At 41.1% G+C, this 286,225-nt stretch overlaps 3 protein-coding genes across 5 annotated transcripts; 2 read left to right on the forward strand and 1 right to left on the reverse strand.

Annotated features, from left to right (window-relative positions):
* The first annotated feature begins 109,541 nt into the window (after positions 1-109,541).
* Positions 109,542-229,753, forward strand: LOC107397033 (matrix metalloproteinase-17). The gene is made up of 11 exons (XM_015976904.3): positions 109,542-109,769; positions 109,856-110,093; positions 145,276-145,408; positions 145,564-145,693; positions 186,829-187,115; positions 206,155-206,331; positions 211,793-211,895; positions 214,405-214,487; positions 215,274-215,426; positions 217,525-217,782; positions 227,413-229,753. Exons 2-11 carry the CDS (start codon positions 109,962-109,964, stop codon positions 227,736-227,738), a joined length of 1,782 nt encoding a protein of 593 aa, XP_015832390.1. The 5' UTR covers positions 109,542-109,769; positions 109,856-109,961; the 3' UTR covers positions 227,739-229,753.
* Positions 229,754-245,048: 15,295 nt separating this feature from the next.
* LOC107397047 (T-box-containing protein TBX6L) lies at positions 245,049-251,601 on the forward strand. 3 transcript variants are annotated; one of them, XM_070552749.1, is made up of 11 exons: positions 245,049-245,196; positions 245,337-245,375; positions 245,792-245,958; positions 247,268-247,415; positions 247,535-247,637; positions 248,157-248,321; positions 248,394-248,540; positions 248,639-248,715; positions 250,759-250,826; positions 250,918-251,122; positions 251,209-251,601. In XM_070552749.1, exons 3-11 carry the CDS (start codon positions 245,946-245,948, stop codon positions 251,348-251,350), a joined length of 1,068 nt encoding a protein of 355 aa, XP_070408850.1. In that variant the 5' UTR covers positions 245,049-245,196; positions 245,337-245,375; positions 245,792-245,945; the 3' UTR covers positions 251,351-251,601. The 3 variants fall into 3 exon arrangements, with proteins under 3 accessions (XP_070408850.1, XP_054600860.2, XP_070408849.1); XM_054744885.2 differs by having other exon boundaries at positions 245,049-245,958; XM_070552748.1 differs by lacking the exons at positions 245,049-245,196; positions 245,337-245,375; positions 245,792-245,958 and adding an exon at positions 245,987-246,942.
* A 6,026-nt stretch (positions 251,602-257,627) lies between these two features.
* crkl (v-crk avian sarcoma virus CT10 oncogene homolog-like) lies at positions 257,628-266,073 on the reverse strand. The gene is made up of 3 exons (XM_015976925.3): positions 264,813-266,073; positions 263,914-264,385; positions 257,628-259,519 (listed from the first exon to the last, which is right to left on the reverse strand). Exons 1-3 carry the CDS (start codon positions 265,121-265,123, stop codon positions 259,385-259,387), a joined length of 918 nt encoding a protein of 305 aa, XP_015832411.1. The 5' UTR covers positions 265,124-266,073; the 3' UTR covers positions 257,628-259,384.
* Positions 266,074-286,225: the final 20,152 nt, after the last annotated feature.

A 286,225-nucleotide genomic window follows, 5' to 3' on the forward strand; every position in this document is an offset into this window, starting at 1 on the left:
ATCTCTGATATTGTTCCTCTGTTGTTTGTTGTCCAGCTTCTTCCTGTATGCATCCTTGCTGTCTCTGATCTTGATCTTCAATTGCTTCTGTATACTCCTCAATAATTCCCTGTCTCCCTCCTTGAAGGCTCATTTTTTCCTCATTTAGCAGATTCTTCAGCTCACTAGTGATCCAGGGTTTATTAGCGAAGCATCTCACTGTTCTGGTGGGTATGATGTGGTCCACACAGAAGTTTATATAGTCAGTGACACATCCAGTCGTGGCATTGATGTCCTCTTCATATCCTTGGCAGAGAGTCATTCAATCTGTGGTCTCAAAACAACCCTGAAGGGCTTCTTCAGCGTCCTGTGACCATTTTCTCACGGTTCTTCTTGTCACAGGTTGCCTCTGAACAAGTGGTTTGTATTCTGAGCAGAGAAAAACAAGATTGTGTTCTGATTGTCTCACAGGAGGTCTTGTTTTGGATATGTATGCATTCTTTACATTTGCATAACACAAATTTAATGTCTTGTTTTCTCTGGTGGAGCAGCTGACAAACTGTTGAAATGTTGGAAGTGTAGCAGAGAGCGAGGCATGATTAAAATCACCAGATATAGCCACAAATGCATTGGGGTGCTGGGTTTGTAGCTTAGCGACAACGAAACTGATGGCATCACATGCATTTTTAGCAATGGCTGAAGGTGAAATATAAACGGTTGCCAAGAAAACACTGGTGAACTCTCTTGGCAAATAATATGGGTGACAACTTACTGCCAAGAGTTCAACATCTGGGCTGCAGAGACAACATTTCACTGAAACATGGCATCGATGGCACCCAACTGTTGTTGACAAGCACTGCCACTCCACCTCCTTTTCTTTTTCCGCTCCTCTTCAGATCTCTGTCTGCTCGTACAGTCAGGAATCCTGGAAGAGAGACGCTGGAATCGGGGATGTGGTCCTGCAGCCACGTCTCAGTGAAATACATAACACTGCACTGCCGATACTCTGGCTGAGTCCTTGAAAGGGCTTGGAGTTCATTGATCTTGTTGGCCAGTGATCTCACATCACCAATGGAAGAGATGGTTTGAATTTCCTCTTTCTCTGTCTCCATTTTAATTCCTGCTTTGCATCCCCGCTTCTTGCGATTTAGCTCATTTGGGATTTGTGGCTTCAGTTGAGGTATTGTTTCAGCGTTTCCAATGTTAATCAGCTGCTCCCGATTGTAAACCAGTTTGTTGTCATGGTTATGCATCATAACAAATGCTCAAAAAGAAAAAAAAGTGAAAAAAGGGGTTCAGAGTGTACATATGAGGAAATGTACGGCAGAACATTCTGACGGGAGGAAGAGGGCCCCCTCAGCGTGCAAGTTGTCCAACGCTGCAGTCAAATCACAGCTTTTTGCTTATCTTGTTGTGGTTCTGATGTCAAACTTTGTTGCCCCTCTGAGGCCCCCTTGTGGCCTGGGGTCCCCAAGCAGTTTTCTGCCCTGAATGCAGCATGCTGCATCTCTGCAGGCAGGTTCTACTGAAGTCCTTTCTTAATTCCACAGGTCTGGTGGTATAATCAAGCCTGGGTGTGGCTGGTGAAACTGAACTAATGTGATTGATCTCAGTCAATTCATGTTTTAACAAGACAGCAGTTATTTTTTCACACAGGGTCTAGATGGTTTGAATAAAATTTTCTCTAAATGGATAAATTCTAACATTTAAAATCTGCACTAACTGGGTTATTTATGTCTTACTATGAGGATGATTTTTGCTGAACTGAAACATTTACATAACAACTTTGTGGCAGCATTGTGTTTCCATACTTTGAGATGAACTGTCCCTCCTTCCAGCTAAAATGCTGCTATCAGCTTATTGAGGATTTCTTGGTGCATAGGTAGATCTGTAATGGAAAAATGTCTGGGAAAGAATGACTGGTGGGTTTGTCGGTCCAATCATCCAAGCCAAAGGATGAATGATGACCTGTGTCTACAACTGTAATTATAAGAGTCTGCCTGTGTGAGGTTTGTGTTACTGCTGTACTCCTGAGATGAATGTGGATGTTTTTTTTCTGCACAGCTTTGGTGTGTCGCTTTGTTTCCTTGTTTTCTCTGTGATGCAGCTTTGCGGTTTAAACCGACTGGGCCCGCCACACTCTGTTACATGCAGCAGGGCTCAGTTCTTGTGGGAGAAATGTCATCCCTGCATAGGCAGCTTTACACCAATGCCTCGAGGTTTTGGCAGCCTGCTTTCACATTTTGACATAACTCAGCCAGCTAATGAACACTATTAGAGACCCATGGAGCAGCACAAACACACACATTTGCACCCAAGAAAACTAGTTTTCTCTTCCTTGCATCTCACACTTTAAGTAGCTAACCACTGTTACAACTTAGCTTAAAGTTATAAAGCAGGAAGGAATTAAGTCTTGATAATATTGCGTTTTCAATGTTCTTTATTCATTTTAGTCTCAAACCAGTCATTTCAGTTGGTCTCTCCCTCAGGACTTGACCAAGGTCACTTCAGCTATTAATCAACTATATATGTGGCTAGACAAGTTTTATTATTTGTTCAGGCAGGCGGAGACATAAATCTCTCTTCTTTGCTGACACCAATCAGGCTGTTAGGAGAACCATGCAGAAAAAGCCTCAAAAGACAAATGAGTAGGGGCATAATATGCACTCAGTTAATATTTGTTCAAAGTTGCAAAAATATTCAACCACAAATTCTTTTTTCCCCCATAATTTCCATCTTATTTTTTGTTGAACATAAGGTAACACTTAGATGGTTTATTTCTCATTTGTTTAAAAGAAGAAGTAACTTGAGCCGATTAATGAGCTTTTCATAGAAAACATTTACTTGTACCTTGAAACTGAAAGGCATATTTTTGAAGGCATGTCCTTTGAATCATTCTTTTTAAATAGAAAAAAAAAGTTGCTACAAAAACTATTAACATTGCTTTTACCCAAAAGGTCAAATTACATTAAATTGCAGAGTTTGATGCAATACCACACCACTGGTGAAACTGGTTAACTGCAGTGAGCTTTGTTTATTTTCAGGCATTCAAACTTTAAATTCAAATTCCTCATTTGCATGAATGTCAGACATACAAACTACTGGAGCTCTTTAGGAGGCAAATCAACTGAAACTGCCTCAGTTAATTTGTTTGATAGTAAAGCATGGTCATTCAGAGTTGTTCACTGTAATTACAACCCAATTTAATTGGAGGGTCAGTGGATAATTTTAAGATGCAAACCATTCATTCATTCCTCCCCATCCCCACACATTTTTCTCCTCCTGCTCCCTCACATCATCACACAATCATGCACATAGGACCTTGGGGGGTGGACAAGTCAGGGGGTGCGGGTATGGACCCCATTTCCGCATTCCTGTGGCAATCTGCCCCCCAATTTTACTTGCACCTTAAACACTTCCACCAATGACATTCCACGCAAACACACACTTAGGGCCTTGGGAGTGAGTACATTAAACAGCATTTGGCAGGGGGATTTTTCAGCCTCATCCCGAATGCCAGTGCCCACTTCCAGTTTTAAACTGCACTTAGACACTGAGGGCTGTGGGTGCAAGTGGGGTAGTGTGGTGGCATCAGCTGGCGTAGGCCAGACGATGCCCGCACTGCCCGCTCACCACAGCCATGGAATACACCTCATCAACAAACACTAACACTATATTGGAGCAGACAGAGGGAGACTAGGGGTCTTAGCACACCTCTGTTGTCACTTGGCTTCCCAGGGCTGGAGGCTAGGAGGGAGATCTGGCCATCTGGTTGGGGTCTGGGGTGGTGCTGAGCATTGGGCAGGGGAGCCTGCTCATCAGCACCCCAGCAGAAAGGGTCAAACTCTGGTAACCGGTAATGGTTGTACCCCATGTGCAGCAGTACCAGGACCAGAGTGAATAGGGTGTGTATGGGGAGCATGAGTGGGTGTCCGGCGTGCATTTTTGTAAGTCTTTGGTTGTACGTGTATGTGTGAGCATGAGGGAGGGAGTGTGTGACTGTGTTTGTGTATATGTTAGGTGGGGCCTTTGACTCCTCTCTTCTCCTGGGACTTCTTTTGATGCTATACATCTTCGCCTCCCCTCCCCCTGCCACACCTGGTGTGGAGTGTGGTGCCTTGCTCTGCCTGAGTGTTCGTGGCTCCCGGGTCAGGGAGTTTAAGATTTTTGGCGTCTGCCCTGATCAATCCCGGTGGCTGCCTGGTGGGATCTGGGTCCCTGGGTTCTGCTGGGTCCCCGGCGGGGGTGGTCGCCCCTAGGTCCCGGGTTGCTGGGTCCCAGGCTTGGCCGGCTGGGGGGTGGGAGGCTGTGGGCGGGCCTGTGGGCTTGCCACTGATATCTCTTGGGACTCTGCCGGCTGCTAGTTGTGGCCCCCCAAGGCAATCCTCTGCGCCTCTGGAGGGGGGCGGTGGCTTTTCTGGTCGCGGTCTCCCTTTGGTCCATGTGCTCTGGGGCAGCTCCTGGATCTCTGGGACTTGGAGCTCCCTCCATCTCCTATTCATCTTTGGGGGGCAGATCTGTGGCCCCTCACACTCTCTATTGGACACTCCTTTGTATAGGAGTATAGAGAAACATTACTCCAGTCATCACAGGATTGTCGGCTAGCAGTGCCTACACCACGCTCAGGACAATCCAGACTTTTCTCATGCATCGTTCCACAAATGTGGAATGACCTTCCTAACACTACCAGAACTGCGGCTTCCTTTTCTATTTTCAAGAAACTCCTGAAGACCCTGCTCTTCAGAGAGCATCTTCTTAACTAGCACCTTGTCTGCACCCGTCCCCCCTCTCTACTGTCCACTCCTTGTTCCCTCCTCTCCATGACTGATGTCAATTTGTTGTTGTTGTTGTTAGCCTCAAGGGCAAAATGCCGATTATCACTTGTAAGTCGCTTTGGACAAAAGCGTCTGCTAAATACATAAACATATACAAGCACGTGTACGCACACAGGTGCTCACATGGTGCTCTCATAAGTATGGACTTGGGCATGTTCAACACATGTCTTAAGGTTGTGGTTGGCACTAAATGCACTGTGATTTATTATCGTATGATTGTTCAGTAAAACAATGTTGATTTTACATTTCTTCATCAAGTTGACGCAGTGATAGCATGCCCCTGTTGTATTGCTGTATGTCCCTTTTCTGCAGGTCTAGAAGCAGACTCTTGTTCATTAGTGATTGTTTATTTTTGTGCCCCCCCCCCCCCCCCCCCCCCCACAACCCCCACCCCCGTCTCTTCCTTTATCTTTCACCTCTGTTTCTGTGTCCGGTCGAAATTACAAAGCATTTGAAAAACAATAACAATAATGTTTTAAGTATCAGGCGTGACATTAAAAGCAGATGCTTTGATGCTCCACCTGAAAGTAAAATATGTAAGGCTTGTCACCAGCATTCAGACATTAATTCTGTTTGCTTCACAGCCAGACAGGACAAGGGGGAAAAAAAGAAAGAAATTTTAAATTAAAAAAATATTTTTTTGAAGTCTACTTTTTATTTACACTGCAGACTTATTTATACAGTACTAACAAGGTTTGGTCCATGTAAAACCAATCAGAATAACTTGTGTACATGCCTAACCCCAATTTTCTACCAGATATGCAACTGTTGCATAACGTATGTGAAATGTTGTACGTAGCTAATAGTCGTTGTTACAGCCAACGGACGTGGAGTGGTGTATCTAGTGTTGCAGCTCTCTGCTACATTCACATTTACCTTTTAATTTGACCTGAGCACCTCTTAGGTCGTGGGGTAACACTCTTTTACATTACACACCATTTACGCATCCAGTGGAAAACCAGAATGGCAGTTAACCAAGCATGCTTGTGTTTTGTAATGCTGACACAACCGGGTATACGATGACAGACCTTACAGTCATCTTCCACTTCCTAAGACTGGGTCATGGAGGTAACACCTTGTCTTCGAAGATCCCAAGGTGTTCCCAGGTCAGAGTGTATTTGACCCCTCCAGAAATATCTGGGTCCTGAAGTCACCTTTCAGCGGGACAGGTTTAGAGAACTTCCAGAGAAAGGTGACCAGAAGGCATCCTAGTCAGGTTCCCAAAACACTTCTGTTGATGCTATTTGATAAGAAGGATTGGCAGCTGTATTTTGAGTACCCCTTATCACAGAAGGGCTCGTAGTCACTTGTATCCAATATCCCTTCTTTCATTATTGATCTATGGCTAGAATACAAATGGAACATGGAGTGACCACCAAGTGAGCTGCTATAGACAAAAGCAACACCCCCATTAATAAAGACAATGTATTTATGCGTTGTTTCTCCTTCCCTCCATCGCATCATCCCCAAGACACTCCCATCCCTCCCATCTTAGAAGCACAAGGACAACAAACTTTACTCGAAAAAACATCAAACAAAAGATCTAGTGCCGTAAGGGGACAGCCCTAACTGCTGGGAAAGCATGCGCGCCGTTTCATGGTTATTTTAGGTTTTTCATATCCTTACCTTGTAATTTTCTGAGAAAAGACAGAGGAAGATAAGTCTGTTTTTACAAAAATAAAAATAAAAGGTTTAGAGATATTTAAAACTGCATAATGATCCGGCTTTTTGGTTAGAAGAGACTGAGCTGCTAATGGTCTGTAAGTGGTTCACTCATGTTTTTTAATCCCCTAATTACAGGCTGACAAAGAATCTAATCTGTGACGCAATGTCTGTAGAGCTTTAAGATTAGAGACAGTCTAGTTTGAAGCAGAAGTCATACATATGTCAGACATAATCAAGTTTAAGGTTTTCTCACAGTAAAAAGTTGGGCTTGGTAGGAGGAACTGCAGACATAGTTTGTGCCTCTCTGTAGACGTTAGCTCAGAGACATTATAATGGAGCATATAATGTTCTTTTAGCTGATCATTCATCCTTGGGGATCTTTTGTCAGGATTAATTGTCTGAGTTTTACAGGGAGCTTTAATATCAAACTGTAAGTTGCAGACATGATTCAAATCACACAGTAGCCCGGCAGGACTGCTTACCTCCTAAAACATCACATAAGTTTGAGTTTTAAAAGAATGTTTTCGGTATGTAGGTGAAAAATGTATTTGTTTTTTTGTGATAGCCTCATTATTGTTGTGACAGAAAACCCTGTGAGAAATAATATTCTTGAATAAAATGAAAACCTGGGCTGCGAAGTGGCACAGTGGTTAGAGCTGTTGCCTTGCAGCAAGAAGGTCCTGGGTTCACTTCCCGGCCTGGGATCTTTCTGCATGGAGTTTGCGTGTTCTCCCTGTGCATGAGTGGGTCCTCTTCGGGTGCTCCGGCTTCCTCCCACAGTCCAAAAACATGACTGTTGGGCTAATTGGTATGTCTAAATTGTCCTTAGGTGTGACTGTGTGCATGTGATTGTTTGTCCTGTGTGTCTCTGTGTTGGCCTGCGATGGACTGGCTCTCTGTCCAGGATGTACCCCGCCTGATTGCCTATTGACCACTGGAGATAGGCACCAGACTCCCCCCCCCCCCCCCCCCCCCCCCAAGTAGGATGTTACTGTAACTGAGTGAAACTAAGATATCAATGGCTTTGGCGTTAACTTTGCACTATTTAGACTTGGGCCTTTCTTGGAGTCAAGGGAAGATAAAGTTAAAGGGTCATTCTACCCCTAAGTCAAACTTTGTCTATTTCTATATTCCCCAGAGTTAGATAAGGGAGAAGACTGCTGTGTTATATCCGTGCCCCATGAAGAGGTGGGTGCTTTGTTGTAATACAGTCCCAAGTCTAGATCAACACCTGCAAATCCTTCATGTCACGTTTTACTTTTAATTTGCTGTTGACATGATTATTGAGCTCACTAGGAATGATTGGTAATGTTATTGAATAATAAGATGTGTAACACCACTTACACATCTGGTGGAAAGCCCAGGTAGGACTGACAATCAACCAAGCATGCTTGTGTTTTAGAACTAAAACAACACATTCACCTGTACACCAAGAGGCAATCTGTTTACCAGTTACCCTGACAAGCACGTTTTTGGCGTGTGGAGTAAACTGGAGTTTACCTGGAGATAACCCCCCCACTCACACACACAAGCGGAGAACATTCCAACTCTAAGCAGAAAGTTTCCAGCCTGGGTTTGAAATAGTGTATGAGACACATTTTCTAAGGGAGTCAAGCCAAAAGAACCAAATCTTTGAAAAGAATGGGGCTTCCCATCATTATTGTGTTCTAATATCTAATAATTTCATCAATGGATAACCCTTTTGATGAAAATATTTTAGCTGATAATGATAAATGGTAAACTATGTATATGGCACTTCTAGAACCCTTCAAAGCACTTTACAACAAACATTCACCCAGTTACACACTGGCAGTGGCGAGCCACATTGTAGCCATAGCAACTCGGGGTCACATTTATGGAGGCAGGCACCACCGGTCCTTTTGACCACCACCAGCAGGAGAGGCCAGCTAAGTGTCTTCCCAAGGGCACAACCAGGCACATGCAGGGGGGGGGGGGGGGTGTTAATAAAGTTATATAGCTGGTGTGAGTCATGTGACCATACCGTCTCTTCCTCACGCCAGAGCGCACAGCCGGTCACAACAAGCTGCGAGCACCCACATTTTCTTCATGGCCGAGCGAGCGGTGCAGAGCTTTTTATGTATGATTGGGAGAAACGGACTAACACCGGTAAGTAGGATGCACACTACTATACACAGTTATTAGATTATTTTGTACATTATTAAGTTGTTTTGTGGCACTCGGTGTGTGTGATATATATTACTAGCTGTGTGTCTGTGACTGGGTACCGATTCTGAACCTCAGTAGCTTTAGGATTAACCAAAAACATTCTGTACATAAGTACTTGTACGAAAATATTTTTTCAATCTTAAATATTGGGAATTAACCAATAAAATGTCATTGTTGTTAACTAGGTACTGCAAAGTTGCATTCCTATCGCTGCTGCGTGTCACGTGACTGGGGTCTCACGCAGCCCTGCTTCTTGTTTACAGAATCACTTCCTGGTTCGCAGACTGATAAAACTTGAACAAATTTAAAATTTAGCTACCTTTTGTGAAAGGAAATAAGAAAAATACTAAAGATAACATCCGTCACAAGTTTTGTGTTACAAAATATTCAGTCCTTGTCTGTAAATTCTGTCCAGCGTTTTAGGGAACATAGTTTTGTTTTAGATTTTAAGGTTTCTCAGCCCTTCTGGTGGGTTTTATAGTTCACTAATACTATGCATATTCTCAAAATTTTGGAGTTTATATTTGCTCTCTTTTTGAATGCATTGTATTAAAAAACATTATGTTTTAAAGATGTACAAGTAAAAAAACTACTGTTTTCACAGCAAAATTATTTTATCTGTACAGTTCTCTGTTTTGCACAAAGTAGATAGTAAAACTGAATGAAAGCATAAACATATTGTTTTATTCTTTATTTTTATTATAATTACTAAAGCACTATGATTAAAATAGCATGGAAATATTCTGGATCAGCATCATGAAGCAAATTTGTGGCCAAATTATATAGTTAGTTATCTGGAAAAGGAATGAAATGTCCCAGCATGTGTATGCATGAGTTTTATATGCATGAAAAAATATTTGTAAATTAATTATGATATATCATTGTACAGACATGCCTCGTAAGGAGAGGAGGCGGAAGCAGCGACAGAAAGAGCTACGTGAGGCAGCTAAAGGCAGTGGGTCCCTCAGCAGCTGGATAAAAAAAGAGTACAGGTAAGTTGCATCACAGCAACAAGTGTAGAAACAATAATATACACAACTGCAATGTTTTGATGCCAGAAAATGTTTTTGTTAGCTACTTGATCATGGATTAGGTGCAAGACCTGTTAAATGTGAATAATTACATAATTCATTCATACAATAGCTAATGTTGCCTTGTTCTCAGATGGACAGCAAGTGGAGAGTGATAGATCACATGAGGAGATGGAAGACACACACACACACACACACACACACACACACACACACACACACACACACACACACACACACACACACACACACACACACACACACACACACACACACACACAACTCTTTCTGTTTATATTTCTGTCACATTCTTATCTCTGACATTAACTCCTCTATTATCCACTAATGTTTAGATTTCCATTTATTCACCACAGGTGTTGTCTCAGATATTTCTGTCTTACAGTTCTAAGAGTTTTCACCAATTTTTGCCATTTTTTTATGATCTTACATTAATTTTGTAATTGACTAACATTTCTCTGTTGGTTTTACTACCTACAGTCTGAGATCAACACAGCCTTGCCCTCCAGCATCATCAGCAGCAGCAAGAGGAGCAACCCTGCAACAGCTACATTGAACCCCATCATCAGGTAAAATAGGACAGCAATAGATCAGGAGGTGGAGCAGGTTGTCCAGTAATCGGAAGGTTGCAGGTTTGATCCTGACTTCAATCAGAGATTGATGCTGTTGTGTCCTTGGGCAAGACACTTAACCTGCTTTGCCTGCTGGTGGTGGTCGGAGGGACTGGTGGCGCCTGTGCTCAGCAGCTTCACCTCTGTCAGTGCGCTCCAGAGCAGCTATGGCCACATCATAGCTCATCACCATCAGTGTGTTAATGTGTGTGTGTGAATGACTGATTATGTTGTAATGTGCTTTGGGGGGGGGTTGTAGAACCCTAAGAAGGCAAACAAATGCAGACCATTTACCAAAACAAGTTACTTTAGCTTTACATTGTCCTTATGTGGTAAGGGTGTATATAATGATTTGCTTCCATTTTGAATTTCTAATAAATATGATTTGTTATTCAGCCGTGTATACTGTGGTTATGTCATGGTGTTTGAAAATATTCTGTGTGCCCCTTTTTAAATTTGAGCACCCGCCCCTTCAAAGGTCTCTGCACAGCCCTGGGCACAACGGCTCTGACAGACAGAGTGGGACAATCCTCCAGTTGTGAGGCAGCCACTTAGCACCTCTGCCATCGTCATTTTACTCCACAGAAGCCAGTTTTTTTTTTAAAAAAGCTATCTACTCATAATTGTCTTATTTTATTTCATGCCCTTTGGTACGGCCTGTAGAGAAAGTACATGTGTGTAATGTTCTTGGTTAAAGTTGCAGATGTTTTCATGACTTTGTCTTGTACAGGGAGCAGTACGAGTCAAGTTTAAACTGTGAATCTGCACAAATGAAAGCACCAACAGCTTCATTTTAATTCTGCCATCTGCGGGTTATATTTCACTCGCTGTACGCTCATTCTTCTCTCACACTCATTTCCTCTCAGAATTCCAAGCCAATTTGTCATTATCAGTTGGATGTAATTATACATACTTAATGGTGGCATTCAGATGATCCTTTGAGTAAATTCTGCAAACGGGATCAATTAACTGCTGGGTTTTATAACACTCCTACTATTTAAAAATGCCAGAAATTAGGCAGACTGAAGAAAGACTCGCTCTTCTTTTCGCTCACCCTTTTACCTCTGTTATTTTCCTGACATCCTGTGACTGACGTGAGTTTGAGTTTTATCTTACTGTCATTTTCTCGTTTTTCTCCTGCAGTTTTCACTCTTTGCCAATTATTAATTATCCTTCCTTACGTTTCCATCTTTCACCTTATGAGAAAATGTTAAAGAAGCTTCAGTTATTACTTTTTCTTTTATACATGCATATTCATCAACTTTGTACTTCTCACAATTTAGCTGCATCACAGTGCTTTTAGTTTCCAGACATTACACTTTTTAAAATCCCAAAATGAGTTAGATGTGGGAGGATCAGAAGCAGGTTTATTTTTATTTATTTTTTGTTTTGTTTTGCCTTTTGTTACTCATTTCCAACTTATTTAATTATTTTTTCCTTATCTGAGTGTTTAATCACAATGTTATACTGCTTGTGTCACATTAAACACTCCTTTGATTCTTTTTTTATTACTACCAGATGTTCTTCCGTATGTCACCGTCTTCCACCGTTGTCTAATTAGCTCTTTTTATGTCTCTCAGTGGATTCGTCAGCAGCTGAAAGTCTGAAAAAGTCTTATATCTTGTCTTCAAGTGAAATATATAATGTATTACCTGCTTCTGTTCCTTCATATTAGCTTCTACTTTATTGAAATTCCCCAATGGAATAAACATTACACACAAAAAAAATATCTGATACTAAATCAACAATGGAAATCTGATCATTTAGGAAAACTGGTGCCACAGGTTTGATGAGAGTGTGCAGCTCTTCTAGAGTCATCGCCATCCCATAAAGCAGAGCTAAATCAAATATCATTGATTTATTGTAAGCATTGTAAAACTATGTTTAGATAGAAGATGCAGCAATAAAACAAGATTAAAAGAGTGGTTTTATAGAAGAGGAAGGGGTAAATCTGGAGTTATGGTGGTCTAACACTTTCTAACTCACCATCTGTGGAGTTGGAGCATGGGCCACCTGTTGGAGGAGAAGAGCAGAGCACTGTGGGATTGGAAAATTAGCCATAAATGATCCACATGGCTTTCTGTGAAAATAAAATGTGTTATCTGTACAAAGAAGAAAGTGGTTAAGTTTTCCAGGTCACTCAAATCTCTATCATGTTAAAACTGAACGTCTACCTATTTGTTTAATTTGATTTAGGTGTAAACTTGTTTCTCCTATTCCATATAGAACAGAAAAATGGCTCAAATAATAGATAAGATTTATTCAGAGTAGCTCAGCTCTGCAGACTGGACAGAGGCCAACTGGCTGCACTTTTCCGTCTATGTGTGCTACTGTCATGATGGGCTCTGCAGGGATAATTGTTACAGGAAATAGAAATAAATCCTACAGTGGTGGAAAAATAGGTGGCACATAAAATTGTCCAGTCATCATATTGTGTTGATTTGCATTTGGGAGCAACAAAGATGGTGTTATTGGCCAAAACCAGTTTTTTTTTGTTTGTTTGTTTGTTTGTTTGTTTTACAATCTACAGTTTATCTCGATCCAACAGACAGTCAGTAGTGATGACTCAACTTGTCATCTAGGTCCAAACACATGTAGTCTACTAAAATATTATTTTTACTCAAAATTAGAATCTTTATTTGAGCAACAAACATCATTAACTTTTTATTCCATACTTGTGTCATATGTTTTGTATCCTTTAACTGGGATGTATTGTCTAAATCCTTCGAATCGTTTGCAGCAGATCTAGCTGCCTGAGCTGATTGGATCCAGATCAGAACCCAATGAAACAGAAACCCTGAACATCAGCAGTGCTTCTGTCGTCTCGTCACAGTTACTGCTGCCAAATATCTGATTACATCATAACAAAGCTCAGTGGGATGAAAATTTAAAGGGATACTTTGCAACTTTTTCATATTTTTAAATAATTTTCTTGAGCCTGCATGTGCTGCTAAAATGACCCTTTACTGGGTTATTGACGGGCCACCCAACCGTAATGGATCAACACATTTTTATCAGATTTTTAGAAATTATTTCCAAACAGGAGATATTTTGAAACTATTGTTTAAGCCTCAGAAGAGAGATTGAACATTTTACATGTATATTTGTGCAAAAATCTAGTTTGGATGTCCTACAGACGTGGTCGGGACCGGCGCACTCAATGTAGACATGATCTGCACATCCATGCAAAGTTGACGGTTTGCGGGGACACCAGCGCTATTTAGATCATTTTTATCAAGATGCAAATCTGTCCCACTATTTTTAAATCTATTACCAATAAACTTTGTTTCTTTTTTTTTTTTTTTTTTTGGAACAAATGGAAAATAATTTTGAGGTAAATGTGTCAAAGAAAACAAAATGAATTATTTTTGGGAGCTTAACAAACTAAGAATGCTCTCTTTTTTACAGCACGAACTTTTACTGTAATTTTTGTGTTTTGATTGATATAATTTGGACAGAAACATCATCATAAACCCCAGGTACCCAAACATTTCAATACAAGAGTCAGAATTGTCCAGTTAAAGCTGCAATGGCAAATCTGCAAAACAAGCTAGCTTTCCAGCAAGGTCACAAAATATAACCCGTCCCATCAGCTATCATCCCTAGGCCATACCCACCTGATACCAGAATGCACATTGGAAACCAGTGAGTGCTAAACACCAGTTGCTGGTTTTTTGCTTTGATTTTTGTTTTCTGCAACTTCAAATGACTTTTTGGGACACTGGTAGTTTGTCCTAAAGCTGAAGTGTTAGCAGCCGGTGGTTTCTCCCTATCTGACTCAGTGGTGTTCTGTTGCAGAATTCACAAGGGGGTAATGAGTGGACCCAGGTAAATACTTAAGTGCGGTGACATTAAACCGAGAGGTCCAATCGATGGTTTCAGACCGAGCCATGTTATTGGCTGAGATTTTCAGAGAAATATAAGAAAACCACTTCAGTTTTCTTTTTCATTATTTTTGTTCAACAAAGTATTTTTTTTAATTAAAGGTAAACATTGCTAAATAAAACAAAACAGCTGTGTTCACGATCTCAAACATGCAGGAATCGTCTCTCTGAGCTCTCGCGATTCAGAGAACTTGTTTGACTCCTATTGTGGTCGGACGTTCTTTTTACTTTTTAGCTTCATAAGATTGAGGTGTCTTTGTCACGTCTGAGGCTCCACCATGATGAACGTGTTACAATAAATGACAACCAGGTAGATCATCTGTTCTGAGGTGTAAACATGGATTGCCGTTAAGCGTAACTTTGTGAGACTTCAGGGCAGCGGTCCGGAGAGGATTAAGATATATTTCATTAGGGCAGCAGCAGCTCAGGAGGGAGATCAAGTTGTCCAGTAATCAGAAGGTTGCAGGTTTGAATCTGACTCCCACCAATGCTGCTGTTGTGTCCTTGGGCAAGAAACTTAATCTCCTTTGCCTGTTGGTGGTGGTTGGAAGGACTGATGGTGTCTGTGGTAGGAAGCCTTGCCTCTGTCAGTGTGCCCCAGAGCAGCTGTGGCTACAGTGTAGCTCATCCCCACCAGTGTGTGACTGGATGAATTATACACGGTAATGTAAACCGCTTTGGAGTCTTCTGACTCAGTAAGGTGCTATACAATTGCGGGTCATTTATCATTCATTTTAGCCCCTGCAGCCTCAAGAAAACACATAAAAAATTAGAACAAGATGCTTAGTATGCCTTTCATTTCTTTTCACAACATTTTAAACTGAGTAAACGACACAGAACAACCCCTCTCACCACCCACCCTGCTACACTGGATCAAACTCAAAAAAGAAAACAAATACAAAACAGGTTTCAACAAAACACAGAAAGTCACCTCTTAAAAGAAACAAAGGAAAAATTCACAAAATCTTCATATTGGGCAGTCATCGTCTGTGGCGGTCTTTAAATCTAGGCTCAGACCCGTTTTCATTCCCTGGCTTAATGTGCTGTCCTATTTTTATATATGTTTTATTGCTGTTTTAATAGTTGGTAATGGTTGTGGTACCTATACTTTTATTAGATTTGTATGCTCTGTTTTTATAAATGTCTGTAGAGCAATTTGGTGGCTTTGCCTGCAAAGGGCTGTAAATATAACAACTGAGTCGAGTCAAGAAAAGAAGATCAGGGAACAAGCTCAGCTACCTGGAAAATTAGCTCTCACCTGGGTTTCCCTCTTCTAGACCATCAGACAGAAATGGGTGGGGCCATCCTAACAGAAGGCCAGAGGAAGTCAATGAAAAACTAAATAAAAGGGAGCAACTTTGTAACTGAGTGACCAGAACTAATGCAAAGACTTCTATCAAAAAGCTATTTTGCAACACATTTTTTAAAGTGAGTTGCCCAAAGTGTCACAAATTATTTGATAAGACTCAATTTTTTTTCATTCATCACAAGCATGAAGGAGACCGTTCAAGTCCAGTAAATTCACCCTTCTGCATTTGCAGCATATTGATGAGTAGTTTTCATATTCGAAATGGTAAAAGTGAACCTGAATAAATGCCAGCTCGGCTCTGAATGTAGGGACCCTGCAGTTTAGGTGAGAGTCCAGAAAGCTTTAGTGCTCCAGCTGATGGAGGTCAGCTGAGTGTGGATGTGGAGCTCCAGCAGGCTCTCAGCACCAGCCCATATGTGAACACTGGATCAGCTTTCTCGTGTGTGTATGTGTGCATATGTGTGTGTGCACGTTCATACTCACATATTCACCTCTCTCGTTTAACTTGCTCCTACTCTCTAGCCTGTCACCCAGCTCTGATTAAATTGCCAGTGTTCATAAAAAAATAAGCTTTCCATTTCCTGTCACTCTCAAGGGCACTGACCCGCCCTTCATTCCTGTCACTCTGCTTTATACCCACTTTTTATTTATTTATTTATTTATTTATTTATTTATTTATTTATTTATTTTACCTTTTTACCACCTTTTTTCTCATGTTTGTAGGGTTTGTTCCTGTTTCTAAGTGCTTATTTGGAAAATTCACAACAAATTAAAATATTTTTTGGTAGCACTTCATAATAAGTGCACATTCTTAAGCATTAGTTACGCATCAGTAAATCATTAGTTTATGGTTAATTTGTCATTTCTAAAGCATCTACAAAATATTTTCCATAATTAGGCAACAGCTTACCAGCACCACTCTAAAGGCTTCATTGATGATTAAAAAGCTGCTGTATAACACTTTTTATTTATGATATTTCATGGCCTATAAGTAATTGATTAATCATTTATAAACTCTGATTGCCATCAGTTACAAACCAGACATTTCAGGATCTTCAATGGTAAACAAGCCCAATGGTAAAGGTAAGTAAATTGTTAACATACCCTATATAATACTATAAACTACACATTCACCACACATACTAGAGTCTTACTAGATGTCTTCTAAACACTGAATCGCATGACTAGATCGGTCAGTTAACCTATTTTTTTTTACCAATTTTTTTATCCATGTGTTGCTGCTCGTGGGCTAAAACCTTGTAAGTCATAATTTTCTTGTTTTTACATAAAAAATCTCCTCTGATCTTCATCCCGAAGATCACTGTGGGAGGCAGTGGATGCTGAAACATGTCAAAAAATGTAAAAACAAGCTTCGTTTGCTCTGTGTTTGATGAAGAACCACAAAAATGTCATCTCTACTGCTTGGTTTTCACCATCATAAGTGGTTTTAGGAACAGTAGGATGAAAAGTTTCAAAATGAGCTCATGTTGGGATCAAATAGATTTTATCTACCTTTCTTTATTAATTCCCCAAAAAGTGTAAAGCATTGAGATGCAAGATTTTTGCCCAACAGCATCAATATGAAAATAAAAAATAGAGCAACATTCTGTAATTCAAAATTTACCCAAAACTATGAAAAATTATGAAAATGTGACTAACCCCCTCCCAAAACACCACATTCTAAACGTTTGCATCCTCTCCCTCCTCCATCCTGAATATATTTCCACTAATATTCTGCTTCTTGTTGTTCCAGATGTGTTTCATCTGAAGCCTCTGCAGTTTCTTTACTGATACATTCTGTCTTGGGAAGCAATTTTAACAGTGAACTAATTAAGCTCAACTTTCAGCAAAGAAACTTTTGTTTCATTCCTAACTGATAAAACGCCTCATCTGCTGTGAGGCTGACATGCGTTGTTGTGCAGGGAATTTTAAGCAGGGTGAATCATTTATGCAGCACAGTGACTTTTTTCCTGTTTGAGGAGGAGAAATCTCACATTCACATGAAACAACTGCATATGCCATAATGCGTTAATGTAACGCCGCCATAGGGCAGTATTTTATCTTTCAATTAGGAACAGAGTGGTTTTTACTTTTTATAAATCTGCTACCTCTCTACTACCACAGCTGTTTTTATTTTACAGTCTTTGTTACTTGGCTACTTTTTTCTTTGCGTTTCTTATTAGGAAATAATTCTAAAGCATTTCCTTTTTGGCGAAGTTCACCCTGAAGAGAAAAGACAATCACTGCCTTTCCTGTGGATTGCCTAGTTTAATTATTTTTATCTAATTAAACTAGAGAGTGATTTATTATCCATTGGTCTTGTGGATATTGTGATGTTGAGTTGGGAATTTAAAGGAAATTTGAATCTGGGGTTTAGCAGGGTGAGTGATGGCAGATCCAATGTCAGGGAGCATGTCTCCTCACCTTGCTTTTTACTGCTGTAATAGGTTTTTTTATTCTTTAGTTATTTTAACTACTTGGGAAATTCTAGATAAGGAAGCAGCCAGTTTAAAGTGACTGTGTGTATTGTTCCTAGTGATAAAGGGCAGTACCTACCCAAATCATTGCAAGCAAGTGGTATTTTTGTGTTTAAGACCTTACCAACAGATGGCCATTAGGGTTAAAATCCTTGGAAGTGCAACTTTTGAACAAGTACTTCGACAGGTTGTCCAACCGCCAGCAAAATAACAAGCACATCAGACTCCCTTTTATCACTGGCAACAACTGAAGAGGCAAATGTTTTAACACTATAACTCCCAAGGCAGTCATTTTGACTGTTTTCATATTTTGATATGTAATAATAACTTTAGTTAAATGGATCTCATGTTGTCCTGGCTTTTCCTATTTTTATGTGTCTTTTATTTTTGCTTTATAATTTCCATAAAATAATGCATCAAAAAAGAAATATATCTGTTTTTGTCTTTGTTTTCCACAAGCCGTCAATTTGACGGCTCTATTGTTTACATGGTAATGTTTTACCGCGGATGACAGACAGCATCGCCGTTGCTAAGCAACCAACTTTCTAGCTCGCACGCGCCCTCTCCGTTCATACTGCGTGTGAAACAGTGGCTGAAACTGCTTTTAGAAGAACATTCTCAGTGAAACAAGCATGAGAAATGAGTCTGCTTTAGGCAGAGAGGGGAAAGCTGATGAAAACGGGTCAGTAGGAAGCGGCAGACTCTGACAGCAATGCGGAAGTTGATCTGGGACCCCCACCCCCACCCACGGAAAAGATCTATGTCGGTGACCCAGCAAACAATAGAGAGACTTTTTTTTTGAAGGTTTGGAGAAAAATTACATTTTCTTACCATTTTATTAGATTCACACATCCATAAAGAGTTAATTAATACCGCACTTGAACCATTTTGCTCCACAACGTCATCGTCAGCCTGCATTCAATGGCCAAAATGACAGCCGCCAAACTGACAGTTCCTGGGAGTTCTAGTGTTAAACAACAACATTGTTACAGTTTGTTACAAATCAGTAAATGTGTTTTGTCCTTATGGGTTCACATAGAAAGAAGCACTGCGTCTAATATGGTGTTGCCCAGAGACTCACCCGCTCCCATGTATTTCAAACACAATTTTTATGGTTACATGTTACGAACCTGTCAATATTTTTCAACAACTGGGCATCATTTAATTAATTTTCAACAACAACAACAAATATTTGCAGAGATTAATGATAAAAACTACACAATGTCTCTTTAAGTGTGAACTACTGAGGTTAAATATTAAACAACCACATTACAACCCTAAAACTTTACAAATGAACCAGTTCTGTATGTTTACATAAAAATATAACACAAATAAATGTGTTATTTTACTTTCCTTAATTGCATCTGCAAAAACCTAACTCTAAAAAAGGTTTAAAATGCAGGAATAAAATGAAAGCCTTAAAACTTGGCATATCATGAAGAGAATCTAGATGAAGGCCCTCGTTTGTGCAGATCGTGGTAATCCTAATGGGTTCTAATGAAAGCAACTGGACTTTTTCATGACCTTTGAAGCTCCTCATACAAAAGGCTTTCTTAGTTCAAGCAGAAAAGTTCAGAGATTCAAAGCTTTTAAATTGTAGTGAGTTCTGCATTAATGCCAGCCAGCATCTTTTTAGTTCTTGTTCAAAACTGAGCATCCACCTGAAAGTGTGAACTGCTGTGAAACTGCCTGGGGGTTGGGTTTAAAGCTGCATCGTAAGTACTGGAAAGACAAAGATGACCTATTTTACTCTCCTCTTCAATCCATCTTCTCTGGTCAAAAAGGGAAAGTCTTGTATAGAGGAAAGTGTCCCTAATCGTTCAGATGTAAGTGGACAGCTGAGTCAACCTGAAGAGTTTTCTCTTGTGTTGTCTATGCATTTGTAAAAAATGTTTACGTTCTCGCATGAACCTACTAGAAAGAGATGAAACCCTAAAAATTTAAATATTGTGCAAAAGTTCCCACTGCGTGGTGCCACTCAGAAGAATGGCCCTATTGACCATGCTCTAGAGGCGGGCTGATATTTTTTTTTCAAGTTCAAAAATTTTAAAGGTGCAATTTGTAAGATTTCTACAGCTAAATAATTACAAAACAGTTTCAATTATGTTGTAAGGAGGGTTATACTGAAACAGGTTTCATTCTCAGCTGGCTGGGGAGTTGTCAGTGCTTCTCCTTTCGAAAATAATAAAAACGAAGATGGAATGTAGTTACTGTTTACACTTTAAGTATGTGAGGTTGTCTAATCTGCAGCAAGCTAACACAGCAGCGCAGGCCATTGTATGACACCGGCCAGCATAAAGCTTCAGAGTTGTTCAACGAACTAAAGCCAGTAAACTGGAACAACACGGATGTTATTTCTTGTACCGCTAAGAAGCCACGGCATTTTAGGGGTACTAACATTAGATCAAGGAGGCTAGAGTCTAACGTTGAGCTAACCATGCTGACAGTGAATTAGAAGCGAATAGTCAGCTCAAAAAATATATCAAGCTACTGTTTCAATAACCAGAAACTCATTATTACGGTAAAATGTGTGTGTGAAGTGAATAATGACTAAATAGTGGTGTTTTACTTCTTTTAATGAGTCGTTCAAAACTATAACAACTGGCTAACAGCACGACAGTAACAATGCTGGAGTCAAACTGCTGTAATAAGTGTAATAAGTGCTCCTTACCCTAAAACACTCAAGAGTGCTAACACCAGATTTAACAATATATTCCTCTACTTATCAACTTGTTGTGTATGACTCATCTTTGCTTGTCATCTAAAACCATTTGATCTGTGACGGGCAACATCCATGAAGCTCACATAGAACGGTGGAGAGAAAGTAATATTTTTGCTTAAAAGTGGACTGTAGTAACAACATTAGACCACAGGATGTCATCCTCACAAATCGCACCTCTTTGATAATCACCAGAAGAAAAAAAAAATTTTTTTTTAAATGTTTTTTTTTTCATTTTATTAGTAAACCTAACAGAACTATTGCTCTTTAATCCCATTTTTGCATTTGATCACGACACTCTTCTGTGATGCATGCAGGGGCGTTTCATATCTACAGGTGAAACTCAGAAAACCTGGATATCATGCAAAAGTTAATTTATTTCAGTAATTCAAGGTGAAACTAATACATGAAATTGATTCATTACATGTAAAGCCAGATATTGCAAGCCTTTATTTGTTATAATTGGGATGATTATGGCTTACAGCTTGACCTATTTATGAAAAAGTTGCATTCAAAATATCAGACATTTAAAAATTGTGAAAAGGTTCAATATTCTTGACTCAAAGTGTCACACTCTAATCAGCTAATACATTCAGAACACATGCAATGGTTTCTGAGCCTTTAGATGGACTCTCAGTCTAAGTTGAATTACTCGAATAAATAAACTTTTGCATGAAATAAAAATATTTCTAGTTGTGTGTGAAGGAATCCGTGAAGATAAAAAATTGCCACAAATACAACAAAGGAAGTAGCAGACCGTTTACAAAAAGGTGTGCAGCAGATGAACAGTATCTGACTCTTTCCTCTTGTTTAATTTGGCACACAGGCAGACGTAATAATGAGTTCACTCTCGACTGACTGAAAATTAAACGAGCTGCTGCTGTATACGTGTGCACCCAGCAGCACACCAGTGACTGTGTTGCATCAGGTCTTAAAATGTTTAAGATAATTAGGAGCTGTTATCTCCATCTGCATCTCAGATGTAAAAGTTTTTTTTTAACGTTCCAACAGCGACCGTTAAAAGATCACGCCCGTATCCATCCCACACAGCTGTCCCATTGAAACGTGGTATCAGACTCTGTTCATCCTGAAGTTATTTCAGGCAAATGACTTGTGAGAGCATTTTCTTTTTACAGACTGCAGTAAAGCTTTCACAGCTTCGTTTCAGGAGCTTGAATGAGTAAATGGAAGCCTTTCATTATGCTGAAAAGGTCAAGACAGGATAATATTGCTGACATGAAAGGTCTCTCACTTGACTCCACTCAGAGGTGGACACAAATCACATTACACCTGCACATATACTAAAGGAAATGATGGTATTTCATTAAAGGCAGTATTGTTTTGTTATTGTTTCCAGCTGATTTTTACTCTTTATTATCTAGTTTAAACCCAACTTTATTCTGCACATAGAGAAGCACATTCAGTCACAATCTCAGCTCATAAAACTGTGTTAAAGTAAATCAAAGTGCCCTAGCAAATCTCTACCCAACACACACCCTCTCATATCGAAGATTATGCAGGATGACACATTGACAAATTTCCTGATTAAAGGATTTTCAGTCAGACTTCTAAAATGTCACAGCTGTAGTTGTGTTTCTGAACCAACTGTCCAACCAGAGATTAATGTCCTCTGCTATAAATGATGACAAATAAAACTACTCTTGAATATTTTATTCAGCCAGAAACGGGACTGCATTATTTGTACTTCACATTGTCTCAAAATTGTTGCTATTTGACCTCAGGGACAAATAATCATAAGAAATTAGCATTTTTTGAGGCAAAGATAAAGATTTTATCATTATTACTGAATACAGGATGAGATGATTTTATAATTATGCACCAGAAAAGCACTAGGTTTATTTCTGAGTCCTGTTATTAAATAAATACCTAAAGCATGACCATTGTATTACAAGCTTTTGAGCAGCAATTGCAATTGGACATTTTCCATTGAAACAAGGGATGCCTGATATTATGGATCTAAAATTAATATCGACCATTAAAATGTAATATGGGAAAATATTGCTATCTACTTTTACTCTTTTATGACCCAACCTTTGCACAAACTTTTTGACTTTATCTTCTCTCTTTGAAAATTTCAGAACACGATGGATCTGAGGTTTAGTTTTTCTGATGATAGTTTGATTTTGCAGAACTTGTGAAAAAGTAGAAATGTACTCTGTGTAGTGAGCATCTGCTGTCCTAATAGTATGTTTAAACAAATTTTTTAATCATTTTTATTTATTCTTTTACATTTTCTGTTATTGTGAAGCGCCTTGTGATCTTTATCTTGAGAGGTGCTATAAAATATCATTTCCTTTCTTTTCTTTCTTTATATTAGGTCTTTATAATAGTTGACATTATTTCATACATCCAATGAGGCTGGCATCCACAATGTCCTTTTTATGAGAAAAGTATCATCAGTTGTCTGTCAGAGTCTCACCAACAAAAACACCAGTATGAGACGATGTTCACTTATCTGCTAGGTAATAATTCCAAGTAGACATTAGCATTGGTAGTTCACAGGTCTCTCTTGAAGGTCTGTTATTACACAACTGCTCTTGTTTGCCGGTGTTATAGGTTAACTCGTTTTAACTGAGATTTTGCCTAAAGAAGCTTTTCTTCATCCAATATTAATATTTCTTGTTGAATAAATTTTACAAACAGAACAAAAGCTTGGAGGATTTTTCCAAGTCACTGACTGGTGACAGATGATGTCTATCTGAAAGGTTTAGTACAAATCCTGCAGTAATTCCAGAGTATATGAGATCTCAATGGGCCTTGATATTCTGGTTCTGCTTACTTCCATCTGTGAGTCTCACATTGAGACTGTGTGACACATAGGTCAGAAGAAAATCTGTCTTTTCTCTTGATAAATCTGTGTATGTGAACAAAGCAGTTTTATTTGGTTATTGTTGGCTTTTATCTGCTCCTACAGCTGTGCTGGATTTGATAAGGCAGCTTTTCCATGTGTATTTGTCCTCCGCCACTGAGGAAAAGATCTGTTTGAGTCAAATGGAGTGGAGTGAAGTGGCTTCCATACAAATATCTGATCTGAATATGGTGTGCAGTATGATATTCAGTATAATGCTGTTAAAAGTGCTATCTTGATTTGTGGAACCAAGCAGGATAAAAGGCTAAACTTTCCTGTGTTCAAACTGTCTAATAGTGATCTTAATGTGTGTGAGAAGGTGAAATACCCTGGCCACTTTGTAACTGATCAAATGTGTGATAATGCTGACATCCATAGACAGTGCTGCAAGCTGTATGCACAGGCCAATGCTATAGCATGTAAGTTTAGTTTTTGTTCACCTCCAGTTAAGGTGGCTTTATTTAAAGCATACTGTACTCCGCTTTATACAGCCCAACTGTGGTCATCCTACAATCAAAGCAGCATGAAAAAGCTGCATGTTGCATACAGTGATGCCTTAAGAATCATACTCAAAATACCCAGAGGGGGCAGTGCCAGTCAGATGTTTGTAACAGCAGGTATTTGTACTTTTAAAGCTCTTTTAAGTAAACTATTATTCACTTTTAGAGAATGACTGGATAGCTCTGCCAACAGTATACTTTTAGCAATCACAGATCCTGCTGTAGCAGTTGTCGCTATTTTTCCAGTATAAGGAAACACTGGTTGAAATGTTTGTGTGGTTATCCTTAATCGTGTGGAACATCTCTATAGTACGTTCTTAAAATATTTTTAGATTTTTATTTTATTTTCATGCTTTTATCATTTTTATTCGATCAATTTGTTTTTACCTATTTTGTTTCATTTATTGTTTTTAATGTTTTGTATTTTTCTTTATCTGGACCTAAGAGTCTGTCAATAAAGATTATCTATCTATCTATCTATCTATCTATCTATCTATCTATCTATCTATCTATCTATCTATCTATCTATCTATCTATCTATCTATCTATCATCTATCTATCTATCTATCTATCTATCTATCTATCTATCTATCTATCTATCTATCTATCTATCTATCTATCTATCTATCTATCTATCTATCTATCTATCTAATGAGCCCTATATTATTTTATCACTGACATTTTTTACTCCCTCTAAGGTTATGGAAAGATGGTGAAATGTTCAGATCTTTTCGTCACTATCCCAGATGTCCAAAGTAGAGCGGGGAAAACTTACCATTGCACAGGGTGACAACCTTTAAAATTGCCACAGGGAATAAAACTCAGAGAGGGGTTGTAAAGTCAAGATTTATTTAAACTTTGCTCCTCCGAAGTGCCTTCCAACACTAACTTCCTTGCCAGGCTTTCATCTGGTTTTAATAAGCTCTGATCGCATAGTTCGCTGAGTGTGTTGAAAACTCAGATTTGTTTTCTCTCATGCTTTTTTTTCTCCTTGATTCTTTATTTATTTTTTGTCACTGCTTCTCACTGATTTATTCTTCACATTACAGAGGTCCTGTTGGCTCTGTGGGGTAGAGAGATTGAAACGATGAAAACATAAGACTGTTGGAACCTGGCTGATCAGAATGTGAATGTAGCATGCAGCTACATTATACATTTGCCTAGCTGCTGTGTTTGCATGTTCTCCCCTTGCAGACCCAGGTTTCCTGTTTCCAGTTTCAGTTTCCTTCCACAGACCAAAAATATTCATTTTTGGCCTAACTGGGGACTCATAATGTATCACTAGATGTAAGTGACCCGGGTGATGAAATGGTGAACTGTCCTGCCTCTCCTTTTTGTTACCTGGTTACTTCTGAAGATACCAGCTCCCTGCGAAGTTAAGGACCAGAGCTCTTTAGTACATAAGTAAAAGTAAAAATAAAACAAAATGTAAACCTTGTTTACAATTGTACATCTTGCTTTCCTTTTTGGAAATGCATGATTTGTGCTCGGCAAGCCCTCCAGTAAATGCCAATATCTGACCAGCATCTGACCACGACCCAAAGGCAGATCTCAGTCGTGGGGCAAAACCTATGGTTGTATTTCAAACTGTCTCCGCATGCTATTGAACAACGAACAATGCTACGTACTCTACAGATGTCAGTCAACAGGTCTGCCATTCATTGTCGAAGAAGACACAAATACATCCTTTTTCTAAATAAAGGACTAAAGTACCTCTATCTGCTCCTGACTCAATGAAAATCCCAAGTCGAAATAGTCCAAAGCTGATGCAAAGGCTGCTTCACCATCTTTCAAGTAGAAAAGATTACTCTACGCCTTATTATAAAAATGATCACCAGAGAAATTAGAACAGTGGTGCTCTGGTGGTTTCATCTGCTAATTGATAAATGTGGCAAAAACACAGAAGAATAATAAGTATGACCAACATTCTTCTTGGGAAATGACTCTTCCAAGAACCTGGTCATCTTGTTGTTTTCTTCTATTGCATTTCTGTCTATTGCCAGAAGGTGAAGCTCTCAATTTACCTGTCAATCTACGTTCTTACCCTCACCTACGGTCACGAGATTTGGGTAGTGACTGAAAGAACAAGGCTGCGAATACAAGTGGCAAAGATGGGTTTTCTTTGCAGGGTGTCTGGGCTCTCCCTTAGAGATAGGGTGAGAAGCTCGGTCATCCGGGAGGGGCTCGGAGTAGGCCCGCTGCTCCTCCACATCTGGTTAGGATGCGTCCTAGACGCCTCCCTAGTGAGGTTTTTCAGGCATGTCCAACTGGGAGGAGACCTAAAGGGAGGCCCAGGACACGCTGGAGGGTGATAGGTAATTTTAGATTTATCCCATATTACCTTAAAGGACGACACACACAGAGAGAGAGAGAGAGAGATTATTTGTAGTCCATGAATCGTCATGCGAGAGCTGGGCGCAGAAACCCCTCCATGGTGCTAACCAGCCCACCTCTGTTCCTGGGGAAAGCCTTCAGGTCATCAGCTCTGCATGCCCCGGCATCTCCACCAAATGTTAGGTAATTAAATGTTAAGTGATATTTAATCTCCATAACCTTGAAACCTGAAATAAACACACATGACAACAAGGAAGACATTTTACCCTGAGTCCCCAAAATAAATGGAGAGGTAACGCAGGGAAAAACCTCCTACGAGGCTTTTCCCCCGTCACTCCCATGTGCTCCCAGTTCGTCAGGGGCTTTATTCACAAAGGATGGAGGAGAAGGCGTGCCTTCTCAGGTTACAGAGGTACAGAGGTTTCCTTGGAAATCTACAATCAACATCCTGGAAACCCACAATCAACATCCTTGACTGCAAACAAGCTTCTCTGCTCAACCTTTCATAAACAGCCACAGTTGGCAAACACAAGAGATTCATGAAGTGTTAATAACACAGAATGGGCATCTTTTAAGCCTCAAAAAGGTACAATTATAAAAATACCCAACAGAGGGACTATGTCTCTTGCCTTGGAATTCCTCCAGAAGAGCTGGCCCCAGTGACTGGGGAGAGGGAAGTCTGGACTTATGCTTATGTTTATTCATTTAGCAGACACTTTTATCCAAAGTGACACAGTTTATAACCTATAGGACATGTTGTGATCTGTGGGGGAAACCGGAGTACCCGGAGGAAACCCACGCATGCATGGGGAGAACACGCAACTCCACACAGAAAGGCCGCAGCCAAGGCGAGTTTCTAACCTGCAACCTTCGTGCTCCGAGGCAACAGTGCTAACCACTACGCTACCATGCAGCCCAACTTCTCGACTCAGGCTATTGCCCCCATGACCCGACTCTGGATAAGTGGAAGAGAATAGATGGATGGATGAATATTTCTCCTCTAGATGAAAAATAACTAAAAGAAAAGAGGGTAGGAAAAGTATCCAAATTTACTATCAATTTGAATAAACTTACCTTGAATATACTACAGATGCAAACACGCCCCTCAAGGACTCCTTTGACTGCTTGCACCAGAGACTCACACCAAGTATTAATAATTTTCATTTTCTAAATAGATTAATGTATGACTCACAGTAGTGCTGTAAGCAAATCCAATAAAATGATTAAAGGCCAATAGTTAATTTATGTTTACTAATAACATTTAGTTGAAATCTGTTTTTTCTGATGATTTTCTTAAGTTTTCTCCACTTAAAAACCAAAATATCAGCAGCCCCTCAGGGCACGGCTCAGTTGTTTCACTCTTCTGAGTGGAGCCACACAGTGGGAACACGCCGTCTCCGCTGCTTCTCAGAACCACTTAGCAGCTTGTGCACTCAGAACATCAAATGTATATTACTGAGCCATTAATTTCATTGCTCATGTAACGTTTTCACGGCTCATGCGTAAAACATTTGTCATGATCAAAGACTTATCTTGTCTTTTGTCCCTTTTTGTCCTCCATTCTGTGCTAAATTGTTCTCTTTTTCATCTCACTGTAATTGTTCCCCTTTAGAGGAAGAGTAACACTAGATATGAGTTGATAATTATTGTTGTTTGACATGATAAACAGGAGTAGTACACATTGTGAATTTGGCAGAGATAGAGGCTAGATAAAGGGCAATCATTTCAGTTAAGATGGGCATTGTACTGTAGGAGCGTTGCATGGCTGTTGAGTTTGTGTCGGAGAGCATTTCTCCCCCACTCGAGGTTCCAGCTGGATGCTCCATGGTGCTTGCAAATGTGCCAGTGAACCAACTGGACTGTGACAGAGAATAGTGGGAACCCACGAAGGGTAAAGCATCCATTGTTCCCTATAAGCATAAGCTCCTCCACATTCATTCTGTCAGTCTCCAACCTCCGGAGCTCTTTACACAATGGTGCCTGAAAAAGCCCTGCATTAAAAATGCAGTAAAGTCCCAATATAATTGGAAGGACCCGTAATTATTGTGGCTTCATGCTGACTGCAGGTCACTAGGGCTGAAACTGAAAGTTTGTGTTTTGTTAGTCAGAGAAAAGTCTGCATGAGGAACTGTGAGAATAAATACTACATATGGCAGTGAAGTTATCTTTCAGTGCTTAGCATTCATCCAAGGTAAGAAAAACAGTCAATCTAACAAATCTGACTCACCTTTGGAAGGATTGTGTTTCTACAACTTGTTGTCAAAGAGCAAAGGTAACCCCACCTCAGCAGTATAGTCCCTCCTGTTTCACTCACAGCCTCCATTCACTCAGATGGAGCTTGTTAAAGCTTCCTGTCTTTCTTTATGGATGAAGTCAGTTGGGGTGGCCATAGCTGAACAAGTAAATTGATTGTCCTATGAGGTCATAGGATAAATCCCTAATCCTGCCAGGCCACGTGGCAAGGCACCCTTAACCCTCTGGGGTCAAGGGTGTAATTTTCCATTTTTGACTAATTTAGAGTTTTCCTTTGTATTTCCAAAATAAAAACCATAAGCACTGCTTTATGCGGTATCAATCTTTTCAGCACAACCTGAACTTTATGAATTTATACAAATTTTTTATATTTGGACATAAAAGGGTTGCATATTACACCTGAAATCACTCAAAAACATAAAATCCGAATTGGAAAAAAGTTGTTTATTTTACTGTGAAACCAACAAACATTTATGACGAATGTTTTTTTATTATTTAGAATGGTAATCTAGACTGTACATTTATAAAAAATATGAATAAATATAGCAAATAACACATTAAAAAAATTATTAGCCCTCTGGGGTCCAGGGTGTAAATCACCGTTTTTGACTAATTTTGTTTTTTCTTTTGTATTTTCTAATAAAAACAATACATATTGCCTTATGGGGTATCATTTTTTCAGGAGAACCTGGACTATCTGAATTTATACTTATTTTATTAATTTGGCAATAATGTACATGCATTTTGGAGTGGGGAGTGGCTCGGTCAGCTGCGCGGCGCCGCCCACTCCTCTTGTTGGATCTCCGAGGAGCTGGATCTCTGCCTTCATCCTCTACCTCATCATGACCCAACTCTTCTATGAGGAAGGATGGATCTGCCACATCGTCATCAACATCCTCGCTATTTGCCTCAGACTCTGGCTGCGAGTCTCCGTCCACTTCCTCTGCTTCCAGTTCAAAAAACAGCCGTACTATCTGAACTGCCTGGTGGACATTTATCCTTCTCATCATCCTTTATATAAGCCTAATAAAAGCCTACTAAACTGCAGAGACAATATATCTGACCGGATCGCTCCAAAACATGAAGTTTATCGTCAATTTCTGTCTAACTGTTTGTTGTTACTTTGTTCGCGCCACACTTAAAAACTGAGGTGTAGTTTATATTTCCTTTTTAAAGCTGAATTGAAACTGAAACTCAGGGAGGTGGAGTCTTGCTGCTACAGCATCCCAAATCAGACCTGTTCAAATAACGCGGACACGCGTCCATGGACCCCAGAGGGTTAAGCTAGATGCTGAACCCCAGTTTGGTCCAAAATAGGACAAGAACCCCACCACTACCATCACACCAGCAGCATCAGCTTGAAGCATTAATACAAGGGAGGATGGACCCATGCTATAAATGTTGCCAATTGTAAATTCTGATTCAACAATCTTAATGTTTCAGCAAGACTCATCGAAACATTTCCCCCATCTGCTATGATGCAGTTCTAGTGATCCTGTGTGAAACGTTTCTTGTTTTCAGTTGACAGGACACACGACACCTGGTGTGCTCTTGTACTTGATGGTTCACCATGTTTTGGTTCAACATGGGATTTTGCAGACCTCAGTTGACCCAACTGCTGATTCTCCTCTGAACTCTCACATCAAGTCATTTTCATCAACACAAATGTTCTTTTCTTTGCTCTCTTCTCTTTAAACTCTAGGGATGTTCATAGTCAAAAATTCCAGGAGATCAGTGGTTTCAGTTATAACCACGCCAAGCGTGTGAATGTGTGTGAATGGGTGGAGCCTTGGGGGGTTGTAGAACTCTAAGAAGGAGCTATACAAATACAGGCCTTTTACCACTTACAGTACTATTTACCAACCTGTCTGGTACCAACAGCCACTGAAAGTTGCCGAATCCTCTTTCTTCCTCATGTTGATGTTCAGCTTGAAATTCAGAAAGTCATCCTCCCCATGTCTAGGAGCCTAAATGCAAAACACTTTACACAGTCAGCTGATTAGATATCTGCGTTTAACTGAATAGATGTACTTCATAAACTGAGTGAATGTGAGTGAAGGGTGGAAAGTAAAAATAAAAACCACCAGCTGTTGGTTCTGCTAGATTGGCTGTTTAATTTCCATATTTTTAAATTCCTAAAACTCAAGATAAATAACAACCATAACTTTAAACATCTCCGCTATATTTACTCTGTTTCATTAAAACTGAATACTTCTTCTTCCAGTTCAGCCTCCCATCTCTGTCAGCCATATCACACATCAGCCACCTCCTGCTTGCTCTCAAACTGCATACCAGCCACATAGCATCCAACAAAGAGCGAGGTTGCAACCTGTCTAAGCTTCTTTCTGAGTGGCAGCCATAATGGCCCTGCTGGGTTTCCCTTGGCAGAAGCTGACTGCATTTAATCTGGGGTTGATGAAGCAGGGCTGGCAAGGCTAACTTTTGACTGTAAATAGGAGTGTGTAAGGCAGAACAAAACCATGACACAGACCCCTCTGTGTTTGTGTAGAAAACAGTATGGCGATTCTATTTCCTACTGTTACATTCATCATTCTGATGTGTGCTTGTTTTATTTTTTACTTCTACATACTTGCTTTTGTGATCAAAAACATTTAGTCTCATTTCTGAGGCTGCTCTGTAAATAGTTTTCAAATAAACAATACACATAGCAACTTATGATCAGACTTAAAATGACATATTGGTTAAACTACACCCATTTCCAGGTTAGGCCACGCCCACTTCGAGTACAGATACGGATACAGATAATTTAGATGGTTGAATGGATACAGATACAGATAGTGGTGTACTCGCTCATCCCTAGTTTTCATCATAGAGCGCAACGTTCTGTGGCTCTTAAAAAACTGAATCAAAATTTTCTAATGCCTGAAGTCGGTAAAATATTTTATGATTCATTACTTGATCGTTTTCACATGTAAAGATCAGATAGGAACAAACCAACACTTGCTGAGTCAGCAGCATAAGTGTGTTACAGATTTGGGTCTTCTTTGGCAATAAAATATCTCAATTTTCATGTAATCTAAACCAAAGGAGGAGGAAAATCAAAGTGGCAGTGGGGCAGACAGGAAAATGTATTGTCCTCTGTCAATATTTTATAGCTTTAGGTTTCTCTCAGGCATCTTGTTGTGGCATTTATAATCAATTATTGCTACATCAGATATAATTTCTGTGCACAATGTTCTCTCTCTCTCTCTCTCTCTCTCTCTCTCTCTCTCTCTCTCTCTCTCTCTCTCTCTCTCTCTCTCTCTCTCTCTCTCTCTCTCTCACACACACACACACACACTGATGTTAAAATAAACATGAACACTCATAAATAAGCAGGGTTTATCTTCTTCTCTCAGTGACTCTTTATTTTGCTGTTCCACTTGACTCGAGAGGACAAGCACAAACCCCAAATTTATTCATCAACGAGCATCATCGAGACACTTAAAACTGCTCTGAGCTCCATTTTACACAAGTACGAAGTGTGCAAAAATTTTAGGCCCTTATGTTAAGTGGGGATTTGTTTTTACATAAACTTTTTTCTTATTTAATCAATTGGGCTTTGCAATTATTTTTAACTTGTTTTAAATGTGCTGATGGTTAAATTTAAGCACTAAAATTAATCCGTCAGTGTTTTAAAATAAATTTGTTGAGGATTTGGTAGTTTTTTCATGATTCATATGTAAGTTTCCTAATTCATCTAATAGTTACATTTTTACTTGCTGTTTTCCATCTAAAATATCAACATCAGGACCATTCTCATTGGGGATTTTGTTGGTAAATTTATTTTTAAATCAGCAATATTTTGTGTTTCTGCTTGAGGGTCGAGTTTTCTGAAACTACATTTAGTCAGAATGTTTTAGTCCAGAGAAACTTCTAATATTTAATTAGATAACCACAGAGTTAGGAACAACATACCAGCTAAACTTACATCATATATTAAAATTATCTCATGTTGTTACATGTTCAGTTTTAAAGCACAACTTTCAATATAGAGCTTCACAATATGTTGCTCTTTATTGAAAGTGGTACTTAAACAGTAGTGAAACAACTTTGTTCAGTCAGTCAGAACTGGTCAGATTCTAAGCCATATGGTTACATTAAGTTCAATCCAAATATTCCAATCAGACTGAAGTTAGTGATTATTTTCTATCAAAATAAACTAACAAGTTGTTTTAACCCTCTTGTGGCAGGTGTGCACACGTTGCAGATTTGCAACGTTAAAACCTACCTACCTGGTTAATCCATATAAACATTTCATGAGCATTTTTTAACTAAGAAGTACCCCTGAAGTACTTAGTTGTTCGTCCTTTTTATCAAAACTTATTTTGAGCCTGAGAAGGTTAAAGGGGCTATAGAATTTAAGGCCACATTTACCTTGTTTTTGTAGAAAATAGGCAGACATACAGAGAACTCGGAGTTACATGCAGGCAGCCATTTTGCCATTGGGGTAAACTGGCCGATCACCTGGGGCCTCATTTATAAAACTTGCTTACACACAAAACGGGGTCGAAAAACTGCGTAAGCAAGTTTGCACACAAACTTTAGGATTTATAAAAGAAAACGTAGTGGAAAAATGTGCGCAACTTTAAGTTGACTAAGGACCTTGCGTACTCACATTTTGGACATGGAGAGCACCTGCAGTGCTGCTGCTGAGAAGGATAAAATTATGAAATCCAGCAGCATTATCACTTGTACCGCTTCGTGCACACACAGAACAAGCTCTTAGACTTACCGTGTTTTAAAATAAAATAAAAAGTTTATTATTTAAAGGAAAGAGACACAGAGAAACAATGAAGGGTTAGATCAACTGCTATTTCTGTGGAAAAAAATAGAGAAGGGTACGCTAATGGGAACTACTTTGTCAACGTGTCCTTGAATTCTACAGAAACCTGTTGATCACACATTTTTATGGAAGCAGAGCAACATAAAGAAGAAGAAGAAGAAGAAGAAGAAGAAGATATGTTTTCTATAGCGCCTCTCAACATAAAAATCACGAAGCGCTTCACAAAAACAAAAAAATGTAAAAATATAAAAAAGAATTTAGAAAATGGTTAAAAATATATTTAAAATGAGCAAAAAAGACAATTGTGATTAAAAAATGTTAAGAAAGAGAGAGAGTGAATAGATACGAGGGAAATCAGTGGATCCTGAGGAAGGTGGAATAGGTGGGGAGAGCAGAATAAAGAGACAGTGGTGAAGAAGGTCATGCAAAAGCCAGCTTGAACAGGTGAGTCTTCAGCTGCTTTTTAAAGGAGACCACTGAGTCCACTGATCTCAGGCCCAGGGGGAGAGAGTTCCAGAGTCTGGGGGCCACAGCAGCAGATGATCTGTCACCTTTGGTCTTTAGCCTGGTGCGCTGCACAACCAGTAGGCTTTGATCACTGGACCTCAGGGACCTGCTGGGGATGTAGGGACTGAGAAGATCACCAATGTATGATGGTGTTTGTCAATGTAAGGCCCTATAGACCAGAACCAGGATCTTGAACCCTGAAGTTGACTGGCAGCCAATGAAGCTGGAGGAGAAGCGGGGTGATGTGGGTGTGTTTGGAGCACTTGGTCAGAAGCCGAGCACCTGCGGCATTCTGAACCACCTGTAGACGGTTCAGGGAGGTTCTGCTCAGAAACGTGAAAAGAGAGTTACAGTAGTCTAAGCGTGAAGATATGGTAATGAAGGTGTGGATAGCTATCTCAAGTTCAGAGTGGGACAGAATGGGACTAAGCTTTGCAATGTTCCTGATATGGAAGAAGGAAGAGTGAACAAGAGAACTGACATGAGAATCCAGGGTGAGAGCTGGGTCAAAGGTCACACCAAGATTCCTGACAGAAGGTTTGGTGTGAGAAGCAAGCTGACCAAGAGTGTCTCTGACTTTGGGAACCAGCTTGTCTGGGGCACAGATGAGGATATCAGTCTTATCTTCATTCAGCTGTAGAAAGCTCCCTGCTGCAGCTTAGACATCTCATGGGGCATAAATGGGATGAACAGAACCTTGTGGGACACAATGGGTAAGAGAGGTGGTGGAGGACCTAAACTTGGAGACTGCCACAGAAAAGGAGCACTCAAAAAGATAAGAGGAGAACCACTCCAGAGCAGATACTGATAGGCCTACCCAGCCTCTCAGCCTCTCCAGTAGCAGGTGATGGTCAACAGTGTCAAAAGCTGCAGTCAGGTCCAGCAGGACCAGAACAGAACAGTCCCCTGCATCACTGTGAGTCAGAAGGTCATTAGAGACCCTAAGAAGGGCTGTTTCAGTAGAATGAGCTCTACGAAAACCTGACTGGAAGCTATCATAGATGTTATGTTCATCAAGAGCAGCTATGAGTGGTTTAGCCACAACTTTTCCAAGATCTTGGAGATGAATAGAAGGTTAGAGATGGGTCTGAAGCTGCTATGGAGAGAGGTGTCAAGACTCAGTTTTTTTAAGAAGCAGGTTGACTACAGCATTCTTAAAGTAAGCAGGGACCTGACCAGAAACCAGAGAAGCATTAATTATAGAGAGCACACTGGGACTGATGGACTGAAAATCACTTTTAAACAACAATGAGGGTAAGATGTCGAGGGGGCATGCAGAGGTCTTCATAGAGTTAACTAGTTTGGTTAACTTAGGCAAAGAAACAGGAGCAAAGCTATCTAGGATGATGGGCCGGGTTGGATTCGGGAGAGGCAGCGATAAGGCTGAAGGAGAGATGCTAGATCTAACCTTATTGACTTTGTCCACAAAGAAAGACAGAAAATTCTCAGTCTGCAACAGAGTGGATGGAGGCAGTAGGAGAGGCAGGAAAGACGATGCTGCTGATGGTGTTAAACAGCACCTTGGGGTTCCCTTTGCTCTGGGACACCAGGTTGGAAAAATAGGAAACACTAGCGTCTATGACTGCAGAGTTAAAGGATGTCAGAAGATCCTTTAGGTGCAGCAGATGGACATGGAGATGGGTTTTCTTCCACAAGCGCTCAATTTTTCTGCATTGGCGCTTCAGGCTGCGAAGGCTGTCATTAAACCTGGGAGTAGGGTTCACTGCAGGAACAGATCTGGTTCTGACAGGACAGATGTTGTCCAGAATGGAGAGGCAGTGCTCGTTAAACTGAGAAGTTAAGGAATCTGGGTCGTTATCAGAAGAGCAGGGTGGATCAAAAGCAGCAGAAAAATAGCAAGCTGTGCTCTCACTAATAAAACGAGAACTAACCATACGGCAAGCAGGAGGTGGGGACGCAAAAACTGACAAGTTAAAGAAAATGCAATGGTGATCTGAAATATAAACGTCCTCAGGACAAACTCTGCCAGCATTTAGACTCAGGGTAAAAACAAGGTCTAGAGTGTGCCCCCTGGTGAGTGTGGGGCCAGAAACATGCTGGGTAAAGCTGAAGGAGTCCATAAGGCTGGAGAAATTCATGGCAAAGTGGTCCGATGGATCATCAGATAATAATGAAGCAGTATGTGCACCACTGACTGGTAATATAAAGAGCTATTTGACTCAATCAAATCTAATCATCTTTATACACTTTTGTTTTATTAGAGGGTCATGAGAGCTGGTGTCCACCTTTACTGGTCAAGGAGTGAGCAGCGGGGGGATCCTGGACAGGTCAACAGTCCATCCCACAGAGACAACTGTTCACACTCTACACTCACATGTAGAGCCCTTTAAGAATCATCAATCAACCAATCATGCATGCTTTTAGTCTGTGGAAACAAATAAGATCAGATGTAAAAAATCCACACGAGCTGGATTACATGCAAACTTGCAGACTAACTTTTTATATCTGCAAGGCAGAATGCTAATCACCTGTGCCATCATGCAGCTTTGATACGGGTCGACAAATGATGATCATTTATCAACTGGATGTTACTGAAAACATTTAAATGTACAACCTTTATTTTTGTAAAGCATTTACATCTCATTGAAAATTTTCAGGTCACATCTTCTTTCCTGTTTGACATAAATTTGTGCCAGCATGCTAACGACAACACGGGGTTATTTAAATCACTATTTAAAAGCATTTATGCAAAAATTCTAGTTAGCATATGGAACTCTGCCCCATTTAAAGGCCTCACATGCTTCCCATTGGTGCTCCAAGCAGCATTTGATGGACCGCACTGCTGCACTGCTAGTATGATTTCTTTGCAAATCCCATCATCAATTTTCTCTGTTTTTACATCCTCGTATACACTCCTTCTCCCATCTCATATTTTTTGTCACGTATCACATTTTTCACTGTATTTCTTCTTGTGCCATTCCCATCTTCCATCTTCATCCACTCTCCTAAATTAATCTTGTTAATGGATCAAGCCATTGTGCAGCTGAGCAGAAGGAGACTCAGTGAGAAACCTAAATGTGCAACAAAAGAGAAAAGGACACGATGAGGAGCAATATGTCTGCTTTATGCTCAAGAGCTATTTTAATAAAACACAATGTACTTATGACTACACAACTTGGGTTGCACTCAAGCAACCATGCAAATGTATGGAAGCTTTTTGTCATAAAAAAATTGTATTTACGTGTCCTGTGGTTGAACTAAAACCCTGTCATAGCACTCTCTTAATTAGCTGTTAGATCTGAGTGGCAAGGTGGGGAATTGTGTGATTGAGTAGTGAGGGGGAATGAAGCTTTTCCCTTCTGTTCATCTGGTTACACTTGCATCAGGGCAAGATGCAAAGTCAAACAGAGCATCTCCTGAATTCACAAAAACGTCTTCTACAATATTTCCCCACATTTCTAGTGTTCATTTTGGCACACTTTCCAGAGCTCAGCTGCATTAGTAATTATGATAAAATCAGAATTTTATTATCATATTTCCGTCACATTTATGAAAAATGCATAATGAGATTAAATATTAGTTTGTGCACATCATTGTAATCATTAGGACACTATCTCCTTTATTTTCTGCCAGGCTTATCCTGTGTTGGTCTCCACAGAAAGCAAGGAAGAGTTAAATCACATCAGCCGTCTTATCATCAATCTCACCACAATCTCAGTCTAATTAGACTGAAAACAGCTGCTCACACATGCTTTTCTGAATAATAGATGCAATGGTTCAGGGCTTCCTCCTCCCATCTTGCTGGTTTCTTCAGCACCCAGTTTCAATTAGCTGGAGAAAAGAAAAAAATCATTTAAAAGCTTCTTGGTGACTCCAATCTTCCTCAGACTCGGTGACCCTTGGCAAGGTACTGAAAGTTCATATGGGTATTTCCTCAGGAAGTTGAGTATTTAATCAAAACTGAGCAAAATACAATTGTCCTACAACAAACCAACCAGTTGTTTTCAACTCAAAAACTGACAGATTTAAACTTTTTATACAGTTTGGCCACATTCACCATTTTTACACATCCAGCATAGTTTTCTACTGGTGACTAAGGATGTAGCTTGTCATGCTGGTGTTCTAACCAACCAACTTTTTGTTGCAACAATTCTGTATTTAACAAAATCTTAGTGTTTTCCACCATGGAAAGCAAATTGTTTGGTTACCACAACAAATCAAATAATTTAAACAAGCAAGTATTGTTATATTTTTTTTCTTAAAGTAAACTGAACCTGTAAATCAGTAAAAAAAATAAATAAATAAAAAATAAATAAAAACATTTTAGCTGCTCTTTTAGACATGAAATATGCTAGCAGGCTCAGAAAAGAGACTTTGGCTTTTTACATCCTTTTGAGTTTACATGTGGGTCTCTACTGCCTCCATAAAAAACTCTAAATGTGAGTAAATCCACTTTCTTTCAGTGTTTAGTTTGGTTATTGTGACATCACAAAAAAGAAAAATTAGTATAGAACCTTCTCTCACCTGTTGATGCGTAGGGAGGATTTGTCTGGATGTGGAGGAGCCCTTCCCAGTATTCCAGTAGCATCTCAAATATTCTGAAGAAAGTTCTTCAAGCACAGGGAGACGGAACATTACTGCAGTGTGCTTGACCTTAAGACAGGGATTTCTGAGTGACGCAAAGGGAGAGTGACGGCCCTGGAGCACACTGTGCTGGGATTCTCCAGAACTCCTAGATGGCCAATTTGCCCCTGCCTGAAACAGCTCTGTTTGAAAGGCAATTAACAAAGCTAAACAAAGAACTCCATAAACGTGTTTTGTAAAGCCTCTAGACCAGGGGTGGGGTCCTTGGGGGCCACTATCTTGCATGTTGTAGTTTTTTCCTTGATTCAGTGGTTGATTCACCTGATCAGCAGCCCAACAATCTCTGGAGAAGCCTGTTTATCTCCTGCTGATGAAAGAGGTTTGTTGAAGCTGTGTTTTGACTAAAGCATAGAGAATAGAGGCCCTCCAGGACCAGGATTCTCCACCCCAGCCCTAGACTAATTATGACTTAAAACGATTCCTGATATGTCCCCTTTAACTCGATTACAACACTTTATCGGTGAAATTTGAAAAACAAGAATATGGTGCAACAGTCCTTTTATGTCAGGAACTCAACTTAGACGGAGAGACCATCTAAAGGCTCAGAAACCCTTTGCAGTTGCCCTGGATTAATTAGCTGATTTAGAATATTGAACCGTTTTGCAAAATTCTAATTGTCTTAGATTTTAATGTGGGGGTTTCATGAGCCATAATCATCACAATTATAACAAATAAAGGCGTGAAATATCTGCCTTTGTATCCAATTAGTCTAGCACAATTATTAGTTTCACCTTTTAAATTGAAGTAATGAAATAAATTAAAGTTTTCACTATTTTCTAATTGTTTGAATTTTACCTGTACTGTTCTCATTAATGTGAGAGTTTCCAAAACTTTAGTGAGATCTTTGCTTTTTCAGCTAGTTTACACAACAAAAATCCAATCGTCCTTCCTAGTAGAAGTTGGAGATTTCAATTTAAATAAAATCTACAATGCAGTTTTGAAAAATGTCTCCACACAGTTTCACAACACTCCATACCTTTGGATCCATGGACCAAACATCTCACACGTGGACCAAGACCGCAAAGACCCTAACAACTCACAGAAACGCAGATCTGAGAAATGATTAGTAAACCTGAACATGTCTTTACTGTTTGAGAGCTTGGTACTCCACACCTTTCTGAAACTCCTTGTATGAGAAGCAATATGTCTTCAAGAAAATAAAGAAATCTCGATGTCTCTTTAGCAAACCAATGAGGATTACTAAACCCTGGATGACTGAAAATGTTCACCAGCATGTTTTACTCTTGTGTGAAGAATCAGTGACTCTCTTCCACTTTTGTTAACAACTGATCATATTAGGCTGATATTCGTATGTATAGGAGCAGTTGTAGGAAACCCTGGTCCTGGACAGCCTTTATCCAGCATGTTTTAGAGGTTTCCCTGCTTCAACACACTTAAATCACCTCTTCAGCAGCTCATCAGGCTTTGCAGAAGCCAGCTAATCCAATGTGCTGAAGCAGGGAAACCCCCAAAACATGCTGGATAGTGGCTCTGCAGGACCAGGTTCCCTACCCCTGTATTAGAGTAAAGAAAGTCTTTGCTGTAGAAAAACATAATTTAACAATAAGATAAAGAATGTGACAAAGTGTGCATTCAGTCCATTAAAAGCTAACAGAGTTAGGGCTGGGGTTAGGGTTAGGGTTATCACTAAATAAGACAGAGAATGTTTCACATCAGAGCACTTCCTCTTTTGGGATCTTTATAGGATACTTTACATGAACTGCTTACTTTAGGTTTAAAGTTTTTTTTTCTGAAGATTTCCATTAAGAAATTATCATTTCATTTTGGCCGCCATTGAACAGAGAAGGGTCTTGTGTTGCTGCATGATTTATTGTTGTTCAAGATTTGTTTCAGGAACAGATGTGCTGACATTTTCATTAATAGTTCAACAGAATAATTTTAAAACTGATTGTTCCATCAGTGGTAGCAATTTGTTTACAGGCTCAATGAAGCAAAACGGTTGAAATTTGGATATTTGCACCTGCAGGTTACACAGACCCTGATTTAATTTCTTCCCCTGATATTTCTGTTTCTGTTGATTTTCTTTAATCATTAGTATTTTCCAAGTAGCCCTTTCGCCTGTTCTTCTATTCTTAACCAACCTAAGTTGCCTCACCTCTGTCAGTGTGCCCCAGGGGCACTCGCAGATACTTCCACAACAACATCGTGGTGCCGATTCCAGTGAGATATCAGATTAGTCGTACTGCCCATGTATTTCACAGATGTGCAGCACATTTTACAAATTCCATCCGTCTTGTCCACTTGTCCTTCTTTTTTGTAAAATCTGTAGTGTAGACACACTTTAGATTTAAAACACAGTGGGGGATACATTTTCTCGGCGTCCGACATGTTTGTTTTCCTCCTCACGCTTCCTGACAACTACCTTTCGGCGCATCACAAGCTTCATCCGCGCACAACACATTCTCACACCCAAGGCATCAAAATATGACGCGTGTGACCAAGCCTCAATATATGACAAATTGGAACGCCCCAGTCAGGAAACGACGATCAGGGACAAACTGCTGACGCAGCGTCCCAGAGCGTCGGTATCCGACACCGGGGGTGAGACGGACATTAGAACTACTTGTGAACTACTTAACCTTCCCCTCACCCCAATCCTAACCTTAAGGTCACAGTTTATGGACCTAAAGGTTAGGATTGGGGTGAGGGGAAGGTTAAATAGTCAAATAATGTCCGTGTGACCGTGCGCGTCAAACAGTGACGCCAGCGGAGCCACGTGACCCAGCTTGCCCCGATCGTCATCTCCTGACACGCTGGGGCGTTTTGAATCGTCAAATATTGAGGCTTGGTCACACACGTCATATTTTGACGCCTTGGGTGTGAGAATGTGTTGACGCAGCTGATACATTGAGTTGAAGTGTACACATCCGCAAGTCCGTTGATTAGGCCTACTTTGTAGATCGATTAGATTATGCACCAAAAACAGGTTGACAACACTTAAGGTTAATAAATAAAGAAATACATTTTACATTAAAAGCTTATCTCGCAAAAACCGATGCATCTCGATTTGCTTCCAAAATGTCATTCATCCTCTGCTGCTCTACCGATGCACTCGCATCATGCACACGCATGACGGCGTATCGATACATATCGGTTAATCTTCCCATCCCTAATTCACACACTGGTGGGGATGAGCTACGATGTAGCCACAGCTGCCCTGGGGCGCACTGACAGAGGCGAGGCTGCCGAGCACTGGTGCCACCGGTCCCTCCGACCACCACCAGCAGCAGCAGGCAACGGAAGAATGGATGGAACTTGTTTTTTTTTTTTTACTTAAAAACAATTTGTTGCACCAATTCTTCAAAACTTCTAAAAAGTATATCTAATGTCAGTAAAAGGATGCCCCAAATTATTTAGGGCAACAAGATTTCTATAGGTTGCTCTTTGACCTCTCCTGGTCTAGGGGAGTTTGCATGATCCTACTGCCAGTAAGTGACTGATCCTACTTCCTGTTTCTGTGGACACTGAGCTTTCTACCCACTTTATCTGCTCGGGTTCTCTGGTTTTCTACAAGCAACATAATTTAACCTTTTTACATTTGTTGCACACAGCAGAATGCATCATGTCCAAGACTTTTAGTGCACCCACATGTGATTAAACCAACCACCATTTACTTATATATCTATTTTAGAGTCAAGCAGCTTTTTTTATTTTTTATGTTACTCTTTTTATTTTGCTTTAGCGCTTTTCCCCAATCAGGAAATTAACTTTTTCAAATCTGGAATTCTTCATTTATTTGGATCAGAATGGATTTACTAAATGAAGCATTTTACTAAATTACCATGCATACTCCCACAATGCCTTGTGCCACATGCACGCTCTCATTAAATGAAGGCACTCTGGTTAATTGACAGCAGCCAGTGATTTGTGTTTGGTGTTGAGCAGCCTCCTTCAGGGACTGTTAGTGGGAGTCACACACATCCCCCTGGCTGGCTAACACAAATTGTGCCTCTCAGTCAGCAGTTCCACCACATCAGCAAACAGCAGCTAGCTCCCTCCTGGCCCATACTCAGTGTTGTCCCCAGCTGGGATTACTGCATCACAAGCTTCACCTATTCACTCAGCATCTTCATGCAATTTACTTGTGACTTTGTCTGAAACTAAGTCTTCTGAAAGATAGTCAATGCTAAATGAGTTTAAGCTCTGGTAAACATGGGTACACTTGCTCACTTTGTGTATTTATTGTAATCCGTTGGCCCTTTCAGTCCACTGAATTAAGCTGTTTTATAATGCAAAGTTATTTGACTCCAATTTCAACTGGTCCATAAAAATATCGACCATAAAAAAAGACACCCTGCAGAGTTTAAAGGGGCACTTCAGAAAATTAGTTGCAAGCATAAAGAAGGAGTGATGTGGTCCATCTCAAATATTTCCAATATGGCCAAAAATGCTTATTAATAGCATGCATTTTTGAGAACTTTAAGTAAAGGTTGTGGAACAGAAAATGAGTACAATACAACCTTTAACTGGCTACTTCATTTTGTTGAGAACTATAGAGGACTGGAGACCATCCTTGTCAACTTGGCAACAGAATTATCACATTTCCAATAAAAGTGGACATAATTCATTCACTCACTTTGTTCAAGTTGAGTTGCCAGGGTAACAGATCAGTGAGAAAAATTCAGACATCCCTCTTTTAGCTACATTCACTTGCTCCTCCTGAGAAACCCAAGGTTCTGGGATATCCTTCCATTAGAATGTCCCAGGCAAGACCTCTAGAGGAACTGGACCAGGATGCATTGTTGTTGATGCAAAAATCTCCTTACCACACTTTGTTGAGTGAAAAGGTGCAGCGGCTTTACTCCAAGCCTCCCTCAGATGACAATGTCCTTAACATATTTCTAAGGCTGAGCCTCACCAGAATTAAGCCTCGTTATTCCCTTTTTTTTTAATTATTTATTTATTTGTTCTGAGATGTCAGATCTGGTGATGATAGACAAAGACTTCAAAAACAGACTGATTCTGACATTGAGAGCTTTTCCTCTTAACTCGGTACTTCCTCACTGTGGCAGGCTGGATTAATACCCTCATTGCTGCGGACAAAGCCCAGATCCAAAGGTCCAACCATCATTCACAAACAATACACCAAGATATTTAAACCCCTCTGCTCAATCCCACCCCAGAGGGAGCGTTCCACTTCTAAAGCAACCTTTGGCCTGTGGGAGAAGCCAGAGAACTCACCTAGAAGTAAAAATGGATATAAAGAGTGCTCTGCCTCACTCAGCTGGAAGAGAAAGTAGCTTCAGACAACAGGATTTTGAGTTTTATTTCCTGATATTTGAACATCTCTTCTCGGATTGGCTAACAGCAAAACGACTCTCCCACTGCCTCTGTTTGCTTTGCAATATTGATGTTTTATCTCCACAAAACCATAAGCCTGGAGGAGTTTTGCCATGTTGTGGAGCTGCTAATGCTAACAGTTAACTTTTATTAGTCGAGATGTGCTCTGTTGTTTCCTGGATGCTAAACCAACACCAAACTTCTCTGTCATTTGTCAAAATGGGTGAGTTAATGAATGTTAAGTGACAGTGTGATGTAGAACTGTCAGGCTTTTCTGAACTGATAGTTTTACATCTATTTTTATCAGAAGCTAATGCAGGAAATAGGAGTAGAATACTTTAAAGACTTTAAAGCTTATTTTCTCAGTGAACCTGCTCTTTAAACTATGACACATTTTGAAGAGAAAGAAAAAAACAATTTGTTTTCTAATTTTTTATCCTTTAAAATACTTTATTCATGATGATAGTTAATCTAAAACATTTTATTTAGTTTATTTACTAAAGCAATACACTTGTTCATTGAACTACTCTTCACAAAAAATGCTATTAAATCATCACAAATCTGACAGAATCTAAAATAAGTTTTACTATATAAGGTGATGCATTTCAAGGTAAATTTAACCCTGAAAAAGCAGAAATAAAACATCTGAATGCAAGAACAAATGATTGCACAGATATTATATTTAACAACAATATGAGGGTAAAATAAACTGTAAGTTTGATATATTTGAGACTGATATCTGAATGCTAGTAGCATCAGTGAGAATGATCCGCAAAACATCCTCATGAGCTAAAAATACAAAACTCCGAGATACATTTCTGAAAGTTTTTTCCACTTCTCTTCTGCAGGACAGACTTCAGCCTTGAGTCTGATTGCAAAGGGCTGAAAAAGGCCCCCAGCTGACCCTTCAGTCAACAAGCTTGAGGAGGATTTTGTGCAGACCTGAAGCACTGGCACTGATGTCTGTCTATACTCACGTTGAAGGGCCCCTGCTTTATGTGCATCTCTAACATTGATATCTACTCAGGAACATTTTAATCAGTGTTGATATTTGCATGAAAAAATGTATTTAAAAAAGTTTTTAAATATGCATGAAAGCAATTTAAAACATGCAGGCTTTTAATACTTTTACACTAAAACACAATATTTGAAAAAACGTTAGTAAATTGTTCCACTAATTAAAAAAATAAGAAATTGTGCAGTGTTTTTTCCAGACTTACAGGTGTGGTATCACTTGTTCAATCAATTCATTTGCAGTGGTCTCTAGTAGGAATGAATGCCTTGTAAGTTGTATTCGGTGGAAAAAAGACTGTCTTGTTTCAGAATCTAGCAGATCAGAGTTGAGCTTCAGACAACAGGATTTGGAGTCCTGATGACTTCCTTATATTTGGACATCCAGTAGCGGTTTTAGGCACGGGCAGACAGGGCAATTGCCCGGGGCGGCATTTTTTCATGACACAAAAGGGGCGCACAGGCGCGGAGTAAAAAAAAAAAAGGAAATCTGCGCCGCACCGAGGTTTTCTATTATCTGTCATATGACAGTGTCTGGATTGGAAACAGCAAGTTGGCGCCACCTGCAGCTGCAGGCACTCCTGCTGACTGAGAACGTTCACGTGCACCGTGTGTCTGAAGAACAGGAAGGGGAGGGGTGCGGCGGGGGAATTCACCTCTGCGTCTTTCCCAAATGAAATGAGCGTGCAGGGGCTGAATCAACTGTATTAACATGGCTAAAGTCAATCACATCTTAACGTTCTTCCATATTTCATTCATAATATCATAAACACAGGCCTATCATTCTTTCAGGTTTCTCTGAATTGTGTGAAATGGCCGAATAAAAAAAGGAAAAACAAAAACGATTTTGTGGTCACCCCCCATCAAGGTCAAATTGTTTAGTCCTGACTAAAGGAAACGAGTCAGGAGCCAAACAGAAGAGATGAACATAAAAAGGCTAAAACCACCAGGTGCCCCATTCAGGGGGAAAAAAAGAAAAAAGAGGAGAAAGATAAAGGTATGTAGCTCTCATGATGCATGTTTTCAATTTTTTGAACCAGTTAACTGGGATTTTAACGGTTAAATGCGGTCAACTAATTGCTAACAGAGCTAATAGGGCTGAAATATTGTAACGAATATTCAAATGGTTCGAAAAAATTCCTTGAATCGTTTTTTACTGATTCAAACTAGGATTTGTTAAATGCTCACTGCAGCCTGTGGCCTGCCTGAACAACAACAAACACATGTTGATCATGTTCACATAATAATAAATAAAACAATTCTACAAGCAGAAGAAAACTCCCCAGTCACCACTAACTGTTTATTTATTGCAGATGGCTGTACTGATTATTTTTTACATGATTTGTTCTGTAAAAGTTGGCATTTTTGGTGGTCTACAGTTTTTTATGTCAGTTTAAATTACAATTTCAGAGGCAATTCTAAAATATTATGGATCATGAGATCTATTGGAGATCTACCCCAACTTTTGGACTGCCAGTCACTGTGGCTCAAGCTGAGAGGAGCTTTTCAAAACTTGATCAAGTCATACCTGAGGTCACCTATGTTTCAGGGGCGGCTCACTAACCTGGCTCTGATTAGTATCAATCACTCAGTAGGGGAGCAGATTTCATATGATGACATTATTGATGACGTTGCATCAAGGTTAGGTTTTAATTTTAGTTTGTGTTTTCTATTCTAAGTGCAATGCTGTAGTGATTATCTTTAGTTTGTTATGTGTGAAATATTTTTGCTATTTAGAATATTTATTATCTATTATGTTCATATATTCTTAATATTTAGTTATTGTTTGTTTTTGTATATTTGATTATATATATATATTTTGATACAGTATATAATGTATAGTGCTTTACATTCTGACAACTTCATAGTAATTAATGTAAATATGTGCCACTTAGAAAAATGAATGTTCAATAGTCGTTCTAATAAAACATGCCTGTTTGTAGAAAACATGCGTGTGTTTATGCAGGTTGGGTGGTGTGGTGGTGGTGGTGGTGGTGGCGGGGGGGGGGGGCGCTCAAAGGGGGCCTCGCCCGGGGAGTAATTCGATGTAGAACCGCCACTGTGGACATCTCACCTCTGATTGGCTAAAAGCAATGCAACTCTACCACTGTTGCTGCCCCTTGGCATCCAAAAGAAATAAGGAGGAGAGCTTTGACGGGTGCAACTTTTTATTTGCGTCAGGCTGTAGATGCATACATCTCATTCTCAGAATCGCACCGAGCACCTGGTGCCAATCACTGTGAAAACTGAAAATACATAATTTACAAATTAAGGACAATCGCTGACAAACATCAGGAGCAAACAAACAGAAACAAAGAACAAATACCTTGCTCCTCTTGCCATGGGGCGCAATCTGGGTCGAGCTGGGTCAAGCCGTAACTTTTGCTCCACAGATTACCCATCAGGAGCCGGGATGTCTGCTAAACACCATCTTTATCTGCTGTTGTTCCGTCCCAAGATGGACACTTCAAGATTTTTAAATAATTATTTTAAAATAATAATTTAATTAACTGTTTTACTGTTTATTACAATCATCATAAATAATCATCTTGGTTCAGTATAAATGTATTTAATAACTAAAATTACTTATTATTCTTTGGGTTAATAATAATTATTATTCATGATAATCAGTAATGTGTGATCATCAAACAGAAGGTCATTGGCACGTACACACCTCATGCAGGACTGTATCCAGGGTAAAGTTAACCACCTCACATGTCTTTACTCCATAACAACAAGCTTTCTGACGCTGAGAGGGCGTGTTCTGAGGTTTTGTTAAAACCAAATCTCTGCAGCTGAAGTTCAGTTCTTGAACCCACCAGAGGACGAGGGCCGGCCACCCCAGCCTCACTAAGCATTCTGTCACGCCGATAGAATTGCTCCGAATAGACGCACCTGTTTCCAGCTGACGCAAAAACTCCTTCAAAGTTATTGATTTTGAGACGCAAATAGTTTCATCAGTCGTGTGACCCACGGAGACATCTCAGGACCAATTTGAGATGCACCGAGGTCTCTCTACCAACCTCATGCCCGGAGGAAACGATCTCCACCTGACATCTCGGATCCACAGAGGGTCTCCTGATGGGTGAGGTAGACATTGTCTGACAGATGGCGTCTGTATGCTGTTCTCTAAGAAACATCAGTTAGCTGCAAAACAACGTTTTTCCACCCAGAACGCTTTCTCTCTCTGAAAGAAATCTTCTGAGATTCATTCAGGCATCCAAACCTCACATTTCATTTTAGCTTTTCATTCAGACACAAGTTTGCTTTTAATAACAAGTTTAATATCAAGCCGTTACAAATTGTCATTTTCAAATTGTTAGTAATAAATTCTTAACTTTCTAAAACCTGACTCTTCTTTGAAATGAAACACAGAATGGTGTATATTTTGGTTATTGAATAAGCAAAGATTGCTTTAAACTTCTGCTTCAATAAATAAACGTTTGCTAAAATATAATTATCTTAAAAATTAATCTTTGGATTAAATATAGACCAAGCTCGTTGGCGTGTGAACTTCTATCGAATATATCAATATCCTAGATACTTATATATGATAGAAGCTTCATTTGCTAACTCGTTTGATCCCTTCAGAATCTAACAAAGCTGATAGCAAACAGCGTTAATTCTAGTATGTAGTTTAACCACGCTAAAGAATGATACACTATAGTGTAAAGCGCTTTGGAGTCCTCCGACAAATGCTGGTCATTTATCATTTATCATGAATTGTTTCAAGGAACAATAAGACAACTTATCAAGTGTTAATTTTGGCAAGAAGTTTTTATTTAGTTTTAGTCTTAGTCTTTTGATAAAAATATTTTTTATTTTAGTCACAATTTAATCATCCAATTTGTTTTAGTTTTATTTTAGTCAACTAAAACATGTCTATTTGTTATGTTGGGGTGTAGTTTGGGGCAGGTAAGTACGAGGCAAGCAGGGAACACAGGAGACGACAAGTCAGAGATAGGCAGAGTACAGGCGAGATACTACCCAATACTGAGCAATCATCCGGCACTGGTGAGTTGTCACGCCGCTCCTTAAATCCCCTGACCTCTGATGAGAAGATCCACAGCAGCTGCTCTCCTGGACACGCCCACCTGCAAACAGAAAAACTCAGACCAGAGAGAGGTTAGCTCAGCACAGCCCATGACAGTTTTCCCACTCAAGTCGGTTACAACAATGGATTGCAGTCAGGTTCAGACTCCGATGAGGATGGCAAGCATGCAGATGACACGGTTTCTGACAGTTTGTGCAGGGATTGCACACTCCCTTTGTTGCAAGGGGGATCCCAACCCCTCCCACCTACCACTCTGTGTTAGTGCTTACATATTAAGATGTTTTTTTTATGTGTATCAGAGTTACCCTCTTTCATTAGTCACTGATAGAAACTAAACAGGGAAATGCTCAGATTAAAAACACCACTCAAATCTATGTCAAACTGACAAATAGCATTCATGGACTCACCCATGTTGACTCACATTGGGGAAAGCGGTTGTTGGTTCTGCATCCAGGACACAGCAAATGACCCGCACTTGTATAGCGCCCTTCAGAGTCAGATGACTCCAAAGCACTTTACACTACAGTGAATCATTCATCCATCCACACACAAACAGAGAACGTCTTGAGAGGCAGAAATAACCGTTAGCATTAGCAATTCTGCACTATGACACAACTCCTTCAAGCTTGGGTTATTTGTGGGGATCAACATCAATGCCCAGAACTTTTTTCCCAGAGAGAACCACTCACAAGGCATTGATTTAAACTAGAGATCACTGCAAATGTGTAGCAAAAGAAGTGAACTTGTTTTTATGTTTATTTATTTGGCAGACGCTTTTATCCAAAGCGACTTACAATTTATAACCTATAGGGCATGTTGTGATCTGTGGGGGAAACCGGAGTACCCAGAGGAAACCCACGCATGCATGGGGAGAACACACAACTCCACGCAGAAAGGCCGCAACCGAGTTTCGAACCAGCAACCTTCGTGCTGAGAGGCAACAGTGCTAACCACTGCGCCACCATGCAGTGCTTTTTAAATGTAAATGAAACAATGCTAATCCAATTTAGAACCATATGAATTCCATTTCATCAAATTACATTTTACTAGTCTTTTTAATTTTATGTGATAATATTGTAAAACAGTAAAAGACATTTAAACAAAAACTCAGCAACTGAATTTTTATTGGATTTTATGGAACTCTAGTAGCTTTATTTACTCAACCTGTACTTCTGCTGCTATTTGTTTTCCACAAAGCACTACTCAAGTCCAAGTTCCATTAAAATTACAACTATTTCACAAACCTCTTCTGTTTCTAATATATTGACCATGTTCTCCCCTGCAGGTTTTGTGGAAACAAAACTCTTTAGAAATTAGTAAAGCAACAAAAACAGTGAAAAATACTTTAAATATTGTTATCCTTTGCTCTAATATGAGAAAACAACAGCTTGAAAATACTGACAAAAGACTGTGACTCGCAAGTTTCACTTATCAAGGCCATTCATGATCTTAAATTATTGCTCTTTATGGACTGCCTTATAAAAGCTAAACTATTGTTAGGGAGTGAATTGACACTGAACTGTAAAACCAGGAGAGTGCACAGACACAGGTGATTCATTTGAGCCATTATGAATTTTGATAAGTGTGTTTCACCTGAAACTAACATTTACTACAAAGAAATGTTCAAAGTACATAAAACATGTGGCTAATTTTCCTAAACTCACAGGGAGCTGGGGATGGTACAGAATATACTAGAAGAAAAGAAGAAGAAGAAGAAAATATAATTTCTAGAGCATCTCTCAAGATAGAAATCACGAGGCGCTTCACAAAAACAAACATTGTAAAAATATAAAAAAGAATTTAGAAAATGGATAAAAATATATTTAAAATTAGCAATAAATAGACAATTGTGATTAAAAAAATGTTAAGAAAGAGAGAGAGTGAATAGAAAAGAGGGAAATCAGTGGATCCTGAGGAAGGTGGAATAGGTGGGGAGAGCAGAATGAAGAGAGAGTGGTGAAGAAGGACATACAAAAGCCAGCTTGAACAAGGGAGTCTTCAGCTGCTTTTTGAAGGAGACCACTGAGTCCACTGATCTCAGGCTCAGGGGGAGAGAGTTCCAGAGTCTGGGGGCCACAGCAGCAAATGATCTGTCACCTTTGGTCTTTAGCCTGGTGCGCTGCACAACCAGTAGGCGTTGATCACTGGACCTTAGGGATCTGCTGGGGGTGTAGGGACTAAGAAGATCACCAATGTAAGATGGTGCTTGTCCATGTAAGGCCCTATAGACCAGAACCAGGATCTTGAAATGAACCCTGAAGTTGACTGGCAGCCTATGAAGCTGGAGGAGAAGCGGGGTGATGTGGGTGTGTTTGGAGGACTTGGTCAGAAGCCGAGCACAGGCATTCTGAACCACCTGTAGACGGTTCAGGGAGGTTCTGCTCAGACACGTGAGAAGAGAGTTACAGTAGTCTAAGCATGAGGAGATGAAGGAGTGGATAACTGTCTCAAGTTCAGAGCGGGACAGAATGGGACTCAGCTTAGCAATGTTCCTGAGATGGAAGAAGGAAGGGCGAACAAGAGAACTGACATGAGAATCCAGGGTGAGAGCTGGGTCAAAGGTCACGTCAAGATTCCTGACGGGAGGTTTGGTGTGAGAAGCAAGCTGACCAAGAGAGTCTCCGACTTTGGGAACCAGCTTGTCTGGGGCACAGATGAGGATCTCAGTCTTATCTTCATTATGCTGTAGAAAGCTCCCAGCCATCCAGGTTTTGACAGAGTCTAAGCAGGTGTGTTACAGCTGCAGCTTAGACATCTCATGGGGCTTAAAGGAGATGTACAGTTGGATGTCATCTGCATAAAGATGGTAGGAGATTCCTTTGAAGGAGCTCAGGATGAGCTGAAGAGGAAGCAGATAGAGGAAGAAGAGCAGAGGCCCCCAGAAGCGGGTGGACTACAGCATTCTTAACGTAAGCAGGGACCTGACCAGAAACCAGAGAAGCATTAATAATGGAGAGCACGCTGGGACTGATAGACTGAAAAGCACTTTTAAACAAAGATGAGGGTAAGATGTCGAGGGGACATGCAGAGGTCTTCATAGAGTTAAATAGTATGGTTAACTCAGGCAAAGAAACAGGAGCAAAGCTATCTAGGATGATGGGCCTGGTTGGAGTCGGGAGAGACGGTGATAAGGCTGAAGGAGAGATGCTAGATCTAACCTTATTAACTTTGTCCACAAAGAAAGACAGAAAGTTCTCACAGTCTGCAACAGAGTGGATGGAGGCTGTAGGAAAGGCAGGAGAGACGTGTCTGACCAATGTTTACTAGATAAACCACGCTTTAAGAGAAGTCTTATTCTCACTTGGATTCCTGCTTGTTTACCTCTTTCCCTCCAACGTTTTCCTGGGACTGGATAAGCATTGCTGGAGGCGCCCTGGTTGGAATTGTTGTTGGGCTCCGTGCCAGTGTGCCACTCCGATAAACAAACAGGGAGGTACGTCCTCGGTGCATCTTGGACGATCGTGAACAAACGGAAGGACAAAAGAGTCTGGCGATCATAGGAGATGGTAGCAGGGGCACTACTGAAGAGGATCGCAGACAGAAGCAAGGTGGAAAAGAGGAGGTTAGTGGAGAAAAGTTTGAAAAAGTGCCCGGTGATTGCTGCTAAGCTAAGCACAGGCGCCATCTTGTTACCCTGCTTAATAAAAGTTTATTAGGGTTGTGTTACATTAAATAAATAAGGAAATAAATGAAAAGTCTGCAACCAATGCATGCAAGTGAGAAATCAGAAGAGAAAGGGACTAAAAATAAAACTATGCAGGCTGGGATAAAAAAAAGTTATCCTTTTCTCTAAGAACTACAGGTTGAAGAAGGACATTGCTGATCACATTGGGATACATTTCTCACTGCTGACTCTCTGACCAGCTGCTCTAACCCTAAAAAGATTAATTTCTTACATAGGTGCAAAAATAATCTCTTTCATTTATCACATTACTCAACTCTAAACCTCAAGGTCACTGGTGCTGAGGGTCACAGCTTTATGGTCACTGGGGGGAACACATTAAGCTACAACAATAAACACCACATGCAGAGAGGTCGGATATGGTTCAAAGTTGTTGTTACAGGGCTTCGAACTGTGAGTCTGATTGAAAATCCAACAAGGGTTCATCTAAATATTTAATTTAATCAACAAATGGCAACTCCACCACAGCTGTTAATGATCTGTCTCTTGGGTACCTGCTGGGAAGGTAAGAATGTAAAAGATGTTAGTTGAGGTTCTTATTTATCCAGGATGTGGCAATCATAAGTTTAAAAAGGCAAATGGACTGATTCTCTTGGTGCTTGATGAAATTCTTCACATCCGATCTTGGGTTGGGAGTCCATAATATTACCTTTGCCGATTTGTAAGTCTTGAAGTCCCAACCTATGGTCAGATCTTTAATGTAGGCTGCTACTTGTTTATGTGAAGCTCTCAAAACCGTCTTTAAGGCGTTATTCTTGCAGACGTTCCAAGGAAAATATTACAAAGGAAACTAAGTGAGTGAAGCTGGACCCCCGCCCACATCAGAAATCCATGCAAATAGGTGGAATGGTTAGTGATGTGTTTTTGCTGATTTGTGCTGTTAAAATGTTCATTTATACTGCTATGTTTCTCAAAATATTCAAGATTATTTTTTAGGTCATTCAGGGGTCACCAACCACATCGGTTGCTTCAAAATGAACTAGACTCTGTCTACTTTTTAGTGCTATATTTGTGCTGATTTGTGCTATTAAGATTTTTGTTCATGTTGCTATGGTTCTTAAGATATTATATGTTTTATTTTGGAGCAATGAGATAACCAGCCCCCTGGGTTGCTCCAAATTGAACTGGACCAGTCTACTTTTCCGTGCTTTTTTATTGCTACATTTGTGCTGATTTGTGCCGTTACATTTTTCGTTGACACCAATTTTATCTTTGTTTCTGAACATCCACATTTCAATCAAATCTATACTAAAATTTCTAAATCTTTGGGATCCATTGGAACTTAAAGGCATAATACAAATAATATAAAACGTCTTTAAAAGTTCTTAGAATGTCCCGAAGAGGGACTATATAGATATATAGAAATAACAGTAGAGGGCCCAAAACAGAACCACCGAAGGTAAGAGCAGAGCACAGACATGTACCGTAATTTCCGGACTATAGAGCACACCTCAATATAAGCCGCACCAACAAAAAAAAGGTTTTCTGCACACACACACGCCACACTCAAATACAAGCAGCGGCGCAGCAGCCACATGCAGGTCTCTGGTGTACAGCGCATGTATGGCCATAACATAAGATAATTAGACAGAAAGACATTACACTGAGGTTTTTTGTTGTTGTTTTAATTCAACAAAACGATTTTAAACACGGGTGAACGTGCCTGCAAGTTTAGAAAAGAAAACAGCACTGATAGCATTCATATTTCTGGATGGTTATAAAATAAAAACAGAACTAACACGTTATTACCGGTAATTTGCATGCATGTTTAGAAGAAAAGAACAGTGCTGACACAGCATTAATAAGCCCTGGATGATTAGAAAATAAAAACTGCACACAAAACATGCCTGGTTAGTAAATAAAACACACTTGCCTACCAGAAAAAGTAATTCGCTCTCATCTTCCTCTTGCGCACTAAAGCCATTAAAGTCCTCTTCTTCAGTGTCGGAGTTGAGCAGCCTCAGAAGAGCTTCGTCACATACCTTTTCTGTGGCGATGTCAGTGTCGCTGTCCGTGTTGCTGTCATCATCCCCAAGTGAAGCTGGCTTGAATGAGTTCTTCCCGCTGCCGTCTGCAGCGCCGAACCATGGATTCATTCATGCCAAGCTTACGTGCGGCTGCACTGTTTCCCTCCTTCACTGCCAGATCGATGGCCTTCAAATTAAATGTGGCAACGTATGAACTCATACGTGTAGTTACCATGATGAGGGGGTATGGATTTGAAAAATGAGCACTTTCTTCGATTTCCACTTTTGACTTCCACCTGTTTCATGTTCTGCTAAAGGGCCCCCTGGCAGGTGAAGGAAAATCTTCAGTAAAGCCGCAACTCATTATAAGCCGCATGGTGCGGGAAAAAAGTAGCGGCTTATAGTCCAGAAAATATGGTAGCTACTTCAACGTAGAGCCAATTTCAAGTAAAATGTTTTCTCTACTGAATCTAGTCATGTCTAATGTAATTTTGTGTCGTTTTGCATCAAAGACTTACTAGTGACTGTTTCTCTTTAGAATAAACTCAAAAGACACCTATTTGTAGAACTTTTAACCTTTTGGGGATGTTTATATTTACATTTGATCTGCCACAGAAAACTGATTTCTAAGACAAATGTAATTATTTCCCATTAATCAAACGACTGAGCTGCAGTGTGCTTTATCCATTTTTCTTTTACAAAACACACAAAAATGTTAAATAATTTGTTATTTAAAGCAAGCATTGCTTCTGCGTTACACTGATTTTCTGCTCAACCACACTCCAGATGGTCACTTAACATCTTTTTTTTCTTTTTGGAATGCGAAGGTCAGGTGAACTGAAACCCAGAGTTGCAATGGCTTATCACACAAATGAGCTGTTGTCTGGGTTATTTATTGATATTAATAAATCCTGTACAACAGCAGGGCTCACTTATGAAAACTCATTTAATTGATTGTGGACAAGACTAACACGTCTCAGCTATAAGCCACCATCAGCATGAATCAAGATGAGAGGGGTGACATAAAAGTGCCAGTTGGATCCAAACAGCAATCACCAAAAAGGACATGATTATCTAAAAGGAAGCCATCTGTGAGGAAAAGAGAGGTGTGGAGGTGAAAGACAAAACGACTCAAACTTAACCTCTGAGAAAGGACACAAATAGGCTAAAGGAACAAATGCAAAACACACCCCAGCACAATAAAATCATACTAAATATGATAGTTATGCTAAAGGGGTATTTGGGGTGGGTCTCTGTAAAATGTTTGAGCAATTATTACATTAAATAGTGCAGATAACTCATTAAAGAAGCTCACTGAATAAAGAGAGATCCGTTCTGATCAGATCGATAAGCTAATGACTAGTCTAAGGAGAGGCAGAGGAAAAGAACTCAAAATTTAAAAAAATCCATCCATCCATCCATTTTCATCTGCTTATCCGGAGTCGGGCCGCGGGGGCAGTAGCCTAAGGCAAGAGGCCCAGACTTCCCTCTCCCCAGCCACTTGGGCCAGCTCCTCCGGGGGAATCCCAAGGCGTTCCCTGGCCAGGTGAGAGACATAGTCCCTCCAACGTTTCCTGGGTCTATCTTTAGGTCTCCTCCTGGTTGGACGTGCTCGGAAAACCTCACCAGGGAGAAGTCCAAGAGGCATCCTGACCAGATGCCCGAGCCACCTCAACTGGCTCCTCTCGATGTGGAGGAGCAGCGGGTCTACTCCGAGCCCCTCCCGAATGGCCGAGCTTCTCTCCCTATCTCTAAGGGAGAGCCCAGCCACTCTTCGGAGAAAACTCATTTCGGTCGCTTGTATCCGCGATCTCGTTCTTTCGGTCACTACCCAAAGCTCATGAACATAGGTGAGGGTAGGAACGTAGATCGACCGGTAAATCGAGAGCTTCACCTTCTGACTCAGCTCTCTCTTCACCACGACAGACCAGTACAACGCCCGCATCACTGCAGATGCAGCACCAATCCGCCTATCGATCTCACGCTCCAGTTTTCCCTCACTCGTGAACAAGACCCAGAGATACTTAAACTCCTCCACTTGGGGCAGGACCTCATCCCTAACCTGGAGAAGGCATTATACCCTTTCCCGAATCAAGACCATGGTCTCAGATTTAGAGGAGCTGATTCTCATCCCAGCTGCTTCACACTCGGCTGCGTACCACTCCAGCGAAAGCTGAAGATCACGTTCTGATGAAGCCAACAGGACCACATCATCTGCAAAAACCAGAGACCTGATCCTCAGGCCACCAAAACGGATGCCCTCCACACCTTTGCTGCACCTAGAACAATGGGGTTGCATTAATCTATCTATCTATCTATCTATCTATCTATCTATCTATCTATCTATCTATCTATCTATCTATCTATCTATCTATCTATCTATCTATCTATCTATCTATCTATCTATCTATCTATCTATCTATCTCTCTATCTATCTATCTATCTATCTATCTATCTATCATCTATCTATCTATCTATCTATCTATCTATCTATCTATCTATCTATCTATCTATCTATCTATCTATCTATCTATCTATCTATCTATCTATCATCTATCTATCTTTTAATTTTTTAATGTTTGTATCTTTTTTATGTCTTTAATTTATTTTATCTATCTTATCTGTCTATCTTTCCATTTTTTAATTTTACTTATTTTTTTATTTCTTTTTTAGAATTGTTGTTTTTTATTTTTTTATGGCTTTTATCAGTCATTACAGAATCAGCTGTCTGCTTTTCTGAGCTAAAGTCCTAACAAATCCATCCATATCTAGGCCTGTTGTTATGGCCATCTCGTGAGCCAGAATGACTACATTTCTTTTTCTCTCATGTAGCGTAGTACGGCGGAACGGGGTAAGAACATCAGACAAAGTGGAGAAAGAGCTCTTGCACGATGCTGCTGATATTCCAATCACAAGGGAGGTCACATACATGCGATGGAGCTGAGGAAAGGCATTCTTATACCCGTGTAGACATTTGCAAACGGTGGAGAGGTCTACAAACTCTACACTGTTATCATCATCAGTCTTTTTGAATTCTTTCTCCAACATTATTTTTGCAACAAGGATCTCATTGGAAAGTTTGTCACTGTCACTTCCTGTCATTTTCTGGAGAGGACTTAACATGTCAGGATCCAGAAGAGAGGGAGACTGAGGTTGAAGACAGTTAACTGCTTTCATGAGATCGAGATTGCTTTTGGAGGATCTTGTCCCCATCTCTACAATGACTATGTCCAAAATGTTGAGAAGAGCTCTCTTCAGAGCCTGGCTAGGAGTTGTGGAGTGTGGCCCACAGTGGACGTTACAACACTACCTGTTAGCAGGAGCTTGTTTCTTTGTCTTTTAGCAGCTGGTGCAGGAGTGCTGGTAAATGTCTCACTCTAATCATCTCTCGTCTGCTTCAAAGCCTGCAGACATGCATTGACTACTTCTGAAGCACAGCACAGGTCAACAGAATGAGACTGCTGCATCCAATTTGCAGACTTCAAGGAACCCAGAACTTTTAGGAGGAATTTTCCTATTTCAAAGAAGTGATGCCTCCTTAACATCATCAACATCCCCGATGCCTCTGTACCAGGGATGAGCCGGATACTCGTTTCAGACGACCCTCGCGGACCCTCGCGATACGTTTGGGCCTGCCTGGTCTGACGTCACCGGAAGGAGAGCTTTCCAGCACCCCCCTCCAAGATCTCCAAAAAGGGTGGGTAGTCTGAACTGTAGTTTGGTGCATAAGCACAGACCACAGTCAGAACCCGTCCTCCCACACGTAGGCAGAGGGAGGCTACCCTCTCATTCACTGGGGTAAACCCCAATGTACAAGCACCAAGATGGGGGGCAACTAGGATGCCCACCCCTGCTCGGCACCTCTCAGTGGGAGCAAATCCAGAGTGGTAGAAAGTCCAACCCTTCTCAAGGAAACTGGTTCCAGAGCCATGCGTTGAGGTGAGTCCAACTATATCTAGTCGGAACCTCTCAACCTCATTCACCAACTCAGGCTCCTTCCCCACCAGAGAGGTGACATTCCATGTGCCAAGAGCCAGCTTCTGTAGCCGAGGATCAGACCACCAAGGTCCCCGTCCTCGACTACCACCCGTCAAATTTTTAAAAATGTCAAACCAATTCATACAGATATTATTTTGATAACTTTAACATCACTACAGACTTCAGGAGTATGGTGTACATTTTAGGACATCCTCGGGTGTCAGGTATCAGGTCTCAACTTTAGACCATGGGGAAAAAAGCGGCAGGTTTCAGGAAAAACTGCTTTAGGAAACATCCTCAGTTGTCAGGTGTCAGTCCTCAGGTCTCAGTTGTCAGTTCTCAGGTGTCAGGTCTCATTTGCCAGTTCTCAGTTTTCAGGTGTCAGGTCTTAGTTGTCAGTTCTCAGGTCTCTGTTGTCATTTCCCAGATGTCAGTTCTCAGTTCTCAGGTCTCATTTCTCTATTTTTTCTAAAAAATTGGAGTTACCCATTCAGTGCTTTGATGAGTTTGGCATATGCGTGAACCTCTGTGACACAGAAAACAAGTTAAATTCAAAGTGAGGTCACTGAGAAACTTTTAATATCTGTTTGTTTTTTTTTTTTTTAAACACAATCGGTCACTCAGAGTTTTACATGCAGGCTAAATGTAAAAATAGTCTTTTACCCAAGCCCCCACAATGCGGCTCAAAAATTGAGGCAAACCCGGAAATACCAAAAATTGCTTTTCCACCCTCATCCGCTGGGTGCTGGTGTCAGAAGCGAGCAAATCCTCATTGACTCCCATGTTAAAAATACCAATTTCACAGCAGAAATAAACATGTTTACAGCCTGGTACCAAAACATGTTTTTTGTTTAAATGATCTAGTTTACACTCATGACAACTCTGAGGGGGATGAATTTTTTTCTCACTCTTCTGTTTAAGTGTATTAAAAGCCTAAAATTATAATTAATGAGCATCAGACCCACGTGACCACAGAGCTAGGTCCGTGGAAAGGCCTCAGTAGAGCCTCGGTCTGAATTGGAAACTGTTCCGGGATTTTGAGTCTCTGTGTTTGTGTATTCTTTTTTGGATATTTTTTTGTGCAATTGTTGGACAAAATGACTTGCTGTGGCATTGATTGCACTAATAGAGCATCCAAGGAGTCTCCACTTCATTTTTTTCGGTAAGTAAAATTATATTTATGTATTTTAGGTCACTGCTGAGCTGAGCTTAGATTTTAACATGTACTGTTTAACCATGAAATTTAAATGTAATAGGGTAAAACCCAGTGCATTTAACATAATGCTGCACTTTAGAAAATGGGTTGAAATTTAACATGTTGGTGGAGCTGGGTTCCCACTATCGGCTTGTGGAGCTCTCGGGAGACCTCTGTTTTCCACACGGTTCTCCCCTCCCCGCAGCTCGGCACATCTCTGTCTGATAGCGGCTTCTGTCTGATGCGCGGGCTGCCGGCTGGTTCTCCCTGCAGTTCGGCGCATCTCTGTCTGATCGCGGCTTCTGTCTGCTGCGCAGGCTGACGGCTGGTTCTCCCCGCAGCTCAACGCATCTGTCTGATCGCGGCTTCTGTCTGCTGCGCGGGCTGCCGGCTGGTTCTCCCCACAGCTCGGCACATCTCTGTGTGATCGCGGCATCTGTCTGCTGCATGGGCTGCTGGCCGGTTTTGTGGTTCTCCCCTCCCTGCAGCTCGGCGCATCTCTGTCTGATTGCGGCTTCTGTCTCCTGTGCGGCTGCCGGCTTTCAGCAGCTTTCGGGAGACCTTTGTGTTCCACCCAGTTTTACCCAGCGGTCAGCCCGGCGTATCTCTTACTCAGAAGCTCTGGTGTTGTGCACATTTAACTCCGGTTGTAGCTAGGTTGCTACCTCCGTTAGCTTAGCTACCACCTCCGCGTTAGCTTTGGGTTAGCTTCATGTTAGCTTGTAGCTAGTTTGACCGGGTGTCGTCAGTTGATCCCAACTAGTGTTGTCAAAAAAATCGATACCAAGATATAAATCGATACTAAAAGTGGTATCTAAATTAGATATTCCATCCCTGTGGTATCGATATTATGGACTATTATACACAGCCTTCTTCAAGTACACCGACACGCACGACAGCCAGATGCCGTAAAGCAGCCTCCGCCTCCCAGACAAACAGAAGAAGAAGACGCCGCATGGCTACATTGCAATTTCCCACGTGAGTTGTCTCCGATCCAAGTTTTGTCTGCCAAATAAATAAACAAAAACATAAACAGCGAATTTGGGAGGCGCTTCACAGCCCAACTTAATTAGCATACCAAGTCTGACACATAGTTGTATATTCACGCTTATGTGCTTAAAGGAAAACTCCTGTTTATTGCAACCCGGACTTAATTTCTAGCATGCAGTACGTTTGTTTACTCGCGCTGACAACTTTGGAGCTACTTGGATTCCCTGGGGTATTTAGATCCATCGGCGAATCACCATCAGTGTATATCCATATAACGGGTGCGGACGGGCACCCATGGTGCAGCCTCGAAATAAGACATTATCTGAACCAAAACATCTCAATGTCGAAAGGTTTTGTTAGAAATCATTAACATGATTCCCCTTGTTCGTTTGGAGCGGGTCTGGAATTTCTAGACGTAAACAGACTAGCCACGGCTAATCTAACCGGCGCTTTTAATGACGTCACTGCCGTGCGCTAATCTCTTTTTATTAAGATTACCTTTGTCCTACTGTGGAGAAATTCGTTTTCTCCCTTTATTGACCAACAGAGTTGTTCAAAAGTACAGAACAAAACATATGGCATTGCAGCTTATGAAAAAAATGCACCTTAAACAGAGTTTAAGCAGCAAAACATCACTCTGCAAATAGTGTACATATAGTGAGACAATTCATGATTTAAAGAGTTAACTTTCGCCAGTTTTTGTATGCACATTTTAAAAAATTCTGATACTTGAAAGGTTTAAGCACTTAATACACTTAATTCTTAACATTTAATTTTTGCAATATAAATTGAGGAATGTTATTTTTTGAATAAACTTGTTCAATAAATCGGTGTTTTTAAATAGTATCGAAATCGAGTATCGAGTTTATTTTTCAAGTATCGAATCGAGTTTGAAATTTTAGTATCGTGACAACCCTAATCCCAACCTTACAGCCCCACCCTCAGCTCCACCTCTCTTCCCTTTTGTGGAATTGTCTGGGCTTGACGGAACCTGTGACACGGTCAAAATGGCGGTGGTGGCCACCTCCCATTTAGCCTCAAAAACGTGTTATTGGAGTCTATGGAAATGAATTGTCCAGTATATATGTTGATGCTTTTACCCCATTTTCTGCATTAGTTTCTGATAGAAAATAGACAGGGTAATCCTCAGATTAGAAAAACCCACAAAGATCTATGTCACATTGTAGTTTAGCATCCATGAACTCACCCATCTTAACTCACGACAGGGAAGATTGTCGTTGGTTTAACATCCCGGAAACAGCAGAGAGCGTTTCTGCTGGAAGAAGCTATCAGTTAGCATCAGCAACTCCACCACACAGCAGAACTCCTTCAGGCTTATGTCATTTGTGGAGATAAAACATCAACGTTACAAAGCAAACTGAGTCTGTTGTAAAGTTGCGTTGCTGTTAAAACCAGCTCTGTGGCCTGGTGGTATGAGCATCCTGAGGAGCCCTGAGACTGGGGGATCGTGGGTTCAAATCCACAGTCAGGTCATACCAAAGATGTTGGGACCCTATAACTCCTCACTTGACACTCAGCTTTAAGGCGTTCAATGAGGGGGCTAAGCCACCAAATAGCTCCAGAGTGTGGCTGTGTCCGCAGCTCACTGCTCAACCTGGGGATGGGCCAAATGCAGAGAACAATATCCACACAGCAGTGTGACAAATAATAGGACATTAACTTTCTCTGTTATCCAATCCGAGGTGAGATGTTCTAAAATCATTAATATTAATTAAAACTCCAAATCCTGCCATCCCCAGTGACAAACTTCTACTTCCTGAAATAGGACCGCCAGAGCTTTTTTTCCACAGAGAACCACTCAAGGCCTTCATTCATACTAGAGACCACTGAACTTTTGTTGAACTAATGAGTGGAAAGTTCTCTTTAAAGATATATGAAATGGTATGATTGTTGGTTATTTGGATAAGAAAGTGTTAAGCATGATTTTTCCATTAAAATAATAAGTAAGATAGTCTGTGAAATGGACGTTAGGCCTTTTTCTGGCTTTAATTCCAGATCACCATGTGTGTACATACGGGTCATTCCATTATAAGATGTTCAGCACCCTAACTCAAAGGCTGATATGTTGGAGTGTGCTGCACTTTTTGTTTAAAGCTGTTCATAGTAAAAAGGAAAACATAAAAACATGACCACGCCCTTCATACACACACATTAATACTTAATGCTTCTTCTTCGGAACTTTACATTCGAGTTTGTATGAACCGATTGCATTTTGTTACAAAAGAGAAATACCTGTGAAATTGTTCATAGGCTGAATAAAACCAGAAGCAGCAGATCAATCTGGTTCCAGATGAAAACTGGGTCAACCAAATAACAAATCTGCAAATAAAAGCCACATCTAGGAAGTGTGTAAAGCCTCCACCCTCACCCTACACTAATATACTCATCAACTTCAACATTTTACATTTGTTTCATGGAAAGTTACATTTTTAAACAATCTGTTGAAAACAACAAATACATTGTATAAGAAGCATCATCCTTTTGAAAAACTGCTTCATTCAGAAAAAAACAACAGTTTACCATGACTGAAATCTTACATTGATTCATTTTTGACTCAAAATTATGCAGACAAAGACTGAAGCGTCAAAACTGACAGAAAATTCCCAGAGGGATATATTTTTTTCCCATCAATGATTGCTTTTGTGAATTATCTTTGCAATAAAGGAAGTCATTAAGCAACAATCGGGACTCTGATAAATAAACACAGGACTCTTTCATCATCTGAAGCTGCTGGAAAAAATGCCCAGAAGTTTGTTTACTTGCACTCTGATCAGGCCATAGATGAAAATTTCTACAGATGAATTAAAGAGGGAAATTCGATGTTTGGGAAAGAAAAGGATATTTATTATAAAGGATGTGGCTCTGAATGAGCAGAGGCAAAACCAATTATTATCATAAAATAGTAATGAATCTGCTTTTGAAACAAAAAAATGCTGTTTGATCAAATCAGATTTATTGATACATTTCAGTTTTTAGAACATCAAGAATTTAAAAAGAGGATCATAAAGCATGCCGATATTACCGTAATATAAACATTAGTGTAAGCTTCGAACAGAATTTCTTTCTGTGTAGAATTAAGGCTTTTTTCAATCATTAATCATTCATCTCTCACTGTGCTACACCATTTTCATAGTCTTATATCTGTAATGTCCAGTAATGGTCAGTTTTTATGTACATATTGACCCTTCAATATCTGCTCAAAATGGAGATACAAGTCTGCATGTGTTTCCTTTAATCTGTCTGCCTTCATCCCATCAGCTGGAGTTCAGAGCCTCTCTGCAGCTCTGAACACATGATAACGTATTGTCAACAATGATGTTCCCTCCTCAAGGTCTCAATCTTTGCTTATCATTCTACAGGATTCATCATGCCTCTGAAAAAAGTGAACACTCACAGCTCGGATTAGTTGCTTAATCAAAGGATGAATTCTTAAATACTGTATTTTCCAGACTATAAATCGCTACTTTTTTCCCACGCTTTGAACCATGCGGCTTATAATGAGGTGCTGCTTTAGTCGACCAGAAAAGATGGATGATAGAAAGTCTAATGAAGGAATGGTTAAAGGAGTGCTACGGACGCACCCAGGAGGATTTTTTTCACAGTAAAACGGCGCTGCTTGTTTTCCCAGCTTCACCCCGGGATGATGACAGCAACACGGAGAGTGACACTGACATCGCCACAGAAAAGGTATGTGACGAAGCTCTTCTGAGGCTGTTCAACTCCGACACTGAAGAAGATGACTTCAGTGGTTTCAGTGCGCAGGAGGATGATGAATAAACTAATCAATAACTTTTCTATTTTGTTTGATACTGAGCAGTTCAGTTATGTTCAGTTAAACTACGTTTTCAATTAAGGAGATATCTGCGGCTTTTAGCCCGGTGCGGCTTATACTGAGGTGTGCTCTATAGTCCGGAAGTTACTGTAATGTGAACATTTAAAACTTATAAGTTAAATAATCATTAAATAAACATTTGTTTATTGTCACATATAATAATTATAATATAATTTCATTAATCTGTGCTTGAATGACTGAAGATTGAATTGAATTTTATGTTATGATTTTATTGATTTATAGATGGATCAGTAATGTTGATATGACAAGGCCATCACCATCTACACTCACACAAAGACAAAGTAAAGTTAAGTCAAACGCGTGACACATACCGAAGATATATCCCAGATCAGAGCATCCGGTATCTGATAGAAGGCGTGTTTTCTGAGGTTGTCTTGGTAATATTCCTCAACATGTCAGCCTCCGGTTGGCCACACAAATCATAAACATGAGAAAATTAAAACAGAATCACTCTGGTGATTAAGCAGTTTGAGTTCCAGCTTCCATCCTTCAGCATTTCAGTTCTAGAGAAAGAGCTCCGGAACAACCGTTCGGAGCGACACTATTCGACCTTGAGCAATTTTGGCAAGCTGCCAAAACCCTGCTAAAAGCTGCCTACCCTTGACAGAGCAAAAGGTTCCTGCAGAACAAAGCTGATTTTGTTCCGACTCCTTAAGAGTCTACACGCAAACGGTTCCATCCAACCTGTGTGCCTGGCGACATATCTGGACTGGAGAAGTCGGCGCTGTGGTCAATCTACTGGACTTGGGTGCTCAGAGGTCATCTGACCTCAATGAACTCCGGATCCGTGAAGAGGGTCTCCGAAGGGTGAGGTAGAACACAGTGTGATTGTGTCTGATGCTTTTTGAGAAGAATCAACTTCATAGCTTAACGCAAACCAAATTCTTTTACACCCAGAACTCAGCTTTCCTAGATACGGAAGTTATGATAACATCACATTCACACATAGGTACCATATACCACATTTACTCCATCTAGATTCATCCATCACAGTAAATATTAGCTAACTTGTCATGTTTAAATTGTTTGGGAAATAAATTCTTGCTTTTACGAACCTGACTCTTTCCTTGAATCAAAACAAAGTGTTTACAATCACTGAATAAAACAAAGAATCCAAGAATCTTCTGATTAAACACGCAAAGACCAAGCAGGTTGATATTCTATATTTATACAGAGTATCACAGCTTATTGGTCATAAGTAGAGGTAATATATTGAGCTCTTAAAGCACTCAATTTACCAAATCCTACACATCCGATTAAAGTCTCATCTCAAGTCAGTCTTTGGAATAATTTTACATTTTCTTCGGACTGCTATGATTTCCTGGAAGTTAATGGAAGGAAAAGCTACATCCAACATGTTTTTTGTTTTTAAGTCAGTGTTCCTATTCTTTATTAGAACTTCTCATCTTTAATCTATTTTAACTCTCATAACTCTGGAAAGTAGGATGATAATATTGATTAAATCAAACAAATATACTTTTGTTATCACTGAGTTGTATCTTCTGAATTAAACATTCCTAATTGTTTTGACACTTTTAAAGTGAGACAATAAAAGTACATGATTCTGGTTTTAGTTGGTGTTAATGTTGATATTCACATGTTTGGAGAAACACAACTCAAGTCAGAAAACACCAAAGGTGTCACACCCTGTCCTGTCTCCCCATTCTGTTCAGTCCTGTGTCCATGTTAATTATTCCCACCTGCCTCTCGTTTCCCAATCACCCAAGCTCCCAGCCCTCTTGTATTTAAACCCCTTCAGTCTCTTGTTGGATCCTTGTTTCTATGTTAGCGTGTTCCTGATTAAAATCCCTGTTTTAATGTTCCTGTCTGCCTGCCTGCCTCCTTCTTCACCCGCGTGTGGATCCTCACCTCCGTCTCACTCACCAGCACGCCTGACAGAATGATCCAACCCACTAAAGGATCCAGCGGGGAGATTCTCCCCTGGGAGTGCCTGCTCCAATTTCTCTCCTCGGGCCACCGGCCTGCTTCTCCACCTCTGGCGTCGCCTCGCCGCAGATGCCGCCACCGAACTTCAGCCTCGGCGATCCTCTCCACCCTCCCGGAGCCAGATGAGAGGTTGGACCGGGAGACGCTGCCAGATCGCTCCTGCTACGTGGGCACCAGACTGGCTGTGTGCTCCCCCGGGGTTGGCCCACGGCGTGGGGAAGGATGCCGGGTTCCACCGCAATCCCGTGTCCCAGGACGGAGCCGCGAGCTCGCCGCTGCCCCGACTCGGCGCACCAGCTTGGACCCACCCCCAGTCAGACCAGCAGTCCCATCTCTGGTCCAATCAGCACCTCCGTCATCTGCAGGCGGAGGAACCACGCCTACAGCCCATCTGACAGAGCTTGCCGGTCTTCAGGCGGAGCTTGGCCGGATCCGTCAGCTCGTGAGCCTCCAGGAGTTCCAGCTGGACACCCTATCCCCCCCCCGAATCACCAGGAGAAGGTTTCAGTCCAGTGTGCAGCTCCCTCGTCTCAGGGTCAGAGGAGCGAGCCCGCGGTCCACTCAGCAGAGCTCGCCGGTCTCCGAGCTGAGCTGGCCCAACTCCATCAGAGCCTCAGTCTCCAGGAGCTCCAGCAGGATGGTCTGTCCTCCCTGCTCTCCCAGTTTCTAGCGCCTCCAGTTCGGTCCGCTCCGGTCCCGGCGGTGACCCAAGAGGCTCTTCCCCCGGGCCAGCCAGCCCAGAAATCGGCAGCTTCTCCTGCAGCGGCTCCGCCTCCACTCCAGAAGTCGACAGTTCCGGTCCAGAAGTCGGCGGCCCAGAAGTCGGCGGTCCAGAAACCGACGCCCCGGACCAGAAGCCGACGCCCCCGGACCAGAAGCCGATGCCCCCGGACCAGAAGTCGATGCCCCCAGACCAGAAGTCGATACCCCCAGACCAGAAGTTGACGCCCCCCGGACCAGAAGTCGACGCCCCCGGACCAGAAGTTGACGCCCCCGGACCAGAAGTCAACACCCCCGGACCAGAAGTGGACGGTCCAGAAATTAATGGTCCAGAAGCCGACGGTCTAGAAGCCGACGCCCCCGGACCAGAGGTCGATGCCCCCGGACCAGAAGTCGACACCCTCGGATCAGAAGTCGACGCCCCTAGACCAGAAGTCAACGCCTCCGGACCAGAAGTCGACAGACCAGAAATGGGCGCCCCCGGACCAGAAGTCGACGCCTCCGGACCAGAAGTCGATGGAGGTAGACGCCCCCAGTCCTGAAGTCGGCGCCCCTTCCAGTCCTGTGGTCGATGCCCTTTCCAGTCCTGGGGTCGACGCTCTCTCCAGTCCAGAGGTCGACGCTCTTTCCAGTCCAGAGGTCGACGCTCTCTCCAGTCCAGAGGTCGACGCTCTCTCCAGTCCAGAGGTCGACGCTCTCTCCCGTCCAGAGGTCGACGCTCTTTCCAGTCCAGAGGTCGACGCTCTTTCCAGTCCAGAGGTCGACGCTCTTTCCAGTCCAGAGGTCGACGCTCCTTCGTATCCAGAGGTCGACGCTCCTTCGTATCCAGAGGTCGACGCTCCTTCGTATCCAGAGGTCGACGCTCCTTCGTATCCAGAGGTCGACGCTCCTTCGTATCCAGAGGTCGACGCTCCTTCGTATCCAGAGGTCGAAGCTCCTTCATGTCCGGAGGTCGACGCTCCCTCGTGTCTGGAGGTCGACGCTCCCTCGTGTCCGGAGGTCGACATCCCCTCCAGTCCGGAGGTCAATGTTCCCTCCAGTCTGGAGGTCGACGTTCCCTCCAGTCCAGAAGTTGGCGTCCCTTCCAGTCCAGAGGTTGACGTTCCCTCCAGTCCAGAGGTCGACGTCCCCTCCGGTCCAACGTCTCCGCCATCTTCAGTCCAGTGGTCGACGCCGTCTCCAGTCCAGTGGTCTACGCTGTCTCCAGTCCAGTGGTCGACTCCGTCTTCAGTCCCGTGGTCGCCACCGCCTCCAGTCCAGAAGTCAAGGACGTGTCCTCTGGCGTCTCTGCCTCGGTCACCGCCAATCCTGCCCTCACCAGGTGCGGGCCCCCAAGAGCCCGTCGCCGCCTCCTCCTCTGCCACAGACGCAGGCCCCCAAGAGCCCGTCATTGCCTCCTCCTCTGCCCCAGACGCAGGCCCCCAAGAGCCCGTCGTCGCCTCCTCCTCTGCCACAGACGCAGGCCCCCAAGAGCCCGTTGTCGCCTCCTCCTCTTCCACAGACGCAGGCCCCCAAGAGCCCGTAATTGCCTCCTCCTCTGCCACAGACGCAGGCCCCCAAGAGCCCGTCGTCGCCTCCTTTGCACCAGGCGCAGGCCCCCGGACTCTCCTGCCTGAACTGGTCCCTTCCTCCTCTCCATCGGTCCCTTGGTCCCTCTCGGCACTCCCTCCGAGTCCCCCTCCTCCCGCCCTGCTCTATGTTCCTGTGGGTGTCTGGAATCCGCCCTTTGAGGGGGAGGAACTGTCACACCCTGCCCTGTCTCCCCATTCTGTTCAGTCCTGTGTCCATGTTAACTGCTCCCACCTGCCTCTCGTTTCCCAATCACCCAAGCTCCCAGCCCTCTTGTATTTAAACCCCTTCAGTTCTGTGTCTCTTGTTGGATCATTGTTTCTATGTTAGTGTGTTCCTGATTAAAATCCCTGTTTTAATGTTCCTGTCTGCCTGCCTGCCTCCATCTTCACCCGCGTGTGGATCCTCACCTCCATCTCACTCACCAGCACGCCTGACAAAAGGAAGGTGGTATGGAATATTTTGGGGACAAAACAAGACAAAATGCACTGTAAAATTTAATTAGTTTTGTTTACTTGTATGCAAACCGATTGCACCTAAAAATTACAAGTACATATGACATATGTGTTGGAGCTTCTAATACAAAGTAAAATTTACATAATTGTAAGTCATTTTAAGACAAACTAGTACAAAGTACTGATAAATGTATTTACTATGTGAAATGTTAATACGTCAACAGTAATAAACTGTAAGCAAGTTTTAAGCAGGTTGTACTAGTTTGTTTTAGTCAAAACTTTTATTTAAGTGTATTTTAGTTTATAGACATTATTAGCTCTGTTGGGTCTTTTTTATAGGACATTGACTTAGCTCGGACTAGGGAATCCTGGTTCTGTCCCACAACATAAAAGATAAAGATTTTGTTTCTAAACTTTTGAGGCACCATAATCTGGTCAACACTCCTCCATTCAGCTTTATCCTCTTTAGGATCGGTCCATGACATCATTAGTAGTATTTCAGTTTACCGTTGTTTACAGCTTCTAGACAGCTTTTTGTTCCTGCAAGAAAGTAGTTCTGGTTACAAGACTGTCACTGATTTCGGTTTCATCATTGCTCCAAAGAGAGGAATCTTCCCCTTGAGTTTTCAGATCTGCTATTTACACACCAATTTCAAACAGTAATGACACATTAAACATGTGATCATTCATCTTTGTTTGTGCACGAGCATAGGCGGAGATCCCGGGGGGACGGGGGAAAGCATCCACCCCTCACACAAAGTTGTCCCCCCTCAAAAGTTATTGTAAACATATAAATGCTATCAGTGAACCTGCATTTTCTTCTAAAACCACAACGTAAAAGTTAGTCTGCAAATACAGAACAATGTGTTTTTAATTGTTGAGAAATTATAGCCCCCCCAATTCCTCAAGTTGGTATGGTCGGCCCACACGCGCTGTTTCCAACGGGCGGGGCTGCCGGCTCTGCCCCGCTCACAACTTCACAGCAGCCCCACAGGCTCACAGTAGGCGGGAATCAAGAAGCCAGCGGTTTCCAGCAGTAAATCATTTATCACACGCTTGTTCTACAAACTTAAATATGTATGTCAAATGTGGTCATAAATGTCAAACATAGACACCGATTATCTTTAGATTTTGATCACCGGTCAGAGATCCCTTTATGACAGACCACCACCACCACAGAAAAAAAAAAAAAAGTTCTCACTTCATGTTCTCTGGTCATTCCAGGATCATTCCGCTATTATTATTCCATTCACTAAGGTGACCAAAAGTTCCTTTTTCCGGACACGTACGCTTTCACGGTCTGCCCCTGGAATCTGTTGAGAGTTTATAGATTGATGAAAATGTCCGCATTTCATCCTATTTAGCGGATGAATATGGTAGAATCAAAACTAACTGGTCCGATGTATGGAACACCACAGCGTTTAACCGCTCTTATCCCGTCTTCCCCAGGCTCTGCAGTTGTTTACAATATGTCAAAGTGCAGGTGCGCCATGCAGCTGAGGGATGAGCTGGTTGCAGCAAATGTGTGGTGGAGGCACGTTGCTCAAAGCTGTCAGTGTAAAACATAGAGCCAAAGATCCCGTTGGCCACACAGACCCAAAAACACTATGAAAACTGAGAAAAGTGAGAGATTGATTAATCTGAAAGATAAACTATAGAGTATGTATATGTTTAGTGTAATTGTAAAGTGAATGTTTTTAATTTTTATTATTAAAATGAAACAAATATTTCAAGAATATATTTTTAGATTTTGTGTATCTTTTCATTCAGTAGGACTTAGATAAAGTTATTAAATATTACAGAGTTATTCTCTAATAGCCTACAAACATTTCTATGATTTATTAAAGAGATTTCAGACATTTTGATACTTGACTTGTGAAAGCTGATTTGAAGTTTGTTATTTTTTCTAGCCATATTTAGAAGGAAAATTTCAAATATATTAACATCAATATGGAACTATTTGGATTTTAGTAGCTTTCATGTTATGTGATTTAATAAAATTTTAATTTGACATTTATGTTCTCTCTCTTTGTTGTGAAAAAGTTAGATGTGTTTTAGTACTTAAAATTAATGCTTTGCATCCGTCCACACGTGTAGCTCTTGGTCAGCTAATAACCATGTCATTTCAGGACATGTTGCTTCAACTATTAACGATCTACTTTTAAATCTTTATTCTGCATTGCTTATTCCGTTTTAGGCCACAGTCTTGTTATTGAAATGAAAACAAAAAGAAAGGATGCTTATGGAGATGTACAAAATTGCCAAGATATTATTTTTATCAATATCCTCCAGCTCCGTTCTAATGACAATATCCCATCTGTGTGTGTGTTGCTGTCCAACTGTCAGCAGACCAGGTCAGTTGAAATGGCAGGGAAACGAAAAACGGCAGACATCAGGTCGTTTTTTAATGCTCCAGAACATCAAGGAAGTAGAAACTTGCATTTTGATAAAGACATCTATAAGAAAGAAATGAAACGTCTATGATATTGTTTCTAAATGGTTTCATTAGGCAAAGTCCGGCAGCCAGAGCCTGTCAGACACAGGCACAGAGTCTCAGGTCAGTCTCTTATAAGGACATACAGTGTTGTATGTAAAGAGCATTTTTTTAATGCCCCCCCCCCCCCCCCCCCCAAAAAAAATTACTCTCTGAAGTTTTACTGTTTATTGTCCCCCCAAAATTGAAGTGGGATTTCCGTCCTTGTGCACGAGTCAACACATATGAAGGAAAGATTCCAGAAATGGTTTTACCAGCATCTGAAATTGGGTTTTTAACAACTTCTGGGGCAGGGGTAACCTGACCTAAAGCAATGTCATTACTAAGAAGGAAGTCCACACCGACAATGGGTAAGGTGTCACTTACTGATCCTTGAAAATGTCCTTTGGCTAGACAACAGTCCAGCATGACATCATGCAACGGAAATGAGGCATTTTCAGAACATATTCCTTTTAACAACACAGAAACTCCTGTGTGACTTTTTCCATCGGTTTTTCTTAAGATCAGTGAATGTGATTCCCCAGTGTCTCGTAATATTTTAGCAGCATAAGGTATAGAGTTAGCTAGAGCTACTGTGCCGTTAAATATAAACGGTGTGAATCATTGGTCAACCTCCTGTTTGGAAGTCTGAGGTTTATGAGTTTCTGATAAAAACCCAACTCCTTTAGGAGGAGGAGACTCCCATTTGTCATTTTTGCATTTTAATATTAAGCAATCTCTAACAAGGTGTCCAGCTTGATGACAATAGAAACATTGTGGCAAACTGCTAGCTGCTTGTTTAGCTTGCACTTTGTTTTTAATGTTCACAGGATGTTGTGATTTAGTTTCCCCAGTCAAACGATGGGTCAAAGCAAATTCATCAGCTAACAAGGCGGCCTTTGATAGATTTGCCACTTTTTGCTCATTTAAATACAAAACCAGTTCACTGGAAGACACCTTTTGCATTCCTTAAAGAGGATAAGTTCCTTTAAGTCAGAAAAGAGATACCTTTGAAGCTAGTAACCATTTATCAAAAGTTGCGCCTTTGTCTCTATCAAACTTAACATACACGTTTCAGCATGTTTTCTCAAAGCCCTGAATTTCTGCCAGTAGGCTTCTGGAACTAGTTCATAGGCTTTTAATACAGCATATTTCACTTTCTCATAGTCAGTTACAGCTTGAGTAGATAAAGAAGAAATTACCTCCTGTGCTTTTCCACACAACTTACATTGTAAGAGTAAAGGCCAGACTTCCCGCGGCCAGGCGAGTGCACGCGTAAGACGTTCAAAGGAGGTGAAGGAGCTGTCCACCTCAGTCTCACAGAAAGGTGGCAGCACCGCAATGCACTTGGTAATGTCCAATCGGTCTGGTCTGCTACTCCTTGTGTCCTCTATGATCCCGGATAAGGAGTTCCCCCTTGGGTTTGGTGCTCCAACTCCAGACGCTGAAGTTTGATCTTTGTCTCAGCCTCAATTTCCAGTTTTCTGAGGTCCATCTCCATTTGTCGACGTTGTGCTCTCTCCTCAGCCTCATATTTCAACCGGGCTAGTCTGACCCATAGCTTGGCTATTCCAAAAGACCCTTGACAGTCATCAGGCGATAGTGGATCATATCGAGGCATTGTTACAAGTGGGTCTACCGGTCTTCTGTTGGTGGAAGGCGTCTCACTCTTCTTGACCACGTCTGCATCTCGCTTTTCCAATCCCTCAGCTGTAGTTCCACTGCTGTAGTCCCCCTGCTGGTGAGGCAAAGGATCAACAGTTAATAGTGCAGGAGGGAGCAGCTTCAGTCTTTCCAGTTCTCGTGTGATCCAATCCTGAAATTCCTGCTTTCGCATCTGGTGCGCCCCTGTGAGACCAAGGTACAAAGCAACCTACAAAAGTTCTTTCTTGTGGGAAGCAACCTACAAAAGTTCTTTCTTGTGGCATCCCTCATTCTGTCCATGGGAAGGGGCCTCTAGAAAGGTCTGCAGATCATACACAAGTATTCCATGCTGTTGTTCTTTTTTAAAACACATAAACGGTTTTGTTACCTGTTTTTTTGCTATGTTTCATCGGCGGCTGCCGGCTTCTTCAGGCTGACGCTGATGGTGGCGTCACTTCCTTCTCCGTTTATCTGCGGGCAGCAGAGGACGCTGTCGCCCTCTGCTGCCCGCTCTCCCCTCTCCGACGATGCGGTCCCATGCACGGTCCAACGTGTAAAATCCATCGTCCCTGTTCATGGTCCCACATCCATGTCTCCTTATCTCGATTGCTTCTTCAATCCATCTTTTGTATTTTTGTTGTTCGGTGTTTATGATCCTTGTGCTGTCCCCGTCCATTATATGGTTTTCTCTTATGCAGTGATCTGTTATGGCTGACTTCTTTATTGTACTTTCCGCTTCTTCTTTTGCTGCTCTTGTGTGTTTTTGACTTGCCTCTTTCTCGCGCTCCTTTCTATGTTCTATTGTTCGTGTGTTGAGTTGGCGTCCGGTTTCTCCTATGTATGTTTTATTGCAGAGTTTGCATGGGATTTCATAAATGACTCCACATTTAAGTCCAGCTGATATTTTGTCTTTTGGATGCACTAGTCTGTTTCTAACTGTTGTGTATGGTTTTGTTGGTGTGTTTATGTTGTGTTTTTTCATTGTTGCTCTTATTTTTTCTGTTATGCCTCTGATGTGGTTATCACTGGTTTTGGTTCTTGTCTTTCTGGGTTTCTGGTTCTTTGATTAGTTTGTTCTTTTCTTTCTGTTTTTGTTTGCCGTTTTCCTTTGTTTATTGCCCATGTCAGGTATCTGCAGGTCTTTAAAGCGTATTGTATGTGTTTGTCCTCTTGTTTACGGTCTCTTTCTTCTGTTACCATGTTTGCTCGGTGATATAGTGTTCTGATTACTGACATTTTGTGTATGGTGGGGTGTTCTGATGTCCATAATAGATATTGGTCTGTGTGTGTTGAGCCCTTTTCAGATAGACATTCTGGAACATTTGTGGACAATTCAATCCGGTTTTTAACCGGAACTGTGTTTTCAGACACACCACTTTTGTAGCGGAACTTGTCCTTTCGGCTGCGTTCACACAGCAGGGAAAAGTTCCAGATGTCTGACGGCGGCGGGGGGGGGGGATCAGACTTATGTTAAGAAGAAGAAGAAGAAAATATCATTTCTATAGCGCCTCTCAAGATAAAAATCACGAGGCGCTTAAGCATAATTCTGCGCACACGAAGACGCATAAGAGACCTGGATGATGAAGCTCAATGGTTAAAGGAATCACTGAAACGGTGTGAAGCGCTCCGTCGCGCGTCTAGACGGTACCATAGGAGGCGAGGTGCCATGGTTCGCCGCATGCTACAGTAGCGGGCTATATAGGTGCGCACAGCACCCCCCGGTCCCCTCCTCCTCCCCCTCCCTCTTGTCCGGAACTTTACCTCACCAGTCTGAAGCAGCCACCCTGTCCGTAACATGTCCGGACCTGTTACTAGGGGCTTCGTCTGGATAAATTCCGGAACACGTTATCCGGATGTTTGTATTCAGACAGAAAGGTCTTACGGACAGATTCCGGAACATTTCCGTTTTTCATGGCCTGTCTGAAGGGGGCTTTGGTTTCCTGCATGTGTTTATGTTTAGGGTCCAGTCGGTTTGCATGGTGATTTTCATATCCATAAATGCTATACTGCCATCTGTTTCTGACTCATAAGGGAACTTTATGTTGCCCGTGTCATCAATGTTATTTAAGTGTTGTGTTAGTGTTTCTGTTTGTCCTTTTGGTATGATTTCCAGTATGTCGTCTACGTAGCGTTTCCATAGTTTTATTTTGGCCACTGCCCCCCCCCCCCCCACACACACACACACACACACACACACACACACAATTTGGGGGGGCAGTGGCTATGGCTTTTTGCTCTAGGTCTTCCATGAAAAACTCGTACAGGGTGGCTGATAACGGGTTACCCATGGCGAAGCCTTCCAGTTGTTTGTATATAGTGTTGTCATATGAGGCAACAACGTCCTGTGCTGCCCAAAGATAAACAAAGAAGGAAGTGACGCGCCACCATCAGCCTGAGGAAGTCTGCAGCCGCAGATGAAACGTAGCGAAAAAACAGGTAACGGAACCGTTTCTGTGTTTTAAAAAAGAACAACAGCATGGAATTAGAAACAAGACACAGCAAGAACACACCTAAGATATACACAAGCATTGTTACATTATGTAACACACACAAAGTCTACTATCCCCCTTTGTTCATGCTCCTCTCCAATGTGATGAATGAGAATGAGAAATCCCGGATGAGCCCCCTCCTGTTAGGGTCCTTTTTACAGGACACTGACTTGGCTTGGACTAGGGAATCCTGGTTCTGACCCACAACATAAATTAAGTAGTAAAATAGGAGCAAGTTAGAGGAAACCAAAACATTTTTTTCTTTACAAACCAAAGAAAACACATCAGCCAGGGATTGGATTTACTAACATAAAATAACTACACACAGTCCCAAAATTAAGGAAAAGGGAGAAAGAAAAAGAACTGGAGTTTAGTCAAATCTCTGAAAGAGATGAACAGAAAAGTCAAAACCTATTTTAGCAAAACCCACTCAACAAGCCAGTTAGAGAGGAAACATGTGTCAGTATAAAATCTAAAAATAAAGTCTGTGTTTTGTGTGTGTGTGGGCAAACACACTCACAATCTTAATACCAATAACAAATGAACCTGGTGCCAAAACTACCGAAAGATTACTTCAACGTAGTTTTAACTAAAACACCACTTCAAAACTTGAGCAAAAAGAATCTAAGACTTCAACAGGGCTCAACACATCAAGAAGTACTTCACAAAACAGGCGTACAGCTTTCAAACAACCCTGGAGTCTACTTGACTACAAGTAGCTCCCTGAATGGAGGTTAGACTCCTTTTTTAAAGTGTTGAAGAGAAATCAGTCCAAATCAGTTCCACCTGGGAGAAGTAGGAGGGATACATCCGGTGACCGTCCTGCCAGATCCTCTTGTCGTTGACACGGTGATGGGGTAAACTGATGGAGGCGACCAGGCAGGAGGAGTGATCCAGTTTCTCAGGAATAAAACAGTGGATGAACAGGAAAAAACCCAGGTGAACATAACATTTCCAACTCATAATTACCTGTTTCAGTATTTATTATTTAAGTGTGCTACCCACAATGCATCACGGGCATCTCTATCATATTGTAAAAGATGCAGTGAAAACATTGTGTTCATCGGAGAAAATGGCAACAGTTACCAGAAATGTTTGATGAATTGGACACAAATAAAAGAACGTGGTAGTACAACAGAAACATTCATAGTTAGGTATATAAAAGGCATAGGTTTCCTGGCTAGAAAACCTAGAGGTGTCTTTTTTATTAACTTTAAAATCTGTTTCGTCTTTAAGGACAATCAGTCATCATGGCCATGACAATTGTATTTGTTTCCCTGTCTTTCCAAAGTGTCAGCTTAAACTAGGGGCAAACAACTCCTTTCCCTTAGGACTGCTTTCCACCAACATGTTTTAGTTGTTTCCCTGCTTCAACACATCTGATTATCATCAGCAGGTGATTACCGGGCTTCAGGTGAACCAAGTGTGTTGAAACAGGTAACGATCTAAAACAAGCTGGATAGCAACCCTCAGGGAAGGGTGTTGTCTGCTTTTGGCTGAAAGGATCAGACTTGCAACATTGCTGTGATTCACAAGTTGACTGCAAATGTTGTGTTAGCACCTCCAAAAACATGGCATTGATACGGTTGTTATGGTTACACAGCTCCACACATTGTACCCAAATATTTGTAATGACCTTCCAGTTCCAGTTTGGAGAAACAGATAATAGCTCTGATATTAATGAGCTAACAGATATCAGCAGCACAGCTTATCTGCAAAAGATCTGAATTGTTCTTACCGTTTTTTTAGAAACATTTACTCTGCCAACAATGACATCACATTTGATTACTCCAGCAGAAATAAACAAGTCTGACCAGAACCACTACAGACAGCTCTGTTGCTAATTTCTCCAACCAAAATCAACAACATTGAACTATATACCATGTGAACCAAAATGTTTTGGTTTAATAGGAGTAGTCTTGCTCTGATTAGCCACTAACCTATTAAAATATATATTTAGGGTATCTTTGCCGGACGGTACAGGTTTATCAAAAAGAGCTGCTGAATCCAGCTGTGCATGCCAGCTCTGGAAACCTACAAAAACAGAGCAAAGGCCAGGCAAGGCAGCTTTATTTAAATGATGCATCTCATATTTAGAGGTAATTCATTGTGCTTTGTCTACTAAAATTGAATATAGCTTCAGTGTCAGAACTGGTCTCTGTTATTCCAAAACATTGAAAGTAGTACAAGCGATTCTTTTCATGAACCTTCCACCACTCTTTAACTCTAGTTCTTGCAGGTCTCATCATGCATTTTTTATTTTATTTTTTACTTTTTGCTTTTGTTTTTCTTTAGCAAATACAGAAGCTTCCAGCACAAGTGTTTGTTTTCATATCTACAGTGGTGTGAAAAACTCTTTCCCCCTTCCTGATTTTTTATTCTTTTGCATGTTTGTCACACAAAATGTTTCTGATCATCAAACACATTTAACCATTAGTAAAAGATAACACAAGTAAACACAAAATGCAGTTTTGAAATGATGGTTTTTATTACTTAGGGAGAGAACAAAATCCAAGCCTACATTGCCCTGTGTGAAAAAGTAATTGCCCCTGAACCTAATAACTGGTTGGGCCTCCCTTAGCGGCAATAACTGTAATCAAGTATTTGCGATAACTTGCTACGAGTCTTTTACATCACTTTGGAGGGATTTTGGGCCCACTCATCTTTTCAGAATTGTTGTAATTCAGCTTTATTTGAGGGTTTTCTAGCATGAACTGCCTTTTTAAGGTCATGCCATAGCATCTCAATAGGATTCAGGTCAGGACTTTGACTAGGCCACTCCAAAGTCTTCATTTTGTTGTTCTTCAGCCATTCAGAGGTGGATTTGCTGGTGTGTTTTGGGTCATTGTCCTGCTGCAGCACCCAAGATTGCTTCAGCTTTAGTTGACGAACAGATGACCGGACATTCTCCTTCAGGATGTTTTGGTAGACAGTAGAATTCATGGTTCCATTCATCACAGCAAGCCTTCCAGTTCCTGAAGCAGCAAAACAACCCCAGACCATCACACTACCACCACCATATTTTACTGTTGTTATGATGTTCTTTGTCTGAAATGCTGTGTTACTTCTACGCCAGATGTAACGGGACATTTGCCTTCCAAAAAGTTCAACTTTTGTCTCATCAGTCCACAAGGTTTTTTCCCAAAAGTCTTGGCAATCATTGACATGTTTCTTAGCAAAACTGAGACGAGCCCTATTGTTCTTTTTGCTTAACAGTGGTTTGTGTCTTGGAAATCTGCCATGCAGGCCATTTTGCCCAGTCTCTTTCTTATGGTGGAGTCGTGAACACTGACCTTAACTGAAGCAAGTGAGGCCTGCAGTTCTTTAGAAGTTGTCCTGGGGTCTTTTGTGACCTCTCGGATGAGTTGTCTCTGCGCTCTTGGGGTAATTTTTGTCGGCCGCCCACTCCTGGGAAGGTTCACCACTGTTCCATGTTGTTGCCATTTGTGGATGATGGCTCTCACTGTGGTTCGCTGGAGTCCCAAAGCTTTAGAAATGGCTTTATAACTTTAGCAGACTGATAGATCTCAATTACTTTTGTTCTCATTTGTTCTTGAATTTCTTTGGAACTTGGCATGATGTCTAGCTTTTGAGGTACTTTTGGTCTACTTCTCTGTGTCAGACAACTCATATTTAAGTGATTTCTTGATTGAAACAGGTGTAGCAGTAATCAGGCTTGGGAGTGGCTACAGAAATTGAACTCAGGTGTGAAACACCACATTTGGGTTATTCTTTAATAAGGGGGGCAATTACTTGTTCGCACAGGGCAATGTAGGTTTAGACTTTGTTCTCTCCCTAAATAATAAAAACCATCATTTTAAAACTGCATTTTGTCTTGACTTGTGCTATCTTTGACTAATGGTTAAATGTGTTTGATGATCAGAAACATTTTGTGTGACAAACATGCAAAAGAATACGAAATCAGGAAGGGGGCAAATAGTTTTTCAACTATTGGGATCTAATTAATGGCAAAATAACACCTACTAACACACATCGATAACACATATTAAACAGATATGTCAAGTTTCCTTTGAGCATAAACCACACGTCCCAAGCATTTTAGTGATTGGTCACAACCCTTTTGGTGTGACAGTCCCTCAGAGGAAACACTTTCAAGTATTTTTAGTAAATGCAGACTAAATTCTGCTAAATGCCCAAGTTCCAAGGCAAAACCACAATCCTTACCCACCCTATATGGTGTACAAATCCCCACCAAAGCTAAACTGAAGCAGAGAAAACTATTATTTTTCTGCCTGGCCTTGGATTGTTTTTCTCTTGTTCTCTAGTTGTAAATCCAGAACGAACTTCCAGTCCCTTTAAAGCAGACCCTTAAATTAATTTTAATGAGAGAGGTCAACACATGGTTTGGGCAAATGAGTTTCCATCCATTCTGAATATTGGTTTACATAATTTCTATCCAACGCTCTCTCAACATACTGCTAAAAAAGTTTCCAGACAGGAAATATAATATTGCAAGTGATGATGTAATACTTGGCAGAGTCTCAGGCTCTTAGGGGTGTTGTTGAGCTGCTTCAGTCCATGTGCTGTGGTCTTGTTATTCGTCCAGTCGGAAAGCTGTGTTTCACATTAACGCGCTTATTTTCCTGCTTTAAAATGCGTCTGTGTTTCTAACTCAGCCTGCTTGATATGAGGCGCCTTGGTGTGGACAGCAATGACTCAAACTTTGATAAATAATCAAAGACTGGACAGGATTCAGTTTAGTAAGAAATGAAGAGGTTGTTTTTTTATCTTAGAAAGGCTTTCCACACACTAGCAGATGATTACAGCACCACAGGCTGACTGGTTTTAATTAACCAGAAAAAGGTAAAACAAATGTTCTGCCATGTAAAATATTCAACTTGCTGTCTCACTGAAAGCCTCCATCTCATGTCAAGGCTCTTTTTAAGGTTTAATACATTAAATAAGAATTTTTTGACTTTATTGAGAGTAATCATATTTTCCATAAGAAAGCTAATATTGAGAGAAATTCATTTTAAAATGGCAAAATTTTAAAAACCCTGCATAAACTACTTTGAACGGCATCATTCAAGGAAAATATGGAAACATTTAGTTTACGTGTTGGTCTGAGGCAGTGATCACTGCTTGGTCTTGGATAGAGATGTTTGATCAAAATGTGCGAGGACACGTTGAGCATAAGGATGAGAAACAAGTAAGAAAAAAGCAGCCAACAAAAGTGTATCATCTCTGCGAGGTATTACCTAGCTTGATGACTGGTGGTGCTGTTCTCCTTACCTGTCAGGATCACAGTGCAGCTGAACTGCAGGAGACCAAGCAACATTAACAGTCCTTCCTGTTTTGACACATTAACTTTTGACAATAGTGAGCTGAAGCCCTGCCAACAGGATTAAAGATGAAAGTGATCAATATATAATGTCTTGTTTTAATTTAAAGATATTAACAAATAATGGATGAATATTGATCAGTAGCCAACAATCAATTAAAATAATATTTAACAACCAAATTAAATAGATGCCCCTAGTCTAATTACATGAAAAGAAAAATACAGTTTTTCTGAGTATTGATGTATTGTGCAACCGCTTGCAGCTGCAGTAAACAACTGTAACCTGTAAAAGCTTGTCACGTGCTCATGTAAATGAAAGTCAGTGCAGTTACGTACACATCTAAGTCAAGCTTTGGCAATACCCAAGCTAAAACCTTAAAGGGGAACTAGGCCGTTTTGGCTTGCTTTTAGTATCCCCTAGTGTCTGTTTAGTACAACTGAAACCAAAACTTATCTCCTAGCTGTGCATTTGTATTTTTTACCACCTTAAAGTAGCTTTCCAGAGTTTTCTACTTTCAGAAATTATGTATGTTTTTTCAGAAATCCGTAAAAGTGATTATCTTATCGTGTATTGCGATATAATGTAAGCAATACATCTTTTTTATTAATTTTTTTTGCTAAGCACACCCCCTGCCCTGCAGAGCTCCATGTAATAGGAAACTGAGCACCGACCAGTACCGTATTTTCATGACCATAGGGCGCACCGTGTTATAGGGCGCAGCTTCAGTTACGGGTGTCTTTTTCGTATTTAACACATACAAAAGGCGTCAAGCCTCCCAGAATGACAGCGAGCTCCGAGTTCATTTGCTTCACCTGTTTTTTCACACCATCCGTGAGAAGAGTGCGCATGGAGTCACAGATCAACAGGGACGGTGACTTGTGGAAAAAACCGCATGGTCTCTTCACATACACCTCATTCAGCCACTCTTTCATTTTGTCCTCGTCCATCCAGCCCTTTTCGTTAGCCTTAACGATGACTCCAGCTGGAAATTCCTCTTTAGGCAGAGTCTTCCTCTTAAAAATCACCATAGGTGGCAGTTTCTGTCCATTAGCATGGCAGCCAAGCACAACAGTAAAAGCTGATTTTTCATGTCCCGTTGTGCGTATCGCTACCTTGCTAGTCCCCTTCTTCTCAACAGTGTGATTCACCGGGATGTCAAAAGTGAGCAGCACTTCATCCATGTTGGTTATGTGGCTGGGCTGGATGTGTTTGTCGGCAATCTTACTGCAGTAGGAGCGGAAAATGGACAGCTTTTCTTTGTAATCGTTCACGCCACGCCCCTTGCCGTTCTCGCCATGCCCCTTGTCTTCTACTACGTTCGCGTCTCACAACAACACAATAGGCGCACCGCACCATAGGGCGCAGTGTACATTTTGGAGAAAATTTAAGACTTTTAGGTGCGCCTATTGGTGTGTTTCCCTGCTGCCACATACCTGACTTAAATGAATTAACAGGTATCTGCAGCACTTGATGTCCTCCTGAGGAGGCAATGTAAATCAGGTATGCTGAAGCACAGACATGGAAAATATGTAGGGCAGTGTGCCTTGAGGACCAGGGTTGGGAAACACTGACTTAGCTCAATTGGAAGCAGGCCCATTGTTTTCTACTTCACCCAGACTTAACGTGTTTACATTCAAGTCTGACCAATTGGACTAAGAAAGTAATTTGAGTCAGTGTCATCAAAAAGAGAAGTTCTAACACCCTTGTTTATAAACAGACAGGCAAATGGCTTTGTCATGTTCTTTATTGTAATATTTGACTCTGTTTTCTAATGCAAAAGCCAGATCTCAGGGACACTGAAGACATCTCTCCTTCCAACCACCAATAGCAGGCAAAAATTGGTTTTGCTAGGATTGCTAGTGTTCAGCAGTCTCTCTTCCGTTAGTGCACTCCAGGGTAACTGTGGTTACATTGTAGCTCATCACCAGCATGTGAATGTGAGTGTGCATGAGTGTGTAGGAGTAACATATGTAAGCATGTATTTGGGTACTTTTAAAGCTTTATATACTACCCTACAGTTTGACCAATATGATGTGAATTTCAATATAAACATGGAAATCCAGTCTGATTGGTCTTTGAATGTTTAACCAGAAGATTTACAATTATTTGTTTATTAAGGGATTGTAAGAGACTTCGTATTAATTCAAGAAGAGAGTCAAGTTTATAAAAAGTAAGGAATTTATTTTCTAAACAATTAAAACATGACAACTAGGAAACACTTTATGTGATGAATGAATCTAAGTGGATGGGATGTGAGGTGTGATGATGTGTGAATGTGATGTTATCAGAACCTTTGTATCTGAAGAAAGTGAGTTCTGAGTGGGAGTGAATTTGGTCTGCTATAAACTATAAGTTGATGGTTTACAAAAAGCACTTTAGACGCAATCTGTTGAGTCTACATACCAGCTCAAAGACCCCCGTGGTAGATCCGGAATGTGTTGAGGTCCGGGGACCCCAGAGGTACCAAAGTCCATAGAAGAAACCGCAGTGCCGACTAGACCGGTCTTGAGATGTCACCAGGTCATGACAGTTGTTATTTGCATCTGAGGAATAACCCTTAAGGAGTTGAAGTTGGTTCAGCTTTGTTCTTAAGGAACCGTTTGCGATCGGCTGTAGCTTGCAACAGGTTTTTGGTTTCCCTCCAACAGCCAGTCAGAGTTAGGCTCAACTGAATGACTCAGGGAGTGATGCTGTTTTAAATAATGGCCATATCTTGGTTTATTGATCAATCAGAACTTGCCCTGTAAAGGGGTTTTGTCAAGAAACTCAGATACACGCTTCCCTCGGATATGAAGATGCTGATTTTGTGGATAAGAAAATATTAGTCTCTTGTTAAAACCAGGCAAAGACCCAGCATTTCCTACCAGCTATCGCCCAATTTCTCTTATTAATGTTGATCTCAAAATAATTTTTAAAGCCCTGGCCAAAAGATTAGAGAAGGTAACACCCTCCATAATACACCCTGACCAAACTGGTTTCATTAAGGGTAGACAATCACCCACAAATTCACGTAGATTACTTAATTTGATAGATTTCTCTTACAGTAGAAACATAGAAACTAGTATATTATCTCTAGATGCAGAAAAAGCTTTTGATAGAGTTAACTGGAAGTTCTTATTTGCAACTTTACATAAATTTGGTTTCGGGAACTTCTTCATAAACTGGCTACAAACATTATACGGGTCACCAACAGCACGTGTCAGGACGAACGACCAAATATCAGCTAGCTTCTGTCTTCAGAGGGGGACCAGGCAGGGATGCCCACTCTCCCCCTCACTATTTGCTATCTTTATTGAACCACTAGCAGCAGCAATTAGGCAAACAACAGATATTAACGGGATAAAGTGTAAGAAAATAGAACATAAGATCAGTCTTTATGCAGATGATGTTTTACTCTTTCTCCAGAATTCTCAATCCTCTCTCTCCCAAGCAATAGAACTGATAAACTCTTTTTCCAGAGTTTCAGATTACTCTATAAACTGGTTAAAATCCACAGTTCTACCAATTAATTTCTCATTTGTCAATTTGCTTAATACACAATTGGAGTCAGGGAATATCACATACCTGGGAATTAATATCTCTCCCAAGTTAGCAGATCTAACCAAACTAAATTACATCCCACTTTTAAGGAAAGTGGAAGATGATCTTGCAAGATGGAAATCCTTACCAATATCACTCATGGGGAGAGTTGCTACAATTAAAATGATGGTCTTACCCAGAATAAATTACTTATTCTCGATGATCCCAAACAAACCTCCAGCTGATTGGTTTAAATCTCTGGACTCCTCAATTACTAAATTCCTTTGGCAGGATAAACCTCCACGAATTAGCTTAAAAACGCTTCAGAAGACCAAAGACAGAGGAGGACTGGAATCACCCAACTTTTATTATTATTTCTTAGCCAACAGGCTGCAATATATACCAAGATGGTTGCAAGATAACCCATTAGACGAGTCCTGGTTAGATATAGAACAGACACTTTGCAATACGATAGAGCTTTCAGACTTACCATTTATTAGCTCAAGCATAAGAAAACATGAAAGCTTCAAAAGTATTAGTATCAGCACTTCTCTGACAGCATGGTGGGAGTATCTTAAAATGACAGAGTCTTCACTAGTACCATGCAGACGCACACCTATCTGGAATAATCCTGACATTTTGCAAAACAACAAAATGATGAACCTTCCGGACTGGAAAAATAAAGGAATCCTATACCTGGAACACATATATGAAGGATTGGACTTCATCCCATTTAATCAAATAGTCTCCCAATTTGGAATGGATAAGAATAGCTTTTTAGAATATCACCAAATTAAATCTGTAGTCAAACAAAAATTTAAGCTCAATAAAATAGAATTACAAACACCACCAAGGGTATTAGACTTTTATAATCTCAAACCCCCCAAACTGTTGTCTAAAGTATATAAGACACTGTCCAAAATAGGCGATAAAATTGCAATCCCTATTGAAAAATGGGAGGTGGATCTATCAGTTAGCTTTGACCAGGACTTCTGGTCCCAAACTTGTTTAAAAACTTTTAAAATGATCAGACACCCCAATTTACAATTATTTCAGTTCAAAATTCTACACAGAGTACACTATACAGGTCATCGGATGTTCAAGATGGGGTTTGTGTCGTCTGACACCTGTGCACACTGCACAAACAACATTCAATTACATCCATGCACTGTGGTCCTGCCCACCTGTCCAGGAATTTTGGGGTAGAGTATGTGAGGATCTGTCAAAATGTCTGAAATGTCATATCCCAACTTCCCCCTCTCTTTGTTTACTGGGGAAGCTGGACGATGTCCCGATTGCAACATCTTTGGTTCACGTGGTTCTGACTGCCATATGCATCGCTAAGAAAACTATCCTCTTAAATTGGAAAAATAGAGAAACTCTCTGCATTAACCAGTATAGAAATCTTTTGTTAGATCATATTGCACTTGATATAGCCTTTGCTTCCACTTCAGATGAATCTCTCTGGGCTCCTTTGATCGGTTCCATCACATAGCGAGGGTGGGGGGCCGTTGATGTTGTCCTGCGGGATGGTGTGGGTGGGGGGGTGTGGGGTCTGAGTTTGGAGTATCCGGATGTTCCTTGGAGGTGGGTTCACTGGGGGTGTCTGGGACTGGGGGGCCGTTGCCCCCCTCTGGAGGTGCTTGGGTTGCCTCGGGGGGTGGACTACTGGCGGTTGTGAGTGGGGCCCCTTGGGGATCTTGGCGGCGGCCATGGGTCACTGCCTGGCGGCTGCAATGCCCCTGGGCGGGTCTGGGTGGGGGCCTGGGGGCTCGGGGTTTGGGGGTGGCCGGCCCCGTGTGGGGATCTGGGCGGGGCCTTGGGGGTCGGGTCCTGACATGAATGCTGCCGGGAAGAAGGCAGGGACACCCAGCAGTGCCTGGCCCGGGTTCGGGGGCCTCAGGTAGACCTTGGCTCCTCTGCCGTTCCATCACAGGGGAGGGGGAGGTCCAGGAGGGGGAGGACCCAACCTTACCTGGATGTCCCATGTCTTATATATTCTGGAAGTTGTGCAAATGCAGGGGTGGGCATAGATATTCTCCTGGGGTGGGGCTGGGTTGGTGCCCTCGGACTCCGTGAGGCTCTGTAATGCTGCTGCTTTGGCCCCTGGCAGGATGGGCTGGGGTCTCCATACCCTGGGTGCCAGTTTGACAACAGAGGTGCCTATTGGGGCCAGTAGGGGAGCTGGCTCCCTGGAGGGTTAAGCCCAACCAGCCATTCCTCCCCATCCCCGCATATTTCTCTCCTCCTGCTCCCTCACATCATCACACAAACATACACATAGGACCTTGGGGGTGGGCAAGTCAGGGAGTGCGGGTATGGACCCCATTTCCGCATTCCTGTGGGAACCTGCCCCCAATTTTATTTGCACCTTATACACTTCCACTGACGACATTCCACACAAACACACACTTAGGGCCTTGGGAGTGAGCACATTCAACGGCATTTGGCAGAGGGATATTTCAGCCTCCTCCCGAGTGCCGGTGGTGCCCACTTCCAATTTTAAACCGCACTTAGACACTGATGGCTGAGGGTGTAAGTGGGGTGGTGCAGTGGCATCAGCTGGCATATGCTGGATGATGCCCGCACTGCCCACTCACCACAGCCATGGAATGCACCTCATGATCACACAACACTATATTGGAGCAGGCGGAGGGAGACTAGGGGTCTTAGCCACCTCTGTTGTTGCTAGGCTTCCTGGGGCTGGAGGCTAGGAGGGAGATCTGGCCATCTGGTTGGGGTCTGGGGTGGTGGGTTGCTGTGCTCAGCGTTGGGCGGGGGAGCCTGCTCATCAGCACCCCAGCAGAAAGGGTCAAACTCTGGTTACCGGTGATGGTTGTACCCAATGTGCAGCAGTACCGGGACCAGAGTGAATAGGGTGTGTATGGGGAGCATGAGTGGGTGTCCGGCGTGCATTTTTGTAAGTCTTGGGTTGTATGTGCATGTGTGAGCATGAGGGAGGGAGCGTGTGACTGTGTTTGTGTATGACTGTATATGTCAGGTGGGGCCTTTGGGTCCTCCCCTCTCCTGGAACTTCTCTTGATGATATAGATCTCTGTCCCCCCTCCCCCTGCCACACCTGGTGTGGGGGCTTGTGCCATGGTCTGCCTGAGTGTTCGTGGCAACCGGGTCTGGGGGTTTAAGAACTTGGCATCCGCCTGTTAGATCCCGGTGGCTGCCTGGTGGGGTCTGGGTCCCTGGGCTCTGCTGGGTCCCCGGCGGGGGTGGTCGCCCCTGGGTCCCGGGTCGCTGGGTCCCGGGCTCGGCCGGCTAGGGGGTGGGAGGCTGCGGACGGGCCTGTGGGCTTGCCGCTGATATCTCCAGGGACTCTGCCGGCTGCTGGTTGTGGCCCCCCGGGGCGATCCTCTGTGCCTCTCGAGGGGGGCGGGGGCCTTCCTGGTTGCAGTCTCCTTGGGGTTCCTGTGTTCTGGGGCAGCGCCTGGACCTCTGGGACTTGGAGCTCCCCCCGTCTCCTGCGCATCTTTGGGGGGCGGATCTGTGGTCCCTCACACTCTCTGTTGGATGCTCCTATAGAGAAACTTTACATAAACAAGCGCGTGTACACACACAGGTGCTCACATGGTGCTCTCAAAAGTATGGACTTGGGCACGTTAAACACAGGTCTTAAGACTATGGTGGGCACTTAATGCGTTGTGATTTATTATCGTGATTCTTCAGTTAAGCAATGTTGATTATATATATATTTTTTTTCTTTTCATCAAGTTGACGCAGTGATAGGTAGGTCTTGTTGTATTGTTGTTGTGTCCCTTTTTTTTGTGTCCCTTTGTTTTTTTGTCTTTTTCTGCAGGTCTAGAAGCAGACTCTTGTTCATTATTGTTTATTTTTGTGGAACCCCCCCTCCCCCTCCCCCTCTCCCCACCTTTTCTTTTCCTTTCTCTTTCACCTCTGTCTCCGTGTCTGGTCGGAATTACAAAGCATTCAACAACAATAACAATAAAGTTTTAAGTATCAGGCGTGACATTAAAAGCAAACGCTTTGATGCTCCATCTGAGAATAAATCTGTAAGGCATGTCACCAGCATTCAGACATCAATTCTGCTTGCTTCACAGCCAGACAGGACACGGTAAAAAAAAAAAAAAAAAAAGAAAATATCTATGTGCAGTGACGTTGATTCTAACTTGCGTCATTGAGATATGGTGAATGTGTCTTGTTCAGTCAGTGCGCTGATTAAATATGTGGATCCTTGTTGATCTTTCAGTGTAATAATAATATTCATTTCACTTCAGTAATTTAAGCACAGATTAATCAAAGCGTTATTATTCTTCAACCATTATCGTTCATTCAAGCATATGATTATTTACTCATCTTGCACATTATATGATTTAGTTATGAAAGTTAATCCATCTTGTCCTGTGAATAAAAACCAGTCTTAGACAGGAGTGAGTTTGCGAGTGACCTTGACCAAGCAACAGTATCTTTCTTGCAGACTGGAAGCACCAGTTAAGACTAATGTCACCACATGGCCAGATACTGAAGAGGTCAAACTGTAGATGAAAAACTGACCATTCTGGAGGCTACATTTGGGTGACTGGTTGTGCTGTGAAGCACCTTGGGGGGTTGCAGAACCTTAGAAGGCACTACTCAAATACAGGCCAGTTACCATTTACCCTCCAGGTACAGGGTGGGCCCAAAACTCCTCTGCCACCAGGAGACAGAGGATGTGCATGTGTTCTTTGCTAATCAAAATGCTTCACAACATTGCCGAAAATTATACATAAAATTGATTTGACAGATCTTGACAACTAGTTAATGTAATGACTAAAGGAATGAAAAGAATACATTTAGTTGTATTGTTTATTCTAACTGACATAAGATAAGCAAATGATGATGTTGGAATGAATGAGAAATGTCTACCACAATATGTACAAACGAATAAATATTGTCGAGGCTAAATTAACAATTATAAGAACTTGAATTCTGATCAGAGAAGTGCACCAAAGCAGCAAAGCTGTAATACCACGGGGCAGCTGTGGGTGAGCCCCAGGCAACGTTTCAATGAACTCCATAAAAACCTACAAACATAGACAAATAACAGGAAGTTTGAACCTTTTGGCTATTTAAATGTAACCATCCATTTCAATTTTTGTTTACTTCATTAAATAAAAAACACATTCTTAATTTTTATTGTACAAGAAGTTTGTCTGCATGCAGCCCTCTTTCAGCTACAAATCAGATTTCACAATGCCTTTCTCCTTTCCTGTTTAAGATTTAATCAAGGGTTTTAATCGTACCATTGCCCCCAATCACGAATACATTGCAAGATCAATATGCATTTCACACATGCAGGACCTCTCAGCAGGAAAAAAACACCAGAGCAGGTGGAATCTAGTGGAAAATCAAGCAGCTGAGTAGTTACATGAATTTAACATGAAAATTATTGTGGTACAGCTGAAACCTCCAGCATTCTCCGACGACAAATGTAACATGTCATGAATAATGCGTGGAGCTGCTATAAATCCTCTAAATGAGCCCTAATTGGATCAATCTGGTAATTAATTAAGGGTTGATTCAGAGAATGCCATGGAACCTGGATCTCATTCTGGAAAATCTGGTGGATGGATGGATGGATGGATGGATGGATGGATGGATGGATGGATGGATGGAAGGAAATCTTATGACCCAGGTGTCCAGGAAACTTGGGGTAACATGGAGGACATGTGACACAGGCAATTAAGTTAACAAAAGGTTTAATTTTAGGCAGTAGACTGAACAAGAGTCTGTTTATTTTCAAATAGGGATCAAAAAAGGAAAAAAAATAAAAATAAAAAAAACTTCTAACAGTTTGAGGTCCAACAAGTAAAGAGGAAGGCTTATGTCTCTTAAGAATTTTTCCACAAATATTAGTAAGACAAAAAAGCAACTCTTCTGAGTCGGTAAACTCTACAGTAAGAACTAATCACTTTACACACAATTTCTGTACAAAACAGGGACTCCTTTGAGTCTATGAACGAGGACACAAACTACACCTAGGCTGGCAAATAAAACACTTATTAGAGGTTTGACAAAGAGACAAAAGGCCAGAGGAAATGCAGCTCTTGTCTGTTGCTTGTTGAAGATCCGCATCACAAGGTCCGTTATGCTCTGGCGTCTTCTTCCAGCCACTGATGGTAACTATGCACAGCTGGTGATGCGAGGCGGAGCCAGGTTGAGCAGAAGGAGGCAGGGCAAGGTGCTGGATGGACAGCTCCTCAGGTGCAACACTATGGGAAACGGACTGATGGATGGACATACAGACTTAGATTGAGAAAATTGGGAAGATCAGTGTTAGTTAATAAACCATTGTTACATTCCCCACTATTGTGTGGCCATATTTGCACTGTTTCTCTTTTATTTTATTGTGTTTGTTTTATATGGTGCATTTAAGTACAAACGTGATAAGAACACACAAGTTGAAGGACAGACAAGTGGGGCATGGCTTTGTTAGAATGCTTTCTGACAAAGTAAAAGCAGTCTCTAATTTCCCGGTTCCAAGGACTAGAAATGAGTTAAGATGTTTTTTTGGGAATGGTTGGATACTATCGTTGTTTCTGTAACAACTTTGCTACTGTGGTTTGTCCTCTCACACAGTTATTGAGTCCCAAAGTCCCCTTTAAGTGGAACCAGGAAGCTCAGGCTGCCTTTACTTCCTGCAAACTTCTTTTGACAAATGCTCCAGACTTGTCTAAACCTTTCTTTATGGAGGTGGATGCGAGCCATGAAGGAGCAGGAGCTGTTCTTTTGCAAAATGATGAGAATGGTTTGGTTCATCCTGTTGCTTATGTAATGGCATGAAGGTTCTCTGATTTGTGCCAAAGGTCACATTTGCCCAGCTTGGTCAAGCTGGGTCGAACAGTACTTTGAATCCACAGATTAAACCCAAGGAGCCACGATGTCTAGCCAAGATCATAACATCATCTGCTGTTCCGTCCCAGAAGAAGGACCAAATCATTAATACATGATCACTTGGTTCAGATATAAAGGTATTTTAATTACATGAAATGGATTATTATGCTTTGGGTATTATAATGATAATTATTATAATGATTAAAGATGTGTTCAGCAAAGAAGACTTTCACCCTGTTCAGCCAACACAGAGTTCAGATAACGATAACTGCATCACATGTTTTCTGACGCATGACCAAGCTTCCTTCCGGAGAGAGAGGGAGGGGTTCTGAGAGGGTTTGGTAAAGACTAACCATCACAGATTTCACGTCAGTTCTGGAACCAACACCACGAGGAAAGGAGAACGGCCGTCTCCTAACCTCCACCTGCTATTCTGTCACGCCGACAAGAATGGCTAAAGAACAAACGAACCGTAAACCAGCTAACGCAAGACTCTCCCAGAGTCATTGAATTCTGAAGTTAAGTAAGACGATAACGTGCATCTGCCAAACGCTTCGTACAGCCGTGTACCCGGCAATCACTCTGGACCAGAGCATCGGACACTCGCGTCTTTCTGCCAGCCCCGAGTGTCATCTTGGATGAACCCATCCTCCGATCTCCGGATCCACAAGAGGGTCAGCCTGTTTGGGTGAGGTAGAACACGACAGATGACGTTTAATGCTGTTTTCTCTCAAAATAACTCAGTTATCTGCAAAACCTCATTTTCACCAGAACGCTTCCATTCCCTCTGAAACAAACCTTCTGAGAACTTCATTCACGCATTCCAAAACTCATCATTCTCATTTTTAGTTCCATCCAACACATGTTTGCTTTTAAACAAGTTTAATATCAAAGCTGTTAAGAATTGTCATTAAAATTGCCATTTATGAATTGACATTTTTTATAATTGTCGCTTCAAATTTTCTGTTTAAAATTGTTAGAATAAAACTGCTTCATTTTTAAACTTGCCTCATTATTGAAACGAAAAACAGAAAAGGGTTGCCTTTCCAGTTTATCAAATGAAAAGAATCTTACTGAATCTTCGGTTTAATAAATAAACTTTTGCTATTAATTTAAGTATCTTAAATTAATATTCACACCATTACACTAATTACTCGAAAAAGTTAAGCCCTTGTCAGACCCGTTATTCTACCATAGAGAAGGAAATATTGGCGTTACTGTCACATTGGGTGGAGCTAACCTCTCCATGAGTTTTCCTGTTTGCAGGTGGGCGCGCCCGGAGAGCAGCTGCTGCAAATTCTCTCATCAGCTCGCAGGGGATTGAAGGAGCGGTGTGACAACTCACCAGTGCAGGATGATTACTCACATTGGGGAGTATACACCAGCTCTAGACCTGTTTCTAGTTTTTTTTCTCAGCATCCTGTTCTGCCTGTTAAAACCTCGTCATCACCTGTCCCGTTCCTCCGTTCTACCGCCCAGGTACTCTCATCATCTGCCTGTTACCAGCTCGTCAACCTGCACTCTCACCTGCTACTACAAGGAGCCTCCGGATCTCCTGTCCACCCGCCATGCCGCTTCTCCCTTGGGCCGTCTGCTCTCCTGCGCTCACCTGCCTGCTCAGCTCCTGGAACTGGTGCTCAGCTCCAAGCCCCCTCTCAGCGCTCCACTACCTTACTGGAATCCGCAAGCCTCCATTGTAATCACACCTTCCCCGTCTGCTTTACATTACTCATTCTTGTTCTCTGTCTCAGAACTTTGCCAGAACCGCCCTCCTCCGACGTCTCCTCAGCCTCGTCAAATTTAATAAATAAGATATTATTTTCACTCACCTATGTCTCTTCGTGATTCTGCATGTCGTGGGTCAAAAGGCTCGATCCAAACATGACAGTTACAACATTTCCATGTTTATGTAGGTTCCGGTGACAAGCCCCTCACAGTTTACACAGACCATAATCCGTTAACGTTTTTGGCTAGGATGTTCAATCATAACCAACAACTGATGAGGTGGGCTTCACTGTTACAGGAGTATCAAAGAAGCATGGGATGCATGTTGTTTTTTAACTCATCCACTGCCAGCATTTTTAAACGTTTTTTTATTGGGGTTTTTTCCCCCGTGTCCTGTCTGGCTGTGAGGCAAACAGAATTAATGTCTGAATGCTGGTGACAAGCCTTACAGAAATACTCTCAGGTGGAGCATCAAAGCTTCTGCTTTAATGTCACGCCTGATACTTAAAACTTTATGGTTATTGTTTTTTCTATGCTTTATAATTCTGATCAGACACTGAGACAGAGGAGAAAGAGAAAGGAAGAAACAAAAGGGGGTGGGGGGTTCACAAAAAAAACAATGATGAACAAGAGTCTCCTTCTAGACCTGCAGAAAAAGAAAAACAAACAAAACATAAAAAAGGGACACACAACAATACAACAGGAGCAAGCTATCACTGCATCAACCTGATGAGGAAATATAAAATTAACATTGTTTTGCTGAACAATCACACGATAATAAATCAGTGCATTTAGTGGCAACCACAGCCTTAAGACATGTGTTGAACGTGCCCAAGTCCATACTTATGAGAGCACCATGTGAGCACCTGTGTGCGTACACACGCTTGTATATGTAAGGTTTCACTATAGGATCTGCCCCCCAAAGATTTGTTGGAGATGGAGGAAGCTCCAAGTCCCAGAGATCCAGGAGCTGCCCCAGAGCGTAGGGACCCCAGGGAGACTGTAACCAGAAAAGCTGCAGCCCCCTCTCGGGAAGTGCAGAGGATTGTCCCGGGGGGCCACAACCAGCAGCCGACAGAGTCTTGGGAGATACCAGCAGCAAGCCCACAGGCCCATCCCCAGCCTCCCACCCCCAAGCCGGCAGAGCCCGGAACCCAGCAACCCAGGACCCAGAGACGACCAGCCCCGCCGGGGACCCAACAGAGCCCAGGGACTCAGATCCCACCAGGCAGCCACCGAGATAAATCAGGAAGACGCCAACAATCTTGAATACCTTGACCCGGGAGCCGCAGACACTCAAGCAGACCAAGGCACCACACTCCACACCAAATGTGGCAGGGGGAGGGCAGGTGAAGATGTGTAGCAGCACAAGAAGTCCCAGGAGAGGGGAGGAGTCCAAGACCCCACATGACATATACACCCATACACAGACACAGACACACACTCCCTTCCTCATGCTCACACATACACAAGACGCTACATCATACAACCCAAGACTTACAAAAATGCACTCCAGACACCCACTCATGCTCCCCATAAACATCCTATTTACTCTGGTCCTGGTACTGCTGCAAAACACATACAACCATCACAGGTTCCCAGAGTTTGCCCCTTTCTGCTGCTAAAGCAACAGCATCGCAGAGCGTCGTGGAGTCTGAGGGCACCAACCCAGCCCCACACCAGCAGAATATCTACTCCCATCCCTGCATTTGCACAACTTCCAGAATATATGACATCCAGGTAAGGTTGGGTTCTCCCCCTCCTGGAAATCCCCCTCCCCCGTGATGGGACAGAATTATTATTTCAGAGGAGCCAAGGTCCACTTGAGGCCCCTGAGCCTGGGCTGTTCCCGCCTTTTTCCCGACAGCATACATGTCAGGACTCAATCCCCAAGGCTCCGCCCAGATCCCTACACAGGGCCGTTTTTAAGCATTTTTACTGTTTTTTAAGAGTCACAGAACGTTGCTTGCTAGGGTGATGTCAACGCCAAAAATAACAAAACAAAGAGGAGACTCACCTCTGACATCAGGAAGAATTCGAGCATTATCCGTTCTTTCATAATCCATTGTTGAATTGTGATTGGCAGAAGCTTTTCCAATTCAAGCGTCACATTTTTTTACGGCTACGGCCCAAAACGATATCCTGACACATGGTTTTTCTGCTTCCTGATCACGTTACATGTGACATACGCAGATGAAGATCGGCTTTAGAGCTGGGATGTTTGTTTTCATGGTGCGAGGGCTCGATCCGACGCCCGCACTGTAAAAAAAAATGCAAATGACGACTTTAGTAGTCATTGGCAGTGAATCAGTTAATGGAAAAGAATAGAGGTGAATGTTCAAAGCATCATCATAGGCTTAACCCTCCCAGAGTTACTACAAAGACCAGTGTGCCACCGCAGATTTATCTCTAGGGGTACCATTGCTTTAGATCACCTTTTTTGCAGTTTTGTCTTTCAGGAGAAGACTTGGAGCGGGGATGCCTGAACGTGGTACTTTTTGTCAGTTTACTGTTCTTGTCAGAGTAAACAGGAAAACCGTTTTTCTCCAAAGATGAACTGCGTCTTAGCAAACCCTTTTACTAATAGCCAGCCCAACACCGGGGAGACCTGGTTATGCAACATTCTGACAGTTTTATTGTGTGTAGTCCATTCCAGCGGATGAAATTTTTAAATAAAACAGAATAGAATTCAGCTATGTGGCCTTGGGTCCAATTTTTTTTCATACTTTAATTGACAGTAGTTAAAATTAAATTAGAACATGATAGTCAAGCTGGGATCAGATTCACCACCAAAGCTAACAGACTTAATTGTAGCATCTCAGCATTTTGCATTCGAGCAAAAATGTATGATTTCTTACTTTTGATCATTTGAAAATGAAAATTCGGCCTGTCTCACGAGTGCGCCTTGGACACATGGCTCATCTGGAAGTGGTCGGGTGCTTACTGATGCTGTCCTGCAGGCACAGAGGGACATGATTGGTGTGGTGAACAAAACGTGAGAAGAACTGCACAGAATATGTGATGTCCTGACTGAAATTTCAGGAACACTTTAAGAAGTGGAAAGAAAATAAAAGATGAAAATCATGCCTTCAGTGTTGGTTCTATAAATGACGTGTGGCAAGGTGGAGAGATGAGGGCCTGGGCGGGATCCGATCCCCAGACTCCCGGGTGAGAGTCACACACGCTTAGTATAAAATATATATATAGTTTTATTTTTTATGTTTTTTTCCTATTTAAAAGTGCTGATTGTTCTCTTTTTACTGCCTCAATTCAACAGACTGTACAATTTTGCATTGGTATCCAGGAATTACAAACTCAGATTTCAGGATCATGACTGAGATTGCATTATCTGCTGTCAAAATGTTCTGGTATAGAGCTCCGGGAGTTGACGTCACTTCTCCCGGCATGCAACAGTTCAAATCGAAACGGCGCCATATTGGCATGCAGAAGCCGGCAGCTGGACTATTTGTTATTGTCAGAAAACTCAATCAGGCAGGAAATATGGTAGATTCCTGTTGTGCCCCAGGATGCAGAACAGACGCGGACGACATAAGGAATGAGCCATCTACAGGATTCCATAAGATCTGGAGCGCCGCAAACGTTGGATCATTGTAATAAAACGCACTAGTGACCAGGCTAAAATGAAACTGTGGGATCCCGAGAGTAAAGGTTTTCACTTATGCAGCGACCACTTCATATCAGGTACTTAAACCAACGTTTCCTCAACTGTGTGTGGTATTTATTTTAAATGCTTTTATTATGATTCTTAGTGGGCTTCCTAAACTTATTTTGGCGTGGCTTTTTCTGTCTTATTACTCATAGCAGCAAGTAAACATCATGTAAAATGTTGCCTCGTGAGTTCTGCGTGCTGCCGTTTACGTGTTTTATGATGACAGCAATTAACCGGCTAAGCTGTATTTCATTTTTAAGCAATGGTTGATCAATTGTCAGATCACACATAAAAAGCACTTTGGATTGCTATTATCTGTCTCACCGAGACTACTTACGTGTAAATCTGTTATTTGTCCGTCCATCCATCCATCCATTTTCATCCGCGTATCCGGAGTTGGGTTGCGGGGGCAGTAGCGTGACTTCCCTCTCCCCAGCCGCTGGAGCCAGCTCCTCCGGGTAAATCCCAAGGGGTTCCCCGGTCAGGTCCGGTGTTGTGCCGGTAAGAAGTCCGCTCCGACAGCTTCTGGCATTTTTAAAAAGTATCCCAGGGGCACGGTAAGGGTCGGAGATGTTTAGTCTATTTAATTTCTGACTATATAAAACGATTTCTTCTGTTTTAAAGTGTGAAGTAAACTCCGACGAAGTAAAATCCAAGCGGATCCCGTTCATGTTCATGTTACATCCGTGTTTGTTTACCTTTTTTGCATGCCAAAATGGCGTCCAATAACTGAGAGTCACATGGGGTCCGGAGCTCTATTTACCTTCTTACCGCTGCCACTCTGTCTGGGCTGCAAGGCAGAGGGGGGGTTTAAGTGGACAGACTGTGATCAGACTCACACTGTCTTGCATTCCAGGTGTTTCAGCTGTCTTGGTGAATTATTTGCCTGTTGTGTTTATTCTCCTTTTCTCACAGTCCATTAAGAGAAATCAATTAAACCCCTTCCTCATTATTTTTGTGATCTAGTGTTTATATTCTTGTTTATGTATTTAGCAGACGCTTTTGTCCAAAGCGACTTACGAGTGGTAATGAAGCCAGCAGGAGTTCCTTGAGGCTAACAATGAACACTAATCAGTCAGTCCTAGGTGGCAGTGAGACAGCATAATGAATCACAAAGGGAAGTGAACATGGAGTGGACAGTAGAGTGGGGGAAACCCAGACTTAGTTTAGAAGATGCTCTCTGAAGAGCTGGGTCTTCAGGGGTTTCTTGAAATTCGACAAGGACGCCCCTGTTCTGGTAGTGCTTGGTAGGTCATTCCACATCTGTGGAACAACGCATGAAAAGAGTCTGGATCATCCTGAGCATGGTGTAGGTACTGCTATCCGACGATCCTTTGATGACCGGAGCGGCAGAGTCATGATGTAAGCCTTTACAAGAGGATTCAGGTAGATGGGAGCCAGACCATCCAGGACTTTGCTAGTGTTAGCAATTTGAATTTGATGCGGTAGCCAGTGGAGCTCAGTGAACAGAGGGGTTACATGTGCTCTTTTAGGCTGATTGGAGATCAGACGCACCGCTGCGTTCTGGACCATTGGAAGAGGTCTCACGGTACAGGCTGGAAGACTGGTTAGAAGGGCATTGCAGTAGTCGAGGCAGGAGATGACAGTAGATCGCACCAGGAGCTGGGTGGCATATTGTGTTAGATACCGTCTGATCTTTCGTATGTTATACAGCGTGAAGCGGCATGAACGAGCAACAGAGGCAATGTGATATTTAAAGATCAGCTGGTCATCAATCGCAACACCCAGATTTCGAACTGCCTTTGAAGGAGCCAGAGATAGGGAATGATTTTGGACTGAGATGTGTCTTATGGATGGTTTCGCTTGGATGACAAGTAACAGTTTTGAGAGGTTGAGTTGGAGATGGTGAGATTTCATCCATTTTGATATGTCAGAGAGACATCAGAGTCCGAAATTTAAGTGGAGACTCTGTGGTCGTCCAGCTGTTGTCGGCATAGAAGTGGTAGGAGAAGCCATGTGACAGAAGTTTCACAGGAAACTTTTTACAGGTGAGTAACTGGAAATTTGCACATGACTTTAACGTTGAAAGTTTCTGTATGGTTTACACAGCTTTTATGTTTGACATCCTGTTTGGCCTGATCTCAAATATGTAGGTTGATGAAGCATAGCACATAAAAATAGATTCAAAGTAAAGCATCCAAATGCTTCATGGTCGGTGGAAACACACCCATTACTATAACGGTAGCTAATTGCTGTATGCTATGCTTGGTGGACATTACGTATCACTTGCAGATCAGGTGGAAGGGCCCGGTTAGAGTTTTACATAGCTTTAAGCCAGCATCACACTTGGAACTTCCAACTGTGATGTTTCACATGCAGCCTTCTACAGGTGAGAATATGTTGCAAAAGTTCATTTATGTCAATAATTCAACTTAAAGGTGAAACTAATGAGATAGACTTATTACATACAAAGACAGATATTTCAAACCTCCATTTGTTAAAACTGTGATGATTATGGCTTATAGCTTATGCCCATCCACCATCGATCCATTTTTAAGCCACTTATCCAGAGTCGGGTCACGGGGGCAGCAGCCTGAGCAGGGAGGCCTAGACTACCCTCTCCCCAACCACTTGGACCAGCTCCTCAGGGGGAATTCTAAGGCATTCCCTGCCGATTGACATAGTCCCCCCAGCGTGTCTTGGGTCTTCAGTAGGTCTCTTCCCATTTGGATGTGCCCACAAAAACTCACCAGGGAGGAATCCAGGAGAGATCCTAACCAGATGCTCAAGCCACCTCAACTGGTTGCTCCTGATGTGGAGGAGCAGCAGATCTACTCTGAGCCCCTCTCGGATGACCAAGCTTCTCACCCTTTCTCTAAGGGAGAGATAGCATGATGCTTACAGCTTATAAAAGCTCCAAAATCAATCTCAGAATATTGCAGGAAATAAACTGAAAAAAGATTTTTACATAAAGAAATGTCGGGGATCTGAAAAAGTATAATTGTATATTCTCAGTACTTGGTTTGGACCCCTTTTGCTTTTACTAAAATAAATGTGATGTTTTAATAAAATCACTTTTTGAGTTTCACTTTTAAGTAGTTTTTTGTGGCTCCAACTGCATTTCAAGAAAAGCAAAGAACATTTTATTTTGAAATTTTGTATTTTTTGTCACCCTTCGTCTTCACGGGACGTAGATCGACCGGTAGATCGAGAGCCTGGCTTTCTGGCTCAGCTCCCTCTTCCCCACGACAGATCGGCTCAGCGTCCGCATCACTGCAGACGCCGAACCAATCCGCCTGTCGATCTCCTGATCCCTCCTACCCTCACTCGTGAACAAGACCCCGAGATACTTAAACTCCTCCACTTGAGGTAGGACCTCTCCCCCGACCCGGAGGTGGCAAGCCACCCTTTTCCGGTCGAGAACCATGGTCTCAGATTTGGAGGTGCTGCTCCTCATCCCAGCCGCTTCACATTCGGCCGCGAACCTACCCAGCAAGAGCTGAAGGTCAGAGCTGGATGAAGCTAGGAGGACCACATCATCCGCAAAAAGCAGAGACGAGATTCTCCTGCCACCAAATTCGACACACTCCACACCACGGCTGCGTCTAGAAATTATGTCCATTAAAGTGATGAACAGAACCGGTGACAAAGGGCAGCCCTGGCGGAGTCCAACCCTCACTGGGAACAGGTCCGACTTACTACCGGCTATGCGGACCAAACTCATGCTCCTCTGGTAAAGGGACTGAATGGCCCTTAACAGAAAGCCACCCACCCCATACTCCTGGAGCGTCCCCCACAGGGTGCCCCTGGGGACACGGTCATAAGCCTTCTCCAAATCCACAAAGCACATGTGGATTGGTTGGGCAAACTCCCATGCCCCCTCCATCAATCTTGCAAGGGTATAGAGCTGGTCCACAGTTCCATGGCCAGGACGAAAACCACATTGCTCCTCCTCTATCTGAGATTCAACTATCGATCGTACCCTCCTCTCCAGTACCTTGGAGTAGACCTTTCCAGGGAGGCTGAGGAGTGTGATCCCCCTATAGTTGGAACACACCCTCAGGTCACCCTTCTTAAAGATGGGGACCACCACCCCGGTCTGCCACTCCCTAGGAACTGCCCCCGATGACCACGCAATGTTGTAGAGACGTGTCAACCATGACAGCCCTACAACATCCATAGCCTTGAGATACCCAGGACGAACCTCATCCGCCCCCGGGGCTCCGCCGCTGTGTAGTTGTTTGACTACCTCAGCAACTTCTGCCCCCGAGATCGGACAGTCCTTCCCCAGGCCTCCCAGCTCTGGTTCCTCCTCGGAATGCGCATTGGTGGGATTGAGGAGCTCCTCAAAGTATTCCTTCCACCATCCGACTATAGCCTCAGTTGACGTCAGCAGCTCCCCATCCCCACTGTAAACAGTGTGAGCGAGTTGCTGCCTTCCTCTCCTGAGGCGCCGGACAGTTTGCCAGAACCTCTTTGGAGCCGATCGATAGTCTTTCTCCATGGCCTCACCAAACTCCTCCCACGCCCGAGATTTTGCCTCAGCAACTGCCACTGCTGCACTCCGCTTGGCTATCCGGTACCTGTCTGCTGCCTCCGGAGACCCACAGACCAGCCACGCCCTGTAGGCCTCCTTCTTCAGCCTGACGGCTCCCCGAACCTCTGGTGTCCACCAGCGGGTACGGGGGTTGCCACCACAACTGGCACCGGCCACCTTACGACCACAGCTAGCAACAGCCGCCTCGACAATCGCAGAGTGGAACAAGGCCCACTCGGACTCAATGTCCCCCACTGCTCTCGGGACGTGGTCAAAGCTCTGCCGGAGGTGGGAGTTGAAGACCGTCTTGACAGGTTCTTCTGCCAGGCGTTCCCAGCAGACCCTCACTATGCGTTTGGGTCTGCCAGGTCTACGCGGCATGTTCCCTTGCCATCTGATCCAACTCACCACCAGGTGGTGATCAGTTGACAGCTCCGCCCCTCTCTTCACTCGGGTGTCCAAAACATACGGCCGCAGGTCAGATGATACGACTACAAAATCTATCATCGACCTGTGACCTAGGCTGCCCTGGTACCAAGTGTACCGGTGGGCATCCTTATGTTCGAACATGGTGTTCGTTATGGCCAAACTGCGGCTTGCACAGAAGTCCAATAACAAAACACCGCTCGAGTTCAGATTAGGTGGGCCATTCCTCCCAATCACACCCCTCCAGGTCAAGCTGTCATTGCCCACGTGAGCATTGAAGTCCCCCAGCAGGACAATGGAGTCCCCTGATGGAGCACTATCTAGCACTCGTCCCAGGGACTCCAAAAAGGGTGGGTACTCTGAACTGATATTTGGCCCATAAGCACAAACAACAGTCAGGACCCGTTGCCTGACCCGAAGGCGCAAGGAAGCTACCCTCTTGTCCCCCGGGGTAAACCCCAACACACAGGCAGAGAGTCTCGGGGCTAACAAAAAGCCAACCCCAGCCCTCCGCCTCTCACCCGGAGCAACTCCAGCAAAGTAGAGTGTCCAACCCCTCTCCAGGTCTCGGGTTCCAGAGCCAATGCAATGTGTCGAGGTGAGTCCGACTATATCTAGCCGGTACCGCTCAACCTCTGTCACAAGCTCCTGCTCCTTCCCCGCCAGCGAGGTGACATTCCATGTCCCAAAAACTAGTTTTCTTGTCCGGGGATTGGACCGCCAAGGCTCCCGCCTTGGTCTGCCACCCGATTCGCATTGCACCGGACCCTTCATGTTCCTCCTGCGGGTGGTGGGTCCACAGTTGGACGAGCCCATGTATCCGGTTCGGGCTGGGCCCGGCCGGGCCCCATGGGCGAAAGCCCGGCCACCAGGCGCTCGCTCACGGGCCCCAACCCCAGGCCTGGCTCCAGGGTGGGACCCCGGTAACCCTCCGGGCCGGATACTCCGACTCTTCGTTTTAACCGCCATGAAAGATCCTTCGATCTTTTTGTCACCCGCTAGTCTTTTCACTGTTTAAATCTGCCAATCCGGGTCGGGGTTTTGAGACCTTTAGCTTCATGTGCCACCTTGGTGATTTTAAAAATAAAAGTTTCTTTCTCCCAAAAAAGCATTTCCTTGTTGTCATCATTACTTCTTTATAGCTGATGTTTTAACATCTGCTATAAATAACATCTGCATTTCTAAATAATATCTGCATTTATGGAAAGCATAAATAGCAATCTCTAAGTAGAACAACCTCAAAATACATGTTCAAAACCAGTTCTTTATTTTTTTTAAAAGCCAGTGACATTTTCAAAAGACCCAGTAGGACCAGAGCTATGGCAACAGTCTGCTTACATGTCAGTGCACTAACCAAACTTGCAGTAAGGATAAAGAATCAAAGCCAAATGAAGATTAATGAGTAACCATCTCAGATTTATGAATTCAATATGTGCAACATTGCTCATGAAATCTTCTCTCTATGATCACATAAACCCACAGAGGAGAAAATGTGTATGAATGAGCGAAGACACTATTTCACACAAAGAGGCGGCTGTACATTTAACAAAACATTGTTTTAATAGCAGGATAAAGTACCATTTGTCTGTTTCCACACTCTCTATACATTTTGCTAACTCAAACATGTCATCAAAAAACCAAGTTAACATTTCACCCTCTGATGATCAAAACAAATCAGGGTTCTTACTCTGAATCGTTTTAAACATAGACATTATTAAATCATTATATAACAGACAATAAAAGCAGGAAATGAAACTCATCTTCAAGAACATCTCATATATAGAACACACAAACACTGCTCCTCCTGTAACCCTTTGTATCACCCTACTTCAATAGCTAGAGGCAAGACCCCAGCTTGCAATTGTGCACAAAGAGATTGTTGCCTTCTTTTCAAATTGCAGGTAACAAAAGCCTCCGTTACATGATTACTTTTGAACTGAATGTGAAGCCTATGCTTCTGCATCTGCGTCAATATGGAGACACGCAATGCCATCATCTGCCCTTGCGGACCTGCTGGAGAGCCCTCGCAAGGACAGATGGAGTCGAGCCCACTTTCTAAACATCTGTCGATCAAGATGGAGAATGCAAAATTGTGATTGGTCAGGATGGCCCTTTTGTCAACAGCATCGTCATTGCGCCCACAAAAATATAAAGAGAGCCAAATATATCTAGCAGCAGACACAGAGCAGCTTGAAGAATAGTCACAGAAAAACTCACAGCAAGCGTTTTATTCCTGGATAGAAATGATGGGAAACGTGGGGTTAGAGGTGCGGAGCACAAGCAGAGGTGGAGGAGAATAAGGGACAAATGTGTCCGTGTTAAAAAGTCTCTGAAATACCAATACAAATAAAAATAACACAATATAAACACAATAGTAAATCTTGGACCGGACACATGACAGGATACCCCAGAACAGTGCTACGCCCTCTGTTGTTGTGGCGGGGAATTGCTTTGCAACACTCCCCAGCAGACGGAGACTTCTGAGAGCAAAACGTCTCTGTGAATGTGCGAAACTCTCCCTCATGGAGCTGACGCAGAAGCAAAAACTAGGCTTAACTTCTTAGTTTTGGTGTTGTGAGCAGATCAAATCTCCAAATCGTAAATAGAGATTGTTTGACTTTTATAACTTTGCACTGCAAACTATTTTTGAAAAATGTGTAAAAAATGTGTAAATTGTTTTATGACGTGTTGCAGCGATGAGAATAAACAACAAAATTCTCCTTTTGTATAAACTGGGATGAAAACACGTCCGAAGTTTTGGAATGGTCTTGCTACAAGGTGCTACAGAAATTACCACCCATGCATAGAAGCACAACTCAGCCCACCTCCATGCTGGCCAAAGGTTTTTTTTTTATATATATTTTATACAATCTAACCAAAAAAATAATTAAAAATAGAGTAGAATTTGCTGGAATAATGGTCTGAATTCGGTGAAACACTTCAGGTAAAATGTGCACAGCAGGGTGAGATGAGGAAATGGGTGTTTTAACCTTTTCTTAATGTAAAAGTGAAGAAGCGAAGCTTCTCTTTGCCAGCGGGCATGCTGGGAGACTCAATATTCTGATGCTACAATTATTGTAATGTTGTGGCTGCGCAACCAGTTGAACTGGGGCTGAAACACAGCAATGCTTAATACCGCTGAGCAAAAAATATGTTTTTCATAATTTTTTCTATTTTTCTTCTTCCTCTTCTGAAAAATGACTGCAGTGAGAGATCTGAAGTGTGTGCACTTGTTTAGGCATCTCACTCCTCCTCACCGAGGATGAAGGTGAGCCGAAGCAGGGCTATCTCATCTTCTTTCTTTGTAATTACTGTTTAAATGTATTCAGATGTCTTAATATATTCCATCAGCTGCCTGTTCAATAGTTAAAATATACTATAGGGGCATGTAAATCATTGTGATTGCTAATCATTACAGTATGTTCTTCCATCACCTGGAGGATTTTACGGCTATGCAGCGAAAGAGAAATAAACAAGTTCATTAGTATTTTATACACAGATAAATGAGCTGTCTGATCCCACATTCATGTTATAATAATTATGTCTGCAGCTTAGCAAATTGTTTTCTGTTTCCTCTGATGTTCACTTGGATGCGGTGAAAACAGAGTCGTAATGAGGAATCCAGGATTGCACAAACACGTGCAAATTTAGTTTTTACTGCAGTGGCCTAGCTTCTACTCTTACACACACTAGTGTGTGATGTAATCCTTTAGATGTTTATAGCTAACCTTTATTCTAAAGTTAATATTAGAAACAATTGTGATTGCTGGTTATATTTAGCCTGCTTGCTAATAACACTTTCAGTGCACAAAGATGAGAGTCACTAAGTTGAACTGTTGAGAATTTTATGCAACAAAAACAAATGTTTTTACAAAGCTTTGAACAAAATATAAAAATTTAATAGAAATTTTTATTAACAATAAATGGGAAGAAAGGTTGTAAAGAATGAACACGACACTCCACGGAACTCCAACTTCAGGACGACACTCAGTAGTTTGTAAAATCTGTTGAAGTAACCCGTCAGTGATAAAGTTTAATTCTTTCTGATCGTCCAAAGTGAATAAATAAAGTCTGGATTATCAGATTGTATCTCTGATCTCCGTTTTTAATCTGTCACTTCATTTTACATTCTGAAAATATATTCTGGATAAATCTTAACTTGTTTTGATGAATTTAAAGTTAACGTCCCATTAGTCATTACACACTGCTGAAATATATCTCTGCAATGGACCCATCCCTGTAAGGAGTGGTGTGCTGCAGCTGTGGCTGTGCTCGGGAACTATTTGGTAGTTTAACACCCCAGTCCAACCCCTTAAAGCTGAGTGTCAAGCAGGGAGTCATTGGGTCCTATTGTTACAGTCTGGTATGAACCAACCGGGATTTGAATCCCGGTCTCCCAATCCCAGGGCAGACACTCTACCACCAGGCCACAAAGAAGTTGAATTTTATGAAACTCAATGAGGTAAACACGGATCAAAACTAATTTAAACTTGGGAAAAACGTGATCTTCAAGCAAATTTATGCAAAAAGTGAAAGTGTTGGTCTGATCTCTGCAAAGGAGAACATAAATCTGCAATGACAAGTGGCCACAAATACAGCCAGCATGATTAAAAAGGTTTACAAATGACTTTATTTAGAGTTGGCAGTGCTGCCTGTTGTAACATTGTTTTTTGTTTTTTTTTTTTTACCTGCAGATATCATTTGAGTAGTGTTTAAACATTTTCCCAACTGTTCTGGAAAAACAAAAGGTCCTGCGAAGATGATTAGGATATGAAAACAGAGCAAAGACCTACTATTCACCCATACCTCCTTCAGGCAGAGGATTGAGCAAGAAAAGCTTCATCCATGAGGCTCGCAAACATGATTCTGGTTACATGCAACACCTATAACACATTCCATCTTTTAGTTATTTTTAAAACACAGAAATGTTTTATTTACCTGCAACGTTTCGTTTGCGGCTGCAGGTAAATAAAACATTTCTGTGTTTTAAAAAGAACTAAAAGATGGAATTAGAATTTCAACACAGCAAGAACACACCAAAGACCTATAACACATTTCTTTTTTTTTTTTTATCTGAATTTAACAACTAACTCTTGCTTTCAACTTCAAGTTCAAATCCATTTCTGACTTTTCCTGTTTAAAAAAGGGACATGTCCAACCTGAGGCAGGGTGTGACAGAAACAGTGCCCCTGAAAGCTACAACCTATAGAGTATGTGTGACTAATCTTTTAGACCTTAGTGACTCCACACAAAAAGATGGACTGATGCTTTTAGATCCACAGATTTACTACAGCTGCTTTAGACTGAACTACGTCTTCACCAAGTCACCCGCTCACAACCCTGAAAATGTGCCAGCAACAATAAATAAATTAATTCATTCATTTACTTCATTAAAATAACGTTTTTCTTTTTCAGTTTTGGTCTTCTTCTTCCTGAGCAAAGGTAAAAATCAACCAGCTGATTTCTGAGCTAAAGTCCCTCTATGGCAGGTTCACGGTGGTTTACAAATTGGCATAGGCGGAGATCCCAGGGGGGACGGGGGGCACGTCCTCCCTCACACAAAGTTGTCCCCCCCACAAAAGTTATTGTAAACATATAAATGCTATCAGTAAACCTGTATTTTCTTCTAAAACCGCAACGTAACAGTTAGCCTGCAAATACAAAACAATGTGTTTTTAATTGTTGAGTAAAAATATAGCCCCCCCCCCCCCAATTCCTCAAGCTGGTACGGTCGGTCCACACGCACTGTTGCCAACGGGCGGGGCTGCCGGCTCTGCCCCGCTCACAACTTCACGGCAGCCCGCAGACTCACAGGAGGCGGGAATCAAGAAGCCAGCGGTTTCCAGCAGTAAGTCATTTATCACACGCTTGCTCTACAAACTTAAATATGTATGTCAAACGTGGTCATAAATGTCAAACATAGACACCGATTATCTTTAGCTTTTGATCACCGGTCGGAGATCCCTTAAAGACAGACCACCACCACCACAGTAAAAAAAAAAGTTGTCACTTCATGTTCTCTGGTCATTCCAGGATTATTCCGCTATTATTATTCCATTCACTAAGGTGATCAAAAGTTCCTTTTTCCGGACACGTATGCTTTCACGGTCTGCCCCTGGAATCTGTTGAGCATTTATAGATAGATGAAAATGTCCGCGTTTCATCCTATTTAGCAGATGAATATGGTAGAATCAAAACTAACTGGACCAATGTATGGAAAACCACAGCGTTTAACCGCTCTTGTCCCGTCTTCCTCAGGCTCTGCAGTTGTTTACAATATGTCAAAGTGCAGGTGCGCCATGCAGCTGAGGGATGAGCTGGTTGCAGCAAATGTGTGGTGGAGGCACGTTGCTCAAAGCTGTCAGTGTAAAACATAGAGCCAAAGATCCCGTTGGCCACACAGACCCAAAAACACTATAAAAACTGAGAAAAGTGAGAGATCGATTAAACTGAAAGATAAACTATAGAGTATGTATATGTTTAGTGTATTTGTAAAGTAAATGTTTTAAATTTTTATTATTAAAATGAAACAAATATTTCAAGAATATATTTTTAGGTTTTGTGTATCTTTTTATTCAGTGGGACTTAGATAAAGTTATTAAATATTACAGAGTTATTCTCTAATAGCCTACAAACATTTCTATGATTTATTAAAGAGATTTCAGTCACTTTGATACTTGACTTGTGAAAGCTGATTTGAAGTTTGTTATTTTTTCTAGCCATATTTAGAAGGAAAATTTCAAATATATTAAAATCAATATGGAACTATTTGGATTTTAGTAGCTTTCATGTTATGTGAATTAATACAATTTTAATTAGACATTTATGTTCTTTCTCTTTGTTGTGAAAAAGTTAGATATGTTTTAGTACTTAAAATTAATGCTTCTCGTCCGTCCACACATGTAGCTGTTGGTCAGCTAGCCATGTCATTTCAGGACATGTTGCTTCAACTATTAACGATCTACTTTTAAATCTTTATTCTGCATTGCGTATTCCGTTTTAGGCCACAGTCTTGTTATTGAAATGAAAACAAAAAGAAAGGATGCTTATGGAGATGTACAAAATTGCCAAGATATTATTTTTATCAATATCCTCCAGCTCCGTTCTAATGACAACATCCCATCTGTGTGTGTGTTGCTATCCAACTGTCAGCAGACCAGGTCAGTTGAAATGGCAGAGAAACGAAAAACAGCAGACATCAGGTCATTTTTTAATGCTCCAGAACGTAAGTAGAAACTTGCATTTTGATAAAGACATCTATAAGAAAGAAATGAAATGCCTATGAAATTGCTTCTAAATGGTTTCATTTGGCAAAGTCCAGTCACTTGAGCACAGGCAGAGAGTCTCATGTCAGTCTCTTATAAGGACAAACAGTGTTGTATGTAGAGAGCATTTTTTTTCATGTCCCCCCCAGAAATTACTCTCTGAAGTTTTACTGTTTATTGCCCCCCCCCCCCCCCCCCCAATTGAAATGGGATTTCCGCCCTTGCAAATTGGACTTTAACTCCTGTTGCCCCTCTAGGCTCTCAAATTACGCAGTACGCGCGTCATGAATCCAGCAGCCTCCACGGGAGCTGAGAAACGCGCTGGACTCCCCCCTTTCCCACCTCCCCCATCCCTCTGAAGCGTTTGGTGTGTACGCTCCTTTCTCTCGCGTGCGTCGGGCGCGTGCACCTCTGCTCGGGACAGAACCCCTCTCTCGCAGCTGCTGTCGCTCCTCAGAGCTCATCTCTGCGCCGTCAGGAGTGGATCGCGTGCGCCTCGCTGCCTGCTAGGATATAACGGACTTAATTCATCCTCCCCTAAAGTGTACACAATCTGTTGCTTCTGCTTACGCCCGTTTAGCGGATGAGGACACGTGTGTTTTGTGAGGACACAAACTTGTGAGTCCCTCCACCCAGCCGTCCCTACCTCCGCCGGGGTTCATGTGTTTTATGTGTTTGCGCTCCACAGTGAGGTAGACCTGATCGGGCTGATTTTCCGGAGATTTATTCAGTGGATGCGGCCGTCGGGGTCGATGTCTGCGCCCTGCAGGATCAGCCTGTCATAGGGCGCCGTGATGCTTCTGGTTCTTCGCAAGAGGATGAGGATAATTTCGCCGGAGATGCTGCTTTTGGTGCCAATGTTGTGGTTTCTACCCCTGACCGGAGCGGCTCCCTCTCTGACCACCGAGCAGCTGGACACGGGGGTGGTAAGATAAGCTCTCTCTCTCTTCAGTTATCTCATGCACGCTCTGAGCCTGCATGACGTTTTATTTTAATGCAAAAGCTTTATTGGATACTCTGTCTTACTTCTGGATGTCCTCTCCATCTGCCAGCTGCGTCGGACGAGCGCAGTGTTGCTTGTGAAAGTTGGAATCATGACTCTTGTAGTTGCTTGCAATAAATAAACATAGGCGGAATATCGACCCCAGCATGCTGCTGACAAATGGAAGAGCTCATCTCCTGCACAACCTCAGCCATATGGCTTGCTTTCCTCTTTCAGTCTAAATCCTCCTAAAGAGGAACCCTGACATCCATCTGATGGGGTCAGACGTAGATGATTAAAATGCGATGTGATGGTGCAGCTGATCTGCTGCACCAATTATGTGACAACTTGTTACGAGAATATATTAACTCCAAACCTGCAGGATGTGACTTGGATTTTAGTGAATAGGAAGCATGTCTGGAGCTGGACGTGGGAATTAGAATCTTGGGCTCTTCATTGTTTAAATTACAAATCAATTTAGCTGTAAAGCTGAAAATAACTGATGTTTATAGAAGTAGGTCAAAACTTTTGATTTAGAAAAGAAAACAAGTTTCTGGTTAGTAATAATTCCTTATGACATCCTGTTCAAAAGATATACCTTCACCACAATTATTTAGTTATATAAATATTAAAGTAATAACGATGATTTTTCATTAAGTCTCCAAAGGCGATCCAGAGTTCACATTTTAAGGAGACTGCAGACGCCAGGTTACATCAGCAGGGGGCAGAATTGTGCAGTTTAGTTTGACAAACGTTACATTTATCTTTCATGATGAGAAATAGTCTTGCAACACTCATTTAGTTTAAATCATATCAACGAATAAAGTCTTTTTTCATCATTTAATAAGTCTCGTGAAGAACACACGGCCAGGCTGCAAAAGCAGGGGTGAGTTTCTACAGAAGCACAGATGATCAAGCTCAGATTTTTGGGAATTCACTTGTTTTTAAACAAATTTACCTGGTTCTGGTGGCGCCTGTATATGCTGAATGAGCAATAAGAAGTGTTTTGCAGGAGCATCTACATTTGAAAATAGAGTTGAAACAAAGATGATCTCTAAACACAGTGAGGCACACACACACACACGTGCACGCTCACGCACGCACACACACACACGCGCACGCTCACGCACGCACACACACACACACACACACACACACACGCGCACGCTCACGCACGCACACACACACACACACACACACACACACACAGAGAGAGAGAGAGTTCTTCTTCAGAGCTTATTTAAAGTTCCCATTCATCACACTTGTTTCCTCCATGAGTGTCATCATCTCCAGGGTTTGACTTGTAGTGAGGAGCACTGAGGAGGTATTTTTGTTCCCCCCCATATTCTTGTACAATGTTCTTCTTGGAGACAAACATTTATCTTCTTCACTTTCATAAATCAGCATGAGCTGACCCATGTTTCCTCCATATGATGCATTTTTGTGACCTACTTGTAACCAGAGCAAATGAAAAATAAAAGTGATTCTCATTAAGAAAAGTTGGTTTGACACAAGTTTTTAACATGCTTGCTAATATTATACCTGCTGTTTGGATGAGGGGACTCCAACAAGGTCTAAAATATCTGGCTGGAAAACTTTCAAGACTCATTACAAATCACACCCAAGTCCATTTAACAGTAGCGGGTTCGTCTGAGCCCCTGTGCAAGAAGCAGCTGCTCACGTTTATTTAGGAACCTGTGAACCAAATCAGGAGGCTTAAAGCAGCTTAAAATGGCAGAGCTGAATATTTATTAATATGCTGTGGACATTTCAGCACTTTTTAAAGGGAGTTTATGTTAAATCTTTTAGAGGTAACGGATCGGTCATTTTAAAATTCTAACAGTAAGTTGATTTAAAAATTTGTTTAAAAGATAATGATGGTGTTAAGATTATATCTATAAATGAGTGTTTGAGATTGCTATTATTTATTTGTATTTTTTTTTAGTTTATCGAGCACCTGTTTAGTTTTTATTTGTTCATTTTTAGTCGTTATCCTAAACTGTCACGTGCCGGGATGTTTAGGACCCAAAGTGCAGATTACCCAGACGACAAGAGGCAGGAGTTGGTAAAAAGTAAAAATCCTTTTATTTGGCAGGACGAAACAAAATAAATCCACAGGCAGCGAGCCAAAAATCCAAAAGTCCTGGAACACAGGACACCGTAAGCTCACATAGAGCACCAAAGACTAGAGACACAAAGCTCAACTAGAGCACGAACAAACGCTGACAACAATACAATGGGCCGACAACCACACAGAGACAAGACAGGGCTTATATAGACTGGAAAGATGAGAGGGAGATGAATTGCAGGTGTGTGGGGAGAGGGACCAGGTGAACACAATTACTTACACAGGGAGGAGGAAGAAAGCACTGGTGGGAAAAACACTAAATACTGAAAGGCTGTAACAAAGGAAAATGACCTAAGAGAAAAACAAAAGACCAGAAGGCATGAGCCATAACTAATATACTAAGGGGAAGCAGACACTAAAGGAAAACACTACAGAAAGAAACTACAGGGGCGTGGCTAAGAGGGGGCCAAGAGAGCACAGGACCTGGGAGAGGGAAGTCTGAGGAACCTAGAGGGCAAATGGGGAACACCAGGAGACACATGAGGGCGCTAGAAGACACAAAAGGAGCACCTAGAGACGAATGAGGACAAAAGGAGACACATGAGGTGAGACGCAGACACAGACATGACATAAACACTGAAACTCATGTTGTTGTTTTTTTTTTACCAATAAAATCAAAATAATCATATGTTCATGATGGATGTGCCCATTTAATCAATTTCCCTCTGGGATTAATAAAGTACTTTTGAACTGAATTGAATTGAATTAAAAGATCACAACCCTAAAAACGTTGTTAACTCACAGTTTGTATCGTGGCTAATTGTTTTTCATGTGTTTCTCTTGCTGTTAGTGGAGTTTAATGGGTGTTTTTTTTATTCTTCTGTGGTTTTAGGGCTATAGACTGACAGATGTGTGCCCTTCTCCCCCGTGACTATCTGATTGACTTTTAAATGCAACTTTCCACCATGTTGATGAAACTGCCCTCAGCTGTTGAAAACAGGTGGATAATTGGTTGTCAAGGGTTTTGGTGGCCTCTCACATCTCATCCCATTTGTGTTCCTAACTGCCCCGCATGTGGGATTCGACAGTCACCCACTCACGGAAGCGTGTCCTGATATCTGGCTCTGGTGCTCCATGGTCCCACCGCACTTCAAAGCCGTGACAGGGCTTTTAGTCGAGCTACAGCTCTTGACGTATCCGCTTCTCTTTTTAACCACTCAACACAGTGACCATAATTAACTGCTGTACAAACTTAAGCACAGCTTCGAGGCATCAAGTTTCCAAATTTACAACATCTAGCTCAGTGCATCATTTACAAAGAACCAATTTGAGCTTTTCAGCACACGAGGGAACTCCCGTTTACACGTTGGCTGTGCTGTGTGTGTTCCACTTATAGTGCCATTTTATCCATGGCGGCTGTTTTCAGCTCCAGCATGGAAGAACTGAGTTCCTGTTTGCTTCCAGAAACAGAACCGGTCTTGTTTAAATGGCTCAGACGGAAATCACAAGGGTCATAACTTCCCTTCCTGGTACATATTCTACCAATAAATTAGTTTAAAAATATAATTGCATGACATGGCATGGATGAAAGGGTATAAAAGTTTAAAAGCATCAAAGGTTTGGTTCATCATTGTGCCTGGTGCCATAGTTAATAGGGTCGGAGGTGAAAGGGCTTCCATAAGTTGCTGCTTTGTTGAAAATTCCTTTTTCAGAAACACTGAAAAGATCTATGGAGCACTGCAAAGAAATAAAAAATAAATAAAAATCCTGATTTTATTTCAGGGGGGTCAGCGTCACTACTGACCAACTTTTCCAAATTTAGAAAACATTGAATTTGATGCCAGAAAGATGCTAAATAAATTGGGAAAAAGAAGAATAAAGACAGAATAAAGAAGAACAAGCTTTAAAAGAATCACCAAGGATCTTGTTGGGCTGACTTGACAGAAATATATCTGCACAAAAAACTAATTCTGAGTTTGTTAAATGTTCACGTGTGAACCCAAACCCTTAACTCATTTAGATCTCAGCCAAACTAAGTTAACTTTATTATTTTGCAGTTAACATCGAAAAAAGAGAATTCCTAACTGAATGAACTTAACCCAACTCAACCCTTAACCCTCTGGAGGCAGGCGTTGCAAACCTACCTACCTGGTTACTCCACATACATATTTCATGAGCATTTTTTTAACTCAGAAGTACCCCTGAAGGGCTTAGTTGTTCGTCCTTTAATCAAAACGTATTTTGAGCCTGAGAGGGTTAATGCTGATGCTGACCAAACCTGACAAAAACCTCAGATCTCCAAACAAACAAAAACATTTTCAATAAACTAATAAAACATCTGTCTTTTCAAATAAGTTAACTACGTGACACTTTTTCATAAGTCCATAAACAGATGTGAAGGGTGACTCATAGTTGATTTATACAAAAATGATAAAATAGAGGTATGAGTTTTTAATAGACAGCTGTTTGATAAATGATACCATAATAGCTTTATTTTGATCACAGCATTGTGTTGATTTATTTTTAAATGTATATTTTATTCAGACAATTACTTTTTGAGTGTAGTTCTCAAAATAATGACATTAAACATTTCTTAAACCTAAAATGAAATATTATGTGGAGCTAATTAGTAAAAAAAAGAAACTAGTTCAGCTTGTTCGAGCATCTAGTTAGGAAGCCTCCCGGATGCCTCTCTGGTGAGGTTTTCCCGTCATGTTCAAGAGAAAGGAGACCTAAAGGAAGACGCGAGACATGCTGGAGAGACTATAAGTCTCTCGGCTGGCCCAAATGGCTGGGGAGAGGGAAGTCAACTCCTGCTCAGCAGAGTGAAGGGCCTGAGTGGGGACACGCCACTGCACCAGTTCAGCAAGATATGGGGGAGCACTGCCCTGCAGCACCCTGAAAACATGGAGGGGGATCTTAAATCTAGCCCGATAAACACTGGGAGCCAGTGCAGATAAGTTAGAACTGGTGTGATGTGGTCTCTCCTTATGGTCCCAGTCTCAAATCTCGCAGCAGAGTTTGGGACTAGCTGGAGTCGTGCAGTAGCCTGACTCAGTCCAGCATACAACGCATTACATTAGTCGATGCAGGACATGATAAAAGCACTACTGTTTACTCTGGACAGGACAGGCTTTATCTTAGATAGCCGTCTCAGATTTACAAAGCTTGCCTGAACAATGTTTATTTGTGCATCATATCTAAGGGCTGCATCAATTCTCACCCCTAAATAAGATGACAAAACCTGTTGTTAATCTTATCTGGTAAAACACGTTATTGCTAAAAAAAGAAAAAAAAAGCTTGTCGGAAAGGCAAGGGTGCCCCCAAGGGGTGGCCAGGGGTGGCCATTGCCACCCCTAGAAAATTGCTGCCACTGAGGTTTCTGACAAAGGAAATAAAAGTCTGAGACGTTAATATTTTTCACTCCACCTACAAAAATAATTAAATATGTTGTATTTTAACCAGACTGCACTTTTTCTGCTTCATTACCTTTCAATTTGTGCAGAGCAGCTGCATCTCCTGACACATCTAAAACTCTGTCTGGTTCATCTGCAAATCCAAACATCATAACTTCCTACAGTTTCAACAGATTTCAAAGCAGGTTTGTTTTCTACAAACACCGCACGTTAGACGGGACGATGTTACATTACGGTACTTTAATACTTGCACCGTCCTCCACCTACCTCAGTGTCTGTCACCTACATGTAAACGGGGTCTCTAAATAACCTGAGGGGAACACATGAGCTGCTGCTGAAAAGACCTCGATATCCATTTGATCCTGTGAAAACTTGGGGAAATGTTTTGATAGTATAAAATCTCTTTCAGGGAAGAATATTGAGTTTGTCTGATTTTTGCTCTTTGCATGTGTAATAAGGAAGAAAAGCAAATGAATGTGTGGTGTAACGCCTAAGGGGAAAACCATTCCCGGCCAGGCTGCTTCTAATTCTCCTCTTTGCTCCATAATTTCCTCAATGAGAACACCATCTGGTCTGTCCATTGAGTAGAGAAGGAGGGAGGGATAAAGGAAACCCCAATTCCAAGCCACCCTCCTCCACCCACTTCTACCAGCACTCTCTCATCTTCTCCCTTCCCCACTAGACCTCATAATACCGAACTCTCATGCAACTACCCTGCTCAGCTCCACTGCCACCACTCCTCATTAGCTCTGCCTTTGCCTTTCTACAGTGCAAATTTCACCAGCATTAGTTTCTGTTTCCTCAGCTTTTTCTTTAGCCTACTTCCTTTAGTTTTCTTCTGACAACCCAGACTGAAGTCTTAGTGCACCATGCTTCTTCTGATTACACCTAGAGAGCCTAGAAATAATGAGGGCTCAAAGAGAAAAGGGTTTTTAGCTTTAGAGCCTAAATGCATTTAAGTAATTGTGTTAAAGAACTTAATCATTTTATGACTTTAGCATTTAGCATCACACCCTGACCTTTCAATTTGTCAAACAGAACACGTGTCCTTATATTTTATGCACGTAATACAGAGAATTGCTACAGAATAGGATGGAATAAATCACAGCGTGCTGACGAATGATGGGGAGACAGCTCCGCATGTAAAACATAGCACATTTTCAGCTCCTCAGCAAGAGTGAGATCCTGTTGAAATCAGCCCATCCTTCTAAACATTTCCTGTCCAATCTGTCAGCGCAGCTTTGCTGAGTTTAAAGTATCTCTGGAGACTTGTAAGTTTCTGAGAATGTCAGTCTTTGATAACCTTAAAGGCAAACTGAGCGAGAATCTTACGGGCCCTGTCTCTGTAATGCCTTGGTGTGGGAGCACTTCTCCATGATGTTTTTTCCCCGTTATGTGAAACCAGCTGGTAGATTCAGATGAAACCGCAGTTTAAACTTGATATAAGAAACTGGGGGTTGCAGGTCATATATTACTGGCCTCATCTTTTCAACACTGTGAATTCATATCTTTTTCTTTCTGATGTACCTAAAGACTTGACTCTGACCATGGCTTCTGCTTATATAATCAGATATGTTTTCAGGGTTATCATGCTGTGTAATCCAGTCTGACCCTTAAAATGGTCAGAGTCAGGACTGAAGTGGTTTTACCGTCAGAGCTGGCCTTTGTTTGTGAAATAAGTTAAAATGTCCAACTCAAACCAAAAGCTGAAATTCAAAAATTGCTTATGAAACTTAGGTTGCTGTTGTAACTTTGGCTTAAATGTTCAACACAAGCTGTAAAAAAATTTTTTCAAGTTCTCGTTCGCTGAGAAACCATGGAATGCTTGTTCTTTTTGACATATGATCGGTCACTCTAAGGCTACATTCACTGCAGGCCTTGATGCTCAATTCAGATTTTTTTTTGAGTAAATTAAATTAAATTCAATTAAATTCAAAAATACTTTATTATCCCAGAGGGAAATTAGAGTTTCAGTACACACAATTCAGAGATCAGACATACCGTAATTTCCAGACTATAGAGCGCACATCAATATAAGCCGCACCAACAAAAAAAAAAGGTTTTCTACACATACGCCGCACTCGAATACAAGCCACGGTGCAGCAGCCACATGCAGGTCTCCGGTGCATGTATGGCCATAACATAAGATAATTAGACAGAAAGACGCTACACGGAGGTTTTTCTTTGTTGTTTTAATTCAACAAAACAAATTTTAAACACGGGTGAACGTGCCTGCAAGTTTAGAAAAGAAAACAGCACTGATAGCATTCATGTTTCTGGATGGTTATAAAATAAAAACAGAACTGACACCGGTAATTTGCATGCATGTTTAGAAGAAAAGAACAGCGCTGACACAGCATTAATAAGCCCTGGATGATTAGAAAATAAAAACTGCACACAAAACATGCCTGGTTAGTAAATAAAACACACTTGCCTACCAGAAAAAGTCATTCGCTCTCATCTTCCTCTTGCGCACTAAAGCCATTAGAGCGGCTGGGCTCTCCCTTAGAGATAGGGTGAGAAGCTCGGTCATTCAGGAGGGGCTCAGAGTAGACCCGCTGCTCCTCCACATCGAGAGGAGCCAGTTGAGGTGGCTCGGGCATCTGGTCAGGATGCCTCCTGGACGCCTCCCTGGGGAGGTTTTCCGGGCACGTACAACCAGGAGGAGACCTAAAGGTAGACCCAGGACACCTGACCAGGGAACACCTTGGGATTCCCCGGGAGGAGCTGGCCCAAGTGGCTGGGGAGAGGGAAGTCTGGGCCTCTCGCCTTAGGCTTCTGCCCCCGCGACCCGACTTCGGATGAGCGGATGAAAATGGATGGATGGATAGAAGAAAGATGCAATAAATAAACAAGAAAACACTAATAAACACAATCAAAGTTTTAAAGTATTACCACATCAGCAGTCCTGTTTCTCCAAAATTTGGGATATTTCACTGCTCAAGGGTTACATGAACAATTAGAGGAAAAATCTCTTACAATAATAAAACGTAGACTGCGAATGTATTAAAACCATAAAAACAATCAAAATAATAATACAATGCTTTTAGTGGACTGGTATGCTCTCAATTTAACTCTCAACGATTTATCAGTCAAAATATCCGACATTAAAGAAAAATAAATCTGTCTGTAAATAACAGCCCCTTTAGTTTAGCACTTCTTTTGTTCAGTTTGTGGTGCACAGCTACCAAAAGTCAGTTCCAACAGAACCGACTTTTATTTTTTCTAATCCTTTGGATGGTTTTAAACTTTTGGTTCTTTGGACTGGTTTTTCTTTGTCTCTTGTTTTTATTTTAACCACATTTTTAGTCCTTTGATGTTTTTATTGTTTGTGTTCTGTTGTGCAACACTTTGGGGTAGTGTGAACTGTTAAAAATGTGCTACTTAAAAACTTTGACCTTTGACCTTGGATGTGACAACTGTTAAAAATCACGAGAGAACTGCAAAGAGGATAGTCCTTACGATGCTTTGATGTTTATAGATTAGCATCCCTTATAAAGTCAGAGAGTAAAAGTGAACAGCAAAAGAAAAACTAACTCTAACTTCGTCTCTGACCCTAGTTCCTGCACACACACCCCCACTTGTCACTTGTTCATAAATAAAAAACTCCTGAATGCACTTACTCTCGTGATCAATGAGGCAAGGCACAGATAGGTCGTCCCATGTGTGAATGGGGTCAAAGGTCACTTTGCTCCTGTCACCCATGCAGAACATCTCATTAATCTGACAGCATCTGAGCTTCAGTATTATGTCTGAATTATCCTCTTGGTGTCATTTCACTTTAATTAATTCCCAGAAAAATCAAACCCATCTGACAAAAGATCAGCTTCTCTACTAGTTTAGACAAATCGGACAAAACTAAATTAATAATGAAACACTGAGCGGTGTCCTTCAAAAGTGCTTTCTGCATGGTTTGAACTGCAACACATTACCTGCTGTTCGGAGTCAGTTTTCCCTCTCAGTCGTTGATCCAAATAACAAAAGAAAACTTTATTTTTAATCTTTTCAGCTGCAGCTGAAGATCCACTCTTTATCTGAACATCAATACTTTCAACAGCTTCTAACAAAAGCCAACAGAGGAAAGTGAACCACGTTTGTCAGCTTGCAAGGAAATGTTATGGTGTGACTGGTTTATGTGGGTGGTTTATGTGGTGCCACATCTTTTTTGTTTATTAAAAGCTGCAGTATGATTGGAGACATGGTGTACTTGCAGAAATCAAGACCTTACCTTGGGTGACTTATAGACAAGATTTAGACTCTGCAGCCCTCATTTAATCCAGGATATCCCCTTCGATAACCATTTAATCTTTATAACCTCATTTATTTAGGTTATTATTATTTAGTAAATTGTGTTAAGATACCAGATATGAAAAACTTTGATTTAAATGCTGGTCTTTGCCTAAATCTGTTTTATAAATAGTTTAACATCAACCTGTTGAAAAAACGGATTAAAATAGATACCACATTTATTAACATGAATTCTAATTGGTCATACCACATTGGCATGGTGACACTTAGCTCCTGATTTCTAATGTGAACCTTCCCTATGGCTTCACCTCATTTGAGTTGTATTACGATTCCAACACAGTTGAACCATAGTTTTAAAAAAGGCTTTATCTGTGGGAGGAGGCGAGCTTAAAAGCACCACCAACCAAGGAAATGATGATATCCAAAACCTCTTAGTTTGTTTCAGCTCTACTCTGTTCCAGAAATATTTGCTTCAACATGAATATGAAGTCAAATTAGTAGAAAAACATGAGCTCATCGTTGTTTATCGTCCTGCAGTTTGTGTGTGCGTGCTTGTGTGTGATTGTCAGAGAAAGGTTTTAGTTACAACGGGTAATGCCTAATTTATACTTCTCTGTCAGCTCCAAAAGGGACAGATGCACAAGAACTGACAGACACGTTTTGCTCTGACTTTTCCAGCTGATTGTTGCAAAACAATTCCCCACCAGGACAACAGAGGGCGTAGCGCTATTCTGAGGGTTAAATATTATTAAGATCAGTAAAGAGTGCTCACACGCAATGATGTTTATAACACAAAACTGAGTTTAGGATATCTGTTTGCAGGAATAACCATATGGCGGAGGCAAATTTGATGATTTTATTTGTTATAACCAGGAAAATGTAATATTCTATATAAATATAAAATATTAACCTGTGAGGTCTTTATTGTAATTAATCAGAATATTCTAGGATTTAATTCAGAAGATCTAGGTTCTTTGCTTTTTCAGTGATCAACCCCACTTCGTGTTACTTCAAGAAGGAGTCAGGTTTATAAAAGTAAGAATTTATTTTACAAACAATTTAAAACATGACTGATTAATTAAGCATGTACGGTGAGTGGATGTAACTAAACGTGAGGAAGGCACCTGTGTGTGAATGTGATGTCAGTCAGAGCTTCCTTATTAAAATAAGCTGAGTTCTGGTGAAAAGAATTTGGTTTGCTCAAAGCTATAAAGTTGTTATCATCAGAAAAACATTCAGACGCAATCTGTCATGTCTACCTCACCCGTTTTGGAGAGACCATCTTGGTGGATCCGAAAGTCGCAGGGGTCGGCTGACCTCTGGCACCAGAGGGCTGTAGAATACCATGCTACCAACTCTTAAGTTCAGAGATGTCTCGGGTCACAACAGCTGGATGGAACCGTGCGTCTGGCGGACTCTTAAGGAGTCTAACAATATCAGCTTTGTTTCTGCAGGAACTGTTTGCTCATCAGCTTTGCAGGTGCAAAAAGGTTTTGACGACGTGTCAAAATCTTTGATGGTTAAAGAGGTTTTGCTACAGGTGGCCGGTCTGAGCAATTCTCTAAAACTGTCAAATCTCTCAGAATGATCTAGTTTTAAGGATTTGATGTTATGATTTGCACAGCCAATCAGAGGCTGACAAGTTTGGAGATGTTTTACCAAGACAACGCAGAAACACACCTTCTTTGATATTGGATGTCCTGACTGGTAAAAAGGGCAAGTTATGTGTTGTAGTCTAGCATAACCGTACTTGTTTATTGTGTGGATGGATGCAAGTGTGAGGACCTTGTCGTCAATACATGTTGAACACATGGCAGGTTCTAATAGACACACACAACATAACATCGATTCAGTGTGCACAGATTAATGAAGCATTTCATTATACTATAATTATTATAAGTAGTAACAAACAAATATTTATTTAATGCTACAACCAGATAAACTCATGATCTGTGTGGATAAACTGCCTCCACTCTGATACTTTAAAGATTCTCATTTGCTTTTATTTTAATTAAAAATATTTTTAAAATGATAACAGTTTTAAAAAGCTGTTTAGATGTTTTTTAAACTCAAACATGCTTAATGGGACATTTACAGGAATGCACTGCAGCTTTGAAAAATGCAAGACTGTGTCTTCTGTAAGTATAAACCTTTTCAAAAGTTTTATTTTCAGCTGATTCAATTCATTCCAGTTGTGTTTTACTCAACTAATGCACACTTGGCAAGCTAAAAGGATTTGTATTGATGATGTGACATGTTGATAAACCATCACTCTGAAAAATGGATATGGCGTATATTTTTGTCACATTCGCATGCATGTATGAGAAGGAAGCATTTACACTAAAGTGATCAGTGTGTGAATCACCTGAAAGTGTTGCTTCTGCAGGTTGGTGAGGCCAGCAATGTCATGTATCTGATGTGTGAAAATGGCGTTTCGGGTGTATCTAAGTGACTCCACAGGCTTTGACTGTAAAACAGTATTTGACACCCTCAGATGAGATGGTGGAAAACGTTTTAGGAAAAAAAAAGATCCAAAATAGAACCCACGGATGACCATGTACCACATCAGAATACTCGACTCTGTTTATCTCAGAGGAAAATGGAAAAGGGCTAACTGTACAAGGATGTTTAACTGAAAAAAGGGAGTAAAGAAGCAAAGTAGAAGTCATAGCGCTGAGATGTTGAAAAATTCCGGCTTTTATTTTCTGCAACTGTCAAAGTGAAATGCAGATTTACTGAGGCTAATTAGAAGTTTAAAGCATCCTCTAGGGAAGTTTATAAATGATGTGCACTTTGCAGGAAAAAGCTGAAGTGACTAAAGAATTTTAATGATTTGATTTTTGCATTAAATTTTTAAACATAATCCTCACAAACTTGCTTGATTTTACATTTAATATCATGACAAAGTGAGGATTGTTTTCTACAATAGTAAAAAAAAGTTGCAATGTTCGCTTTCCATTGGCTTGAACTGACTTCACCACTTGTGCAGGCTCTCTCCGAGGCTCCCCATATAGAAAACCTCAAATCAACTCCATGTGGGCAGTTCTATTTTAACTCGCTGAGCCTCGCCTTCCTTCTTGTCCTCGACCACATCAAGGCTCTGGTTGCCGTTTCCATTCAAAAAGCCAACTAGATCTTGTAATTACGGCGGTTTTTGGTGTTGTGCTGGCTCATGCGCCGTCGCCTGAAATAATCTATAGCTTTGCCAAGTCAGCTGCCAATAGACTCCTTTAATAGCTGGATCAAGAAAACCCAAAGAGCAACAACAAAGCTACTCTGAAATTACTTGCAGAAGCTGGTGGAGTTATACTAAATGTGGTTTTTGTGTGCATGCATGTTGTTGCTTCGTGATTGCCAGCGTTTGTATGCAACGGTCACCGTTATAGCTGTGATCTCATCGCTTGTCTCTTTAAAGTGCTGCCTCTCTGCAAGCAGAGCAGATGATTGAAAAAACGAAAAGCGATTAGGTTGATTGCTTATCTTCTTTGGAGTCAGCTTTGTGGCATGTATAAGTTATGTGTTCACGATCCCATTTCTCTGAAGGTCCAGGCGAACTGAAGAGATTTACAGGAGTGCAGGCAAGAGAGAGATTGAGTTGGTGGCAGAGATAAGCTGCATCTCTATCCGGCTATCACTGGCAATTAGACTTACTTTCTCCAGTGTGGCGTTGATACTCAACTTCCTTTCAAGTGAATTTAATGAGACACTAACAGTCCGCAGAAATACAAGGGGCACTCATTATTGTGTGAATTGTGGTGTATTCCACCGTCTGCGCTGAACTTCATTTGCATTTGAATTCATGTTCGTGTTAAGAATGGATCCCTGCTCCTTTAGGGTCTAGTTTAAAATAGAAGTGACCACATATTGAGATGGACACACAGAAGCTTCTGTGTATAGGTTTGGTATGTATTTGCGTTTGTATGTGTGTGTGTGTGTGTGTGAGTGTGTGTGTGTGTGTGTGTGTGTGTGTGTGTGTGTGTGTGTGTGTGTGTGTGTGTGTGTGTGTGTGTGTGTGTGTGTGTGTGTGTGTGTGTGTGCGCGTAGACACACCAGCTGCCTGCATTCCACAGCTAAAGCCCAAGAGACATTGTAAAGATCACTATAGTAACACGCAGCATCTATTTTCAAAGCGTTTTAAAGTGTGCATAAGGGCAGCCTATAAATATGTCCTGATAAATGAGTTCTCTCTTAGCTTTTTGAACTTTAAACTCTTAGTTCTATCTTGGAAACTTTAAATGAGCAACTCAATTGTTGTGTCACTTTACTTAGAAATGTTGGGATTTGTGGATTTTAAAGGTGTGGATTACTGAAAAACCTCATTTTTATTATTATTTCTGATTATAACAACTCACTCTGAGTTTTTCATGCAGGCTGAACAAGAAAATAGTCTCCTACACCTATCTTCTGCATTAGCTTCTGATAGAAAATAGACGATGAACTCTAGGATTAGCAAATCCTGACAGATCTACATCACACTGTCACTTAACATTCATGTACTATCATGGAAGGTGATATTTCATATTTCATGATATTTCACATTCTATGGTTTCTAATTAAATGTAACGACAGGTTCATTACACCGCTATTACGTTACAAGACTGCTTTCACGGCTGGTGAAAAGAAAGGGTTAAGCCTGGGGCACACTGGAGACAAATGCACGGTTTTGGGATGTCAAATGGTCACACAGGATTCATCGCGCCTTTCAGCATTGTTGTAAACACGCAGCGCCTGAAATCGAACTGGCATCCATCTTCAGCGCCTTGGCACAGCGCTTCTGGGACGCGGCGCTGCGCTCCCTGTGTAGCCACTCTCAGTAACTATAATGGCTTCTATTTAAAATGACGGTGAGGCGCGTCTGTCTCCGGTGTGCCCTAGGCTTAAGAGTCCCCTTTTTTAAGTCTAGAAGGAAAAAACGAGTCCTATTCCTTGTGCAATGTGTCTGCTGAATTTGCACAAAATTACTCAATTCAGCTAATTTTATTTATACAGCGTTAAATCACAACAGGAGTTATCTCAAGGCACTTTCTAAAGTAAACATTCCAATGTAACCTACTTATCAGAGCACTGAGTTTAGGTCATTATGCCAAATAGTTAAACATTCCCTACTTAATGAAACCCGGCAGATTCCCTCAAGTCAATGACTCCATTAAAATATACTGATGAACATCTGTTAGAAACATAAGTAGGAAAGATAGTTTCTCAACTTATTTTAGTCTTATGGTTTTGTGGCTCTGTGCGTTTTGTTCTTTTTATGTGTACTTGGCTGCAAGACAGTTTCCCTTTGGGACAATAAAAATGTAAAGATTGTTCAATCAAAATCAAGTTCCTGTAAATAGCATTAGACCCTGGATTAACTTAATAACACATAACGGTGCAAGAAGCCAGCGTTCGTAAAGTGTGCAGGCAGTGTAATAAATGAACCAAACACACTTCCCTAACATGCATTAATAAAGTCAGTCTTGCTTCCCTTTAAAATTCAACAGATGTCGCTCATCCATTACATCCATTTCCTTTGAGTGGCAGCTGTGTGTTTCACTGCTTGTTTTGGTGTCCCGTCACCAAAACAATCTGTATAACTTGTCAGTGAACCTGTTTCTTAGCAAGAGTGTGACTTTTTTATAATGCGGTATCACACATAAATGACCTGTTGCTACAAACCTTTTTTTTTTTTTTTTTGTAAATGTAGCAACATTTTTATTTTTTACTGTCGCTCTAAAACCAATTTGATGGACAGTTTTCATTTCCATAAAGGTCAGTTTGATTAAACACACCTTCAACGTGGCATTGATTTGCAGAGTTTTTGACGCAAAATTAAATAATATAAAATATGCCTAATAGTAAATGACACCTTGTTGTGTTTAAGATCCACCAAGCTAATCCAGTTTAAAGAGAGGGAGGAAAAACAGAAACGTAGTTCTGCTACATGAGAGGGGTCAAACTCCGGTCCTCGAGGGCCAATATCTTGCATCTTCTTGTTGTTTCCCTGTTCCAACACACTTGATTCACCTGTTCAGCAGCTCATCAGGTTCACCAGAAGCCTGTTAATCACTTGCTGATTGAAATCAGGTGTGTAGAAACAGGATAAAAAACACTAAAAAATGTGGTATAGTGGCCTTCGAGGACCGGAGTTTGACACCTGTCTTTCAAATTCTGTCATCAGCTGGGACTTAAACCTATATTAAAGCTTAAATGAACCAAGCCATTATTTAAAACAGGCAGTAATAATATACCTTCATTCTGATTATTCTCACGTTAATAACAATAATGCATCAATCTCAAATAGCACTTTTTAGGACACTCAGAGACGCTTTACAAACAGGGCAAAGGATTATCTGAGTTTGGGCAAAAAATGACTCTCTAAACACGTCAAAGACCTCTTAAACCTGCTAGCTGTAATGGATGATCTGTACCTGCAAATGCACACATAATGGCCCCAAGCTAAAGCCAGCAGCTGAACGTGTGTGGCTTAAATTAGAGAAAATCACATTTTTGGGGGGGAAGCAGACAATGTGGTTACCACTTGGTCCTCAGTTTTGTCAGCTCTTGAAAGAGATGGGTTGCTTATGTTGAGGAGACGAAAGTGAAAGATGCCACCTCCTGTCATATGCACCGGTGTGTTACCCTGAACAGCCCATTAGAGCCATCTTTCTCCCTGAAGCACCCAACTTCAATTCAACATGTTGAATTGGCTGAAAAAATAAGAAAAAAAATCACTGAAAAGATCCTGCAGTGCAGAAGGTGCCGTGTGTGCCTTAAAGATAAAAGAAACAGGCTGATGCTCTGGATGTTCCCAACAGCAAATTACCTGCTTGGTATAAAACAAGTCTGAGGGGATTATAGACTAATATACTAAAATCTAAATTTTCTTTAACTCTAAAGAAAAAAATATTGTTTATGTAGGGTATGTGCCAAGGATGACCCAGCCTAGAGAATAAAAATTGTGGACCTGATTAAGGCAACAGTCATCTACCAGTCAACTGTCTTGTTTTACATCAGACATGCCTTAAAAATTCCCACCCTTTGTAGGCTGAAGGAAAAGGACTGCCTCTGTCAGAAGAAAGGAGCCCCAAAGAAGCCAGCAAATGAAAATGTTGAGGGGAACCATGTTTAAAAACCGCCTCCATAGTCATCTTTGTCTCATGCTGATTACCTGCTATGTTTTATCACATCTGACTGATTGGTTTCTAATTGGTTCTTGTCCACAAGTTAAAGGTGAAGATCTTCTCATGGTTTAGAGCCATGCCTGATCTAGAGGATGTAGCTTAGACATCTAATGAACACTCATTCGTGATGGCCATGTCTCAGATACATACAGGAGAACTGTTTTTCCATTGATCTTGAATACATGAACCTTTTCTACTTATAAACAATGCCTTGGGTCCCAAAGCGGTGGCTTTGTTGATTCAGCTTCTAAAACTGTAGTGAACACAGCTAACCTTGCTGACTCTACTCCCGAGGTTATTAATGCAATTTGCTTTGTGATGTTCTTTTCATGTTGATGTAGCAGCAGTTTCACCTTAATGGTGATCCTTACTACCTCCAGTTTGTTGTTGTCTTTGCTGCTTTGGATTGTCACGTGAGCTTAACATGCTCATGCTGCTCGTTTTCAGATAGAAGGCAGCTGTCATCTGCAAAGCTGAGTTCCACAAGTTGCTTTGTGAAGTTTCACTGGATGTGTTTGTTACAGTTCCTGGTTGTCCATTACAAGAATTTTTGATCACCATTATTATTGACAGTGCCACCATACAACCTTAGCTCAGTTTTATTAAATCCTTGTGTCCTTGTGCCTACTCTGCTTCATCTCAATACCATGCTGCATTACCACCCACAGAGAGATGAACTTTAAAGAAAGTTTGGAGCTCTCTCCATTCGGTGGTGCCACGGTTAAATGAATTCCAGTCATCGCAGGTTTTTCTAATTGACTCCATCATTTTGTTTATATTTAATCTCATGCAATTTCTTCCTTGCGTCCTTCTCTGCCCCTATTGTCTCCAGCTACCAATCTTGGTCAAAATTCAAATCTGCTCACATCTAACCATAATCTGGGTTCGATCATGACATGCAAATGTTTGAAAGTTAAAACCAGACTACTGAGAGGAATCAGATGTAGGATGGGAAACACTGAGAAACTGTGTCCTCCACCCAGGGCATTTAATCTGTGCTCGGCTCAGAACTGTACAGGGAACATTTACTTTAGTTTGAGTCTTGGTCTTATATTTTATTACTGTACCAGAAGGCACAGCTTGTCAGATTTGCTAATGTGTTGCGGATGCACGGCTGCTTCCATGACTTTTCAAAAGTGTAAATTTTCTTGAGATTGGTAAATGCTGCTATTCACAAAGATTATCTTCAAACAAGCCAGATATTAAAGTTTAACTAAAGACACATTTTTAAAAAGTCAGTTGAGGTGGTTTAGAACGCATCCTGGACGCCTCTCTGGTGAGGTTTTCCGGGCACGTCCAACTCGAAGGAGACCTAAAGGAAGACCCAGAACACGCTGGAGGGACTATGTCTCTCAGCTGGCCAGGGAACGCCTTGAGATTCTCCCGGAGGCGCTGGCACAAGTGGCTGGGAAGATGATGCAATTTGCTGGGTTCCTTATATAGGAAACATTATTTCTGATTGGCTTAATGAACTGTGAATTGGAATGTTTATTATGTGAAGTGCCTTGAGACGACTTTTGTCGTGATTTGGCGCTATATAAATAAACTTGAATTGCATTGAATTGAATTGGGAAGAGGGAAGTCTGGTCATCTTTGTTTAGGCTACTGCCCATGCAACCCCACTCCAGATAAGTGGATGGTAATGGATGGATAGACATTTTTTTTAAGTCCAACTATAAAAATTGTCCACATCTTTAAACCTTTTGTTACAAGTTTTGCTTTTCCTCACTTTCATCCACTTTCCTTATTTTTTCTGTACCCTCCTAATCTTGAATTTCCTTCTTTGTGCTTCAGTTGCTGTTTTAGTTTCACTCTCTCTCTTTGACATCTCTTGCCTTCCTCGTAGCATCCTTTTGGGGAAACAACCCGGATAAAGTTTCCCCTCTCCCTGCAGAGCCAGACGTTCTTAAGCCAAAGATTATAGACACATGTTTAATCCTCGTTGTCACATCCTCACTCATACAAGCATTCAAATTAGGACACATTCCCTTCTGCAGTGTCAAGAAAACAACATCCGCAGATCCACAACATACAGAGAAAGCCAAAGTGCTAGAATAAGCACGCCCATCAGAGTGTATTACATTCTGTCAACAAGTCAGACTTGTTAAAGTAAATGCACTTTATGTTTGCAGAAAGCAGAAGAATACTTCCCATGGTGAAGTGGTGGAGTGCTGCAGCAGTGTGATGCATGTGCCATCTGTTCGTAATGTATTGTCATGGAATATCGTAGAATTGCTCTTTTACACAAGAAAAACAAGAGATTTTAACACATTCTTACTTTATTTCAGCTACACTTTATTTTTAACAGCAATTTTCATGTCTACGAATATGAAAATGAAGATTTGGAAGCAGTTACTTGGAGCATGATGCCTGAAAACCAACACCTTTCTCTTTTTATAAGCTGCTCTAATTTGACATTTTAGCAAAAATAAGGATGGATTCCTGCTAGAGATTACATGCTGACGCCTACTTATTATAGAGGCTTTGTCACGTATAATTTAGGCAGAAGTGAAGCCGTATCCATTCTGTTTTATGGCCTATATTACTAAAAAATCTGCCCCTTTTTTTTAGCTAAGAGTAACATTTGGATTGTTTAAAGAAATGGTTGTTTTAACTAGATTAATTTTCCAGCTCTGCATTGTTGTCAAAGTTTCCTTTTCAGAGAGTTATTGATCCCTTCTGAGTGAATCGTCCTTGGAAGATAACACAAAACTGTAGTTTTGTTAGAAAAACAAGAAGACAACTTGGGAATGGGAATTAAAGATTTTTTGTGGCTGCAGTCTGCCAAAAATATACATTATTTTTCTATTGATGCACATGTAAAAGTTCATTTTATTAGAATAGAATGCCTTTCCATAATTACAGATTAAGTCAGTTTGTCTGTGAGCTGAAATTCTTACAAATTTCAAAAAGCATTTCTGGCCAAGTTTCCAAAATGCCTTGAAGTATCCATGAGAGTAGGATGGCGCGATTAATCAAATTTTTTCTCTATCACGATCTGGGCTTTAAACGAATATCAAAACAAATCGAGCCGGTTATTTGCTCTCCCTCGTGGGTTACTCTTCCACTGCTCCGAGTTCCAAATGGAGCGCATCTCCTACACAGAGTTGCTAAATCAGCAACTTTGAAACTATTTCTAACAACTTTTCAGACCCCCTTTTTGAATTTGTGTCTCCTAAGTCCTATCAACCTTTCTGGAAGCTTAGCTTGCTCCGGGCTGTTCTTCCAGGCCGTAGGAAAGTGAATTATCTGCGCATGCGCTGGAGCTCACTCAAAAAACTGTTGTAAAATAAATTCTAATTGTAACTGGCCCCAAGGTAGCCTGGCAAGCCAGACTATATATTCACATATATAGAATTTGGTCTAGTTCACTAGGCTAGCCCCACGGCGCTTCACAACACAGTCAATCATCCATTCACACGAACACACACACACACACACACACACACACACACACACACACACACACACACACACACACATTCACACACTGGCGATAATGAGCTTTAATGTAGCCACAGCTGCCCTGGGGCACACTGACAGAGGTGAGGCTGCCAAACACAGGAGCCACCCGTCCTTCTGACCACCACCACCAGGCACGTTTGGTTAAGTGTCTTGCCCAAGGACACAACAGCAGCATTCTCTGGCAGGAGCCAGGATCAATGCTACAACCCTCTGGCTACTGAAGATCCCCGACTAACCCTAAACCTCCTGAGCTACTGCTGCACAAAATAAATTCAAGATACAGCGAGTTATATCTAAAGTGAATGTTTATATTATCGGGGCTGCATACGCTCACGCAATGAGCGTGAGGCAAGCATGTGTCTTCATGTGCTCTAACGCCACACCTTCTATTTCTCAGGCTAATAAATAATAATGAGCGACACGTTGCATCGTGCTGCTGTACACATAACTGGACAGGACTACATAATTTTTATGGAGCAGGTTGTGGAAGTTCACAAAAAGATGGAAGTTTATATCTTTCTATTCATTTTTTATTACAAAGGTTTGCTCTGTAAATCTCTCTTTTGTTGTCAGAATTTGTTTTATCATCATTAATTAAAGATTACCGTAATTTCCGGACTATAGAGTGCACCTCAATATCAGCCGCACCTACTAAGTTTTTAAAAAAACACGGAACTGTACTTATATAAGCCGCACCGGGCTAAAAGCCGCAGATATCTACCGGATATCTACTGAATTGAAAACATAGTTTAACTGAATGTAACTGAACTGATCAGTATCAAACAAAACAGAAAAGTTATTGATTAGTTTATTCATCTTCCTCCTGCGCACTGAAACCACTGAAGTCATCATCTTCAGTGTCGGAGTTGAGCAGCCTCAGAAGAGCTTCGTCACATACCTTTTCTGTGGCGATGTCAGTGTCGCTGTCCGTGTTGCTGTCATCATCCCCGGGTGAAGCTGGCTTGAATGAGTTCTTCCCGCTGCCGTCTCCAGCACCGAACCATGGATTCATTCATGCCAAGCTTACGGGCGGCTACACTGTTTCCCTCCCTTACTGCCAGATCGATGGCCTTCAACTTAAATGCGGCAACGTATAAACTCATACGTGTATTTTCCATGATGGGGGGGGGTATGGATTTGAAAAAAAAAATTTCGTTGTGCCGGCTGCTTGCATGTGCTAAATTAAAATGAGCACTTTCTTTGATTTCCACTTTTGACTTCCACCTGTTTCACTTTCTGCTAAAGCGCCCCCTGGCAGGTGAAGAAAAATCTTCAGTAAAGCCGCACCTCATTATAAGCCACATGGTTCAAAGCGTGGGAAAAAGTAGCGGCTTATATTCCGGAAAATACGTTATCTTAAATAATCAAAGATCAAAATTTCTGTCAAAATTAATGTGATTATCATTTCTGCCATGATCTACATGCGACGATCACAGGGCCTTGCTCATGTTTCATTAGTATTTTATGTAGTAGTATGTTGGGTTAAATAAATAGCTTTAAGAGCTATTTATATTATTAACACCACTTGTGACCAATAAGCGGTGACACTCTATTTAACTAGAACATCACCTGCTTGGTCTTATTGTTTTAATCAGAATTTTCTACGATTATTTATTCATTAAGGGATTGTACACACTTCATTTGATTCAAGAAACAGTCAGGTTTATAAAAGTAAGAATTTATTTTCAAACAATTAAAACTTGACACATTGGTTAAACTATTATACTGTGATGGATGGAACTAAAGGAGATGTAGAACCTATGTGTGAATGTAATGTAGTCAGAATCTCCGTATCTCAGAAAGCTGAGTTCTGGATGTAAAAGATTTTGGTCTGTGTTAAGCTGTGTAAATAGATTATTTTCAAAACCACATTCAGACGCAATCTCACTGTGTTCTACGTACCCAAGCGGAGACGCACTTTTGGATCCGAGATGTCAGGAGGGGGCCGGAGACCCCGGTACCGGAGTCCGTAGACTAACTCCTCGTACGACCAGGTCAATCCAGGGTCTTTGTCCAGGTAACAACTATTGGAAGTAGTTTCCATTTCAGGAATAACTCTTAGGGAGTTGTAACAATATCAGCTTGTTCTGTGGGAAACTATCTTGTTGTTATCTGTGAAAAAGGTTTAAAAAGAGTTTGATGACGTGTCAAAATCCTTGATGGTTAAAGAGGTGCTAAAGATGGCCGGTCTGAAGCTCGCTGTAGAACTGACAAATTACTCAAAGCCATCTAGTTTTAAGAAATCGATATTATGATTTGGTCAGCCAATCAGGGGTTGACAAGTTTGAGAGATGTTACCAAGAATCTCAGAAACACGCCCTCTTTGATCTGGAGACTATGAATCTGGGCAAAAGGTTAACTATGTGCCATGCGTTAACTTAACATTACTTTGTTTTTGTGTGAGTGCAGATGTTATGACGTCGTCAAGTAAAAATGCTAAGCATATATCATTAAGCACAGATTAATGAACATTTAATTGTTTTATAATTATAAGTAGCAATAACAAAAGTTTATTTAATGATTATCTTGAATTATAAAAATCTTCTTTTCTTCTGCTCTTCTGTGAATCGAGGAGTTCATTTAATGGGTTCCTCTGTAAAGGGGACCATGGTAGGAGAGAATGTTATTGTTATGATTTTATTATTTCTGTCCGGCCGTCAGGCTCTGATTGGAAGGGACTGCGTGCAGACTTCCAGTCTGCTGTGAGGGAAACCACCATAGGTTGGAGTCATAGCCAGGGCAAAATGACCTGGCTGTGGACTTGACCTGTGAGTCTCAAAATCAGGCCATTTTGTGACGTTACATTTGTGCATAATAAAAACAATGGTGCAGCAGATTTCCTCTCGGGGCAGCCAGAGTTGTAGTGGGCATTTGCTATCCTTCTCAATTCAGTTTTACTCCTACTTTGGGAGGAGTTGGAAACCACTTTGTGAATAAAATCAGGGGAAACTGCAAAAGTTTTAGACATAAGTACCTTTTTGATTAAATTGCATTAAGAAGACTTAGATGATGGTTCCTCTGTTTTGCAAATGGCTGTCTGCAGTGCCCTTCATGAACCAACCATAGCCATTTCCATTTATTTTATTTAAAAGAGGACATTGCATATTTATAAACAGCAATACAACTGTAAATATGCCAGATTGTAGCCTTAGGCTAATTTCCATCTGCAGTCCTCTGGCAGGTTAATGTCAAAAGAGACAAAACAGACAACAATATACATTAAGATAAAACAATAAAATAGAACCATTAGGAGCATCTAAAACTTGTTGCAAACATGTCTTAAATAATTGAATCAGATTAACCAGCTTAAAATGTTTTACTGATTGAAAACCTTTCCTTTTTAAATTAGCACCACTGTCATCAGATCATTTTCAGCTTAAAATACAACACAAGATACTTTAAAATTTACATCACATTTGAGACAAAAAGTGTGTAAATTACCTCATGAAGAAGTTAATAAGGTAGTTTAGTTCAAGAGTATTTGGTTACATTTTAGCCACACATTTAATGTTCTTAGTTTAAAACATCTGGATAAACTATATTTTTTATTTAGCCCTTGGTTCTCATCAGTGGGAGGACTTTTGATCATTTACCTTATGTGTTAAAACCAATTAGTTCTCCTTAAATGTAAGTTATTATAGGAATTATTTGCAACAACATAGGGAATTTACCAATCCGTAACACTAGTAAGTATGATTGAATGGTTTTTTCTGTCAAATTGCTCAGTTATTTCCACCAGTGTAAGAATAACAGTTATTTCTTACTGAAATTCAGTTAGAGCTGCATTTACTGGTGTTTTTTTTAATCAATTCATGTGAGTTTGTTTTATTTCAAAGTCAACTGGACTTCTTGGTTTGTTTATTTAAATGTCGGCATCTTCTCCTCCTCCCTCTGACTTATCCTGTCTCCCATTGTGTTAATTGGACTCACCTGCCCCTTGTTGTCCTATCCACCTGATTCCTGATTATCCTCATGTATTTAAACCCTCTGTTTTCCTTATCTTTTGTCAGATCCTGACTTGTCTCCAAGATGTAGTATCCTACCTACAGTTTTTCACATTAAACAGTGCTTTTGCCTGCCTCTTGCTCCAGCTAACTTATGTTTTGATAGGATTGTAACCAACTCCACTTCATAACAGGAATTTCATCAGATGAAAAGCAAAACAACATCATAAAGTTCAGCTGCTTTTATTTAAAAAGAAAAACTGCTTATTTTTCCATGTCCGTTATGACTGAAATTCTACATCGATTGAATTCTGGAGAGCGCTGAGAACTGAAGTGACTTATTTCCAGGCAGCAGCTAGGGCTCAGTGCGCTGTTTGACCTTAAAGTGAGATTTGGTGCCCAAATCAACACTGATCACACCTGGAACCATCACTGATTTTGTTTCAGCCGACGGGCCTGTTGACCTCAGCTCTGCCTGTCATAAAAGCTTCTGTTCTTTTTTTTTTGTGTTCCTCAGAATCTCAAAGCATACATTTTATATATTTTAAAAACACTTCTAAAACTCTGGTCAGCCATCAGTCGAGCTTTTAACAGTAAACAGACACTAAAGATAAAGGACGGGAGTGACTCTCACTCCTGAGAATCCTGCAGTTTTCCCTTTGATTAAATCTGTCATTCAGTCAGCCACTGGTTCTCCTCTCCTTCTGCCCCTCCTTGATCTTATCTGCTTGTGCAAATGAGACTAAATCCTTGACTTCTTCATTAAATTCTGTTTACATCCATGCCTTCGGATCTGTTACAGGAGCTTTCCGGTCAAATGCACTAAAGCAAGCTTTGGTTCCTTGGATCCTCCGTCATCCCTGTGTAATAATTTGAGTAAACTGTCTCCTGGGTTCAGCTGGCGATATGAAACAAAGTTATTTTTTTAACGGCTTTAAACGATGACAGCATCTTTGAATCTGCTGCAAAACCCATGGATGTTCTGATGGAAGGCAGCTGAAAGAACCGTTCTCACTGGAGAACAGCTTCAAAAGCTACAGTTTGCTTGATGGGAAACATTTGTACATTATCTCTGTTAGATGGTTATTTTTTTAATGAAAAGAAAAATATATCTATGTAGTCAAATGCTGCTTCTAATTAAAAATCAGCCTGGACTCTTTTTATTTGATATGTTTTATCTGATCTGATTTTAATCTACATTCTGAGGTCTTTTACTGGGTTTTTCCAGATAATTTTGCCCTTTTTATATTGGTGCATGTGCATTTAAGTTTTCTACCATTTGGAAATTTTAGAGGAAACTTTAATTCTGAAGCACAACCATCTGTGGAAACAAAAATACAACATGTACACCTGTAACTACAAACTTATAATCACGCAGTATGGTTGCCAAATGAGCAAACATTGTGGTTGCACGAGGCAGATGTTATTGATTACAAGCCACTTAAGATGATGATGTAGTGGACTGCATACTTTAAATTAATTCCAGTTAATTATAGTTGAAAAAACAAATCTGAAAAAGTCACGATTTTGCTCAAAGTAAAAAAAAAAAATCAAAAATTAAATTGGCAAATTTTAATACAAAAAGACAATGCTATTTCAACTTTTAGAGGTGTGGAACTCTGAAACAAACATTTTCATAATTATTTCTGATTATAATCGTTCACTGAGTGTTTCATGCAGGCTGAGCATGAAAATAGTCTCCTACATCTATCTCCTGCATTAACTTCTAATAGAAAATAGAGGGCGAAACTCTAGGATTAGAAAAGCCTGACAGATCTATGTCACACTGTCACTGAACATTCATGGACTCACCCAACTTGATCCACAACAGAAAAGGCTGTTGTTGGTTTAGCGTCCAGGAAACAGCAGAGAATGTCTCGGCTAGTAGAAGCTAACCGTTATCATTAGCAACTCCACCACACAGAAAAACTCCTCCAGGCTTGTGTTATTTGTGGAGATAAAAAACATCTATGTTGCAAGTTAGTAGTAGAGTCTCATTGCTGTTATCCAATCCAAGGCAAAATGTCCAAATATCAGGAAATAAGACTCTAAATCCTGCCGTGTTGCCACTCTCTGCTGCAGCAGACTTGCCCCTGCTGATCCAAGTGCTTGTGGGCTTTTTTCCCCCAGAGTACAGCTCGCAAGATATTCATTCTGCCAGAGATCACTGCAAATGTATTGATTAAACAAGTTTCCCCCACACCTTTTAGGAATGGAAGTGGAGTGATCATGATATGGGCTTTCCTTGCAGCTGCTTACTTACTTTTCTTTCATAAAAGAATAAATCGGTGTAATATATATATATATATATATATATATATATATATATATAATTTATTTACGATGAAGACAGAAAATGATGCCCTTTGTCCTAAAACTGGATATAATGTTGAGATATTAAGAGAGCAAAGTTTCCATTTAGAAGACTTCAGTCATCCAGAACTTTCTGCAGCTCTCTTGATCAAGAAGTGCTGCTACTATGAGTTTATGAGTCTTGAGCAGGATGTAAATCATCCATACAGCAACAGAAAAAAAGCTTCTGTTTCACGTTAAGCTTGTTAAAGCTAACATAAAGTCTGCTGGGAAAGAGTCCTCTTTGTCTTTAGAGACAAACCACACGCAGACTCTGCCATGCCATTCTTCCTGTGCAACGCTTACAGTGACAAGTTGAAAAAAAAAACATCAGGGTGTGCACCATTCATTTAGTTTTGGGGTCTTGATCAAAATCATAGCTTCATGTCTATAATTTCCTCAAGACTTAGTTTTAAAGTATTTCTGGTCGCTCTGAAGTGTGTGTATCTGTTAAGAATTCAAAACCTTTTCTTACCCCTTCTGGATTGTTTGTAAGTATTTTTTATTGTATTTTTCTGAAAAGCTTTCCCTGTTTGGAGAAAGTGTTTTCATGTCCAACATAAATGGGGAAACTTCTGCCCAATAGCAGCCAAAACTAAAATTTCTTTGCTGCCATATTTTAAAAAGCTGCAATCCCCAAAACTGTATGGCGCTTCATGAAATTAATACATTTTTGCACTACAATCAGTTCTGCATTATATGGCTATTTACATATAATTTTGTGGGTATTTGCAAATGTAAAACCTCCAACCGGCAAACTGTTTTGCTTCATTCACTAAATGCCTCAGGAATTATTTATTTTTTATATTTCCGACAAAATAACTGTAGAATTTGGAATGGATGGACACCTAAATGTTTATAAACAACATTAATAAACTGCTGTTTGTAGATTATAATTGTTTTAAGACCGCAGCAATCCACTTTGGGAGTGGATCAATTCAGACTGATACTGAGCTGAAAGGCTGGCCCAAATGGACCCACTTCCAAAGTGGATCCATGTGGATTATGTTTCACTGTGGTTTATGCAAATGCTGTATTTTACATGACCTTAAATCTCACATGACAATGTTACTCTGGCAGAAGGAGAGACATTTGTGGAGTTTTCTTTTTTGGACTTCAGAAGGAGGCTACAGAGCACTAGCTGTACTTGGGCTGGCTGTTGGTTCACCTGCCCATCTGTCCATCAGTACATCCATCCATTGGTTCATCCATCCATCCGTCCGTCGGTACAGACATACATATATACATACATGATCTCATCCACTTATTTCCCACTAGGGTGGGGGTGGGGGGTGGGGGGTCTGGTTCCTATCTTCAGTGCTCACTAAGCGAGAGGTGAGGGACACCCTGGGCAGGTGGGCAGTCCATCACAGAGCCACAGGGGACACACACACACACACACACACACACACACACACACACACACACACACACACACACACATAGGGGCAATTTAGAGGTTTCAATCAACCTGAGATGTGTGGGTTTTTTTTTTGTTTCTTTTTTTTTTGTCTGTGGAAGGAAGCTGGCATTCCCAATGAAAGCTCATGCATGTCAAGGGAGAACACGGTAACTCATGAAGGCAGGATTAAAACTGGTGGCCTCTGACTGCACCTGTCATGAAAGCCATTACATTGATCAAAATCAGATCAGGAGACAATCTACAACTATTCAGATAGTTTTCTTCTTTTTTTTTTTAAACACTTAAAGTAGCATTTCAGAAAGACCAAAAAAATCCCTTTAGGGGGTTTTCTTTAGCACTCGTCAAACACAATCAAACCTATGTGACTAAACTTCAGAAAGGTAGCAAACAGAGAACATTCCAAAAATCTAACAGAAATGATCTTTTCTCTCACTGCAAAAAAGTTTTTCCAAGTAATGATTGTAGAAAATAATGAAATAAATACTTAAATTATTAAAGAAATGCTTGTTTCTTACTGTTATGCCTTTTGGCCAGTTATGCAGATTGAGCTACAGACAGACAAAAACCAGTTTTAACTTCTTCTCATTAATCAAATTAAGATGTTTTCATTCTCGTTCTGTTATCTGCTGCAGCCTGAAGCTTCTCTGTATTCTGATTTCGGGTATTCTCAGATGTTTCAGACTTCATGATAAATTTGTCAAAATGTGATCAAATTAATCAAAAAAAGACCAAACATTTTTTTTAAAAGAAGCAGTACAGAGATTCTGTTGATCCAAATTGTTTAATCAGCACCAATTACTGAACTTACAAGTAGGCATCTCAATACTTTTGCAAGTTCACGTCTTCTTTTTTTAGTCCAAGAGGCATGTGATGGATCTGGACATATACTCGAGGTATTACGGAACAATGTAAACACTATAATGGAGCGTGCTACTTTGTGACCTTTCGGGAGTCAGTGAGGTTTCGGGGTTAAATGTCCCAGTGAGTCATTTCCTGTCATGAGGGGGAAAGATGCAGAGACTCAGCAGCTGTTCATCAGAGTTAAACAGGGAGGTATTGTGAGACAGCGGAGATCACACTCACTGATGTAAAACTGATTTGGAACCATGATACTGTGGTGATGAGGTAGTCGCACAACTCATTATGTATGTGTCTGTCCGCTGTCAGCCGTACAACATGAGAAACAAAAGAGGATAGGATACCACATACTCATGTGGGTAAAACTGACATTTTGAGAAAAGTATAGCTGTTTTCTGGTGATACTCTACAAACAGATGATCATGCTTTTCCAAGTTGCTAACAGGAGAAATCCTAGTTTCTATTAGTAGGTCAGAGTTTAAGAGATCGATCAATTCTTGTCTTATTTTTGCTGAAAAGGGAGCTTGTGTTCCATTCCAGCAGTGCCGAGGGTTTCAATTAAAGGTGAATGAAAGATGAGCAGGTGTTTGCAGAGGCTGATGCAACTGCGAAAGCACGTTTGAGTTGCCCAATGTCCACAGCAAGTCGACTAACTCTAGCAGTACTGCTGAATTACATCAATGTTTGTATGTGCTGCTTTGAAAGTTGTTTTCCTTCTTCACAGAAAAACCTGAACAGTAGGAAAATAACTTCATCTGCTTCCTCAGTTGGTTTATTAAACAAGCTGCTCACCAGACTGAACATCTGGTCAGAAATGGTGCAGCTTATCACTTCAATGAGTTTGAAATTGTTAAACTCTCTGATCATCTTCACTGCTAAACCTACTTTTATCTACTCCCGTTTTGTTTACTGAAGTTGAATTACAAGCGTTTCACTTATTTTGAAGGCTTTTCTTGATCATTACACTATGCTTGAGCAAAGAGTCGATATTCTGTTACTCACTCTGTCATCCTGTCAGTCAAAGTTATTGAAATCCAGACCGATGGTAGCCCCTTCTTGCATATTCAATGACTGGAGTTTGTCCAAACCTGTAGAGGTTTTGATTATCCACCCTCCCCTCGAGGACTGGCTTGTTGGAGTGGAGGTCTGTCGCCTGAAATCTTAATGTTGTATTCCCAAAGTCACTGGTATGGTCCTCCATTATGTTAGAAATGATGTTCATAACCAAACTGTTCATGGATGGTTTGGAGGAGTTCCCCTTGGTGGATGGTTGGGTACTATTCTTTATTCATTGCTGTGGTCTGTGACTAAGCCCACTCCCCCACACTTACATGGTCTCAGCACGCATGTGTGGCATGCACATGTCTCCATTTCACTGGGCCGTCCCTAAAGGACCATTGTCCTGGCCATTTCAGGGACCAACTGAGTACCTAAACTGGGGCATGTGTCAGGATCTGACTAGGACTGAGCACACAGCAGTGTGAGTTTGGATGTGGCATCTTATGACCCAAGCACGGAGTAACTGGCACTGGGTTTAAGCAGGCACACAGTTAACATAGGAGCCATGGCACGCAGCTCAAAGGGGAACGAGAGAGTGCTGTGGCTCCAGAATAATGAACGAGGACTTACGGGAAGTCGACAGGACTAGTAGACTTGACTGGAACTGCATGAGTTCTGGACCTGAACCTCAGGAAGCGATCGGCATGCTAATTGAGCCGGGACGCCGAAATGATGACAGAACCCTGAGCTGAGACGCCGACTTCCTGTTATACTCCTGCGCTGATGACATGGGCAGAAAGTTTGGGCATGATGGGTAATGAAACTTGATGGGTAGTGGAGTCCTGTGACTGAAAATAACTTGTGTGAAAAAGTGGGCTGCAGGCTGGTTACTGAAGTTCTGGGGCATGTTTGGGTCTTTGGTGGAAAAATTCAAGGGAGATTAGGCTGGGAGTGGAGGTCCAGAGGCAGAACGTGACAGTGTGTACTCGAAAAGGCCCGGTAGAGTCACTGGAAGAGACCAGGGGCCTCATTTATCAAGCTTGCTTACGCACAAAATGGGGTCTGAAAACTGCATAAGCAACTTTCCACACAAACTTTGGGATTTATGAAAGAAAACTTAGAGGAAAAATGTGTGCAACTTTAAGTTGACCAATGACCTTGCTTACACACATTTTGGACATGGAGATCACATGCAGTGCTGCTGCTGAGAAGGATAAAATTATGAAATCTTGTAGCATTATCACTTGTATTGCTTCGTTTTCACACAGAACAAGACCCCCGACACTCACACGAGCGCGTACTCACACAAGCGCGCACACTCTCTCTGACACACACACGCGTGCACACACACACACACACACACACACACACACAGCCTGAATGCGCAGAATACGGAATGCAGAATATCAGCACGGGGACAGATTGAGACAGAATGTCATGCGTCTGTGACAATGTGTGTCCTGGCACTGTGACCCGATTGATCATGCGCCCTGGCTAATTGAACAGGGGAGATCTCTGTTTGGCTGACTGGTTAGCGAACGTGACTTTCACCTGGGAGTCTGGGTATCGAATCCCGATCGGACCATTTATTTTTATATCCGCCACATATCTCTGAAGAATTCACAACATTGACAGCTTCAGCAACGTTGTGCCACTCCGTGGATTTTTTCTTATTTGTTTTGCAAAAGCACTTCCTTTCATTTCTTCACCTCACCCACAGGTACCTCAATTTCTGCTTCTGTGAAATTGCGCTTCCTTGATCTGCCTTGATCTACGGTCACCATGTCATTGGCGGAGCGCTGTAACAGCCGGCTAATGCATGAGATCCACAAGACACTTTGTATTGACTATTTATGGCAGTAAGTGGACGTGGTGACTAAAATGCAGCTGAGAAACATTCTCGTTAGTCTCCGATTTATGAAGCGGATATTGTGTGCAGCTGTGCGTACTCCATGTTTAATAGATCACAAACCTGCTTGGCGTAAGTACTTTTTTTTTGCTGAGCTTAAGTACGGTTTTAGTAAGGATTCTACGCAATGTTTGATAAATGAGACCCCTGCTGAGTGTCCTGCTGTTGAGTTCCAGTGTTCCAAGTTCCCGAGTTCCTGTTCCAAGTCCGAGTGTTCCTGTTCCCAAGTCAAGTGTCCATGTTCCCGAGTCAAGTGTTCCTGTTCCCGAGTCCGAGTTCAAGTGTCCCGAGTCTCCAGTGTTATGTGGCTATGTGGGCGTCTGGTATCTGCCCCTTGGGGGGGGGGGGGGGGGGGGGGGGGGGGGGACTGTCACAATCTGCTCCTGCCTCCCTGACTGTGTCTCTCCCCTGCCCTTGATTAGTTCCTATTGGTTTCGCCTGCCCCTTGTGTACCTGCCCATGTGTTCCTGATTGTTTCCTTGAGTATTTATACCTCCCGTCTTGTTTGAGTCTTTGTCGGATCATTGTTTGTTGTCAGCGTTGTTTTCTTCTGTCGTTCCCGCTCTGCCATTAAAACCATTTTTATTTTATCCGTGCCTGCATTCCTGCCTCCTGATCTGTTCCACCACACATGGTACGCCGTCATCCACACCCGCAACATGACAAGGTGTGAGATTTTAGATTTCAACCCACTTTTTTCTCAGCATGAACAAGCAGCTCCGTTGCAGGAAGACAATGAGCAGTTGTCCCACTTTGCTCTCTTTATTCAGTTATTTAATTAGACCACTTCCAGGTCATTTTTCTGTGTTAGACAGTGCTGCCTCCCATCTGCAACAAGCTCTACTCATGAATACTATAAATACACCCTAATATGTTATCAATACGCTGCTGGAAAACACACACCCACTGTGTGATGTAGACCCACTTGGTCTGAGTATTAAGTTATCTTTAAGGGCTATTTATGCAGTATATCTACGTACCTTTGGTTTCAAACTGGAAATTTAAATTGGTAATATTTTATTTGTATCAAAAGACAGATTAGAGATAGAATTTCAGATTGGGATTAGAGACAGAGTTAAGTCTAAGAGATGTAAGAACGTCTACATGCTTCAGTTATAGAAGTGTTTTTCTGTGTGTGAAATGCAGAATAAATGTATGTGGCGAGGTTGGGTACATTTTACTGGGTGGCATGTGAAAAACATCTTTTTGTCAAAATACTGTACGTTTAATGGGATTTTTTATCACAATTCTCAAGGACAACGTCAAGACAGTAGTATAGCCACCATGGGAAATTGTCCTTGTTATCTCTATAATCAGCCTTTTAGCATTTGTATTAAATCCTATGGTTGTTTTCAAGCACAGATACCAGCAGCAACCATATGTGACATTAATGTTGCTGCATGGTGGCGCAGTTGTTAGCACTGTTGCCTCGCAGCACGAAGGTTGCAGGTTCGAAACTCGGCTGCAGCCTTTCTGCGTGGAGTTGCGTGTTCTCCCCATGCATGTGTGGGTTTCCTCCTGGTACTCTGGTTTCCCCCACAGATCTCAACATGCCCTATAGGTTATAAATTGTAAGTCGCTTTGGATAAAAGCGTCTGCCAAATGAATAAAACACAAACATGTTGATGGCAAAGATTATTAGATAGCAGTACCAAGAAACTAGTGAATGCTTGAGTGTGGAGTTGTTTTAAGTCAGTTCAAATTTAATCTTCAATTGTTTTATCAGTTACCTCAAAGAAAACACATAGAAGGAGGTGTGTCCAAACTTTTGACCTGTTAATTCTCCTCTCTCTCTCTCTCTCTCTCTCTCTCTCTCTCTCTCTCTCTCTCTCTCTCTCTCTCTCTCTCTCTCTCTCTCTCTCTCTCTCTCTCTCTCTATATATATATATATATATATATGTATATATATATGTATACATATATATATATATATACATATATATATATATATATATGTATATATATATATATATATATATATATATATATGTATATATATATATGTATATATATATATATATATACATATATATGTATATATATATATGTATATATATATATATATATATACATATATATATATATATATATATATGTATATATATATGTATATATATGTATATAAGCTTTAAAATCAGATTTTTAAAGCTGAAGAGGTTGGAAAGTTTGTTCCTCAAGATTATGCTCCTGTATGAAAAAAGAATGATTTGTTAGCATCAGATTAATCTTGGTTTGATTTCTTATAGCTGATAAATTTAATTTAGTACAGATTAAAACCTGTATTGGGATTTGTTTGTGACAGCAGGATGTAATTGGCATGAACGCCTGGTAAAAATAGGTGTTAATCTATTGCTTCAGCTAAAGGCCTGTGACATTATTTTCTTATGAGAAAAGCAAGCCCTCCATCTCTTGTGCACTCCATTGATCCATGAAGTCATTTTAACTCCTTTAGATTATTTGACCTTTCCCACTGGCATCTCAATCTTTCTGGGAATTGCTGTTGTTTGTTGTGTTTCGCATTCTTCTCGAGGGTCAGTTCAATTCCCTCGTAACTTCTTACCAAGCCCTGTGGATGGAGAGAGGGAAAGCACAAGGAGGTAAATAAGTGGGCTCCATGGTGCTTCACTACAGCCAAAGTCATTCAGTAAATAGGATTTTCCCAGTGTGGATTGTACAAAAGGAGGGCCTTGCTATTGATCTGCATCACTCACTGCTGATGGGTGCTGATCAAAAACCTATTTAAAACCTGCCTTCTTGTATTAGCTGTCAGACGGTGACGATGAAGGAGGAGGGACAGGGGGCTGGAGAGGTGTTGAAATGAGTAAAACAAAAGAAGGAAGACAGAGAAACAAGATAGGGAAGAAAGACAGAAATGTGCATTTAATATTTTAATAAGTTAAACTGATCAACACTCTCAGCTGAGAGGCTTTCATTGGCAGATTGGTAGAAGTACATTTTCATCTCTTAGCTCATCATCATGCTGATGCAATTTTCAGCACCTGTACAATCATCATCTGTCCAGAAGAAGGTGCATTCTCTGTGCAAAACTCTTGCAATAAAATAAAATAACAATCATTAAAAAGAAATAAAAGGTCAGTCCCGGCGTGTTGTCAGAATATCTTGTGATTACAGTTGAAGTAATGATCAGAGGGGAGTGAATTTTATGTTTAGCAGCAAAGCACACTCAGGTGTCAGAGCTTCTCAACAGCTTTAAATACCCGAGTGCTTCAGATGTCTCCAAGAAGCTCAGCTGACCCGCGTGTCTTCCATCTCTCCTCCAGGACTGGCTGAGTAGGTTTGGCTACCTCCCTCCTCCTGACCCAGTGACCGGCCAGCTGCAGACCAAAGAGGCCCTGACCAAGGCCATCAAAGCCATGCAGAAGTTTGGAGGGCTGAAGGAGACCGGAGTCTTGGGTATTTAGCTGTATTCAATTGGGTCAAGTTGTTATTGTTTTGCATGTTGGAGTCGAGATGTTTTGAAGAGCTAGTAAGAGTTTTTGCTGAGGTATTTCTATTTGAGTCAGCATGCTACAGACACAATCAGAACTTCTTCTGTTTTCTCTTTATAGACCAAGCCACTTTGGGACTAATGAAACTGCCGAGATGTTCTCTGCCAGATGTGTCTCAGGCTGAGGGGGCGAAGCGTAGGAGAAGCTTGACTCCTCAGAACAAATGGAACAAGCGGCATCTTTCCTGGAGGTGGGAAACAACAGCATCTGATGTGTGCCATCTTCGTCCATTTATAATGTTGGAGCAGATGAGAAATAATTGGCTCAATTTGTTTAATCATTTTCCAATTCTCTTCATTACCGGTGTAACTCTGAGCTGACCTTGCGGTCTGAGTTTGATTTACTCATCAACCGTACATTACGTTTTCAGCTATCGAGCGGAATTTTTTAAGTAAACTTTTTACATCTAATTACTAAAGATTTAGCTTCTCCCACACGTGTCTAAATGTGTCCCAGCTCACTCTGCCTCCCAGTCAGAAATCTCCAGCAAACGTTTCCTTTGTGTTTCAGGTTTTTGCGAGGAAAGCCTTTTAAAATGAATATTTACTAGTATTAGTTGATTTTTCACATCAAGATGGGGACAGTTGCTCAGGGGCTACCACATCAACACATGCTGCCACTGTAGCTGACACAACACTTAAGCAGGACTTTCTTTTTAAAAAGCATTTTTTAAATAGATAACAGGGTCAGAAGTTACCCTAATGCCATTAATGAATGGTGAGACATTTGGGTGCTGTGCTACCTGTACCTGTCTGTGTCAAACAGTCTTTAATGGGCTTTAACATCATCATCGTCATCATCCTCTTTCATTAAGCACTGTTTTACGAGTGCTAAACAGTAGATGACAGAATAATAACACGTAAACATCAAACTGATAAAGTAATTAAGATATAGAGGTTCAAACCTAGATTAAAATGAACAATAAATATAAGAAATTAAGACAAGAACTGGGCTGACACCTCAGGGCTAGTGAATAAACTCTGTTTTTTAGCTGATCTAACCTCTGGTTATGCGTAGAAAACTTAAACACAACCCAGTTATTGTTTGAGACAGTCTTTTCATGTCTCTTATTGTACTTGCATGAATATTTTAGGCAAAATTAGACAAGTGCATCACATCGTTTTAGAACTTCAGCCTGAATTTATAAATCCAGTTATTTTCCTGTCACTTAGCATCCTTTGACTGATTAGATGAGAGGACTCTTCCCTGAGCCAAAATCTTCTGCTCTCTTGATCCGTCCTGGCTCAAAGGAACCCGGCCTTCTGAATGTGAGACTCCAACCACACAGACCTTGAAAAACAACAAACAAGACTGTCATCTCGGAAGGATTCCTCATTGAATTTATCAATGAAGCGTTTCCTCTCGATTGCAGCGAAGTGCAGAAAGATTGAGGATAGGTTTGTTAAACCAACTGACAATAAATTAGGTGGCCAAGGCATGCTGCTACTTTAATTAAAGAAATCCTCCTCCTTAAGTCTGTCTACTTTATCTTAAACTAATTTCTGCATTCCACTGGACTCCATTAGTGACACACGGCTAAAATATAATGTAGTTAAAGCCGTAGATCCCCCTGCAGCGCAATTATTCTGTCGTCATTCGTGTTCATGGAACCTAATTCCAAACTGAATTAGTTATGGCTAAATTCACTCATTATAAGCCCTGCCAAGAGGGCTCATTTAGCTCTTCATCTATATTATTTAAGAGGGGTAAAAACGTGGCGCTTACACACAGATCATGCAGATCAACAGCTGAGGACGAATCTGCAGGAGTGTTTTTGAAGATAATCTGAATGCATGCTTCCTTGGAGTTGCTTGTGGAGTCGTATAAAGTTTGTAACTGTGTTGTGAAATGCGTTAAATTTCACTTTACCTATTTGATTTATCTTGTTTAGTGTTGCAGGGAGGGCCGGGGGCCTATCTCAGCTTCCACTGAGTGAAACGGCTCACACCTCATCAGTCAAGTAAAGGGCTAATTCAAAGAGACCGACAGCCACTCGCGCTCTTATTCAACCCTAACCGTGTAGTTACCCTAACATGCATGGACTGTGAAAGGAGCTGAAGTTCTTTGTTGTTGTTGTTTGTTTTTTTAATGCATGATTTTAAATATCTTTAAATAGCAAATGCGCAACCAGGTGCAACCAAAACTCAGCGGAGCTCAGCCAAGCTGCAGCCAAGGCCCGTTTGTCTCTGAGTGTTTAACTTCAGAAATGTTGATCTGCAAACAAAAACCCATCAGAATGCTTTGGAGATGAGAGTTATTGTTGACCTTTCTGGCAGTCTCATCAAAGGAGCTTCTCACCATTCTTTCTTGCTTCTTCCATTCATTACTTCATAGCTCCTGCCTCCTGACTGGATCTTATTAAATGTGCTATCCTGCTGTTTGGCAGCCAATCAATAGCAAATAACCGTGTGACACTAGATCTATGATGGAGCATTCATCAAGGTGTTTGCCCCTTGATAGAATGAAATCTTTGATCACCTGAGAAATGTCATCCTAGAAGGTAAAGGAGGAAGGCAGCAAAGGCAGAGAATGATTATTTTCCTGTTTGAAGTACATTTTCAGGGCTGATGCAACAGTGAGCTTAAAGGAAATATGTAGCTGTGCAATTAAACAATTTAGTATTTCAATTTTGGCTCCTAATGATCATAATAACAATATTCAACAAAAACGATGTTTATTCTTGCTTTGCAAGCATGTCCTTGTTAATTTGTGCCTTCCAAGTCAGTTTGAGTCCTTTTCTTATCTACACTAAAACATAACCCATAACTACACACACCCACACACGTTTGTCGAAGCGTGTGTTGATTCTAGAGTGACTAGTGATGAGCTCTAAACACTGCTCAAGGGGAGAAATACACGCCATACGTTTTTCTAACTCACTTAGAATTGTGACTCCTGTATCAATCAAAATGATTGTGATTTTTTTTTCATAATTAAAGCCGATGACCTTGTAGCACTAACAGAGGGCTGCATGTTTTTGATGTGTTCCTGCTCAGGCACATCTGACTCTTACTGCTGAATCATCTCTGCAGCCTTCACCAAGTTCTGCAGGAGCTGCTCATTACTTGTTTTAATTAAATCTGCAGTGTTCAAGCAGACAAACATCTAAAACCTGTGTGATGGCAGCACACCCCCGCTAACGCTACAACTGGACAAAGCAATAGTCTGATGTAAGGCTATGCTAATCCATTACACAAAAGATAAATTATTTCTTGTTCCCTTGCTTCCTTTTCCACAATTAGCTTGAAGTTTACGACAAACCTGAATTATTTTCAGGTTGAGCTAGCATTCAAGCTTGGTTGGTGTACTAAGTTGACTGCACCCCGTAGTGCATGCTTAGGACTGGGGCACATTCTCATTGATTGACAGCTCAGTCTTGTGGCTACGCAACTCTTCTGGTCAACGCTCTAGGCTCATCTAACTTTTTCATTTTGCTGTAGAGACCAGAGGAGGGACTATACATTATGAAAGAAATACCTATTTTTATAGGGGCCAGTCACATTTAAGCATTTTATGTTCCTTTACGAATGTCCTACCGTAGATTTAAACAGCCCCATGGGGGAAAAAATTATAAATGTTTAGTGGTTCCCAACTAGGGTCCGGGGCCCCAAGGGGGTCCCCACAGTTTTGTCTGTGCTGAGGTTGTGAGGTTAGCAAGATTTTATTTGTTACAAACTACATTTATAAGCTCCCAATAACACACCCCACAGTATAATCAAAACCCCAAATAAATGTTATAACTCGGTAGGCCTGCATTAGGGTTGTAATTGACCGTGTGTGTGTGTGTGTGTGTGTGTGTGTGTGTGTGTGTGTGTGTGTGTGTGTGTGTGTGTGTGTGTGTGTGTGTGTGTGTGTGTGTGTGTGTGTGTGTGTGTGTGTGTAGGAGTTGGGGTGGGGTTGTTGGGTCCCGGCTTGTCTTGGTTTAGGGCAGGGGTGTCAAACTCAAACTCACAAGGGGCCGAAATGAAACTCTGGGACGGAGTCGAGGGCCGAACTTAATATTTTTTGAAAAAGTGACGGCAAATTTGCACATTTTCTTTATCAACAAATATGCAATTTTGAACCTTTAAATTTGGAAACAAACATATTTCTGCATTAACACTGAATGTGGAATAACCAAATGACACACGAGCAAGTCAGTTTTAAATAAAAGGCATCAGTGGTATTCATTACTTGTGATATAATCAGCATTTTTAAAATCTATTCAGGATTTATGTTTTCTTGTTTATTCATTTTTCTTATTTTTTATTCTCCTTTTTTTCTCCTGTAATAAGTGTCATCGTTGCTGTGACGTCTAGCTTTCCCCACTGAGGAACAATAAAGGGATTTTCTATTCTATTCATCTATCTGCAGCCTTTCCACTTCCTGTTTACTGTAGGTTAAATCTTTTCTCACGTGCCAACAACAAAATAAAAATATAATTTTATCTTAAATGAAAATGCAACATCTCACCTGTTAACTTTCATGTTTTGGAGCAGAAAAAGAGCATAAAACCAACATATTTAAAGCTCAGTTTGTTCCACTGGTTTACTGTGATGCTCACCTGTTCCAGCCAGATACCTGCATCATGGGGTTGATCTGAGCTGAGGAGGAGACTCCTGTTGTTTTCTTCATCTTCATCATAATAATGACAACATTAGATGACAACAGGTGCTCACATAGGTTTGTGCTGATGAACATGTCTGAGCAGCTTGACCACGTTGTTGTGTGTCGGGGAGGAAACACAACCACAGAGTCATGCTGGTTTGAGCGTGTCGCTGTTTGCTGGAGTTATATCAGCTCTGTCTGGAAGTTAGTTTGAAAACTGTCTCTTTCAGTCGTGAACACATTACTGAGCGGCTAGAATCTCCGTTTCTGGGCTTCAACGTCAGAAAACAGCTGAGTGAACTCGGCGCTGAGTGAGAGGAGTGTAGTTTTGTCCGAGACAGCGGAGCTGCAGACACCCAACTACCCCTAACTGCCTCGGCGCTGAAAAAACACAAAGGAGGGGGCGCGTCTGCTCCGCGCTGGCGCCGCAAAGCATCATGGGAGTTGTAGTCTTTGCGGTAAAATCGGCCAGCGGGCCAGTTTTAATATATTTTTGATATTTATCTCGCGGGCCACATAAAAATGCTCCGCGGGCCGCATCTGGCCCGCGGGCCTTGACTCTGACATATATGGTTTAGGGGGTCCTCAAGGAAAAAGTTTTGGGAACCATTTATTTGAAGCACTCATTTGAGCAATTACCTTGTTCTTTTTTAATACAGCTTAGTAAAAAAAAAGTTTTTTACCTGACATGTTTCAGCTAGTACCTCTAGCCGTCGTCAGAGTTCGCCGGTGTTGATGGTGTCACTTCCGTTTATCCATGGGCAGCAGAGGGTGACATCGTAATGGATTATGAAGTTGCACACAGAGCAAACGTACATAAAACCCATTTGAGCATTAGTGGGTGTACACAATCCAAAAACAAATTACATCCTGGCACTTTGTGGCTACCCAGGTTTTTGGAGGATTATGCTGTTGATTAGAAACTCTCATCAGCAATATCAATAAACTAGAAATGAGCTATGATGCTAAATACTGCATTGTTTCTTTTCTTCATAGAGTCATCTGATTCATTCCACACCTTAAACCAAAATACTCTGAAAAGAGATTAAACTTACTTCATGAACAGGGAGCTGTTGTATTGGTATCTAGAACTAAATACAAGGCAGGAAACTGTGTCCTCTTTTGAAAATGGGGAATAATATGTCTCCTTTAAAACCTTATGTGTGGATCTTCGTATATATAATGAAACACAAATAAATTAAGACATGAGGAATGTGCACGCATAGATAAAGTATATCCTATACACATGTGTGCAGCTGGTAGGCTTTTAACTATGATTTTCTTCTTTGAACCACTGCCAATCATACCACTCCTGTCAGCTCGTTACGATCTAAAATAAGACAGTCAAGTCTTCAGTCCGCTGATACGTTTTTGTATTCATAACCCTCAGATTTGTACAGTGGTGCGCAGGAACTGCTATTAATAATGTTCTATGTTCAACCCCATGGAGATTTTTTTTGCAGTGCAATTTTTTTAAGTGAAGAGCATTTATATTCCGATCAGATGACTAAGATACAAAAATACCTTTTTTATTTATTATATATATATAAAGTGCAAAGTCTCAGATAAGCACTTTTTTATACATGTTTTATTACTCATTTGTTTTAAACTGAATTGTGATGTAAATGTAAAGAAAGGATAAAACTTGTTTTAACAAGTGCCTCAGTCATTAATAAGTGTATTTCTGTTAAAGGTGTAACTACTATTGCCCATTGTACTGTCCTCGCTGAGACGTAGTGGTAGTTTCAACTAGACAGTGAGCTAAACTCTGACTCAATGACGAAAGATGTGTTCCTGTAGTCTCCAAATTTATTACACATACTTGCTGTCGCTTAGAATACAGAGTAAAACTGAAAAAGAAAAGAAAAACAATGGAGTCATCTCTCTCTTCATTGATATCTAATTCACAGTAAATATAAATTAGAATTCAAAGCCTATAACTGCTAAATAAAATCACCTGTGAATGAAACAGATTGCCCACAAACGGAGATGGCATATTTTAACAGGTAACAACAACTAAATGAATTATTATTAGCTTAATACGCAGTGCAACAACGCCAACTGCTGGTAGAAAGAAGTAGCCAGAAATGTCCACTTGTTTAGCTAGCTCCACAAACTTGTCTTTAGCACAAATGTATCAATAAACTGTGTAAAACAAATATGAATACATACAGGCGTTGCTTCTTCAAGAGTTAAGCAAAGGTTTGCCGGTTTTCAGATTTTTTAGAACGTCTTTCCCTCTTTGACCAATCTCTCTGCATCAGCGTGCGTTGCTAGTAAACGGTCACTCACGTACACAGCACTTCCTGTTCTACGGGTGTTTTCCATGTCAAAATAAAAGCATACACAGCACTTCCTGTTCTACGGGTGTTTCCATGTCAAAATAAAAGCACGTAAATAAAACTTTTACACAATGAACTAAAATGCCTGGAAGGCAGAACACTCCCCGTCTGAACTTATTAGGTCATTTTAACAAAGACTACCTTAGTCAGTAGGCAAAAGAAGAACTACTTCTCTAATCGGCCTCTGAAAAGTCTTTAAAGAGCCTTGACTTGATGCATTTAGCTGGACTTCTCTGACTTTGCCATCTCGTCCTCGAAAGACCGCAGTGATCTTAGCCATAGGCCACTTGTTGCGTGCAACTTGACAGTCCTTTAGGAGCACAATGTCTCCAACTTTCAGATCCCTCTTCATATCTGTCCACTTCCTTCGGGTCTGCAAAGTGGGAAGATATTCCTGCCGCCAGCGGCGCCAGAACTCGTCAGCGAGGGCTTGCACTTGTTTCCACTGTTTACTGTAGAGATCCTTGTTTGCAAACTCTCCTTGGGGAGGGGAAACCCCCACCTTCTGAGTAAGAATCATTGCAGGTGATAATATGGAGGGTGACTCTGGGTCATTGGAGACTGGGACGAGAGGCCTTGCATTGATAACTGCAGCCACTTCCATCATGAGAGTGCATAAAACGTCATGGGTAAGCCGAATGTTGTCTTTGAGCAGGATTGCGTCCAAGATCCGCCTTGATAATCCAATAAGCCGCTCCCATGACCCTCCCATATGGGATGCACGAGGGGGGTTGAACACCCACGAACAGTTCTGTTCACTTAAGAACCTTTGCACGGTTGCCTCTGGATCTTTGTGACCCAACCCTAGTTCCTTTGCAGCTGCCACGAAGTTCGTCCCACAGTCTGACCTTATCTGCTTCACAGGTCCACGTATTGCAAGGAACCGCCTCAGTGCATTGATGCAGCTGGATGTATCCAATGATGCAATGACCTCGATGTGGACAGCCCGCGAACTCATGCAGCAGAACAGCATCGCCCACCGCTTGCTTTGTGACTGGCCTCCTCTTGTGCGTCTGGAGACGACTGGCCAGGGCCCAAACACATCTACTCCAACATACGTGAATGGTGGAGATACGGATAAACGCTCTGGGGGCAGGTCGGCCATGAATTGCCCTTCTACCTTGCGACGCAACTGGCGACATACTACACACTTGTGCAGGACTGAGGTGATGAGCCGCTTTCCGCCTATGACCCAATAACCGGCTGCTCTGAGGGCCCCTTCAGTAAAGTGGCGGCCTTGATGTTTCACTTGTTCATGATATTGTCTCACTAGGAGCAGAGAGATGTGACTGTTCTTAGGCAAGATTATGGGGTTGGTCTCTGCTGCGCTCAAGTCTGCATGTTTTATTCTGCCACCAATACAGATCAGACCTTCTTTGAGGATAGGGTTCAGCTTATAGAGCGTACTCTTTTTGGACACAGTGTGTGTGAGTGAGAGATCTGAGATTTCACTGGAAAGAAACTCTTCCTGTGTCGCTTGGGTGATGATGAATCTAGCTTGGGATAACTCATCAGGAGTGTGTGGGAGTTTGCAGTAGTGCCACCCTTTACATGCACTTGACTCCCTCTGTTTGTAGGTTTTAACTATGTGAATGAGCATAGCGAATGCTCTGGTGAGAGAGCGCATGGTTGAAAAGCGTGTGAATCTTGCGGCACCAAGTCCCTTTCCTTGACTCTGTGTGAGGTAACTGGTCACTTCAGAACACACCTCTGTGTCTGATTCAGGGTTTACGAGTTCATACGTTATTGCTAAGTCTTCCCCACTACTGTCTTGTTTGTACAAAAATGCCGGTCCTGTGAACCATATGGTGTGTGTTAGTGAGGATGCAGGAACTGACCTGGATGCGTAATCTGCAGGATTCTCCTCCGAACAGACGTAGAACCACTGACCTGGTGTTGTCGACTGATGAATGCGTCGAATTCGATTGTGAACGTAGACATGGAAACGTTTCGTTTGGTTGCAGATATACCCTAGTACGACCTTGCTGTCGCAGTAAAACCTAACCGAGTCCAACTTCAGGTCCAGTTCATCTTGGATGATATCTGCAACTTCCACGGCAAGTACCGCAGCACATAGTTCCAGCCGAGGAATTGTAGGTTGGGAGAGTGGAGCTAGTTTAGCTTTCCCCATAATGAATCCTACTTCCACTTTTCCTTCGCTTTGGACCGTTCTGAGGTAGGCTACAACTCCAATGGCTTTGGTGGATGCATCCGAAAACACGCATAGCTCAGTGCGTTTGGCCTTGGAGAGTGAGTTTGCAGTATATGTTCGAGGAATGTGTAGTTTGTTCAAATCATGTAAAGACTCTCTCCACGCTTCCCATTCTTTGAGCTTGTCTTCGGGAAGAGGTGTATCCCAATCACATTTGTCTGCACTGCAATCTCTCAATAGACTTTTTCCTTCAATGGTTACTGGTGCGAGAAGGCCTAAGGGGTCGAAAATGCTGTTCACTGTAGAAAGAGCACCCCTGCGAGTGAACTGCTTTCTGTCTTCTGACACCTTGAATGTGAATGTGTCCGTTGTGGTCGCCCATAATAGGCCCAGACTGCGCTGCACTGGTATAGCCTCACCACTGAGGTCCAGATCTTTCAAAACAGCGCGATCTTCAATTGGGAAGGCTTGGAGGACAGTGTCACTATTCGACGCGAACTTGTGCAGTCTTAAGTTTGATTCGCTGAGGGAGGCTTGGGTTCTCTGCAGTAGGCTAATGGCTTCAGCATCTGAGGGCACACTAATGAGACCATCGTCTACGTAAAAGTGGCGTACGACAAACTTGACTGTGTCTGCTCCGTGTTTGTTTGTTCCCTCCTGAATAGCTCTCCTGAGCCCATAGATGGCCACGGACGGAGACGGGCTGTTCCCGAACACATGCACCCGCATTCTATAATCAATGATGTCTTTGGACATATCGTTATCTCTGTACCACAAAAATCTCAGATAGTTCCTGTGGTCTCTGTGAACGAGGAAACTGTGGAACATCTGCTGTATGTCGGCAACCACCGCAACCTGCTCCTTCCTAAAGCGGATCAAGACACCTATCAGGGAGTTGTTTAGGTCGGGACCCTTTAGAAGGGAGTCGTTTAGAGACACGCCATGGTATTTTGCACTAGAATCAAAAACCACACGTATGTTTTCTGGTTTCTGTGGATGAAAAACTCCGAAGGTCGGCAAAAACCAGCACTCCTCCTCTTCATTTAAGGGTGGAGCCTCCTCTGCATGTTTGTTCTGGAAAATTTTGTCCATGAATTCAAGAAACTGGCTTCTCATGCCTGGTTTTCTTTCTAATGTTTTTTGTAAAGAGTTGAAGCGAGACATTACGTACTCACGGTTGTTGGACAGCCGTTGTCGTTGAGCTCTGAAAGGTAAGGGTGCAACCCAATGACCTGACTTGTCCTTGAACATTTCCCTGTCCATTTTTTCCAGGAAGATTGTGTCTTCAATGGACGGGCCAAGTTTGTTGTCAGAACCTGTTTCGCTGAAGACGCTCCTTCCCAGGTTCTCCAATGACGTTTTACCAGCGTAGCTCATTTGCCCCCTTCCTTGGCAGGCGTTCTCAGTTAGCCTTATGGTGTTTTTGCAGGGTGCGCAGATAGAGGGACGGCCATTTTCTAATACACTTGTTTTGTACGCATTCACAGTTGGTTTATGTGCATTTCCCAAACACACATCCCCAATCAGGACCCATCCAAGGTCTAGTCTCTGTGCAAAGGGAGCATTGTGAGGTCCATTTACTTGCTGACGAACTTTGTGGACTCTCAAGATGTCTCTTCCCAGCAAAATAAGGATTTGTGCGTTGGGGTCGAGCTCTGGAATGTACTGAGCTATTTTTCTCAGATGAGGGTGACTGCGAGCTGCATCGGGTGTGGGGATTTCAGTCCTGTCATTTAGTATTTCATCACACTCAATTAATGGCGGAAGGGAGAGGACGATTTTTCCATCGAGAGACTCGATCTGGAAACCTTCGGCTTTGCGACCAGCTGTTTCGATCGGCCCGGCACATGTTTTTAGTCTGTAGGGGAAGAGCTGGCTGTTTATGTCGAAAAGGTTAAAGAAGTCTGAGCGGGCCAGCGAACGATTACTTTGGTCATCTAAAATGGCATACGCGTTAGCTGCTCTCTCGCGCTGTCCATGGTAATATACTCGAACCAGACAGATCTTGGCGCATGATCTTCCTATTCGTCCTGTGCCGCACACTTGGGTGCATTGTGAGTTAACTGCTGTAATGCTGCCAGCACTTTCTTCCTCCCCGCCGTCACTTGTTGGGGGTGAGGCCCTTGTAGGTACTTGAGGTGTTGGGTCTAAATGCATAGCGGTGTCGTGGCGATTGCTGTCACACTGTGTGCACCTCACCAGAGCTTTGCAATCCTTTGCTAAGTGGCTAGTTGAGTTGCAGCACTTGAAACAGGTTCCGCTCTGTTTTAGTATAGCTTTCCTTTCCTCTATATTTTTTGCTTTAAATGCTCTGCATTTATTTACTGGGTGTGGTTTGTTGTGAATAGGGCAGTTCTTCTCTAGTCCATCTGCTTTCTGTGCAGGTGGGTTCGTTGGTAATCCTTTCTCTGTAGAGATATTGGTTTTGTGAACAGATATTTTACTGCCATAGTTCTTTGGGGGAGCCTGATTTGGCCTTTCGACTGTGTTTGGCAGATGAAAACTTGGATCATTTCTCCTACGGGCTTCTTGACAGATGAAGCTTGTGAAGTGTTCAAATGGCGGAAATAGTCCATTGTTTTCTTCTTTGAACTTTGAGCCGACTGTTGTCCATTTATCTTGTATTCCATAAGGAAGCTTTCCCACTATAGGTCCTATGCCTCTGGCAGTGTCCAGGTATGTTAGTCCTGTCAGGTAGCCTTCTTCCTTAGCTCCTTGTATTTCCATGAGAAGATCGCCCAAGTCTCTTAATTTTCCATAATCTTTGATAGATATCTTAGGGAACTCATCAAGTCTTTTAAATAGTGACTTCTCCATCACTTCTGGTGCAGCGTAGTATTCCTGGAGACGTGTCCAGGCCTTCTGAAGAGCTGTGTCTGGGTTTTCAACGTATACAGAGTGAATTCTTTTGACATGTTTGCCAGACTCCGGCCCAAGCCACTTAACCAGTAAATCTAACATTTCATTTGCTGTGAGTCCTATATCTGAAGTCGCACTGTAAAATGAAGACTGCCATGCGCGATAACTTTCAGGTTTGTCATCAAACTGGTAGAGGCTGGTACTCACTAAGTCACGACGAGCCAAGTATCGAGCCAAGTGCTCTGTTTCTGGTGTTACACTGGTGGGAGTTACCAATGCTTGTGGGGTGAATGTTTTTGTTATTGGGTTTGGTGAGGGGCTGTGGTAGTATTGAGTTGGCTTTACCTTTGGTTGGAGTCTGTTTTGTCCATAGTAAATGGTTGTTTGAGCGTTGTTTACGTATTCGTCTTGAATGTCTACTAATGTTTTGCTTTGCAGTTCGTCATGCTTGTTACTGTCTTCATCATGTACCTTTAAGTTCTTTTGTGATGGAACATCCCACGTGACAAGGCTCTCCTCTGGTAATTCTGTACCAGGTGTTGGAGGATGTGCGGCGGCCTGACCTTGCTGTGATCTGAGCTCTGCTTGTTCTTGGACGTATTCCTGAGTCCGTGTAACAACGCCCCTTTGTAAGATTTCACGTGCATGCGAATCTGACTTTACTGACTCCAATTCTTCAGCTGCCTCCAACACTTCCGCTTGTGCAACGGCTGCAGCTGCTTCTCTCTGATACTCCAATATCCCAAGTTGTGCATCCAGTCTTGATTTCTCTAATTGTAGCTCTGCTTCTCTTGTAGCCTTTTCGATTTTTAGCTTTGCTTCCTTTTCTGCGAATGCAGCCCTCGCCTTTGCCGCCTCTGCATTGGCTCGCGCTTGTACTGTGGTGGTGGACGAAGAGGAGAGAGAGCGTTTCGTGATCTTTGAACGTACTGATGCTTGTTCCATCGTTTCTCCCTTGTGCTTGGCACCTTTGGTGTTGAACTCTAGGTTACTCAGCGCCTTTTTACTGTACTGTCCTCGCTGAGACGTAGTGGTAGTTTCAACTAGACAGTGAGCTAAACTCTGACTCAATGACGAAAGATGTGTTCCTGTAGTCTCCAAATTTATTACACATACTTGCTGTCGCTTAGAATACAGAGTAAAACTGAAAAAGAAAAGAAAAACAATGGAGTCATCTCTCTCTTCATTGATATCTAATTCACAGTAAATATAAATTAGAATTCAAAGCCTATAACTGCTAAATAAAATCACCTGTGAATGAAACAGATTGCCCACAAACGGAGATGGCATATTTTAACAGGTAACAACAACTAAATGAATTATTATTAGCTTAATACGCAGTGCAACATCGCCAACTGCTGGTAGAAAGAAGTAGCCAGAAATGTCCACTTGTTTAGCTAGCTCCACAAACTTGTCTTTAGCACAAATGTATCAATAAACTGTGTAAAACAAATATGAATACATACAGGCGTTGCTTCTTCAAGAGTTAAGCAAAGGTTTGCCGGTTTTCAGATTTTTTAGAACGTCTTTCCCTCTTTGACCAATCTCTCTGCATCAGCGTGCGTTGCTAGTAAACAGTCACTCACGTACACAGCACTTCCTGTTCTACGGGTGTTTTCCATGTCAAAATAAAAGCATACACAGCACTTCCTGTTCTACGGGTGTTTTCCATGTCAAAATAAAAGCACGTAAATAAAACTTTTACACAATGAACTAAAATGCCTGGAAGGCAGAACACCCATTGTAGGTCCAAATAGCCTCACATCAGATTCTTGTTGGCTTAAACCAACCCTGATCTCCTTTTTTTTTTTACTTTTATTTAATTAACCTTTACACTGCAATACATTTGCAATTAAATGTTTTTATGGTTATTCATGGTTACTCACAAAACTGTAAGCAACAAAACATTGTTTTGATTTTCCAATTTCTAATTAACTTGACAATTATTATTCTGCAAGTCAAAACTTTCATTTGGAAGATCTGCTACTGTTGGTGTAAATTAGCAACCTTGTGCTGCAAGATGAATTCTCGTGAGAATTTTACAATCTCAGGAGAATCCATCTTGTACCGCTCCATTTCAACCCGTCGGACCTCCGGCCTAAAATAAGATGGACCAGTTGTGTGTCTGTACTGTGCTGTAGGGTGGGACTTAGTTTTCATGATAGTATCAAGCATCAGGCTAAGCAAAACATGGCTACATGTTGACGCTAACAGCAAACAACAGTCACGACGGTAATACGGTGTCAATGACCAAAAATGGTTGCGGCTGGACGTCTTAAATTTGTTAAAATGTATGTAACAGAAAATTCCCTAAAAATCCATTCAGATATATTTGTACATGTCTACAGCTACATGTATAATTGTTATTTTGACAACTAATTACGTGTAGTTTATCATATAGCATGTTGTGAGTCAATTGTAAGTGTACATTCACACAGGGGTGGTTGTGCTCCGATACAGTCTCTCGTCAGTATCAGCGGTGAGGAGGCCCGCAGTTCGCTTCACTGGCATGCGTCACCCATGTCAGTGGAGAAGGTAGGGCCGGGGAGGGGGGTTCGGGACCATGCTTAGCCTGGCAGGCGACCAGGAAAAGACTGGCGGCTGCCAGGCTTGTACAGCGCTGGGGGAAACCCTGCCCTTCATGCGCATATTCTTCTTGCAAAACTGGCAGAAATCACCGAAAGACATGGTCATTGCCGCATGAGTGAATGAAAGAAACTTGAGCAAGTTGTTGTTTTCCAGGCACGCACGGTAAACAGTATTTGAGTTCCTGTGATTGGCTAAAAACAAACCGGCTGCTCTTGTCATCGAAGGGTTGTTGGCTCACAGTGCCTACACCATGCTCAGGACAATCCAGTCTCTTCATGTATCATTCCATTAGAACAGGGGTGTCCTTGTCGATTTTCAAGAAACCCCTGAAGACCCAGCTTTTCAGAGAGCATCTTCTAAACCAGCACCCGTCCCCCGCTCTTCTGCACACTCCATGTTTGCTTCCCGCTATGATTGATTATGCTGCCTAGCTGCCACCTAAGACTGACTGAATAGTTTGTTGTTAGCCTCAAGGGCAACCTGCTAGCTTGATTATCATCTGTAAGTCACTTTGGACAAAAGCATCTGCTAAATACATAAACATAAAATATGGTTGCCAATGTCTTGCGCGTCCTCCAATCAGTTCAAACTATTTTACCAGATAGCCCTCCCTCTTTTAGACAGTTTCTGCTGCAGAGATTCCAGATCGAAATGTGTAGACGCAACACGAGGCAGGGCTACACATGGAGATCTGGCTGCTGCCAGGTTAGTAAGTTAGTGCTTAGAGCTACCGCCTGGAGTATTTTCGACAGCACCATCTAGAGGCTGACAAATGTATCACACCTTATGTTATATCTACATCAATGCCTCTCATTTGTGAATGCGCACCTCTAGTCAGCGACAGAGCAAAACAAATTGTTTTACAATTGTAATTCTCATGTTATAGTGTTCATAGACATGTTTTATTGTTTTAAGACTTATCCAAGAAAAAGGTTGCCCTCCTCTGCATCTGTATAAGTGCGTCCTCTAATGCAGGCACACGCTCTGTGACATAAGGGGATGTCTGTTGGCTAATGCTGAATGGCAGTCTACATGCAACATAAATATATATATATATATATATACATATATATATATATATATATATATATATATATATATATATATATATATATATATGTATATATATATATATATATACATATATATATATATATATATATATATACATACATATATGTGTGTGTGTGTGTGTGTGTGTGTGTGTGTGTGTGTGTGTGTGTGTGTGTGTGTGTGTATAATTTCTTCATGTGCCTCACCATCAAAGGACATTTTCCTTTCTTTGTAATTTTATAGCTGTTGGTCCGTTAAGTATTAAAACTATCCTAGTCTGAATCCTAGTTACTCCATCCTTTTCCTATCTTGTAATTCTGTTGCAGTGGAAAGTCAGCAAACAATAAGCACAAAGCACTTCTGTTTCCACTTTAGATGGAGTGTGCCTTTCCTGATGTTGACTTGAGTTCAAGATTTCTGATTTTGAAAAGAATCCTGGAGTTTATTTACAGCTAGATTTCCTGATCAGATGAAAACAAGGACTTGTCAGCAACAGTATCTGCATATGTTTTAATTGAAAACATCTTATTTACTTACAGTAGGAAGGAAAGACTCGCCCACTTCGTCCTGATTTAGCTCACCACTACACAATTGACAAGAGGCTGATTGGCACTTCATACTCTGCCTGTTCGCTCACGTCATTCACATTATTATGTTCTGAATGCGTGCAGAGTTCGTGCTGCGTGCTGTGTGTCAGTAATTCCACAGACAGGAAGAAAGGATAAGTGGCTCGGCTGAGTAGCTATTCATTTTGGGGGACTTGAATTCAAACTGTGTATTTTTCCTAATAGAAATAAAGTAAATTATTTTTTTCTGATGGTTTCTGAGAGCTTCAGTGACAAGGCTGAGCCCTTAATCCCAATTTAACTCCATCTTTCCTCCCCACAACCCCCCCTGCACACATCCCGACACGCCATGCTGCACTTGGCCAAGCGTGTCACTGGCATTAAAAGCCAAATTGTGTAATGGCTCACTGTTAGCCCATTACCTCATATTGTTAGCCCATTATCACAGCAGACACCCTGACAGTCATTAGCAGCTTGACTGATAACTCAGACAGATAGGTGTAGCAAGCTGGGTGTGAAGTAATAAAAATATGATGAGGATGAGGAAGGAAATATCACCAGCTCAATCTGTATTGTTTTTCCATGTAAAACAGCAAGAAAATTAAATACGCATAATTAAAATAAACCAACAGCATTTGAGGCTGAATATGCATACAATGACCATAAAAAAATCAATGCTTTTTATAATTAATACGTTCACATTTCCTGAATCTTAAAGCCAGCTTTCTGCTCAACCTGCACTTCAAACCCAGTGGGAGATGCTCAGACCCAGCAGAGTTGTATTTTAAAGTTCAAAGCTCTCGGTAATGGGAGCATTAAAGCTAGCCATAGTCATAACTCAGCAGTGTGGATCCGTCAGAGTACCAACAATACGAGCATTCAGAAACACCACACTTTCAACCAAAGGCACCATAAGGGTTTTAAAAGTTTAGGGAGAAAGCTGCTGGCGCACGACAGCATGAGAGATGTCTTTTACATCTTCAGGTCCCTTTAGCTGTGTATTTGGACAACTGCTGTTAAGATAAAAAGTGAATAACTTGGAAAAGTTTCTATAAAAATGCTGGTTCACACTTTTTACTTGATCTATTATAGTGAACTTGCATGGCACATAAATATTCAGCCCAATTTTCTCTGCAATAGCAAACCAATAATCAGGATTCTGCAGGACACTGCAGGAGAATTGGTTAGTATGTATTACACTACTTCATCTAAAGAGCTGAAGGATCCCGACTGATAGAAAGTGCATGCATAAACAGTCTAGGAACAAGCTGACATAAATTGATGTTAAACCAGAAGTCCTGAAGGGATAAAATGGTAAAACATTGACCTCTGTGGTTTAAAGACATTACAGGCTTGGGAATTACCCAATATCTCCATTACTATAAAGAGACATTTAGGAAACTAACAGAATTATTTATTTCTGTTATTTAATACATATTCATTTATTTATCAATACTGATTATTAAAGAGATGCCATGCCACTTTCTTATTTTAAATCATTTTCTTGAGCCAGTATGTGCTGCGGGGTGTCAAACTCAAGTCCTCAAGGGACGTTATCCTGTTTCTTTTTGTTGTTTCCCTGTTCCAACTGCAGTTGATTCACCTGTGTAGCAGCTCATCAAACTCTCCAGAAGCATGTTAATCACCTGCTGATTGAAATCAGGTGTGTTGAAACAGGGAAAACACTAAAACATGTGGGATAGCGGCCCTCGAGAACTGGAGTTTGACACCTGTCCTCTGTGGCACACTTGCACTTCAGTGTGGCGGGCCGCAACCTGTTAGAAAAATTGAGCTTACATACCTGGCGCTGCAGTCTGGTTCCAGCACGTTTCCTGCATGTTTTAGATCATGAGCTGATCTGTTTGATTCAGTAATGAAGAACTCCTGTAGACACGAATGAAGGCCGGGGAGACATTTCAGCTATTAGATTAAAGTGTTGAAAAGTCGAACACACAGCAAGGAGAAACAGTAAGTTTCATTTTAGGTTTGACCACCGTCACCCCAGGATTTCAGCAGAAATACTGGGAAATGTCTGAGTTGACTCCTGGCTGTAACACAAAAGCAATTTATAATGATTAATATAATAATAAACACAAAACTCACTATTATTTATATTGATTCATAGCTTAAAGAGACACACTTTAAAATAGCTGGAAGGTTTCCTGACTCACGTGTGCTCCATTTACAGTATTTTACTTGTCACTGTTACCTATAATAGTGTGTGGCTTGGTACTACAAACTCTGCTGAGTCACCTTTAAAAATGTTGGTGTGTCATGCCTCAAGAGCAGATAAGACCTGGTTTTCTTCACGTTCCTGAGGGTGGAAAGGGTCTTAACTAAATTTAGCTCCTTGACATTAGCCACTAGTCAGGTTTTGTTTTTTATTTGTCTCTTTTGTCTTTGTGTATAATTGTTGTTTCATTTGAACTGATAAAACCAAGAAAAAACCGCAACCTAAGTAACAATCTAACAATGTGCAAACTCACAGGTGAGTGTTGGTGTGCCCCCACACTAAGAAAAGTCTGTTTCGAATGAAAAATAGGAGGTTTGAAATAAGTTATAGTTCAGATATTTTTCAGGGGACTTCATTGAAAAAGTTTTAAATAGTTAAAATCTTTGGAGAAACAGAGCTGGATGAGCCACTGCAGGGCCAGATCAAGATATGACTATAATATTAAAGCCCCATTGTGTAATATACTGTTTGCTATAAATCCTGTTTCCAGTTCACAAACTTGTACTTTTTAATTAATTTTTCTCAGCTTGACATTTTACATTTTGGTCAACGCCCCATGGTCATCCATCATCTTGAAATACAGTAGCTGTTGAGGGACATACGAGCACCGCTTTGTGCGTTTAGCCTATGACTGTAACCTGAAAGATCCAGCAGAAGGCAGCAGTACACCCTGGAAGCATGGAATCTGCTAATTCAACTAGTAGAAGAGACTAGCTACAACGTTGCTGCACTTGTTAGTTTGAATAATAAACAATGAAATTGAAAGACACGTTAAGTTTGACAGGTCATCATCATGTCCCGAAGCTGTATATGTTAAGATCCCCGCCCGCTATCAGCTGGACACCAGTCTCCGAGTGGTGTTCCCCTAACTCCCTAACTCACCTCAAGTTGCTCATTCTTCTTTTGTTCGTACCAGAACTCCCGATCCAGTCCCGACGTGTCAGTTCCAAAGTCCTTCAACTCAAGTCTCCTCTCTTTTGTGCATTTGTTCTGTTCGTTCCTGCAGCTTGCCGTCTCTCCCAACACACTCCAGCACTATTCCGCTAGCTAGTGGTTAAATCAGCATTGTTAACATGATCTCCACAACCACATTACTAACAGCCATGCATATCTCCATGCGTTACAGAGATGACGTGCTTCTCTGAGGGCTTCGTCTCAAATGTTAACTTTGGACGAGGGTCTCCTGTGGCTGGTAATCCATATTTACCCACATCATGTGCATACACATATTCTGTTTCCCTTAAGCAGTCAAGAGCAAATATTTCCAAATTCACACAACTTATTGTCCATTATGAGGACTAAACAACCTTGAATAACAGATGGTTAAACTGAGTGAGATTACATCCTTTTACATAACTTTCTGAAATGATAAATAAGCTTGTAAAGAGTAAACATGAATGTTTTAACTTTTTTATTGTTTTTAAGAACTTTAGATATAAAAACATCACAAGCCTGACATTGTTACATTACATTACATCCATTTCCCGTAAAAGTCGATCACAAATGTTGTTAAAATGGCCTGAAGAGCGACCTCCCGACACGGGGGGCAGAATATTTTAGTGCAACACAATTTCTCACAACACCTGACCTCCCGGCTGACATCACCCCTCCTCCGTGTGTGAATTGTGTCAGCTTCAAGATCTTACAGAGCTGCTTCCTTCAGGACTGGTAGGTTGATAAAACAGTCACTCGGGCTGCTATAAGCTGAGAAGTTCCAAGGAGGGGTTTGGAGTAGAGTTGCTGCTCAGCCAGCAACAGCAGCTCTCCTCCAGGTGAGAGGGCCTACATGGCAATTGGCCCATTTGTGACATTACTAACAGAGAATGTTTGAAACTGCTTGTTTTAGGCACCTAACTCCTAAAACCAAACACTGACATAAAATGGATGGATGTTTTTATTTTTTCCTTGTTTGGAGTATTTGTAAAGGCAGTAGAGACCCATGTGGCAGCACAAACTGATCCAAAAACAGAGTAAAAATAACGTTGAAGGAGTTTGCTTAGATTCAGTTTACATTATAATCAACCTTCGTACCAAAATCGACTTTTAAAGAGCAAATATTTCTATTTATTTCTTTTATTTGATAAAAGTTGAATCTTGAGTTAGAAACCCACCCTTTTGAAGATAAATGTTTATTGAAGCACTGACACAAATACTGTTAGACTGACATGTTTGCACAGGCAGAACTATTACAATATCAAAGCTCTACTTTTAGTATTTATGATGGGTTGAGAAATTATTAAATCTTCATAAATATGTTCAAGACTAGAATTTTAATTAGTGAAGTATTGAGAGATAGAAATCTGGTGATGAAACTTATTTTTTTCACACCTATTTCAATTCTTCTGAACTTTGCCTTTGATTGATCATGACTTTTGTCGTGAGTATATTGATTTTACCCATCACCAAGCTTTTGGCACTTTAATATTCCTTAAATAGTCATTTATCATTTCATTGGTTATCTTTTTTGGGGCCACTAACCTGTGAAATTGCTTTGTAGAACCTAAAGACTGGAGTGTCATCTGATTAGAGACTTGTCAAATGTATTTATTTCATTTATCAGACACCTATCACCGAGGTGGTGAGCATTGTAGACAGGGTGGACACACAATGAGGAATCAGACAGACAAGGCAAAGGTTGGTGGGGATTTTTTAAAAATTATTTTAGAGAAGCCAGAGTCACGCATAGCTTTTTAATTTAGCATCTGTCATCATCAGCTTGATTGACATAGTGACATGGTGTGTGTGTGTGAGACGTGCGTGTCCGTGTCTCGGCCTTTGTCCTCCCATATGCATGGGTGTAAAAATGCATATGAGGGTGTGATTTCCTGCTGCCTTATGACCATTCAATTTGCAAGGCAATCAGCTTAAGTCTACGAAGGGCAGCAAAGGACGGAGTTGACTTTTGGGTGCATGAGCCTCTCCTGCTTGCTCGTACTTTTTTTATCATCACTTTTGATGTCAGTTCATGTCTCCACGGAGCAGCAGAGAGGCAGGAGGTACCATCCTGCTGAGAAGATGAAGGCAGGGGCCAGAAAGAAGACAGTCTTAGAGGTTTCTTTGTCTGTTTCTCTCACTCTCTACACCCTGCAGACACTCCTTTTCCCCCTCCCTTCATCTGAATCATAGCTCTGTGTCCGAGTGGGAGTTTAGAAGAAGTAGGCTACAAGTAAGTTAATGTCAAACAGGTCAAACATGATAGGAAGCTTGTAGGGAATCTGTGTCCTCTTGTATCAGCTTAATGTAACACACATTTACCTCCACCAGAGCCCAGTTTGCTCTGACTCATTTGTCAAGTGAAGGTTGAAAATGACTTGGAATTAAGTAGGTCAGGAAAAAGAAGTCTACTCTAATCAGCTTTCTGCACATCTAGCTAAATTCAAAGTCACTTTAATCAGGTTTTCTTTTTTCATTTCTAAGCAGTAAGCAAGATGGGTTTGTTTTAGACCTCATACATTTAAAGACTTCTTCATTGGCATCTGTATTCTGAAAATGTCTCGTTTGGGTTTCTTTCTTTAGTGTTCCTTCCTGAATTTTCAGTCTGTTTGATTCAGGTTAGATGACTTATTTTATGGCTTATACAGCAGTACATAATTTGGCTGTTAATGACAATGGTGACGAATGTCATCCAGAGGCAAGTTTTCAAAATGTCTCAAAATATTCACAAGCATACCCAGTTTCCTTGCACAACTTGCAGGGCCTCATTCTTGTGTTAGTACAACTTTAATAGGCTCAGCTGTGACATTTGCTCCCATAGAGTTTCAAATGTTTTTCTATTCAGTTTCTCTAATGATTTGATGAGGCAAAATTCAGCAAAACTAAGATTTACAACAAAAGTTGGACAAAATGTTAACGAGCAGGTTCACTGAGAAACCATTTTTAACTTATATTTGAAAATGATTAGCCATTCTGAGTTTAATGTGCAGACTGAAAATGAAAATAGTCTTCTACCCCTATTTCCTGTATTAGCTTCTAATGGAAAATAGATGGAAAATTGCTTGGTTCAGAAAATACTCACAGATCTACATCACGCAGTAACTTAACACTCATGGACAGGGCTGATGTTTTGACTCGCAAAAGGAATTGTCATTGTCGTTTATTTATAGCACCTTTGGCCAGTCTTGTGGAGGCTCAAGGTGCTTTACACCAAGACAGTAGAACAATAAAACAGGAACAAGCTAAAAATAGATCAAATAAAGATTAAAAGACAAAAATAGATCAAAGGAAGACAAGGTATACTTGAAGAAAACCAAAGTAAAAATATGTAATAAAATCCAATTAAACAAAGTTTGACTATGAAAACTCAAGGAAACCGATGGCCAATATCTGACCAAGAAACACAGTAAAACCAGATCAGGAATTCAAGAGGAGAAGACCAATTGATAAAAATGTGTTTTTAAGCAATACTTGAAGCACTGGAGTGATGGTTCCTGCTTCTCAAACAAAGCTAATGCATTCCAGGGGTTAGGGGAAACCATAAAAAATGGACAGTCGCCCCTACCCTTGGATCTAGAACGTGACAAACCCAAGAGTTCTCTGTCTAGAGAATGCATGGCCTGTGAGGGGGCACATCTGGATCATTGTCGAGAGGTACAAAGGTGCAGTGCCCAGTAGGGCCTTATGCACATACAGCAATATCTTGAACCTAACTTGGTACTTAACTGGGAGCCCGTGAAGTCAAGCCAACACCATAGTGATGTGGTCCCTCTTTCTATAACCAGTCAGGAAATGTGCAGCAGAGTTCTGAACAAGTTGAAGGCGGGTGGTTGCACCCAAACCCACACCAGCCTGCATGGCATTGCAGTTGTTATGTCAAAACGGTCCGATTGCATGTAGAACCATCCCCAATGTGCTCTCAATAGCATTGTCTTGATCTTAGCAATTCTGTTGTTTTAGCATACAGGAAACACAGAGTATGTCGACTAGTAGAAGCTAACATTAGGAACTCAACAACTAGGCAGAAAACTTTCAGGCTTGTGTTATTTGTGGACATAAATCATCAGCGGTAAAGTAGCCAATCAGAGGCGAGATAACCAAATATCAGAAAATAAGATGAAAGAAAACAAAGCGCTAGCATTAACACTTTTTTTTTCGACTCCGAATCTAACTTCAAACAGGAGTGCCCCACATGTTATTGGATGTAGTCTCCATTGTTACTAATGTTGGATTGTACAACCTTCACTAATTTCCCTTGGTGTATATTCACTGGCCAATTGCAGACCAGAGTCATAGGATTTCTGGCACTGCTTGAAGACTGGATTTGGTCGTGAGAGAGAGCTTTCAGTGGGCCCATTACACTAGATGGCCACATAAATGCAAATCACTCCCACACACTGTTTTTCGGAACAACATTTGTGACATGAATAGCAAATCAGTCTTATTGCAAAGGAAATCTTTCCTGCAATTTTGTGTCCCTACCAGATTGAGATACTAGCTGTATTTTTATTTCGGTCAAATGTCTGCAGATTAATTATTTTGACTCACTTTTTGTCACATATTTTCTAGAAACAACCAATGTATCATCTATAAATTTTGTTTTACTTGACTGTTTCTCACTCATGCAACTCCCACACCATGACGCTGTCTCTCTGTGCTCCACCTTCAGAGCTGCACTGCAGTTTTGACAGCAGCTTGTCAGGTTCATGCCAAATATGCTGGCTCAAAACAAAACTGTAAATTAGGGATGGACAATATATCGGCATCAATATAGGTATCGGACAATGTTAGTCATTTTTTAACATATCGTTATCTGTTCGATAAATAAAACTGGGCCGATATTAACAACCGATATTTCTTCCATCTCGTCTCCATTTGTTTGCCTGTTTCAGAGGGTGCGGGGGGTGCTGTGTAATTGTTTAGTCATGTGACCGTGAATTTAATCATCTCAGAACCGTAAATGTGTGTGTTGAGTGTACATCATGTAAATTCAGCTTTAATAATTTAATTCTACACAAAATCTGCTGATTTTAGAAGCATGAATGTAAGTACATCGGTATCGGCAAATATCAGTTATCGGCCATAACAGTGATCTTAAAATTGGATGTAGGTATCGGCCCCAAAATTTCATATTGGTGCATCACTACTGTAAATAAACAAGGAGTTTATAGAAATGTACCTGTGTTCATTCGTTAAGTGGAAATAATAGATATGGAATATTTCCTAAATTACTTTTTTTATTATTGTTTGGAGAAAATTTACTAATTGCACAGGTGTCTCTGCTGCACACTGAAACAGAAAAGTCAGCACACTTTGATATGAAAGTGTTTACTGTCCTTGGTTTTATTTCTGGGGTTGTGTTCAGGCTGCTCTCGCCATGTGGTGGAGCTTACTGGGGCCCAATGCTGAATGATAATGTCCTCGAGTTTGGAAACAAACATTTCATTTTCACTACTCAATTAGTGAAGATCTGCTTAAAAAGTAACAACTTTTTCTTTTACATTCTCGTGAAATAATTATGTCACCATGATGCTGCAAGTCAACATTCCGGTCTCTCTGAGGAGGGTTTCCTTCACTTAAATTTAAAAGCTGAAAGTTTTCTTAAGTTTTTTTTCGGCAGCATACTTTCAACCTTTCCTCTGTCTCTCCATAAATCAGTTCTTGTCACAGAAACACATCTTTTCAAACAAAGTTTTAGTTATGATGGTTGATGTTTTGGCAAAGGAAAGAGAGGTATCAGCTACTCTTTCAGGGATGGAAACGTGTCTTCATGATCGGATCCCTCTGATTGAAGTAACCCGGTGAAATGCTGAAACAATGAACTCATGTTTCTTATGAAGAGGAGCGATTCTAACTAAAGTTGAAAACCACGGGGAGTTGTCAGAAGCCTTATATTTCATTCCATCATTTTCTAAAGCATTTTGCTTGGTTGAAATAGAGAAAAGAGGCTGAAATCATTAAAGGATATACTTCAAACTTTGATATTAAAGCTATCCTCAATAAGTCATTGGTGTCATACATAACTTGTATATTTTTTGACAAATGTCACAGGTCTTCCAACCACAGATACTAGTATCAATTTTTAGTATCATCCATCTTTCTCACCAACAAACCTCAAACTTAATAAGTCTTAAAAATGAGAAAAATGTCAGAAATTACTCTTCAGTCAGAGGTGTGAGTCACCGGGGCTCATTATAAAGTCACTGATCATAAAGAATTCAAGTATAAACCAAAATAAATGTCAAACGGGTGATTTGTTTGTCAGAAACTCTGCTTTGAAGATGCCAGATTTGTGCAAAAGAAGACACGAGAATGACATCATGTAAAAGATTGTTTGTAGTGACAGAACCTCCGTTTCTGAACTTCTCTGTGACCCCAATGTTTACTGTGATTTCCACAGTCTGAATTCAACAACCCCATCAGCTTGTCAAAAAGGATCAAAACTAATGAGGTGTGTGTGTGTGTGTGTGTGTGTGTGTGTGTGTGTGCGTGCGTGCGTGCGTGCGTGCGTGCGCGTGTGTGTGTGTGTGTGTGTGTGTGTGTGTGTGTGTGTGTGTGTGTGTGTGTGTGTGTGTGTGTGTGTGTAAGAGAAGCAAGGGTAAAATCAGTTTGGTTAGAATTCTTTACACCTTAGGTTGGTAACGGATGCTAAATCAGACATTTTGGTGTTTTTTCTGCCAAAACATGGAGTTAAAAAGTTGAAGGAAGAGCTAAACCAGCGTCTCTCTTGGCTGCATCTGTTGGCAACTGAATACAAAAGGCATTTGTGCGGGATGTTCCCAAATGTCTTCAAACCTTTGCAAGTGCTCCCAGATTCAAGAACCACTGGTCCTTGTTCCCATTCATCAGCACTCGAGCTTGTTCAAGATATTAAAGCCATGCTTTGCAAAGTTGTCATATTTTAATAACATTTTCTTGAGCCGGTATGTGCTTAAATGAACTTTTACAAGGTTACATTCTCAGATGCCTAATTGTAGAGTGTCTGCCCTGGGACTGGGAGATCAGGGATCAAATCCCGGTCGGGTCATGCCAAAGACCTTAAAAACGGGACCCAGTACCTCCGTGCTTGACACTCAGCTTTAAAGGGTTGGATTGGGGGGGTTGACCCACCAAATGGTTCCCAAGCGGTCAAATGTGGTGATGTAATTTCACCAGTGTGTGATGATGACTAATGGGACTTTAACATAAACTTTTTAATGAAATGTCACTCAGACCCCCATCGCCCCCTGTGACCCGAATACCACATTTGCAACTTCAGACTGGCAGATCGCCCCCTGTTGGACTTAGAAAAAAATTGAGCTGACATACCCGGCACTGCAGTCTGGTACCAGCACATTTCCTGCATGTTTTAGATCATGAACAGAGCTGATTTGTTCAATTTAGTGAGGAATCACTCCTACAGAGACTAGGGAAGGCTGGGGAGACAATTCAGCACTTAGATTAAGGTCAGAGCTGCCAACTTTTGAACAATTCAAAGAGTGAGATGGGGTCATGGGGTTGGGAGGGAACAATTTGCCGACCGTTTAGAGCGGGGGGGGGGGGGGGCTATTAATACTGAGAGTTTTTGTGCTCTACATTTTATTTTTTTATTTCTACTCTACGGAAGAGGATTAGAGCCACTGACAAGGAGAAAAAAAGAAAAGAAAGAGAATTTTTACTTTTTTTCTCAGAATTCTGACTTTTAAACTCAGAATTCTGACAGGGAATTCTGGGACAAAAGTCAGAATTCTCTTTCTTTCTTATTTTTTTTCTTTTCAGTGGCCCTAATCCTCTTCCGAACCTGACTTTACAGAGGGAACTGACCTTTGTTTAATACAAATTTTCTTTTTTGTGTGGAAAATTTAACATCCAACTCTCCTGAACTTCTTCACATTATCTATCTATCATCTATCTATCTATCTATCTATCTATCTATCTATCTATCTATCTATCTATCTATCTATCTATCTATCTATCTATCATCTATCATCTATCTATCTATCTATCTATCTATCTATCTGTCTATCATCTATCTATCTGTCTGTCTATCATCTATCTATCTGTCTGTCTATCATCTATCTATCTATCTGTCTATCATCTATCTATCTATCTGTCTGTCTATCTATCTATCTGCAGTAAAAAGTTACAGGAACTTTTAATTATAATAAATGTAAATGATTTAAATTCCATCTAGGGGTGGGTAATATCATGTCATTCATGATATTACCAGTTATTATTTCCTGCCAAGAAAAAAAAATCTATCATGTTAAGCTAACTTCATTGATGTCCACTAAACAGAGGATTGTGTTCATGTGGGTAATCAGCATGAAGTTATTGAAGTTATCTAAGCAAACATGGCTGGAATCAGTTTTACCTGTAATCTGTTTCTCTAAGTGTGTGTGTGCTGCTGTAATGAGTGAATGTTCCCACTGTGGGACTAATAAAATTTACTCTGTTCTATTATTAATTCACATCAGCCAGTAGGAAAAAAAACGTTTGAGGAAATTTGGCCTTTCTAGGCTTCCATACAAGTAACCTGGTTATGGGGGAAGGGTTAGTCTCACAAGCAGGAAAATCACACTGGTGTAGCGGTGAATTAAAACATTAGGATTCCTAATGTTTTAATTCACAGCATCACCAACTAATGTAGGAGAGGGAACATGTGAGTGAGTCACCACAGTAGAAAGACCAGCTTGCTGTGAGCGAGCGATCTGTGGATGATGAGTGAAAACAAAAGAGAAACATTCGGGACTGAAGCTCCATCAACACCGGCTGGCGAGGCGGCTGCATTTCTAAATAAAGCATGTCATTTTGGTGGCACGTGCAGCCGCAGCTCATGGTTCTGGTAGAACCCGGCATGCCCGTCCCATCAACAGCAGGTGGAGCTCACCCCTCCGCCCATCTCACAACCAAAGCGGAAAAAAGCACATCAGCTTGGATTATACAGATGGGATTCTGTGTGTGAGACACACTAGTCAAATTATTACTTAAGTGTTGTTTGTGTGCATGTTGTTCAGTAGCTAATGCTATAATTAATGTTATCAGTTTTTTTTATAAACCCTACACACATTTTCACCAGAAACTGTGCCATTACGACTCTACAAGGGAGGTCCACTGCTTCCTCCCCAATGGTCTCATTCCGCCGCAACCTCCGCAATCTGGCACCCAACCACTTCTCCTGTCTTGTTGCCTCCACTCTTCCATCTCCCAGCACATTCTCTGCTTATAAAGTGAATGATGCCACCGAGTCACTCTGCTTCACACTCTGCTCTTGTCTTAACAACTTGTGCCCTTTAGCCACTAGACCCTTGGCTAAATGATACCCTCCGGTCTCTACGCACCAATCTTAGAGCTGCGGAATGGAAATGGGGCAAAACAAAAGATCCTGGTGATCAATTGAAATTTCAGGAATTACTGTCCTCATTCTCTGCCAACATCACTGATGCAAAGAAAGCTTTCTACACTGACAAAATTCTCAGCTCTACTGACTCTCAGAAACTCTTTTCGACATTCAAAACTCTGCTCACCCCTCCATCTCCACCTCCTACCAACAAGCTATCAGCTGACACCTTTGCCTCATTCTTCACTGACAAAGTGGCAGCTATAAGCAAACAGTTTACTCAACTGGCCACTCCTGAACATTCACTGCCACAAACTCCTTCAAGCCAAACCATCTCAAGCCCTACTGCTTCATTTTCCTCTTTTTCCCCTCTCACTGAGAACTGTGTGTCCAAGCTTCTCACGTGCAGCCGCCCTACTGCATGCCCACTTGACTCCATTCCGACTAAGCTGCTCCAAGCTATTGCTCCTAGAGTAGCCGCAGCAGTCACACATGTGATCAAAGCTTCACTGACCTCCGGTACATTTCCCACCTCTCTCAAGCATGCTCAGGTTAAACCGCTGCTAAAAACAACATCTCTTCCTCCAAATCATGTGGAGAACTACCGACCAATCTCTCTCCTCCCTTTTCTGTCCAAAATCATTGAAATGGTGGCTTTCAAGCAGATCAAAGAATACCTCTCACAAAACTGTCTGCTTGACCCTTGCCAATCTGGGTTCAAAAAGGGCCACTCCACTGAAACTGCTCTGTTAGCAGTGACTGAATCCTTAAAAGAAGCTAGATCAACTGCTTAAAAGCAAACAAAACTGCCAAGTGTGCCTTTAACAAGACACATTTTCACTGAGAAAGAAATGTAAGACAGCTTCAGGAAAGGTTGGCAACCAAAATGTGAGTAAATTACCCCATTGCACACTGGAAGCTTCAGCATTGCGGAACTGCAGCGGAACGGTTTACTCACAACAACCACAGCACTCCAGTGCACACCGGGGCGAGTCTCAGCAGCGAAGCGGCGTCTCTGCCGTGCTCTTCACTTGACTACCTAGATCACAAAATCCCTCGAGACTTCTACCAACCTCCTCACGAGATCACATGATCCCTCGAGACTTCAAAGGTTACACATGCGTGGTGACACGTGTGCGCATGCATCAAAGCTGAGTGGAGTGGAGTGAGACGCCAATTTTCGGATGAATGGATTGTAAAATAATTCTCTCTCTGTAAGGAGGAGACGTAAGGAAAGCTATTGAGAGTTGATGGTCTGGAGGCGTATGATATGTCGAAAAGGAAGACGAGGACGCAAATGAAGCAGAGCGGACTAGGGCTTGATGAACAGGTGTCAGAGATTACCACCATGACGGATAAGATGATGAACGTTGAGGAGCTATCGGAGTTGATTAGATCAATCATAAAGGAAGAAATTTATGTGGTCGTCGGAAAACTTTACCCTCAACTTAATGAGATTAAAAGGGATGTGACTGAATGGACCAAAAGAGTTGATATGATGGAGGAGTCATTAAACAGCAGTCACCAGAGTTACGCAGCTGGAGGAGAGGAACAAAAGTCTGAGTAAAGAGAAGTCTGACCTTAAGGAGAAGGTTGATTGTTTGGTGAACGACTGGAGGAAATGTAAAATACGGATGTTGGGGGTTAATCGAGATGCTGAGAAAGGAAATCCAACATCTTACATCTCTGCGCTGCTGCAGGAATTGTTTGGAGGAAAACTGGAACGTGTTCCGGAAGTGGAATTTGCGCATCGAGTAGGGCCTGTGGATAAATCTGGCCAGAGAGCAATGATTGTAAGGCTTAGAAGTTTGATGACTAGAGAAGAGATCTTTGAGCGGAACGTGTTTTTGTAATTAACGGAATGAAGATAAGAATATTTCCAGACTTTTCGACGGAGACTGCAAAAGCCAGGATGAGTTTCCGGGAGGTGAAGAATCAACTGAGGAGTGCTGGTGTTAAGCATGGGATTATTCATCCAGCATCGATCCTGACGTTTTAAAGGAGAGTCGAGGAGATTTAATGATCATCGTAAGGCTGAAGAATACTTTAAAACTGTGATTGAACAGGAGGTCAGAAAGGAGGATGGAAAATGACTGAAGGAGAAGTATGGACTTCTTGCTGATTGAGGGAAGTAATGTGAATAACTACTCGCCGTGCTCCTCTTAATATATGAGTACTGTTACTATTGATCATTTGAGAGAGTAAAAGCTTATTATTATATAGATGATAACCATAAAGTAGGTTGGAGAATTTTTATTTAGGTGGTGTAATTTGAGGGTGAGATGCAAACAAAGAATGATGGAAAGGGTGTGGGAATACAGGTGCTGGCCAGTAAATTAGAATATCATCAAAAGGTTGAAAATATTTCAGTAATTCCATTCAAAACGTGAAACTTGTACATTATATTCATGCAATGCACACAGACCAATGTATTTCCGATGTTTATTACGTTTAATTTTGATATTTATAGGTGACAACCAATGAAAACATCAAATCTGGTATCTCAGAAAATTAGAATATTCTAAAGGCCAATGAAAAAATGTTTGTTTCTCTAATGTTGGCCAACTGAAAAGAATGAACATGAAAAGAATGTGCATGTATAGCACTCAATACTTAGTCGGGGCTCCTTTTGCCTCAATAACTGCAGTAATGCGGCGTGGCATGGACTCGATCAGTCTGTGGCACTGCTCAGGTGTTATGAGAGCCCAGGTTGCTCTGATAGTCGTCTTCAGCTCCTCTGCATTGTTGGGTCTAGCGTATTGCATCCTCCGCTTCACAATACCCCATAGATTTTCTATGGGGTTAAGGTCAGGCGAGTTTGCTGGCCAATCAAGGACAGGGATACCATGGTCCTTGAACCAGGTGCTGGTGGTTTTGGCACTGTGTGCAGGTGCCAAGTCCTGTTGAAAGGTGAAGTCTGCATCCCCATAAAGTTGGTCAGCAGCAGGAAGCATGAAGTGCTCTAAAACTTCCTGGTAGACGGCTGCATTGACCCTGGACCTCAGGAAACAGAGTGGGCCAACACCGGCAGATGACATGGCACCCCACACCATCACTGACGGTGGAAACTTTACACTGGACCTCATGCAACGAGGATTCTGTGCTTCTCCGCTCTTCCTCCAGACTCTGGGTCCTTGATTTCCAAAGGAAATGCAGAACTTGCTTTCATCAGAAAACATAACTTTGGACCACTCAGCATCAGTCCAGTCCTTTTTGTCCTTGGCCCAGGCGAGACGCTTCTTGCGCTGTTTCATGTTCAAGAGTGGCTTGACACACGGAATGCGACACCTGAATCCCATGTCTTTCATGAGTCTCCTCGTGGTGGTTCTTGAAGCGCTGACTCCAGCTGCAGTCCACTCTTTGTGGATCTCCCCCACATTTTTTAATGGGTTTGTCGTCACAATTCTCTGCAGGGTGCGGTTATCCCTAGAGCTTGTACACTTTTTTCTACCACATTTTTTCCGTCCCTTCGCCTGTCTGTTAATGTGCTTGGACACAGAGCTCTGCGAACAGCCAGCTTCTTTAGCAATCACCTTTTGTGTCTTGCCCTCCTTGTGCAAGGTGTCAATGATTGTCTTTTGGACAGCTGTTAAGTCAGAAGTCTTCCCCATGATTGTGGTGCCTTCAAAACAAGACTGAGGGACCTTTTAAAGGCCTTTGCAGGTGTTTTGAGTAAATCAGCTGATTAGAGTGGCAGCAGGTGTCTTCTATATTCAGCCTTTTCAGAATATTCTAATTTTTTGAGATACCAAATTTGGAGTTTTCATTAGTTGTCACTTATGAATATCAAATTTAAATGTAATGAACATTGGAAATACATTGGTCTGTGTGCATTGCATGAATATAATGTACAAGTTTCACGTTTTGAATGGAATTACTGAAATATTTTCAACCTTTTGATGATATTCTAATTTACTGGCCAGCACCTGTATATATATATATATATATATATATATATATATATATATATATATATATATATATATATATATATATATATATATATATATATATATATACATATATATATATATATACACATATATATACATATATATATATATATATATATATATATATATATATATATATATATATGTGTGTGTGTGTGTGTGTGTGTGTGTATATGTGTGTGTATGTTTGAGTTGGTTTTTATGTGTATTGGTTTTGTGTTTGTTTGTTTTCTTTAATTAGACAATGGCATTTTATATGTTTGATTGTGATGTGATTGATGGGGAAGAACAAAACATATTCAGATAAAGGAATAAATATAGGTCACTTGAGCATTTGTAGTCTGAGAAATAAAATCCAAGAGGTTATAAGAATTATTGAGTTATAATTACACTTTTTGGCTTTGTCTGGGACGCATTTGGACGCAAGTATTGATAACTCTTTATTGTATATAAGTGGATATGTACTATATAGAAAGGATAGAAATATATATGGGGAGGGGTGGCATTTTATGTTAAAGATGAAATACATCTTGGCTGTAAAGGGGTGGAAGCATTGCGGTTGGAGGTGCAGTTGCCACACATTAAATCAATGTTGTTATGTGCTTGTTATAGGCCACCAAATGCCCCAATCGTATGTCTAGAAAGGATCTGTAATATGTTGGATAAAGTATGTGACTCAAATAATGAGATTTATTTATTGGGTGACCTCAATGTTGATTGGAGTTTGAAGAATTGTTCTTTGAAAAATAGGTTATGTTCTTTACGGATACAAGCATCTTGGCACAAGTGGTAACAAAACCAACAAGAATTGTTGTAGGAGCGGTGAAAACAGTTTCATGGCGATGTCGGTAGGGGTGGGCTGTAGTGATCATAATTTAATTATGATTAATAGAAGAACTAAGGTCCCTAAATCTGGACAGAAAATAATTATTAAACTGGTTTTCAGGGATTTTAATGAATGTAGCTTTTGTGATGGTGTCAGAAATGTTGATTTGGCACAGGTACTAGGGAGCAAAGATACGGATGAAGCATTAGAGAGTTTTACAAAATTAATGATGCCAATCATAGATAAACATGCACCGTTAAGAAAAATTACAGTAAAGAATGTTGTATCACCGTGGTTAGATGGTGAACTAAAAGAATATATGAGGAAAAGGGATGTTATTAAGGCAGAAACAATCACATCGGGGGATGGTGTAGTATGGGAAAGGTACAACAGGTTGAGGAATTATGTTACAAAACTGAATAGAATGAAAAAGAAGGTGTATTACAAGAACAAGTTTGTGAATGTAAAAGAAGATAGAAAGAAACTATGGAATACGTTAAATGAGGTTACGGGTAGGAAACCGCAGTTATTCCCGACATATTTGGAAGTTGGCGATTCGTTTTTGAGCAAACCTGTTGATATAGCAAATCATTTAAGTGATTATTTCATTAATAAGGTGCGAAAATTACAAGATGATATGAAAGTAGGGTTAGGAGGGGATTTGACTGAAAAAATTATTAGAGATAAAATAATGGGTAGTAAATAATGTTCTTTTTCATTTAAATTAGTGACAGTTGATATGGTGAAGTGTATACAGAAAATGAAGGTGAGACCTGCTGGTACTGATGAATTGGATGTGAAGTTATTGCAATTAGTGGTGGATGAGATTGCTATTCCGGTATCTCACATTATTAATTTGAGTTTGGAAGAATGTAAATGTCCAGGGAAATGGAAAATGGCAAAAAATGGTCCTCTTCCAAAAAATAATGAGCATTTTTCTGAGAAAAATAGTAGGCCGGTGAATATTTTACCGATTTCAGGGAAATTAATTGAAAAATTGGCTTTTGATCAAATAACTTTATATTTTGAGGAAAATGAGTTGAATTCTAAATTTCAGCATGCATATAAAAGGGGTATTCAACAACAACGGCACTAGCACAGATGACTAACGATTGGATGACTAATATGACTAATATGGATAATAGAAAACTAACTGGGATGGTATTATTGGATATGAGTGCGGCATTTGATCTAGTGGATCATAATCTATTACTGATGAAATTAGGGTAATATGGTTTTCATGAATCAGCTATTAAATGGGTGGAAAGTTACTTAACTGGAAGGGGGTTTATGGTATTGTTTAATGGCAGTTACTCTTGAAGGAAGAATCTTTTATGTGGGGTTCCACAGGGAAGTTGTCTTGGACCATTGTTATTTTCAATTTTTACTAATGACCTTCCATTTATGTTAGAATGTGCCACGATTGTATTCAATGCGAATGCTTTGACTTTATAAGTAGCGGAAAGGAATCTGGAGTAATTAAATTATATTTTGGGAAAGGAATTGAGGTTAGTAGAAGGGTGGATTAATGAAAATAAGTTAGCTATTAATGTGGAGAAGACTAAATGTATGGTGATGGGATCACCTCATTTGTTGAGAAAACCTGTATTGAATTTATGTATAAGGGAAATGCCAATTGAGCAGGTTAGAGAAGTTAGGTTACTGGGTTTAACAATTGATGAAATGCTAAGTTGGAATAGTCAAGTGAAACAGATTTTAATTAAAATTGGAAAGAACATGGCAATGGTGAGGAATGGTAGAAAATGTATTCCATATTTAAGTAGAAAAGTATTAGTTGAAGCTATTGTTTTGTGTCACTTGGACTATTGTGCAGTAATTTGGGCTGCTACTACGGAAGCAAATTGAAATAAGTTACAGGTCGCACAAAATGAGGCTGCTAGATTAGTCTTAAATTGTTCTTTTAGAAGGAGTTATGAGGACATGAATACTGCTCTAGCATGGATGAGTGTAAGGAGTAGAATAAAGTACTTATAAAATTTATTAGGAATGTTATAAATACACAGACACCAGACATTTTTTAAAATCAGTTGACATTTTATAGAGATGTTCACTAACATGCTATGCGTCAAGCTGATGGCTGCTTTTTGTTCCCAGTTAGTCGAACTAATTTTCTACATTGGTCAGTGTTGTATAGAGCTATGGTGGAATGGAATAGTTTACCACAATTCTTGAGGGGTCAGCTACAAAGGAGTGATTTTTGTAGGAGGTTGTGGATATTTATTTATACCCTTTTTACACGAGTTTGAGGAAGATGAATTTTATGTTTTAGTAATTTTATGTTTTGTTGACCAGTATGTGTGGAGTAATTTGCGTTTTATGTTACCGGAAATGTATGTTCTTTTGGTGCTGTATTGGGTGGAATGTGGTGTGCTCTTATAGTGGAGATTTATATTGTATAGTGAAATGGATTGTTTGTTTGTGAGCCCAGTGTTGATGCATGAATAATGTATTTTTTTTTGATGATGAATAGCAACTGTTTTAACAGTGGCTAATGGGGATCTTAATAAGCAAACAAACAAAACAATTTGTTTACGCGATCTGCCATTAAACCAAAAAGAAGGAAATAACGTTATCGCTGTTCGATGTCATATATGATGTTGTTCCTCTCCACTGCCAGGATTAAAGCCTTGAAAAACACACCGCTGCACTTCTGGAACGATACTGGGAGTGAAAAAGACATTGGGTCACACATAAGCTTCATTTGAATGAAATTGCATCACTGCAATACTTTTATTTTGAAAATGACCATGGATTTTACACTAAAAATGTGTGTGAATTCCTGTCTAGTCCTATGTTAACTGCGGGAATTGACATCCCAGAAGCAGCTTGTTTATCTTTAGTGGCGCTGCACTTCTGGAGCGCGTCTGAAAATTGCCGTGTTGTGGCTGGTTTGAAAGACTCCATAAGATATAATGGACTCTATTTGAAGTAGTGCCGTTCAGCTGCCGTTCCACGCTGCTGATGCATCCAGTGTGCAGTAGGGATTAGTCATAATACAAAACTTTTGAAGATTAAAGATCGTTTTACTGTCATTGCACAGGTGTACAATGACACAGACTTTGTGCTCACTAAAGACAGCTCACGTAAAAAGGTAGTAAAATAGGGTAAAATAAAATAAGGCCTAAATAGATGTCGCTCACACTCTTTCTCTCTCACACACACACACACACACACACGCACGCGCACGCACGCACACACACACACTCACACACATCTTTTGCACACACAGCCAGCTTAAGGTGCAAACATGTAAAAGTATAAGGTAAACACGGTAAGAAGACAAGTCTAATCTACAAACTGAAAGATAAAGTGAACATAATACAAATGTAGACAGTCATATGTGAAGGTATCAGGATTAACTATGAAAAGGTGCTGTAGTTCACTAAAAATGCAACTAAAAATATGCACAGCTGTATATGATAATTAATCAGGAATTGCATTATTTGCACCATGTGATCCAGCCTTTTATAAAATATCTTGCAAAAGTGTTGTATGTACCAACTTAATGTGATTCCAAATGAAAATGTTCAAACATTTATTTTTAGTTAATGCCGCCAGTTCCAGATCGATGGGATAAAGACGGAGCGGTAGTGCACATCTACCCTTTCTAATTCTGTTTCTGTAGATCAAAGTGTAAGAAATATGAGACAAATTTCAGAGGGTTAGAGACAAAAACACTAATAAAATGAGAGACAAAACACATTGTGACTAAATTGTGATCAGATTTACATGTAAAACTCACAACACCCTCATACCCGACATTTAGAAACGATTACAAAAGGTTGCATCTGGAAAATTAATAGATTTTCTTGTAATTTTGTGTTTGCAACTTGAAGCCAACAGTCGTATTCAGCGAGGTGCTGGCTTTAACTGTAATTTGGAACTATTCTGCAAAATTCACAACACAATTTATGTTCCTCAAAATGATCAAAGAGTCATCATAGCCATCTGGAACCAAGAGAAAAGTGTGAGAAATGTGGAAAAGAAAAACTTTTGGTGGGGTTGATGTGAAATAACATCTTGGGTGACTGAAAAAAAAAACAAAGAAAGGATAAATTCTGTTTCAAATTGCTCATTTGCTAACTATTATAGATACAAGTAGAGTATTGTCTTGGTAAAATGTTAGTAAGAAACTCTGCATGACATTCATTCAAATATTGTATAAGTACATTTTGAATGGAATCACAATTATTTTTCATTTTGACTTTAACAGAAGTGTCCCATGTCTCATTTCAAGGTTTTTCCTATTTAAAAAGTTTGTATTTTCTTGCAGTTTTGTGTCTCTAACCAGTAGCAAAGACACATCAGTGAACTTTGTGAGACACTTTTTTTTTAGTTAGTCACAGACGTTTGTAACTAGTGTCAAATTCTGCTCAGTTGAGTTTGTTTGAGTCAAAAACAAAAGTGTTAGAAAAGTGAGACAAGTTTGGGAGAGGGCTTGGAAACCAATACCACCATGTTGGGAGTGATTGGAGTCACAGAGATTCTGACATTCTGGGCATAACTGACAACTTTGCAAACCAAAAACTTTAAAGAATAAATTGTGGCATGATAATTGTGCAACTTTCATGCAAATGTCACAGTTGAGTTGAAAAGCATTCAAAGTCCGGTGCAACAGTCTGGAATGAGCGATCACTTCGACTTTGAATTCTGTTCTTCGGAACTTCTAGTAGGTTCTGGTGTGTGGACCTGAGGATTCGGGTCGGAGCATAAGGCTTTAACAGTTCAGTAATATAGGGAGGAGCTTGACCATGTGGAGCAGGCATGGGGAACCCTGGTCCTCGAAGGCCGCTATCCTGCATGTCTTTGCTCCAACACTTCTGATTCAGTAGTTGATTCACCTTTTTGGCAGCTCATCAAGCTCTGCAGAAGCCTGTTAATCACCTGCTGATTGAAATCAGGTGTGCTGAAGCAGGGTTGAAACTAATGTGCTGGATAGCGGCCCTCGATAGACCAGGGTTCCCCACCCCTGATGTAGAGCATTGAAAGTTATAGTCAGGATTCTAAAGTTAACGCATAACCAGTGCAGAGACATTAGAATAAGAGTGATGTGTGCTCTTCTGTTTGCTCCAGTTAGGAGCCTCGCTGCAGAGTTCTGAACCAGCTGAGGACGGTCAAGGGCTTTTTTGTTAAAATATGTCACGAGAGTCTAATTCCATCTTTTAGTTCTTTTTAAAACACAGAAAGGTTTTATTTACCTGCAACGTTTAGTTTACGCCTGCAAACTTCCTCAGGCTGACGCTGATGGTGGCGTCACTTCCTTCTCCGTTTATCTGCCGGCAGCAGAGGACGTTGTCGCCCTCTGCTGCCCGCTCTCCCCTCTCCGACGATGCAGTCCCATGCGCGATCCAACGAGTAAACTCCATCGTCTCTGTTCATGGTCCCACATCCACGTCTCCTTATCTCTATAGCTTCTTTTATCCATCTTTTGTATTTCTGTTGTTCGGTGTTTATGATCCTTGTGTTGTCCCAGTCCATTATATGGTTTTCTCTTGTGCAGTGATCTGTATGGCTGACTTCTTTATTGTACTTTCTGCTTCTTCTTTTGCTGCTCTTGTGTGTTTTCGACTTGCCTCTTTCTCGCACTCCTTTCTATGTTCTATGGTTCATGTGCTGAGTTGGCGTCCGGTTTCTCCAAATGTATGTTTTATTGCAGAGTTTGCATGGGATTTCGTAAATGACTCCACATTTAAGTCCAGCTGGTATATTGTCTTAAATGTGGAGTCATTTACGAAATCCCATGCAAACTCTGCAATAAAACATACATTTGGAGAAACCGGACGCCAACTCAGCACATGAACCATAGAACATAGAAAGGAGTGCGAGAAAGAGGCAAATCGAAAACACACAAGAGCAGCAAAACAAGAAGCAGAAAGTACAATAAAGAAGTCAGCCATACAGATCACTGCATAAGAGATAACCATGTAATGGACTGGGACAACACAAGAATCATGAACACCAAACAACAGAAATACAAAAGATGGATAAAAGAAGCAATCGAGATAAGGAGACGTGGATGTGGGACCATGAACATGGATGATGGAGTTTACTCATTGGATCGCGCATGGGACTGCATCGTCAGAGAGGGGAGAGCGGGCAGCAGAGGGCGACAACGTCCTCTGCTGCCCGCAGATCAACGGAGAAGGAAGTGACGCCACCATCAGCATCAGCCTGACGAAGCTTGCAGCCGCAAACGAAACGTTGCAGGTAAATAAAACCTTTCTGTGTTTTAAAAAGAACTAAAAGATGGAATTAGAATTTCAACACAGCAAGAACTCACCAAAGATGTCAAGGATGTGTTACAATAATCTAGACAGAAGGAGACAAAGTCATGGATAACCATTTAAAGTTCATGTTTTGACACCAACCTTCACAGTTTGGAGATATTTCTTAAGTGATAAAAACTGTTTTGGACCAGTATTTTTGAGTGGCCTTCCCCTGAAGGTTTATGCATTTTTTTACATTTTTTTCCCTCCAACTAGTAAACTGGCAATAAAAGTGTTTTCCTTCAGCTCTCCTGATAGTCATTAACTGTCACCCAGGTTTGACTTTCCGTCTCCGTTTTCTTGCCTACTCCATATAAAAGTGAGCCATGCAGGTGGTCTGACAGATGGTCATTTAGGCTTTAGGGCAGGTACATAAAAATGTTATCCACAGCTTGCCTCTACTCTCCAGAATGTGGGTTTCGCCCTCCCTCATTTTGCAAATCATCTTTTTTTTTTTTTGCATGTTCTCCCCTCAGAATGAACTTCTGTTAGAGGCTGCAGAATTCAGTCATTAGCTGTGAGACATCTGGCCTTACCGCATTTAACTATCCTCATGTCTAATGCAATCAGAATATGAACAAGTATCTCTGCTTTTATTCTAATTTTGTCTCATTTGATGCAAATGAGACATCAGATGCAACAATTTCACAGTTATTCATACTCGTTTAGTAAATGTCAGTAAACAGCATATACATTTTTCATGAGTGAAGTAGTTTAAACATGTATTTAGATCAAACACAGAATCACTCCCGGTGCATTTTAATGATTTTTTTGTAGGTTTGCAGGCTAGTAGAGGTGGAGGTCACTGATTTGATTTACTGCACAAGTCACAAATGTGAGGGAATAAAGGCAAATGCATCAAATAGGAGCAATGGCTGATGAGAGGAAATGAAATAAATAACATGAGAGACCTGGTTGTAGAAAAAGGAGAAAACCTGGCATGATGCCTGAGTGGTTTTCAGTTTGTACAAATCCTACTGTTGTTATAGCTGTCATTGAAAAACGAAGAAAACAAGGCTGCAGAGATGTTAGGATGATGTGAAGATGAGTAAAAAAATGATGAAATGGAAAAGATGGGGAAAGAATTTATGAGTTATTCCCAAAAGCCGATGCCATAATCTCCTCAAAGGCACACTGTATGCATGTAATATGTAAGCAGCAGGAGCACCTAAGCATGAAATACAGAAATCCATGGAGTCACAGAAAATTTGCAAACAGGACTTTTTGTGCTGGTCTCTCCCAGAGGTAAACATTGTGTTGCTGACCTTTACGCTTTTGAGCTTTTTATATATTCAGAGCCAGTTCCACTCAGCTTTCCTGCTGCCAGTCTCCACTGTTATCCTCTCCACTTTCATTTCCTTTTTTCACCTTTTTTTTTTCCCACAATCGTTTCTCCACCTATAAGCCTAATTTTAAGGCTAAGAGTACATTTCTTTTCCCTACATCATGTGAATGGATCCTTTCTCATGTGATTCCTTGTTTCCATGTTGCATTAATTCAATAGTGTTTATCTGGCTGCTGCAGAAACAGATTTCCAATCTGATGTTACACCTGATGTTTGATAATACCGCAGTACAAATAAGCTCCTGCATCACCCTCTAATAAAAGCTTCTCTCTACCTCTCAGAGTGAAGACCTACCCGAAGGACTCTGCCTTGTTGGGTAGAGACACGGTTCGCGCCCTCATGTACTACGCGCTGAAGGTCTGGAGCGACATCACACCTCTGAACTTCCACGAGGTGGCCGGCAGCGACGCAGACATTCAGATCGACTTCACTAAGGCAGATCACAATGATGGTTACCCCTTCGACGGACCTGGTGGAACAGTGGCTCACGCATTTTTTCCTGGTGAGAGGTTCACAGCCGGGGACACTCACTTTGATGACGACGAGGCCTGGACCTTCAGGTCACCAGGTGAGAAAACTCATTTTGCTGTAATGTGACTGAATTAATGTTTGAGGTGCATTAGCTGGGACTCAACTGTTAATACGCCAATGTCTCTCTTACGTTACACTTCAGTCTATGAATTTTTACCTGGAAAGGCTGGTTATATTATCTCAGTATTGCTGTGCTATGTTCAAGCACTTTTTCAATTTATTACAGAAATAGAAATATAATTTAGTGACACTTTGATAAATAAAGTAACACAGATATTTTTCCCAGTCAGTACATAATGCTCAGCATTAATATGGCACCTGTTTTCCTGCAGGAGTAGCTACCAGCACATTTAATAGACTTAAATGCTGTTTTTGAGTGGAAGTATTTAGTATGCAATACCAGGACTAAGTAAAGTAACAGAATATGTTACAAAATACAGTATTTTGTAACTAAATACACTTACAAAGTATTCTCCCCAACACTGGAAATAACAATATGACATGGTAAAAAGTTAAAAAATCAAATGAAAGTGGATTTTCCATGGTATGGAAAATACGGCCCAATGAAAATACATTAATATTGAACAAACAGGAAAACATTGGATAAAAAGGAGCTAAAACATCAGGAGAACCAGGGGAACTCAGAGGATCACAAACTAGAAACAGCTGAGCTGACTACTGATGAAAAACAGTCGTGCAAAATCACTCACCAGAGCTGAAAGAGAAAAGATCCCCAAACAACAGAGCCTGAAGTCTCAGTTGTTTCAAAACGACTTGATTCATTAGCCAAATGTACAAATTTCTGCTAACAGAAAACAGCAATGTTCAGTGCTTTGCTGAAACCAACATAAGAGTTTATTATAAGACACATAGATGTTTATTAATGTTTATAATAGAAGGATTTTTCATCTAATCACTTTTATCCCAGAAACCTAATCTACTTTTTAATTTTTTTATACTTTTTATTTCTCACTGGAATAATAAATTATAGTAAATTACACATAAATCTTTGTAAAACAACGGTTATGGTTTCTACTCTCCATGTTGTGTGTTTGCTGCCGGGTCACTGGGATGTTTTCTTACAACAGGAAAGCACGATAAAGATTTCTGGGATGTCACTATTAGAATAAATACACTCTATAGGATTTTGTCTGAATAATTTTAAAGTCATTGATCAAGTGCACGACGATCATCTTGATTGAAAGCAGTGAGATCCTGGGTCCTGGCATTTATGAGCTTGTTACTTTGACACGTACCACCCACTGAAACGTTGTTTTAGTCCAAACACGGATTCCATGACAACAGCAGGACAACATGTCACACCGTTTCACTGTTGGAAAGCCTTTCCTTAGCTTTCTAACTTCTGTATTAAGGAAAATGACTCATAAACACCATGTTTTATGTGTTTTCACAATAAGAACGTAAATGACTTGTCTGAATAATCCTTCCTAATCCCTCCACATACAAACTTCTCATAAAGAGCTACTGATCAATTCTTCAACAACCCACTGGAAGATTCATGGCTCAACATAAGTATCAGTGTATTTATGTATTGACTTTTTTATTTATATGATTTAGTTTAACTGCAAAAGGATAACATTTTATGTGTGCTCCAGATGGACATTTCAATTTTGGTTTTTGAGTAACGGTAACGTGCTTCAAGGCAGATAAGAAAACTATCTGTGTCCACAAACAATGACAGTCCAGCAGAAATCCTATTTAAATCTGACATGTTCGTTTTTTGTTAAATAATAATTTCTAACAGTTTTCTCTATAATGGATTGCAGAACAATTCTGACAAAGATGAATAAAATAAACCCAGGAAAATTATTTATTATTACTGACAAATCTGAAGCAACTGTGTGACGCTCACTATCCTGTCAATATGGACAAAAATCTCTGATTTCCAGTACCTTGTTGCCATGCCACAAAGGATTAAGGCAGTTCTGAAGGCAACAGAGGGTCCACCCCGGCACTAGCAAGGTGTACCCAATAATTGGCCAGTGAGTGAATCTTTTATGATCAGGGAAGGTGGTGGCTGGCACCAATTCTTATTTCAATTCAGTTAAGTTTATTTATATAGCACCAAATCAAAAATGTTTGTATTTATGTTCCTGCAGAATCAGAAGAGTTTTATTGCCACATGTGCGAGAAATCACAACATTAGCAAATTGCTGCGGTACTTGGTTCAAAAAAAAAAAAGAAAGATAAAAATGAGAGATAAGCAAATATAGGATAATATTATCATGATAAAATAATAATATAAAGTGGCGATATTTAGAGAAACAGCTACTAATCAGAGCGGAAGGTAAAACAAGTAACTCCGTTTATTATTTTCTCAAATTCCAGCTTTCATTTATGCCGTTAAATTAAAGCTGAAAGACCCCAAACCAGCTTGTTTCGTTCATAAATTGTGATTTTTGTAAAACCAATTCTCCACCTAATTTACTTATTATGAATTCCAATTATAACCTGTTCGAATTTATTGTTGGCTTTGTTTATCCTGTCAGAAGCATAAACAGTGTGATGATTTCAGTCAAAGGATCTTGTTTAGCCTGTTTTGTTTAGAGCTATGTGGGTTAATAAATTGCTTGGTGCCAATGTTCTTCTAAATGATTTGTCCAAATTTCTCTCATCGGGTTGCTTAGAAAGAGCTTTATTACCTGCCGGGGGAGAGACGTGCGGGTCTGGAATGAGGACGAGGTGACGGCGGCTCTGAAAGGAACTCAATCAGATCTGCCAATCAAAAATAGATGAGCTCATATTAGAAATATTCATCATTTTTAGATGGAAAACAGAGAATGCACAGCTCTGTAGTCTCTCCTAATGACTGATTCATTATTCATTTGTTCACTCATTAACAATACATTAGATAGTTAATCCTCCAAAGCCTTCATCATTCATTCACCTTTATTTCTGCAAAGCTCTGCGTCCGTAATGATTTATTATTCTTAAGTATAAACTTCTGAGCATCTTCTGTGTGTTGGATGTCACAGCAGGAACTTTTTCTTATCACTTACCATCATCCTCATTTCTATCCACAGTTTTTTATTTTTTTTATTTTTTTTTATTTTTTTTTTTTTTTTTGCTTATTTCCTTTTTTTCTGAGAGGGTTAGGGTTAGTGTGTGGAAGCATTACGGCTCCATTCATCCAGATGAAATAACTCTCCGGCTCTTGGAGAGTACAGATGCTTTTTTCCTCCCCTCCTCCCTATCTTATCCCAAGGCTCTTTGTCTGTCTTTGGGTGTACGGCACTTCTGCATTTTTTCTGGAAAATGGAAATTATTAAAAATAGACCTGGTCAGTTGTTCTCTCAACGCGATTGACAAAATTTTTTCAACGATGAGAACGGGCTCCCGGATGCCCCTCTGGGACAGAGCCAGCTGGGTATATCATGGACTCCTGGAAACAGTGGAACCTGATCTGCCTCTCTCAACGGTCTGTAGAGGATTCTGAAGATGTCTGGATATTCGTGGTGTTGGTGTCAGGTTTCTTGCTTTTTGGCCTGAGTGGTTACCTGGCTTACCGGAAAATTAATAAACTGTCAAGGAATATTGGCTCAATCCCGGAGCTCAGGGATGGATTACACCGCGCTGTGAATGCACAAACTCATATAATTGTCGAGATGAGTCGTAAGCTTGGAACTTTGGCTGAGATTTTGACTCTAGTACAGAAGGTGGATTCGATTAAGGAGAAAGCTGATGATCAGCGTGGATTGGGATAGATTAATTACGCCATTATTGGATTTAGAGGGTTTGAGGACCAACAGAACTTTAAGACAGAGAGGAAATTATCTCTGGCCCCAAAGCAAGTTCTTATCTCAATCTGGTGCACTGGAGCCTGTTAAGTTGAAGTGATTACTCCCCCTCAGAAGAAATGTGGAATGCTGCCATCGCCATGGCAACTCAGTCTCCCTATCCCAGCCTGGGCGGGACTGCGACTGGTGAAGGCCATTGAATCATTTCCAGGAGTCACTGTGCTTTCTAAACCCAACTACCTCCCTCCCCTGTCCAAACGGAGGTGACGAACGCTGCTTATCGCGGCTGCACGCACTGATGATTGGAGAGTCCTCAACCCTACCTCCCCACCTAGTGGACACTTATGTTGTGTAATGTCTGAAGTCTGTTGCATTTCTGTCTGAGGTGTTTTTTGCATAGCAAAGCTGCCCTCCCTGTGGAGGGTAACTCTGAAGTGCCTTTCTTTTCCCTCCACCTGACCCAATCCTCATATATAAACAGTCTGATCTCTAAGGTAGCGTGACTCGGGTTGCGAATGACCACAGTCACCAATTCTTGTCATGTGTCTTTGCCTATGTATGTCTGATCTCTGAATTGTGTGTACTGAAACTCTAATTTCCCTCTGGGATTAATAAAGTATCTTTGAATTTGAATTGAGGGATCTAGTCTCCTGAATACATCAGCAGGCAGGGACTGTCTCAGTGCTGTCACACAAATGACAGCATTAATCATCACTTCTCCTTTTCTCTGACTTGCTTTCTTAGCTTTTTTCTTTCATCTGAATGACTGAACCTAAATTGACCCTTCATTTCTCTATTCATTGCCTGTGTTTGTCCCGTCTTTTTAGAGGACGGGTGGGCAGCGGAGAGTCCAAATGATCACAAGGAAGGCAGAGAGAGTGGTGAATATGGGCTCAAACATGTCAGTTTTCTAAAAGAATGAGTGAAAAAAGGGAGGAAAGTTGGTCATGAATGTCCTCAATCAAACACACTAAAACTAGTTTCATAAATATAAGATAAGTGAAGTTTTTCTTTCAAGTGTAAAACTTTTTCAACATTACAGGCCGAGCATTTCTTGAAGGAATGTATGTTAGTCAGTGTCTTTCATGCAAGATTTTTTTTACCCTATTGATGGCTTTGACGTGGTATGGGATCTACGGTTGTCTTTCAAACTGTCTCTGCATGCTATTGAACAACAAACACTGTGATGTACTTGTCGCTATGGATGTCAGTCAACGAGGCAGTCCTCCATGCCTCATCAAAGAAGATGCAAATACATCCTTTTTCTAAACTCAAGTACCTCTATCTGCTCTTGAATCAAAAGAAAGCCCAAGTTAACATAGTCCAAAGTTCATGTCAAAGCAGTTTCAAATGAGCCGTCGCCATCTTTGTTTTGTTGTTAAGTCTCAGTAACATCCAGCCCACCAACAGAGTGCTGTGATTGGCCCACCAAGCCATCAGAGCATTGTGATGGGACCGCTACGGAGCTGTCACCATCTTAGTTTCACGCAGTTGCACTAACATCCTGCCCACCTGACTGATAGAGCGCTGTGATTGGCCCACCAAACCATCAGAGCATTGTGATTGGTCTGCTACAGATGTCACTGAATGGTCAGTCTGTCATGCACCATCAAAGAAGACACAAACCAGACTGATGAAGTGCTGTGATAGGCCCAACACCAGATGGCTAGGGCTGCAGAGGTTCTAATAAAGTCTGGCGAGACCATCCGTTAGTTTTAGCCACCTGATGTCCAGATTCCTGGGCTAAATGTTACGAGAATTTTCACTCAATATTGTAAGATCTTATTTAGTCTGTTCCCTCTTCTATGTGTTGTGAATGACTCGACTTCAACCATATGATGTTTTAGCTCAACATCTGTAAAGTGGATTAAATTATATCCATTTCCAACCAGCTTTGGTGACCCATTTGGAATAAGATTGATTTAACATTAACCACTTGTAAATGTCCATCCAAGTAAAATAATCAGAAAGTTTAATTAGAATCCTTCCAGGGATGCATTCGAGGTTTTTCTTAAGCCCGATTCACACATCAGGATAATCATTATTGACCCCTCTACTTGTGCAAACAAGCTGATGTCAGCTACACGTGAAGCATTTCTCCTGCTAGGAGAAACTGACTAACACTGTCTGGTTGCTAGCCGCCTCTCAGATCACCTTTGGCCAATTTGAATCAAGGTCTTCCTGAATGAAGGACGATTATAAAGATCTCTTTCACAGCTGTGAGCACTTTATCAAATTATGAAGCACCTGCACTGAAAATGCCTTTTGTTTCTTATAGACAATAAAGAGCTCTTGCATTGTTTGTGATCAGAATTATCCATCAGCTCAAAGTGAAAAAGATCCTGCTTCTTCATCATAACGAACTTCAAATCATGTTGCATTCACTGTACCTCAGAAATAAGAACTTGTTTTTTTCTGATTGTGGAAAATTTCCCAAATAATGTCTTTTTTATTGTAAAGAAATAAAAAATAATAATCTTTGGTATTTTTATTCACACCAGGACCAGTCTGGCTCTCTGCATAAAAAAGAAAAATAAATCCATATACCAATTCATTTTTATTAACACTGGTTTGGAGGGTATTTTAAATGATCACATTAATAAAATAATTACATTTGTGTTTATTGAGTTTTATGTGATGTACTTTACTATATTTCCTTACTCATGTGAACATTGCCTCCATCACTGGTTCATGGAAAAGTTGTCTTGTATGAAACCAGTATAATGTTGGGGAGCTGTGCTTCATAATTTCCAACTGAAACACGTCAACTAGTGACTGCCCGTCCAGTGTTTGATGTAGGCAGCACCACTTCTCCCATTTTGATGTCGTCCTCATTTATAAAGTATAACATTTTTAGACATCAAAGACCAGATTTTGGGTTTTTGTTAATGACTGGTGACAATGAATTGGACATAAATTTCTACTTCCTGAGTTCCCATGAGACAGGTAAAAAAAACTAAATCTATTTAGTTTCAGTTTTCTTTGTGGAACTTTAATCCCTGTATTTCACCCCATCCACTAATGTTGCATAATAATAAGTTAAACTTATAAATACAATTTGAAAGTGGCTTCTCTGTTCCGTTTTCTGTTTGTTTTCCCATTTTATTATTTAAAAAAACTACTATAAAACACAAGCCTAAATTTTACAGAAAAAAGTGAGAATCCATCTGTAATATGTTGACTTTTCTTGGAGGAAGTGAAAACACATAATCAAATATTAATCAATTACAGCAATTTCTGGCATACTTTGTAAAAAATTTACATCTTAATGGGGACATATTACGCAAAACTCACCTTTTGTATCCTTTTGTGCTGTCATGTGGGACTCTGCTATGTCTATGATCTAGTGACGCACTGATATGGCATTTTTGGGCCGATACCGATATCCGATATTAAGATCACTATTATGGCCGATAACCGATATTTGCCTATACCGATATACTGACATTAATGCTTCTAAAATCAGCAGATTTTGTGTAAAATGAAAATTATTAAAGCTAAATTGATGGTATTATGTACACAAAACACACACATTTACGCTTCTCAGATGATTGCATTCACTGTCACATGACTAAACAAATACACATCACCCCCCGCACCATCTGAAACAGGCAAACAAATGGAGACAAGATGGAAAAAATATTGGTTAATATCTGCCCGGTTTTATTTATTGGACCGATACGATATGTTTTAAAATGACTAACATCGACCGATACCGATATTGATGCCGATATATTGTCCATCCCTACTATAAACACTTCATTAGTAAAGAAAAACATCCATCTGTATTCTGTCAGTGTTTGGTTTGGGGATTATGTGCCTAAAACAAGCCATTTGGCAACAGTACCTGTTTGTGATGTCACAAACAAGTACTTTTCTGAGAAAATATCATGGAACCACCTTTAACCTTTCGAGACAGCAGTGGGCTCTACTAAAAGCCTCTCCCTGGGAGCTTCTCAGCCTGTAGCAGTCTGGGTGGGGGTAGCCAGCAACAGACTGTTTTCTTAAAGTGAGCCCCAAAACAGCTAAGTACTGTCAAGAGTAAAAATACTGAAATCACTTAATGTGAGAGGGATACAATAAAAATACATGTTTTGTATATACTATTGAATTATTAGTTCTAATGTCTTAGTCTTAGTTAGTTAGTTAGTTAGTTAGTTAGTTGTTAGTTAGTTGTCTGACACTTGTGTTGATATAGTTTTTTCATGCAAATCATTTGAACTTCACTTCTGAGATTAGATCATGTAAAAAAATGTAGGTTTAGTTTACAAGGTCCTCACTGGTGTTATGCAAACCCAGAGCCTGGTTAACAAATTCCTGCATCTCATTGAGGATTGTGACCTCAGCCTTGAGGGATCGAGACAGGGAAGGGTGTATTTGTGTTTCCTAACCCAGCTGGTGTCTGTGATGAGGCCAGGACCCGCGTTGATCTCTCTGCTTTGTTTTGGGCTGCTGGAGCTGTGAACCATATGTTGCAGGACAGCAGCTCAATCTGCTCAAATCAGACCTCTGCAGGCTGCCGCGGCAGCGGGAGGAGGAAACATAGTGGTGACGTAGCCTGGTTGTGTATGTGTTGATGGTAATGGGGACACCAACAGCTGTGTAGATGCATGTTTGTTTAGGAACAAGGAAGTGGTGGAGGAGAAGGACAGAGGTTTAAGCACATCTATTGTGGCACCATAAATAAAATAAAAATATGTCAGGGTAATATATTTTTTACTTTAATTTTTTTTCTCCTTTCACGTCAAGGAGGGTGGCACCCTAGCACCCCCTATGGACAAGCCGCCACTGTATCTAGACCTCCTATAGTAATTTACAAATGTGTCAAATCAAATCCATAATTTCAAGACTTTTCAATGACTCTTACAATTACATAAACTGTATTTTCCAGAAACAAAGGCAAATGTTCCTAATTAGATTAAATAGAGAAACAGGAAGTACCTTTCAGTCGTGAGGAGCTTTAAGACAAAATCAGCATTTCTCTGTTTCTCTTTTAACTCACAGAAAAACAAAAATAGATCTGTGTATTGTGGTTAAGGCTGTACTGTGAGCTATAAGATACTAAGTACTTATTTGAATAAACTCTAAATGAATTTGAGTATATGAAATAAATATAAATATGTGTCTCAAATAAATATAAATATGTGTCTCATCAGCTAACACAAAGCATGTAAGCTCTACCATAAAAGCGCTTTTCAAAAGACTTTAATAAGTTGTAGATTCTCTGTGTAGCACTAGAATAAAGTTCCTCTTACCTTCTGACTCTAATACAGCATTTGGCTGTTGAAATTTGCCTCCTTCGCCACACTGAGGCTGTCACACTGATGCTCTCAGGCTCAGGGAAAGGAGTTAATTAAACAACTCCTAATTTGTTCACGTCACACTCTGCCAGTCTCACCTCTCTGCTATCTCACATCCGCCTCCAACATCATCAGCGTCTTTCCCTGAGACTTAGCTGATGCAGTATTACTGCTGCTACATATCCATCTACCTGTAAGACGTCTAAAAACCTGCTACCACAGTTATCGGATTCCTAAATTGTTGCTTTTGCAGCTTTTTCAAAAATGTGATAATCCCTTGAAACAATGTAAAGTTGTTAGGTCAGCCGGAAGATAAAACTTGAGTGTTGGTGCTTCAGCAGATTATAGAGCTATGTAATCATCATAAGAAAAAAAAAGCTTATCATACAAATCCGTAGCTGAATAATTGCCTTTGCTAATTCCCTTCCCCCATTTCCTGGTGCATTGTTCTCTGCGGGACCCCAAATCCAGGTCTGCTTAGTTCGTCCCCTAATGCCTCCAACGATGCTGAATAGCAGAAAGTAAAGCTCTACATTTTGCAGAACAGTTCACCCCTACTGTGTAGATTGATAGCTCAGCTGTCTATTAAACGTTGATAAAGGTGGAATCTTAGTGAGATAAAAAATGGAGGTCTGGGAAAGTGTTGTTTAGCTTTGACAGGCAGCAGATTGTTTTTATTAATAATCACTCATTTGAATATCTTAGGTGTGTTCTTGCTGTGTCTTTCTAAATCCATGCTTTCGTTCTTTTTTAAACACAGAAACAGTTTTGTTTACCTGTTTGTAGCTACAGTTTCGCCGACGGCTGCCGGCTTCTTCAGGCTGACGCTGATGGTGGCGCGTCACTTCCTTCTCCGTTTATCTGCGGGCAGCAGAGGACGTTGTCGCCCTCTACTGCCCGCTCTCCCCTCTCCGACGATGCAGTCCCATGCGTGGTCCAGCGTGTAAACTCCGTCGTCCCTGTTCATGGTCCCACATCCACGTCTCCTTATCTCGATTGCTTCCTTGATCCATCTTTTGTATTTTTGTTGTTCGGTGGTTATGATCCGTGTGCTGTCCCAGTCCTTTATATGGTTTTCTCTTAAGCAATGATCTGTTACGGCCGACTTTTTTATTGTACTTTCTGCTTCTTCTTTTGCTGCTCTTGTGTGTTTACGATTTGCCTCTTTCTCGCACTCCTTTCTGTGTTCTATTGTCCGTGTATTGAGTTGGCGTCCGGTTTCTCCTATGTATGTTTTATTGCATATTTTGCATGGGATTTCGTAGATGACTCCACATTTTTGTCCAGCTGATATTTTGTCTTTTGGGTGTACTAGTCTGTTTCTAACTGTTGTGTATGGTTTTGTTGGTGTGTTTATGTTGTGTTTTTTCATTGTTGCTCTTATTTTTTCCGTTATGCCTCTGATGTATGGTAGGGTTATCACTGGTTTTGGTTCTTGTCTTTCTGGGTTTCTGGTTCTTTTTTTGGGTTGTTCTTTGCTTTCTGTTTTTGTTTGTTGTTTTCCTTTGTTTATTGCCCATGACGGGTATGCGCAGGTCTTTAAAGCGTGTTGTATGTGTTTGTCCTCTTGTTTACGGTCTCTCTCTTCTGTTATTATGTTTGCTCGGTGATATAATGTTCTGATTACTGACATTTTGTGTATGGTGGGGTGTTCTGATGTCCATAATAGATATTGGTCTGTGTGTGTTGGTTTCCTGTATGTGTTTATGTTTAGGGTCCCGTCGGTCTGCCTGGTGATTTTCATGTCCATAAATGCTATGCTGCCTTCTGTTTCTAACTCATAAGTGAATTTTATGTTGCCCGTGTCGTCAATATTGTTTAAGTGTTGTGTTAGTGTTTCTGTTTGACCTTTTGGTATGATTTCTAGTATGTCATCCACGTAGCGTTTCCATAGTTTTATTTTGCAGTTTGGGGGGGCAGTGGCTATGGCTTTTTGTTCCAGGTCTTCCATGAAAAACTCGCACAGGGTGGCTGATAACGGGTTACCCATGGCGAAGCCTTCCAGTTGTTTGTATATTGTGTTATCGTATGTGAAGTAAGTGGAGTTAGCTACCAGTCCTATCAGTTGTGCTATGTCATCTGCTGTGAGGTTTGTCCTTTTGTGTAAAGTTTTGTCCTGTCTGATTCTGTTAACTACTATGTCTATGGTTTTTTGGGTTGGTGTTTTTGTGAACAGAGATGTGACGTCATGTGAGATGAGTATGTCGTTGTCTTCTATTGTAATTTCCTTTAGTTCTTTTGCCAATTCTATACTATTTTTGCAGTGTTGGTCTGTATTTCCTAATAACGGGCTGATGATTCTGCTGATATCTTTTGCCATGTTGTATGTTGGTGTACCTATGCTGTCAACTATTGGTCTAAGTGGGGTGTTTTGTTTATGTATTTTTGGTGTTCCATATATTCTTGGTGTTATGTTTGCTGTAGGAATCCAGTGTTTGTACATTTTTTCTGTTATTTTGCCTTTTTCGTGCAGTGGCTTCAGTAATTTTTTCATGTTTTTCTTAATGTTTTCTGTTGGATCTTTTTTAAGTATTTCATATGTATTTTTGTCCTCTAGCATCTGTTTCATCTGTTGTTTATATTTTTCTCTGTCCATAACTACTGTGGTTCTTCCTTTATCTGCCGGTAGAATAATTATCTGTTCATTTTTGGATAAGGCTGTCATGGCTGATTGTTCTTCTTTTGTAATATTGCTGTGTTGAATTTGGCTGTTTTTTAATATCCCAACTATGTTATTTCTGAGTTCTGCTTTCTTTCCCTCATCTGTGATCTGTTGACATGCTAGTTCTGTTGCTACAATAAATTCATCATATGGTATTACTTTTGGTGTGACTGCAAAGTTTAAACCTTTCTTTAATATGCTCTCTTCTGCTTCTGTTAGTTTGTATTGTGAAATGTTACATACCCATGAGTTTGGTGTGGAGTTGCCTTGTATTTCTCCCCTCTTTTTCTTGTTTATGAGTCTGTTTAACTTCTTTATGTGTCTTTCTTTTACTTTTATGAACTCTTTTTCCTGTTTTTCCATCATGTGTCCTTTAATTAGTTCCTCCATTTGTTTATCAAGTTTGTAATTCCTTTTCAAGTCCAGGTGTCCTCTTTCCAGTTCGTCCTCCACACGCCTCTGTTTGGTTATGACGTTCCTTATCCTCTCCTTGAGCAGTGCTCTCTGTGCTCTTTCTATTATATTTTGTGCTGTCTTGGTCCGGATCGATGTTTTCAGCTGTAGGCTTGTGGGTGTGATGTTTTCGTCCCGGCATCTTAAACAGAAGCGAAGGTGGTTTCTTAGACGTGCGCGTTTCTGGTGTAATCGCTCCAAACGGCGGAAGTCCTTCGTTCCTTGTTGTCCGTATTTCAAACAGGTAAACAAAACTGTTTCTGTGTTTAAAAAAGAATGAAAGCATGGAATAATCACTCAGCTCGCAATCTGCTTCTGCAACATGATTACCCCTCCGACTAAGACAAAAGCATCATTAGGTAGTGAAATCTTTGCCATGGTGTTTTCCAGAATGTGTTGGTGGGGTGCTTGTTGGTGTGAGGACCGCATTTAAAAAGCTGTGCCAAAGATCCGATCTAAGCAAATGCTACATGAATCTAGTCTTTTTTTTTTTTTTTTTTTTTTTTACTATTTATAGTGATTTATAATTGCTTTATTGTTGTTTTTACTGTTTATTATTTTTTCTGTGTTAAATGTTAAGTACTTTGATCATCCTCTGGGCAGTGTAAAGCACTTACAAAAATACATTGATTGACTGATTGATTGATTGATTGATTGATTGATTGATTGATTGATTGATTGATTGATTGATTGATTGATTGATTGATTGATTGATTGATTGATTGATTGATTGATTGAAGTCATTGTTTTAAGTTGCAAGTCCTTTAACTCAAGACAAAGCAAGTCTGAAGACATGTTTGCCACAACTAGACTCAAGACCCAAGACGTGCAAGTCTCAAGTACAGTGCAAGAACTTGCAAAATTAGAACTTGCAAAATTAGAACATTGTGCTCAAATGCCATTTCCTAATAAGCTAATTAATCCAAAATTTGCAAATTTTCAATTTTTACCGGTAGTCTATTGTCAAGGGACAGATGAAACTCAGGCATCCTGCCCCTTAGAGTGTTAGAATATGATGGTTTGTGGAAAATAGCATAACACCCGCTCTGCCGTTCCACATCCCAAAACCTGCTTGCTGTTCCACACTTGACTGAGAACCAAGGGGAGCAGGGCCTGAAAGCCTCCCAGACTGTGGAACAGCCCGCCTCCCAAACTCCATCCCTCAGACTCTGCAGAGGTTTTCAAAAACATTAGAAACCCTACCTGTTGTGTGATAAACCTTTAGCTTGGTTGTGTGTCATATTCTCTTAATGTATCTCCTACGGTGATACATTTTCTTTATGTGCAATGCTCCATCCTGTTTTACTCATGTTGTACAGAACATTGTGATACCCTTACATGTGAATGGTGCTCTATAAATACATTTTACTTTCATCATTAAGATGCTTAAAGAATGAATGGCTTCAGAGCCATTATCTGTGACAAAAAGTTCTTGCGCTCCTGTTTCATGGGCTCAGAGTTAGTCTGAGAGGCCGGCCGGACTGCGAGTCTTGATCATTAATAATTTTGATGCGTGAACATCTTGCCTCATTCTAACAGCAACGCAACTCTTCCACTGCCTTTGTTCTCTCTTCTTTCTTGGCTAAAAAATAAAATGTTGATGTTTTATCTCCTCAACTGGCAAACACCCAAACATGTTCCACCATGTTGTCGGGTTGCTTAAGGTTAGCATCTACCAGCCGAGGTGCGCTCTGCTCTCTCCTGGCTACAAAATAAACAAAGCCTTCCACGGTGGGTGAGTCTGTGAGTGCTAATTTTACAGTGTGATGTAGCTCTGTCTAGCTTTTTCTGATCTAATCATGTTTCCGCCCTTTAACTTTTGCCAGACGATAGAAGTAGAAGAAATGCTTCACATTCATGATATTTAAGGGGCTCAGACATTGTGTTTTAGAATAAAACAATAATACAGATTCTCCTTTTAAATCAACTCTCATTTTGGATGTTTTATTAGAATCACTTATGATACTGAGATTAATCCAGATACATTGGTCAAAAGGTATGACTGTGAAACAGAAACCCAAATTTTAATTTTGCAAAACGTTGCATGATTTGATCGTAGACCTTTACTTTTTGGCTGATTTTCTCTCTGTAACTCTGTCTTGTTTTGTTTTGCACCAATGATCACTGTTTGGTCATGACTTGTCTCTGCCAAGTCACTTTGAATCTTCAATCAAATACACTGAAGGTCATTCAGCCGAAACTTACAAAATAAATTAAACGCAAGAAGCTGACATTGTACTCTGTTTCCCTCTCAGGTCTGTAAATCCTAGCTGTGTGAAATGTGTTGCTAAGTAACCCTTAAGCTTATATTTACCTCACCTTGCCTCATCAAAATTTTTTAGTTCAACAGATGATGCATCTGAAGAATGGAGGGCTTTAGTTTGTCAGGTTTTGATCAAGTTTCTTGTTTTACCAGAGCATTGTTCAAAGTATGGGTTTAAAGTTTGATCTGTAGACAACAACGTCTTTTGTTTGTGTCCTGATTTTCACTCCGAATGTCTAGACTGATGCTATTGTAAAACGGGGTGATAAGAAAAAGCATTTGTGTGATGCTGCAAGGATAACTGGAAAAGCAATGCAGCACAACAACAAAAAACATCACATGAAAACAGCAAGTAGAAACCCCACAGTGAATAAACACAACACAAATGTATTATAGGAGAAAGAGGAATTGAGTAGAAAAGTTCTGTGTCGGATTTTTTTATTTGCAGAATGCACTGATTTATTGTTCCTGAAAACAATGTGAGAACTGAAGCACACAAATCCATGGAGAAACAGTATGTTTGTTTCTCTGATATAATAAATGGTATCCTGTCATACGTTTAGGATTAGATGACATACAGTGAGTTTAAATTCAGCAAATCAATGTGGTAGATCCAACACAGCTTTCTCTTACTAATAATGGATTAAACTTAATCCACAATACCTTTGCAATGGTTGTAATAATTTGTTTAACCAAACATGAACAGCATCTTTGTTGTTTTGCTTTGGACTAAACGTGCACAAAATTAAGAAAGTGTTGATCATTTCCTTCAACTTTTTGTCCATAATATTGAAAATTTGCCACATTTCCAAGTAGAAAGAAAATACAACTTTGGCAAGCTTAACCCTAAATTCTTCTAAGCATTGTGTTTCTATTTCTATTGTAATTTAAGCTTTTGGTGTTTTTATGGGTTTCTGTTCAAAGGCATTTGGGTAATATAATGGATCTTCATGGTATGTGCATGTCTCCGGGCTGGCCCAAAAGGACCACTTTCCAGGCCATTTCAGGGACCAGCCTTGGAAGATGTCCTCAGAAATGTCACGGTGGAGTCACTGGGCGGGTCTTAAGGTTAACTTATGTTGGCTGGCTGTCAACCATTGGGATTCGATATTAGCAGATTAGACAACCAGCATTTGTAATATCGGAAGAGTTAATGGTGATGCAAAACGGAAGGAAAAGAAAACAATATTGATGCTACTTTCAAAGTGCCATTTCTAAATGTTACACACCTAAAAATGTAGTGGAACACCACCTCACTGGTGTTATTCAACTGGTGCCACCAATTTATGTTGTTTTTGGTTGGTCAGAGTGCCAGAAAACAGTGTTTCTTCTGATGATTGAACATCGCTTTTTATTTCACACAGCCACTCTCTCTATCTCTTGATCGGTTTGAATTACAGTGTACCTTGACAGAATAAAATGTCTTCAAAGTCATTTATGTCCTTTGATGCCTTTTGGCACTGATCAATAATGTCACTCACTGCTGAAATGGTTGTGATATGCTTATCTCTTAGCAAAGTCCTGAAATGGTTGATTTATTTTTTTTATTTTTTATGGAGACAACAGCTGAGATGTTGTCTCCAGACCAGTCAATGTATTATCGCTGTCACCTTCTCCCCTCCCAGAATGTTCCTGGAACGCCTATAATGGAAATGCAACTTTGTCGCCAAGCCCTTGCAAAAGGACATGTGCACCTGTTCCTGTGTTGCTAGCCAAACGGTGACCCTGCACTGATGCATTTTGCCCACACTTAAATCAGGTATAATTCATGCATTTGGAGGAGAACCATCCAATGCTTAAGGAAATTCCTGCATCTGATACCTAAATAACTGTTTGCAACATGCATTTAGTGTCAAGTATTTATTGGCCCCTAAGAGCTGGTGAAATCTGGATGTCTGAGAAAAATAGAAAAAGAATTAGTCAAGTGTTTATTTGTGTATTTATTTATTTTCAGGTGTTTAAAGAAAAAAGGGCAGGCATGTCAGGAAAAACCTAACTCATCATCTCCTACAGGGGAAAGTGTCCGATTTTGGTGCATCTAAAATTGGTCATTCAGGATCAGACCCAATGACAAAACTTAAATACAAAAACAAGAAATCATCATGGGATGTCATGGGATGGTCACACAAAGCTGAAACTTTTCCTGCAACCTTTTTAGGAGATTTGTTAGAAATGACTGAATGACAAGATTGTTGTATGGAAATAAGGTTTTGTCAGGTTTACCCCGCAGATTTTCTCAAGCACATTAAAGCAAGTGTTTTGTTAAAATCCATCCATCCATCCATTCATCTATTTTCAGCCGCTTATCTGGAGTCGGGTTGCGGGGGCAGCAGCCTATGCCGAGACGCCCAGACTTCCCTATTCCCAGCCACTTGGGCCAGCTTCTCTGGGGACATCAGTGAAGCATCCAGGAGGCATGCTAACCAGATGCCCGAGCCACCTCAACTGGCTCCTTACAACGTGGAGGAGTAGCGGGTCTACTCCGAGCCCCTCCCGGTTGACCATGCTTCTCACCTCATCTCTACGGGCCTAGACACCCGGTGGAGAAAACTCATTGTGGCCACTTGGATCCGCAATCTCATTCTTTCAGTCACTACCCAAAGCTCGTGACCGTAGGTGAGGGAAGGAACGTAGATAGACCGGTAAATCGAAAGCTTTGCCTTTTGGCTCAGCTCTCTCTTCACCATCACAGATCGGTACAACGCCTGCAACACTGCAGACACAGCACCAAACCACCTATTTATCTCATGCTCCATTTTTTCCCTCATTATTTAACAAGACCCGAGATACTTAAATGCCTCAGTTTGAGGCAGGACCTCATCCCTGACCTGGAGAAGGCATTCTACCCTTTTCCGATTTGGTATTTTGTTAATACTTTTAATGAAATACATAACTCAGTTCCAAAAGTTAAAGGGAAAAAAAAATCAAGAAAAGCAGATAGCATTTGAAGGAAATAGGTGACTGACTGATCCATTCATTCATATACTGGGGAAGTTTTTCATAGTTTAGCAGCAAATGTAAGCAAACACAATCATTGCCTTTAACGGCTGTGGGAATAGCAGTCAGAAAAGGTTTATAGAGATCTGGTGAATGAGGCTCTTAGTCTGTTCTCAGCTCCATGCAATGAAAGTATTTGAGTTAATAAAAAGCTTCTTAATGGGTCACTGGTGTATCTAGAAGAACAAAGCTTGTGCCTCCGAGATTTCAGCGCTACACAAAACTCTACTTTGTCTTTCTGTCTTCCCGGCTTTCCAGAACAAATCTGGCTCATCCACATGATTCTCCCTGCTCCGACTCTGTCCTCGGGCATCACATCCATTCTGTCGGTTTCACATGGGCCATAAATACGATGACATGGTAGATCCTTTGTGCTGAGCCCCAGTTCTCTGTCTCTTATCCCTCCTTTGTTCACCTGCACCACGTGCTTCTGTAGATTAGAGCCGGTATTTGTCTCCTGGAGTCCCCAGGTGAATGCTGGAGGCATGACTGTGTGTCCCCGGTTGAAGCCATACCAAGGTTAACTAAAGGCTGACTTGAGTCCAGCCACTGAGGAACTCTAAACCAGCTCTGCATGACACATAGCTTTTCATATAATCTAAATCTCCAAGTCCAAGGTTTTGTGGTGCTTCTCAGAGTTAAACAAGGAGTTTTGGAGATTTCTTTTGATGTTTTGGCCAAACATGAAGGGAAGGCTCTTTAAGAGTCTGCTAACCCCTCAGGTGTCGTTTCGGCACATGGATTTTGATTGGCAGTTTAGGGACTCAGGCAGCTTTACCCAAGTTATCTCACTACACCACATGCCCAACAGTACTCAGAGTTTCCTGAGCTGTCTGTCATGCCTCTCAATTTACTCCATGAGCAGGTGAAAAGTTCCTGTTAGGGATCAGTTTAGGACACAGACTTACAGCTGAAGTCATTGTTGAGCTTTCCTAAGGACTTTACCAAGGATCCTGTGCTGTAAGATGGAACTGAAATAGTCTAAGCTGTTGGTCACAGGAAGGGGACATATTTGTAAAATTTCCTAAATTTGGGCAATTTACTTTTTAACCTTGGAAACGTTTTTAGTTGGCTATTTACTTTTTTAAAATTATTTATTGTTTATTTTCATCATTTTGTTCTATTCTTTATCTACAGCACAATTAAATGGCTTGTGTACATTCAAATAAACTTGCCATGACATTTGTTGTAACCGGATATTCAGTAGTTTCTGGTTGTTTCTGTTAGGTTCTTTATTCTGCAGGAATAATTATTGATGGTGGTGATCCAGTTATTGGATCTATGCTTAACCACAAGATATTTATTTCCTAATACCTTGCTTCTTGAGGCAGCTTTTTACTTTTGCAGTTATCGAAATGCCAAGGATCAAACCTTTGGTTTGCTACGAAACCCAAAGTCTACAGTTGCTTGTCTTCTCATCTCCATCCATATAATGAACAATGTACTGGTGGGCTTTGGTAAAATAATAATATGGCCTGAACACTTGTTGTAATTGAAAGAAAAATTATAGTTTAGCTTGAATAAGTGTCATTTATTTTTTAAATGCATATCTTTAATCGATTTCTTCATTTTAGGGTAATATTTTCCACCAAGATATGATCTATTGTGTCTTATATTGTTTTTTTGTTTGTTTGTTTTTTCAGACTCTCACGGGATGGATCTGTTTGCGGTCGCAGTCCACGAGTTTGGTCATGCCATTGGTCTGGTCCACACCTCAGCCATGGAGTCCATCATGAGACCATACTACCAAGGTCCCGTAGGAGACCCTCTGAAATACGATCTACCCTACGAAGATAAAGTTCGAGTTTGGCAGCTCTATGGTATGATGGGATATTTGAACCAAAATAGTGCTCTTTTTACTCTTTGTTAGATTTTTTTCATGCCTGATCATCCTGCCAATAAATTTTAGTTTTGCATTTAAAATATTAATTCTAAAAGGAAAAACGAACTGCTAGACTTTCTCAGGCCTGAATTTACCAATAGATTTTGTGTCTTTTCTGAGTTCTCCATAGATTTTGGCATCTCTGTCTAATTTACAGAGCCCTTACAAAGTGTCATCTGCACCTTATTCCAACCAAACAGCACTTGAGCTGTCTGCCAGCATTTAAATGAGGCATTTAGAGGAAACCCCTCCAATGTTTGTGCAAGTTTGTGCTTTGGCTAAAAGGTTTCTGATTCTCAAAGAGCTGCCATATGCATTTACCATCTCCTGGGAACTGGAGGCATTTGCACCTCTCAGAGAAAAAATGACATCAAACCTTTGCAGGGCTCTTACCTTCACATAAAATGGGAAGATTTAATAGAATAAAATATAATTCTGATACCTAGTTGACCAGAAAGAAAATCAAGGACCAATTTCTGGCCATTGTTCTAAATACACGTTTAAAGATGTGGCCTTTCATTTTTTATGTTACTGTTGGAAACTGACCACCGAGCTCTACTCTGCCTTTTGATGTTAGAAGTGACTTTGCTCTTCATCCATTAAGACATGCAGCTCACTCTGAGAAACAGTTTTGTTCCGTCTCTTTGTCACTTCTATTCCTGCTGGGGCTAGCTTCAGACGCTATCAGATGTGCTAATTGCTCCAGCCTGCTGCACTCCATGAGTGTGTTTGTGCCAGTATAGAAGAAGAAGAAGAAGAAGAAGATATCATTTCTATAGCGCCTCTCAAGATAAAAATCATGAGGTGCTTCATTAAAACAAAAAATGTAAAAATATAAAAAAGAATTTAGAAAATGGTTAAAAATGTATTTTAAATGAGCAAAAAATAGACAATTGTGATTAAAAATGTTAAGAAAGAGAGACAGTGAATATGAAAGAGGGAAATCAGTGGATCCTGAGGAAGGTGGAATAGGTGGGGAGAGCAGAATAAAGAGAGAGTGGTGAAGAGGGTCATACAAAAGCCAGCCTGAACAAGTGAGTCTTCAGCTGCTTTTTAAAGGAGACCACTGAGTCCACTGATCTCAGGCTCAGGGGGAGAGAGTTCCAGAGTCTGGGGGCCACAGCAGCAAATGATCTGTCACCTTTGGTCTTTAGCCTGGTGCGCTGCACAACCAGTAGGCTTTGATCACTGGACCTCAGGGACCTGCTGGGGGTGTAGGGACTAAGAAGACCACCAATGTAATGTAAGGCCCTATAGACCAGAACCAGGATCTTGAAACGAACCCCGAAGTTGACTGGCAGCCAGTGAAGCTGGAGGAGAAGCGGGATGATGTGGGTGTATCTGAAGGACTTGGTCAGAAGCCGAGCACAGGTATTCTGAACCACCTGTAGACGGTTCAGGGAGGTTCTGCTCAGACACGTGAAAAGAGAGTTACAGTAGTCTAAGCGTGAGGAGATGAAGGTGTGGATAACTGTCTCAAGTTCAGAGCGGGACAGAATGGGACTCAGCTTAGCAATGTTCCTGAGATGGAAGAAGGAAGAGTGAACAAGAGAACTGACATGAGAATCCAGGGTGAGAGCCGGGTCAAAGGTCACACCAAGATTCCTGACAGAGGGTTTGGTGTGGGAAGCAAGCTGACCAAGAGAGTCTCCGACTTTGGGAACCAGCTTGTCTGGGGCACAGATGAGGATCTCGGTGTTATCTTCATTCAGCTGTAGAAAGCTCCCAGCCATCCAGGTTTTGATGGAGTCTAAGCAGGTGTGTAACAGCTGCAGGTTAGACATCTCATGGGGCTTAAAGGAGATGTACAGTTGGATGTCATCTGCACAAAGATGGTAGGAGATTGCTTCGAAGGAGCTCAAAATGTGCTGAAGAGGAAGCAGATAGAGGAGGAAGAGCACAGAACCTTGTGGGACACCATGGGTAAGGGAGGTGGTGGAGGACCTAAACATGGAGATGGCCACAGAAAAGGAGTGCTCAGAAAGATACAAGGGGAACCACTTCAGAGCAGTTCCTGATAGGCCTACCTAGTCTCTCAGCATCTCCAGTAGCAGGTGATGGTCAACAGTGTCAAAGGCTGAAGGCAGGTCCAGCAAGACCAGAACAGAACAATCCCCTGCATCACTGTGAGTCAGAAGGTAATTAGAGACCCTAAGAAGAGCGGTTTCAGTAGAATGAGCTCTACGAAAACCTGACTGGAAGCTATCATAGATGTTATGTTCATCAAGAGCAGCTGTGAGTTGTTTAGCCACAACCTTTTCCAAGATCTTGGAGATGAACGGAAGTTTAGAGATGGGTCTGAAGCTGCTCTGAAGAGAGGGGTCAAGACTCAGTTTTTTAAGAAGCAGGTGGACTACTGCATTCTTAAAGTAAGCAGGAACCTGACCAGAAACCAGAGAAGCATTCATTATAGAGGGCACGTTGGGACTGATGGACTGAAAAGCACTTTTAAACAAAGATGAGGGTAAGATGCTGAAGAGACATGCAGAGGTCTTCATAGAGTTAACTAGTTAGGTTAACTCAGGCAAAGAAACAGGAGCAAAGCTATCTAGGATGACGGGCCTGGTTGGAGTCAGGACAGGCAGAGATAAGGCTGAAGGAGAGATAGTAGATCTGACCTTATTAACTTTGTCCACAAAGAAAGACAGAAAGTTCTCACAGTCTGCAACAGAGTGGATGGAGGCTGAAGGAGAGGCAGGAGAGACGATACTGCTGAAGGTGTTGAAAAGCACCTTGCTCTGGGACACCAGGTTGGAGAAATAGGAAACCCTAGCGTCTGTGACTGCAGAGTTAGGGGATGTCAGAAGATCCTTTAGGTGCAGCAGATGGACGTGGAGGTGGGTTTTCTTCCACAAGCGCTCAATTTTTCTGCATTGGCGCTTTTGGCTGCAAAGGCTGTCATTAAACCAGGGAGTAGGGTTCACTGCAGGAACTGATCTGGTTCTGACAGGACAGATGTTTTCCAGAATGGAGAGGCAGTGCTCGTTAAACTGAGAAGTTAAGGAATCTGGGTCGTTATCAGAAGAACAGGGTGGATCAAAAGCAGCAGAAAAATTGCTAGCTTTGCTTACAAGAAAACGAGAACGAACCATATGGCGAGCAGGAGGTGGGGACGCAGAAACTGACAAGTTAAAGAAAATGCAATGGTGATCTGAAACATAAATGTCCTCAGGACAAACACTGTCAGCATTTAGACTCAGGGTAAAAACAAGGTCTAGAGTGTTCCCCCTGGTGTGTGTGGGGCCAGAAACATGCTGGGTAAAGCCAAAGGAGTCCATAAGACTGGAGAAATTCATGGCAAAGTGATCAGAGGGATCATCAACGTGGATGTTAAAGTCACCAACAATCACCAGTCTGGACAGCTTCACAGTGGAGGATAGAAAGTCACTAAACTCCTGAAGGAAAGAACTGTTTGGACCAGGTGGACCATAGACCACAGCACAGTAGAACGGGTCCTTATGCCCGACTTTAATCAGCTGCAGTTCAAAAGAAGCAAAGTGACCAGAGGTTGTAGAGCTACATGGAAGATGGTTTCTGAAAACAACAGCTAGGCCTCCACCTCGACCAGAACCCCGGGGCTGGCTAAGAAAAGAATAACCACTCGGGCAAAGTTCAATCAGACCAGAATAATCAGATGTTTGCTGCCAAACTTCAGTCAGAAACAGAAAATCCAAGTTTTTAGAGAGAATTAAATCATTGAGCAGGAAGGACTTATTGTTAACAGAGCGGGTATTTAATAGAGCCATGCTGAGTGAGGTGGAGGAATCAGAAACTACAGAAACAGCTGGAGTTAGTGGATGTAAATTAGCAGGGTTAGATCCACGGTGTTTATAAAAACCACTTATGGAGGGAACAGGAGGAGAAACCACTGAGGATTGAAGATGAACCGACCTTAAAAAACTTGGACAGAGAAACTGCACCGCAACGCGGCCTGGCAGGAATGCGGAAGTGGCGCTCAGATCGCCAATCAAAGGAAAAGAAGCTATAAGATCACGCCGATGTTTACTAGATAAACCACGCTTTGAGAAGTCTTATTCTCACCTGGATTCCTGCTCGTTTACCTCTTTTCCTCCGACGTTTACCCGCGACCGGATAAACATCGCTGGAGGCGCCCTGGTTGTAATCGTCGTTTGGCTCTGAGCCAGTGCGCCACTCAAACAGACAAACAGGGAGGTACGTCCTCAGTGCATCTTGGGTGATCGTGAACGAACCGAAGGACAAAAAGAGTCTGGCAGTCATAGGAGATGGTAGCAGGGACACTACTGAAGAGGATCGCAGACAGGAGCAAGGTGGAAAAGAGGAGGTTAGTGGAGAAAAGCTTGAAAAAGTGGCCGGTGACTGCATCTAAGTCAAGCACAGGTGCCATCATGTTACCGACAATGACCGTAGTGTTGTTTGCTTTGTGATTCTGACATGGAGCAGATAGCAGGAGGAATAGAGAAACTACTTAAAATTGTGAATAGTGAATGTTCACTGCAGTGAATGTACCTGTCAGAATGTTATGTCAATGTTTGTTTTTTTATGTTAATGATGTCGGCATGTCTGCCACCAAGTGGTGTGCAAAGGGTACTTCAGGTTATTGGTAGATTTTTTTTTTGTGTGCGTGTCTTGAGGGATGAGTTGCATCTCCATTTCTTTTTTCATTAAATAATTGAATTAGTGCGTTCCAAACAGAATACACAGATATAATATTACTTTTTTTTAACAGAATCTAGATCTCCTCTCATCCTAAATAGCACAATCATCTCATCAATCTGGCAGTAATCTGAAATGGTTAACACAACCCCGCCATTAAAATAATGCACGCTTTCAATACTCTGATGTCTTTGACTCGAAGCTGAGTCCTTCTTGTGACATTGACTGGCCAGAACACTGACAAACACAACACTTTAGTTTTAGTTTGTAATTCAAGAACACCTTAACGATTTGAAATAACACCACATATAAAATCTGTTTAATTCACGAATGCTTTAATACTGTACTTCACCTCTTTGCACCTCAATAAACCTGCATGATTTCCCACTAATCACTGATGTCACAGCTACTAACTTTATTATTCCATGGCCGAATAATCAGTTCCCTAATCCACGAGCACCATCACTCAGTCCTTCTATTCCGGTCTTGACTTATGAGCCTCTGCTGTCATTATGCAGTCGGTCAGTGCAGCAGTAGGAACATCTGTGTATTGAGACACAGAGGTCTCCTTGTGCAGGACGCTGCAGCTGATGAGCTTCATAGAGTCAGGATATTGATTTAATAAAAACATGGATGAAGTTAATTGGGTGCCTTTATAGCATATGACCTTATCCCACCTCACCTTTAAACAGGAAAAAGCAAAGAGAAATACAGACATGGGGAGAGTGTGTTGTTTTTACTCAGTATTTGTTATGATCCTGTAGGTGTCAGAGACTCTGTGTCTCACACAAATCAACCAGGCCGCCCATCTCAGACGCCTGAGCCTCCTGTCCTGCTTGATCTTCCTGAAAACAGATCCACTATCCTGTAAGTATATAAGGATGCTATAAAAATGCACCTTCACGTCTAACACCATAACGCTCAGAAATCCATTTCAGCAACCTGCATAATCTCAAGGAGACTTTTTAGTTGGAGCACAGAGGTTTTGCATCACCAGTCTGTTGCAAATCCACACCTTTTAGTATTCAGTTAGTAAATTTTTATTCAGCTTGACACTGCCTGGGGAGCGCAGCAGACAGGAATGTCAATAAAAGTAAATTGAGGCTGTAGAAATCTGGGATTTGCAGCCAATTCGAGGCATATTATACAAGCACAAATAGAGCTGTTTGATATTTCTATTGGTTTGAATTAACAAACGCGTACATGCACATACTGTTCTCCTGCACAATCAAACAACCCTTTAATGACCATTATGGTTTTCCATATCAAACCAAATTTAGGACACTATCAAGTTTACTTGAGTCTCTAACACAAGTGCGAAAGTTTGGGCAGTGTTGTTAATCTTCATGATTTTTCTGTAAAAGTCGTTGGTTGTTACCATAAACATTTTCAGGACACACACAGTGATATTTGAGATGTGAAAATTTGTAGTTTATAGGATGTACAGAAAGTGTGCAATAATCATTTAAACCACAGGATGTCATTCTTGCTTCATGTACCTTTTAAATGCTGTGATCTCATAACTGAACTGCTTAGCTGTTATCTCCCTCACGCAGAGACAACTAGTCAAACCTTTGTCCCCACAAGACCTGTAAAAGTATCCAGTGTTAGTGTGTTGCTCTCTTTTGTACATGTTTTAGTTAGAGTTGTGTGATTCTTCTCACTAAAGCCTAGTTTATGCTTCTGCATCTGCGTCGGCATGGAAGCACGCAATGCCTTTATCCGTCCTTGTGAGCCTGCTGGAAAGCCCTCACAAGGACAGACAGAGCCCACTTTTCTAAACATCCGCCGAACGAGACGGAGAACGCAAGCTTGTGATTGGTCAGGACGCCGCTTTTGTCAACCACACCACCCTCAAAAACATAAAGGGAGCCAAAGATATCTAGCAGCAGACATGGAGCAGCTTGGAGGAATACGCAGCAGAAGAATATGAAAATATGAACGTTTTATTCACCCGTGACTGGATGAATAAAAAGATATGCAGCGAGCAGTTTATTCGTGGATGGAAATGATGGGAAACGTGGGTTTAGAGGTTGCGGGTGAATTCCATTCCATTCCATTTATTTGATAAAGCACATTTTAAAACAGCATGTGAGCTGACCAAAGTGCTGTACAGTGGTAAAAACATATAAGGTTAAATGAATAATATAAAAGAATAAAACAACTAGAGCATAGCACAAAGAACCAACCAAGAGAAGTCAATAAAATCAGTAAAAGAACAGTGTAAATAAACCAGCGATAAAATTGCTAGGCAGTAAAAGCAAGGGAATAAAAGTAAGTCTTTAAGTGATACTTAAAAACCTCAATGGAGGAGGAGAGTCTGATATTCAGCGGGAGATTATTCCAGAGAATGAAGAGATGGAGGAGAATGAAAGACATATTTGTCCGTGTTAAAAAAAAGTATCTGATATACAAAAAAGCAATATAAACACTATAGTAAATGCAATATCTACGACCGGATGCATGAGAGGGTACCCCAAAATTGCTGGAGGGGAATTGCTTTGTCTCCCCAGGAGACGTCCGAGTCCAAAACATCTCTGTCTCGCTTCTGTGGAGCTGATGCAGAAGCATAAACTAGGCTTTAGACTCCTGATTTATTTTATTGAGTTTTTTTTTAATCTGACACAAATCTGCATATTTGAGGCTCAGACCATCACTCGTTAAAGTTCTACATTTAAATTTTACACGAAAATGTTTTGATTCTAAACTTAAACCCGCTTTTGAGATTTTGCAACATAAATCTTAAAAATAGTCTCCATATTCAAAGTCTGCAACAACCAGTGATATCACAAAGCACACTCATCTATGGGTACAGTGAGGACTACATTTACAGCCTATATTCTTAACCCAGGTTCCCAGACTTCAGACCCATCAGTGGCTTCATTAATTACTTCCTGCTAACTTCACGGTGCCGTGATGAGTGAGACAGCCAGATTAGTCTTGACAAGGGCACCAATCCGTCCACTAGGCAGCGATGTACGTAGTTTTAATAGGGCTCTGAATAGAGACCCTTGTTGGTGATATAAGGGCTGGCGGGCTCACACACTCAGCCCTGTGGTGGTAATGGCTCTGTCATTGGCAGGCAGACCACGTCAGAGCTTTAAATCACTTAAAAAACCCTGGGGATAAATGCACCCAGGGATCTCACTGCCTGATAGGTACTTCTCCTTTGTTTAGAACTGGCAATCACTTATTCATGCACAGGCATCCCGTAGCTTGTATGGCATTTGGGTTAATGTTGGAGAAATAGATCTGTAAAAGTGTTAAGTGCTGGAACAGCATTAAAAATAGATATTAAATGTGTATAAATGTCCAGTTTTACTCAAAAAAAGCTCCAGTTGTCCCACTTTTTAATTGATTCCTGCTTCTCTCTCAGGCTGGCTCGAGATGGCCCAGACAGATGCACGAGTCACTTCGATGCAGTGGCCCAGATACGAGGGGAAGCCTTCTTTTTCAAAGGTATACAACAAACATAAAGGGGAGATATATGGCCACAAAGCTGCAGAGCAATGTGGGACATATAACGAGTGGTAAGCTAAATGAGTGGGAAAAGAAGGAAGAGCACAAAAATAAAGGAAGAGAGCAAGAAAACTGGGTAGGAATGATAGAGTGGGGAGGTGTAGACGCCCAGCTGAGGCCGTTGAGCTGCTTAAAGACTGCAGTCCAAAAATTACATCAGGCTTTCATGCCTGCCCTCTGGAGGAATGACCCCCAAGCTCCCACTGACAACAGAAACAAGAAGCAGACTCAAACTTTCAGCGGCAGAAGTGCCAGTGAAGTGTGCTGAACTTTAGCTGACGTTTCCTTTCAAAGACCTTTTATTTTTAATGTAACAATTAAAAGTTTATGCATCGCTGCCGCAGTTTGTTTGAATGCTGATTAAGCTGATGTGTAATGAAGACGAGGGCTTTTCTTGCCAGATGAAAATAATTTGTAACGCAATCATTCCTGCAACACCTTTTTAATATCAGCAGCCTGACATGTCTGCATAGTTTCAAACTTTATCTGGCGTCCACAATTGTTCCTCCAAATGTTAACTTTGTGGTTTCTGTGAGATGTTGTCTGTTTTGATTTAAGTTTCGTCAAGAAAAGACAAAACCGCAAAACAGGACATTTGCGTTAATTGATTATTTTAAATAAAACAAACAATTAGTACAGTTTGAATTAAAAAGAACAAAAATGTCACATATTCTAACCATTTTAATTGCTTTAAAGTTTTGTTCTGTGGTGTTCTGCTCCGGACAGGAAAATATTTCTGGCGACTAACCAGAGAGAAGCACCTGGTGTCTCTGCGACCTGCTCAGATCCATCGATTCTGGAGGGGACTTCCGACCAACCTGGACAGCATTGATGCCGTATATGAGCGCCCCGGAGACCATAAAATTGTGTTCTTTAAAGGTAAAGTTTCAAAAAAAAAATTTGAAAATGCCATAAGACATTTTACTCTTTCTACCCCCAATTCACACCGAGTGTGCAGCAGCTTGGTTTGCCTGCGAGTTCAGCAGTGTGTCAGGTGCAGAGTAGCTGTCTGTGTAGTTGGACTTGAAAGATCATGAAATCATGAGAAAATTGGTGTTGTATGCTTTAAATTAACCTTTTCTATACTATTTTTAAACTCACCACCCACTCTGTTAATTGATGATATTTTGCTCCATACCTTCTGCTTTTTGGTGCTGTCTTTGTAAAACTGTTGTGTTATGTTATTAATAATGTTGTGATTCTCCTCTGCCAGGTTAAAAACTTTGTTTATGCTGAAAAACACGTAGATGCTTCCCTCAAAAGATGCAGAAAACAAATTAGCCATGTGGTCACTGGTAAAGGGGGCAGTGGGCAGCTATAGCTCAACAGGTTGAGCGGGTTGTTCAGTAATTGAAAGGTTGCAGGTTCGATCCCGTCTCCGGACAGAGAATTCTGCTGTTGTGTCCTTGGGCAAGACACTTAACCCACCTTGCCTGCTGGTGGTGGTCGGAGGGACCAGTGGCACCTGTGCTCAGCAGCCTCGCCTCTGTCAGTGCGCCCCAGGGCAGCTGTGGCTACATTGTAGCTCATCACCATCAGTGTGTGAATGTGTGTGTGAATGGATGACTGATACACTGTAGTGTAAAGTGCTCTGGAGTCCTTACTCTGAAAGGCGCTATACAAGTGTGGGTCATTTATCATTTAAAGATGTAATGTAAAGGGACACTAGGCAGTTTCGGCTTGCTTTTAGCACCCCCTAGTGTCCATTAGTGAAACCAAAAGTGAAACCTATCTCCTCATTGTGCGTTCTTCTTTTTAAAACCTTAATCTAACAGCTGAAACGTCTCCTCAGCCTTTATTAGGTTCTACAGGAGTGATTCATCACTAAATAAAAAAACAATCAGCTGTGTTCACATACTAAAACATGCAAGAAGCAGACTCCAGCACCAGTCATGTCTGCTCCACTTTACTAAGTCTAACAGGGAGCGGCCGCCACTCTAAAGTTGCAAGTTCAACATTCTGGCCACAGAGGGGTATGAGCGACATTTCATTGACCCTGTAAAGGGTGATTTTATTACATACTGGCTCAAGAAAATGATTTAAAATTATGAAAATGTTGCACAGTATGGCTTTAACAACCATGCAATAGTTTGTTTATTTTGAAATTAACCAGATGCTCCACACGAGTACCATGTGTGATTTCCTCTCTTGCCTTATGTTAACTACAGAGCTTGATCCCTGAAGTAGCACAGCAAAGACCCTTCTGGGACACGCCTGGAATGTTCCGCTCTACATCTGGTGTGAATCAAACCATAGTCTAGAACGGTCTCAATTTGCCACAGAGATGTGCCGCAGCTGCAGGGCTACCAGCTCGCATCGAATTGGAGTACACCAACATCCCCCAAACCCCCACCCCACCAGCTAATAAGACTGAAGCGGTCTGCCCCGCTCTCACGCATGGAAAGGTTCAAAAGGGGTCAGCCCTGCCGTTGCCATAATGTGCCGTAGATGCTCCTGGTGTGCACTGGGGACTAAAAGCCTAACTAAATCGTGAGATTCATCTTTAAAATTCAAAGGATTCTGGTTGTGAAACGTCTCATTTTTTACCATTCTAGAATTGCTTCCATTCACACACGGTGTCTGACGTAATAATCAGCTGTTTATGTAGTCCTTGGTGTCTCTGCCTCTTTGTTAGATTCTCTGTTGATGTGACCCGTTCCTGGTGTCCGTTTGATTTTTTTTTTTGATCATTTTTCCTTAAACCCTTTTGGATTCCACCTGCCCACCATGTATTAGCTTGTAACCTTGGTTCTTATCTCACCAAGTATAAAACTGTACCTATTGGTGGCCAGACAAAGCTCCCTGAAGTGCTGAAGCAGGCATGTCCGAAGAGCAGCCCAGGGGCCATTTCTGATGCTTGGTTTTTTTTTTTTTTGCAACCCTCCGCCCCCCTTGTTTCTCATTGCTTAAGTGATCTAATAAATCTACTCCAGCTAAAAGCTAGACTATAATTCTCACTGTTCCCACTTATTTTTAGGTCTAAAGTATTGGGTGTTCAAAGACAACATAGTGGAGGAAGGTTACCCCCGTCCAATCAGTGACTTTGGCCTACCCACGGAGGGTGTGGATGCAGCTTTCGTTTGGCTACACAACGATAAAACCTACTTCTTTAAGGACAAACACTTCTGGCGCTATGATGACCATCTGAGACGCATGGACCTGGGTTACCCCAAGGAAAGCATCCTCTGGAAGGGGCTGCCGGCCCAACTGGACGACGCCATGAGGTGGTCTGATGGTAAGTTGTAGGATTCAGGACAATTTCTTCTTTTTGCATTCTGGTTTTGCACAAAATACAGCAACACAAATAAATAAATGTCAAATAATCTTTGATAATCTTTTGGCGTAAAACATGTTTTCAAAAGTGTTTCTGTTTTTGATGATAAGACGTTACACCTAAGAGAAATTAACACTCTTTTATCACCCATGAGTATGAAATGTCAATCTGCTAATGCAGATTAGAAGAATGTTTTGTTGTTTTGGTTTCTGATCCAATAGAGTTGGTTGATTTTCTTCTTTTTCCTACCTTTATCTATAAATTCAGCATAGCACACTCACACTTTTTTTTTGCCAACTCTCCGCTTCACATCCAGATAGTCAAACACATCCAAACGTTGGAGCTCACCCGGTGTAATCAGATTGTGCAGCTCCATTGTACCAAGTTCATGATAGCTGCTGTCTTTGGACCATGTAGGGGGTAAATGTTCTCGCTTTTAAGTTTAATATATTACCTTTATTTATGACCAATAAAATGTGATATTCTATATAAATAAAGAATATCAACCTGCTTGGTTTCTGGATGTTTTATCAGAAGATTCTAGGATTCTTTGCTTTTTCAGGAATCAACCACACTTCGTATAAATTCAGACAGAGTCAGGTTTATAAAAGGTAAGAAATTTATTTCATCCATCCATCCATCCATCCATCCATCCATTTTCGTCCGCTTATCCGGAGTCGAGTCGCAGGGGCAGTAGCCTAAGGCGAGAGGCCCAGACTTCCCTCTCCCCAGCCACTTGGGCCAGCTCCTCCGGGGGAATCCCAAGGCGTTCCCTGGCCAGGTGAGAGACATAGTCCCTCCACCGTGTCCTGGGTCTACCTTTAGGTCTCCTCCCGGTTGGACATGCCTGAAAAACCTCACCAGGGAGGCATCCAGGAGGCATCCTGACCAGATGCCCGAGCCACCTGAACTGGCTCCTCTCTATATGGAGGAGCAGCGGGTCTACTCCGAGCCCCTCCCGAATGACCGAGCTTCTCACCCTATCTCTAAGGGAGAGCCCAGCCACTCTTCGGAGAAAACTCATTTCGGCTGCTTGTATCCGCGATCTCGTTCTTTCGGTCACTACCCAAAGCTCATGACCATAGGTGAGGGTAGGAACGTAGATCGACCAGTAAATCGAGAGCTTCGCCTTCTGACTCAGCTCTTTCTTCATCATGACAGACCAGTACAACGCCCGCATCACTGCAGATGCAGCACTAATCCGCCTATCAATCTCATGCTCCAGTTTTCCTCCACTCGTGAACAAGACCCCGAGATAAACTCCTCTACTTGGGGCAGGACCTCATCCCTGACCCGGAGAAGGCATTCTACCCTTTTCCGAATCAAGACCATGGTCTCAGATTTAGAGGAGCTGATTCTCATCCCAGCTGCTTCACACTCGGCTGCGAACCGCTCCAGCGAAAGCTGAAGATCACATTCTGATGAAACCAACTGGACCACATCATCTGCAAAAAGCAGAGACCTGATCCTCAGGCCACCAAAACGGATGCCCTCCACACCTTGGCTGCGCCTAGAAATCCCATCCATAAAGGTTATGAACAGAATCGGTGACAAAGGGCAGCCTTGGCAGAGTCCAACTCTCACTGGGAACGAGCCCAGGACGAGCCAGGACAAAAACCACATTGCTCCTCCTGAATCCGAGGTTCAACAATACGATGGACCCTCCTCTCCAGAACCCCTGAATAGACCTTACCAGGAAGGCTCAGGAGTGGGATCCCCCTGTAGTTTGAACACACCCTGATAGGACTCTGTCTCCAGCTTGACAGCATCCCTAACCGCCGGTGTCCACCAGCGGGTTCGGGGGTTGCCACCACGACGGGCACCGACGATCCTGCGACCACAGCTCCGGTCGGCCGCCTCAACAATGGAGGCATGGAACAGGGTCCATTCAGACTCAATGTCCCCCGCCTCCTCCGGAACATTTTGGAAGATCTGTCGGAGGTGGGAATTGAAGCTCCTTCTGACAGGAGACTCTGCCAGACATTCCCAGCAGACCCTCGCGATACTTTTGGGCCTGCCTGGTCTGACCGGCATCCTCCCCCACCATCTGAGCCAACTCACCACCAGGTAGTGGTCAGTTGACAACTCCGACCCCTCTCTTCACCCGAGTGTACAAGACATGCAGCCGCAGGTCAGATGAAACAACAACAAAGTCAATCATCAAGCTGATGCCTAAGGTATCCTGGTACCAGAGCACCAGGAAATCCCAGATGACACGAGGCAGGAGCGATTAAAAAGTAAAATCCTTTTATTTAGGATGATGAACCAAAAAATCCATAAAGGGCAGCAAACCAAAACCCAAAGTCCTGAACACCAGGACAACGAAAGCTCACATAGAGCACAAAACAATGCTGACACACAAACAATGGACCGACAAGACAATGAGACAGAGACAGGGCTTTATACACTGGGGCATGATGGGAGGCAGATGAGCTGCATGTGTGTGGGAAGAGAACCAGGTGAAAGCAATTAACTAATCAGGGAAGAAACCAACATGACCAAAGAGTAAAAACCTAAAGACAAGGACAGCAGCAACATAACTAATATTCTAAGGGGAAGTAAAACTACAAACACCAGTGGGAAAAAACACACTAAAGAGACTAATAAAATGAAAAGCTGAAACAAACTTGCTGTTTCCAATCCAGACACTGTGATATGACAGATAATAGAAAACCTCGGTGCGGCGCAGATTTCTTTCTTTTTTATTTTTTACTCAGCGCTTGTGCGCCCCTTTTGTGTCATGAAAAAATGCCGCCCCGGACAACTGCCCTGTCTGCCCGTGCCTAAAACCGCTACTGGGTGTTAACAAACAAACCTCAGAACATTACGCCTTCTTTCAGATACAAGATGCTCTGATTTGTGGGTAATAAAATATCTATGTGCAGAAATTACTTTAACTTTATCTTATGGGCATTATGTATGAGTGTAGATAATGATTCACTTGTTAAATCAAACATTACTGATCATAATATCAAAATGTTTCATTGTAATAATAAAATTCATTTCAACTTCATTGAATTAGGCACAGATTAAACAAAACATTTCATTAGTATTCATATCACATTTGTTCATTCAACCATATTGTTATTTAATGATTATTTAACTTATGAGCTGAAAATTCAGAGGTATGAGGAATCCTGTAGAAGCGATAAGGGAAGCTTAGGCCTTGAAACGGGAACGGTTTGTTGACAGTATGTTGTCATGTGTTCAGAGCTGCAGAATCTTCTGGGCTTGGTGGAAGACAGAATGTAAAATCCACCTTAGAGAATGGAATTTATGTCTGCAGATGGCCGGTGGCATGTAGGTTGATCTGTAGGTGAAAACTGACCAGTCCTGGATGTTACAGACCACATACAAGCAGGAGCAATAAGATGTATCAGTGTTTAGAAGGATTAATACACGTTTTCATTTCTCTTATGAGGATGGTTCTTAGATCTGAATGATGCATGAGAATATAGGTTTTTCTGAAATGGCACATGCGCGCGCGCGCACACACACACACACTGGTCACCTGGTTTTTAATTTTCAGGTCACTGAATGCTAGGATGTCCCTAACCTTCTCTCCAGGCATCTGCATGCAAGGGAGCTCCTTCCCCGTCAGCTTGTTTGTGCTCTCCGTTCTGTTGACTGAGCTCGTACACTCTGAGGTCTCAAAGCACTTTGATGAGTGTAACACTGTGTGCGTGTCTGCTGGAAAAATTGAAAATCAAGGGAAGCAAGAGAGATAGAGGGGGGAACAGTCAATTGCACAGTTCGCATTCAGCTTCACCTCCAGCCATTATGACCACAGAGCCTTGAAGGGTAAACCTACACGCACAAATGCACATAGACAGATCATGGGGCCTGGGAACTGGAGCCAGATCAAAGGCTGTTCTCTGTTTGTTTCACCAGCTCTGGATGAAACAACACGAGGGAAACAACGGATTGACACAGACACAGGGAGAGAAAGAAGTGATGGGGCAGCAAGAAAGAAATACAATGATAGCTTGTTGCAGAACTAAAATCTGACAGCTGGTGTGTGAACAGGAGGAGGAAAGTGAAAATCTGTATGTGAGGACGAGTTTAGGGGCACGTTGGACAGGACAAAAAAAGGATGATGTGTAAAAATAAAAGAGGGGCTGTGGTGGACTGAAAACCTGAGGGTGTCCCCCATGTCTCACCCAATGATGCTGCTGGAGCTCCACTTACCCATGACACTAGTGAGGAAAGATACAGAGAACGAGTGTGTTAAAATAGTTTGTTTCAAACAAATGGAGTTGAGAGATTCAAACGGAGCTTTGCTGCTTTGTATGTTAAACACAAGTGTCATTTCTGAAATGATACCTCCTCCTTTAAAATGTCAGATATTTAATAGCTTTTTGTTCGTTCATTTTTAAAAACGTACGAGTGTCAAGACACAGTGGGCTGGATCATCTTTTCACTACTGCTTAAATATTTGTTATAAATGCAACAACATGTCAGAAAAATTCCTCAAACTTTGGTCGAGACTTTGTCAGCTGCACATCCAGGATTTTAATATTTCTGGAAGTTTTCTCTCCTTGTTGGACCATTCTCTGTAAACCTTAGAGATGGCTGTTTGTGCTAACCTGCTGCTTGAAATATCATTAAAATAAGTGATTAAATTACAGGCATGATGTTTCTGAAAATACACACGGGTGCTTTTATCAATGAACAATATTTTTCATCAGACATGTAATGCATCTTTCCAACAGAGAAACTGTGGTAATCTTATGTGTACACAATAATAAAATATTCATCATCATCAACCTTTATTTACAGAGCCCCTTACAGGCATTAGGCAGTGCTGCACAGTAACAAATTAAAACATAGAAAATCAACAAAAACCAACACATAAATGGAGAATAAAATCGTGTAAAAGATCAACAACATCTTACCCACTGAGTTAAAAACCAAACGATAAAAGTGGGTCTTCAGAGTCTTTTTAAAAGCGACTACTGAAGGAGAGAGCCTAACAGATAGGGGAAGTGCGTTCCACAGTTTTGGTCCTGCTACGGAGAACGTCCTATCCCTTCTTGTCTTTAGGAGCGCTAGGAGCCACCAGCAGCAATCGGCTCTTGGAGCGGAGCATTCGAGCAGGAACATATGGCTGCACGAACTCCACTAAATATACTGAAGCCAGTCCATTCAGAGCCTTAAAAACCATTAAAAGGGGGCTTAAACAAATTCTAAAATCAACAGGAAACCAGTGAAGAGCAGCCATAGTAGATGTCACGTGATCCAAGTTTCTTTTGCCAACCAAGAATCTCGCTGCAGCATTCTGAACGAGCTACAGACGAGCTACAGCAACTGGCTTACACCAAGTAAAACAGAGCTGCAGTAGTCTAGACATGATGTTATGAAGGCATGAACCACAGTCTCAAGATCCTGACTAGATAAAAATGGCTTCACTTTAGCCAACTGTCTCAGATGATAAAAGGAGGAGGATACCATTGCACCAATATGGGCATCAAAACACATGGCATTGTCCATCTTCACACCAAGATTGACCACTGAGGCACTAAAGGAGGAACTAAGCTCACCACAATCCACCTTGGAAGAATCCAGATGACGATATGGTCCAAACAACACTGCCTATGTTTTACTCTCATTCAGAAACAGAAAGTTCTCTGCCATCCATGCTTGGACTTCAGCCAAACAGTCCATGAGTTCACTGATTGGACGATTCCCAGCGTTCTGTACATAATGGTGCAGATTTCAACGATGGAGATCAAAGGTGCAAAAGGAGTGGGCCCAAGATCCATACTTAAGAATAGGGACACCCTTCGCACTCGCACCACAGGACAGCATTATTATTGGGACTGGGCCTTAGTAAATTCAGTTGCTGTTATGTGATTGGCTGGTGCGTTGTTTTCCTTAACACTATCGACCCTATGCTTAACACCCAACTGAACAGGTGTCTAATAAAGTGATTGACTTTATCTTCAGCATCTTTTAACTGGAGCCATTTTTTCTTGGCCAGACATTTGGGCGAGAACATCCTCCTAAAGGAGGTCGAGGAAGGAACAACTGGTAAACCAGAAGTGAGATCATTTACATCAAAGTCCCACAGACGCCTGTATAGTTGAAGGGATCCTCTTTTTCCCCCATAATGAGGACTCAGACAAGGACAGGAACAGCAGCAGGATATGAAATAGCCGAGGCAGTGTGTGACGCTTTGAACGATGATCTGATGGGAAAAAAAACTTGTGGTGCAGTAAAAAGAACAAAATTAAGACTACTAAGCAGTTGGTACAGAGTTTGTCTTGTAGCTGAAGGTCATATCCAGTGAGTATTGGCTCTGTTAGCTGAATGCTGGCAATGGCAAATAAAAAGAGTACTGCTAATTCAGCCTGTTCAAGTACTCAGGTGTCAAACACAGCTACCAACAAACTAATCCAGCTTCTTAAATTTTCAATCAGAAGTGTATTTCTTTCATGGATTAAGAGCAGCGGATATGAAATGCTTGTGAACCATTTTATAAATAAATATTCACACTATGCATAATTAAAATTGACATGAATAAATGTAGATACACTCCCCCAGAATAAAAAGAAAACATAGAAAAATCAATTAACAGCATCTACATTCGTTAGGAAGCAACTGTTTATAAGTGTGCTTGAGGCTAAAAACTGTCTCTGAAGTGAGGTCTAAGCACTAAGACGTTTATTATAGATGATGCTATGGGTGGTTTAGATATCTCACAGCTTAGGTAGGGGTGAACCAATTATTCAAGAAGCAGTTTTCACAGTGCTCAAATCCAAACCACACCCTTTAGAGCAGAAAGTAGCCATTGTTGTGCTCACGTCACAATGAGGTGAAGAGAAAAGGATGACAAACAAAAACCGTGGCTGAAAAAGATGGAGGAAGTGTAATTATTCTAAATGCAATCATAGGTTTTTTTTAATCTATTTTCATTGTCAAATTTTTGTTGCATCTTCACAAAGACATGTTTCTTTCATCATCACTGCAACCTGCTAATAGCTGTATTAGCTCAAAAATTCACATCATTTGGGTGATAATTCACATAGTCATAAATTTACAGACAATAGTGCTCTGGTTTCTCTGAGGGTCCGGGACATTTTGTGGGTCATGGTGGGCTAGATTGCTGGTTGGACACTGACTTGGAAGGCTGGGTTAAACCTAAATGTGCGCCATCGCGTTATACAAGTGCAATGAGGAATGACTGTAGTTCTGAAGCTGACCAAACCTGGCTACTACTTACTGGCATCTTCTCATGTCCCTGTACAAATTACAATATAAACCATGACACTCTAGTATGACAATCGATGGACTGTGTTGTGTGACGCTAGCCACTCCACCTTAACCATCCTATGGTCCTGCAGTTAAAGCGTGCCCATGAATGACGCAGTCAGGGTCGGTGGTATGACTAGCTTTTACAACAGCAACAGACAGAATAGCAACCCGACCCATCTCGTAACCCCTCAAGGGAGCTGAGGCATAAGGGACTAAAACATCAGCCTTGTGGGACTCCGTTATTCACCACTATAAAAAAAACAGTAGCATTTGCCAAACTTTACATTATTTTTGGGGTGAAAATATATATCCATTTGCAGACTGTTAGATAGTCCAATTGCAATAAAAAGTAAAAACAATTTATATCCTATACTAAGTGTTTACCCTTTAAATACCCTAATAATGCATGCCAAGAGAAGGCATCATCAAGAGGTCAGTTTGACAAACAAACATTAAATGGTCAAAAGTGGCACATCAGGAGGTTTTATTGTTGTAGCAATATTTTTCTCAATATTATGAAAATAAAATAAACTGTTTAATGGGATAACTGGCTTTATATCTGTCCTTGTTGCTCAATGTGAGCATCACAGAATAAAGCCAAACTTACTGAAAGCAATGTTTTATTTTTTCTACTCAGTAGATACATTTCACAAAAACATGTTTGTTAATTACATTTCAGGCCAACGCATGAAAAAATAAATCAAGGGCATCATCTCTTAGTCATGCACATTGCTGAACATTGGTTTACTCGAGAGCTGCTGGATGACAAGCCTTGGAGTTGTTCTATGTCTCCTCCAAAGCTATTGCCAGTGAGAGGATGTTCTTCACTAAGCTCCATCGCTTGTTTATCTCTCGCCTCTTCTTAATGAACTGCAATATTATCACATTATTACGTCTTTCTGTCAGCTTGTTTTCCTCCATCAATAGTTACCAAAGAAAATGAAAAGTCTAACCTTGTAATGTCAAATTGTGTGTCAAAGCTTCAAGAAACCATGACTTTTTTATTGATGTGTTTGGATGTGATTTATCATTCTCTGTGGAGTCTTTAAACTTAATTGTAACGACCTTTTTTTTATGTTTCTCAAACAAGAATCAGATTTTCGTTTTGTCAAATTCCTAATAAGATCAGAGCTCTCCTTTGACTTCTTACCAGAGCTGCAAGCACGTCGCAAACACATTGTCCTCAACTTTCACTTCATCACATCAGATATTGGCATGCAAGCGGTGGCATTTTCATCAGAGGAGCAGGGTGCCAAAGCCCATTTAGTGTTTGGGCTGACTCTAATTAACTTAAGTGCCCTGTAGTGACAGGACAGGCACAGTGATGTGTTTATCAGGAACAGTCATTGGAAACATTACAGCTAAGAAACCAAAAGTACCCATAAGGCTTTGCTTTAATGTTTTATTGGCTGACAAAAACCTCTCCAAATCATATAAATGCATTCTGCACGTGCAGGAGTGTTCTTCAAATCACATATGAACATTTCAATGCTACTTAAGCCGCAAATATCATCATGCACATGCGTCTAGAGCAGTGTTGTGCCCGAACGCGTTCAACGATCGTTCGTGAATTCATTCGTTTTTTTCCGTGAACGACAACTGAACTCTTCGTATTTTGCCTGACGAACGTAAAAGTGAGTGTGTTCGTCCTGGCATGTGTGAACGGGTTTATGAACGCGTTCTTTTGCCGTTCTAGTTCCAGATCTCCACATAGCTTTTCTGGAGCTAAAGCCTAGCTAAAACATCCTGTTAACCATAGAGTTATAAAATGTAGAACCTGCAAAACTGGCCAAACATAGGCAGCAGCGGTTGGTGCGGCGTCTACTCTTCTACGTCCATGCTGTGTGCAGGAGTCAAAGTTCATTCGAACCGGGACTTAACTGAAAGATTATACATTGTTTAATGTTTTGCACTTTTAATATTGCACTTTGCGTTTGCTACCTCAGCCTGCTTCCTAAGCTTGTTTAATAATTTCCCATTAAAATACTCTTCAAACAATGTTTCCCTCATGTTGTTAAGAATATACTGTAGGGTAAAAACTGCACATGGGTATGAGTGTGGACTGAACGGGTGCCAACAATTGGAAAATTATTTCATAAGTTCATATTTATACATGTGTATATATATATATATGCAGTTATTGGCCATGGCTCAAGTATAACACAGAATCAAAATATTATAAAAAACAGCCTCTAAGACTTGGTTCAGCATCCCACCCTTTTCCCCGCTGTGTTTCAGACAAGTGTCTTGTGGAGTAGCAGCATGAAAATACTCAAACACAAACTCTTTGCAGTCTTGATCACAATCAGTCTAACACTTCATCTTCTGTCTCCGAAGGCTCGTCCTATTTCTTCAAGGGGAAGGAGTACTGGCGAGTGCCTGGCAGCGACATGGAGGTGGAGGCAGGATACCCCCGCCTCATCGCCAAGGACTGGCTGCGCTGCACTGAGATGCAGTCAGACTCTCCAGACTCAGAAACCAAAAGCACGGAGACGAGGGTCAACGAGCATCACCACCCGGACCACGCGGAGAACGGGTTTGAGGTGTGCTCCTGCACCTCAGACACAGCCTCACCTTTGGGGACACATCTCTCCACTTCCCCCATCTGGCTTCTGATGCCTCTCTGGACGCTGTTACTGACCCTCTGCTCTGAACTGCTATGATGCTGAAGCATGGGATGAAGTTCTACAAACTGGGAAATCCAACTGGAAAATGTTATTATACCATTTTTGTAATCTTTTGCTCAGATGTTAAAGTTATTTATTTACCATGCCATTTTGGAGGGGAACAAAGGTACATCCAAGTTTAATGTGTTATCCTTTCTTTTTTATATGTTTCTTTAGAAATTATAAAACTGCCTCCTCTCTGAAAAACAAAAACTTTTATTTAATAAGAAATATTTTCCAAAAGCAGAATTTGATTTTTTTTTCTTCTACAGCAGATCTACAGCAGCAAACCTCCACAAACGCACTAGTCATGTTCAAGTCAGCAGTTTCAAAAGTAAACAGTGACATTTACACAGACGCCAGAGAAGATGCTTTATTACAGGTCAAAGAAAACTGTTCATAATCCAATATATATATACTAGCACATTAATGGAAGTACCTTTTTTAACTGTAGTGTTTTTTTTTTGTTTTTGTTTTTTTTTTTTTTTGCAAAACTACCCAATTGGTTAATCTGGAAAATAGATTTTTTTTAAGTCTTTTTTTAACAAATATCACTTTTCTCAACATACATGGGTAGAAAAGGGTCAGTTGTTTGGTTTTCTGTCATTGTTTATTAACCCAAACTACAATGAAAATTTCAACTTCTGACTCTTGAAGAATCCTGGAAAAATGTGTAAATATGTGACCTCCCCCCCTAAAAAATCCAAACTAACATACAAATCAATGTTAATATACAGTTGCATAGTAGGAAGGCAGCTTTAGTCCAGTTTTAAGGAATTGAACATTTGTAAAATGAAACAATATTGAAGAATTTCCATTTTAAAGTCAGAGTGTTGTTAAAATATTTCAGGAATATAAGTTAAAATGAAAGAAAAAGTTGAAATAATTTGAAAAAAAAGCAAAATGTCTATAAAGGTATAGATATGTAATTGAATTATCAACAAATTTTGTAAAGTTTCCAGACTCAACTTAAAATATTGAGAAATAAGTGGGAATATTTCCAAAATAAAGTCAAAATGTTGAGGGGGGGAAAAAAGTTGAAATAGAGGATCATTTACAGTCGCCCATGGAAGCAAACCCTTAGTGTCCTGTTGTTGTAACTGGGTGGTTTTGACTGGATAAATCACAAAATAAAAAAATTATTCATTATTTCTGCTTTTTTATAGAAGCTGATTTTCTTCCAGTTCTTTCAGCTTCATTTAGATTTAATCTCAACATTTTGGCGGTAATCTCAGACCTGGGAAACAATGAAGTCCTTTCCTTCATTTTCTTTCTGTGTGACTGAATTCTGAAGGACACCCATCATAAACATTTAGGAGTTTAAGCCAAGTGCAGAAAGGTACCTTTTCCACATCTTCACAAGAGCAGCCAATAAAGTGAATTAGAACAATAAGGCTCATGAAGCACAGAAAAACTCCGGCACTCCTGCTGCAAGGCCAGAGAGGGTGCAGAGAGGCATAACAAACAAGGTCTGGAAATCATCCAGGGTACCAGGGGCGCTGCTTGGAATTAAAACTAATATCCCTCCTACTGTGGGCACCAGTTTCTATTTAGGCCTCAAAAACAGAGAAATCAGATCTAGCTACACAAACAGAGATCAGCAGACAGGTGTTTTAATAAATCCCACAGTCCTCATAAACATATGTCTATAAGCCCTTAAACGCTTATGATGAGCAGGGGGGAAGGTGGATGGACCAGTTTTCTTACCTAAATCTGTTGGTTCTGATCCAAAAGGAGGACCTGCTGTTCATCTGCTGGCTGTGAGCGCTTCTAACATGTTCCCTGCTGTCAAACCAAGGTTGATATTTTTGTTTACTTTTATCACCTCCAGCTACATCCTCATCCTCCCCGGCCTTGGATTTATTATCGCTGTAAAGAGATATTTACCTTTAAACTTATATATTTGATCTGAAAGGTTTTGCAGTTATTGCACCCGGTGGACCGTGTTTATTTTACGCTGTGTTTTTAATGTATAATATTTTTGTAGAAAATTAAAAAACACGTATGAATGACTTTATTGTGTAGTTTTTCTTTTAGCAGGAACATTAGTTTGAGTTTTAAAACTCCTGCTTTTTTGTGGGAAGAATGTTTTTTTTTACTTCAGTCATCCCTCCCCCCTCCTCCTCTCCCTCTCCTGCTCGCCGCTACCTATGGCTGCTACCACCATAAGACTTTTAACACCAAGCAAAACCCGGATGCGTACTCACCAAGCAAATTGTTTTCAGATTGTCTCATCTAATGCTTTTCCTCCTTAGTCTGACCAGCCAGCTCTGTGCATCCTTATGGGAAGCATTGGGTCCGGGAACTCTTCTATTTAAATAACCTCAACCCTGAAGAATTCTAACCGAGCCAATCAGCGCTGCGCAGTGTACGTCACACACACACACACACACACACACTGGAACGCTGAGTTTCTAATAAACCACGGACGGCGTCTGAAGCGGAGTTCGCTGCGGCTACTTCTTCTGTTCTAAATGACATGAATGTCTTTAAACCCACAACAAGATGAAGAGCTAAAAGTCTTTCTTCTTAAAAAAACAAAGATGTTTGTCGCTAGACGCCATTTTTGACTACAGCTAAAAAACTACAGCGTTGTGCGGTACAGTTGGCATTTCTGTCTTTTTTCTGATTATTTTTGAGCTGGCTAGACCCACCCCTCATGTGCCTCTCTGCCGGTGAGTAGCCAGACTCTTTCTCTCTGCAGAATTAAACAGAGGATGAGTCCGGCAGGTCAGGCCAGTTCCTCCTAGCCGTGGACATTTTCGCCTTTTAGACAAAACTGTTAACAGCATAGACGTCGGGTTAGCGGTAGCTTGTTCAAACAGTGGCCAGATCCGGACTCTGATCACTTAGTCGTTATTGGCGTGTGTGTTTTAGTTTTCGTTTCAGTTTAGTCCGCAAAAATTGGTCATAAAAAAAGAAACTCAAATATTTAGTGAATGAAACTAACACTGCCTCAAACACCACTGTATTTAGTCCTGTACATGTGCTGGGCCCTCTGGTGGAGATCCAAAGTACTGCAGGTGCTAAGTGCCTGTTCTGACGCCTTTGCTATTGTTATCAAATAACAAGAAAAATTTAAATATGAAAAGAATAAGAATGTTAGGTAACATTAGACAATATTTTGGCTGTTTAAAGAACTATCTGCAGTATTTGCTCTTCACAGGCCAAAGCCTCTTCGGATCATCTCAACTGTCACTTTCAGATGATAAAAAGATCAGAAAACGTCATTTAATCCTAAATATTTTCTTACTTTCATTTCTCTAACTCATAAATCAAAGTATGAGGCCTGTTTGTGTAATAGTGATAAACACACACACAGGGAGAAAGAGAATAAGCACCTGAAGTTGGCTAATTACCACCTCATTTGCATTTATCAGCACACGCTTCACAACGTTTGTGTAGATGTTTGTTGGTGTGTTGTGCTTAGAGGCTCGAAACAACACCACAGGCCGCAGAACCACAATGTTCTTCTGTTTTTGAGGTAAAATTAAGTTGAAAAGTTTAAGGAGTCACTCATTCACCGTTTCTGCCGACGGCAGCGTGTTTCCTTCCCTTTTCCTGACACACTCCACCGGTATTAATTAACTGGTTTGGCTCAGCAGCCGACAGCAGAGCACCTGCACCCACAGGCAAAAGCAGCAGTGATGGGTCAGTGTGTGTGTGTGTGTGTGTGTGTGTGTGTGTGTGTGTGTGTGTGTGTGTGTGTGTGTGTGTGTGTGTGTGTGTGTGTGTGTGTGTGTGTGTGTGTGTGTGTGTGTGTGTGTGTGTGTGTGTGTGTGTGCTCTCTAACTAGCAAACAATTAAAAACCCTATACCATGTGTTTATTCTAGTAATTTTGGGAAGTGATTAACACCAAATTTTTACTGAAGGAAGAATGGATCCATGAAGGGTGGATATGTGTTGCTGTCACTTCTCGGGCCTCCAGTTGGTCCAGACTGAACCAATCGATCACTCTGTAACTAAAATATGCAGGACCAGGCGAAACCCCTGTGCAAAGCTGGGAGCTTGCAGGAACGATGGCAGGAAGAGAGCGGTAAATGGAGAAAACCAGTGGACTGGAAGTGAGCGCTGCTGGAATAGAGACGGACACACGAGCAAACTGAAAACCAGACAAGCAAACAAACAGAAACAGGAGTGAAGACAGAGCAGAAGAAATGAAACTGTGATCTCTGGAGAGATGGTGGCAAAGATAAGGAAAGCAATTTAGCTGTAAACACACATAATCCATGAGGGACATAGGGAACTGTTTCCACGTCGTTACCCCTCCTCATTCAGTTTGTTTAACAGCGTTGTGTGGTGTGACTTTAAATTTTACATTCAGGAAAACAGAATCGTTTTTAGTCAGAATATTAAGAAGTAAAATCTGAAAAAGAACATCTATAATGAAAAGAATGCTCCCATTACTTACCCACATTTTCCCCAGGAATATTCCATTTGGATTTATTTCCCAGAATCAATGCCGCTGGGACAAAAAACACACTTTTGTGCATTTTTATTCTCTTGTTGAAAATCGACTTCCATAGGAGCGCCACTCTGCTTTAACCCTTTGATGCATAATGGCCACTACAGTGGACAGGTACTCAAAATTGTTATTTATTTGTTTTTGCTATTAAGCGCAGCTGTTGAAGACTTTATTGCATTTGAGCCCCTCCATTTGGACTTCAGTAAGCCAAGCCAACATATTTCATGCTCAGAATGCACGCTGCCCACTGAAGTGGACATGTAATAAATTATTTGTAAATTATAAAATTTTACAAAAAATATTTGTTGAAATTTGTTTCATTCACACTTAAAGACGAATGAAAAATAATGTTAAAAAAATCATGGTTGAAGACTTCATAATTCATGCATCAAAGGGTTAATAACAGAGCTGTCTGATTAGGGGGTGAGTCCACATTTTAAAATGTGGTTTCAGTAGTTCTTTAAGCCTGGAGCACACACAGAAGTGCCGCGGTTTTGGGAAGGCAAACAGGTCTCGCTGCGCCGCGAAGGCGATACAACATCATGCAGCACTTGAGAACAGGAAGTGGAAAGTGACTCTTTTGTTTATACGTGATCAGACTTGCCATTGTGTTTTGTGAGACTCTAATTCATTAAAATTGGGTAAATACACTATTTATTAGAATATTTTAAGATCAATAGTACTTTAAAGTTATTAATACTGTAATCAAGTAGCATTTATGAGCTCCTCGTCCGTGTTTTGGAGGTTGGGTTTGTGCCATAGAGCTGTTCCGTGTCGTAATATCTGTAAAGAAATCCACAATGTCGTAAACAGCCGGGCCACAACGTTTGAAATACAATGGACACCTATCTTCAGCGCCGTATAGCGCAGACAGGCGTTTCTGGAATGTGAGGTTGCTCTCTCCGTGTAGCCACTCTTAGTAACTTCTTTAAATGACGGCGCCAGTATGACGTGGCGCAGCGCATGTCTTCTGTGTGCCCCAGGCTTTAGCCATAAACTTCAGCCGTTTCATCTCGGACAGCACTCTGTAGCCCTCTGCTAACCAGAAACCGCACTTAACAACTTTTTGGTTTGAGTAGGCACAAGTTAGAGGTGGAGCAACGGTTAGGGTGGAGTTTCCTGTGCCAGTAGCAAATATTAAGGCTAGCAGGCAGCTTTTTCAGTTTTCCAACCGTGAATAAAAATGGCAAAATGAAGAAGACACTTGCTCTTTTGTTGGAATCTTGGCTGAGGCTGGAAATAAAGGTAAGAGACTAATGTCACTGGAGGAGAAGAAAAGAGCTAAAACCAGCGGCTAGCAGGGCCTACACTTATTGGAGGCTGCAGCAGGGTTGTTACCACTGTTGTAATTCCACTATTCAGCAGTACAGGGAGAAGCAGGAAACTCTGGATAGTCTCCCAACTACACAAGTAACTGTGTTAAATGTGACTTTATCATTCACCTAATTAATTGTAATTATGATATTTGCTTTAATGAAGCATGCACGCACACTCACAAAGACTAGTAATGTGTCTATAGTTATATTGTGATGTCTTAGTAAATATTCTATTTGGTGAAAGATAAACTTTATTGTATTTGTCCTAGTGAATCTATAATTAAACGGATAAACTAGTATTAGCACATCCAACGTCAAGGAAAGTAAAATGTTATTATCAGGAGAGGGAGAATGTTTTAGTGGTTAGCAGCAGTGTGCTAGTCGATGGCCCCCTCCATGAGGCCACCACAGCTCAGCAGAACGTCATTGTAGCTTCTTCTGGGGAGAAAAACACTTACAGAGAAAATAAAGTTAACAGCTGAAATTGCAGAGAATAGTACAGTTAAAGAGCAGACTGTAGAAGAAAGCAGTAGAGTGTGAAAAGTGGTCAGTGTATCCTCCAGCAGTCTAAGCCTATAGCAGCATAACTACAGAGATAACTCTGAATAATCTATCCTATTTAGATGGAGGCATGTTGGAGTCAGGGCAAGGGAGAGTCGTCTTTACCGACTGTACACTCCACCTCCCTCTACTCCCCCACTTGTCCAGATTTAGGCTAACATCAGATTTTAACCATAAGCCCTATCAAATAAAAATGTTTTAAGCCTATTCTTAAAAATAGACAAAGTGTCTGCCTCACGGACTAAAGCTGGGAGCTGGTTCCACAGGAGAGGAGCCTGATAACTAAAAGATCTGCCTCCCATCCTAATTTTAGATATTCTGGGAACCACCAGTAGACCTGCAGTCTGAGAGCGAAGTGCTCGGTTAGGAACATATGGAACAATCAGATCACTGATGTATGATGGAGCTTGATTACTAAGAGCTTTATATGTGAGAAGAAGGATCTTAAAATCTATTCTGAATTTAACAGGTAGCCAATGTAGGGAAGCTAAGACAGGAGAGATATGATCTCTCTTTTTAATTCTCATCAGAACTCTAGCTGCAGCATTTTCGACAAGCTGAAGACTTTTAACTACATTCTGTGGACTTCCTGAGAGCAATGAATTACAGTAATCCAGTATTGATGTAATAAATACATGAACTAGTTTTTCAGCGTCACTTCTGGAAAGGATGCTTCTAATCTTAGCAATATTCCAAAGGTGGAAAAAGGAAATCCTACAAACTTGTGAAACCTGGGATTTGAATGACATGTCCTGGTCAAAGATAACACCAAGGTTCCTTACTTTGTTCTCTGAGATTAGTGTAATGCCATTCAGGTCAGGCGACTGGCTAAGCAATCTCCTTTTCTGGATTTCAGGTCCAAAGATGAGAACTTCGGTCTTGTCTTGATTTAAAAGCAAGAAGTTTAGAGTCATCCAACTTTTTATGTCCTCAAGACAAGCCTGTAATCTACCCAACCGATTAGGTTCATCAGGGTTGATGGATAAATATAACTGAGTATCGTCAGCATAACAGTGGAAGTTTATCCCATGCTGTCTAATGATTTTACCAATTGGGAGCATATATATAGTAAAAAGAATTGGTCCAAGCACTGAACCCTGTGGTACTCCGCAAGTAACATTGGAGTATGAAGAATATTTGTCATGTACATTTACAAAATGAAATCTGTCAGACAGGTAGGATTTAAACCAGCCTAGCGCTGTTCCTTTGATCCCTACAACATGTTCAAGTCTTTCTAAAAGAACATTGTGATCAACTGTGTCAAAGGCAGCACTGAGATCTAACAAGACTAGAACAGACACAAGATTCTTATCTGAGGCCATAAGAATATCATTTGTAACTCTCACTAATGCAGTTTCAGTGCTGTGATACTCTCTAAAACCAGACTGAAATTCCTCAAACAGAGCATTAGTGTTTAAATGCTCACATACTTGGATGGCCACTATTTTCTCCAGGACTTTGGATAAAAATGGAAGGTTAGATATTGGTCTATAATTCATTGGGTCATCTGGATCCAGAGAAGGCTTCTTAAGTGAAGGTTTGATTACAGCAACCTTGAAATCTTGTGGTACATACCCATTTACTAAGGATAGATTGATTATATCTAGAATGGGGGCAGTAACCAAAGGAAATGCATCTTTAAATAATTTGGTTGGGATTGGATCTAAAATGCAAGTTGAAGGTTTAGATAAAGCTAATATTTTTTATAACTCTGAAAGCTCAACTGGATCAAAACGGTTCAAGCACAGATGAGGTTCTACAGTCACCTCTGATGCTGCCTCACTTACTGAGGAAGAAGAAATCGCATTAGGGAGGATGCTAAAGATTTTGTTTCTAATAGAATTAATTTTACTTGTAAAAAATCCCATGAAGTCATTGCTGCTGAGGGCTAAGGGAATAGATGGCTCAGAGCTATGATTCTGTGTAAGTTTAGCAACTGTACTGAAAAGAAATTTTGGATTATGCTTATTCTCCTCAATTAATGCTGAAAAATAAGCAGTTCTAGTTTGTCGAAGCTTATTTTTATAAAGCACAAGACTATTTTTCCAGGGTAGGTAGGCCTCCTCATGGTGCGTAAAGCGCCATGTTCTCTCCAATTTCCTAGAGTTTTGTTTTAAAGCTCGTAAATGAGAATTAAACCAGGGAGCCAACTTCCTGTCCCTAATTACCTTCTTTTTTAAAGGGGCTACATCATCTAATGCCACACGTAAAGAGGAATTAACATGATGAACTAAGGCATCAGTTTGTGAGGGGCTAGAACTGAAAATATTGCCCTCTGCTATGTTCCTCTGAGATGCTGAGGACAGTAAAGATGGAACAGTTGATTTAAAAGATGCAACTGCGTTGTCAGATAGAGACCGACTATAGTGAAATTTACTTTCATGTCTCGAGAACTCAGTTATAAAAAACTCAAAGGTTATCAGAAAGTGATCTGAGAGGACTGGATTATGTGGAAAGATCGTTATTTCCTCACACTCAATGCCGTAAGTCAGCACAAGGTCCAATGTATGATGGCAGGAGTGGGTGGAGCTATGTATTCTTTGAGTAAAACCAATTGAGTCTAAGATATTACTAAAGGCTACATTGAGGCAATCATTTTTAATGTCCACATGAATATTAAAATCCCCCACTACAATGACCTTATCAGTATTATCACCAAATCAGATAAAAAATCAGAGATCTGATCCAAAAACTCAGAGTAAGGGCCTGGTGGACGATATAAAACTACAAACAAGAGTGGTTTTACAGTTTTGCAATCTGGATTAGGAAAACTAAGCATAAGATGTTCAAACGAACTGTAACTATTAATCTGTAAGGGACTGATTAATAAGTCCGAAAGAAAAATGGTTGCCACTCCTCCTCCTCGCCCTGTACGTCGAGCAATATGATGATTTATATAATTTGAAGGAGTCGACTCATTTAAGCTAACATTCCATTTCCATTCCATTCCATTTATTTGATAAAGCACATTTAAAAACAGCATGTGAGCTGACCAAAGTGCTGTACGAGGTAAAAACATATAGGGTTAAAAGAATAATATAAAAGAATAAAACAACTAGAGCAAAACACTAAGTCCTAACATAGTCCTCTTGCTGCAGCCAGGATTCTGTGAGAGAGAGCAAAGAGATCTGATTATCACAAATCAACTCATTAACTAACAAAGTCTTAGAAAAAATGGATCTAATGTTCAACAACCCACATTTAATTTTTCTAGTTTTTTGCTCAGTTGAATTTGTTCTAATATTTATGAGATTTCCATGGTTTGTTTTATTAAGCCTGATATTTAATCTGTGTGATTTTAGCCGTGGGCAGGACACTGTCTCTATGGGGTAGTGGGTGGGTAGCAGTACAGAAGCTGCAGAGGGGTGGGTTAAACTACAACTCTGCTTCCTGGTCTGGACCCTGGGTAGTCATGGAGGACTAATAAAACTGGCCATATTCCTAGAAAGAAGAGCTGCCCCATCGAAAGAGGGATGGATGCCGTCTCTCTGCATCAGACCAGGTTTTCCCCAAAGAGTTTTCCAATTATCAATGTAGCCCACGTTGTTTTCAGGACACCACCTAGACAACCAGCGGTTGAAGGACAGCATGCGGCTAAACATGTCGTCACTGGTCCGATCGGGTAGGGGGCTAGAGAAAATTACGGAGTCCGACATTGTTTTGGCAAACTTACACACCGAAGCAACATTAATTTTAGTGACCTCCGATTGGTGTAACCGGGTGTCGTTACTGCCAGCATGAATAACAATCTTACTGTATTTACGCTTTTCCTTAGCCAGCAGTTTCAAATAAGATTTAATGTCGCCCGCTCTGGCCCCAGGTAAACATTTAACTATGGTTGCTGGAGTCTCTAATGCTCTAATGCTATATATATATATATATATATATATATATATATATATATATATATATATATACAACAACATATATATATATATATATATATATATATATATATATATATATATATATATATATAGGAGAGGATATATATATATATATGAGAAAAAAGAACTATGAACTAGTTCGTTTTGGGAACAGTGAACAGTGAACTTAGTTCAACATTTTTTTAAACAATGAACTAAGAAGTGAATTAGTTCATTTTAAAATGTATGAACTGAACTTTGAACTGGTTCGTTTTTCAAACGAACTTTCCCAACACTGCTTTTCAGTGTGAGATAGTCTGCAGACACCCACAGAAGAACCACATCAACTGCAAAGAACAGAGCTGAGACACTGAGGTTCCCAAGTTAGGATTCATGCACGGCAAAACTAGAGAACACTGGGAGTTTAAAAAAATCTACAAGCAGAAATTATGGAGATCTTCTTTCCATATGTCGCTTGAAAAAACAATAAAAACAAACGAGTGTTTCAAACCGAACCCATTCTGTTAAAATAGGGTTAATAAAACTGAAAACGATGCAGAACTGATCAGTTATAGCCACCGTGAGTTGGCTGGTCACTCTTGAGATGAGACGCAGATAAACCAGGCGTCCACGCTCAGCAGGGACACCAAATGGGAACAAAACCTACGATTTCACACCCGCTTTTTTTCACAGGATAAGTATTTGTGAGCACCTGGATCCATGTCAAGATTCCAGGCTCCTGGGACAGCCTCCTGGTGGCGTCCACGGGGAAGAGGAGCATCTGGTGCCGCGGCTGTCCATTCAGCTCTGCCACGCCTGTCCTCACTCACTCACACACACACACACACACACACACGCACACACACACACACACACACACACACACACATCAATACAGAGTCCCTGAAGCTGGCACATGTGCAGAATAAACAACATGGTCCTCTGAGGGACTGACAAAGAACCAAGTCATAGGAGACTGTTTGAGCGAACTAGATTCTATTTGCTTTTGTACAATTCAGTTCTGACAAAATAAGTGAATGCTTAGTGGAAAAACTCACAAAAAGTTGCTGTTTTCAGCTCTCATGGTCCAATAAGTCATGAAACTTTTAGGAATCCCAACATCTGACAGTTTCACAGCTTCTGAGAGCATCCCTAAATGATGAACTTTACAAGTATGTAAATTTATTTAAATTGTTGATGCTTTCCTGGCGAGCCGCTGAGCCTTTTCTTTAACGGGAAATGACACCTGAAGGTGTTTGCTCCTATTATTGCTGGCAGAGCTCCTGTAGGCCGGGCAGAGCCAATCGATCAGTCCTAATTGAACCAAGCAGAGGCTGAAATATTTGCTGTTGGAGCAATTTTCTGCTTAAAAATCCTGGAAGGTGTTGAGTTGGTGAGCCGAGAGGATGCTGTGGTCTGTTACCTGTAAGATGCAGCACCTGGACAAGCAAAAACCTTCATTATACACATGGTCTTTCAATTACAGCTTCAGTATCGGCAAGAATCAGAAACAGTCCACTGTGCAGGATAGACATGGAGTTACTGAAACACCACAGAACACTGGGAACTGTGAGTTTTCACTTTATTGTGGAAAAAATTACAATTGGAGATGACGTTTAAGACCTTATAGGTGTTGGAAATTGAATTAGAATTAGAAATATTCTGTAAAATCATTGAATTTTAAAATTAAAACTGAAAAATTATCAAAAGTCTTTAAGCCAATAGCTGAAACTTATTTTTAACACTTTGCTTTTATTTTTGTTTGTGTTGCACTGCCCCCTGCTGGTAGGTTGGGTTCCATGAATCAGCTTTAGGTGATGACAAACTCTGATCCAGCAAGAAGTTGAATCAGCACAAACACAATGATTAAATAATCATTATAGAGACAGATTCAGCCACACAGCTAGACAGAAAAAACAAACCTTATCATCGGACTCTGAGCTTTTTCACAGTTTCTTTGGACTATAATGTTTTCTATGGCAGTCTGAGCTTTGTGGAGACCTGCAGGGATTTCAAGTCAGATACATGGTTTTCTGGTGGTTCAAAGACACGAGGGGGGGAGAGGGAGGGATTTTGCATGACTGACTTGTCCGAGACGTATTATTTATGAATAAATCCTTTGTGGAACCTTTGAAAGTGAATTACAGTTCTGGACTATGTTTTTATTTTATAATCTGCCTCTATAAATTATTGTATTTGTATTTTAAGAAATTCTCTTTCAGCGTCCTACTTAAATATTTATTCATGGCTGTCTCCTTCAGTCTCAGCGCTTCATTCTCAGAGGTTTCCTCCTCATCATTCTCTTCTTCCACAATCTTTGTTCAGCTCTGTTATTACTTAATCAATTCCTATATTCCCCTTCATCTTTTTTTAGTAAGTAGCATTTTTTATATTTAAAATGAAAAACGTGGCATTCTCACCAGGGCTTTATGTTAGAATCTTACTTTTAAAGTGTGCAAACATATTTGAATATTTAAGTTTTTTGGCATTTAATTGATCCCATCATAATATTTTTTCAGCTTTTTGCTTTTCATAATAATATTGATTTAACAGACAGGCGGGTCTGCAACCTCTGGAGCCACATGTGTCTCTATAGTTCCCTCTGCAGTGGCTTTTCAGCATTTCATTAATTACTTAGTCTGATTTTAGCTGTTGTCTGTCTGTGATTCTGTGCACCAATAATTATTAATCCATCCTCCAGCCTGGGAGTGTGATGTTTTTCCTGAAATCTGCACAAAACTGGAACTTTAATGAGCAAAATAAAGAGCAGTTTATTACCACACAATGAGTAATAAGAGACACTGTGAAAAGACACTCCACTAAAAATAGGGTAAAATATTTGGATACATTATAGAACTATAAAAAAAGGACTTTTTAATGATTGACTCGACAAAAACGTAAAATGATGGTTCGTGTGCTTTCCTGAGCCGCCCTGCATAATCAGAATTTAAACCACTGGGAACAGACTTTCTGTTTCCGGCATGATCTCTAAGTTTTCTATATTTTATGATTCTTGATAGCTGCTTTTTACAGAGTAGTCCAGTAGGGGGTGATGCTGGCAAATCAGAACTGAAAGGAAACTAAAATTAATTGTGGTTTCATCTCATTCCATATCTTGTCCACTTCTGAAAGTTATTATCACAATCTAATATATATATATATATATATATATATATATATATATATATATAGACAGCAGTAGCTCAGGAGGTAGAGCGGGTTGCCTCATGATCCATCATTCCACCTCCCACCAAGGGTATTCTGCTGTTGAGTCCTTGGGCAAGACACTTCACCCAACTTGCCTGTGTTGGTGGTGGTCAGAAGGGCCGACGGCACCAAATGGAAGCCTCGCCTCTGTCAGACTGCCTGAGGGTGGCTGTGGCTACGTAGTAGCTTACTATCACTGGCAGTGTGTGAATGTGAGAGTGCATGAAAGCGTTTCTGAGTGTCCTAAAAGGCGCCATATAAGTTTGATGTATTATTATTATTACTACTATTACTATTATTATTATTATTATCATTACTATTATATCTATCCCTGCTTTTTTGAACAGCAGCTTGTAATTTTAGATTTTTGTGCTACATTAAATTTTAACTTTAAAAATGTCTTCATTCATTGCTTCCCCCCCCCCCCCCCCCCCACACACACACACACACATATATTGCCTTTTTAGGAAGTATCTCAGTTCTTCTTGAACCTTACTGTCATTTTCCATGACGCATCTGTTATCACTTCATTTCATGACTCAAATTTTTGTTCTACTAGCATAAAAACACCTTTTTGTATTGAAATAAAATGTATTTTCTCATGAACACCTTGAAAACGACAGGATTTCCCTCCCACTTGTGTTTAAACTGCATCCAAGCGGTGAACCAAGCACACTGCCACATCTGAACAAGCGGATCGTGCTCTGCATCTTCCAGCTGCAACTTGGACTAACATGCTAAAACCACAGCACTTCCTGTGTCAAAAGATATTTTTACTGCAACCAAATGAGTAAGTAGAGCAAATGTCATGCAGAAGGAGCTTCACCAAACAGCTGCACCTTTCTTTTGTCTTCCAGATCAGCACATCAGAAAGTTTGGTTGAAGTGTCAAATTCAATAGTTTGCTAAGTTAAACTAACATTGGTGCCACAGCACTGCTCAGCCTGATCATCAGTAGATGCTGTTGCATATTTGCAGAGGTGACACACGCCACAGGCAGGAACAGAACAAATTCCACCTTCAAGTCTAAGTTTGATTTAAGCAGAGCAGAAGTGTTTCAACTTGTCTTTTCTTGAGGCACCAAGTCTATCACTTTCAAAAATACCTCTAAGAGCTCAAAAATGTGAATACTTCAGTACTGTGTGCATCACGAGATCCCTGAAGATTTCAGGTTTCTCTATACCCTGGTTTCACACTGTAAATTATAGAAATATCAGCCAAATCACATTAAATATTTTATAGTGCTTTTATTGTAAGGTTATTAATATGCTGCTTTGTGTCACATGACTGTTTTTGCAGGAATGCTGCCTGATAATGGTTGAAGTATGAAGAATAGAATCTCTCTCCGTCTGAGCCTGAGATCCGAGGACTCATGGTCTCCAAGCTCACCTTTTCAGGCTGGATTATGTGAAGCCTTGTGGATCAGATGTAGTTTATTTTCCTGGTTTGTGTTTCTGTCTGTTGTTTTAATCATAAAGCAAGGTTGATTAATATCCCGAAAGGTGATCAACATTACTTACCTTTTCGGGAGGGGGGGTCATGTTTTTTTAAGTAAAAAAGAAAAAGAATGAACTCACAAAATAAAATCTAATAGAAAAAAAAGAGAATTCTAACTTTAAGGATAAGGGCCGTGATATTTGCTGTTTAATGCCAATGTGTGTTAAAAAATGGCTGCCATGCATTACTTGCATTGATTCAAAGTGTCTAATGCAAGTCTCCCAAAATTAATGCCACACAAACGCTGGAATATACGAGTAACCGGTAGGTGAAGTTGACAAAACGAGCGAGACACTCACCATGATGACTCTCTCTGTTTTAGAGGTCTTTCACTCCTACAGTGCATCCGGAAAGTATTCATAGCGCTTCACTTATTCCACTTATTTGTTTAAGTCACAGTCTCATTCCAAAATGAATTAAATTCGTTTTGCCCAGAAAATTATAACACACAACACCCTATGATGAAAATATGAAAAAATGTCCTTGAAAAAGTTTATTAATAAATATAATATTAATAAATTTAATAAAAAAAACTTGAGAAATCACATGAACATAAATATTCACAGCCTTTACTCAGTACTTTGTTGATGCACCTTTGGCAGCAATTGCAGCCTTTGAATATGGTGCCACAAGCTTGCCACATCTATCTTTGGGCAGTTTTGCCCATTCCTCTTTGTAGTACCTCTCGAGCTCCATCAGGTTGGATTGGCCATTTTCAGATCTCTCCAGAGATTTTCAATGGGGTTCAGGTCTGGGCGCTGGCTGGGCCACTCAAGGACATTCACCGAGTTGTTCTGTAGCCACTCCTTCGATATTTTGGCTGTGTGCTAGGGTCATTGTCCTGCTGGAAGGTGAACTGTCACCCCAGTCTGAGGTCAAGAGTGCTTTGGAACAGGTTTTCATCCAGGATGTCTCTGTACATTGCTGCAGTCATCTTTCTCTCTATCCTGAGAAGTCTTCCAGTTCCTGTCGCTGAAAAACATCCCCACAGCATGATGCTGCCACCACCATACTTCACTGTAGGTATGGTATTGTCCTGGTGATGAGCGGTGCCTGATTTTCTCTGAACGTAACACCTGGCATTCACTCCAAAGAGTTAAATTTTTGTCTCATCACACTAGAGGATTTTGTTCCTCGTGGTCTTAGAGTTCCTAAGGTGCCCTTTAGCAAACTTCAGGCAAGCTTACCATGTGCCTTTTACTAAGGAGAGGCTTCTGTCTGGCCACTCTACCGTACAAGCCTGATCGGTGGATTGCTGCAGAGATGGTTGTCCTTCTGGAAGGTTCTCTCTCCACAGAGGACCGCTGGAGCTCTGACAAAGTGACCATCGGTTTATTGGTCACCTCCCTGACCAAGGCCCTTCTTCCCCATTCACTCACCTTAGAAGGCCGGCCAGCTCTAGGAAGAGTCGTTAGCCCCATTCCCACCTGTACCGGGTCGGCCCGGGCCGGGTAGCGTAGGTTGTTTACATATCTGGGTGGCCTGGAATTTTCCCGGGCCAACCAAGGCTCATTCTCGGCCCTCTTCCCGAGGGGTACTGCTTCAGGCCGACCAGGGCCAACACGCCCACTGCTGACAGCAAATTCACACCTTCCATTAGAGCAAGCCTCTGATTGGTGGGTAGAATCAGCCCACATGGGCTTAAGGCAAGGATGTGTGGAATCAACCGGGCCAGGCTGGGGCCGACTGGGGCTACCCGGCCCGGGCCGACCCGGTACAGATGGGAATGGCCCATTGGTGGTTCCAAACTTCTTCCACTTACAAATGATGGAGGCCACTGTGCTCATAGGAACCTTTAAAGCAGCAGAAAGTTTTTCTGTAACCTTCCCCAGCCATGTGCTTCAAGGTAATCCTGTCTCAGAGGTCTACACTCAATTCCTTTGTCTTCTTGCTTGGTTTGTGCTTTGACATGCACTGTCAACCCAGGGGCCTTATATAGACATGCGTGTGCCTTTCCAAATCGTGTCCAATCAACTTAATTTGCCACAGGTGGACCCCAATTAATCTGCTGAAACACCTCAAGGATGATGAGTGGAAACAGAATGCACCTCAGCTCAATTCTACTACTTTTGTGGGGTACAGAGCACCATTGCAATTGTCTCCAGCCCAGGGGTCCCCAATCCTGGTCCTGAAGGGCCGGTATCCAGCAGGTTTTGTGATTTTTCTGCTCCAACAGACTTGATTCAGTGGTTGAAACACCTGTGCAGCAGCTCATCAGGCTCTGCAGAAGCCTGTTACTTAGCTGCTGATTGAAATCAGGTTTGTTGAAACAGAGTTCAAACTCTCCGACTCACACTCCAGCACAGTAGGTGGCGGAAATGCGCCTAGCAGTTAGATGCCACCCGCCATTAAACTCGAAGAAGAAGAAGAAGAAGAAGAAGAAGAAGAAGAGTTCAAACTAAAGACATGCAGGATACCAGCCCTCCAGGACCAGGATTGGGGACCCCTGCTCTAATCCAACTGAATTTTATTTTATTTTATTTTATTTTGCAGTTCTTGTTGCAAGGAGAATGCTGGTGCCAACAGAACCATCGAGCAGAGATGTTGTGTATTTTTTTTCCTTTTATCTTTATCAAATATATTCAGGCCATACTTAAATTTTGCAGTTAAAGACTGCCTACCAGCAACTTAGAACTATCAATGGTCAGGTCAGGTCATGTTTCTCCCCTCTGTTCCTTTTCAGTGAGGACATCGCTGCCAACAGAAGCTCTAAACAGAAAAGGTGCACATTTTTTTTCTGCTGTGACTAAAATCAACTTTTCTGTATTTTTGCCTTTTAACAACTTTGCTGAACTACTATTAAATTTTGTTTTGTCAACGCATAGACTTAAATACCACACAAAGTTGTATTAGGTGTTAAATGGTTTGGTTTCTTTTGTTTATTTATTTATTTATTTATTTGAGAACTTGTAATTTTCTCATTTCAGATCAAGTATCTGGCAACTCTTTTGACATTTCAATGAAGGTTCCCAGAAATACAGATGAGATTTGGTTACTATCTTAAAGGGCCCACTGATACGTTTAATTTGTTAAAATTTAAAGATTTGCATTGTAATATATGATGCTCTTTGTATACGGTATCAACAAGTTACTAAAAATGAATGTAATGGAGGAGGGCATTAACACAATCTACTCCAGCTGCTCCAGGTTTTGGCATCTCAGCAATCGGAGATGCAGATGCAAGATAATCTGTGTCACAAACTTGGAGATGTTTAATGTCCTCAAAACCAACCTGTAAAGCATACTCTCAGCAAGCGGAATGCGTCAGCTTTGAGGAAGTTTGCAGCCGCAAATGAAACAGCAAGGTAAAAAGAAACCTTTTCTGTGTTTTAAAAAAAGAACCAGCAATGCAGTTAGAAGAGCAACGCAGCAAGAACATACCAAAGATATGGCAGTAGCTCTTCTCTATTGTGTAAAAGCAGCTCACGGGCCAAAAAGGGTTGGAGATAGGCTCTCACCATGGCCATTTCTTTACTGCTGATTTTGTGTCTTCGTCTCTCTGGGACCATTCTCGGTGGATTGCCAAAAGGCAAAAAGCTGTTGAACCACCAACCTTCTTGCTGGGAAGAAGCAGTGCTAAAAGCTGTGCCTCCATGTAGCCTAACGGTTGGAGTCAACTCCATTCAAGATGGCTGCCACAATTTATTGTGAGGTCTTTATCTCTCAGGTGAACTGACTGTTAGCTGTTGCTGAAGTCAATCCTCCTCGTTACTTAAGATGCCGAGGGCACTTAGGTGGGAGTGGAGTGAGGATAAGAAGGGTCAGTCATTGTCGAGGCCAGACCTGAACTCCAATAACCTCTCTGTAATCTCACGTGTTCTCTACACATTCAGGGCTGCATGGAAGAGGCTCGTTTATCCCCCCCAGACTCTTTTAAACTCTGATCACTGAGCTGAGACTTCTCTTTCATCTCCTTAGTGCAAAATCACATCCTGTTGATGTTTTGGGAGTCTAAACGTGACAAGACATCATTAACAATATTTTATGTATTAAGAAATAATTTAATCAGCAATCTGCACCGAAGTGACTAATTTAGTAGTTTTTGGTTTAGCTTTTTTATGAGGGGGCAAACAACCAAAGATAACCTGTATCCTCTGTCTCCTCCTTAAATACACCCCCTAGAGTTGGTTAGACCACACCTTTTTCTGGGATAACCAATCAATTTTAGCTTTCAGACCCTTCCTTCCAGGACAGAAACCTGGAGAATCCCAGTCAGGTTAAACCATTTGAAAGCACTGGTTTCTTTCCATGTGGTGTGGCCGGTGGAGGAAACATGCCCAACATCTCAGGTGAGCAAGATCGTTTAATGTACTTCAGCCACGTTCTACAATAAAACGGGATCAAAATTATTTGGCTTGTATTTACATTTTGTTAAATTTCCCTTGTTTTGGTGTCTTTTTTTTCTGAAACGATGCACAAAATTACAATGTTTAACAGCTTTACTGAGTGATTTGAATCAACAGGGTGAGGTTCTTGTTCAAAACATTCAAATCTTGCATTTGATAAACAGTGTTGTTTCATACCTAAACTTTAGTAGTGAAAAGGTTCATGCAACAAATTAAGTAAGAAGAAAAACTTTATATTTTTATTGTGATAGTTTTCCATTATCCACAGACTTCCAGCTGAATGGAAGCACGCCCCCGTCCCCATCTGCAGCTCACTCGTTCCAGCATGGCTCCATCAGGATAACTCTGGAAAACTCCGAGCTCTGGAAGTCTTTTCACAAAATTGGAACAGAAATGATCATAACAAAGCATGGAAGGTATTGCTGTCAAAAGTGGTTCCAAAAGTCAAATTTTAATGAATTGTTCTGGTTTTGTTGAGGTGACACAAACAATATTTACTCATTGCATAATTTCTGATTTTGTGAATTTGTTCCAGGAGAATGTTCCCACACTGCAGCATCAGACTATCTGGGCTCCAGCCGTCTGTGAGTTATGTCATCATGGTGGACGTCATTCCTGTGGACAGCTTCAAATACAAGGTATGAGGAGATGCTTTAATGGTGATTTCTAACAAACCTGCAGAATGTAAAAGACATGGGCCTGCAGTCAGACCGGGTCTGCCCTAGTCTGGCTCAAGCCGTTCGCTGCTGCATATCAAAGCCTTTCACTGCTTCCTGTTAGTGCACTCCCAGCTGGAAACCCAATCAATTAGCATCCTTCCTCATTTGCAGTCAATGAGCAAGGAGCAAGTCCACAGATCCAGCATCACTTTCTGTGGCCTGTTTGGTTCTTATAACGGTTTGTAACACTCACTTTGAAATAATGGAAAATAAAGTAAAGCACCTCTGGAGAAATAAGTGGAATATTATTTGAAAAGATGTTTTCCTTTAACGAAACTGATCAATGCAAGAAAAAGATTCATGCATTCAGTTAGTCTTGTAGTGTTGAAGAAGAAAAGGATCCTGGTGTTGTTGGTGGATTCTGATTAATCAAGGATTTCCTGAGGTCTCACACATGTTAACGCTGCACCCATTCCTCCCCCCTCTGTTCTTCTGTAGTGGAAGAAGAAGCAGTGGGAGGTTGCAGGAAACTCAGAGCCCCAGCCCCCGTGTCGGACATACATACACCCCGACTCCCCCGCTGTTGGGAGCCACTGGATGAGGCAGTCTTTGATTTTCCAAAAGATGAAGCTCACAAACAACACGCTGGATCAGCATGGCCACGTAAAACATCTCTCTAGTTAGACCATGTTTTGTTTTAATGCTCTGCTAAAGTTTGTTCTGTTTGCTCATCAGATCATCCTTCACTCCATGCATCGCTACCTGCCACGGTTTCATGTGATTCTTGCAGACAGTCCATACACCGTACGCTGGAGCCCTTTTCAGACCTTCACCTTCCCAGAAACGGTTTTCACTGCAGTCACTGCTTACCAGAACCCAAAGGTACTAGCTCTAAAGAAAACAAACTCGCACTGATAACGTGGTTATGTTCAGAACTTTAAATCAACTGTGATGTTTCTGATTTCTTCTCCTGTCTTTAGATTACCAAGCTAAAGATTGATCATAATCCATTTGCTAAGGGATTTAGAAGGGGAGGCCCCCGTTCCCAACATGAAAGGTAGGAAGGTCCAGGTCAAATGTTTTGTCCGTAATACTGTTCCCATTCATTTGGTAATATCTATAACACATGCTGAATATATTAAAACTGATGCATGGGACTTCCTGTGGAGGATCCCAGCATAGGGAGATGGTTTGTCTTGTTAATTGTGCAATAGCCAATTTCTAAGATTATTGTAAACAATTGTTGATGTTTATGGTCTCTGATGTTTGTTTAAAAAGTTGCACACAACTAGATCCATAAACCACAGCTGTTATTAAAGTGGGCTTTCTTTTGTTATTTCTATAAATATGGTGTGCATGTTGATGGCTTGGTAAAAAAATCGTCCATTGAAAAGGAGAGTTGGGGTTAGGCAATGGCTGACCCAGATGGCCACCACTGCACATGTGCCTTGAGCAGAAAGGCAAGATGGAAAAAAATTTTCATAAAATAAACAATAACGTTGGTTACTGAATTAATTGTTTGTCGACGTCATTGTGACAAACAATTGTGAGAAACTGACTGATTGTGACAACAGCTACTTGTTAATAGTCATGATATGCGAACATCTCATCTGATTGGCTAACAGCAACGGGACTCTTCCACTGCCTCCATTCGCTCTTCTTTCTTGAATTAAAATTGCAACAAAGATATTTTTATCCCCACAAAAAACTCAAGCCTGAACATGTTCTGCCATGTTGCTAACAGTTAGCTTCTTTTAGCCAAACACTCTGCTCTCTCCTGAAGGCTAATCAACAGACTTCTGCGTTCATGAGATGAAAAGGGGCGAGTCCGCACACATCTGTGTGGCTTTTTCAAACCCGAATGTTCCTGTTTATTTTCTATTGGAGACTAATGCGTATTAGTATGAGTATTTACTACTTTTTTTTAGGTCTGTTTTGATTGCTTGTACATATTGTAGATGAGAACTCTTGTTGTAAATGAGAATGAGTTCTCAATCGACTCACCTGGTTAAACAAAGGTTGAGTTAAATAAATAATTAGAGCCTGAAGACTATTTTCACATTTTTCACATTCAGCCTGCATTTGAAAATCAGAGCGGCTGATGGTAATTTCAAAAGGAACAAGTATTAAATGTTTCTCTGTGAATCTCACCTCTAAAAGCGCCGGCTACATTGATGAGTCGCTTTTTCGGCCGTGTTCATTAACTCATTTGAAAACGGTGTGAATTCAGCGCTATGCAGTGTTCTGACCTGCTTCAGCAATGTGTCCAATGATTAAAACACACTGCAAATGGAAAAAAAAACTACGCTTTCGCTGATTATTTGACATTGTGTTCATAATTAAGCTGAGAATTTTGTCTCGAATGAAAATGAAGAAAAGTGAATCTGCCTCGGAGATTTTAATCAATTGTGGTCATGACATTTTTGCTGTTTGGTCTCCTTGAATCTCCCCGTGTTCCTGAAGAAAGTAGTTCTGTCCTCTCGCCGAGCAAAGCATCGCTGCTATAGTGTTAAAGCTGTTATTAACCCTTTGATGCATGAATTATGAAATCTTCAACCATGATTTTTCACAATTTTTTTCATTCGTCTTTAGGTGTGAATGAAACTTCAACAAATATTTTTTGTAAAATTTTATAATTTACTAAATGTCCGCCTCAGTGGACATCGTGCATTCTGAACATGAAACATGTTGGCTTGGCTTACTGAAGTCCAAATGGAGGGGCTCAATTGCAATAAAGTCTTCAACAGTTGTGCTTAGTAGCAAAAACAAATAAATAACAATTTTGAGTACCTGTCCACTGTAGTGACCATCATGCATCAAAGGGTTGAACCCAAAGTAGGTCAACAATAGCAACAACAGGGGTGTCACCATACTGATCAAAGAATATTGCCTTGATCGGGGACCCCAGGTTTGGTCATCTGCATTAAAATAAGTTTTTCAAAAGATATTTAAACCATTACTTCTGGAAGAACAGTAAATGTGGATGTAAATACGTTTACAGTACAGTGAATTGACAATAAGTGTTATGGATTTTCTGTTTTGTTTTTTATGTGCGATATCACATTCAGATGGGCATTAATGACACGTTTGACTTATTTAGGCCTTCAAGCAAAACTCCTGTTAAAAGACTGACAAAAGTCAGGAAAACTTTGTGCAGCAGCTCTCCAGGTATTCATAAATAAATCTTGTTCAATTCATACAGAAAAGAGGAATATTGCAGCAGAAGTTCTCTGAATTGAGGATTGTATTTCTCCATCAGACCTGCAGAGGATGCCCTCCACCTCTCAGGCAGAGGCGAAGCAGACCTCTGTACCACAGACACTGAAAGGGGGTCACCATGCAGCATGGGTCCAGGAGCTGGACTCATCTGAGAGTCTACACACCGAGCTCCTGGAGCTGCAGGAGTGTGACTTCAGCTGTGAGGAACAGATGGTTCCCTCATCAACGGCATGCCAACCAAACAGGTTTGAATATGATCGTGAATGATGAAATGTTTTACACATTTTAATTTGCTGCATGAGCTTTGACAGCGACGTGTCTCTCTTCCCAGATTCCCGTTACCTTCTGGCATTAAAGATCCAGCTGACCCCCTCTTCCATGCTCCGCCTCCCCCACTCGGCCAGCAGCAGGGCTACCACGGCAACGCAGCAGACTGGAGCCAGTACCCTCTTTTCTCTTACTCCTGCTGGTGACCTTTGACCCTGTGTACCCTCAACCATATGTCTGTGCCTTTAACATCCAAAGCATCAAAGCCATAAAGTGATGTTAAAACTTGCTGCTAAATGTCATTTGTTTATCATCAAACTGAATAAAGTTCCAAATGTTCATGTGGTGGATTATGTTTAGTCAATTTCATCCAGTAGACTTCCTGCTTGCTTGGAGATTGGGATGTTTGTTTCTTTTGCTTTTGTACTCATTAAATAAATCAAACTGAGATGCACAATTCTCTGTGTTAATGTGGAAATGGTGTGATTTTTTTTATATTTGACCAAAACTTAATTATACACCCAAAAAATGCTAAAATATTCAAAAAGCTTGATTATTCTGTGGTTACATTGTATCTGTATGATTTTCTAAAACTGTTTTTACCTTGAATCTTTGGAAATGAATATCAGAACTAACTCTGGTTTTGTTGCGGTTGGATTGAACCAAATACAGGATTAAGTCTAAAACATAATTGTTCTTTTCCACATGTTTTAGCACTATAAACTCATTTTTATGACTCGTTGATTAGAAAAGTGCTACTCAGAAGACATCTGTTACCAGTTATATCTTTATACAGTCATTAATTTGCCACCAATAATTCGTCCAATCACACATTTTATTCTTCAAATCTCCAAACATTTACCTTTAGAGCTTTTTTTTAGAACAATCCAGTTCTTTCGAAGAAATTAAAGTCAAACTTATTGTAGAAAGGTCTTTGAGTGGCCTCATTTCAGATAAATAATTAAAACTTTGTCCCGATTGATGAGCTAACTGCTTGGCCAAGTGGACTGGTGTTAAACAAATTTCATTTAAAAATAATTATTTGGAGCACTTCATTCAATTTTAGAAACCTTTGCAGTTCAGTCGGTGTTGTGTTAAAAGTAATTCAAAATTAATGACAGATTTCTTGGGTCATTTTGCAAATGTTATTGACTGCAAATGCAAATTAGGCAACCGTGTAAATGTTTATAACATGTTTGCTAAAATAACTATAAAATACATGAAACTTAAGTTGTTTCCAAGGAGACAGAAATCTACTGTCTTGGCCTTGTGGCGACAGTTAGCTTGTGATTCTGGCCACGTTTAAACTAAAGGTGTAGTAAGTGGTAAAGTCACGCCCATCTACTTCCAGACCATGGTTCCCCGTAAATGAGAAAAACAAATGCAAGTCAATGAGGCTATAAAAGTGATTTTCCGATTGTGACATGGATTTCACATATGGCCGCAAATTTCAAAGACACATTCTGATGCCAAGAAAGAGCTTATTATCAAACAGCAGCACACTTTTTTATAGGTTTTGTGTGAAAAGGCATGTTGGACTACAAATGCATCTCACCATATAGATGTCATCGAACTGGACACAGAGAAGAAAATGTCTGAGTTTAGAGTCCAGGACAACAGAAGCAACATGGGGAAAACCAGTACAAACAATCTGGTCATGTGGTAAGTAAGTGAGATTATGCGGTGATGTCATATGGGCAATGTCTGATTTGTAGTCATTCTATTAACACATTTTTGCACATTTTAACAAAGCCAAAAGTACGTAACAAGTATAGTAAAAACTCACAATTTATTTTCATTTAAACTGAAGTACAACATATTTGTGATTCAGGGCGTAAGGCAAAGCGGATTAGAAAATAGATTTTATAGCCCCATTCCCTTGCATTCATTTTTTCATTCTTCTGGGGACCCATGAGCCAACCAGAAAGGGAGGAGACTGATCTGATCTGGGCTGGGTAGCGTCGGGTCCGGGTCCCGCACCGGTAGGGTTTGTTCACACACACTTCTTAATAACATGGAAATCTCCGAGCATGTGGGCGGGGCAAAATGCACACAGAGAAGTCCGTGGTGTCTCCCTTAAATTAAACAACAGTGGCCATGGGTAGAGTTGTTTTTGGAGACTCTGCATCCAGACTGCTGTGGCTGTCCTGCAGGCAGCTCAAGCCTGGCAGCGCTGTGTGTGTGTGTGTGTGCGTGCGTGCGTGCGTGTGAGTGAGAGAGAGACAGCTTCAGTCAGAGAAGATGTTTACTCCTCAGTATCCAGAATGATAATGAATTGTGCATACGGGAAGCCAAGGCCAGATTAACCATATGGGCAACTGGGCAATTGCCCAGGGGTCCACGAACCCCAGGCCCAGGGCAGCAAGGGCAAGAGCAAAATACTATATCTGTAATTTCCCGCTTTATATTAAACTAGGGTGACCAGATGTCCTCTTTTCCCCGGACATGTCCGCTTTTCACTCTCTGTCCGGTGGTCCGGGGGGTGTTCTTGTATTGATGAAAATGTCCGGTTTTTCATCTAGGAGCAGGGATCGAATTATGGGGGAGCTGTATATCCTACACATCCAGGGGAGCTGGAAAAAAGTTTTCTACCTATATTACATCATTTATGGACTCTTTTGTCATTCATGGACTATTTTATCATTCATGGACTTTTGAGCAGAGAGCACAGAGAGCAGCAGAGGGATGATCGTTGGTGCGCAGCGCTCCAGGCTGCTGAGTCCAGCGCACGATCCATTCTCGTGGCGCAACCAAAAAACTATAATTAACATACGATCGTTCATGTCCGCTCATATTCTCTACTTTCTGTCTTATTTGTGCCTGAAGAGCTCTGCTACTGCGGAGCTCATCACCTGTGCTGTGGTGATTTCACCTCACTGACACAGCATCGAAATGCGCACTCAACTTTGTGGTCACTTTGATCTGCTGAAAAGTAACTGATGAGGTGAAAAAGTAAGAATCCAGGCAGCAGTTTTTCTGGAGAGTTTAGAGGAGATGCAGGAAGATGAGAGACAGACAGGACAGGAAAATAGTTAAATAAAAACAAGAAAACAAAACAAAGTGTTGAAAAGTAAAATGTAGGTAGATTTATCTCCACTACACATTTCTACCTGTATAAAACAATAAGTTATATACATGTAATATTTATACATTTGATACAATTCAGATCACCTTCAAAACTCAAGTCACACACCCAGGGCCGTTTCAAGGCATTTTGGGGGCCAAGGCAAAACAGTTGAGTGCAGCAGTTGAGAGTCAGTCTCATGCAGACTGACCAATGAAGACAGAGCCTCAAGTTAAGACCCTCTCCTCATTGGTCAGTCCCCACGAGGTGGGTCAAAGGTTACCCTGAGCGGGTTACGTGATGTCAGGCATTCAACTGTATATTACAGTAAAATATTCTGTATGTGACCATATTATGGTGATCCTTGGGTCATGATGATGGGGCCCTTGTATATTGTTGCCCAGGGCACAACGTGTTAATCTGGCCCTGCGGGAAGCCCCCACTCGCTGATTCTGTCTGCCAATCAGAGGCTCCCCCTAATGGTGGGCGTGAATTTGGGCCAGCCAATCAGTCAGCAGTTTGTAGTGTTGGACCAGTTCAGCTCAAAGCAGACCACCTTGGGATGAGGGCTGAAAGAAACGACTGGTTGCAAGCAAACAAAAGAAAAAAAGAACTGGCTGACCGGATGTGAACACGTCCTACCAGATCTGGGCGGAGTGGAGCCCTACCGTGGAAGGGCTACTAAACTCCCTGTTGATGATCACCATTGAGGACATTTTGTGAAAAAGAAAACACCCTTTTACAGATCAGGCTATGGTAGCTTTCAGTCGCTACATGCCGTAAACACTTGATTAAACATCCCCAGATGTTAAAAGTACGAGCACCAACAATGATGCGTAAGAAAGCAGAATAGCATTGGAGCAGCAAGATGTAGTCCAAGAGGATTGCGTCTGACCTGGTGAAGAGATGACAGACAGCTCGTGTTGAATTACCATCCTAGTCTGGCATGCCTCCCCAGCAGAAGGCAGGAAGGTCTGCTGCACTGTGAATGTTTTATGAGAGATAGAAACAAAATCTGGGACACACACAAAGCTTCAGGGAGCAGAGCTGCAATAGAATTTTCTAGAGCACATGCAGCGACATAGCTTCATACCACTGTGCAAAATGCTTACAAAGAGACATACACATCATGAAAAGTGACGACTGTTTCAGTCGCTATATTTCAGCAGTCATTATGATCAAATAAAATGTGTTTTTTATAGTTATGGTTATTCTAAACCAAGATCGTCCTGTCTCTCTTCACCTGTTGCTTTTAGGATCAGTTCTAGAGAACAGATGGGGTCCGTTTATGTGCTCGAGTTTAAATGGCAACACAAATGTGCTTCACATGACTCATAATGTAGTCAGGGCTTTTCCCAGATTTAACTCATTTCAGATGTGTGGGCAGTGGCGTGTCTAGATCTATTAAAATGGGGTGGCCCAGGTGAGGCACAACTTTGTGCATGGGTGGCACCAATGGTTATGCTTTTTTTTGTTTTACCCTCAAGCCTTTTGTAGACAATGAAAAGCCTATTTAAAGGGAAATTAGTGTGGTGGCACCTGGGGTGGCCAATTAGATTCCAAGGGTGGCATGTGCTACCCCAGGCCACTCCCTGGACACGCCCCTGTGTGTGGGTTATGTACTCACTTATCCATCGATTCTGTGATTATTTGAAAAAAATTACAATCATATAACATGTTGCTTCTGTGTAGAACTGCATTATCAGATTTGTGGAGGAAATGTCAAATAGTATTTAGATTATGATTTTATAAATCTGGTTGTCACATTTTAACTTCCTCGGTTTTTACAAAACTGATGCTTCTCTAAAAACTTTACTAAAAATCAGCCACCTTGATTTAAAGGAAGTTTAAGGTCATTCAACAGTTCTTCCATAAACACAAACTCTTGCAGCATTCTTCCTACAAGAGTGAGATGATTATTTATCCATTTTACACTTTAATTTCGGAGATCCCGTCTTTACATGCAGATATATTCTCCATTAATACTTTAAAGCCCTTTTTTAAACTGGGACACACTCTAAACCATCTGGCACCGAAGCTGGCCTAAAAGCAGCAATGCTAATGGACTGTAGAAAGGCCATCATCGACCTCAACACAAATCCATTTACATACACATTAACACACACAAGCTGCGCCTCGAGGACAAGTCAGACTCGGCTAAGTTTGATTCATTACGCTCATTTACACAGGAGCCATGACCAATCACCTGCTGCCCATAGGAATACATTGATTATCTTTGATGACAAGCGTGTATACTGAATGCATTAAACCCTATGGTTTACATACACTTAATTATAGTTACCAAAACATTAGAATTAAACTTTTTTTTCTCTTATCAGAAAAAAAGCAGTTTTAATTATACTTGAAGGACTTTTGTGGACCAGAATTAAGGTTCTGATTGTGAGCCATTAACAGTATTCCTGGAAAGCCCAATCAATAAGCTGCATGATAGTGCACATGCAGACGTTCTACTGTAGCCTAAGGCAGGGAGAGTGGAGGTTATGTCAATGGTAGGATCCCTTAGTCTTCCACACAGACAATCATTTGACTTCAAATTATTGACCTTTTCATAGGTACACTTGTTCATCTGCTTAAGACAACCATCTACAGTCAGCCAGCTCAATGCATTCAGGCATCTAGAGGTCATGAGCAAATTTTGTTAAAGAAACAGGGTCTACAGAGAGTGAACAGCAAATGGGAGCAGACTGGTTCTGTATGAGAGAAAGGCACCAGCAGCTCAAATAGGCACCAGTTCAAGATGAGGTCAACAGTACAGCACACGTTGAAGCAGCAGAAGACCACTACTCCTGTCAGCTTAGAAGAAAACGCAGGCAACGATTCACAAAGGTTCATCGAAACCCGACCACTGAACACTGGAAAAACATTTCCTGGTCTAATGAGTATCATTTCAGCTGCAACTTCAAGATGGTTGCTGCAGAATTTAGTTTAAAAAGCATGAATCCATCCTGCCTCATCAAAGCATAATGCTGCTGTCGGTGTAATGATGCAGCAAGGACCAGAATCTCTGCGTCTAGAATCTCTCCTTTAGTCTACATCGTGAGAAATTAGGGCAGTTCAGAAGACAAAGTGGGTCCAACTCCGTACTAGCGAGGTTTTTGTAACAAACTTCTAGAACCTACAGCACATCGCTAACATCTGTCCCGGACAAACAACTGAAACTCTGCCCTTGAAAAACTTGCCATTCTTCATCTCTGGGTCAGCTGATGTTCTTTTCTTAGCACTTCATTAAAATTCATTAATTGCTTCCTTTCTCCTGGGCCCAGGCACTCTAAACTGGAACTGTCAAAAATGAGAGCAAATACAACCATCCTGCACTCCAGAAACACAACAGAGGATGGCTGCAGACACCCATCTGTGCAGCACAAACAAGCTAATAGGCAAGAGCAGAAACACACAGGTTAAAGAAGTAGACATACTTTTTATTTAATTGTTCTGTACATAAAGGGTCAATACCAGCACAGGTGTTAACCATGGGAAATATTAACACATGTAAATGGCATAAGAAAATAAAAAGGCACAATTTTCAGTTCTTAAGTAAAGGACAGGCTTTCCTAGAATACGAGGCGAGAGCACGTAATACTGTTAATGTCTTTATGAAATAACTGGGTAGCGAGAGAAAAGCAAGTTCACCTCAGGTAAGGAAACTATCAGCGTGTATTGCTCGATTAGAATTTATTAATTTTAACATGAAAAACCCACTCGGATGTCCACGCATACCAGCTAGAATTAAAACTTTTATCCAATAAAATATAACAAAAAGCAGCTTTTCGTCCAGGTGAACCGTTTCCTCGGTCAAGAGATCATGCACGTAGGGCAACCAGCAGGCATTTTTCCCTTTTGGAAGTCACTTTAAAAGACACACGTACACAAAAAAACTTTTAAAAGCACAATTTAAATGCCAAGTCTGACCACACACACGCACACAAATTAGAGATGGAGAGGGAAGAGACATTTTACGTTAGTTCTGTTCAATCTTGAGGTCCTGCTGGTTGTTGCACAGTAAGAAAGACGTGCACAATCCGAGCTTTTAATAACATTTAAAATAGTCAGTCTGAGATGGGCTCTCATGCACTGAAAGCAGAAGTCTTATTCAGAAGGCATTCGTGGGATTTCATTGGTTTGCTGAACATCTCGCTTACCCTGGCGCCCGTCACCAAAAGGAGCATTTTAGACTTTAGTCGTTTCTGGAGGGAAAAGCTGACCATATTACTAATGACCCAGGCAGAGGCTTGGCACTTAGAGGGACAAAGTTGGTTTTGGTCACAGTAACTCCAAAAAATGTCTAACTAATTTTAAAGAGGTACTGTATGGCATTGAAGTTTTCAAGATAAGTAAAATCAATTTTTTGATCAGATGGCACAAACAAAGATAGCAATGGAATCAACACAAGGACATAAAAATGGTGGCAAATTATGGCAAAAAACTGCAGAAATGCCTTTTCTTCTCAATCTTTTTGATTTTACGGATAAAAATAAATTAAAACAGAAATGAATCAGTCACTCATCAACTCACAGCCAAACGTGTGTGGTACAACAGGGTCTTGATTTGGGGGGGGGGGGGGGGGGTTACTGGCTGGTCAGCTCCTCGTTGGCCCAGTGCTCTAAAGGTTACACAGATAATGCCTTTTCCCTTGCAACACACACACACACACACACACACACACACACACACACACACACACACACACACACACACACACACACACACACACACACACACACACACACACACACACACACACACACACACACACACACACACACACACACACACACACACTCTCCAAGACTTCTGACAAGACAAATGTTCAGGGGGAGAGAGAGAAAAAAAAGACATATCACGCACGTGCGCACACTTTTACATGCAAAAACGACTGATGCCCAGTGATGTTCTGGAAAACAAAACTGCCCTCTGTAAATACGACAGAAAGATAAAATGAACTAAGGGACAATAGTTCATGTTTTCGTAGAGCTCTGGTGTCCACAGCTGTAAACGGTCAGAAAGCCTTGCCACAGCTGGCAACATGAACAGATGGGGTCACCGTCATAGCACAGCCCCCAAGCAGGCAGGAACATAATGGCGACACCGCTGGGGAGAGGCAGACACGGCCAGCTGCTTCAGGTACGTGTCGAGAGGCTTCAGCTCAACTCCTGAGTCAGTCACTCTCATCAGGATTCAGGGGATCTATAATTTTGACATGGGTGAAAGGGAAGAGACCCCTTCGTCCATTCACTTCGCCTTCCCACTGGCCGCTGATGTTCATTCGTGTCACATTAACAATATCCCCGACCTAAGGGAAGGAGAGACAGATTTCATTAATATTTTACACAGAAATATAACTAAGCTTAAGGGGAGCAAAGATATCTCAGTGGGACGGGAATAAACACATTTTCAAACTGTTGTTACCTAGAAAAAGGAGTTACTGCGTTTCAAATAGCACCAGCAACAGAGGTTTTGTTTGCTAGGCTGTTAGCAAGGGAACCATCAGAGGAATAAAACATTTAGAACAACTATCTATTAAAGTATATACAGTGGTACAGAAAGTATTCAGACCCCCGTCAATTTTTCACTCTTTATTATATTGCAGACATTTGCTAAAATCAAATAGAATTTTAGACATTTAAGCAGATTTATTAAAAAAGACAAACTGAACTATCACATGTATTCAGACCCTTTGCTCAGTATTTAGTAGAAGCACCCTGTTGAGCTAATACAGCCATGAGTCTTCTTGGTAACGATGCAACAAGTTTCTTACACCTGGGTTTGGGGATCCTCTGCCATTTTTTCCTCATTAATTACAAACAGCACATCATATTGACCGAAAAACAAATAATTTAAAGAATTTAAGCAGATTTATTAAAAATGAAAAACTGAAATATCACATGGTCCTAAGTATTCAGACCAGGTTTTTTATTTACCAAGAATTTTCATGTCTCAGTGGGGCGACGGTGGCAAAGGAGTTAAGTGCTCGCCCCGTAATCAGAAGGTTGCAGGTTCGAGCCCCGCTCAGTCTGTCGTCGTGTCCTTGGGCAAGACACTTAACCCACGTTGCCTGCTGGTGGTGGTCGGAAGGACCGGTGGCGCCAGTGCTCTGCAGCCTCGCCTCTGTCAGTGCACCTGTGGCTACATTGTAGCTCATCCCCACCAGTGTGTGAATGGGAGTGTGAATGATTGTGTTGTAAAGTACCTTGAGGGGTTCCGGGACTCTAGAAGGCGCTATATCAAATACAGGTCATTTTAACATAAAGCTCTGGTACGCCTGTTTCAGGGGGTAGAAGGTAGAAGTGAGCCACAGCAGAGGTGAGCTTCAGACAGCAGGATTTGGAGTCTTATTTACTGATATTTGAACATCTTGACTCTGCTTGGCTAACAGCAACGTGACTTCACCTCTGACTTTGTTTACTTTGTAACGTTGATGCTTTATCACCACAAATAACACAAAGTCGGAGAAGTTCTGCTGTATGGTGGAGTTGCTAATGCTAACGGTTAGCTTCTACCGGCCAGTAAGTTCTCTACCTTCTTCTGGACACTAAACCAACAACAGCCTCCCCTGTTACGAGCCAAGATGGGGCAGTATGTGAAGGCTAACTTGACATGATGACACGATGTCACTGGCTTCTCCCATTTGAGCGTTGACCTGTATATTTTCTATCAGTGGCTAATGGAATGGAAATAGGGGTTGAAGAATATCTTCACAGCTTTATGCTTATATGCTTTAGCTTGTATGTAGGTCTGCAGCTATCGAATATTTTAGTATTCGAGTATTCTATCTTATCTTACATCGATTAATCGAGTATTCTATTAGATGATGTTTCAAGTGAAATGAGATCATGGTCTGCTGCTAAAAATATGAAAATAAAAAGCAAAATTATAAAAGGCTCAATAATATATATTAAATTGGTGTTGTCTAGTTCCCCCTTTCCCAGCTGATATTTATAGTTAAATATTTTATGGAACAACATTTAACTTACATTTCATTCACTATTTAAGTTTGTATTTACCTCATTCTAGTCAAAAAACATATATAAAATATTCACATATAATGAGTAGAATGTGATTATTTCATTAACATGTTCAGTAGTAAGCTACTAGAAATGCTAACATTAAATTTCTACTTGTAACAAAGTACTTGTGGTATATTTATTTTATTATGTATGGGTTGGCAACATAATCTAGTCTAAATTGCATTGAAATGTAAAAGGGTTAGCGAATTATATGCTACAACGGCTTGCCAAAGCCTTCTGCGGCAGACGGAGCAGACTCGTAGCAACAACCAGACGGTAGTTGCAGAGGCTTTGCCCCACACAGCTGCAGAGATCCACAAATAAATGGGATGGTGGGGATTTTTCTTCAGCTTGTGGAGTTTAGTCATTCACAACCATCACGTTTTTTTCTGAACCACACTTGCGTGTGAGAATGCTACCCACTAACTTAGCATTAGCAATTCTGCTCGTAGTTTAACTCTTGATCCCAAACTTTGGACCGTTTCTGCTTTTTACAATGGTTTCCGTCTTTGCTGGTTTCTCTATTTTTGTCCCCGGCACCTAGATCACCACGCAGTGCTCCAGTAAAATGTGTTCAGACTGTGGAGTGCACATTTAACAAAGCTTCAGATAAGTGAAAAAAATGAATCGATGAATTTAATGAATCGAACCATTCGATGATTCGTTTCAGCCCCACTTGTATGTTACACTCAAAAAAACTGATCATATTTTCAAAAACAAATAAAAAAAACAGTTCCTCAGTGAACTTGGTCTTTAATCAACAGTGAATGAATACAGGTGATACTTGATCTATAAAAAGATGTCTCCAGTACCTAGTCTGCTTTACCACTACACAATAAGCCACAACGATACTAGTGACACAAACACACTTAAGTTTCAGTTCTCAGTTACACATAATGCCCATTTCTGCATTAACAACATCTGTCCTGTCAAGTGACTGATATGCTTTCAATTACTTTTAAAAACAACCTAGACAAAAAAAAAATGTCCTTGTTTTAAGGCTACTATACTATACTTAGCTTAAAGCCCAATGACCTGGTTTATTCTGCTCATTCACAAGGTACACTAATGTCTGGACAAGGGTCAGAAACGAAATGCATCTCTCCACACAACACTACCGATCTAGCTTACATCCTCTAACCGCTGACAAACTCTGATGTCACCAAATGGCAGCAAAGCTTGCTCTAAAAGAACTTCCATTTTTATCTCTCCCCTGGGGAAATCACCACAGCTGTACCTGCTAAGTAAATCGAAGCTCCACTGTAGCACACATTGTAATGTAGCATGTTTCAACATGCTGTTTAAGCAGAAGTGGCCAAGAATATGGCTAAGAAACGCAGCACACATGAATGACAAAAAATGCTGTTGGGTTGCTTTAAAATTAAAAATGGACAATAAGCTGCAGTGAGAGGGAAAAAAAAATATTGAGATAACCATCAAACCACTGAGTGGGAACCCAGGTCACAATATTACGGTTATTCTCACCAAATAGCACCCAACAGACCTTTATCCAGCATGTTTAACTTTTATCCCTGCTTCAACACTGCTGATTCACCTGTTCAGCAGCTCATCAGGTCTGCTTATCATGATACAGGGTGTCCCCCAGCTTGGACCCTGCCAGGTTACGCGCCCCCGCCCCCCATGAAAGAGACAGCAGCAAATTCAGGAGAGAAATAACTAGAATTAAAAATAAACTTTGATCTATTTTTGTTTTTAAAACCAATAAAGGTGTTAAGTTGTGGGGAAAAAAAAGACATCTAGGTGGCCCAGAAGAACATTCAGTCACCTCGCCTGACTAAAACTGACTAGGGGAAACATTTTAATTTATAAATGACAATCATGCAGGTTTGCAGCCATGTCAGTATGTTACAGTTGGTGTGTTCATGGGCAAAACACTTCACCCTCCAAGCTTGATGCTGCTGCTGGTGGTGGTCAGAGGGGCCTGTGGCACCTGTGTATGGCAGCTTCGCCTTTGTCAGTGACTTTCAAGCAGCTGTGGCGACATTGTAGCTCATCACCAACAGGGCGTGAATGTGTGTGTATGGATGAATGATTCACTATAGTGGAAAGCACTTTGGAGTCCACTGACTCAGAAAAGCGCTTTACAAGTGTGGATCATTTATCATAAAAGTAGTCAAAAACAGGTTAAAGCCACTCCTACTTGGAAAAGGTTAATATTTGCATAAAAGCACATTAAAATGTAAGCATAACGAACACCAAAGAACTGGAAGAGTGATTTGAGTTATTCTGGGACTGTTTCACACCCTGATGAAGCAGCCGTGTAGTTTCAGTACTGGTGTCCAACTCCGTTCTGTTTAAGGGAACTTTACTGGTGACTTTAACACATTCCATTTTGTACGTTATTGATTTTACAATTTTGTGCGTGTTGGTAAGCTGTCCAAGTAACTAAAACTGAATCATTTTTAGAAATTCTGCTCCGAGATGTTTCTAATACAATTTTAACACAGCTTATCTTGTATACATAGTAATATTTTGTTCTTCCATGTGCAAATTTTTATGGTAATTGTTCGTTAAATACATAATATATTAAAATGTCCACCAGAATAGAATTGGTAAAGGACTAAACTGAAAAGAGGAAAGGAAAAGCTGGTCCAACACATTTCACATCTGGTGCAAACTTTAACATTGACCGAATAAAAAAATAAAAGTTCTACAATACCTCTAGAGCAAGAGCTGTTTTGTCATAGGCACATGGCACTCGTTTCTGGATAGCCTTTGCCACAACAGGACCATTCGGCATGGAGGGAAGTGGATTGATGACTGCTCCGGGTGTGCCGGGAGGCAGCGGGGATGACGTCTGAGGTTGGGCGTAGGCGTTAACAAGGGTGTGAGAGGGCTCAGGTATCCCGTAACTGTTGGAGTTGCGAGATCCGTGTGTGGGCTGGCCAGGGTGGGGTGGTCGTACCAATTTCTCAACGTAGGGCACAGGGATCATACCGACACGTCCGTCTCTATTTTTGGCACTCCACCACTGTTCCTCAGGCTTCTCCAGGATGATGAGGAGCTCACCCTTTTTGAATGGAAGGTCCTCCGCGTCGCTCCCAGTGAAGTCGTATAGTGTCCGCACATACTCCAGGTTCTCCTCTAAGCCAATCATAGGCTGAATGGGACTGCTGATGGTACTTTGATACCTTGGGAAGAGAAACATCAATCACTTTACTGATGCAACTCTGTTGTCAAAGCAAAACTGAAACAAACAAAAAAACTAAATTATGGGCATTATGTACCCTTAAAACTTAGGAAATAAACCTAAAAACTAGTGTATAATTGTTTAACTGGGATCTATGTGTGCTTTCCACAGACGTGGTTTAATCACAATAGTTTAAAATACATGACAACTACAAAAAACAACAATTTAAAGGGGAAAATTAAGTAAAGGCATTAGTATACATCCAAATAAGCCAAACCCAGTATCCACATCTTGTTTATTAACCACGTCTCCACAGGCTTTAAATGTGTAAACCAGATGTGCAAAACTCGAACTGTGCAAACTATGCTACAACCGGTTATAATAAAATATCTAAGAGAGTAGTTCGTGGTCACAGGAGGGATTTTTACCTGGGAGCAGGTTCTATTAGCGTAGTCGTGTCCAGGTAGTGGATTTTGTAGAACTCCAGGAGAGCTGGGAGGTGTTCAAACTCTTGGTCGCCTATCTTAAACCTCTTGCTGGGCAAAGAATTGATTATATAGTGAGAAACCTTGGAGTTCTCCGACACTGACAGCACATAGTCGCCTGGGCAGGTGGAGGAATCTCGAACTAGAAACATGCCATGCCTCTGTCCCTGTAACCTGTTCTGTGCTTCCTGTCGTGACACGGGTCCAAAATACCAGGCCGAGCGGTCGGATGACTCAAACCGAGCAGTTGACATTTCTGTTCAAATATAAGTTAATAGAAATTTAAAAAAAAACACGTGAAAGTGGGAGTTCAAGCAATCGTACTCTCACAGCAAACCGTTGGTTTTGGAAGATGCAGGGCAGGGCATGCGCCACCCTGGAACGGTTTCCAGTAATTTCTGCACAAACGCTGCAGGCTCTGTCGACCTGAATAAATAAGAAAAATCAAAATAAATCTGAAGTTTTCAGGAATAGGGAGCGAGTGACTTGATCCAACTTTGGAGCATAATGCGCTTCCTCTGGCTCAGCAGTCCGAAGCTGAAGAATTGTTGAAGGAGCCAAAACGAAGAGAATGATTAACTGACAGAAAACAAACACCGTCGGAGACCCAAGCTGCAAACGATCAAAGAGGCTTCCTTCTTTTCGTTCCGCCTTCCGAGAAAACACCAAGCTTTTCTACAAATTGTGTATCTCTTTCAGACAGTGTCAGTTATGAGAACGGAAAAGGTGGCCTCAGTTTTTCATCCGATGAATCCCCATGTCAGCAAAAGGTTGACAGCAGCCGCTGGTAGGTAACAAGTAAATAACTCAAATCCCTTTCACGGCGAGGCACGCGTCAAATAAAGAGCTTTCCGAGTTCCTTCTCTGAGTCGAAGCAGAGTTTTGAGGCAACACAGCAAGAAAAATGGCGGCCCCGCAACACGTCTTCACCCGAGAAACAAATTCAATGCAGCGGTGTGTCTGCCGCGTGAGCATCCCAGGACTTGGACTCGCACTCCGGAGCTCCCGCGTGCATTCCTGACGGCTCACGAAGTATCCAGACTCGGACAGTCTACGTTTTGTACTTTCCTTTCTTTTCCCAAGCAAGTCCTCCTCTTTCTCAAGCCAACCAAAGTGCGAGCTTTAGACCCAAAAAAATGGCGACGGGAGGGCAGGTCCCGCTTTCTAGCTGCACGTCACCGACTACCAGAGAAGGGGAAGGGGCGGAGGAAGGGGGGGCTGGTGACGAACACACGAAGCGGTCCCCACCCCCACGTCAGGATCTCGCGGCCACTCAAAAAAACACTGAACACAGAATAAAAGATTGGTCTTAAAACTAAAACACGTGACTTTTCTGAAATTTACAATGTAAAAATCTGATTTTAAGAGATTTAACCCTTTATAGAGTCATCATTGAAATTTCAACCACTGTTCCAGTAAAAGAAATGCCCAAAAAAAAACAAGTAAGACAATGTGTAGTTTTTAATCATTAATCTCTGGAAATATCTATCAAAACATTTTTGAAAATGCATAAAATGATGCAGTCGTTGAAAAATATTGGTGGCTTCATAACATGTAACCATAAAAATGGCAGTGTTTCCCCTATTTTTCCAGCTGTGGCGGTGTGGCCGGTGTCGGTAAAAGATCTGCTCGGGTGCAAGATCGGCTCGGGGTCCGTCGACTGCCGATCACGTCAAAGTAGTTGATTGGCTGAACATGAACCTTACGGAATTATGTAATCACGTTACGTTATTGGTCCAGGCAAATCTTTCTGTTGGAAAGATGGACAACTTTTACAAAGAAATCCATCATTACCTCTTTGAAAATACACTTTTAGCATAGAGCTGCATGTATATTAGGGCTGAACAATTAACTGCATGCGCAATTAAATTGCGATGAGACAAAAGGAGATTTTCTAATCGCAGACTGCAATTTGGCAGCGAGTGGTTAGCGCAATGCTGATATACGTGGAAAAACCAATTGAAATGCTAATGCTAATATCACAATTACATTTTTACAAATTATGAATTAGAAACGTGTCAAATGATTACATTTGGAGTCTAATAGAAAGTAAAACTACCATCAATCAAATAAGTACAGACTGGTATTTCAGTAAAGCCATAAAACTTTTAACTCCAGAGTTTCCGCTATCAGTTATGAGCGTAACTGAACTACGCATGCACAAGGCGTCAAAAACTAAACACAAAATACTTCAATAAATGGGACACACTTCTTTCCATGTATGTCTGATCTCTGAATTGTGTGTACTGAAACTCAATTTCGTGGGGGGGGGGGGGGGGGTGCTTGGGGAGAAATTATGACACATCTCTAAATAAAGTAAAATTTTCTAGTGCAGAGTGGAAACAACCCATAGGAGCACTGATTTGATCTCATTTCAGAGAAAAATAGAACAGGTTAGATCACATGTGTCAGAGTCAAGGCCCGCGGGCCAGATGCGGCCCGCGGAGCATTTTTATGTGGCCCGTGAGATAAATATCAAAAATATATTAAAACTGGCCCGCTGGCCGATTTTACCGTAAAGACTTCAACTCCCATGATGCTTTGCGGCGTCAGCGCGGAGGCGACACACCCCCTCCTTTGTGTTTTTTCAGCGCCGAGGCAGTCAGAGGTAGTTGGGTTGGGTGTCTGCAGCTCCGCTGTCTCAGACAAACTACACTCCTCTCACTCAGCGCCGAGTTCACTCAGCTGTTTTCTGACGTTGAAGCCCAGAAACGGAGATTCTAGCCGCTCAGTAATGTGTTCACGACTTAAAGAGAAAGTTTTCCAACTAACGTCCAGACAGAGCTGATATAACGCCAGCGAGCAGCGACACGCTCAAACCAGCACGGCTCTGTGGCTGCTGTCGTTGTGTTTCCTCCCCGACACACAACAACATGGTCAAGCTGCTCAGACATGTTCATCAGCACAAACCTATGTGAGCACCTGTTGTCATCTAATGTTGTCATTATTATGATGAAGATGAACAAAACAACAGGAGTCTCCTCCTCAGCTCAGATCAACCCCATGATGCAGGTATCTGGCTGGAACAGGTGAGCATCACAGTAAACCAGTGGAACAAACTGAGCTTTAAATATGTTGGTTTTATGCTCTTTTTCTGCTCCAAAACATGAAAGTTAACAGGTGAGATGTTGCATTTTCATTTAAGATAAAATGATATTTTTATTTTGTTGTTGGCCCGTGAGAAAAGATTTAACCTGCAGTAAACAGGAAGTGGAAAGGCTGCAGATAGATGAATAGAATAGAAAATCCCTTTATTGTTCCTCAGTGGGGAAAGCTATGTCACAGCAGCGATGACACTTATTACAGGAGAAAAAAAGGAGAATAAAATATAAGAAAAATGAATAATCAAGAAAACATAAATCCTGAATAATTTTAAAAATGCTGAATATACCACAAGTAATGATTACCACTGATGCGTTTTATTTAAAACTGACTTGCTAGTGTGTAATTTGGTTATTCCACATTCAATGTTAATGCAGAAATAAGTTTGTTTCCAAATTTAAAGGTTCAAAATTGCATATATGTTGATAAAGAAAATGTGCAAATTTGCCGTCACTTTTTCAAAAAATATTAAGCTTGGCCCTCGACTCCGTCCCAGAGTTTCATTTCGGCCCCGTGTGAGTTTGAGTTTGACACCCTTGGGTTAGATGCACCTAATAAATAAAATTACTAACAAAGTCAGGAATCTGTTTCTTTGCTTCACTGTTCTGGTGCTGAAAATTTCACTAATGCGCATCAAAGGAGATACACAGATGAATGCACCTCTTATTTATTATTAGGAAACTACATTTACTGCAGCTGGCAGAGGCAGAGGTTTTTTCTATTGATACACGGAATTTACAGAATCATTTTAAATTTTTATAGGGGAAGACTGCAGGAGGGAGCGGTAAAATACAGGGGGTCCCCAGCAGGGCTGGACTGGGACAAAAATTCAGCCCGGGCATTTTGACTGGAGACCGGCCCATCACCTGTTTTTTTTGGAAAAGACATTAAGCCTTACGCTGTTTCTGACACACACCAACGTACACTTTCTTATTGGTAGTATTTATGTATCAATCTAATAAACGTAAACCTACACCATCCTTCCTATCCTGGTATTCTAAAAAGTAGGGTTGGGGGTAACTGATTATTTTTAAAATGATTATTCTGATGATTATTTTATCGAATAGTCGACTATTCTCATGACTATTTAGATGATTAATCTAGCGATTACTTTTCTATTGCACAATTAATAAAAACCAAAAAATTCTCAAATAAATTCCTCCAAAAAATTGATAAGTTGTTACTGTAAGAGAATAAACACTACAGGCCTTCCATTTTGTATAACACTGCTTTTATTGTGTTGCGGTTGTTTATGTTCTGGTGACGTGTAGAACTTGGGAGTGCAGGCTGCTGCCTGAGAGGTGGTTGGAGACGGAGTGTCTCCATGCTGCTTTGATTTGTTCACTTATGTGCATGAGGCAAGTGGTGTTACGACCCTTCCTGGGGAGTCACGTGTTTCTCCTATTTTAACTGTAAATCCTTCTAGCTGTTATATTTATAACAAGAAACAGATATTCGGACGGAATATTTTCATGTTTATTCGAATATGATTGTGGAACACACCCAGCATCATAATAAATGAAGTAATATTTATGCCAATTTAAGCCTTTATGGGTGACCAAGACTCTGTGATCAATTTTTGGCAAGGGAAATGATCATTTGTTGCCATTTTTGAAGTGTTTATGAATGTGAAAGACACCCAGCATCCTGTGATGGCACTAATAACATCAAGAGATAATAAAGTAATATTTAGGTAAATTTAACCCTTTACACGTGACCAGGACACTGTAATCAATTTTTGGCAAGGGAATTTATCTTCTTTTTTTTTCTTTTCTTTTTTTCTTTTGCCATTTTTGGGGTGTTTTTGATGATACAGTAGACAGTATGAGTACAGTAACATCAACAGATAATACATAAAACCCTTATTTGGTCAATTTTAGCCTCCATGAAAATCTTAGCGATTCAATCACTTTTTGGCAAGTAAAATGCCATTTTAGTTGTCTACAATTAAATCATCAATAAAGAATTTAAAGATATTTTGAGGCGTTTCTTATAGGTAAACGGGAGGGTGTAGTCTCTATTTGGCACGTGACAATCTTAAGTTTATGTGCTGAAGTGCTTTTATCTTGTTACTTTTAAATAGAGCAACGTAATGTATAGATAGCAACCTACACAGTGTCATTAAAGTCAATGCTTGATCATTTTAAATACTTTTTTTCAAGTAAAAATGTGCCCCAAACTAGTTAACTGTGGCTCCATGTCAAGTAGACTAAAGAAAGGAAGGGGAAAAAATTAAATCGCTGGAGAATTGTTTATTTCCATTTATACAACGTTTACATTCAATACAGGGTGCCATTTTACATTGTTTATTTATTTTTTTAGTATCAAGGCTGTAACATAAAGAAAGCCAGTTCTTACCACAAAGTTTGTGGCACAAACCATCTTTCAATCGCAAATATTGCTAAAAGGATTAATATATCCTCATTGTGAACGTTTAAGACAAATAGCAACACTTAAAACAACTTCCGAACTGGAAAAACTAATGTGGCAGGTGCAGAAAGGAGTGCCCGGGCGGGATTCGATCCCCAGACTCCCGGGTGAGAGTCATATGCTCTAACCAGTCAGCCAAAGAGACATCTCCTTAGCCCAGTAGCCAGGGCGCATGATCAATCGGGACATTGTGGATGCTCACACAGCCACATCTTCCTCCCTCTTTCCACAAGCATGTCCTCGAGCGCCCGCGCAGGGTGCCACAAACACTGCCACACTAATATCCGCGATAAACATCTGTTTAAGTACCGGAAGAGGTTATCTTTGCTTTCTGAATGTCCATATTGCTAGATATGCCGAGTTTTAGGGCGAAATCCTGGGGAATTTTGTCTAGAAATGCAATTACCTAACCGTGCGCGATCCCGCAGTGGCTAATCATTTTTTGGCAGCGAGTCAATTTATGGCACAACACCGGCTCGGGTTTCTCCTCCTCCTCCCTCTTTTCTTCTCCAAACTGTCGCTGGGCTGAGGCTCCATCACTTCCTAAATTGATTTTACTTGAACCTTCACTACCAAACAACTGTGAGATTTTAACACATGTGCCAGTTTCTTTTTTAGTCGAATTTTCTCCGCTCCTCCTTTCCGTTTTTTGTTCTCCATTTTGTAAAGCTCGTCTGTCTGTTTGCTGAGATTCACAAACAACTGGCGGGTGCATCAGACCTCTGGCTATTGGTCCAGCCCAGAGTGTATTATTACCAATTGGCCAATCCACCAACTTTTATGAGGCGTCGCGTGGGGCGGCGCGGGCAAGTTGTCCGCAACAACTAGAGGCCAGGAAAAAAAAAAAAACAGACACCGGCCCATAAAAGATGAAAGGGTCGGCCCAGCGGGCAGTTGCCCGCTATGCCCTATGGTCAGTCCAGCGCTGGTCCCCAGCAAAAACAAGAAACTTTACAAGTCTGATGAAACCCGCTGGTTTTCCATCAGGCAGTCACGGGGCAGCTCCAACGACCCAGTGGCTGTGCTGGGTCAATGTCATCGAGCTCAGTCCGGCTCGGCAGAGGGTGAACGAGCCGAGGCGACGTCGTGCTCTGCTTAAGAAGAGGTGTTATTTTCCCGCTTCAGAAGAAGCGTCCAACGTGTTTTTATGCTTTTTCCGAGACATGTCACGTCGCTAAGTTGTTAGCGCCGCGCGCTAACACGTCAATAGTGCAGCGTAGCCTGCTGGAGGTTTTAAGGGTTCAGATGAAAACACCCGACCTTTCACGCTGCTCACACATCGATCTTAAGTTGTCGCTGTTGCGCTCACGCCGTAATACAGTATTAGATGCGGTTAAAGTCAGACATGAAAAAATAAATAAATTTGACATGAAAAAGTGATGCTTAGCCTGGTGGGGGGAGGAAGAACTGGCCTAATAAGCACTGGAGGAAACCCTGTCAAGATCCTCAACACTCATTTATCTTAACGCTATTGAAACGTAAACCAAAAAAGCGTTATATCCACTGCTACCTTTCTAATTTTAAACTCAGTAACTTATGCTGTAACTTCACCCTGCCCTGCCTGCTCCTCCTTGCTGCCTGCCGGCTGTGATCACAAGCGACAGCACAGTAGTTCCCGCTGCTTCTTCGGGAAACAGCGCAAAAAAAAAAAAAAATGGGATCTTGTAGGCGTGGCGGTGGGATTTCAGCCGTGGCGGGCCGCCACGGCTACGCCTATGTAAGGGAAACCCTGAATGGGGTCTAAAATACACAGGGCACATATCATCTTGGGATGACCATGGGTGTTTCTCATTGCCAAGGAACCTTGCCTTGCCTTGGCAGGTAAGATGCCTTGCTTATGAGGACACGGTCCTTCCTCTGTCAAAGAAAACGGTTAAATGGAGGAAACTTAACCCGCATGGCCGCGGTGGTCACGTCACATGGCACGTGGGGTAAAGTTATATTTCATATGTATGAGTTTCAATATAAATGTTAAACAAGCATTTTACTTTTTTAATTGCGTGTATATTGGTTAAATTAAATATTCAAGCTAGTCACTACCTGCTAGCCATCGAAGCTGCAACTACTAAGCAACTAATCAACCATAGACAACGGCTTTGGATTTAAGAAACATTTTGGATGTCAGGTACAATTAGTTGACTTACACATAAACTGGAAATTTGCCCCCAAAGTAGCTGCTGGCTCCTGATCCAACATCCTTTTGAAAATACCGCACTGTATTCTGGGTAATTTATGACCAAGAGAAGGCAACATGGCACCTCACGTGTATCCTTGTTCAGTTAGCTAAATGGCTAACAAACGGAGGACAGACACCTTGGTAGCACATGAACATTGGAACCAATAACATGCCTTGACGGTTCCTGATGAAAGAAAGAAAGAAAAAAATCTTCTCTATAGCGCATCTCAAGATAAAAATCACGAAGCGCGCTTCACAAAAACAAAAAAATTTAAATTATAAAAAATATTTTTTTTAATGATTTAAAAATATGTTTAAAACACCAAAAAATAAAAATTGTGATTAAAAATGGAAGGGCGAGAGAAAATTTATAGGAAAGAGGGAAATTGGTGGATCCTGGGAAAGGCGGAATAGGTAGAAAGAGCAAAATGAGAGGCTAGTGACGAAGGTCACGCAAAAGCCAGTCTGAACAAGTGAGTTTTCAGCTGCTTTTTGAAGGAGACCACTGAGTCCACTGATCTCAGGGGGAGAGATGTATTTCCTGGGGGATGGGCCAAGGCATCAAGGTAAGGTTCCTTGCAATTGACAAATGCTCCGTATTAGTTGCCATGTTTCCATCTGGTTGGCTCAGGGTCCTACGCCTGTCGATGACATCACACTCAATGATTGACTGAGCGTACGACTTTCGGAAGTTATGTTACCACGTTCAAAAATATTTATGGAGTAAGAAACAAAAATTTAATAACAAAACTGCTAAACTCTTACCAAAACATTGTGAAAGGACAGAATCGAAAAACAAATGCAATATATTTTGGCCGAGTGGTATTGTCATAGAATGGTGATGCCATCAGCAGGCGCAGGACCCTGAGCAGATCCGGAAAGTACAGTGCCAGCAAATTGCAATCAGCATTGCATTATCTCGATGGAATTAAATGAAGGACTATCAAAGTCTGAGGAGTCATGCCGAGGTTGCATGCTTTCTGCTCCACAGGTATCAACATTTACCACAATGGTTTTTTAAACTAGTGACAGTCATGGCGATATGGTGTAAAACTACCCTGAAATGTATGTATGTTGCCTACTGCCCCCTGTCAGGAAACTACACACTGCCACTTTAAATAAACAGTAATTTAGATCATTTTAAGACACTTATCTAGAAAACTTTAAAATATAATTTCACTGTAAAATGTTACAGAATATATGAATTATTATACAATATATCACTTTTTTATAAAAACTGATTACTGTTAATTATTTTTGAAAGTTATTGAGCAACAGATAACATTTCTGATCAAGTATAGAATAGTGGAATATCTTAGAATGTTGTATATTTGAGGATCTGACTAACAGTCATCTTCCTCCTCTTCATCATCATCACTGGCTGCATGGTTGGCTAGAGTAATAACTGTCCCCCTCTGTTTTTCATAGAAATCTTAGTTTAAAACTGCAAAAGATATTCAATATTATAATTGCTATTATTACTTTTATGAAAATTATAATACAAAACAGATGGATTTGACCTAAAATATACATATTTTGTTTTATTCGTTTAGGGCGTATGTTCATATATGGCAGCTACGATATGATTTTACCAACTTAATTGATTTTAACATTTATTACACATGCATCCTTATTTAGCAAAACTAGTCAACTATGTCATGTGAGAGTTTAATAAATCTAGCATCATTAGCTTTAAAGATCGGACTGTATACACGGGGAGAGACCGAGCAGTTTTCCGGTTTTGCAGACATACTAATGTTTGGCGCCTCACAGACCCACACTGATTGGTCGCATGGTGCCATGGCTCAGACTGTGGCTAGCTTGATCTCTGACGATTGGTCAGGGGAAATCTTGTAATTCCAAGAGTCGTTGGCAAAATTTATGATGTGAGTGGAAGTGTCTAACACTGGTCCTATAAAGGGTTAAACAATAGCTTGTTGCTACTGGAGAATTTTAAACTTAAATTGTGTTAAATGTGTTGTAAGAAAGGGGCAATTTTGTTCAAAATCCCTTTACAGGTAGAGTTGAACAAGTCCATCAGGTACTCAGTGCTATTGGAACTGGATTGGTTTATTTCAGAATCACTACAAGCAGCTGAAAACAAAGAAATAGTTCAGGAATTGTTTATACGACTATACTTTCCAGGAAGGGGAGGCGCCACTGCATCATGAATCATAAATGAAAATATTACAGGAAAGTGGTCAGACATTTGCAGGTTTGGAATGTCAGTAATATTAATTTCCAATCCAATTATACATTATTTCTACATTAACAACTCACTCCTATCCTGTCGTGTTGTGTGTCCCTTTGGTCCCCAGCCCCCCCAAGGTGTCCCCTCACGTTCTGTGTCCTGTTGTCCCCAGCCCTTTTTGTCCCCAGCTCCCTCCAGGTTTTCCGCGTGCTCTCTTAGTCCCCACTGTAGTTTCTATAGGTTTATTATTTCAGTTCCTAATTAGTCTCCTTTAGTGTGTGTGTGTTCCCTTCCCCAGTTAGGTCTGGTTTCCTCCCCAGCTCCGTTCTGCTCCTCCTCTCTGTTATTAGTTTCACCTGTACCCAATTCCCCACGCACCTGCTCCTCGTCTCCTATCACCCCAGCCCTGTGTATATAATCCTGTCTATGTCTCCAGTGTTTGTCGGCTCATTGTCAGCGTTGCTTTTTCCCCTCTCTAGTAAACTATAGGATCTGGCTCATGAGTGAGCTTTTGTCTTCGTCTTTGGAACTATAGATTTTTTACCTCGAGTCCTACAGTCTTTGAGTTCTCATCCTAATAAAAGGATTTTTTTATTTAAACGACCTCTCCAGCCTTGAGTACTGTGGTATTCTGCATCTTGGGCACAATCCTCCTGCGCTCGCAGTGTGACATATCCTTTGTGTGACTAAGGCCAACTCCTTTTCAAAAATATCACTCAGTTGGCCTTCTGTTTGCAGATGCCTTCTGTTTGCTTACTTGCAGATGCAAATAATGTAGTGTCATCAGCATAAAAAGCCATGGATGCATGTCTTAAAACCAATGTTAAATCATTAATAACAATTGAAAACAGAGGAGGACCTAAACAGCTGCCCTGTGGCACTCCACAATCCACGTGACCAGCCTCAGAGTAACTGCCATTAAAATAACATTTGAATTTCCGATTAGTTAAATAACTGTCAACTTGAGGACGGACAGCTGAATGACATTCAAATGTATTTAATAAGATTTCATGATTGATCACAAAAAAAGCTGCACTCAAATCTAAAAATATGGTACCAGCTAACTTATCTGTTTCTTCTAATCAATGATCAGTAATCTGAGCAAGTTCAGTAGTCGTGGAGTGACCCACCTTACATGCATGTTGATAAAACGATTCTTGGTTATTTTTAATTAATAGACTTACTTTTGCCATCTTCCATTGTGATGGAAAAATACTTTTCTTAAAACTTGTGCTAATTATATGTTAAACTGGCAATGAAATTAAATCTACTACCAACTTTAGCAATCTTACATCAATGCTGTCCATTTCAGAAGGTTTATCTTTACTATTTAGGAATATTTTTTAATGTAATCCTCTGTCACCTCAGTGAATTTAAACTCACAATCTGTGATTTGTCTTATTTTTAACCTGAACTCTTGTGAAATATTTTACATCTTGTGACAGATTAAAGGTGTTGGCCAAGGAGAGTAATTTCATCTTTAATGCACAATTTCGTGATCCCCAGTCTATGTTTAAGTCCCCTAAAAGGTACATTTCGTTTCCTGTGTTGCAAACCACATCCAGCATTTCACTTATTTGATCAAGATACATTATAGCAGCATTTGGTGGTCTGTAACAACATCCAGCTATAACAGATTTCAAATGAGAAAACTGTAGCTGCAACCAGAGTGCTTCAACCCCTGTAATAGTGAAATCTGTTCTCACCTTAACTGGAATGATTTTGAATATAACAAGCTACACCACCACCATGCAAATGTCTATCCAATCTAAAATTACTGTAGCCTTTTATATTAAATAAGAGACTTTTTATTGTTGAATCCAAATGTGTTTCTGTTATTGCCAAAGTAAATTATACTTTTGTACAATATCACTTATATCACCTATTTTAAACTACACAAATTCAAATGAGCTAATTTAGATCCTCCTTTTTGCAACAAAATGTTATAAACCATTTAAAGTTTGTTTTAAATTGATTCCATTTAAAAATTTGCACAGAGCCTCCATTATAACCTTTATCCTGTCACCAACCACATTAACACACTCACACACATTCACAAAAATATTTAACATTGTAATGAAATAAATGTTTGCTGTGATATGCCAGCTCATGATAAAATCTTTCAGAAAAAAATATGTGGGTTTATTCAAGATTTAACCATAGCGAAACCCACAATAATGCTCTCAGTCCAGTCTAACTTAATTTACTCCTCAAACATGCGACAAAAATCCATCTTTCTTCAAAAATCAGTCATCTTCATGTCATCTTTATTAAAGCTGCTTCAGCAAATTTATAGAACAAGCTACGTTTTTAACTCAAACACGGTCCCGGAACACTCACCCCTCTCCTTGAGTGTCTTCCCTGAGATGCTTCCAGAAACCCGCATTGCCAGAGGAAACGAGATAGTGCTAAACACCAGTCTCTGTTTTCTAGGTCAATGCCTTTTGTCTTCCGTGACTTTAAATGGTGTTTTTCCTTTTGGGACTCTGGTAGTTTGTCCTAAAGTTGAAGTGGTAGCAGCCGGCTGTTTCTCCTTCTCTGATATTGAGTGGAGAACCACTCACACCAGTGGTGTTCTGTTGCTAAATGCGCAAGTGTAATGAATGGAGGACCCAGGGAAGTGCGTCAGTTTGGCCAGACAGGCAACCAGATGGTCCAGTAGTTGATTTCAGTGTCAACCATGTTATTGGTGAAGGTTTTTACACAAACACCACTTTATTCATTTTTATGTTCACAATATATTTATATTTAGAAGGTTAAGAGGCATGAAAAAGTGTTCTAAGCTCATTTGTTTTCCAAATTTGCCATCGCAGCTTTAAAGCACCTTTAGAGCTGAGTCACTCGCTGCAGTTTACCAATTACCAGTACAGTATAATTTGTCAGTGAACTATTTATGCCACCAGTAAAGCATTTTACATAATTCCCTATTTTCATTTCCTGCTGTTCTCCAACTTCCCCTTTCATTTAATCACATAATGTGAATTACCTGGCACAGACCTCTGACACACTGATGCTGAGTTCAATTTTAATCACATTGTGCTGAAGAAGAGAGTTTATTTAAACATTTAATAAAAGAAAGATAAAGTGCAACAGGAATAAAAAGTGGTTCAGTGATAAAAATGAAGCAGTGACTCTGTTCTTGTGGTTTCGGTGGCCATGCCTCATGCAGCTACAGCTGGCTCCAAGAAGCTCCCTTCACAGCAACGCTGGCTGAATGCTAATAGTTCTTCACCCACTCTTCACTGCTAAAGTCTGCCAGTTCCCACATTTCTACAAGCAGTGATGCAACAAATTGGGCAGAAGAGATCAGATTCATTCTCTATGTTTTCACAGAACTCCATTTCTTATCGTACTGATATAGTGGACTGAGTGATAAAGATGAAAACATTTTAAACATTTTTATGATTTGTATTAATTTGTTGGGACTCTGAATGATTTTGGTATAAATAAAATAAATGTTAATTTGATTTTAAATCATCTAAGTGACAAAACGTGACAGCTTACTGTTTGTGGAAGGTTGTGTCAAAAACACTGCCATCTAGTGGAGCCCAAAAGAGCTTAATTTGCAGAAGCAAAATGAGTGTCCAGCTTTTTCCTAACATTTGGCATTCCTATTTCAAACACACACATAATCTATTATAAATTATAAAGTATAAGACTGTGGCATAAAAATCCACATATTCCAAAAGACAAACCACGACATGGAAACCACTGCAACATTCCAGGGGACATAACAAAATAGAAAGGATAATTACATATCAGATTTCCATTTTTCCTCTAATATCCCAGCAGGTTTCTGAGAAGCTGCTCAGCGTTTACAATTCCTGACCTGCTGACATTCAAGCACACAAACAAGAGCATTAGCTCACTGGGTTTCACTTCTGTTTCATTACAAACAGATGGTTCTAAACCTCCAGAGACAGAGTAAGCCAGATTCCCGCTAGGATTTGTCTGTCTTGCCAGGCTGTGTGTGCAGTTCTTAACCTGTCTTTTCTTGTTCCATAATAGTAGCAGAAGAATTTATGCTGGGGAAAAATGGCCACAGTTTTGTATTTATTACCTTTTACACTTTAATTCCTCATTAAATATTTATAAATGCACAGAAAGCTGCAGAGCAAGAGTTCATGCATATGCACATAAACTAATTAATGTCAAAAAATATTTCTCCAGGGTTAATGGAGATTTAGTACAGAACTGTTCTGGGGCTTCATGGTCTGGCAAGCCGGGACAAGAGGAACATAAACAAGCAGGATGCAGACACTATGAATTGTGGATCTGGGAGGTGGATGCAACAATTCCCAAGGAAAAGAACTAATGACCTTTATGATTGTCAGACCTCCAAAAGTCTCCAGTGTGAAGAGCTGGACTGCATCAAGTCCTGACATGATTCACCTAGCTGTTAAACTCTCTGCTCTCCATGATGGGCTAGCAGCCTAAATCAACAAGCTGCTAATGGATTAAACCTACAGTGGTTAACAAAAGGCTGGTCAATAACAAATATGAAGGGATGCTGACAAAAAAGATAGTTCCATCGAATAACCAGCCATTAATGAAACCGCCCCTGTAGCAGCCAATAGGAGTAGGATGAGCCGTGCACCAACTACCGACTGACACAACACATTAAAAAGTAAGGCTCAGATAGAACAATGATAAATGACCTGGGGCATCATTTATAAAGCTAGCTTATGTACCAAAAGGGGTCTGAAAACAGTCGTTTTAATTTTACATGCAAACTTTGTGATTTAAAAGAAAACCTTAATGGGGAAATGTTCCCAACTTGAAGCAAACTTTGACCCTGGTGTTAGCTCATTTTGGAGAGGAGACTGGCTGTGCAGCCCGTGAGGTGGTTAATTGATGAATTTTAGCTACCCTTACAGACTAAGAAACCCTCAAGAACACACACACAAAAGCAACAGCCCCCACCACACCCCATCTCTGAATGAGAACCTTAATGAACACATTGTTTTAAGATTTCACACTATGTTCATATGTACATCTTCATATTACCTATTGATTAGGGCTGGGCGATAAATAGAAAATATATCGTTATCGACATTTTTGACTCTTATTGTGATAATTTTTCCCATGTCAATAAATTTGATAATAAAAAATGAAAAGATGTGTGTATGTTGGCAACATTAATGTCTCTTTAAGAAGCTGCACCATCTTGAGTCACACAAAAATGTGACTCAACTAATACGTGTGACAGCACCATCGATTGGGCAACTTTTGTTTCTGTGCATACCTGTAGTTATCGTCCATTAATCGTTATCGAGGTGAAATCCTCAATATATTGTGATATTGATTTTAGGCCATTTCGGCCAACCCTACTATTGATGCATTAATTGTCTGATGCACAACAGCAAAACGATTGTTAATCAAATTAACAACTTAGTTGCGGTGAGAAGACTAAGCTGCTGTGAACAGGCAGGCTGATATTTGTCGGATTTTATAAAAAATATATGTCATTTTCTACCTAATCCCCCGTTCCCCTAGCCCAAATTCTTGCTTTGCAAAGTTTGGTCTAGGAATGCTCCACTGGAACCTCAGCAGCTCCTACCAGGACTCTGGCTAGCCAATCACAGCTCTCTAGAGGGGTTTCAAACACATAAAGAGCTGTGATTGGTCCATAATGGTGGACCAATCATAGTGCTTTATCTGCTTAGTGAACAAATCACAGTGCTTTATCTGCTTTGTGGGCCAATCAGGGCACTCTATATGCCTGGTAGGTGGGATGATGCAACAGAGTGAAACAAGAGTATGTCACATTCATTGTCCAGTGGAATGCGGAGATCATTTGAAAGACGACGGTAGAACCCGCCCCACAACCGAGAGCCATCAATGGAGCATGGCCAGACTAAATAATACATTTATTTAGTCTGGCTTGCCAGGCTACCGTTCCCCAGCCCTAACCCTATGCAACTGTTTTAGATGGCATCAAAGATTAATACAGTCTTACTTTTTACCTCCATCACTTTGTTCTAATGTATTTATTTATGGATTTTATGTGTGCCACAATTGCTCCACGACTTAACTACATAGCTCACCGCTGTAACAATACTATGCCACTGGATTGCATAAAACATTTTTATGTATTTTTGTCATACACAAACATCTCGATTTCTATCTCGGTTGCCAAGGTTACCCATGAAATGCCACTGATTAGAAGCTTATATATGCAGAATATTCACATAAAGCTTTGCATTGATCATTTATGGCAGTAAGTGGTGTGTAGGTGGGAAAAGATCCAAAAACATGTGAGCACATTTCTAGGACAGATGTGATTTATAAAGCAGCAGTGGCAGCTCCAGGAATTTTTTTCTGCAGGTGCTATGAAGGAGCTAGTCTTTTTAATGAGGGTGCTATGAAGGAAGTGGTCATGCGTACCTATTGTTCTCTAAAACACCTTCAACACTAGCAGATACACATGCATGCACAAAACCTCAACAAGACCTGAAACAATCATTAATATACATCATAAACATGTGATCAATCGCTGACTTTTCCATGAAATCATAAACACATACAGCCACACAGAAAACCATAGTGTTGCAAGGTTAGCTAATGTTAGTGTTAGCATTTCCAGCGGCAAAACCTTCGACTGCTGCGGCGGTTGAGGGTTGACTCTTTTCATCCAGATCCGTAGGTTTTTGTGGGTCTGAGATCACTTCCAAAGATTCATTCATTTTTGACTGAACCCGTGGAAATTTGGGCAAAAACCAATCGATTTTACCACTAGCTCTACCTTTCACTCATTCGCAGGTGGAAAATGAGGTCAAAGGTTAACATCAATTTCCTGTTTTGGTTGAAGTTTTTACTATCTATATGATAATTTACTGATTATTTTTGTTTTGTATTTTAAATATTATCACATACACGCGTTAAATTAAAATTAAATTGTAAAAGAAAAAAAATATAATATTTACTTGGGGGTGCTATGAGGGTGCAATGACCAATCCAGGGGTAGCGCCCCCCTAGTGCACCCCTGGCACCGCCACTGTAAAGCAGCTGCATGCGTGCAGCTGAGCATAAGCAGTGCTTTATAGGTCAGAAAATTAGATTGAGTAGCTACATTTTTTTGGGGCCAGGCTTATGGAGGGTTTTTGTAAAGTTTCTACTCATATGGCAGTTTCACATCTGGGCCACCATTGACCAGACTGTGTATCTTTTAAAGTATTAACATCTAGGCAGCCTTGTATTTTTCCGTGCTCAAACGGTCGGTTTTTCAGCCCTCCTACCAAGGCGGTATGCTTCGGGCTGAACTGGTCCAACACACCTAATGCCAACAGAATGGACTGCTCAAATTCATGCCTACCATTAAGGGGAGCCTTCAATTGGCAGATAAAATCAACCAGTGGGGGCTTGCGCGATCCATTATCTTTCTGGATAGAGAAGTAAACGTCGCCTCTGACTGTCGCCTCTGGCTGAAGCTGTGGCAGCTCTCTGTCTTTCTCACTGATTTGAGGAACACACACACACACACACACACACACACACACACACACACACACACACACACACACACACACACACACACACACACACACACACACACACACACACACACACACACACACACACAACCTCCTTTCTTTAACCCTCCCACTGTCCTAATGGGTGTGACCCTGTGAGGAAAGTTGACCATTGAGCAGGGTTGATGGTTTATCCCTTGGGTCTATGTGACAGAGGTGAGGGGTGAGCACCACCTCACCCCTGCCACGTGGCCCTCAAGGGATAAACCATCAATCCTGCCCAATGGTCAACTTTCCTCGCAGGGTCACCCATGAAGGCAGTGGGAGGGTTAAGGGAGACAGCACAGACTTTTCCACAAGTGTTTTGCCCCGCCCACATGCTTGGAGATTTCCCTGTTCCTGAGAAGTGGGTGTGTGAACAAACCCTACCCATACAGGACCCAGACCGACACCACCCAGCCCAGTCCGTGCTGGCCCAGATGTGAAACTGCCAAAAGTTTCATAAATGAGGCCCTTTCACTTGTATAGTGCCTTTCTGAGTCAGAGAACTCCAAAGCACTTTACACAACAATCACCCATTCACACGCTGATTGTGACAAGCAACACTGTAACTACAGCTGCCCTGGGACACACTGAAAGAAGTATGGTATGGCATGGCATGACATGGAATGGTACAATACGGTCTGATTCATAGACCATGAGCAATATGGGATTCAGTGTTCTGGTAATAAAGAGCTAAGTGAAACTACTACTTGGCATCAGATTCTCTGTATTGCCTCATTTAGAAAACAAATCTGCCAACTTGCCAAAACACTGAGCTGGCATCATGCAGCCTTAAGTTGTTTGTAAGTGGTCAGACCACGGTGGTAACGTGATCCCATCATGTCCTTTTTACAAAAGGTTACACAATGATGATACAAAGGGGCTATGGGGGCAGTCTCTGTGCTGCCGCAGACTTCAGTTCATCTTGCCCATAACTTGCTTTTTATTGCAATCAAAGCCATGCTCATTACGTTTTTTTTAAACAAGGTGTCTGTCCCCCACAGTCCCTGTGCAGTCTTTGGTGATCTGAGCTCCAGCTCTAAGGGAGAGAAGCTTTTGAAGCTCTGCATCGCTCCAGTTTACCATTTCAGCTGATTCTGTTTAAAAAAGCAAAACTTATGACCCGTGTTTACTTTCATTTTCAATATAGTTGCCAGTCAGAGCTTGGCAGTAACTCCCCATCTGATCATGACACCTCCCTCTGTTGTGGCAAGATGCATTGAAAAGTCAGGCATCACGAATGCTGCAAAATTCCCACAATATTATGCCGCCACAGCGTGTCCATAAGACACACTGTAGTGGCATTATTACACTAACTTGTTGGCATGGTGTGTCTTCTAAAAAGGGCTAACCCTCAAAGAAAGCTTGGGAGAAACCTCAATGGAAGGATAAGCCCATGCATGACATGTGACAGGGACCGATTGCCATATACTGGGAACTCCAGAGGCTATAAAATGCTGGACAAACAGACGGCAAAAAGAAACTTTTACGAGATTGGCGGATGCTCGAGTTTACCACAACAACCAAGAAGCCAAGTGCAAGCTGTGCTATTCTGGTCAAAACACCAAGGTGACTGCTGCAAGCTTGTACATTAAATACTTAACCTGTCGTGTGTTTGATGTAGACAGAAAGTCAGATCTAGGTCAAATCTAAAAGAAAACCTTAAAAATGATTGAAACTGAAAGAGAACATTTCAGAATGCCTTGTGGGTTCTTCTGATCCTGACTGATCACAGTCTGTGATGACAAAACAACCAGACACATTGGTGGTTGACTGATGATGAAAAGAGCAGTAGTGGGGAATTTAGTAGTTTAAACATCATAAAATAAACACAAACAGTCAGAAGAGGTACTCTAACACATGTCTTAAACACTGCTTTGTCCTAAAAGTGTCACAGATTTGGTCCAATGCTGTTATAAAAACACAACTTATAGAAAGTGAAGTGAAACAAGGATACTTCCTTTTTAATAATCAGGTTGGGATTTATATCCTTTCAGCAGGAAGTTTGCAACAAACTGAATCCAATTCATTCTGTCCTTCACAAAGTGCTAGGCACAATGTCAGGTGAAAAGAGACTTTGTCCATTCTGGGCTTCCATAAAAGAATGGTGCCACATGCTGAGCTCTAGGCAGTTTTATTGAAACAGTGAAAGTGCTTTAAAATAGTTCAGAGTACAAATAAATGCAATGACTTACTTTCTGTCATTAATACAGTTGTAGTATAGTTCATTCAGTTTGTCTCAAAATTATGTTTTTGTAAAAATAAATTACTTCAGTATCCTGAATGTAGCAGTTTGATAGGAAAAAAATACAATTGCCTTTAAAAGATACAAGAAAGCTTCACTTGTTGAATCTCAAAATATTACCTGTGTTTCACAAGTAAACCTCTCACAGGCCCAATCCCAGTCTCCCATCTCTCTGAATTTGTATTTTCTGATGCCTGAGAGCTGTTCCTATTTCAATTCCTAATCTGCATGAAGGCAGTTTTATCTATGCACAAAAAGCCCAATTTTGTCCATCCATCCATTTTCTAGAGATCTTCAAAGTACTCCACCCACTGATCCACAACGTCCCGAGTTGAGGTCAGCAGCACACAGTCCCTCCCCACTATAAACAGTGTTGGTAGTGCACTGCTTTCCCCTCAAGAGGCGTCGGATGGTGGACCAGAATCTCCTCAAAGCCATGCGGAAATCTTGCTTCATGGTCTCACCAAACTCCTCCGTTTTGCCCCGGTGACCACTTGAGCTGCATTCTTCTTGGACTGCTGGTACCTATCAGCTGCCTCTGCAGTCCCACAGGCCAAAAATACCTGATAGGACTCTGTCTCCAGCTTGACAGCATCCCTAAACATTGGTGTCCACCAGCGGGTTCAGGGGTTGCCACCACGACAGGCACCGACGACCCTGTGGCCACAGCCCTGGTTGGCTGCCTCAACAATGGAGGCATGGAACAGGACCCATTCAGACTTAATGTCCCCCGCCTCCCCCAGAACGTTTTGGAAGTTCTGTCAGAGGTGGGAATTGAAGCTCCTTCTGACAGGAGACTCTCTACTCAGCCAGACCCTCACAATACGTTTGGGCCTGCCAGGTCACACCGGCATCCTCCCCCACCATCAAAGCCAACTCACCACTAGGTAGTGATCAGTTGACAGCTCCACCCCTCTTTTTACCCGAGTGTCCAAGACATGCTGCTGCAGATCAGACAAAACAACAACAAAGTCGATCATCGAACTGCGGCCTAGACCACATGTGGACACCTTTATATCCAAACATGGTGTTCATTATGGACAATCCATGACTAGTACAGAAGTCCAATAACAAAACACCGCTCAAATTCAGATCGGGGGGGCGTTCCTCCCAACCACACCTCTCTAGGTCTCATTGCTGTTGCCCACGTGAGCATGAGTCCTCCACCAGAACGAGGGAGGCACCGGAAGGAGCACTCTCCAGAACTCCCTCCAAGGTTTTCCAAAATGGGTGGGTAGTCTGAACTGCAGTTTGGTGCATAAGCACAGACCACAGTCAGAACCCATCCCCCGCACACGTAGGTGGACAGAGGCCATCCTCTCATTCCCAACATACAGGCAGCAAGATGGGGGGCAACTAGTATGCCCACCCCTGATCGGCACCTCTCAGTGGGTACAACTCCAGAGTGGTAGAGTGTCCAACCCCTCTCAAGGAAACTGGTTCCGGAGCGAGAGCCATGCATTGTGGTGAGTCCGACTTTATCTGATCAAAACCTCTCAACCTCACACACCAACTTGGGCTCCTTCCCCACCAGAGAGGTGGCATTTGATCTGCCAAGAGCCAGCTTCTGTAGCTGAGAGTCAGACCACCAAGCTCCCTGCTCTTAGCTACCACCCATCACACACTGCACCCGACTCCTTTGGCGCCTCCCACAAGTGGTGAGCCAATGGGAAGGGAGACCCACATTTTCTCTTCGGG

Source organism: Nothobranchius furzeri, chromosome 6 (assembly GCF_043380555.1).
Source record: "Nothobranchius furzeri strain GRZ-AD chromosome 6, NfurGRZ-RIMD1, whole genome shotgun sequence".
Taxonomy (NCBI): domain Eukaryota; kingdom Metazoa; phylum Chordata; class Actinopteri; order Cyprinodontiformes; family Nothobranchiidae; genus Nothobranchius; species Nothobranchius furzeri.

What these genes read in the sequence shown, in the direction of transcription:
- LOC107397033 (XM_015976904.3), top strand. Translation starts at nt 109,962, where the DNA reads ATGCTTCTGGTTCTTCGCAAGAGGATGAGGATAATTTCGCCGGAGATG. An exon ending in TCGAGTTTGGCAGCTCTATG is followed by an intron (nt 206,332 to 211,792) that starts GTATGATGGGAT and finishes ATGATCCTGTAG; the next exon opens with GTGTCAGAGACTCTGTGTCT. An exon ending in GAAAACAGATCCACTATCCT is followed by an intron (nt 211,896 to 214,404) that starts GTAAGTATATAA and finishes CTTCTCTCTCAG; the next exon opens with GCTGGCTCGAGATGGCCCAG.
- LOC107397047 (XM_070552748.1), top strand. An exon ending in TGGACAGCTTCAAATACAAG is followed by an intron (nt 247,638 to 248,156) that starts GTATGAGGAGAT and finishes GTTCTTCTGTAG; the next exon opens with TGGAAGAAGAAGCAGTGGGA. An exon ending in CTGCTTACCAGAACCCAAAG is followed by an intron (nt 248,541 to 248,638) that starts GTACTAGCTCTA and finishes TCCTGTCTTTAG; the next exon opens with ATTACCAAGCTAAAGATTGA.
- crkl (XM_015976925.3), bottom strand. Translation starts at nt 265,123, where the DNA reads ATGTCAACTGCTCGGTTTGAGTCATCCGACCGCTCGGCCTGGTATTTT. An exon ending in CTAATAGAACCTGCTCCCAG is followed by an intron (nt 264,386 to 264,812) that starts GTAAAAATCCCT and finishes TCTCTTCCCAAG; the next exon opens with GTATCAAAGTACCATCAGCA. An exon ending in AAACAGCTCTTGCTCTAGAG is followed by an intron (nt 259,520 to 263,913) that starts GTATTGTAGAAC and finishes TCCTTCCCTTAG; the next exon opens with GTCGGGGATATTGTTAATGT.